We start from the raw sequence: 224804 nt of genomic DNA, 5'->3' as shown, positions 1-224804 counted from the left end.
TAAAGTGTTTGATAAATGCTCTTACTGCCTTTGTTATTATTCCCACACACTTTTGTGTGATATAAAAAAAAAACTACAGCACACTCAGAGCGGATGTTAGACCGCTCAACGAGTTTTGTGTTCACCACATCACACCCACCTCTGCCTGCAGCTGTCAATGTTTTCAGACTACTGCGATGACGTCATGTTACGCTGAGCATACGGCTGTCACACGGCACATCAAACTGTGACTATCACCAGTTAACGTGGGTGTGTTTCCTAAATTAGCAACAGGTGTTAAACAGCTGACGGAGAGAACAGCTGTGTACAGGTAAAGTCGACTTTTTGTCGAGGTGGGGAAAAATGTTGGCTCCTGATTTATGTTGCAGAAACAGAGATTCAAGATCAGGCACAAAGGCTTTTGTTATGTTTTAATTAAAATATTTTTATTTTTGTCTGAAGATAATATTGATACTAGTGATGGTGAGATGAAGCCTCGAAGCTTTCCAACCAATTGGTTAAAAAAAAGGTTTCATTTCTCGAGACTTTATGTTCACACAACCCCCCCTGCTGGTCAAAACCTTTATTGTCATTTCAACTATTTATCTTTACTCTTAGCTGTCATAGCTGCTGTCTTACAGCAGTGTCGGTGAGAATAATTATAGCCAAGTATAGAAATAAAAGCACTTTAATAATCTAATCCTTCTGTGCGTATGGTTCATTCATTTATTAATCTAGTAAGATCTCAGGTGTTGTTCCTGGGATCTGCTGGAGCCACTCACCCAGCTTGGGGGTCTGTTGCCTTCACCTTCAACCTGGACAGTGGTTTTGACACTCACTACTCCTCAGTGTCCTTCCTTGCATGCCGTGCATGTCCATGCATGCTCAGGAGCTTCCTTTTCTTGATGTTAGTTGCTTCTGTCTCCTTCTTTGGTCAGCTTATTATCCCAGCAGGGTATCTGATCACCGGTAGAGCGTAGGTGTTAATTGCCCGGACTTTCTTCTACCCATTCAGCTGACTTTTCAGGACTTGCCTTACTATGTGGAGGTCCCAGGTACTTATAGCTGTCCTCGATGTCTGCAATGTTGCCTTCTGGTTGTACAATCCCCTCAGTTCTAACTACCTTCCCTCTCTTTGTTACCATCCAAATACACTTATCCAATGTCCGAATCACATTCCAGTGTCATTGCTGTAGATCCTAGTGGTGTGGATCAGTGATTTGAATTCTCGTTCACTCCTGGAATACAGCTTGCATGTAGAGGATTTGCTGATGATTTCGCATTTCTGTAGTTGGTATCCCTAGCCAGTCTTGTCAATGATCTCACTGAGGGGGTTCAGGCCTATGTGGAACAGCAGTGCGGACAGACCACCTCCTTGTTAAATCAGTTGGCTTGAAGCTGGACTGATGTTCGCCAAAACGCCATCAAATTTCTGATGGATCCTGTTGATCTTGTATAGCTCAAGGCATTCCAGGATCCAGGTGTGGGGCATCGAGTCATAGGATTTATATAGTCAATCCAGGCGATGCACAAGTTGGTGAGCCTGATCTTGCAGTCTCGGGCGACTGTGCTTTCTATCATTAGCTGGTGTTTCACCTCTCTGGTGTTCCTGCCAATTCCTTTCCGTGCCCGCTCAAGTATTGAGCCATATGCCTGTTCATCTTAGCCGCTATGATGCCAAACAGAAGCTTCCATTTGGTACGGAGGCAGGTCTTTGGCTGGTACTTGGATGGGACCAGTCCCTTATGGTGATCCTTAGGAATCAGGACTGTCCAGCCTTCAGTTAGCCATTTTGGATGTGTCTCATCTACTAACTACTGGTTCATTTGTGCTGCCAGACACTCACAGAGTGCAGCCAGTAGGTGTGAATCATGTTCAGTCCTGGTGCTGTCCAACTCTTCATACTGAAGACATTTTCTTAGATATCTGCCACAGTGATTGTTACTGGATCCTGTTCAGTTCTGTTCTGTTTCCAGAAGAGGGGCCTGAAAACCGAAGGCTCTCCCTCCCATTCTACTTTTAATTATTCTAGGAACAACAAGTAAGCCTGCAGTGCGAGAGCGAAGTGATATAATAGGGCTCTTTATTGGCGGTTTCCAAGGCCCCAGGTATGGACAGCTTGCTGTACTTCCTCTTTCTTCATTGCACCTTTTTGTAGCTCCAATACTTGGGGAACTTCCCTCCATTCTGCCATGACCTTTGCCTCTAATCTCCTTCTCCATGGAGAGAAATGCTTCTTGCAACTGTTCATTTGTAAACATGCATCTCAGTGACCACTGCTGCCTTAATGTAGATCTGCTGATTCGTTTCTGTAACGGTCGTAGTAGAGATTTTCCATAATGCTTTAAAGGGTAATTCATGTAGTCTTGTAATTTCAACCCAAGCTTGAAGGATATATAGTGAAATGTGTGCAAGTTAGCTACCTGTGATGAGAGAAATACTACCTATCCAGTTCACCTATTAACACCTTCTAACAGAGCATCTCTTAGATGTTACTCACTCACTCTGATGTTAAATTTCAATTAATAAAATATTCTGTACCGCAACTTACTTTAAACAACATCATCCCAGATACAGTGCAGTGAAAATAAAAATGTGATGATTTTCCTTCTATCGTAGTTTAGACTAAGCAAATGCACCTTGTTTCCTTAGCACAGAGCTGCTGGAGCTTGTATTTACCCTCAGAGTGACTTATCTGATTTAAAATTGTAAAACAGGATCTAAAGGAGGGAGGAAGGATTCATCCAGAGGAGGGCTGCTACGTTACAAACTATTTCAGCGAGTAAACCTGTGAAATCTGTGTGCAAAAGCTCAGCTGTTCTGTGTCAAGAAGACCTCTAAACAATAATAATAATGGATTGCATTTATATAGCGCTTTTCGAGACGCTCAAAGCGCTTTACAATTCCACTATTCATTCACTCTCACATTCACACACTGGTGGAGGCAAGCTACAGTTGTAGCCACAGCTGTCCTGGGGTCGACTGACAGAAGCGAGGCTGCCATATCGCGCCATCGGCCCCTGGCCATCACCAGTAGGCAGTAGGTGAAGTGTCTTGCCCAAGGACACAACAACCAAGACAGACAGAGCTGGACATCAGATCAGCAATCTTCCGTTTACAAGATGAGCTTCCCATCCCCCTGAACCACAGTCGCACCAAATAAGACTTTACCATTAGATTCTGGCTACAGGTTTTGGGACCGGTACCAAAAGTACACTGGTTTGTTGGAAGCCCCCATGGCTGGGTTATGAACTAGTAAATATAATAGCATACAGTAAATGAATAAATAGTGGTACGTAGCATCATTACACCTTTTGATTAACACCATGGACTGCAATCACAATACCTGGTGGTATTTTCATCCTGCTCTCAGGAAATGATTTATCTTTCCTAAAGTAACATAAAGTCAATAAATGTCAGAAATCACAGAACAAAAGGGCTGACTAGACCGGTTACATATAACAAGCACACTCATTTGTAGAATTGGACATTCAACATCTGTTTACATTGGGCAAGCTTCGACATATATCGACACATTCAAATTACACTATGAATGCAAGACTGATTGTAGTTTTTTAATGCTGTGATGTGGAAAACACTAATACAATAACAGCATTTGGTCATGCTGCTATCACTGATGCCTCAAACACATTTGACAGCTTCTAAATTAAGCGTACCAACATTATTAATATTATTTTTTATTAGTCCTTTATTTATCCAGGTAAAAATCTCATTGAGGTTAAAAATCTCAGTTCCAAGAGAGACCTGGCAGTATTATTGTGGGTTATGACCCACATGGTAAGCAGTGCACTGCTTAAAAAGTAAATCCTGTTACATCATGAAAAGAACAAAAACAAAAGAGGACAACTCAAACAAAGTAAGAAAAACACTTTTATTATCAGCAGGGTGTATAAAACCGTTCATTGTGAAAGGTAAACCCACAAAGTTTATGGTCTGATATGAAGGATGAGCATATTTTACACCTGTCATTATGAGACACCATCAAATCACTCCAGCAGAGAGACCTCATGGAAGTATGCTCCCAGCAGCTTGACTCCCTGAATGTAGTTTGATCTGAAAATGGAGATATAAAGCCATGGCAACGGTTTATAATTAAAAAACTCACTTTACCTGTCATTAAGTTTAACACAGAAATAATCTGGAGATGATAAACATGATCCTCTTCTTTTACCGCAAGATTTCATCCATTTTATCAATAGTTCCTACTTGTTACACATTTCAAAGGAAGTGAAACTGTGTGAGCTGTGACCAACCTGTTGATCTTTTCATTCTGAGAGTGAGCGCCATCATCAGAGGACCCTACAGGAAGCAGCATGACATTACGGCCTGTGGCCTCTTGGAAGGTCAGGGTGACCGGGATGCTGCCACCCTCGCGCGTCAGATCAGGCTCGACCCCGAAGACTACAGCACAGCGAGGAGGAAAAAACAATGCGAAAAGCAATAACAATTTTAATAATAATAATAATAACAAAAATAATAATGATACTAATATTTTTGTTGTCACATCAAAACTGGATATAATCCTATCAGTGAAAATACGTGAAAAAAAAAACTTAAAAACGTCCACAAAAATATGCATATAACAGAAAAGCTTATAAAGATATTTCATTGGTCTAGGGGGAGGGGCCACTGGCCCGAGGACTTATGGACTTTGCTGTATAGCTGATGTTAACGTGTTCTAAGTTTTAGTGTTATAACAGCAGTTAGAGTTATCAGGTGTTGATTCACCAGTTTTGTGTTAGTGTGTAACATTAATGCTGCTGTGTGTTCTGTGTTTGGTGCGGCTAGCAGAGCACCATGAGTTAGATGGCTGTGCCCGTTTACCACCTCTCACTGCTGTGGTGTGTGAATGAGTGTTCGTAATAAAAGGCTGTCCTCCCTGTAGCTTAGCATTTTGGCTAAGGCAGGAATAGCAGCTCTGTCTCCTCCTTGTCTGAGCTCGCCACAATATGTACAAGGCCTTTGGATAATAAATTTGCTTGTCTTTGTTTTTAACGTCCTGAAACATCTGCCCGAGGACAGGAGCTGAAACATGACAAAATATTTGATTTCTCTTAAAGAAAAAGCATCACAATGTAAACTGTAATAAAGTCAGTTGTATTATAGCAGGAGAAAGTGTTTTACACTTTTGTAATACAATAAACACAGAAGTGATTTCGACTTTGTATCAAGACAACAGAAATGGGTGAGATGGAGTGAACTCCCTCTTTAATCTAACAGCTTTTATCATTAAGTCCTCGTACCTGTCTTCATGGCCTTTCTCCCTGCCATGTAGTGTGGGTGGTTGAAGTCTGAGACCCAGGCCTTTGCCCCATGGCCCATGTTCACTTTCAGTTTATTGGGGCTTCCCAGTTCAGCAAACTTCTTCTGCAGATGATCGATGACCTTGAAGAGGGGAAGATAACTTGTTGGAGCTTTTATGCAGAAACAACCTGGTACTCACTATGTGTGCAAAGGGTTGAACTGTATTAGGTGAGGCAAAAGAAACTGACTTGATTGGTTGGTTTTCCTAATTTTATGCAGGTATATTCTAATTCCTGTGTATTTTATGACCTGTGACATTGGTTTTCTGTCTAAATAAAGTTACCTTCATTCAAATTAAATCACTCCACATTTTTTTTACTTCATAATTTAATATATTCATAATATTTCTCATTTTTATACATTGCAATTTCTTTTACACACTTCTTTAAAAAAACAAAACAATGCATGGCTGAGCAAATTACCTGAGCAACAAACTACCAATAAGTGGCAGAGATACAGAGCGACTTCTGCTACATTATTTAGGTGAGTGCTATATGCCATCATTGTGACCTATCACAGTGTTTACCTGCTTCTCCACAGCTTTGGGGTCCATGTCAGGCACAAGGCGGATGGAAAACTTGCCGATGACCTTGCGAGGAATAACCGTCTTGGCTCCTGCTTCAGAGAAAGCCCCCTCAATACCATGAAGGGAAAGAGAAGGATATCTCCAACGGTGCATGAGGATTTGCTCCTACGGTGGAAGAAATAAAGAAAAACAGGTTCAAAAATGTGGATGACCCCAAATTGTACAGCACATTTCCACCAATGAGTGATGCAAACATAAATAATTTCTTTGCCTTTGTGTCATGCAGCAGCCGGCCAACTCCCACATCTTTACAGTACTCATCCAAGTCGAAGTCGATCTTCTCGTACAGCTTTTGCTCCTCTGCTGTCAGAGGCGCCACACTGTCATAGATCCCAGGAACCAAAATCTTACCCCTTTTGTCAACCAGGGAGCCTGTGCAGGAAGTCACAAACGCATGATTAAAACTCTAAACTGGCATAAAATAAGGTGTGTGAGACTAAAAATCACAATTATCAGCTTCACTTGCCCATAAGTGCGATGAGGTCAGTCATGGCCTCATGAACAGAGCCACCAAACACCCCTGAGTGCAAGTCCTTTCCACCACACTCCACCTTGAAGTTTGGAACATAAAACATTATTTTAAAATACACAGCTTATGTGTCTCCCCACCAACAGTAATCCAATAGGATTTCACCTCAAGGAAGAAATAGCAGATTCCTCTCAGACCGTAGGTGATGCAGGGTTTGTTCTTGCCCAGCCAGTAGTTGTCAGAGATGCAGACGTAGTCCACATCTTTAAAGAAAGTGTCTTTTCTAGAAAACACAAGATCATCCAGACCCTCAGATCCAGATTCCTCCATCCCCTCGAAGCAGAATTTGATGTTGATGGGAAGGTCCTGCAACAAGAAGAGAGATGCATAAGAAGGAAAAAAGAAAAAAAAAAAAATCAGCAGACTAAAATTTGGTCACTGGTTCAAGTTTAAATTCAGGCTCATTGTGAATCTGTTTTTTCTCATTTTCTAAACATAAAATAGTTGAGTAATCTCATATTTTTAATTTGGACTCCCTGCACATGCTGACTGTTGATCTTTTATCTCCAGCCTTTGCTACGCGTGAACTTTCCTTTAACGCTTTAAAGTACAGTCCAGTACAATTCAGGAAAAAGCAAAGACGATGTACTTGAGTTTAAACATTAAGTGATTCCTGCCTAAGACAATCCTACCCCGGGACCTTTGACCAAGACATTTACTGCTGACAGCTCTGAAGCGATCAACAAGTGATCTGCAAATCAGTGGTGTACTTTAACACAGAGATAATCCATTTCTAAGAATGACGATTAATCAGTGTGGCAATGCAGCCGTGTACTTAGCTGTTCCATGTTGCAAGGCTTTGTTTTTATTAACTTATTTCTAATTATTCACATTAATAATTCAAATACAACCTACATAACCCAAAAATACACTTTCTAATACTTAATATTATTACGCAGGTTTTACATTTCTCACAATGAGTTTTAATAATAAAACTGAGCATGAGTCCAAACTAAGCATATAATTGATCTTATGTGTGATATGAATGACCCACATATCATTTTAGAATACAGTGCTGTATAGTAGCTGTTCTCCTTTATTATCACTATACAAAAACAAAACAAAAACCTTGATAATAATCTAAGTAGCGGTGTAAGTTTACAGATTCTGAAATAAGCCATCACACCTCAATATACTCCTGTCAGTAATTTCAAGCATTTCAAGTCACTGTTCAAACAGTTTTTTTAAGACACACTAAAATATCATATCATCTTTAAACTATCTGAACTTGAAACACCTTTTGTTGGCCAGCTTAAATCTGGCAGTAACTGTACCTTTCCAATCTTCTGATACGCTTCAATGCAGTTAAACCAGGCCAACACTGGACCCTTGTCATCAGTAGATCCTCGTCCATAGAGCTTACCTACAAAAAGAAAACTTTTTTCAGTTTCAAGGTTCTAATGAGAAGATAGTGGAGTTGAAAAATGTTACTAAGGTTATGTTTATTACATAAGCTTGTTTAAATCATGACTAAGATTATGTGTAACAATATGAAACCCTTGTTCATGATTTTTTTTTAAAAAAAGGTCTGCAGCAAGTTTTTGTAAAATGTGACATAAGCAGCACTAACACAGCTGAGCAGGCAGGAATGAGACGGGGGAAGAGGATGTGGCATTTTGTGTCAGCTGACTCAAAACGCACAAGATCACGCATGCTGAGTCTAACAAACCAGAACTTTAAGGAAGCAAAAAGGTTTTTAACATCCCTCCATGTCTGTTTAAATGCAAATATGTGTCATAATAATACGACGTTCAGAACATCTAAAGAACGTCTCAATTGGGCCTTTTTGCCTTTTCACAAGCTGAGTCTGCTCCAAAAGCTTCTAATAATAACTTTATGGGTTCAACTGAGAAGATTGCCGATAAGACTGCAGCACTAACGAAAGATGAGCTAACTGGGCTGGACTTTGGAAACATGCTGCTAGCTGTTACTGCAAGCAGAAGACTGATTAAAGCTTGAAGAACATTTAAATATAATTTAACCAATCTAAACACCAAAGAGAGAGTTTGATGTTATTGATGTTGCAGCCTGTTGAGATCGCCTAAGGCCAGGTGTGAATGTGGGTTGAAGCACCTGGGTCTCAAGCCTGCATTGGAGGTGGCTGACAGCTGGTGTTGTAATCTATCACCTCTGTTCCAACTATGGTTGTTGAGCAGAGGCAAGGTGGTTTTTCGACTAATCTCCAGTCATTGTAACGACCAAGTGATTGTAATGACCTGAGCCAAGATGAGCCTTTTCTCATGTCAGGTGATGACATGATCAACGCGTCTCAGGGCCATCTCGAAAGGACATAACGCCGACTAAGGGTTAAATACGTGGGACACACAACCATTTGTTTTTAGAACTAAAGGAGCCTCTTGGATGAGAGGTGAAATGTCTTTGCAAACTTAAAGAAGGCCAACTGCCTTGTTTTTTCAAGCTCTCAAGACGTTCCTGTGACTTGTTTTGTGTTACTCGTCTTTGCATGTCAGAAACATTCGCAGTCTACATAGTTTAGCTTGTTGATGGCACGCTTTCTCTTAGTGATAGCATTCTCATCTTGAACTACCTACCTGCTGACTGGATTTGTTTTCTGTCATCTCTGTTCATTTAAGACCACTAAAACACTCTGTCCTCATCATTTTTTTTTACATTTTTTTTTACAATGTTCTTATCGTAATTGACCAGCTTTATTCATCTTAGAAAATTAGTTCGTCTTCTTCTCCTTCTTCTTTTAGTTTTGCCATCTATTCTATCTACAGGCAGTACTGCAGCTCATTTTTCAGTCATATTTGATATTATAACTTTGCTAAACCAAAAACTACCTGGTGTAACTTACAAACAGCTGGATACAGTAGCCTTAAAGTTTTAATTTTCATCTATTTTTACAAGCCCAAAGTGCGTTCCAGCTGACTTCAGTTACTCGCATAACTTTCCAGCTCATACAGAAACAGCTCCAGGGTTGTTTTGTGCAGGACGCAGGCCAAAAGTATTCTCCTCTTACCGTCTTTCTCCACCAGAGTGAAAGGCTCTGTGTCCCAGCCATCATCGATGTTTGCTGGCTGAACATCAAGGTGCCCGTAAATACACACCGTCTTCTTGGCTGGGTCTGATCCTAACTGCCCCAGGATGATAGGAGGCAGGGGGATCTCCTCTCCTGAGGGAAGCTGCGTGAATCATGAATTATGGTGAAATTTAAGTAAAGAAAGGTAATGTAATATACAAATCATTAATGCATTAACAAATGTAACCAGTGCAAGACCTTCTGCTTGCCAACGTCCACCAACTCCACAGTCCCTCCCAGCCTCTCGATGTCCTTGGCTGCCATCTCCATCATTTTTTTGATCTCCCCACGCTTCTCAGGCCAAGCAGACACACTCTGGACACCCACCCACTCAGCGAGGCGCTGACAACAATTATGAAAAAGTGATTTAAAGAAATTAAAATGGGTGTTTTAGGCACTTTCTTCATGCTCAAAAAAGAGCCACAGCAAGAGATTCTTAGGACATCAGACCTTCTACAAAATTTAACTAACGCAGCAGTTATAATATCGCTGAATCTTATCAGGAAAACTGGTTTTATAGTTGGCATCTACTATAGTGCCAGCTTAAGTGAATGAGTTACAATGCTGTCCAGTTTAAAGTTAGTTCAACAAGCCATTAACAGTGACAACCATACAATGATTAAACAGCCAAGAGGTCTTACATTGAGTCTAGCATAACTATTATATTTTTCCTGAGTGATCTTACCTGCACATACAGGTCCTGGTGGTCGTCCACATACTTGAAAAGTTCTGTGAGATGAGCCATTTTGTGCCAGCGATGGGATCTGAGGGTTAAACAAGCAGACTGTGAGTCCACCTCTGGGTTTGTGCAATCTTATGAGAGGACAAAGACCACGCCTTCCTGCAAATCTGCTGACTGCTGCTGAATTTGCAGCTCCCATCATGCACATTAGGTCATGAGACTTAACCTTGTTTCACATCATAATTTCTCAGATCTACAGCTGCAGCTGATCAGGGCTTTAACACCAGGCTTTCAGAACAAAACAGCAATAAAATGTCAAGAAATGTGAGGCTCATAATACAAAGTTACAATAATTGACACAGTAAAGGTTAATGCTCAGTTCTGTGCCTTCTAGTCTCTGCTTGTACACTTATCAGATAACCTAAATAGCCGCACGTTCATGCAGTAAATTAAGGGAGTTGAACTTACTGATTAACTGCATTTAAAGTACTGTTTAAGCTAAATTTACTTATAACAGAAAATATCATCTGACGCATTAACGCCTTTGAATTGTGTGGCGACCAAACATTATAATCAGATCTGCACAAAAGATAATACATTTTGTTTATTTATTAGTATTAAAACAACAGTTGGGTAGGGTATGGTTGAAAGATCGCTTAATTGTGTGAAGAAAGCCATAAACAACAATTAAACCGTTTCGTCCTGAGTGAGAAACTGAAAGAGGGCCATGAAAACATCAGCACACACGGAGGTTACTTTCCACAGGTGTGCACTGAAATTTGGACTCGCCCTTGTTGTTGTACGACCACTCCTCTAGACCATATATCTGAATATTTCCATGCAAAATAGGCAGAGAGACTTAGATGTAACAGTTAATATACTTCTTCTTTTTTTTTTTTTAAGCGGATATACCGTTTTAGACTTAGTACTAGCGGGTTTTGTACAGCATGCTATGAAACACGAATAATGAGGTGGTAAAATGGCAAGTGAAGCGAAACTAAGTTGGCTAAGCTAAGCGGATGCAAAATAGGTAGGTAACGGGTCATTGCCGTTGTATCTGCTGACTGGGTTAATGTGACCGAGAGCTGATCTAGCCCTCTCCGACAAATACTTTGGTCATTTCTAAACTGCAAAGAGAAATATTAAAATCTACCAAACCTACCTGTCTTGTCAAACAGACTTACTGTGTTTTTATTCCAGATCAGCTGATGCAAACATGTGACTCCGGGCCCTTCTCACCTGACAAAGACTTCCTGTATTTGCTATCGACAACTCTGTGGGGTCTGCAGTAAAAAAAAAAAAAAAGAACAAAAGCTACTCGTTTTTGGGGGGGGAACCCAAAGCGATTCAACTCGGAGGGTAAAAACAACAACCCACCAGATGAACTGGTTCAAAGCGCAAAGAATTATGGGTCATCGGAAGCTGCTTCGTCACGGTCGTCTCATCAGAAAAAAAAACAAACATTTACTTCACAATTGTTCTCCCGTTTGTTAAAAATGACAAAAAAAAAATAAAAAAATAAAAAATGCTTTTTTATTTTACCTACCACCACCACACAGACATGGTTGTATTTCTGTTTCCTTGCATGTTTAAGTTCACGAAATAAAGTTGAAAGAGAAAAATATTTAAGGAGTCTAATGTTAAGCAGTATGACACATGGGGGAGAAAAAAAAGCTTTCAATATTTTAAGTATAGTGGACTTTTAGTTACTCTGGTTTGTATAAAGGACTTTACATGCATATTCATACAAATATATTTCTTACAAAATTATTGTTGCGGCTCTTCCAACCAACGGCCGCGGCAGGCTAAACATGAGGACACAGATGACGCGCAACAATAAACACATGAGACAGACTTCTGTACTATTTGCTCCTTTAATTCCACATTTTATTGTCCACTATACAAAATCAGTACATGGGATCAAAACATGATAGAAATGGACAGACTGCACAAACAAACACGAATGCAACTTACGAACATTACACCAATTACTATGCCAAACTACAACCTCTGGCTATGGCATAAATTAGTGCACTAAACTAAACTCAAGTTGCATTAAAAAAAAATGCATCAAAATGACTCGAGATGCGGTCAACAGAAGTGTCCCCTCATGCTCACCCTACCAACCTTTATGCTCAACATCAGGTGCAGCGAACAGGTGAGTGCAACCACATTTATCACCTAACACACCCATGAGTCACGCCCCACACCCGTGCACCAATACAATGTGTGCATTTTTAACCAACCTACTTAATCCAAAAAAGGAACTCATATGGGTCCTACAAGACTGTAAATGGATCAAGCTCACTGAAAACTTCTATAAATTTATATGGGAGCTTAAATGATGTAGTCTACGTGTTAACAGCACATAGCTTTAGGTCATTTACTGATGGATACTTATAACCAGATTTGCAAGATGGGTGTATGTCAGGAAGCTTTAAAGATGACTGGCATTGTATAAATAACCTATATATAAAATTAAGGCCTGTTAATGACAAGCCGCCTCATGCAAATGACAGGCCAAAAGAGGGGAAGCTTTTAAAATTGTGTTATGAAACCAACATCAACCACTGGGGGAAAAGCGGAGGCTACAGTGATAAAAGCCAGATTCCTTTAGATTTGTGGGACCACTTGGATGTCACCAATGAATTATCAAAAGGGTCTGCCAGGTATACATCTATAAAGACAATTAAAATTACTTGTACTTTTTGAAAAAAAAAAAAGAAAAAAAAAAAGTCTTAAACTGACAGCTGAAGCAATGACCATAAGGCATTGTATCAAGTATTTATTTTGATTGCAAGATGATTTTCAGGTTGTGTGATCAATATGGCTGTGCAGTCAGGCACAATGAGAATCTGAGGAATCGACAGCAACAGGCCAACACTGGTGCAGCTTCACATTTCACTGTGTGAAATGTGATCAAATCACATTTAAGTGCTAATCAACCAAGGTCACACTGCCTTTACAGCTCTTCCTCCACACTCTGCTTTTTACAAGTTTGGCCAAAGTTTGTCTTCATCTCAGAGTCTGATGGGTTCACCCATCAGTGGGGGGCTCAGACCCACTACTCCATGACTAAAAGAATCAGCTCAGGCATTTCAAGCACATCCCACTGGAATGAGGCCCCAGGACAGACCCACGTTCCCTTTGAGTACATGATGCAGTACGATGGCAAACTATACTTGAAAGCCTGAATTACTTGAAATTGCCCTAAACTTATGGTCATCATTTTACCTAGACACAATATTTCATCTGTTTGCTCAATGTTTCCATTGTATAGCATGTACTGCAGTCTTTGAGGGATGATCACTGAATTGTGTTTTAGTGCTTGATAAGTTCAATAAATAACAATTCAGTGTGTGGATCTGAAATGCCCTGAGGCCCACACCAAGCATTCTACACTAGTTATACCTTGCAGTTCTTAAAGATAACAAGACACATGCATAGTGAATAAAAAGGCTTTATTTTCTTAGTTAAATCAATGTTTCCAGATCAAATCCTTATTGAACCTGGAAGAAAAGGAATTTGATTAGACCATTAAACAAGTTGCAAATTATCACCAAGATTTAGAGACTCACCCTCCCATCAAAGCAGCGCTCATCACATCTCTTTTCTGCTGGCAGACAAACTTCTGCAGAGCACATGAAATAAATCTGGCAGGGAATGAACACCATGTGAGTAAAACAAAGTTAATCTTTCAGCATCCAAGGCAAACATTTACTTTAAAAACATTTCTTTTCTGCTTAGAACCCAGACAACCATAGTTTGTTAACACGTAAATTAGGAACTGTTCCAGCATCAACTTCTCCAACTCACCTCTTCATTTAGGTACTTGTTTGTCCTTTGATCCATGAACTGGAAGGCACTCACTATAAAGCGTTTTTCATGATTCACTCCAGGAACATTGCTGACTTTAAGTATGGACACATGTGGATCATGAGGATTGGCACACCTGCAGACAAGCATAACTTGCGGTCAGTAGTTCAAGCCAACCTTCAAGCTCTAAAAGGTTGATGGTCGTGCTTACCCTTCATAGATTAGCACCAGAGCATTTTTTGCAGAACGAGGATATGCCAGGCAGTAATTCACAAGAATTATTGCATCTGCGTTAGGAGAGCTGAGGCGCAACTCAAGATACACAGGGCGGCCAAGGAGCAGCCGCAAGGGCTGATGGTGATGGTCATAGAAACTTGAATAAGTCTCATCTGTTGGGATTTAACAGAAGGCATTTAGTCAGTTTTCACACCAGCAGTGTTTGTCAAGCCTGCTTACTGTAGTTTGTTGGAAAGACGATGCAATACCCAACCTTTAGCAATTCTCAACTCGACACCATATAAACTGTTGGAGATGACTGAAGAAGGCATACTGGAAGGTGGGGTCTTCACCATGTAGCCAACACTAGCCATTGACTGAGCAGTGCCCCATTTGTTATAGCGGCACTCAATCAGGAATCTAAAAGAGATCAAATAAGCCATTAATATACCATGTGCCAGTCTGGAACACAGCATACTGCTCACCATGTGCCCCTGCCCCTCATAGCATGTTAGATTTTGGTTTGCATATTAAAATATAGGGCAAGCCACTAACCTGAGTGGATCAGTTCTTGTGATGACACCATACTTTAGATTGAGAGCGTGAACAATACTCTGCACTTCAGCCAGGTATATCGTCACCTCACCAACATCCTGTCAACACAAGTCATATTGGATGATTTACTTGCTGAGGTGCAATTTACAAGAATACAAGCCATCACGTTAAAAGCTAAGTGTCTCAAAACCTTTGCACCTTTTAGGAGAACCTCATACCAGTGACAGTTTAGATTAAAAGTTGATTCTGACAGATGGGATCAACTGGACGAGTTCAGACAGTCAACAAGCTTCAGACATGTCATACTAGAGACATCCTTCCAGTTTAAACTACATAAACCCCCAATCTGTCAGCAGTACTGCCCCCTGTGCGGCTGCCTGCCATTTAGACCCCATCCTGGCATCCATCTGCACCCTTTGTTATCCCAGCATTTCTCCATTGCGTGTAGGCTGTTGCAGTGGCAAATCAGGGTGATGCTGGTCATGACCCCTCATTAAAATTAATCCTGCAGTAGCAGATACTAAAGTCTCCAAGTCAACCACCAAAGCATTCTTATTCCAGATTTGGACATATACCAGGTTGCGTCCAAAGTCAAAGCATTCCTACAAAGTTTGCCAAGTAACAACTTTGCTTGATGTATTGAAATTACACTGTAAAGAGAGGGGTAACTTACGTAAGAATGGGTTCCACATTCTGTAACTTTGAACTTAAAGATGGCAACCCGGTTGTTAACAATGGCTGGTTTACACTCTGGATTTCCAGGAACAATCAGTCTGGTAGGATCCACAGGGATGGATGCAGAATTGTACCGAATGGCAAATACAAAATGTTGATCAACTGTGCACTCTACAGGAAGGACAGAAAAAAGCTACTTGAAGTTTTAAACCGTAAAACTTCAACATTTATACCATCTGTCAAAAACCATCCTTACCTTCAAGTGGGTAGTAGCAGACAGATGCTAGCAAATTCACACAACAGCCCATGGCCTGACATTCTGAGATAGATATTCCATAATGACCACATCTCACCTGCTCTCCCACAGGGATGCCGCAATCTGAATGAGGGAAAAAAAACAATGTCATCTGAATAATGTCAAAGCATCTTCTACAAACCACTCACTTTGTCTTAATGTTGGTGATGGTTGAGGGAATGCTGGTTGGGGCAATCCTGGTTGTGGTACAGGAGGAACTGGTATCATTGCTGGTGGAACCAGTGCTTCTGGATCTCTGACCAGTTTAACACACATCAAAGGCCCACCACCTGAACGTGGCAACATGTCTGGATCAAACTTGTTGCAAGATGTGGTCGATACTCGTTTCTGACCAAGTGTATCGGTGTACAAGAGCTGCAGACTGAAGCCATTGGCCTATAATAAAATTGTAAAATGAAGTTTAATGATTTCCTGTTAAGCAAAACAGTCAAGGGAGAAACTCTTAAGCAACTTACATGCCGCTCCACGTTGCATCCATTGAAGGGTACAGTTAAGGTGTTCTTCAGCGGATCCACTTCATAACCACAGTTTTCTGGAGCACCAACAATGGGCAGCAGACTGTCCCCAGAGCCTGGAGAAAAGTACATGCCAAGGTTTTATCAGCTCGAGCAATTCAAACTATTACAAATCTAAAAATCTAATCCAAGTACATACCAAACACCTTGACCTCACTCAAAGGTCCTGTTGGCAGAGTAATTTGGAAGCCACTTTCACTGCAAACAACTTCTAGATCAGAAGCAGTTGGATTACAACTGCCTGGCCAGCTCCTTGGAGGCTCATCTTCAAATTTTACCTTGACCCCATGGTCCACACCACCACCATAGTGCGTGGGTCTAGAATCATCTATGTCCAAGTCATCATAGTCAACATCGGCATCAAAGTTTTCACTGCTGGCAACACCTTCGGCTTCAAGGACCACATCTTCAAGAATTTTAGCTTCACCCTGGTCAAGGCCACTACTGTAATCTGGACAACAGAGGTCGTTGTTAGGTCACTGATGACAATGTCAAAACCCCATTCATATGGGGAGGAAAAGCTAGAAGCGTAGCGTAATAAGCCTGATGTTCATTCCTCTCAAATCTATATCGTAGGTTGTCACCATTAGCCGTCAGCCAACAAGCTGTTAGAAGCCACAAGTCGAAAGTGACAAAACAGTGGTTTACTGTTCATTCAGCTTCAGAACGCCTGGAATAATCCAACCGCAAAAAAAGCATCGAGTTAACTACAATCCTAACAAATACACCTGCCTAAACCGTCTCCCTGCCGTTTACCTGTAGGGTCATGTGGTTCGCCCCTCTCTCCGGGCTCATACAAACTGCGAAGCTGAGTTTCATTTATGCGCTCCCACCCCTGGACGGACACCAGCAGCAGAGTCCAAGTCAGGACTAACAGCAGCTCAAGCCTGCACCCAGCCATTCATGCGAAAGCTCTCATGCAGCTGCAGAAAGCCTCGCGCCCCGCTACAAGTACTGGTTCCAGCTTAATTGATTGCACCTGACTGCTGCTGATTTTTCACCTGCTGCCCCGTTACAGGCGGGAAGGATAAATAAACAGGCAGGAAGGAAACTCGCCTGTTTATTTATTTATTTTTAACCTTAATTACTATTCATTTAGTTTACATTAAACTGACCAATATTTTATTATATAGGGTATGACAATTTCTTTTTAGAAACTATGACAAATCTTTAAATCACTTAAAGTTTCTCTGTGCTGGCCATAGACCTTAGATGTAAACAAAAACACAATTTATCTTTCTAGATTGACATTTATTTTCGTTTTAATTTGGCGCAGGCATCTTTAAGAAGTGGACTAGCTGGACTAGTTGGGGGCGCTGAGAAAGATCAAATGACCTCTGCACTAAAGGAGTCAAGAAAATTGGACTTACAAAATATTTTTAATTACTAAAAAAATGTAGCTTCTATTTATATATATAAGGAAACGGGGAAGAAAGTGGTTTCTTTTCCGCCTATGACAATATTTGTGTCTGAGATGATCAAAAAGCTTGTGGAAGAAAACTGCAAAGTCCAAATGCAAATGTTGGGTTAATATCTCAAAATCTCAACTTTCTTACTGAAACCTCAAATTTAAGATAATAATCCAAAAGTCTGACTTTTCCGGTGAAGAAAACGAGCTTCCCTTAAAACCTCTTTATTTGCCTTTTTAAAATCACATCATTTATCACTTCTTGCTCAGTTTCTGTTATAGCTTTTCTTTGTTTTATTTTTTATTGTTGCATATTTTAGCAAAATATTTCCAAACAAAAAAGACTTTACATAGTGAATCATCACTGGGCTTACCCAGGGTAATATAGAACTTCAAAACATATTTACAAAATTCATGCAGACAGATGATCTCTGTTCAGTATTTGTTTGTTTAATAAGGTCAAATAAATCAAACAATTTACTTCAATAGAACAATAAAATGACACAAACATCTTGCTGTTGCAAAACATTTATTTGCACTCAATTGCATGAAAACCGATGTATGTTTCTAATGCAAGACAGGTCAAATAAACAGGCTATTCTAGAGTCTTTATCACTTAAAACATAAAATATCTTCTCTCTTTGAGCTTGATCTCTTGAACAATTTAGAAAAAAGAAGAAAAAACCCACAAATCTTGATGATTTTAATAGTTGAACAAAAAAAGAATCACTTATAGGAGTTGGCTTTATGCTTAGGCAAGAATTCAAAATTCTTGGGTACGGGTCCAAGCAGCATTTCACTAGAAAGTGGAAAACATTTCATAAGACACTCATTATTACATTTTGCGCTTTTTAAATCTTAATTTTGTGCAATCTTGAAATGTAATTGGAGAAAATAGGCATGTTTGTACTCACCTTATCCTGATCCAGTCCTCCACGTTCTGACTGGCCATCAGTGTCTCCAAATAGTTCCTGCCCATGTAGTACGGAGGTCTCTCATTGATCTTCTGAGGCACTCGCTCCAACAGGCCCACTGGAATATATCTGAGAACAGATGGAGGGAGAAGGAAAGCAATGTTTACCACAGCAAACAGGAAAACTTAACAGCGAGAGTCAGATGACTGAAAGCGGAATGCAACATAGTCTATCACACATTTTCAGCTATTAAATGTCCTCATTCTCATAAACTAATGGGAAAGGACCACAAATAAGTCTGCTACCCTAAAATTATATTAAAACAGCTTAATTGCACAGAATATATGAATCGAATTGCTCACAGAAGAACGAAATGCAAAATTTCTGAAATGTGTTGTAGCCCACCGGCACAAGAAGGAGAGCCACTCAAGCAAGAAGGTGCGTGTCCTCTCCACGCCCCGAGTGTCGGAGCCCCAGTGCTCCAGGCCAAAGTTGCTGAAGTCCTTTAGGATGTCCAGTCGCTCACTGGACGAAATGTCCCAGTGTCGGCTCTCCTTGATTTCAGTGAAGATCCAGGGCTTAATGAGAGCACCCCTATAGAGAGCAAACCCCGAAAAGGAAATAATTAAATACATACATAAATAAATAAATAAATAATGTATAAGGATCTTCCATCCTATGGAGTAATTTGTGGTCAGTGTTTTGTTTGTATTTTCCTCTGAGAAACAATGTTTCCACACTTCAACTGAAAATTATACATGGAAAAAGGCACCAACATATTAGCCTTAAGAGCTCAGACAAATTTGCTGCTGGGTTTTAAAACAACTTAAAAAGATTCTTGGTTTCACTGAGGCAAAATACACTCATGGCCATTTCATTAGTTACACCTTGCCAGTACTGGATTGGACCCCATTTTGCCTTAAGAACTGCCTTAAATCTTTGTGGCATAGATTCAACAAGGTACTAGAAACATTCATCAGAGATTTTGGTCCATACTGGCATGACAGCATCACACAGTTGTTGTAGATTTGTCAGCTGCACATCCATGATGTGACTCTCGTGTTCCAACACATCCCGAAGCTGCTGTGTTGGAATGAGATCTGATGACTGTGGAGTTACTGTGAAGTCATTGTTAGGTTGTGGCAGTAAATGATGCTTAGTTGGTTCCACAACCCTAAAGTGTGCCAAGAAAATATCCCCCACATCATTACACCAACAGCCTGAACCACAGATACAACCCGGGATGAATCCATGTTGTTTATACCTAATTCTAAACCTTTGATCCATCCTTTGAACCTTTGCAGACCATATCAGTTCCAATGTCATCTTATCTGTTTTAAGGCATTTCAACCATTTTGTTTACGCTGCAAGGAAATGACACTAACCTTGCAATCATAATCCCAGAAACTCCAGTCTCTTTCGCTTTCATTGCATCCTCATAGGACAAAATGTCTCCGTTACCTAGAAAAATAAAACCAAATCACCTGTCATTAATATGTACCATAAAAACATGTACAATAAAAGCAATACACTGCATTCTGTGCAAGGTTTTACAACCTAAAGAACGCCAAACTAAATGCATGAAACTGTTTAAACATCAGGAGGCTTTTTTTTGTCTTTTGACTTTTTTGTGTAACCTTTACAAATCCACATACCAAAAAGTGGGATGGGGCTAGCCAGCTTTGCACATGTTGTGATATAGTCCCAATCGGCTAACTTTGTGTATCTCTGCTCTCTGGATCTGCCATGCAACTGTAGGAAAAACACAGCGTCAATGATTTTAATAGGAGAGGAGTAGTTAAACATGTTATACATCACTGAACAGAATAACATCTCGAGAATGAATCGTCACCATAGGACATTTACATTTACATAAATGATACCGATTCAGAATTAATTTTACTTGGATGCTTACAGCTACATCTGGCAACTCTGTAAACCTAGAAATTAAATTTCCTTTTTATCATGTTGATTTATGGCACAGGGACGATTTCACATTGCTCAAACAGGCTCCTCCTTTACTTACTGTAATCATTGAGACGCCCCAATTCTTCATCTCTGGGATGAGCTTGTGTGCTATGTTAGACTTTTCCTGAACACCGGTGCGGATCTTGACTGTTAGAGGGACATCAAGGACCTACACGGAGAAAAATATTGTCATTCAGCCTTTAACTAAAGGCTGTGTCTTTTATCCTGTCTTCTTCCCCTCACCCTGAAACAGTTACAGCAGATGGCTGCCCTTCCCTGAGCCAGGTTCTAATAAAGGTTTCTACTTGTTAAAATTGAGTTTTTTCTTCCCACTGTTGCCAAATGCTTTTCGATGGGAAACTGGGGTTTTCTCTCAAATACTGTGCTTAAAATATAAAGCACCTTGAGACAACTGTTTTTTGTGATAGGGTGCTATATAAATAAAATTTAACTGAACTGTAACTTTGGAATGATCCACAAGAGCAACAATAGGCAAAAATTCATACTTACATAATTCATTCCTTTGACTATTCGTTCAAATTTTCTGGTACGTGTCATCAAGCCGCAGCCTCCACCCTGATGGGAAAAAAACAAAGGCCATCTGTCAGTGACTGTCATATTAATGTCTAACATTTCCTCTCAAATGCTGGTATCTGTGCTCTTTGTGCTGTAGTATAAACACACAAAATGCATCTGATTACAAAATAGGAAGTCTCAAGTTGTCTATTAGGAAATGAAAGAAAAAAAGTCACGGTCTGAGCATTGGGGGAGGGGCAAGTTAATTTACCTTGTTGTATACGAGATCAATGGGACACCCAGAGTTGATGTCCACAAAATCAACTTCAGTGTTGTTGTTGATGAGCTCTGCACACCTCGTCATTGTGTCAGGGAAACTGCCCTCCAACTAGAGACACAATTCAGGCTTTAAAAATCAAAGTACTTGCACTCTCACACAAATCTAGACATCTTACCAACAACTGCCTCTATAGGACTGAATCCTTCAGAAGATTTTAAACATCACCTGGATACCGAACACATCTTCACTTTCGTGTCTCCTCAGGAGGGCCCACTCGGACTGGTGCCCCTGCAGCAGGTTTGTGCACATGGCCATCTCCCCACATGTGATGTCTGCACCAAAGCGCTTACACACGCGACGGAAAGGCAGATTTCCACACTGAGGAAATTAAAGAAATACTTGCTTTATCAGATCCAGACCTCATTTACAGGTTATTATTTAATTGCACTTGCTACATTCCTGGATTTAAAGATAGAAATACATTAAAAAACACAACTACTACTAACTCCAATACTGATTTCAGTGTGATGGTACTTACAGTCGTTAGAGGGGCGAGATAGAGCTTGTCTTGAAAATCCACCTTAAAAACAGAGGCAAAAAGAGGAATTAAGCAACACAAGCTGACTGTAATTTAAATCGTGTAAATATTCCCTAAATATATATGAGTATCAGATGTCTGCTGATTAGAACAGTTTAGTAAAACATCTTGTTTAAAAAAGCGACTGGAAGAGATATACCTGCTTCTTTTCACACGGGCGCAGCTTGATGACATCGGCATCAGTCAACGGGCCGACGGTCTTCACTGGAGCAGGCTGTTTATCTGAGCTGGTCTACAGTTAGTCAGAAACATGAAAAACACACGCAATAAACACAAGGCTCAATGACAGAGTGTTCAGTAAGAGGGAATGCTGTTAGTAGAAAAGGTTACCTGTACTTCAGTAGAAACAGGCTGGTTTTCTCCAGCTGGATCAGCAGAAAATTCAGATGCACATAGATCCCATGAGTGAGACAAAGGAACAAATTAAGCTACACTAGAATAGATAATGCATGTATGAGTATGTAGCAACAGGTCAACACATGTGCAGATTAAAAGAAATAGAATAGGAGTGTATTTAATCTGCTAAAACTGGGTGAGCTGGTCAAAGTTAAGGATAATTTTATTTTAAGAAACAGCAGCTCTTGAAGCTTAACTCCACAGATTTTACACAGTTAAATCAGTTTGTGGCATACTAATGCATCAGTGAAAAAAGATGCTTTCAGCCTTTGTGGGTCCTGATGGCAGCCAGGTTGCCTTATGGGTAATGGGCTGTTTACTCAGTATATCGGAAAATAAGTAAACTGCTATTTACCAGTGTTATTCTAAATTCTTCTCCATTAGTACCTACTCGGCTAAAAGGCTCCATAAAGTTTTTTGGGTTTTCCATTAGGTGGTAATACCTGGTACTGGATACTTTTAGTACGTACTCGGCTGGGGTTTCAAGCAAGCTGATCTGAAAATGTGACATCAACAGTTTGCATACCACCAATAAGCCAATCAATGGTGACACTTGATGAATCATGAGAACATCCCCTTCACAAAAATAGAAAATCACAAGATAAAAATCACTGGACTTTTGGCTGTGTTGCTATAACAACCAATAGATGTTACTCAATTGTAATGGAAAACGACCAAAACCGTGTCGAGCCAAGCCAAGGCAAGTGGGTACTAGTGAAAAAGAGGCTTTAGTGGGATACTCAGGATCTTTTTCTTCCTACAAAGCATGAGTAAAATTTGTGATGGCAGCATTCTTTATAAAAGCCTTTTCACTCGTCTTACCGTTGCCTTGCTGTGCTCCTTTATCTTTGTTGTCTGAGAGTGTTTTCAGGTACTTTTCTGACTTTTCGAAGGACACCGATCGCTTCCTCAGGCGACCCTGGAGCTCCTTACTCATGTTGTTCTTCACCATAGTCCTGCCTTCATACACCTTGACCAGATCGGCCTTCTCCATAGATTTGAAGTCAGGCGTAGTGTGGGCCTTGGCGAAGCGGCAGGACAAACCGTAGGCACATTTTCCAAATGTTTCGTAGATGTGACAGGTCTCCCCGATATCGGGAGGCTTAGAGTCCATATACTTGACAATGTCATGGTCAAAGAAGCACTTTGCTCCAAAGGGGCATTCTTTGTTCTAAATTTATGGGGGGAAAAAGTCACAAAAATAACTATATGGATCAAAATGTATTGCACAGAGCCTTTTTGAATGCAGAGTCAGAGCTTCATACCTGAATGATTGAGTGACAAAGTCGTTTTTCATCGTAGGCTGTGGGCTTTGTGTGCGGCCTTGACTTATTCTGTCCCCGAAGACGCTTGCCATCTGGTCTACCCTCAAAATTTTGTTTCAGCCTTTTAGGTTCAGGTTCCTCCAAAGAAGTCTCCTTTGAATCATCAACTGTGTCACTTTCACTGGCTTTCTCTCTTTTTGAGCCCTGCGACTCAGAGTCTAACAACCCATGAAACTTGTCTTTGGTTGTAAGGAATCTGCAAACATAAGAAGATGAAAGAATCCTCCTGATAAATTTTGTTTTAAATTATGTGTAAAAACAGTCTGTGTGTCACTAAAGCATTTTAGTATGAACTATATTCACACTGGGGGAAAAAAAAGAGCGTAATGGCAGTAAATTATGCTAAACTAGTAAGACCCTGTAGCACTGAAGCAAGGGTTATATAAACACTGAAAGCAAAGAGTTGAGGGCCTTTAGCAGCCTTTTTGCTGACAGTGTAGCACTCTTTGCTTCATCAGACAAAGCAGCAGGAAGGCTGAAAATAAAGGCAGTAAGTCCTTACTACACCACCGGGGGGGAAAGCGGCCTCTCCCCACCGGAAAAGCCCCTGTTTCACCCCTACAGTGTCATATTTCTATGTTGTGTAAATGAGTTATTATCTCTTGTAGACAATTTCTACAGTTTTTCACATAAATTCACATGAACATCTTAACAAGTTCAGATGTAGACAGCCTCCTTATAGTCACGTGCCTTGCTTGTGCTGTTTGCTCAGGTCAGATGGTCTGCTTTGTTCTTTCATAGACTCAAACACATGGTTATTTATTCAGCTATGCTTGCGCCAATCTTACTTACCGGCTTACATTCATCATAAAAATCTGGCGTTATCTTCAGTGCCCTGACTCATGGCTGTCTGTCTCTTTTGAAAGTTCACGCTGAATTTGGAGAAAGATTGTTCTAATTTGCAGCTCCCCTCTCCTGAAATCTGCTGCAAAAACATATAAACTTTAAGGTGCTGCTCTCACTAAATGCTTTTAAGGCTATTTTAAATAACCAGGAGGGAGTTACTTCAAGCTACGCCAGGCTGAACATGTTTTGTCAGAATATTATTACCTGTTTTTGACCTGAGACAATGACTTTTACTGACATTGTAGGCTTTACTGGCTCTTAGGTTCATAAATTTTGGTTGCCTTTGCATTTTATTCCCCATCACTTGTACATCTGGTATACTATTGAATTATTAATATTTAGTTAATTTAAGAAAGCTCAATAAAGACTCAGTTTTTTCTATTTAACTTCCTGGTAATTTTTTAACGGTTCAGGATTTAAAGGGTTAAGTGAAGATTGTCATCTTTGAGAATGAGAACAGGAGGCAGCATGGTGTGATGTGCTACAACTATACACACACATACATACACACATACATACATACACACATACATACACACACACACACACACACACACACACACACACACACTTTGTCTGGCTAGCACTTGATTTTGTGACTGCGATTTCCACAGTTTTCTTAGTTATTAGCGGTAACTTACTCTGATTTGATAGCAGCTTCACCCTTTGCAGCCACGTCTGCCCCCTTCGAAACGTTCACCTCCTCCGCTGTTTCCATCACAGTCTCTCTTCCTGCAACATTTTAACACCTTTCTAATTAAACACTTCACAGGACCATTCAGCTCCCAATCCTACGCTAGGATACGTTATGCACACAGTCAACCAGTTCAGGTCGTGCCTTCTTATCATAATCAGCTTGCCTGCTTTTCTCTGGTCTCCATATTTAACCTTACACTTCCACCAGTTATCTTCCTCTTGTAGCTGAGTTAGACCACTTACCGATATACCGAGTAGACAGCCGCCTTGCTTCAACCGTGAAATTAAAAGACAACTGATGTATAGCACGTAGAAATCAAGTCAAAAGTTCCTGTTTCTTTTCTACAACAGGACATGCACAACCCAGAATCGCGAGGAAACCGTTGTGCAGCTCCTTAGCTACGTCCGTGGTAAACTTGCTGCTCAACATTGGTTCCGCGAACCGCTCGCAAATCTTTCTCATTGCATTTGAAATCCAGCACTCAGATTCACCCACTGGGCTGGAGTGTGACTAAGTAAAACAAACTAAAAATATACATGAAATTTCTTTATCGTTAGTCTTTGTCAGTTTGGTCAAGTCTGTCGCGGCAGCTGGTTCACAAGGCCCTCGCTTTTTAGTTTAACTGACTATTGTAGACCGTATTATTTTTATTCTTTAACCTTATTCAATAATGTATCTATTTATATCCAATTTTGTTATTTTGTGCAGTTCTCTTTCCTTTTGTTATGACTGAACCATTTGAGAGCTAAATGGAGGTCTTTGCTCCAGTCATTTGACTAAAAGAATAACCCATTTTCTTAATCACTCTTACCATGTGTTGGTTTTAAAATGGCCAAAGTCTTCTTTAGTGCTTAAAAACAAACATCACATCAGTCATTCCATAACTGTACCTGTGAATGAAACATTTAGTCAAATGTATTTCACCTTTTGCATTTTTTTTTATTTCAAGACAGCATATTTATGTATTGATGGATTAAAACACCTGAAACATTACATAAGGAGGTAATCCACTGACAATTTCCTTTTACTCATTAGCTTCAAATGTCCCCAGACCTTCAATTTATGATTTTTACTGCTTTAATTACTTTTGTGAGACTAGAAGAATATCACAGGCACAATGTTTAGATTTCAATGCTGAAATTAAATTTGGGTTATTAAAAGAGCTCAATCATACCATCTCTGAACATGAAATCTGTTCATTCTTACATCAAAAAGATGAAAAAGTATCAGCCAACACTGTCTGACAGGCAGCAAGCTACACTCACTCTTCTGGTGAGGCAGAAAGTTTTTCTATCTTTGCGGCAAACCGCTTTCGACTTGAATCGAGGATGTTGATGCCATTCTTCTGGAAGTCATAGCCCACCCTTCTCAGTTCCTCTAGTCGCCCTGTAATGTTTTGTGTGCTGTAGTCCAAAACTTTGGGCTTTTCCAGTATCTGCTTCATTGTTATTCCTCCTTTTAGAAGACAGTCTAGTTTAGAGCTCAGAGTGTCAGGCCCAATGTAGAGAATCATCGGATAGTTGATGATCAGTTTTTTAACATCAGCTTTCCGACAGCCAAGTGCGGTCATCTTCTGCTCCAGGCTGTTGAAATTCTTTTTCAGGTACTCATTGGAAAGGTCCAAAATTTCTGCCCCGTGGCCTTGAAGAAGAGCCAGCAGTTCTGAATCACTCAACTTAAGAGATGCTTTCAGGTTGTCGATGTTTGTCTTGACTCTCTTAGTGCTTCTGATTAGAATGTAAAGATTTCTTGTTATGACCATTTTTGCAAACTGCTCTGGGTTACTTCCACCGAGCTCTGTGCAGATATCTTCCAGAAACTCCACCATTTGCTTGTTTAGCTCTAAGCTGTTGGAGAAAGTCCGCGGTGCTGTGGTCAGCAGCCGGTGGAGGTCTTTGGCATTTAGTCCCAGTGAGACCAGATAATCTATGTTCTTCTCCAAGTTGTCGTTATCACTGGAGCGGAAAAACGACTCAGGTGAGCGATCCAGGATGCTTACGATTTCTGCGTCCGTCTGGAAGATGTTTCTCCACAGCTGCCAGCGTTGTTCCAAGTGTTCAATGGAGCGAGTGATGGCTCGGGGATAACGGGATATTATGCTAGCAATGACTTTGCGGCTGGCACCTTTTCCTTGCAGGAACTGAGCGAGGCCGTGCTCATTAGTGAAGGTTTTACGAAGCACCCCAGGCTGACGCTGGCGTGCCATCCTCACGTCAACTCCCATGAGGTTCAAGTTCTCGAGCAGAGATTCATTCTCCGGGTTTACCGGCAGCTTTGTTTCAGTACTTCCTGTCGAAGTACTGTAAAGCCTTCTGGGGAAGCAGGCTGATGCAAAATGTATTGGAATGAAGCCAAAAAAGCTGGGCTGCAGTGTCACCGATCGCTGCACAGTGAGGAGGGCTCTCACTCCAGGAACTGCTGCCATTTTTATTGAGGAGGGCTACACTGAAACATCACTGCAATTCAGACAAGAAAAAACAGACATGTTAATATATGCTGTACTTGAGATCATTGTCCTGCAGCATGACCCAATTCGGGCCGAAGTTTAGCTTTCAGAGAGATGACCTCATACTGGGCACTTGAATACTTTGGTATACAGAGGTGTTATGCCCCTCAGCAGCCCCTAATCTCTTTGCAATGGCAGTGCAAGAGCGTTCAGCTGTTCCTAATTGACCAAACCTCGTCAGGTGTGGATAAAGGCATACCTGAGGCAAGCTTTCATAAAGGCTAACTAGCCTTTGTCTTAGTGGTACCAGCTATTTTAGCCAACTTATTATGTAATTTAAAATAAAACCTATTCTGTGTGAAATTCTGATATTAGTCTCCATATTTATGTTGCGGCTTTTGAGCCGGGTAGTAACAAGAGGAATTCATGTTTGACTCAATTATTGCGAGGGGAGCATGTTCCCTGGCTACAAAACAGCTGTGCACTGAACATTTGTGTTGAAAGGACACCGTTCCAGAAGTATTGTGGTTTGTTGATGCTTTTTGGCTTTCTCATCTAAGCCTTCCAAACAAGTCATACTTGTTCAATCCTTTTTTCTAATTGTTTTGTCATGAACTAGAACATTTAGCATGCTAATTAAGCCCTGTAGAGTCTCAGATGTATCTCTTGGGTTTTTACACTTTCTCTGAAAATTGTTCAGACTGACCTTTGGGTAAATTTGCTGGGACATCCACTCCTGGAAAAATTGCGGCATTGTGTTAACACACACCTGAATGCTCCAGACCAGCAAACTGCCAAAAACTCATGCAATCATGCATTTGATAAGCAGCACCTAGCTACTACTAACCCTCTTAATTCCTATGGAAGTAATAAGGGTGTACTTAAGTTTTTCACAGGACTTTTGCTAAATATAAAAAAAGCCTTTAATATAATTAAAGAAAAGACAAGAAACAAAAAGAAAAGCCACTTGTCCAAAAAAGATGCAGACAGGTAACTGGTGAGTTATCAGGAGGTATATAATGATGTATTACTTAAATAAAAGCACATCTATTATCAGATGCTATTAGTAAGATTTGATTGTTTTACTTTTGGATATGTTAATTTACAAATATATGAATCTTTAGTGAAACCATTAAGGCATTGGTATATTAACCTTTTTCTTTGCTAATCTGATTTTCTGACGTACCGCTACTTCAGTTTCAGTAACAGCTCCAAGCTTACACCAGTGACAAAAACTTTCCAAGCAAGTATTCTTAAACTTAGTTGTCAATTGCGTTATACTGGCCATTTACGAGTTATTTACTACATAATGCGTACGTTACTTTGGCAAAGTTATTTACGTTAGTAATACAAAGAGGAGCTTTTATTTATTCGCCCGGGAATAACTAAATGAAGAGTCCAACCAAAGCACACAGTCGTTTCTGTTTAGCGGTGTACAATATCTTATCAATAATAGCCCTTTAAGTACCAGTCTGCTTTAAGAAGTATTAAAATCATACCAAAAGCCAACATTTCTTCCATGCCGGTAACGTGAATTCCAAGAACTATCGCGAGATTTTTCTTCTTCGTTACATTTATTGGCTGTAGGTTAAATGACAAAATAATACGATAGCGACACAACGGGTGTGGTGGAGTTTGTGCCAAACACCAGCTCATATCTCCTGAAACATGTTTTTTTCTCAGATAATCCAATACAGTGTAAGTTTCGTTATTTTCGTTCTTTTTTTTTGCTGTTGGCTTGATAACACTCCGTTTAACTTTATTTTTAAATAGGTTTTCCGCCTTATATTTCTGCTGACAGTGATCAATTTTTTTCTGTTAGTGTTTTTCTGCGTGTTCAAATCCGAGACTTCTCACCTGTTCCTTGTCATTTCTGCACATTTCCTCTGAAATCTGTAAAGCCATTGCCTTTATACTGATTTATAACCACTAGATGGAAGCAAAGGTCTTATATTTGAAAGAATAGAACATATAAACCAGTGACAGGTGAAGCGAATATTGTTACAGTGCCATATTCTGCTGGGAAATCTTGGCTTTGGTGTGGATCTTACATTGACATGTACCAAACATCTGCTTAATATTGCAGAACAAGCGCACTCAAATGACAACAGGGCATTTCACTGGCAGCAGATTCCATCAGCATGGCTCCACCTCAGAAACTGCTCATAATTTAAGAAACTTAGGAGTCTAAGGATTTTCCCATGTGAACCTGATCCACAGGTGTCCCACCTCACAGTCCACAGGACCAGAAAGCACAGGATACCCAGTAGTTCAATGTTAATTCCCCAAAACATCAGAGCTTTTAGGACGATCCACACAATATTACACAGATGACGTCTTAATGTTGTGAATGGTTTGTGTAAGGATGGTAGGCGGGATTTTAGAAAAACCATTTGCCCAGTTTCCCCTCATTTCTATTAATATTGTTCAATATCAATTTTCAAACATTTTATTGAATTTTAATTATTTTTAATTCACTACATCCTACATAAGTGATGTGTAAATTAATGTATTCTACATTTTGAGTCATTTGCTTACCACTAGTCAAATTTAAAGACGTGGTTTAATTAAAATTAACCTTCAAAAATGTATGGTCTGTGTGCATCAAGAATTTTTCCTTTCTTAGTTTGATGAAAACCTGAATTTTTCAAAAACAATTTAAAGGACATCTCCATGGAGATGACCCTGAATAAGTGCTTTTCTGCTTTGCACATACTGTACATTCTAAATTACAGTGTGTTCAGTCACTAGTGAAGCTCTCGGAGAGTAATGACATTTTTCAGTAACCTGGGAAGCTTCAATTACATAATAAAAACACAGCATTATAGAGGACTGGACCGTTGTTACAGGCATCAATAGTTAATTCTGTCTCAGCTAGCAGATGCTCTCGTACAAGCTACAAAAGGACATTTACCATGTGTTATGGTTCACAGCCTGCCACTGAGAAACGTACTGACCCAGTGCGTCTCTTTACTGATGAGTCCCCCCACTTATGCATATTTTAATGCATGACACTGATATTGTCATTATGCAAATACACATTGCTCTGCTGCTTTGAGACTGAAGTGAGCTCTATCGCAACAGCTGGGCAGCTGGAGTCTCGATTCAAATTTGTCTCACACATCCACAGGTCACAGTTACATTTGCATTTGCACACCTGAAATTTTCTTAAACGTATCCAAAGTATTTTAGGGACCCTTATAGTCTTTGTGTCTGTCTTTTAATTACTTATACTCTATGACAGAAGATAAAGAGAGGCTATAACACACCATAAATGGTAAGAGTGGTTCAATCTGATCTACTCTGCTATTGTATTTGAAACAGAGACATTCCCACATGTTGCTGAGCTTCCAGCTTTCTTGTTGCACTTAACTAAACCTACTGGAGTGTGACATGTATTTTTTTAGCCCCCATAAAAGTTATTTGGCCTCATAAGAGATTACAAGAAGCCAAGATTTCTTAAACATAGAAATAGATCATACATGTTTTGGTAATACAAACAGTCATGTGAAGCTTTCACAGGACTTTATCAGTCGCTTACAACACTGAAGAGGAATTTCAGCTAGTATACCCTTACTGTTTCCATAGGAATTAAGTGGGCAAGTGGCAGCCCAGTGCTGCTAATCTCTAACAAGTATGGCTTGTTTGGATGGACTGCCAGAAGAAAGCCTCTTCTCTCTAAAAAGACCAAAGTGGAGATTCATGGCCATAATGCACAACACCATGTTTGGAGAAAGGTAAGTACAGCATGTCAGCACACCACCTACTGTCAAGCACGGTGGCGGATAGGCCATGATTTAGCTTGTTTTTGCAACCATGTCCTCATTTTTACATATTGGGTTTATGAAGCATAACACAATAAAGTCTCAATTGTGTAATAAAATATAGAATACTTTGAGCAGAATGAAGTATAAGGATGAAGAAAAGCATTAAAAAAAAAATGTAATCATATGAGGATCTCAGGAGGTGAAACTATATGACACTTCTGGGCTATAAATACACTTTAATTTAAAAGAGCCGCAGCACTGGATGTGATGATAATCTACATTAGTTAAGGTTGCTTTTAATCTTTTGTCCACCATGTGTATTTAAAGTGTTATAAGTCTCAGCTGAATGGTGCTTTTAATCTTTTGTCCACCATGTGTATTTAAAGTGTTATAAGAAAAATGGTTCAAAGTGGTTTTATTTTACTTTTCAGTATATAGATGTTTCTATCATTTTAATTCTAACAGCCTTTATTCACCACCCTCTGACTTATAAATATAGCATGCATGCTGTTCATTTGTTGAGCTTGTCTTGGTAAAGTCACTTGGGTAATTGTAGACTCTGTATACTCCCTGAGTGAATCAATAATTCAGAGACTGGCGAAACTTTCAAAAGTTCCTGCAGACGCTGGTGCTCAAACAGCGAGCTTTCACAGGTGAGATCAGGCTGGTGAGAATGTCCAAAAGAAGATGGGTGGAATTCAAAATCTGCCAGACGATAAGCTGTTCAGCCCCCGTCAGCCGAAGACACAGAGCATCTTCTCCCGCTGCTGCTGCTGCTGCTACTGCTACTACTGGTATGTTTCTGGAAGTATAAGGAAAAGTTTAATATTTTATAATTCTACAAGAATATTTTAACCTGGATGTTAGAACAAGAAATCTTCGAGTGAAACTGAGGCAAAACGCTTAGGTAGGATATTGGTTTAAGACTGGACTGGCCTGCAAATAAAAAGGGAATAAATGTTGGTCCACCTGGAATTTAATCTCAGGGAAATTGAAATAAAATGTAACAGTGTAAGGAAATAATCAAAGAATATGAAATATTAAAACTGGTTAAAATTTGTTAGTCTTACATTTGCAGTTTGAGGCATGCCCTGGGGAAATATGGCGTTTAAGCAAATGTGTAACAAATAATCTCCAGATTTCTAAAATCCCAGCAAAGACCCCTCTGAATTACTGCCCATATCCCCTATTAGCTCACTGGTGATCAAATAAAAACTTTAAAGCAACAAGATTAGTTCATCTAACGATCAAGCCATAAAGTTTATATTATCACTGACTTATTTGGGAGAAAATGACAGGAAAGATAAAAGGCCCTTAGTTTGCCAAGAATATGCTACTTTAATTAAATATATACTATTTTAAGACTGAAGATCAATCCCACATGGAGGCTGTGAGTAAAATATTGCCTGTCCATTTGTTTTAATCGTCCCCATCTGTCCTAGAAACCGATGCCAGTCTCTCATATTACCTGCAGCACCATTCAGCTGGGACAGCTCACGTGCTTCCTCTTTAACATATGGCAGCATTCTTGGTGATGCAGCCCATTCAAACGCCATGCTGGAGAATGTGAGGTGACGGCTGGAGCCTTTATTAGCAGCAAACATCTTTGATATGAAAATATTCTGTGTTTAAAAAAGAAAACTCTCAACTGGGACAGCTCTGGCAACCTCTCCTCCTCGCCTGTTACCATAGAAACTGAGCAGACTTTACAAGCAGACTTCAGACTGCAGAGAATGAAGGGAAATTTATGGGATTGTAGTCAAATATAGTGACGGGATTATTAATAATTAGCACTAAATGTATTATTTTTGCATTAAATAATCTTTTACATTGTGAGAAATTCAGCCCTCTTTTCTGTAATGGCTCTACAAATTCACAAATATCTTTCAAACCACAAAGACAGAGAAAAAAAGAGAATCATAAATTATGGAGAAATGTGGTGTGTTTGGATTTAAAGCAGTCAGCAAGTGTTTCATCACCACCCTCAATGGTAGACGCCAACTAAATGCATTTTAGTGAGATACTTATGTGGGTACAAATGGAGAGACATGTATTTTATTTTGATAGCATCTGGCATTTGCCTCCATTACTTTATCAGTCAAGATATATTTATAGAAGACAAATTTAAAGCTACCCAATAGGATTAGGAGTATTTCAAGTGGCAGGGAGTGAAACCGGTTTGAACATGCTTGATAATTGTTTCACAAAGTGAAAAAAAAATGGGCTAAAAAGTAAAATTTATATTAAAGGCTTATGTGGTTTCATGGTGAACAAGTTATTAAATCATAATATACTTAGTGTCTAAAGTAAATGTACTTATTATATTGAATATCACTTTTCAGAATCATGTATATACTGGATCATAATTTCTGATTCACTGATTTGTATGTCACTGTATGAGTGCAAACTACAGTATTTGCAAAGAAAATATGGTAAAGTAGAAGCAGAATGTAGCATTACATTGAAATACTTAATATGCTCTCATCCACTGGGCATCATTAAGCTTTACAGTACTCTGGTCCAAAGGCATTAGCGGGGCATGCCCGAGAACAGGATACACAGTGGTTAAAATTAGTTAGATTAAATCTATCCGCTGTTTTTGGATACAGGGTTATACTTTTACTTTTAATTATTATTTTGTTGTTGTTGTTTAGATATATACTAAAACTGTGCTGAATTAATTGTCATGTCATTGCTTCTTTTACTCAAAGTCAGAATCAGAGCTTGACAGTGAAAGAATTTTTTCGAATTAATTAGCTGGAAGTTGAATTTGGTATTCCCACCTCACCTAAAAACAAGTTTCTGGGAGACAATTCAGCAACAACCATGTGAGAACTTGAGTAAGAAAACACTTTCCTTTTTCAGTAGGTGGAGGTTTGCAATAAATAACAGATTCTGGTCATCAGACAACAGACTTTTTAATGACAATATATATATCGAAATGTAATTTTTTAACTTTATTTTTTTTATAAATGAATTAAAGTATTTAAAAAACTTTTTCTAGTACTGTGTGGTCATACGAAAAAGTGATCGCTTGCCAAAATTTGATTTCCTGTATTTGCCTGCTCTGAGTGACTTGATGGCCTATAATCTGTCCAACATTCCTGACACTATTTGGGAGTTGTGGTCACTTTTTCATAACGTTACTTTTATATATCTTTTACTTATACAGGTGTAAAAGTCCCACTGAAAATAAAAATGACTTTTTAAAGAGAGATATGGCTAAGAATACACCAGAAATAGTAACAATATAACATAATATATAGAAATTTGAAGTGGTAAAAAAAAACGACGATCATGTTGGGGACGGTATTTCTGACTGAGCGTGAACGCACCACCGTTGGGCTGCCAGTGGGCGTGGCTGTGAAGGCACCTACACTACGTCATCATTACTGGGTCTCATGTTTACGTGGAAAACATGGCGGCGGACTACCAACAAGGAGACAGCTAGTTAATACCAGTGGAAGTCTCTGGGAGCGAGCCACGAGTCAGAGAGAGAGAGGGACATTTAGCTGTTAGCTTTTAAATTTCTCTCGCGGATACTTCGCATGAGGCAGTTTCTCTGTTTGTTTAGCCACAGGGACTGCGGGGATGGAAGACGAGGAGAGGCAAAAGAAGCTGGAGGCCGGCAAAGCAAAGGTATGATTCTCAGTTTTGGTGCTAGCACAACTCACTGACACTGCTCTCATTACTCTGAAGTAGCGACTTAATGCTGTCGACAACTTGTTTTCTCGCGGCCGGGGTCTGTCAGACGCTTTTCGCCTCACCCCCCCTCCCTTTCATTTTACGCTATCAGCTGTCGGGCTCCGCAAACATGCGCCCTGCTTCGCTCTGACAGCCGGGCATGGGGCGGGCGGGGTGGGGGTGGTTAGCATAGCCGCTGCTAGTCTCCTTTGTCATGCTGCATGTCTGCACTTACTAAAGTGTTTCCTTTTACTTTACCGAAACCGATGTGCAGGTGTGCGCACGCAGTGTTAAGACCAGACGCCACATTGCTACCCGGGATTTATAAACGCCACCTGAAGTGACACTGACTGACAGGCTGGTGTAACAGGATTTACAGGACATAACCCCACTGGCTAGAACCAGCATTGCCTCACATGCCAAACTTGTGCTTTATTAGCTGTCTTCTAGAAACGATAGCATCCACAAACTGGATCAATGTTTATATTAATCGACATTGACACAGTGCTCACTCCTCTTTCAGTTTTGGCTCGTGGTGCTTGTGGATGACACTGCAGGAGCTCTGTTATCTATTTTTATAGCCTGTATAACCCAAACATCTTGTGGGGGATGTGTTTTATCAAAAAAGATGTTTGCAAAGAGATCTTAGCAACATAATTACAAGCTGGTCAGACCAGCCTGTGGTGAGCCACCATCTTTCTTTCATATCATGAATACACCAGTGTCATGCTGCAAGCATGTGGACAATTAGATAAAGCATATGCACAGTTGAGTGTTGCAGTATAGCCCTGAATGTTGCATTCTTATACATTCTTTCCTCAGCTGTCTGGATGCAAAAGCATATATATAAATGAGACTTTAGTTGATGCAGAGGCTTCTTAACAATCTTAATAATATTTAAGGAAAATCTTTATTTGCAATGTTGCCTGTCTAGTTTTCATGATCCTGCTCTCAAGGTTCAGATGTGGGTCCAGTGTTAGATTTCATGGTGTATGCCAGTTGTTATGGATGTTGAAGCTGTGGAAAGCTTTGGGAGGAGTGTCGGTACTTATTTGACTGGAGTTATTTTAAGTTGCAAATTTTAAGACAGAAACATCAGCCTGAGCCATTAGATTGAGACCAAATGTTTATAAAGTGAAGCACTTGTGTATTTCTAAAAATATTACCGTGCAGCACAAACTTACAAAATCTTGTAAAGAGATTGTATCTGCAATCTTTGTACATAGGTAATGTGTTTATATATCTATTTATTTTTTGTTTTCTTTCTACTGTGGGAAATGGGATCCTGAGGTTTGATTACGTCTTCTCTTTTACTCCAGGAGAGCCCTAATGAGAATGAGTCTCTACGAACTAAATTGTCGAGTCAGAAAGTGTCAAAACTGCTTAAATCAGGCAGTCTCACAAAGGGAAATCCAGCCTCTTTCCATCCAGATGCTGCAGAGAAACATTCAGCATGCTGGTTTTTAAATTGCTTGAGCTCTCTGGTTTTTGCACTGCAGGGGAGACCGTCTCCCGGGTTATGACTTTGGTATTTTGGTTTATAAAAAGGCCCCTCTGTGGTGCAGGCTGGTTTCTTTCACACAGTGCCAAATCACAGTGTCCTCACGCAGTGAAGAAATCTCATGACATAATGTTTAACAGGGACTTCCAGGGCTGAGTCAGTCCATAAGCTGTGGGGAGTGTTTGCATTGTCTTCTGGCTTCCTCACTTTATAAAAAAATATTTGTTTTGTCATGTATTTCCTCCTGAAAAATAGGATTTTTAGTAATAAATCTTAACAAGAATGACTTCAAAGATGCATTTCTGAAATCAGGTGAAGGAGAAGTTGATGTTGATATCTGAGTGAAGGGTAAACTGTCTGTCATCTATTGTGTAGCTCGTAGCAGGCGAGTGCCTATTGAGTCACACCAGACAATAAGCAAAGTGAATATTGTGGGCCAGTGTTGCCAGGCTTTTGTTTCAGGCTGTTGTGTGCAGATGCTTTGTTCATGTTTGCCTACAAAATGGAGCACACTGACAAGCGTGTTACTGGCATTCTGGATTTATTCATTCAAGACTTTCACTCAGTTCTTCAGTTACATGAGTAGCATCTTCTTAGGCTCCCTGTATGAAAAACACTCAGCACTGACTGCAATAATGTACTCAGGGTGGTGTCAGATTTTCTGTTGGGTCAAAGAAACTCATGAACTCAGATATGGCACCTGTTCCTACACTTACTTTCTCTAAATCCCTCCCAATTTTCAGATCCAAACGTCACCTGTCATGTCACTTTGTAGTTGTGGGTAAATTTTCTGTCTGTATATATCTGTCAGATGAAGAGTTTCTTTGTTTGTTTCCCTCCAATTAAGATTGAAGCTTATTATATCTTCTTTTTTATTCTTACAGAGGTGTGCGTTTCCACTGAATGAAAGTACCTTTTTCATGTTGTTTGTCACCCTGGTCGTTGGGATCAGTAGTACATTGAACAGAGCTGATTTTTAATGAAACATCAGGGAATAACCTGCGTCAGTATATTTGCTGTTTGAGCAGGCTCAGATTTATACTGATTGGCTCAGGGGGCAGCCACTATGGTGGTGTTTAATTTGGCTCAGGGGATGCTCATAATTCGTAAAGGATTCTATGTGTATTTGTTTGTCTGCTTCTCCGATATGTCTCAACTGTGCAGCTGTGCAACCTCAGGCTCTTTCTGCAGAATGAAGAATCACTGATTTGTTTGTGCTTTTGACAGATGAATACTGATGATTATCCACAAATCAAAAAGCAATAATACTATCTTAAAACATTTTATGCATCCGATATTTTTTAGAAGGTTTACATAATGTGTTTTTTCAGCCCTGGAGAGACCAAATGCTGAACTACGTGTAAAGGATCATTTTAATTTCTCAGCATTCAAATGGCCTTAAAGCTCAGTGTCACCACCACCCATGCCAGGCAGTGTTGCAGGTTTTGAGGACAGCAAAGATACAAGTTGAGCTACTTAACTGAGGCCTGAATAGTTAATCCTTCAGGCGACTAATCACAGGGGTGCCCTGCATTGCCCCGTGTTATGAATGGAGTATGATCAAGTTTACTTTATCTTATTATTTGCCTTAGCTTGTACTGTAAAGTTTGATTTTTAGGGTGCAGTATTTAGTGTTTCTAATGATTGACAAAATACTAAATGCTTTGAAAACTCGTATTGTGTCAGGCTGCACTGCTTCAGAAGGGATTGTCAGGTGATTAATTGAAGATGATGGTGTAGCACCTGCACAGGTTAAATTGGCAGCAGCCTGGATGATGACTAATTTTAATTTTCATTGTGGCTTTTAGACACTTTCCGAGGGGATTTCATCTTGCTTGATGCAATGAGCATCTTCTAGAAAAACACTATAACAGGTGTGACAAATATACGGCTCGGAGGCCAGAATTGGCCAGAAGTAGACTACATTCTGGCCCATTGGACAGCTTTCAAAAATAGAAATGCATTTTGGACTTTTAACTGTGTTTTCGCAAGTTTTACAGCTTTTCCTACTGATAAAGACCTCCCCCGTGGCCATTTATATTACACCAAAGTAATTAAATTATAGATTTCTGTATTTCACACATTGGGCTTAAATTGTAAGAAGTAAAAAGACTCATGCTGACAGATTTCTTTCATTTACTACAGAGGTGTTTCTTTATGATATATAAAAACCTAGAAGTGCTATTAAAATGTCAGTTCTTTTTCTTATATTAAGATATGTTTTTGATTAAATGTATAAAAATGGGGAGTTTCAATGGTACTTCCACATAAGATTAAAGTGGGCTGTATGTGGCTTGCAATGTAAAATAGGTATGGCAATCTTGCATTGGAAGCAGGAAGCAATATGAAGCTGCAGTTGCGCACAACAATTAATAATGAATGTATTTATTGTCTTAATTCTTGATGGCAGAGAGATTATAGTCCATATTGATATGATAGCATCACACAGTTGCTTCAGATTGTTGGTTGCACACCCACTCATTCATTCATTTATCTGTTTTCTTTCACTTATCCATTTCAGGGTCATAGGGGGCCACTGGGGCTCATCTCAGCTGCTGTAGGGGGATGGGAAGGGTACACACTGGATAGGTTGCCAGTCTGTTGTTGGGCTAACACAGAGACAGGAAACCATTCACTCTCACATTCACACCTATGGCCAGTTAACCTAACCCCATGCATGACTTTGAACTGTAGTAGGAAGCCTGATAGAGCCCGCGGAAGCAAAGACAGAACATATAAACTCCACACAGAAAGGCGCCAGACTGGATTCAAAGGACCAAACAATATGCCAAAAGTGTCAAGTTTGTATTTTCCTGTCAGTGTCTCATGTGTCCATCTCTAATTGTATTTACAGAATGACAATAAAAGCAATTTGATGAAGAAAAAATATTTTATATATACAAATTCTACTACAAATGAATAAAACTGCAGAAAAAAACATATTTAAAAATGACACTTGCAGTGCAGTATAGTGAATCTGAGATTTAGTGAGGGTAAAGACATGACATGCAATAATGCTTCAGGATATCATCCTGCATGGCATCATACATTCCAGCTGATCCAGCATATACTTGAGCTGCTGAGCTTGATTTTTGATAATTGTAGAAAAATGGTTGATACCATGCTTTTTTTTTCTTTTCTTTTTTTTAAAGTGAAGAAGCACCAGTTCAGGGTGGAAAGATTTGATTATTATTTTTCAGAGCTTGCTTTTCCAGTAAAATAATTGCGTGCACTCCACTGGTCTCTGGTTTATCTTGTTTGAGTTTTGGTGTTTGCTTATAGCATTTCTGTGTTGCTTTCTGCACTGAGCTGTTTCTGGGGTGGGGGACTTTGCCGCAGTCGTTAGAAGAGCTGAAGGATACCTCAGTCATTCTGGCCTAACTCTTGTTTTTAAAAGGTAAAGACATGTAGAGCTATTAAAATAATGCATAGTTGATAAATAATACCTGCAAATTAAATTGACAGCCTGTCACATTTTTTTTAAAATTTTCTGTTGTATTTCTGGACCAACAGTGTTTCAAAAGGGAAAAAAAAAAAAGCGAAGTCCTTTGAAAGTGAGCAGGAGGAGGCGTGTATGTTGCCGCTGGCATTGAATTGCCTCACACTGTGCCTTTGATTCGCTCTTGTTACCATGGTTAGCAAACTGTTCACAGACAATACAGTAGGTACACGTGTTGTCACAGGATAAACCACCGAAGGGACACTGCTTAAAACAGTGCTGGAAGAGACCTGAGTACAGTTTTCAACCTGTGTCATGTCCTATGTGTTACATGTGTTGTGGCCATTGCACTGCTGTGTTTAAAACCCCTTTTACGTTTCACAGATGTAGCACCAGCTGGATAAGGGGTGATAAACCAGGTGACGCAGAGCAGGTTCAGTTACTGTTGGGTTTTATTTCAACCTGAAGTCAAATGTGTGCATTCAGCTTAGCAGTAGCTACGAATGTGTGCAGAGGATTTACGCCCTGAAGTAGCACAGTGTTGACTAACACTGTGCTGCTGGCTCTCTCATTGGCACATGACGTGAGGAGCTGTGAGCTTCCTCTCTGGGGTACAGTGGAGTGCTGTTTTTAGGGATGTTGTGAATTCTTTTAGCAGTGTGTCTGACTGACCTGAAACCATAGAAGTCCATTTAGGTATTTAAGTCTGACACACTGTTATTGTATTAGTCATTTGTAAGCATCACATTAACTAAGCTAATTTTTCACTTGGTGACAATAAGTCAAACATTTGTGTGCAGTCATTATAGAGCTGGAGATTTCAGTGTCTGAGAAACCAATGACTTTTATACAGCGTCAAACAGCGTTAAGAGACACTAAACAGTTACTAGGATTTGTCAGTTGTGAACTTTGCAAGGCTTTTCAGTTATATACTGATGTACCATTTTACTAGGCATCCCTGAAAAATACACTCTGCAGCCACTTTATTAGTATCAGTTTCTGCTGTGATGTGCCAGACCAGAATTTGGCATAAACAACATGAAAGCATGGATCCATGCTGCTTGGTGTGGTGGTGTTGCTGTAATGGTGTGGGGGATATTTTCTTGACACAGTTTGCTCCTCTTAATACCAACTGAGCAATGTTTAAATGTGGCAGCCTTCCTGAGTATTGTTGGTCACCATGTCCATCTCTTTATGGTCACAGTGAATCTTTCATGTCACAAATCTCAAATCCTTATTGTACTCAAATGGCATCAACAGTTACCAGATATCGATCTATTCACCTTTTGGATGTGCTTGAATAGGAAATTCTGCAAAAACGGTGTGATGCCATCATGTCAGCGTGGACTAAAATCTCTGAGAAAAGTTTCCAGCACCTTGTTTAATCTGTGTGTAAAGAATTAAAGCACTTCCGAAGATAAAAGCGGACCCAATCCAGGACTTTAAACCAGCTTTGACTTTTAAGTTATCAAAAAGGTGGTAATTAAGCTTCATTATGCTGTGTTTATCATTGATCTTTGTTGGTGGTGTATAGTCCAACATTTTTCCACTCATGGGTGTTGACTGGGGTGAGTGTAAGTACTAGAGCTACAGTGATCAGTCCATTTTAGTCATTTAAAAAATATCCTAAATATGATCATTTTGGCACATGATGACAAAGATGAACCATTATTATGTTTTGTTAAGTGTATATATACCATTCTAATGATGGATGCTCATATTAAACATGGTTAGTTTCAGATGAGCTCAGCATATGTACAAGTAATTTCATTTAAATGCTTGGATTCACACAGCTTTTCCTGCTGTTGGCTCTTTATGATGTCAGTAAGACGTCATCGAGGATATTCCTGATATGTTTTTTTTTCAGGTGTTTGGAGATTGCTGTTAGAACATCTTGTTTGGGAAAGGAAGTCAATAGGGAAACTTTGACTTAACAGGAGACCTTAAAGAGAAGGGAACAGACAGAATGAACTGTCTAATATAAGACTAATAAGGATTATTTCACACTGTTAATCATACAAAGCTACTTTACTAAAGGAGTCCAAGAATAAAGAATAGCTTTAAAAACACCGCCTTGAAAAACAACTGAACCTGACATTATCCACTATTTACTATCAGATATATATATATATATATATAAAAAAAAAACGTGCCTGTGTAAATGTTTTCTGACAGCAGATGGTGATACACCTACGTAATTTCTGCTTTCCCAGATGGTATTAGAGCGACGTAGGCTTCACTTCTCCGTATGCTCAGCCATTGCTCTGCTCTACTCAGCCAAATAGGGCAGCTTGCTATGAGCTCAGTGAAAGGCCGGTGGTTCCCTGGACTCATGAGTGATAGTGCTCATGTACAGCAGACCTGCCAGCAGAAATCACCTTGTGTTTCTCTGAAGTAGGATAGCTCCCATACTGTATGAGTGGCATTCATTCATATTTCATTCTGTGTCCTCTGGTATTTAAAGCTTGCGTGTATGCTTGGACAAGATGTGGGTCATGCGTGGAGGTGCAGAGGCAGAGATCAAGAGCCCTTTGAGCTTTTAAGCTATTTATTGTAGGTGGGGAACATGAAGACAACACCCACTCTCGGCTCTGTGTCAGCCTCTGACCTTTTGTGCAGTATCACCAAATGAGCAGTCACAAAGTGCCCACTTACATGCCAACTTTAAGCTGCTGCTACAGGAGTGGGGTGCATAAAACCGCTGATGCAGGTCTAAGGCTGAGCGGTCGACTGTACTGTACTCTAAAGTGTACTTCACCATTCGTGCACACGCGCTTGCGTGCAGGATTACAGAGACACTAATGGACGAACACCCTCAGTACATTTAACTTTTTATGTCCCTTTGTTATATTATGTTATTAACTTTGTTTGCTTTTGATTCTACATCTACACACATGGCTTCTGTGAAAGAAGCATTTCTTTTTATAAGAATTATTACTATTTATCCATTTAACCTTTCATCTTTTTTTCTTTTTTACTACTTTGTTTTTAATACATCCATTCATCTGTTCTCTTCTTCTTATCATTATCTGGGTTGTGGGGAAGCTGGAGCCTATCCTACTATAGGTCGAGAGGCGGGGTACACCCTGGACAGGTCGCCAAGCTGTCGCAGGGCTAACACAGATAGATAGGCAACCATTTACACTCACGTTCACCACCTATTGGCAATTTAGAAATCACCAGACCCCACTAACTGCATGCCTTTGAACTGTGGGAGCAGCACAGTGGCTCAGTGGTTAGCACTGTTACCTCACAACAAGAAAGTCTTGAGTTCAATTCCATCATCAGGCCAGAGTCTTTCTGTGTGGAGTTGCATGTTCTCTTCATGTTTGCATGGAAAAATGCTTTTAGATCAACTTTTCATGACAATCTATGTAACAGTTTTGCTATGAAGTACAAACATCAACCTCATTTTTAGTGTTTGTGTAAATGTGTATCAGTATCTTGACATGGTACCCAGTCATACAGTGTAATACACATGCCTGATTTATACTGCTTGTCCCCTGATGAAGCACAGAAATGGGTTTAAATCAGCGAAAAAATAGTCCTTAGGGTCTCTTTATGTGGATTTAGGTTTGTGATCCACATGTGCAAATCATGACCCAACTGATCCTCCCAATAGTCCTAAAAGGAAAACAAAACACTCCCCTCGCCAAAGAATAAATGCCAACATAATTTGAGAAATATTCGAGAAATATCATGGCTGCAATGAGGTGTCATTTTGATGATATTGATCACTGTGTCTCACCAGTGACCTGTGATATTTTAAACTGGGGAAATGCAACTAACTGAATTTTTATTTAAATTCTCTTGTTTTGTCTTTCCTTTACTCCCTAAAACTTCAAAGATATCAAAGTTTCTTCCATCCATCCATTCGCTTCCGCTTACCTTTCCAGGGTCGCGGGGGGCGCTGGAGCCTATCCCAGCTGTCATAGGGCGAGAGGCAGGGTACACCCTGGACAGGTCGCCAGTCTGTCGCAGGGCCAACACACAGGGACAGACAACCATTCACGCTCACATTCACTCCTAGTGACAATTTGGATTATCCAATTAACCTATCCCCTCAAACTGCATGTCTTTGGACGGTGGGAGGAAGCCGGAGTACCCGGAGGGAACCCACGCAAACACGGGGAGAACATGCAAACTCCACACAGAAAGACCCCGGCCTGATGGTGGAATTGAACCCAGGACCTTCTTGCTGTGCGGCAACAGTGCTAACCACCGTGCCACCGTGCTGCCTATCAAAGTTTCTTTTCCCTCTAAATATTTTAAACAATATTACAATTTTAATTCTCATGATTTCAATAATGACCAAAATAATTACATAAATCACCGAGTAGCCCTGCTTTGTAAGGCTGATGTAGAATCTAGGTCATTTTTAACATTTCATTATTTTCTTCATTGTTACCTGTCAGCATGTGTTGATTACTCAAAGTGAAGCCCTGCTTTTTTTTTATTCAAGTCACTTTGACCATCTGGAAGAGCATGTTGCTCACAGCTGTGACATCTGTCGTAAGGTGCAGGGGCATTTCTCAGGTGAGCAGGCTGTCTGTACGTCAGCAGTGGTGTACTGCTGCTGGTGTACTCCCTGCTTTGCTCACTCTGCCACTTTTTTGCTGTCACCAGAATAATAAATTTCAGCAGTATCAACTGTTCAGGCTGTTTAATTCGGATCATATTTACATGATCAAGGAGAATATATTTTTATTTGTAAGTGAGAAATAAAGATTGTGTGTGAACAGTAAGTGTTGTTGTAGTGCAAGCATGTTTTTGTTTGGTTTTTTTGTTGTCCTAAAAATATCTGTTTGGATTATTTAATTAGTAGGTTTGTTACAGAAATTGTTCACAAAGTATTTTACAGTTTTAAAAATTTCATAGCAGATGTGATTCTGAAATGTGTGAATTAATTGATTTATGTGTCTTATTGACATTTTTTTAAGTCATTACAAAATGTTTTGTTTAAATAAGACACATTTAAAGAAGTTTGTAATTTAAAGCTCTTGTTTCTCTGTGGAGTGATAGGATAGTGACCAGGAGAGGCCGATCAGCACGATGCGTAGAAAGATTAGAGGATAGGAAAATTTAGCACACGTTTCATCTTATTAAACAGATCAATGTGGCGATAGGCGTTTGCACTCGTATTGATTTAGAAATGGATTTAAAGTCACTTTTCAGGAACCCAGAGGCTGTGAGTTTGTTTCAGATAAATACATGGAAACATGTTGTGAAGACAGCGTAACAAGTTGCTGGCTGTTCACAGTAATCATTGACATAGTTTAAAAATCCCTTCAGTGAGGATTAGCACCTGGCATAGCAAGAGGCATGTGCCGAGTCATATGGAGACAGGGAGGGAGGATTCACTCAGAGAAACAAGATCGCACGCTTGGGGCAAACAAATGTTTCGCTTGAGTTTCACTAAACTATGTCGGCTCAGAGTAGGTTCATACATAATTTAAATTTTCAGAAGCATTGAGTTAGAGGTGCTAATAGCTACGGTGAGGCAGGTGGTTTATGATGTAATGTGTGAACATGTGTGTCAGATAAACAAAGCTCTGACTGGAAGCTACAACTTTAAACGTGAATTACACTGTTAAATAGCTGTTTTGTGTTATAATTCTTTTTCACTTTCAAGGACCAACTTGAAGGAGAAATTTTTATGTTTAACACTAAACGTTTTCCTTTTTCTATGCCCCCAGTTGGCTGAGTACCGCCAGAGAAAAGCTCACGCCGACTCCCAGAAGAAACAGAAAAAGAAGAAGAAAAAGAAGCCAGGCGAGGACTCGGAGGGGGATTCACAGGGAAGGGTTGAGGTCGAACTGAATCAGTCTGTGGGAGGAGAGGAGGTCACAGGTGGAGGACAAGATGGATCACAAGAAAGAAATAGAGACCCACACACCACGGAGTTTACCTTCACCAAGACGCTCAGGAGTGGAGAGACTGTCAGGCATGACCAGACGTACAACATAGAGGTAGATACTTGTTTTATTGCCTTTTCTAAACTGTCACGCAAATATACTCATAAGATCTCAGTGAAGACTCTGATTATTTTTAAGTTGCCACATCCTGAGTGCAATTCTAATGTTACGTATTAATTTCCTTTTAGATATCAAACTTGTGATTTAGGTCTGATTTAGTGGAATGAGTAGATAATGTTGCCCTGAACTGTGTCTCCAGCAACACTTTTTAATCAGAGTTTCTAATCAGTCTCTAAATTAAGCCTTTCAGGGGCATATTGAATTTTTTTTGCACAATCTATTAGCGGCTCGTCTATAGTCTTTTTTTTTTTTTTTTTTTTTTTTTTTAAACACATTAGCATTCTTTAGAAAGCACACTCCTTGTGCACCTCCTCACTCAGACACTCCTGAAATGTTTAAAGACCATTTAATGGCTTTAATTTTTTATTCATAACAAGCACTTGTAAAAGCTCACAGAAAAGGCAGTGTAATGATGAAAGCGCTGTGTGGGGAGGGGGGGGAGATGGTTGTGGCCGTTGCTCCCTTGAGCCTAATGAGCCCACCTTAGCTGTCATGACAACCGGAGTACAGGGCGCTGATGTCGGAATTTCAGGATTTTAAAAAAAAGTTAATAAATGCAGGGAGAGTTACAACTCTTTTTGTTTGGCAGAACTGATTCTTAGTAATTTGCCAAAGCACATACAGTTCTTACAAAGCATCTAATTATGGAGACGTTCAACAAAGACCATGACCAAGTATATACCTCTAACTTAGAGGACGCACCATGCTTAGGTGGTCTATCTGCCCAAAAGTTCATATTGAGCTGCTTCTAGTTTTGACTCTATACTTGTCCTGCCAGTTTGCCTGGCTGTTTGAAGCCCCAGCCAAGGCTTGATGTCCTGACAACTCTGCTATGACTCCAACTCAGAGCTAAAGGCCCAGCTTGAAAATCTTTACATTGTCCTTTAATATTTAACATATTCTGACCTGAAAAAATTTGAATTTGGAAGGTCTAATTGATACTGATGGTAAAAGTTTTCATAAGGTTATATAAACATGAAGCAAAAACAAACACTTTAACGTTTCTAAACATTTTAAAAATCATATATTAAATTAATATAAGAACACTGTAGTCATAAAAGAATGGACATGGTCAGCAGGAATACTCATGTAGACTTTGGTGTTTACATGATGGTCATTTGGTGTTGAGATACAAGATAAGATCCCTCACACCATTACACCACCTGAACTGGATCCATGCTTACTTGTTCTTCAGGCCAAATTCTGACCCTTCAATCTAAATTTCGCAGCAATTTTAGCCTCAGTTTCCTGTTCTCAGCTGATGGGAGTGGTACCCAGTGTGGTCTTTCTGAAATTCCCAGACCAGCCTCTCTAGTGCCAACAACTGTGCCACATTTAAATCGCTTTTCTGGCAATTAACTGCGTGTGTACGCCAATATCAATATATTTACTATAAACTGGAAGTAGATGATGTATTGCTTGCATGATTTTTTTCTTCTTCTGTGGAATAGACACAGTATGAGCATGACTGCAGTTCCTCTTCAGTGTTAGTGCTGTTTTAAAGCTGTTTTTGATGGTGTCTGATATTTTTACAATATCTTAGTTACTTAGGTGAATGACAGATAATTTAATCAAGCATGCCATGCTTTCTAAATAGTTAATTTCATATTCAAAAAAATAAAATATTTTTGCACACTTCCAAGCCCGATTTTCTTTTGGTGTAAACATTACAAGCTTACATAACCTTTCAACCTGCACTGAATTCCTATATTTTATTAAAATCGAGTCTCAACAGTCCTGAAAAATAAATATTCATCCACCGTTCTGTAGAAAATCAATCTAAAGCAGTTTTTTAAAAATATGTGGACCTGAGGGTTCTTAGACGTTTTTTTATTTTTTTTTATTCGAGCCCTCTCAGTTTCTTTTAACAGCCACTCTTTCCCTGAACCCTCTGCACATTTCATGCAGTACATGCCCACAAAATACAGGGTTGCCATGGAAACAGACAATTGCCTTTTAAACAGATTGAGAAGTGACGGTCTGTGCGACCAGTTCCTGTGGCCTTGCAGCACTTTTCAGCAGACCTTAAGGTTGGCTGAATGCCTCCGTGTTTCATCCACATTTCTTTACCTTGGGAGCAACAAATATCTCTCTCCATTACAAAAGACCCAGATAAACTAATTAACTCCTGCCTGGACAGGCACTGCTACACATCAACAACAAATGAAACATGAATTGTAAGAGTCTGAATGATACTGAGGGGATTCTGGGAGTTATTTTGATGATAAATTATTGAGTCGCTTAAAGTAAAATGAACAAATGGTTGTTTGTTTTTTCTTTTTCTTTTTTTTTATTCTGTCTCACATTTTTTCCTTTTCCCAGACTAACTGCTCATGGGGCCTGTGGTGGAAAGGAAGGGTTGCTTGGAAACACAACAGCATCAGTGTTTTCCGCTGTCAAGCATCTCAAAGAGTTTTAAACCCAAATATGAGTGGGTTGACTAATTGGTGCCTCTTAGACCTTCGCATAATACTCTTTGCATCAGTAGAAACTGTCATGCAGCAAAAGAACTGTGATATTAATCGTGTCTGTGTGTGGAATTTCAATCGATTTGAATGCAAGGGGGCAGTTTAATGAGTCCGCACACAAAAAGCTAAAAAACTGATTTAAATGAGGTTGATCTTTCCTTCAGGGTTGTCCGGCTGTGCACCTCGACACTACTTCCAGGACTCTGTGCCTTGTTTTGACCTCTCTCTTGCACATGGGCCATTTCAACAGAGTAATTTGCACAAACCTCTAATTAAGTGACAAACTAACCTGAAGTGATAATTGCTGCGCTTGATTCTGTAGGCAAATACGCAGTGTCCAAGAGGATGGTGACTTAGGGCTGGAACATAAACACTGGCATGCTTGTTGTTTTTCCTTCAATTTTCTATTCAGTTTCATTTTTATGGCATCAGTTCAGAAAGCGCTTTATCCTAGAAGGCACAAATATCCTATGCTATTAGAGAAAAGTCCCCTATGAGCAGCACTTGGCAATAATGAGAAAGGGAGATCCATTTCAGCAGGAAGAGACGTCCAGCAGAATCAGGCTTGGGGAGGGGCAGGGCCATCTGCTGCAACATGTTTGGGGCTGAGGGGAAAGATGAGACAGAAAAGAAGAAGCATAGAGTTATTGTGAACGGGCCCCCCAGGGTCAGTGAAGACTTCTGTTGTAATATCCTGAGGCTTCTGAGGGAAAACATTTAATGCTAGATGTTAAAAATGCCAAACACCAGGTTGCCAGTGTGTGCCTACTCACACTGAATTGAAATTGCAGGCATTTTTGGGTAAAGCAATGCAATCTTCAATTTCCAGATTTGGGTCCATGAGACTTGGTTCTCTTTCCCAATAAGAAATTCAGTTTGCAGGTTCGAAATGACACAGTGGAGGAGATCCCTCTCATATCACAGGTGCAAAAGTATTCAGAGCAGGACTTCCACCAACGATCTGCAAAGTCTACACAGTGGTGCTTGTTATGGACCCGAATCACAGAAGATTTTGATACAAGAGTGCATAAAAATCTAGTTATGTATTACACGTTACTTATTTGTTTTTTTTAATTAAATTATTATTACACTGCTTAATACATTACTTTGGCATTAATTCACAACATGGCCTTAGATGCACAGTAACAAAATTACTTGTTAACAATAAAAACTTTAAGCTATGGCACAAATCCCTTCCTTGTTTTTTTTTTTCTTTTTTTGTCCTTTTAGTGTTTAAGAGTATTGTACAGAAAAATGTTAGAGCCGCAGTGATCTGCTGTAAAAACATGTATGGGTAGAAACGAGGTTAGATTGAAACAAGCCTGACTGCTCATCACTGCTTTGAAAATCAAGCTCCGGTTGCTCGGTTGGGGCTGACATACTCTCAGCTTTAATCTCACTCTGGCTGAGGAGGCTCGTGTTAGCATGTTGTTCCCACAGATGCCTGCAGAGAGTCGATGGTAGGAGCTGCTGTTCCTGTGTTGGCTGTAATTTCCTCTTTACTGTCAAGTTCTAATCTTTTTATAAAATAAAAATGAAAGTAATTTTCATGTCTCTACTCCTCAAAAGTTGTAGACCGCTCTGTTCTCCACAAAATGAAGAGTGCACGTTACCCTAAACACAGCTGAGGTGTTGTTCAAGTTCTTCTTCTGCTCTGCCCTAGTACAGTTTGAATTTATGACCCAGGAATGAACCCACGAAGAGATTTTAATAATGGCGCCTATTAAACTGCAGGAGTGAGAAAAGAGCTCTAACAGAAGTACCCCAGCCCCATGCTTGAATGCAGAGTGCATACAGAAATAGGAGATATGCAGACACTCATTCTAATGCTAAACATTTTGGGATTCTAAACAAAGTAATAAAGTTTCAGGAATTGCAGTAACTTATGTAACTGTTTTTCATGTCAGGACAAAATTTGCAAGAATTAAAATGATTAAAATAAATTCACAAAGTGAAGTGAATGGTTGTGATTGAAATCGTTTGTTTTATGTGGCTAATATGTTGGTTTTATTCATTTTTTGTGTTGCAGCCAGAGAGTGAAGTTTCCACCACTGCAGAAGATTATTCCTCAGAGGTGAGACAACACTTCTTGAAATATAAATCCTCACTTTGTCACAGAAATGTTCCTTTTTTTCCCTTTTCTATATTTAATAAGTCAAAGTTTTTTGTTTTTTTTTTGGTTTGTTCATGCTGTGTATTGGGCTGTATATGTAACTGCTGACGTAGCTGTGTTACAGGGCTCACACCTGTAGCACGTATGTAGGATCACTTGTTTTTTTAATTAACTGCCTTAGCTACAGTTCCACATTTTGTCATTTTATTTTATGATTTTCTTGGAGTCTCTTGGATATTATTTTGGTTTCCAGTGAAAATAGAAACTGTAAATCATAACACAGAGTGAGATGTTCTCTTTGTTGTCTATGTTCCTCTTAGCCACTTAATGGTTCAGGAAATATTCTTTGTGGATAAATCTCTTCTCCTCTTATACTGTGTCCTTGCCAGCTGCTGTACACTTTCTTGGACAATAACCGAAACCTGTATTTTTTGTTTGTTTGTTTTGTTTTTTGTTACTTAATAACACTACATTTTAAATCATTAACAGCCTCTGTTGACTGAGTCTGTAAGATGAATTTATGTTTGACTAGATGGGGAAAAAAATCAAATTAGAGTATAATTCAAATGTGACTTTAGTTAATGCTTTTAAATAAACATTTTAGGGTATTTTGGAGAGATTAAACTCTAAAATTATGAGCTCCTCCGTTGCATTTCCCTGATCTTAATGTTTGACGGATAGCCTTGTGAATTAACAGGTAAATGGATGCCTTGATGAGATCACAGAGCACCAAATGATGTCTTCAAAGGATTTTATCTGGGTACAGTAATCTGATCGAGCAGTTCTTTCAGCTCTGCTTTGGCCTTGCTAACACTCGCTGCTGGACCTGACTCTCTGTTTGCTAAATATTTTAATCTCCTGTAATATTTCCTATAACCCACTAACCACACTTGTTATGTGCTGTACCTGTATGTATGTGAAGTATTTGAAAAGGGAGATGTGGAAAAGAAAAAGAAATTGTTACTGTTATAAATGACAAATTTGAAAGCCCAAAAGATTCACGTTTCCGACTGAACAGAGGTTTGTGACATAGCTTAGGCGTGAATTCTTTGAAAGCCGGAGCAGAATGAAGTTGAGATACGGTGGAAGATTAGAGCACAGAAGGTGTTACACAAAGAGCCATTTTCTTCTAAGTCACCGAGGTGATGTTCGAACTGAGGAGACAGAAACCGGAGAGCTGCTGATCAATACAGCTGAGACAGTGAAACAGCAAAACCAGAAATGTGGTTTCAAGTGCAAAAAGACGTAGAGGAGAATACTGAGGATAAATGAAAGACCAAATCAAAGACAAATTATGGGATTAAATGTTGACAGAAGTCTTTTTTTCTTCTTTGCTTACAACCCTTTTACATAAAATAGAATCATTAAAGTTTTGCTCTCTTCATATGGGATGAAAAGTTAAAGGCTTAGAGTGATAAATAAGAAGTTTAATTTGTGCAGCGTTTTCCGAAAAATCTAATCTTCTTCCCGACTAGAAAAACCTTCAACTAAACTTAATAAGAGTATCTTTTGTGTATTCACTGGTGAAAGAAAAGATTGGAAAACTTTTTCTTTCAGCAAAAAAAAGTTTAATTACAGTGACGTGATCTGAAAATCTGATTGTCCCTCTTGTGATTGTTAATAAATCTGAAGCGTTTGACGACTGAGTTTTGTTATCCAGCCTTTTGAAATATGGCAGACAAAGAAATTGAAGGAGGGGAGGAAAAAAAATCAGATTTAGATCAAAGCATTTAGCTATCACAGTTATTGTGGGATGAACCTTCTCCATACCAGAAGATTGCATTTGGGAGTGGGAAAGAGGAAGACCACAGAGATTCATGGATGTAGTGGAGAACATGTTGAGGGTCCGTGTGATAGAGGGGGATGGAGACAGATGATCTGGTTACATGCAAGCCTTTTTCTGCTGTTCATCGATAAAAATAATATCAGTCGGTAATGGTTACATTGAAGCCTGTGTAGGATAAGTGCCTTTTTTAATTATTATTTTTTGCCTTTATTAGTACAGTGAAGTGGAGAGACGGAGTGGGAGGGGGCACACAGCAGAGGGTTTCAGGTCAAAGTTGAACCCAAGCTGCTAAGTTTAGCATCGAGTAAGATGCTCACCTGCTCAACCTGTGAGCTAAACCGGCGCTCAGTTCTCATTCTTTTTACCACAGAAAGTAGAGCAGTGATTGGTCAGGAAGGGAGCTGATGGAAAAATGAACCCTTATAGGCAGCATCGTAAAAACATGGGTCTCAGTAGAAACTTATAAATATTCATACCCGCCTCATTAACTCCTAATTTAATTCGAATTCTGAGCCTTTCTATGATTCAGTAAAACGTATCTTTTACAGTAAGTTTCAAGGCTGTGTTGTTTTAAATAACAATACTTTAAAACCTCAATAAGTAATAAATATACATTATGTTTTGTGCATTTGCTTTCATGTTGCTTATATCTCATCTAACTTGAAAGCTGTTGCTATTTGGTGGCGACTAACTGCTAAGCTTGTTCTTAAACCTTATCGTCTATCCCTATGAATGCCATATTGGTTCTTAATGGTATTTTCCTGCTCAGGAGGAGGTGGAGTCCCTGCAACAGGTGACAAAAGGTGGTACGAGGCAGGATTTGGAGGATGCACTAGAGGCCAAGACGCGGGCAGTGGAGGAGCTGAGTCGAGAGCTTGACGAAATCAGGTCTGCGTTTGGTGCAGAAGGCATGCAGCAGGTAAGCATTTTTAGCACAACGCTGTTCTTCTGCTGCTTCTTCTCCTCCCTGCTCCCTTTAGGGGTCGCCACAGTGGATGGTCTGCCTCCATCTCACCTGATCCCCAGCATCCTTTTCTGTCACACCAACCCTCTGCATGCCCTCCTTCACTACATCCATGAATCTCCACTGTAGTCTTCCTCTTTTCCTCATTACACAGGGGTTATGTGTTTTCTTTCTCTTCCACTGTCCATTAGCCGGTGTATTGAGAGAATGCGTAGAAAGAAGATGATGCTTTTTAGTAAGTTAAACTAAAAACTAATCAAAATGATTCTTAGGCTTGTTTGTTGTTATGTAAGAAGATTAGATTCACTTGTTTGAAAGCCTTGACATTGTCTCCTGTAATTTATTGATTATCCCAGGATGGCAGACATATGTGCACATAGTGTGTGCTACTACTCCATTTAGTTTTCCAAGGCTTTAGGTCATAACAAAGTACAGCAGCTCCACCAATTAAACTCAGAAGCCGATTTTGAGGTCCGTACTCAAATCCAGAGTGATCAGAAGGGAAACTTTTGTAATAATGGAACATTTTCATAAGGTGCACAAAGTGATGACATTGGGGGGATTTTTTTTTGTTTTTTTTAAATTTAAGCCCTTTTAAAATTTTTCTATTTATTTTTAATTGATAGAGTCAGAACTTTTTAATCACACCTGACATTTAAACAGTTTCACAATGAGTTTAGAGTTATCAAGATGGGAATATTTTTATTCCTGACCTTTACGTCCTTGGCAGCGCTATAGTTCAACCTTGTATATGTACGTTTCCTTTTATTGCTTCAAACACCAGCTCATTCATCTCTTTTTTCACTCATATATATGAGTATTAACCGGTTAAGCTGTGTAAATTGATGATTTCACTTAATTCCATTTTAAATTTATAGCTGCAGGAGTTTGAAGCAGCACTGAAGCAGCGAGATGGCATCATCACCCAGCTCACATCCAACCTGCAGCAGGCCCGTAAAGAGAAAGACGAGATCATGAAAGAGTTTTTGGAGCTGACCGAGCAAAGCCAAAAACTACAAATTCAGTTCCAGCAGGTAAAAATACTTTCATATTTACCAACTGAACTGTTTATCTGTTCTGTACTTTTTACACTTGTAATATGATACTTTTGTTTGTAAGTCTAATAAGCAATACATATTTGTGGTAAGGTGGTCTTATAAGCTTTATAAACTGGACCTGTGTTTTTCCCCTTTATTTTTTGTACTGTCTTATCTGACTCGTAATCACAGCTGCAGGCAGGTGAGACACTGAGGAATACGAGCCACAGCAGCACCGCAGCTGATCTTCTACAGGCCCGGCAGCAGCTTGTTCAGCACCAACAGCAGCTGGACGAGATGAATGTTGAGGTCAGAAAACTCCAGGAGAAGATCAGTGAGATGGAGTTGGTAAGAAGTTGCCTTGTCTGTTACGCTACATGTTAATATTTTTGTGTTTAATTAAATTGGTTGCACAGTGTGTTTTTTAAATGTAGCCCAAGAATTTCTAAGATGTAATTGTCTTTGTAGTCAGGGAGAAGAGCTGAAGAATCATTTATCCAAAGGATAAATGAAAAGGATTTGCTGATTTCTCAACAAGAAAACGCTATTTCGAGTCAGGAGCAGTCACTGACAGAGTTGAGAGCAGCAGAGGGGTCTTTTGCACAAACACTGAGGGAGAAAAATCAGTTAATTTCAGAGCAAACTGCAATAATCACAGAACATGAGCGGTCACTGACTCTGCTCAGAGATGAACTTGCTCATGTGGGAAGGACTACAGATGAGAATATTATTCCGCAGTCAGATGAGAAAGATCTCATTATAGCAGAGAAGGAGAGAGTCATTTCAGAACGTGACTGTTCCGTTACGCAGCTCGAAGATGAGCTGGAGACCTCCGAAAAACATCTGCGCGAGCTCCAACAGCGAATGGCTACAAAGGAATCTGAGCTGGAAAAATGTCTGGATGAGTTGGAAAGCACGAGGTCTGACTTGGAGAGTTATAAAAATGAAGTAGAGAGTTGTAAATTACAACTGGAGACAGAGCAAAAGGAGTTAGAAATTTGTAAGGGTGAACTTGCGACCTCCAGACAGAAAGAGCGAATGTCATCTAATGAAATCATGCAGCTCATGGGCACAGTCGAAGATCTGCAGAAGCGTTGTCATCGGGGCAGCATGTCTGAGAGTGACACCGTTCAAAAAATGCAGGAAGAGACCGAGAGGAAGCTGGAGCTTCTCAGGGCGGAGCTGGACGAGATGTACGGCCAGCAAATTGTCCAGATGAAGCAGGAGCTTAATTTGCAGCATGCAGCGAGAGTGCAGCAAATGACTGAGCAACATCACGCAGAGCTCGAGCTTCTAAAAGCGCAACAACTGTCCCAAACTCCCACTGGCAGCGCTGCTGAGGTGGGTGCACTTAATGCTAAGATTAGGGAGCTCCAAGAAACTTTAGAGCAGTTTCAATCTATGCACGAAAAAGCCAGACATGAGCTAAGCGAAGTAGCCAGAGAGAAGGTCAGCCTGCAGGCCAGGGTGGATGGTCTTCTTCAAGAGCTGCATTTAGCTAACGACAAAGTGGAGCAGGTATCCCACAGTCTTCTCTCTCAGGAAAGCCAACAAGTTGAGCTGCAGCAGCTCCAAGAGACCATTGACAATCTGAGGAGTGAGCTGTCTGCTGCTCAGGAAGCCGCACAAGAAGCTGAAACTAAACATGAATCTGAAATAACCAATTACAAGATTAAGCTGGAGATGATGGAGAGGGAAAAGGATGCTGTGCTGGACCGCATGGCAGAGTCACAGGAAGCAGAGCTGGAACGACTGAGGACCCAGCTTCTGTTTAGTCATGAAGAAGAGCTCACCAATCTGAGGGAAGACTTGCAAAGAGAGAACTTCTTAAACACAGAAAACCTTCTCAATGAAGCTGCTATCAAACACGAGAAAGTGCTGGATGAGCTGCGCACTGGTTATGAAGAAGAAGTGCGATTGTTACAAAGGGAGAAAGCAGAATTTGCCACAGAGCGGGATGATCTTTTGCACCAGATTCTCGGACTCGAAGAAGACCTGAAGATGACTTTGCACAGCTCTAAAACAGACGAGCTCGTCCAGCAGCTCCAAGAGCTCCAGGTCGAGCTTGAGGAACTCAGAAAGGGCGGAGAAGAACGAGCAAGAATGGAAACTGAAATTCAGACAATACTAAAAAAGACGGACGTACTTGAAAACCAGGCAAAAGAGCGAGAACAGCACTGGGAGAACAAGCTTAAAGAGCATGAACAGGAAAAGGAGACGCTGATCCAATCAAATAACACTTTGAAAGAAGAGATTAGCTCAAAAATCACGAAAATTGAGAGACTCACGGTAGAGAACAATCAAATCCAGCAACAAGTAGCTGAGCTTAGGGAAGAAGTAGAAAAGCAGAGGACTACTTTCTCTTTTGCTGAAAAGAATTTCGAGGTCAATTATCAGGAGCTGAAGGAAGAGTACAAGTGTCTCATTGAGGCAAAGACGCAGCTGGAAGAGAGGACACGGAAGGAGACGCTTGAATTTGAGGCAAAAATTGCCAGCCTTCAGTCACAGATTCGAGAGCTGGAGGAGAGCAGCAACATGGAGGACACAACTGATAAAGCTGTGATTGAAAAACACTCTACTGAACTAATGGAGAAGCTTAATGTTACTTTGAGTGAGAAGGAAAGCCTGACTGGAAGGCTTTCTGAAGTTACAGAGCAATTAATGTTTACAGAGAGCAAAGTGGGACAACTGGAAGAAGAGCTGATGAAAGTGAGACGAGAAAACTCGGAGGTCATTGCCCGAAATGAAATCCTAGAGAAGGAACTGGAAAAGAAGCAGGAGATTACGACAGAGCAGATAAGAGGGCAGGATGCCCAGAGAAAAGCTAAGCTCCAGGAAGATGAGGCAGCTCTTGAGCCAGTTTGTTCTTCGGTGGATCATCACATTCAGATTCAGTCTCTGCAGGAAGAGATCAAGGCTCTTCAGTCCCTCTTACAGGCAGCTGAACACGAGCGAGACGCCATTCGGCAGACTCTGGAGCTCCACAGGCTCTCACAGACTCCGTCCCCAGCAGCGGTGCAGTCCTCGGGGGAGGGACCTGTTGAAGGACGATCCTCCCCGCAGAAATCCTCAGGCTCAGGGTCAAGCAGGCGCAAGCGGCGGCAAAGGTCGAAACAGGAGCGCAAAGTGGGCTCAGCTCTTTCAGAAAGCAGAGAAGAAAGACAAGAGGAGGAGAAAGAGGAGGCAGCGACTGAGGAAGAGAGAGCTAAAAGTGCTGCAGAGGATGAGATGCAGCCTCAGATGGAGAGCCAGGTTGCGTCTCGTTCAGGAGAGGGGGCCGGTAAGGAGGACTCCACTGACGGATACCAGGGAGACGGAGGCAGAGGCTACATCAGCAGAGAGGTAGGCACTCACATGTATCTGCTGCAGCACGCTGCTACTGTTTTCCTTTGCCTTTTTTACAGTATATGTCTAAATGATGACAGAGCTTGTGAAAAGAGTTAAATCTGCATCACAATTAATGCTGGGGTACTTGGTGTTATTACTGTTATTATTATTATTGTTATTAGCTTTGTAAAAAAAATGTGCTGATTGTCTATTCGTAGCCAGATCTTGCTGAAATATTGAAGAGAATGTGACTGAAGCTTTTCAGCGCTGACATATTTTTCTCTCTAGTGAGAAACAGTTATGATTGCAGATTGCCTTCAGGCTTGCTCTGAAAGGTAGCGCTGAGCAACATAGTCAGGCTGCTGTGCTGAAAGATACAGTTTCAAGTAAGCAGACCATTCAGCGAGGTAATTGTGGGAAATATGCACGCTCAATACAGCCTGCATGTTGCATTGAAGTGTCCATTGATATTCTGCTCATTTCTACTTTTTAAAGAGGCGCTATTCAATATTTATAATCAGCTCCTCCTCAAACTCAGTGTAATAATGTTGCTTTTTAAAATGGCTGGAAATGGGGAAGAAAAGCAGTCAGCGAGTCTTCTGATAGCTTTGAATCATTGCCGTTGTGCAGAAATGTGTACATTCTAGTTTCTTTCCATCCTGCAGGGAGTGAAGGGTTTGAGGTGAGAAGCCATTTTAACCCAGTCACTTCTGTGTCTGTGTCACTTCAAGCTGTGTCACAAATGCACAAAGAGTACAAAAAGATCGTGTACGGTGTCTGTCTGCCATTTTCACATCTGTGCCTCGTCATTAGTTTCTCTCACCTCCTGGGTTGGAAAAGCCAAACATGCAAAACCCCAAAAATACAGAAAAAGCAAGGGTTAAAAATCTAACGCAGCACTTTAAAGTTTTACTTGAGTAGATATGTAGGTGATTTGCAGTGTAAGAGCCACATTTCTATTTAAAGGACTTTACTGATGTTCTGCGTAGAGTTAATGCTGGGTGAAACAGGAGATTATAAAATCCCTACATCCCATTGTAAAGTGTAGTGGACACTTTTAGGAAAGAGTTACTAGATGTACTCCATGCTCCCACTCAGGAAGTGATCCATAGCAGTGCACCTTACCTTTCTGTTCATCGCTGTCTTATTTGTGAGCGCTTGTGGGAAAATATCAGCTTTAAAAACTACAATATGTTTACTCTGCTTGCTTCTTTAGGTGAGCGGACATGGGTTGACCGGCGGCTCGGAGCACGCTGTCGAGGGAGAGCCGACCGAACATGTAAATGTCACTTAAGCTCACATCCTGCCTTTTGGTTTTCAGTTGCTTTGATGCATCAAACAGTGCGATGTAAAGGTCAAAATATTTTTTTTAAAAAACAACCCGCTCATACAGCTGCAGTACAGTGCAACCTGTGCTTTTATCCTACACCCATTAGATTTTTTTTTTAAAAAGGATGACTAAATTCCTCCTGTTCATGAGTAGGTACAGGCAAAGAGATTTGATCATTTCCACACTCGACGTGCCTCAAATTATCAAGTAGATGTGCTTGTTGTGTAGGCAGAAAATTTTCACCAGGCAAAATAAAAAATAAACTCCATCAGCAGTCGTATCAGAGGGCCTCACAAAAAATTGAAAATAAAAATTGTCATCAGAGGAAAAGCATGCTGTAAGGAATACAGTAGGGGCGGGGGGGGAGTCTGTTTCTCAAAGAAAAATGGTCCTTGATGTCAGGGAGCAGCTGGGGATAATCCTTGACAGCACCCTGAGGCGGTTGCTGAAGAGAGAAGCTAACAAAGTGTGCAGGTTTCTGTGCAAAAAAAATATGCTCCTAAAATCTCTGTAAACATCTAAAAACCTCAGTTTAACATTAGGAACTAGACTGTAGACTACTCCTTAATAAAAAAAAAAAAAATAAAACCACTCCATTCCCACTTTAGCAAGTCTCTTAAAAACAAATCTGGGAATTATTTTATATATTTGAGCTTTTCCTTTTTCAGTATTTGGAGTAAAAATATGTCATTTTTACCACAGAAGCAATTTTTAAAAGATTATTTTTGTTACGTGTAGCAGCATCACATCATAGCACAGCTGCCATCTGCTTGTTAGGCACTGACCATCTCTCATCTGCATGTTTTTAAGCAGCAGCATCTGCATAGCTACAGGTTTGAAAAGAGTGTGCTCTGCATCCGTCAGGTGTAGCGCGAACGGGGAGATGGCGTCATTTAAGTACACCCTGTTCAGACTGCAGAGTGCACTTTAAAACGTTTGACATCAAAGGTAACAGAATCGCAGGTTCACAAGTGTGTAACCATAATGAGTTTGTGCTAATGCACGATGCATAATTAGAGGGAGAAGCCTCACCGTGGGCCTTTTGTTCCTCGTTAAAGAAGTGATAATAGCAGACCTCACATCCTAAACACAGATGGCTTGTATCACGGCTCCGCCAAACAAATATGATTGCTGGCGTTATGTTATTTAATAATTTATGTCTTCTGTTTATCACATTGATGTACTATTCTGCATAATTTAATTTGTGGTCAATTATAACTGATATGTGATTATATTTAATTCTCTTTTTTTTTTGCATTTGATCTATATCATATTGCTGTACTTGTGTATATATATTTAATAGCATACATATACTGAATATCTGTATGAAAAGACACACCCCATTATGGGTTATTTGATGTTGATGAGATGATCTCCTCTCCTGTTTTAAGGGTGAGTGCAGGTTGCAAATGGAGGCCCAGCGCATTAGCCTGTCTCAGATCCATGCCGCCCAGTTTGAGCTGCTGCAGGAGGAGACCGATGCCCGCACACGCTCTCTGGAGCTGCAGCTGCAGGACCTGAAAGATCGCGGTGCGCAGGGTGAGCAGATGGAGAGCTTTGTGTGCATCTCTGCTTATGGCAAAGCAGAGCAGCAATCTGACGGGCTCATGTGTCCTCCACGATTTTTTTTTTTAATACTGCCTGCTTATAGTTATACATCAAAACCTGTATGATTTTATATTACCTACATCATTTTTGTGCTTGTTTTTCTTAGATGAACAAAAAAGCTTCAAATACCAGGATGTGATGCAAGCTGTGTCTGAAGAATGCACTGCGATTATTCTGGTAATTACTAAGGAATAATATTTGAATTTGGTGAATCCTTTTCTTCTTCTTTTTTTAAGTGTGGTGCTTTGTTATCATCTCACTCAACACGGTCTTTGTCTCTTTTCAGTCTTTTCGAAAAATCTTTGGTGAAAAGTTTTTGGTGAGCGTCGATGCAGAGAGCAAGCCGCTCACTTCAGAGGAACGACCAGTAACTAGTGACTCCACCTCCATTATCCTGGAGGCCAGAGGTACGCTTTTAATGAGTACATTATTACATGCAATATTTGTTTAAAACACATGGGTCTCCTGAATGCAACACCACGGGGTCACCGTTAATTACTGTGTAGCTACTAAATGCTGCAGGTGCACACTCAGATACAAAAACAAAATGTAACCCTTCTTTTTATTTTTCGTTCTTTTTATTTTTAGAGCTTTACAGAGAGCTTCAGCAGGTCAGAGAGAGGATTGAGCAGGAACATCGTCGACTCTCACAGCTCCAGGCTCTGCTGAGAGACGATGGGAACAAGGTAGAAACTTACTCACCTGCAGCCACAAGCTGTGCTTCAGTTCCACACTACAAGCTAATTCCAGCTAAGCTTTGAGTTTTTATTTTACCACAATCAAATATTTCAATATCAAATATTTTTGATATTTTGATTTGTTTTAAAAAAACAAAATGCTGTTTTTGGAAACATGTTCTGCTTTCTGTTTATGAAGTTTCATTGGCTGTGAAATTTCTTAAGTAGCAGGTTGGACTGCATGCATCAGTGCATGAATTGTGCTGTATCATTTTATGTTAGTATAAAACTGGAAAGTAAAATGTTTTGCTATGGCAATTATTCTATATGGGAAATAATATTTTATAGCTCTGAACTGTTTGTTTTGAGGAGCAGTAAAGATTAAAATATGCATGGAAGAGCACCACTAAATCTGTTGTTTTCCAGATGAATGAACTGCAGACGGCGTTCAATGAGCTGAAGAACAACAGTGAGAAGGAGATCTCTGATCTCCGAGAACAGGTCGCCTCTTTAAGCCCCTCAGCAAGCAAAGGTAAATCTGGAGTTCATTTTTCTGATAAAAAATTAAACGCTACTGTGTAAAAGCTCATGTAAGTTTGTAGTAATAACAATAATAATAATAATAAATCTTAAAGATCCCAGGTTTAGGATCACTATTATTAGTTCTCTTGTAAGCTGTCTGCAGCTGCAGGCTTTAAAGTGTTGCAGAGTTGTGCTGTTGAAGTGTGTGATGGTTGTTGTGCCCAGAAGGTCCCTCATACTTTGAGCTGGTGTGCTGTTTGCATGGTGCATTTTTAATTTTTGCATGAACTGCTTTGTATTCAGACTGTTTCTCAAACGTGTATAAAAGAATGCAAATGCAATGCAGTAAACAGCAAAACAACGTTTTGACTCTTCTGTCCAGAAATATTTAGTTTATCTTTTACCTGTAAATGTTATTACTCTGCTCGTTCATTTCTTGCTAGATATATGCATGTAGGCTTTTGGCACTGCAGCAGGCTGCATTCCCAGAACAGACATAAAAGTATCTTCTAATCAATTTAAATCTCTGATGCTTTCTAGTTTCAAATTTCACCTCTGTATCGATTAGATCTGGAGGAGCTGCCCGGTGCATCTGCCTCCCTTACCATGGAGTTGCAGAGGCTGAAGGCCGAGGCCAAGGAAAAGCAGCTGCAGCTGGAGGAGAGTCACAGGCAAGAGATGGAGCGTCTCAGAGCTCACTACCAGCAGCAGGCCACAGAGACGGAGGAGCGATATGCAACAGAGCTCTTCATGCTGCAGCAGCGACTGCAGGAGGTCACCACCCAATACAGGTGAAGCGAGTTCCTATAGAAATGTTTATACGCGTTTTAAGACAAATTAGTTTGTGAAGAAAACTTGCACAGATAAAAACAAGTCATAAGATATTTTCCACTGGGGAAAAAAACTGTAAAACACTTCAAACCCAAAAATTCATTTTTATAGATGACTTTACACTCCGTTGTTGTGTCATGTGAGACTTTTTAGTTTTTAAACAGCACTGAAGCTGCGCTGATACCATCTCGTCTTTACGCTTAAACACACGGACTCATTTTAATGCTCAGTTGGCCGGGTTTTTCTGTTCAGATTTGACATACACAAAGTGACATGAGTGACTGTACTAAAGATAACTTCAAACACAAGCTGGTGTGCACATCCTGTGCAGCACGTGGAAGCTACCTGACCCACTTCAGTTGACAACAAAGCCTTAACTAATGAAATATTCACTAGGCCGCCCACAAACATGTGGAAGTACCTTGTCAGCCTTTACATGTGGTTTTCAGAGAGAAGGGAGGCAATAAAAAAAGAAATCCACACGCTAAGTGCTATTTTCTTCAATTAAATAAACTTGTGGCCAAATTGTAAGCAGTTGTATCTCAAACGTGATCTCTGAACTGTATAAATCCTGTGTCTTCCATCGATCCTTTTTCACTCATCCAGCTTTTGGTTACCAGGGCAGTAAAGTTAGCCTTTATGTGCTAGCTCATACTTCCTACATACTTTGAGTTAGAGATATAATAAACTAAATACACATTTATATATTTTTAATGCATGAAAGCAGTCTTTCTTTCTTTCTTTTTTTTTTATAACTAAGACGCTGCTGCCCTCCACTGTTTGAGACTGTAAATATAAGCTTGTTTTCTAATAAAGTCTAATAAAAGATTTCCAGAGGTGTGGAATTCGGTCACAATTTTATATCCAAGTAAATTATTCTTACATATATATCTTTAATTAAATTACTCCAGAGTTGCACTCAGTATTTGTTTTTTTTGTTTCTAAACATTATTTTAAAATAAATAGTAAATTTACATCAGCAGCGTTTGACTTAATGAACTTCTTATAAACCTTTTTTTAAAAAGTGAAAATGATGAGTTGCAGCATATTTAATTTTGTTTTTTTTTAATCTGTTAGCCTCATTATTAATTATTGAAAAGATCATTTACATACATTTTTGGACAAAGACACAACATTTGTGTGCAATGATAGATAAAGCATGCGGCTCAATAATAATGTAAATGGCCTGTATTTGTATAGCGCTTTACTAGTCCCTAAGGACCCCAAAGCGCTTTACACATCCAGTCATTCACCCATTCACGCACACATTCACACACTGGTGATGGCAAGCTACATGTAGCCACAGCCACCCTGGGGCGCACTGACAGAGGCGAGGCTGCCGGACACTGGCGCCACCGGGCCCTCTGACCACCACCAGTAGGCAACGGGTGAAGTGTCTTGCCCAAGGACACAACGACCGAGACTGTCCAAGCCGGGGCTCGAACCGGCAACCTTCCGATTACAAGGCGAACTCCCAACTCTTGAGCCACTTGAGTTGACGGTTCTCCTTCGTTACTATTTTTTTTTATCTGAACAGTGCAGTGAATACCCCTTTTTTTGTTTTTTTTTGTCTCAGAGGTGCTCATCTTTACCCACTCAGCTGTCATTCTTAAACTTCTAAACTTGTTTTACGTCACAGTCGATGCTGACTTTGCATTTTATCTTTCTGCCTCTCCAGTGTTCCAGAGTCCGGCTCTGAGAGGATGGAGGAGCACAGAGAGGAACTAAAGGTTTGGTTTCCCCACTTTTCCTCTTCCTAAGTCTTCCACGTCACACGCAGCATATCGTAATACAAGCTGAAATATGAACTTGCATTAAGATGCTATGACAGTAAGGGTGGATAGGAGGGAACAGTTGAAGCCTTCAGGGTAAAACGTGCCCTAAATCCCCCGCCTCAATTCCACAACCAGCATCGAGAGTTAGTCCTATATCTAACGATTAAAAGGGGCCGGACGTTGCATAACGCCGTTTTAACCAAGCGGGCGTATTCTAGTTTTGGTGGCTGCATGAAAGGAGGATTCTGTCTTGCGTGAATGAACTGTGGTCCATTTAAGCCATTTCAACTTCTCTCTTTCCTCAGTTTGTCGTTCTTACTCCCTCTGACCTCAAAACTGCACGGCTCATGTTTTCAGGCTCTTACATCCTCACACAGAGATGAGAGAGGAAGATTGACAGAAGTGGGGATAAACTGAGGAAAAAATCTGGCACTTTCCGACGTTGTATGTTTTGATTTGAAGGGTCTAGCTTGCAGCAAGGCGGCAAGGAAGGCGAATGACTGTGAAATAGACAAGGAATGTCTCATCACAAGACAGAGTGGTAGTGTGTTAGTGGGAAGTGTTTCTGTATTGTAACGCAAGACATCGCTTTATCTCTTTATCATGTCTGGGAGGCAGGGAGAACAAAATGCTGTATTTAGCAGTGGATGAAGGATGGGGGGAGCTTAACTAGAGGAGCTGGTTATTTCAGGAACCGTCTTAAGGAACTTTTATTACTCAAATCTTCACAGCTTGCTTCGTTTTAACACACTGCTGCTGTTGTACACTTTTTGACTTCTTTCACTCTTTTTAGGAGCTGAGTGGGGAGGATTTGTCAGAGGAAGATGTGGAGCTGTCCCGATCTGTCAGGTCTGCAGGCCTGACAGCACAGCTGCAGGCACTGAGGAAAGCGCTCTATCACAAGTACCTCCAAGAAGTCGCTGCTCTCAAAGAACAGCACAGCAATGAGCTGAGGCGACTGAGAGAAGAAAGGGAACAGGAGGGGAGACCGGGAGATAGAGGAGAGAGAGAGCAGGATCTCAACGGGATCAGCGGTGCTGGAAGCTCCACCGAGAGCCTCGGGGTAGCCGCGCAGGTCCCTGTGGAAGAGAAGCAACACCGGGAGAGAGTGGAGGAGGAAGTCGCCAGGGTATGTGGACATGTATTATGAGTTTTTGTGCAAACATCAGGTCGAGAAAGCCACTGAGATCAACTGGTGTGATCTCGTTTTCAGAGGCTTGATCCTCAGGTCGTGAACGTTTATAGTATAGTTTGGGGACCCCAAAAATGAATCTTTTAGATCTCCATTGTGTCTCACATTAGACAAAATCATGAAGAAAATGTCTTTGGACCCATGGGTTTTTTTGTTTTTGTTTTTTAGGCTATAGTTCAGATGTCTGTGGAGTTTGCACAGCAGACTGAGCTGGCTCGAATCAACAAGCGTGCCCGTCAGACAAGCTCCTCCATGCAGACCCAGTCGGACGAGGCACTGGAGGACGGGGAGAAAGAGGAGCCGACTCGCAGAGATTCCCTCACTGCAGGCGGCAGGCTGGAAGAAGTTGAGAGGGAGCTCGAAGAGAGGGACACTGAGATTAGAAAGTTAAAGGAGGAGCTCCAGAAATCTGCAAAATCAGGACCTGAGCAGGTCAGTGTCATCTACTCAGCTGTCACATGCAATGCGTGCATCTGTTCTCCACTTTCAACCAATATCACACATGCATTTATTCCCTCTGACTGACTTATTTGCTGCTGTCATTAATTTTAAGATGTACCATGTCACAGTTCAGGTGTTGCGTCTATTGGGTTGAATCTAATTTGTATATCATTTATTTTTTTAAGTAGTAAGAGTAGTATTGCTTTTTGGCTGCTCTTACCTGAGAACTATGAGCTTGAATTTTGTTCCTCAATCTGGGATTTTTTTTATATGCAGAACTTTAATCAATAATGTGGAGGAAGCAGTTTGGTTCTGTATTATAATATAGTTTCACATTTTGCATACACACACCTACTTCATTAAAAAAATAGTTTTTAAGTATTTTAGTCGAATGATGCTGTAATTTATGAAATTTGTAAAGTTTCATCAACTATCTACCCTGCGTGCCCTGATTTCCATGTGCTGATTGAGTATAATGTTATTTTTCAAAGCGCTCCTCCTGCCTTCACCAGCCATTTACTGCATGATTAAGCTTTAACTGTGTGATAGCAGAGGCTGTCACTTTGAGTTTTCCTTGTGGTATGAGTTACTCCAGCCCACTCTCTAATATAGTATACTAAAAAAAACAACTACTAATACTTATATAGGCAAATCTAGCCTAAGAACATACAGTTGGTCTAGTTTACAAACTGTGATGCTGAAGCTTTCAGTTTAATCTCAAAAGTACAATTTTCAGAATCAGAATACTTTATTAATCACTAAATCAATAAAGAAATTATGTGGTTACATTTGCTCCAAGACAATTAGAACAGTAACTAAATAAACAAAATTAAATAATACAATATATTACAAAGTTCACAAAATATAGGAAATGGCTCTAATATATAAATCTTCAAAATATTACAGAGATTAAATATATATCAAATCTTATAGATTAATGCATATTTATCAGTTGTTTATTGTATCAATGTATTCTTTATGTGCAAAAGAGATCCCTGGTTCAGCCAGAGTCTGACTGAAATTGGAAAATATCAACCTCGTCACAACTAGAAAAAATCAGTTACTATCTAGTTTTTTTGCTATTAGAGACTAATTACAAACTAGCTGACTACTCAGACGTTGAGTGTGCAATACCCGTAGCGTTTGGTTGACCGCTTCTGATTGCATGGCAATTACAATCAAAAGTTGAGCCGTTTTGCCTCCAAACAGTCGGTCTGGCTCAGGCTGACTGCAATCACTCTCAGACAGAGTGAACGTTTGCAAATAATTTCTGGGTAATTTAGAAAAGTAGACAAGTCGGCCACACTCAGCTGGTTACCCTGGTTATGTTCTGGTTGTAGTCCTATTTAAAAGCAGCAACTGCCTGTTTTTCTGGGGGAAGGAGGGGGTTTGAAATTAAACCATCTGAGTCTCTGTTTCATATCTAAAAGGTTTTGACTGGACTGAATGCAATTAGCTAATGTGAATTTCTATAGATGGCAACAGATTTTCAAATTCATTACACAAGGTAGCAATAGCTCTGGTTGTGCTGTTGTCTCCAAGCAGCGTTTTCCCTGGAGTGACCGAGACATTGTACAATTACTTGTTAAAGCAGCTTTGTTAGAGTTAGTTGTTTGTGGTTCCATTTAGGAAAATAATTTTAAAAATCCCTTTGTATTTGTTTTTGTAATACTCAGAAATAACATGACTAAGGTAGTTTGCATATTCTACAACAAACCGCAGACATTCACAGTCTGACCTTGGTTTCACTGTCTCATTTAAACCTTAAATGCATTTTCCTGTTTTCGGGTGTCCCAGTGTGCAGTGTTGTGTTCTTACTAAAGAATATTAGGAAATAGTAGCATGCAAAACATGTGCTGAAAAAGTTGAAAGAACTACCGCTTGTATTGCAAAGTACATTAACACCTGGTATGTAATCAGTCCAGTAGAATGTCTGGATCCACATTAGTTAGCAGTTTTGCAGTAAGATGATGTCTCCAACTATTTACTTATTTTGGTTTGTCACTTATGATTTGAGCAAACTAGTAAACTGATCCCATAAACTGTTTGATTGGGGGCAACGATGGGATAAACTTTGCATTACTGCTGCTCTTCCAGGAGGTGGAGCTATTGCCTCTGCCAGTCTTTGTGCCTCAGGTGCACCTGTTGCCATAGCAGCACAAAGATAGTAGTGTTTCTCTCAGCTCCAAGGGAGTTAAAGTGTGTCTTTGTGTGCGCTCGTAAAAAGGCCAGTGTGTCTATGTGCGCCTTGCTGGGCCTGATTTGAATTCACTTTTACTAATGGTCGCGCACGCTCAGCACGCTCTCCGCTGCTGTCGAGAGTTTTCAGGAGTGTTTACGCTGCCGAAACTTTGCAATGACGGGGCTGCTGTCTGTGTTTTCTCTGCTGCCCGTCCAGCCCTTAAAGAAGGAAGATGGCGGTGATGGAGAAGCCGAGGACGACGGCGATCCAGGTGGGTCGGGAACAACGAAGGCTGATGAACGCAAACTGTCTTCGCAGGACGACGAAGATTCTTCTGATAAAGAGGCTGAGAGGTACCTCTGCATTCATACTTTCAACACATCACTGTTGTGTGGACAGATGCTCAGTTTGTTTTTACGATAACCTGTTGACTGAGTGCCGCACACATATTTATCTATCCAGTTGTTCACATGTGAACACCTCTTCAGTTTTTTTTTTTTTTTTTTTAATGAGTTTGGTACTAACTCTTCATCTTCTGATGATTTTTAGAAACCTGTTGCGTAAAGCCAACATGAAGCTCAGTCAGGTGCTGGTTGAAGTCTTAAAGACCACAGCAGCAGCAGAGGAAACGATGGGCCTCCACATGCAGAGTCTGCGTGATGCTTCCGGTGCAGCACAACTTCCCCACCCCACCACACAGTCAGCCAATACAGAGCCACTCCGACTTTATAACACAGGTGAGTAACATCAAAATTCAGCAGTAGTTCAATACTGAATCCAGTTATTAGCCAAAAACAAACAAGTGAAAGAGCAGTCTGCAAAACTTAAAAATATGATTATATGATGTGTTTGGACTGAAAATACTGCTGATAGTAGCTGACCTTGTAGTATGAAAGTCATCATCAAAAACTGCACTGATTCATTTCTTAAGATTTCTTTAAAACTCTGGAATTTCAAATTTGATTAGTCTCGCTCGAAACACAAAATATAGCAATGGCACTAAATCCACAGTCATTTTAGCATCTGTAGCGGCAATTTAATTGCTTCTGTCATCAATAGGAAATGCAGTACCATGTGCCTGAACAAGGAGATGTCGCCTTCTGTGGAAAAAGTTGTCAAGCCAACATTTAATGCGATCAGATGCAGATAACAGTGCTGATGGTCGTATAATTGAGGTGATAGAAAAGTATTAGATTGACCTAAATGGTTGATTAAAGGTGAGGGTTATGTCTCCATGGAGGCTAAGCATAACACCGGCTCATGTTACCTTTAGATCCTGGATTCATTTGTTATTTTGATACTTCCTAAAAAGACATGCTCATAGTAATCGGTGACCTGCAGGTCATCAATAGGACATCAGAGGTTAGATGATTAATTGGCTAACCTGGCGTAAGTCCAATGTTAGACTTTATCATGCATGCATTTCAAGTTGTTGTCACTGCACAGACACTAAACATGTCCGCCCGTATGCCTGCACTCTCCAAACAGACTGAGAAATATTGTAATAAGAACATCTACCTGTCTGTTGAGTCCACAAGTGAGTATAGACCCTGTCTCGGTTCTTCTTACTTTGTTTTTTTGGTGGAATATTACCTCTAAAGCGGGCACTGAAGATTACAAGACATTCTTGGCACTTTTGTACAAATTCCTATTATAACAGAGACTTTTGCTGATTACAGGTATTTTCAGCCCAGGTCAAAGTGGAATAAAAAGCCAAAAAGTATCTTAAAAAAGTGTTGTTGTGCTTATCTGGGAGGTGTTCAACGTAACAATTAAGGCTTTTTTTTTTTTGCTTTTTTTTTATTGCACAACTTTTCTCAAAAGCTTGTTTTGCCATGACTGATATCGGTCATAAAGTCCAGTCAGTCGTGTATGCACGGTAGATCGGGGTTGGTCTTATCACATGCTTTCATGCAAAACAGTTGGAGCTGGTGAATCACCTACCTGTGTGACATTTATATATGCAACCGTGGCAGCACTTTATCTCATCTCCCCTTTTTTATGAAAGCATATTTAAAACACAGTTGAGCAACAAATGCCTGTAAAAGTCACAAAACATCACACATAAGTGTGCCCGTGTTGCACAGCAACTACAGCGCTTTAAGTGTTTTTGTGCCACTTTAATTCATTAACTTTTCTGTTAGTTTGTTTTGCATTACCCCCCACAATGTGAACTCTTCCGAGTTTTGTTACCGGGTTGCATAAGAAGTCTTTCATTTAGGAACAGAGCCAGTCGGGTTTTACACGTTTGTTGTGGTTACGATTAGAGAAACATGAACAATTCAACCAGCGTCATAATTAAACCGGCTCGTGTCCTTCAGAAGCTGCTTTGTCCTGTTGTGCTGCATCTTTATGCCGCATTGCCTTCTTCTTCTGCTATCATGATACTGTGTGATTATGACCTTAATAACATAATGTGAGTTACATAATCTGTCAGCTGTGTTACAGGCAGTTATGCGAGTGTGCTGTACCCAGTTTGAACTGGATGATGTGTGCACGCTCACCCTTATTTTGGTTATATATATTTAGCACTCTTTGGCGTATGACTAGCATTTTTAATGCTTATCCAACATGAAACTTTAAACTGCTGCGTCCTTACTTAGCATCTGTGAGTTCATGTTGCTTCCTCGCAGTACTTTGGTTAATCTGACATTGGGCACCACTCAGAGGCCCTAACTGAACTTTTAGATACAGACTATTAGATTTAACTTAAAATATGCACATGTTGAAACAAACATGATGAATTTCTGCCTTCTGTTGCTCTGGTTATATTCCAGGTTATACTTCAGGACGTTTACGGGCCGGTGAGACTGCTGCAGACAACGTGAGCATGTGGTCCAGGGAGATGAAGACTCCTGAGGGTCTGGAAGTGTCCCAGCAGATGATGGACAGTCTGCTGCTCGGGGCAGGACCTCAGCTCGAGAACGAGGAATATTTAATGGGAATCAGCAGCCGACTGCAGACGGCTCTGGAGAAAATGTTGATGGCCATCACTGACACCACTAACCAGGTATACCCCAAGCATTGTTGGTTGTTAATGATTTGAGTTGTCCCCTTCCATTCATTTATGCAACTTTTTATTGGGTAGCTCACCTGTGAGTCTTTTCTTAATGGGCAAATTTAGTTAATTAATTAAACATGCATAATAATAATAAAAAAAAACCAAACAATACTTGATCTTTTTGATATTTACTGGTACTCTCTGCATGCTGAGACTTGCATAAGAAGACGAGTACTGCTCTCTAAATACGAGGGAAGAGCTGGCAGGAAGTTAGCTTACCATACAGGCTAGAAACAAGGGGGAAACAGCTCATGTGGCTTGGTCCAAAGATCAAAAATCCCCTAAAAGTACCTCTTTAACTCACCAGTTAACTTAGTACATTTCATTAATTAGCAAACCAACTCATAAAAATAATTTCCAGGGAACCAGAGGTATCATTCTCCTAATTAAGCCTTCATTAAAAAAGCAAATGATAATAAATTAAAGTTTAGCATGAGACCACAAGCTTGAATATTTGACATTTTTCTTGCTCTGACTCATTTTGACACCTTGCCCTAGCTTATTGTCCTCTGTCCAGTGAAACTGGTTCTCTGTGGGTTCAGGTTTCAGAACAATCCCTCATGAATCACCCTGTGTTTGTGTCCCTAAAAGTTACCAATAAACAGAAAGCTCTAGTGACACATGTAGGCTTTGTCAAAGTATTTAAATGCACACACTCAACTCCGTCACCCCGCTCCCCTTCTCTCGTTCTACTCCTGTTCATGGAGGCATAATAGGGATGAGGTGGCAGATTGTGGCTGGCAACAAAGTTGTCCTGTCTAGAAACTCGCACACAAAAGAGCAGCCTCATTCCCAGCGGTTGCCTGTAGATACGAGGAGTATTTACACAGAGCTTTTGTCCGGCCTCCCAGCCTATCGTAGTCCAGTTCCACCAGAACAGCTCCATCCCCCTCCCCTTAGGCCGTCCACGTAGAGCGTGTCCTGTGACAACGCGCAGAGACGAGGCCAGTCTAACTAGGCCAGTGAGCGTGTTACAGTAACTGACTGCACAGCACATCACCCCAGCGGCTGAAATTCATGCGTTATTCATGCTTGAGTGAGCTTTATCGTGGCAATCTAAAAATAGCTTTAAAGAAATTTCAGGCTGTTGTTTTAGCATTCATTTACACCACACTGTTATTTATGGAATCACTGGATGTTAGGGTTTTTTGGCGTGTTTGTTTGTTTTTTCAAAGGGTATATTCTGCAAATTTTGTTAAGAGTAATAATTTGGGTAACCAAATAATCATTTTAAGCAGCTATACCAGGATGAACTCTTCTAACAGAGCAACATGTGCTCTAGTAATTTTAAATAGTGACTTTTAACCATTCTCTGACATTATATAGACCAAATAATTTTATAAAGGTAGTTAAGAAACTGCTACAAGGTGAAAATGATCCTTATTTGTTCTCCAGTAAAGAAATACTGAAGTTTTTACAAGCTGCTTTTTAATTTGTGTGTACTTCTCCAAGTACATGCAATTAATCGCACCCATAAACTTGTAATCAACAAAGCCTCTAATGGCTTCTCAGTGATTTTCCTGCTGCTATTGATCCTGTGTTCATTTGTCTTGTCCCTGACTGGTGCTAAGTGATCATGTCTTGGATTGATGTAACAAGCCCGATCAGGAATGTTAACTGTCTGTTGAACAACCGCTGTAAATTATTTGCCTGGGGTGTTTGCGTGGTTATTGCCCACTCCCATTATACGTGGGCGAGATGTGGAAATTGCTCGTGTGCAGCAAATTCAAAAGTTGACACTACAAATGGAGACTTTACTTTAGGATTGACCAAGAGGCAGCGTGTCCAAAAGCCTTAATTGCTTTTTTTTTTTTTTTTTTGCTGCTGTGCACAGAAAAAGGAATCTGGTTTGACAGCTTTCTGAAGGGAGTGTGTTTTGTCTGTGGTTATTTCTGTGTATAGGGAGTGTGTGTGTGTGTGTGAGATCTATTTGCAAGTCTACCTAGCCCTCTGGATTGAAGCCACACCTGCTTCCCTCCCACTTTATTTTTCAGCAGTATCCTGCTCTCTGTGATGAATGTAGGAAGTGGAAAAAGTGTCCTCGTCTGATTGTTGAAAATGCTTTTGGATGGTTTGGATTTGAATCTTTTTTTTCTTCTTTTTTTCCCCCTGTGGCACAAGCGTAGAGATGGGTAAAGGAAGTTTAGCAGTGTGACAGTATCTCTCGCTGGTAGTAAGTAAACCTCGCCTGACAGGAGAGTAATGAGGGGATATTATGGTAAGAGCATGGGAGCATGCGTGGAGAGGGAATGACAGCAACCCTAGAAGGAAGTAAGAAGGAAAGAGTGAGTGACTACAGATCTGAGCGCTGTCATTTCACCCTTGGCCGACTGCTGCTCGGACTAAACAATTAAAAAGGGGGCCAGTGGGAGGCTTCCCTGCAGGTTTGGGTTGCTACAGCGGCATAGTATTGTTAATGAATCTCCAGAGAGAGAAAGCAGGCGGAGGGACAGGAGAGCAGGCGGGAGCAGATGTGGGGGTGTGAGCTTCACTGAGCGGTATGATATGGTTTCACTTCGAAGAAAAAGAAGAGCAGAGAGAAGGCTGGGGAGCTTTAAAGAAGGCATAGAGCAAAGAAATGCTTGTCTTTGTGTTTACGTACCTCCTGCAGTCACGGTCAGGAATGCCCTTTAACCTACTGGACCCAGAAATGACTTCCACCTGCTGCCGAGGATGACACTTTCTAGTAGGATCATAAAATCCTCACCCTCGCCGGATGATTTTCTCTCTCAACATTTACCTGGATGTTTTTTCTACCTCAACCAGAAAGCATGTGATTGAGGTGACGTGAATGTCACCTTCTCCAAAGATTGTTTACTCTTCTGCCGTGCATACCAAACACATAGAAACTGTTGCTTGGAGCTATCCACAACACTATTCACGCCTTCATCCCCCGCTGGACTTCATTGTCATTCTCAGTTTGCCTAGCTCAGCCTGACGGATAACAGCACCTGGAAATCCTTTTTGATGACTTCAGATAAGATTCAAAGTGAGGTCCTCCCATCATCCGTACGTCGTCTACCATGGATTCATATCGCTCTTACTGGAACTCGAGTATGCAGAACAGCACGTGGCTCGAAGGGGAGGACAAGGATGTGTACGAGGTGGAATCTCGCATACCCCTTCCTCGACCTTTCCCATTTTGCAGCACGCTGAACGAGAAAAACGCCGTGGTGGTGCAGACCCAGATTTCACATGTCAATCACAGGACTAGCGGCCACCTTCTTAAAGTCGTCTCCAAAATCTCCCTGCCCACTCCCCCTTATACAGTAAGTTTACACCTGGTAACCCACAGATGGACTGTGTGTAAATTATACTTGTAGAGGTTGTTTGTGCCACTCTTTACAGCTCAGTAGTTCAGATCTACATATTCAGGTGTGAGCTGAACCGTTCCACGTAGGCACACTTGGTAAACGATTATAACTTCTTTGTGGCAGGATCATGTTACTACTTCCTATAATTTTACAATCAGACCTTTGCTCAGGGAGATATGGAAATCCATGGAAAGGAAGTGTGAAATGAGGTAACGTGCTCCTGGTTTATTGCGTTTTAATGATTTCATAGCTGTCCACAAGAAAAATATGCCTTCTGTCACATGACCAGCACAAGAATGATATAATTATTGTATCACATCCTGCACATAACCACAGTTTATTACTCGCTTTAGCTGGCTCTTTACGCAATGCCAGCACACATGTTGAAGTTTGTTTATCATAACAACATTGTACACAGACACTGCTGAATGCTGTTGTCAAAGCATTTGTAATGGTTGTTATACTTACAGAACACTTTTATTTTAAACATACTTAATTTGTTTTGCCAGTTTTTGTTCTTGCTGTAAATCCTTTGAAAGATGGGCAGTGTAGTGGTATGGTGGTTAGTACTGTGGCGTTACAACAAGAACCTCCTGGTTGGCTGTGGAGTTTGCCTGTTCCCCCAAGTGTACCTGAGTTTTTGTGACTTCCTCCCACAAACATAACACATGCTCGTTAGGTTAATTGGTTGTTCTAAATTGTCTTCAGGTGTTTCTGAGGTCAGTAACAGCTGGGGCAGTTGGACAAGTTGACAATCTTATTCTTATATAGGCTGATGGATACACTTCAAATCAATATCTGGATCTTCTTCTTCTTCTTCTTTCAGCTGCTCCCATTAGGGCAGGGATGTCAAATTCATTTTACATTGTGAGCCATTTACAGCCCCTTGTAATTGGGCCAAACAAGTGAAACTCCCCTTTCTGTCTCCCATTGAAAATGCTATGTCCAGATCATTGAACAGAATCAACCTTTTGGGACTCTTTCTGTCAGTGTAAAGAAATTTCACTACACATTTAATCCTTGAGATACCTTAATATAAGAAAGAGAAGTATAATAGTAAAGAAATGCTGCTGTAATTAAATGAAATGAAAAAAATCTCTGTCCTCTTAAATTGTAAGAAATGAATAAGTAAGTGTAAGTGTGTAAGTAAGATGACAGCAAGTGTATCCATGTGTACAGTGAATAGTGTGCAATGGATACACAGTGTAGCCCATCCTCATATTATTTAAAAAAAAAGAAAGAAAATGAATTATTGCCTAATTATTTTGGTGTCTCGTGAATGCGGGAAATCTTTTATCAGTAAACGTAAAGCTGTAAAACATATGAAAATATAGTTGAAAGTCCAAAATTTAAGCCCCCTTCACCTTCTCCAAAATTCTCCATTGGGGGTGGATTGAAGTCTGTTGGACTGATTCTGGCCCCCAGGACCTTATGTTTCACACCCCTGCTTTAGAGGATCACCTGCCTTCGTCTCATCCTATCCCTAGCATCCTCCTCTGTCACATCAACCCTCTGCATGTCTACCTTCACTCCATGCATGGATCTTCTCTGTGATCTTTCTATTTTCCTCCTGCATGTTCAACATGATATGTCCAGTGTGTCCATTATCCCTCCTCTGCACGTCAGTTCTAATCAATATGTGCATATAGGTGGTTAATCACAATTTGACATCTGTGCAAAATGAAATACACATGAGCAGAAAGAGGTTTAAAGTGCTTTTATACATGGGGTACAATTATAATATCACAATAAAAATGATGCACAAATTATCATCAAGCTGTCCAAACCAAAATTTAAAAATTTCATTTCAATGAGAGATGTCCTCGTCATCATCTTCTATTCACTGATGTAGAAAATTTAAAGTTGTATGTCAAATTAGTGGGCTTTAATGAAATAGTGCATTTTCACAGTAATGTTTGAAACATTAAGAATCTTTAGTGTAAAGACTCCTTCATTCTTGTTAAAGACCATCTCTTTCCACTTCTCCTCTCAGGTCGAACATGCCCGGATGACCCAGACTGAGCTGATGCGGGAGTCCTTCCGCCACAACCAGGAGATGAACGAGCTCCTCCAGAAGCAGGAGGAGCTGCAGGAGAGGTTGATGGAGGAGGCTCGGGCACGGGAGCAGCTGGCTCTGGAACTTCACCGAGCGGAGGGTGAGGTTTTACTTTTATGTAGAAAAATCTTCATTCTTACAAAGTGACTGAAGGAACTGAGCTATAGCTTCATTTTAATTTAAGTGCTGATCAATTTTTATGTGAGGCAGGAAAGCATTCGCTCTTTGTGGGGCCTGTAAGACACACTTCCTTTACAGTAGCCTCTTAGACTCTGATCGATGATGTGATAAAGTGAGTCTGTCGAATGATTAGAGAAAATGGGGAGAGCTGCATTAAGTGGAAACGTGTGTGTGTGTGCATGGGTTGGAGGCTGTCACGGGGAGTGATGGGATCAGCTGTTTGAGAGGCCATCTGTGGTGAGAACTCAACAAATGGTAATTATTGTTTCTGAGCCTGTCTTTGGGTTTGTGTTTGAACATTTGATTGCATCTGTGTGACAACAACATTATGAAGGGCTGTGAATGGTGGTGAGGGTAATCACGAGAGAACAATTTTAAATATTTAAGCTGTTAAAGTCAGTAGGGCAGTTTAAATGCTGAGATGGGCCTGGCTGTCCATGTCAGAGACAGCTGCCCTATGAGGGTCAGCTGTTGCACCCATATGCATGCTCACAGAGACACACACGGGACCCACTACATCCACTACACTGTCGTTTAAAGCCCAGTTTGGTAGCAGTAGAGAACAAGAATAATTTCCTTCTGATTAGCTGATTGGACGCAGTGAGCAGCGGTGAGTTTATCACATTTTTAATCTCACTTCTTTTTTTTTTTAAAGATCCTGTTGCAGTGTTTGTTTTCAGTAATCCTAGATGAGATGCAAATATTTGATGTCATAAAATAACTTCATACTTTTATAGGTAGGGCTGTAACAGTAATGATAATTTTGCAACTGTACATCACATGATACCTTCTGTCCTTTGACCCTTGATTTAAATGTGGAAAAACTCATTTAGAACTTTTTTTTAGCAGCAGTAACTTCAAAGAAAATCAACTAATCCTCACTTTATACACACATAAAAGTCTCATTCATCAAAACAGCTGGGAGGTAATTTTCAGTCAATCATGTAAACAAGAGCAGCTGTTCCTTTCTGGTCATGTCAGGTGCTTCTTCTGTAAGGGAGTGTTTGAAATTTGCTAAGCGTTTGTTTTTTGGACATCTTCTTGTTCACATACCAGTTAAGTGAAAGAGAAGAAAAATCTAATCCCCATTGTGTGGATAAACCATGAAGCTAAAACCTCAGGGCGTGGCCTTTTCAAACTGGTTTTGAATCAACCCAAGAGACAGGTTCAGCATTGACAAAAGGTACTTGACTTGATGACTGATGGAACATATTAAATGTCAATGAAAACACAAACAGGTCCTGCTTTTGTTATGTTTGAATCGGGGGAAAAATGCTTTGTCAGATTAGCTGTAAGATCACGATGATGTGGTGCAGTAATTCTTTGCCACCTTAAATGTGGTTGCAGGTTCCCAAGACGCTTATGTTTATCTGGTTAATGATGTTTTTTGTTTTTTTAAGGCAAGTAATCATGTGAGTTTGATTGCCGATCATGGAGAGATCCCTCCTTAGGCAAACTTTACACACACCTTAAGTTCATTTTGGTATGTCTGAGATAAAATCACCTGACAGCACAGGTGACACTCGCCTACTATCTCTCAGAGCTGTCATTAAGTTAGAACCTACACTCGCGGAAGCTCTAGCAGTAGAAAATAAACATTTCCTTATCAGTTTTGAATGTGTGAATGCCTCCTTTCTTGCATCTATGAAGTTGATGTGATTTCCTGGTGCATAATGCTTGGTGACCTGTAGAGCATTTAGAGCATTTCATTGTGTTTACAGCTCGGTCACATATTCATGTCGAGCAAAATGGGTCAGACATTCTCACTCGTGTTTGTGTGCCTCAGCGTGCATATATGCACATACAATATGTTTTGTGTGTGTGCGTGCGTGTGTGTGTGTGTGTGTGTGTGTGTGTGTGTTCTTGGTAACCTGTAATTTTATTGCATCCTGCTTCTTATTGCTCATTCATCTGAATTGGTGCCAGTATTAAAACCCAAAGAAACCCCTGTAGAGTACTTCCATCAATTGATTAGAGAGCAAAAAGTGGTGAATATGCATAAATAGCTCTTTCTGCAAGCTTTATAACAGTTTTTTCTCACATTGTCCACTGTCAGATCTGATTGATGGATACACGGGTGAAAGGGCAGCGCTGGAGGAGCAGTTGCGTCACAAGGAAGAGCTCCAACTGAGTCTCGACCAAGAGCTGCAGGTAAGGAGGAAAAATATTAATCCAATTACTAATTACTTGACACCACGATTGTGTAATTCTGCCCCTGGCACATTAGTGGCTCAGGTGTAAGCACAGTGACACATGACGCAGAAGTTTGAATTCATTTCAATTGTGGCCAAGTCATATAATAGTACTGGTCTGCTCTAGTGGCATATTCATGTTTTATGTTCAGGTTTCAGCCCCTGAAACTTGAGCGTGGTGATAAACTAACTGTAAAAACTGATCCTCTTTGTGTGTTAAGTTAGCTTGTTTGTGTTTGTTAGTGCTGTGGAGCCACAAAATGAAATGCATTAATGAGTGACATTTACTGTAGTCCATGCTGTGTCCACAACACTCCCAACAAAGTCAGGCTTTCCTAGAATTAGCTGGTTTTACAAAACCTAAAACTCAGTCACGACGGTGGTTATCAACTTTCTCTGTTAAGCGGGGATTTCTGCATCATGCTTTGTCTATACTCGCATAAAAAGAGGCGTTTTGTGTGTCACATGACTTTTCTTCTACACAAATTGATCCTATGAGTGCCACCTACTCCAGTCACAGACATTATCTGATTATGATGATAAAAAATCTGTAAAATGCAACACTGTTGCAAATAAAACATGAAATTAATGCTGCAGAAAATCGTTAATCTTGGGAATTAGTGCACAGAGCGGTAAAATAAACATTTTAATTCAAGCTCTGAAGCTTTAAACTGGTCACATTAAAGCATTAAAGGCTGCTCTCCTGTAGTCTAATGAAAGAGATGTGAAAATGTCTTTAGTTTGTCAGCAGACTAAAGTGAAAATAATTATTGATTATTAGGTATTCTTTGTGTTTTAGCAACTGCAATTCTTGGAGTGTGACATGCACATACAGTGCCACATGCAGTTTGTGCTGCTATAACTTTAAAGCTGAGCTTGGTGATGTTAGTGAAAATGAGGCACTTGATTTTAAACTGAAACTCATAATCGTGATCTAACTAGCTAAAAAAGATGTACAACTGTGTCATTTCCTTTTGTGTGACTGAAAACTCCGACTTTAAGCTCGACACAGTTCGCTGGCCCATTAATCCCGCTCTCATAGTACAACCCTGTGTTGATGGAAACATGAGTGCAGCTGAAACTGATCATCTTGGGGTTACTCAGCATGTCTGTGAAGGCTGATGATAGTTGTGGTGCAGACTTGAATAATGCTTCACTCACTGTACACTGGTAATAATGGTCAATTTCGATTTCAATGTATGTACCTTGTTTGCCAAGTCTGTTATTTATTTACTGCTGATGTGTGAAAGAACTGTTTATCATCCCTGTGTTTACGCTGCTTCTGATTTTGTTTGTGTTGACCCAGGAAGATTACTTGTTACTGCTATAGTGACTAATATGAGCTCCAATTTAATAAAAAAAAAGACTGATACAAAAACGGATTACAACATCTGCATCACCCAGTATTTTTAGACAAATACAATAATGGTTATTTTAAAATAAAATTGTAAATTTACATCCTTGAAATGAATCGTCGTCCTTTGAACTCCAAAAGTTATGATGAATGAGGCAAATGTAGAATATCAAACGTAAAAAACAACCCCACATTTTTTTGTGTTTTCTTGAAGGTCACTAGTACTCGACTTCATGAGTTGGAGCAGGAGAAGTTTCAGATGCAGGAAGAGCGCGAGCTGCTGTCACGGCAACAAGATGCAATGAAGGAGGACGCTGGGCCGCGTGAGCTTCGTACGTATCCCGGCGTTCCCTTAATGATGATAGAGGAAGTGTGTTTTAAAATGACCCAAAACAGCTGGAAATAAGTTAACATGGTGTGAACTTTAAACACCAGTTGGTCTGGAGGTCAAAAGGTTACTCAGTTATATTAAATTAATTTTTAATGAGCTGTAATTAGACAGTGAAAACAGTGACAGAAATAGAGGATAGAAGATCAAGTCAATAAAATGTTTATTTGTTGAATGTTTGATTAAAGCTCCTGAGGATTTCTTAAACTCTTGCTACTGTTTCACATCACACATTTTCAGGTATTTGCCAAAGAAGTGCTGAAGAAACATCAATGTTGACAACCGTATTAGCTAATTTTGTTGCACTGTATTATCAAAAAAAGGTGTGCCGTGAGTGTATTCTTTCATAAAAACAAAAAACGTAAGTATTCTGTATTTTAGAAATTAAACAGGGGCTCTTTGAGGAACCTTTCCTTTCACAGCGCACTTTCCAAAGCCTTAACCTACTACTGTGGCACAGGCAGACAAGCACTCCTGTCTCCACCTATTTCCATTCTTTATCTCAAGAGTTTTCCTGTTCATTACAAAAACAAGAGCATGTTAAACTCCTCTGCTTTCTCATTCTCCTGTAGGCCTAGTTGAAGCTGCAATGGTTGCAGCACCTGAAGCAGGTGTGTCCACTTTGAGCATGGCTCAGTCGTGTCTATATGTTCTCTTATTTGTCTAGCTGAGTCACACTGTTGTATATCTCTAACCTCCCAATCCAGCAACTCACCAGCACAGCTTGGAGCTTGCTTGCTATGGGCTCACAAACTCACTCAGTCCAATCACTAACCCGTGCTTCGGCTGTTCACTTTGATTGATTTTTGTCCTGGTTTGTCATTTTTAAATGTCAGTGTTGGCGCTCATGTTAGCATGATGAAATGGACGACATTTTTATGTAGGCATTGTTTCCTAATCGCCATTCATCTTTATAACTTTACATGGAGTACTTTCCCCCTGCCTGTAAATGCTTATTGGGCATGGATATTGCAATGTCTGGACTGTCCATGTGTTAGATCTGTCATTTGTACTTTTTCACCCTGTTACTTTTGCACTAATCCTCTGGGTTTTGGTACTGGGTGAACCGGTGTGGGTTGTTCACTGGTGGCAGCAGAAGGGCAAAGATGGGGGATCATGTTTGGTGACATGTTTGGAAGTGGATTGAAATGTTGGAAGAGTCTGATTCTAGCCTTTAATTCAGTTGTAAAGGTGACCACAGTGTAGAAAATTAAGACTGGGTTGTTCATTAGATTGTTAGTAGATTATTTTGGTACAAAGCAAGCAGCATTTAATTCACTCCCAAGGCTCTCAGACTTCAGACTCTTCATCTCAACTTCCTTCCATCACCAAAATCAAACCTGAACCAGCGATCATTAGATCCTAACTTTACGTCCTTCCTTCGTCGCAGACCTGCTGGAGGAGACGGAGAAGCTGATGAAAGAGAAAGTGGAGGTGCAGAGGCAGGCAGAGAAGGAGAACACTGACCTCCTGAAACAGGTGAAGCTGCTGGAGGTGGAGCTGGAGGAGCAGGTCAACAGGGTGATGGAGCTGGAGAGCACTCGGACGACAGAGAGCGGGGACCTCCGACAGCAGATCCAGGCCCTGGAGAAACAGCTGGAGAAGAACAGGAAGTTTCTGGATGTAAGTGATGATGAGAAAAACCTCTAACCTCGTGTATCATTTAATCATATATGTCATTGTTTCTGCAACAAAACAAAGCAAAAAAATTTCCAGCTTCTTAAAAGTGAACCTATGAGCCTGTGTGAACCACTTCTCATTCTAGAGTATGGGTCAGAATTTAGTAAAACTTACACACAGTGCCTACAACCAAGTGGTGTCAAGGTATTATTTGCAGTTTTACAGGACCTTTTCCATTTTCACAAGAATCAACACTCCTGGTCAGATTTTAGTGTAACAGGATGAAATTGTCCTGTTATGACCGTTTGTGAGTGCCATGACTTCTCAGTGGATTAGTTTGTGCAGTGCACCCAAACAATGACAACCAGACTTTACATGTTACAATAACCTGTGATGTATCATAACAAGGTAATCTACTGCAGTACATCACAGATGTTCTGGTAATGTAACATTTAACTGAATATCTGTTGTTTCTGGACTTTTACTCAGAAAAATCAGTCATTTTGAATATTTTAAATTTACCATGGCGTTATTTTACTACTTTTGGGGGACATAACGGACAAAAGAGCTCTATAAAATCCCCATCAGGGGATCAAATGCCCCCAGATTCCCCATCTGCATAAGAGTTTAAGGATTCAGGATTTTTCCTATAAATTGTCACTTGTCTGTAAGTGACAGCTGACATTTAGCAGCACATTCATAGTCAAAATTTACATTTTTACAAATGTAACCCAAATTTTAGACACCTGTTCGTCAACTCATTTAAATTTTTCTGAATAGAGACTCATTGTTAATTCCAGGTGAAACACAGGAAGCAGGTGTAAAGATTAAAGCTTCCTGGTGAAAGTGGTGCATGACTTTTCAGCTACAAGCCACACTGGACTGTTTAAAATCCAGCCTTAATGTTTTTATGATACTTTGGCTGAGCGCTTATCATCTCTGATGATAGTGAGTTGTGTTCCCATCACAATAATTGGGCCACTTGGCTGGGATTGAAATGTGGACCGAATGCAAATTCTTTCTATTCTGTGCTGCTGATGTTGGGTATTTAATAATCACGTGTTTACAAAAAAAAAATCATTTTCTGTTTTTTGGCAACCAGCAGTGTTTTTTTTTTCTTCTTTATTTTCTGTAAAAATGTTCTGGTCATTTTATTCTCATCTAAATCTTTCACTGGAATTAAGTTTTTCCTTGTTGCTGTTGTTCCTACATCATCAAAATAATGCTGGTCCAGGATCAGTATTGCAAATGACCAATGACAGTGTCTGAGCCTTCATGTAGCATTTGCCAAGAAGTTTGCTAACACTTTCAAAAACGATTATTACAAACCAACGCGAGTAACCTAAATTTGACTAGCAACAGTATTGCTGTTATACTGTAAAAATTAATAAAGAAAACATTTGAAATGCTTACCATTTGTTCCTATTAAATTCACACATTAATACAAAACATTCTTTCTGAAAGTGAACAAAGACGCATCAGTGCAGTGTTTCAGTGCTTACCTCGCACACAAATTTAGCAAAATCTGTGGCAATTGTGCACTGCCAACTACAGCGAGAATGTGTTGGACTTAAATGTGATAAACTCCTGATGGAAGATTATTAACAACAAGCAATATTTGATTCAGAGTTAAACTTATCAAACTAGGCCACCAGCTGGCACCTTCCTTCAGCTCACACTTGTGTAACGCAGTACTGACGAGACAATAAACTCTTTAAAATAAAATTTAAAAAGAGGAAAAAATAGAGGAAGCAAATAACACATAAATACTTGTACTCACAAGTCATCAGTGTAATGTGGTATTGATCAGTATTGGTCTTCGTTATTTGTTGATCTCTCTTGCATCTGTATTTTGGCATTTAGGAGCAAGCTGTAGACCGAGAACATGAGAGGGATTTCTTCCAGCAGGAGATCCAGAAACTGGAGCAGCAACTGAAGAACCCACAGAAGCTTCAGGCCAGCTCTGAGCAAAGAAATCAAGAGGTAACAAGAGAAAGCTGTGCTTTCTGCCAGAGGACCAGACTGCAAAAGAGACCTGTGGGTTTTTTTTTTTTCTTAGCATAACACTGTTTTTGCACGGAGTCCAAGAGCAGAACAATGGAGCTGATAGAATTACCTGCCTGGCTTCGAAACTGACACTAAAGAAAAATGAATTACAGCAGTACCTTTGTGTTTTGTAACATACGTAATCGGTAGGTTTCATTACCGTCAGTCAGTCATGACGATGTAAAACTGAAGCTGTTGGAGGTTTTGGCTTAAACGCTAAACATTAACCTGTAGGGTCAGTTGGTCCTCTCTCAGACAGGCCTACAGACCATTTGGCAATCCGCTGGAAACCACTGGTGACTAGGGAAAAAGTTTATTCCCAGACTGGTTAGCAAGTGGTTGCTGGGGTAAAATGATTCTGAAAGAGGATGCTGTCACTAGCAGGTTCTGCGCTTGTCTGTATTCTGCATGGAAGGCGCTGACGTGTCTGCCAACACTTGCTAACTGTTCACGGAGCAATACTGAAACTTCAAAAGTGCAGCTGATCGTCTGCCTGCTAAGTAGAAGTAAAAACCAACACGTCAAAAGGGCCAGTTTTGCATTTTTCCCTAGCAACTTATGGTTGCCAGGGGGCATCACTGACCGATTTCTAGGTCGCATGACTGAGGCCTTACATCGTGTGACACTGAACCTGAGTGATTTGCTTAGCTCCAGCAACTTAAAGGCTAAATTCAAATGTCTATGCTAATCTACTTTCTTATAGTAACAGTGACCCTTACAGCTACCTGTTGTGTTAAGGTCAGTCATAATTATAAACCCTCACCTCGGTTCTGCTGGTTATTTTATTTTTTCAGCTTTATTGTATGATGGTAGTTTTCCCATCAGTCGTACTTTAAGACTCAAAAGTTGCCCATATCCAGGGAAAACGCTCTGCTGTGACGCCGCTCGCCCAGCACCAAACATCAGGCAGAGTTGGCAACAAACCTGAGAACAGTGAGCAACTGTTTGGTGACATATGTGCCATATAACCTTTAAAACAGGGGTGCCCAATCCCAGTCCTCGAGAGCTACTGTCCTGCAGCTTTTAGATGCATTCCTACTCCAACACAGCTGAATCAAATAGTTGGATTACCAATTCGGCATGCCATCAAGTCTGGCAAAGGCCTGATAACGAGCCATTCATTTGATTCAGGTGTGCTGGAACAAGGACGCATCTAAAAGCTGCAGGGCAGTAGCTCTCGAGGACTGGGATTGGGCACCCCTGCTTTAAAGGATATGCAGTAAGTCAGTGTTGCATTTACAGCCAGATCCACTGCCCCCAAGTGGCCAAAATCAGTCATTAAATTTTCAGAACACAGACGAACTCAGATTATGTCTACACAATGGAAAGTACAGCATGGCACAGCATAATTTTTGGTGTTTCCTTTTATAGATTATTTTCCCAGATAAAAGTTGTATTTTGCATAACTTTGTGCATTTGGCCGTGTCTTTGTTGTTTAATCAATTTTTGTCATAAAATGTACTTGAATATGGGAGGTTTTGAATAGTAAAAAGCATTAAACAGCCTCTTTGTCAGCAGAAAATAGATTCAGCAGATTGTTTTGTGCAGCTCACCACACTTTTTAATATCCAGCCATCATCTGACCTCCAGCTCACTGCTGGCAAGGAGAAATGTCATTTGGATCAACACTGTTGTCAGGACAGGGCAGACATTAGAATCAGTAATTATTGCCTCAAACCAGTCGATTGAGTTATCGCACTCCTCAGACTACTTTGCCAGTAACAGTTTACTGTCCTGTTTCCTATGAAAGAAGGAAACAACTTCTAAAAACTCAAAGAAATAACACTGAGCTAACTTTCCATTAGAAAACGTAGAAGAATGGATTTAGGGACAGATCTGTCGGTTTCTTGTTTTGTGTCCACGCAAGCTTCTCACTTCTGCTTCATATGTTTTGACCTGAATTACCTGCTAAGACCAGAGTAACCAGTTATCCTAATTAATGACTGCTGCTACCTCATTACCCAGCATATGCAGTTTGAATTTGAAAGTTTACATACACTCATGGATATAACTGGTGAACTGTCTCTGTTCTTTTTAAATTTTAACTTTTGTATAAAATTATTATTTTATTTTTAACTCTTAAAGATGTCTCGTGTGCAATCACTCATCCATGAGGAGTGTATGTAAACTTTACATCAGAGCTGTAGCTCACGTTTCGGTTGCTCCTCAGCATTGAGCTCACCCCAAACATGGCCTGCTTACATTATCTCCATAGACAGCTGTAGCATTTTTATCACTATGTGCTTCTTTTCCTCTGCCTTCCTTTTGCCCTTGAACTCTCCACCCTGTGGCCCTTTACGCTTCTGCCTCCTCTGTCCCGTGGCTATTGCAGGTGGATGGAGTAACCGTTAAGGTATTGCTTTTAGCTACATGTAAAACAAAGTTATCCCAGAGAGCAGTTAGTGCATTTTAGTAACCTCGCCCAACCCTGTAGCAGTTTATCGCCTGTCTTACCCCCCCCCTCTTTTTTTTTGTCAGTTTGAGCTTCCTCTACTGTATGTGTCCCTTTCAGTGCTCCACTGTCTTGTCTCTCAATCTGATATCCCACATGCACACTGTATAAAAAAAGATGTACGTAGCTTTCGGTTCAAACAGTCAGAGATATAGCTGTGGCTATGTCTCTTTAGTAAATTTGCCTCTTAAAAGTTTTCTTTTAAAAATATATTTGTAGCTGTTCTAGCCTTTATTGACAATCATTTAATCTAAAATCAGAGCAGAGAAAAGGCACAGAAAACTCAAACCTGGGCTTCGACTGTAGCCCTATGCCATAATGGGTGGCCTGCTCAACCTGGTGAGCTATCAGATATCAGCTTCAAGCTTCACAAAAGTACCTTTAATTATTTGTTGAATAATTTCAGGGAAAAAAAATGATCAGCTGCTCTCTTGCCAAGTTGTTCCAAGAATGTAAAGCAAGAAATTTGCCCAGAAGAGAGACAGAGAGGCTCATTCTTGGCCCTTGTGATGTGCCTATTCTAGGGTCTAGTCATATTAATATTTAATGAAGGTAGTCTATGAGAAGATGTGCTTCATCTGTGGAGTTTTGCTTGGATTTGGTCAGGATCTGTTTTTGTGGCATTCAGTGCTTAATTCTGTACAGCCTGATCTATGAAATGATGCCAGAAAACTCCAATTTAGTTTATCTTAAACAGAAATGTAAACGGGGGGTTATAAAAATCACACCGATTCTTTAGAGGTTTCTAAAATTCATCAAATATGGCACACTTGCCGTTACAGGCTTAAAAATGCCTTTTGAAAGTTGGTCAGTCTGTAATGGAAGTGACTGATTTGTCCGTCTTTATTCAGCTAGAAAGGGAGAGCATTAATCTTCTCAGGTTTATCTCTTTTTAATGAAGATGTCCAGGTTTCCCAGTCCGTAGTTCATCCTCACTGACTGTTCCTCCTGTTGATGCCTCTTCCTCCTCTTCATTGATCTGCTGATGTTCTCCCATCTCACAGGTGGATCTCTTACCTGCCAGCTATCTTCTTGGTTTCTTCCCCCCACCCTCCCTCAGTAAAATCTCTATCTACCCTCTCTCTCTGTCCCTGCACCTCTTTTCGCTCCCGGCCCCCTCCTTTCTCAGGTGGATCAGCTGACCTCCCAGCTAGCTGTTCATGCACCAGCTATGCTGTAGCGAGTGGCTTCTAAGAGCAAATCTCACTAACTGATCCCCCCCCCCTTCTCTCTCCTCCTCCTCCTCCTCCTCTCTCTCTCTTTTCTCACTACCAGGTGGACCGGCTGACCTCCCAGCTGAAGGAGAAGGCGGATTGGTGCAGTGAGCTGCTTCTCAGCTCAGAGCAGCTGCGTCGTGAGGTGGGAGAGCGCGACGAAGAGATTGACAAGCTGGAGAGCCGCATCCGTGAGCTGGAGCAGGCCCTGCTGGCCAGCGCTGAGTCTCTGGAGAAGGTTAGAAGGGAGAGGGAGAAGAAGGGTGCAAAACAGAGGCAAAAGCAGTCAGAACAATAGCTGTGGAGCGTGGCAGAGCGAGTGTGTGTGAGTGTGAGAGAAGAGAGAGCATGCAGATGAGGTGACAGCTAGAGGAGGAATGGGAGGAGGGCTGGGACGCTCCGAGAGCGAGAACAATGTGTGGGTGGGTCTACTTCAGTCGCCCACATTGAGATACGACTAGCAGCTGTCAAGTTTGCCCCCCAGTGTTCACGGATGGCTGCTGCTCAGTTCACAAATTGCAGTGCAGGTTGCGTTACACACAATAACAGTACAGACAGCATGCAATAGGTCATTAAAACAATTCATTTAAAGAGGTTTCCTTTCATTTTCTTCTGCACACACTGCAAACAAAACTGCTGAGCTAAACGGTTTCTTTGATGTGTGTCGTTTTCTGTCGCAGGTTGAACAAAAGAAGCAGCATGCATCCATCACAGAGACAAGACAGCCCACACTGGAAGCTCAGTTACAGACAGAGAGAGAAGCTCTGGAGCGGAAAGAGAAGGAGGTAGTGGAGTAATCGCCTTTTTTAAGGTTTTATCAGTTTTCAATATATAAAATCAGATATTTGATGGGAAACACTTTCCTAGAGTCAGTTACATTAAAAATAGACGATCATTTCATTTATTAGTCCTGATAGTCCCACAAATGTGCTGTGTTCATTTTTACTATGTCACAATATATTTATGTTCAGGGTTATTTGGTTGTGACGTTCAAAAAGAAAAAGTTGTAACTAGACAGAAGAACTATTCTGGACAGAAACGTTGCCATTTTCAGTCATACTGTGGACTCGAGCGCTACGTTATCTGTCAGTCTCTTTAGTTGATTCACATGCATCGTGTGCAAAAACATTTAGTAGCTAACAATGAGCTGAACCAGTTTTTCAGTCCTAGGCAGTGAGATCCATACCCTGCACTGTGTCCTGGTGTTCTCCTCTGAAGATGATTTATCTCCTTAGATCCATAACCTGGAGGAGCAGCTGGAGCAGTTCAGAGAGGAGCTGGAGAACAAGAGCGAGGAGGTGCAGCAGCTTCACATGCAGCTGGAGATCCAGAGGAAGGAGATAAGCAGCCAGCAGCAGTACCTGGAAACGAGGGAAAGCATGCTCCAGGTAAACGGGCACCCGGCCCCCATACATCATCGAACAATGTTTGTACATCTCAGTTTATGCAAACTTATAAATGATGAAGCACTGCTTACTGGTCACATCATAAAAGGTTTATCACTGATGAGTGTGACGTGCGTGGCATCAGTAGATAAGCTTATATGTAATCTTTACCTGACAGTTGTTAATAGTTCCAAAAATCCTTTTTATGCTTTTAATTAGAACAAAATTTTCACCATCTCTAAATAAAACCAATATTTCTGCTAACTGAACTTCTTACATACTTGCTCTGTGTTGCTTATATAATTTTGCACATTTTTAGGCTTTTCCATCACCCCTTATTTTGCTGTGCAGGACTCACTTATTCTTCTTTTCTTATTCAGTAAATTTTCATCAATCCTCCAAAAACACATATTTTTTTTTCTAATAGCCATCACATTATAATCTCTGACTTTTAAAGGTGATGGAGGAGAAGGACAGTGAAATAGCACTTCTTAATGAACAGATCACTAAGCTCCAACACATGGAAACAACCTCTGACAACAAGGTAATGCAAAATGCGTAAGTGAAATAGAAACAGAGTCTATTTCGAGTACGCATACCTTAGTGGAAGTGCATCGGTGTGTTTGGTTTCTTCTCCCCCCTCTGTCTACTTTTATTTTAGTTGGCTTCATTTTGCTATGTTTTTTGTGTGTGTGTTTGCTTGTTTTGTCCCGGTAAGTAGTTCCACTGCACCATCATTTGTTGTGAGGTGGTCATTTGCTCGTGTGAGGTGGCTTTTTAAACCTCTGAGTCTCTGTGAAGTGCCTACAATCTGATCAAGGCCCGAAAATCAAAATGGCAATGAAAACTTGAAGTAGCTCTAAGCACACCAGGGGCTCAGGTGTTTAATGAAATAGCAGCATAGCCATGGGATCTTCAAATCTATTTATTTATTTGTTAATGGGGTCATAACGTCTGGATTTTATTCTTTAGGAAATGGATGAGAGGGATGAGCTGATAAAAGACTTGGAGTCTCAGGTGGAGTGCCTTCGGAGTGAACAAGAGCGTCTGAAGAGGAAGAACGAGGAGGAGCTCGACCAACTGAATGAGGTCATAGAAAAACTTCAGCAGGAACTGACCAATATCGAGCAAAAGCAGCCTACAGAGGAAGAGGAGGACACCAAGGGAGAGTCAGAGGGTGACGCGTGCGGGCCGAGCAAAGACGAGTATGATGAAATGAAGCAGAGAATGGACCTGGCCACAAGAGAGCTCGAAACACTGAGAAAAGAGCACAGTAAGCTGCTGAAGACTTATCTTCGCTTGAAAGAGAGCGCAGAAGCCTTGGCTGAAACGGAAAACCTGGAGAGCTCAGAGGGTGAGCTCGAGGAAGCTCTCAGGGAGAAAACTGCAGGGCTGGTTGTCTTACAGGCTCAAGTACAAGCTCTGGAGGAGAGTGCATCATCCAGAGTGGAAGAGCTGGGCGTTCGAATTGAGGAGCTTGAAGGCTTGGTCAGTGAAAAAGACTCAGAGATAAGCCACTGTCGCTTCCTTCTGGAGCAGTCTCAAAGTCATGCAGAGGATCTCCAGAAGAAGGTGTCGAACCTGGAGGAGCATCTAAGGGAAAAAGTGGCTGCAGTGTTGGTGAGCCAAGCCACTCTGGAGGCCTTCCAGCAGCAGTCAGTGGAAACGAGACAGGAGCAGGACCCACAGAAACCTCCAGAGCCACATGTTGAACCTCAAAGCTATGAATTTGGTGATTTTGGCATCCCCCAAATGGATGTCAGCAGATTGGGTCAACAAACACAAGTGCCCACCGGGAAGGTGGTTCATCTGACGCAGAAGCTTCGGGAGCTGGAGGTCGGACTAAGCGGGATGCAGAAAGACCAGGAGCTGCAGAAGCAGCTGCTTTCCAGCTCTGAGGAGGAGGTGCTCGAGTATGAAAGGAGGCTGACTGTGCTGGTAGATCTGCTCAGTCAGATGAAGGCAGGGACGCACCAGAGGACGTCGTTGGCTGTGGAGGTGAGTCTGTCCAAAAGGCAAAGTTTTGTTTTTTAAATAGTAAACACACAAACATACACAAAAAGGACGAAACAAGAAGTAATGGGATGATATCGACAAAATCAAATACATTTGTTATTACTGCACACATGTTTGTTTGTTTTTTTTAATGTTTACAGTCTCACCTAGTCCACTTCAAGGGCTAAATGATGAAACCATTTCTCCCACCTTTTCCTTACTATGTCATTTTGGAGCTGAATACCATATATCATCTGCTCTAATCTATGTAAATGTTTCGTTATATTAATAAATAAATGGAAAATGCCAGGCAGGATTTCTGAAGCCAGCTCTCTCAGCTTCCAACATGTATTTATCTGTACAGTTAAAGTAATCTGGAGTAATTCCTAAATACAGAGTGATAAAGTTATTAGATATTACCAATATTTTATTCCAAAAAGTTCAAATAGAGGCACAAGACAATCATAAAATTGCAAATTTCTTTGCCTGTGAGTGAAAATCGTACACCGTGTGCCTTAACTGCATAATGGATTCTGCATTGTATGACTTCCCTGCACTGTAATTATTGATTAAACCAACAAAAATGCAAATGTAGTCTGTGTGATAGTCCCTGTCTCATGTTGTGAATTGATCTGATAAGTCTGGTGATTTGTGACCATTTTTCACAGGCCTCCTCTCATGACCAGCAGAGTGTGTCGCAGCTTCTTCAGGAGTTACAAGAGGTCAGAGAGGAGACTTCAGCCACCAAAGAGCAGATGGAGAGCTACAAGGAAAGCTGCAGCAGACTTCAGGAGGAACTCCATGTATGTGCTTTTAAACAGCTTCTCTGGGTTAATTCGTACTGAGTGTCAAAGTGTTTTCTAGTGTGTGACAAAAGCTTTTCTCTCTAGGAAAAAACTGTAACGATAGAGAGGCTTCAGGAGCAGCTCCAAAAGGTAGGAAGAAAGAATTTTGATCCTTTCATGTTTACATTTTACACAGCATAAAATAGTAATTTACTAAGAAACAACCATGCTTAGAGAAAAATTCAGAACTTCAACCTCGTTCTTTTAGACATCAGTTGGTGAGAGCGAAGAGATGAAGGTGTCGGAGCTTAAACAGCAACTAACAGAGGCTCAAAGTGAGGCAGCGAACACCAAAGAAGAGCTGAGCAGCTGCAAGGAGAGCTTGGAGAAACTGCAAGAGCTGCTGCAGGTACAGAGCTTAGAAATCATGCTTTGTTATAGCTGCTGAGTTCAGGGAAAACTGCCCAAACTGCACTGCTGCAGAATGATATTTCTTCATATCATAAAAACATATTATCACAGTACACACTTTTCTAGCTTGTGCTACTCCTATGTATGCATAAAGATCAGGTTTATACTGTGGGACGTAAACCTATTTGATGTTCATGAGATCAGTGCTATTGTGTTCTGCAGCTGATTAGTTTTAGCTCTCCACAAAGGAAACGGGGAAGGTTGGAATAGCTCTGTCTAGATGCATTTGAACAGCTCATACTGACCCTCTGGGGGTTTTAGTGTAGCCGAGATATCCAAAATAACAGATTGTGTGTCCCTGCCCTTTTATCAGTGTTTGTAAATGCAGATATATTTTAGAAGATAAATTGAAATCACATGATGGCGTACGGTGTCAGGTTTGTATGTCGACAGTGTTTTTCCACTTTTGCTCTGGCTGCATGCAAACAAAGCCTGCTCAAACATGATTGGTCAACAGAACCCACACAGAAAGCTTCCAGTACCAAAAGCGCTTATCAGATCTCTTTACCTACCAATTGCACATATTCAAAGTATTTTTTATAAAGATTAGTCCACAGTCAACAAAATCCCACTCAATGATTCAATGCAAATGTACAAACGACAGCCAGTTAGATATCTATATATATATATATATATATATATATATATATATATATCATTGCCAAAAATCTAGTATTACCTGTGCTGAAAAAAAAATCACCTTTCAATTTATAATGTTTGATTTTTATTTATTTTTTTATTTTCAGGAGCGGGAAATGACCATTGCGCACCTCAAGGGAGAACTTTTCCAAGTAAGGCTGAATGTTTTACCTCAGTTGTAATGTCCAGTATTATCAGCATCAGCATAAATCTATAGTGTTTGAACACCTGTCCAATCATCTTCCAGGTAAAAGCAGAAGAAGACAGGGACAGTATGTCAGAGCTCACCCAGGAGCTCGAGAAGGTCAAAAACGATGCGGCTTCCACCAAAGAAGAACTAAAGAGTTACATGGAGCGTAATGAGAAACTTCAAGAGGAACTCCAAGTCAGTGAAGGTTCTGTTTCTAAACTTAAAGAGGAGCTGCAGGAGGTGAAAAAGGACATGGATACCACCAAGGAAGAACTCAACAGTTACATGGAGCGTAATGAGAAACTTCAAGAGGAACTCCAAGTGAGTGAAGGTTCCGTTTCTAAATTTAAAGAGGAGCTGCAGGAGGTGAAAAAGGACATGGATACCACCAAGGAAGAACTCAACAGTTACATGGAGCGTAATGAGAAACTTCAAGAGGAACTTCAAGTGAGTGAAGGTTCCGTTTCTAAACTCAAGGAGGAGCTTCAGGAGGTGAGAAAGAGCATGGATACCACCAAAGAAGAACTCAACAGTTACAAGCAGCACAATGAGAACCTCCATAAGGAACTTCACACCCGTGAAATCTCCATTTCTAAGCTCCAAGGGGAGCTCCAGGAGGTACAAACAGTCTTGATGAAGACAGCAGAGTCTGGTCCTCCGTCCCCTTCTCCCTCTCCTTCTCCATCTCCCTCTTCTTCTCCTCAGCCTATTTCCTCTACCACCTCCTCCTCCTCCACCACACAGCCCAAAAGGAAAGGAAGCAAACAGCCAGCTGGTAAAGGAAGCAGCACCAAAGACAAACCATCTCTCTCCAGAAAAAACTCCACCCCTTCCAGCCAATCCTCCAACAAATCTCCCAGCCCACTGTTGAGCAGCAACTCAGAGCAGCAACATGCGACTGTAACAGACTCGTTCACGCAGACCGAACCTCTTCAGATGTCTGATCTTAGCCAGGAAAACAAATCTGCCACCAAAGAGGAGATGGAGGAAGTGATCGGAGAATACGAGGAGAAGATCGTACAGATGCAGGAGCTCCATGCAGCAGAAATCCTCGATATGGAGGCTCGGCATATTTCAGAGAGCGAGAACCTCCGCAGAGACACGCAGGCGCTGGAGGACGAATGCAAAGCTCTGAAGGCCGTCATAGAAAAACTGCGGTCTGCTGAGGTGAGGAAACGAGATATTTTAGATGTCTGTTTGTTTGGATTGTTAGCTTGTTCTACATTTTTATCAGTGTAGTTTGATGCTTTTACATGGCTTTCTTCTTTCTGCCAATCATAACACAGAAAGTCAGTGATTTTAATCTTTTTTCAATCCTCTCTAGGCTCCTACATCAAGACAAGACCGTCCTGCATCTCAGTTCAAAGATGGCTACACCAGCGGTAAGTTTTAAGTGTTTTAAACTAAACTAGAGTAAATTGTTTTTCATTTCTCTTGTAGGAAAGTCGTCGCTTTATTAAAAATGTATCTGTCAGTTTAATTTGAGGCTACAACCTGCTTAGCATGCATACTGAAAGCAAAGAGGCTGGAATCTTGTTTATCTTCAAGAGCTCCAAACCTTGGAGTAGATCTGTTATAATAATTTTTTTTATTTTATTAGTCCTTTATTTATCCATGTAAAATTCTCAGAGATTAAAAATCTCATTTCCAAGAGAGACCTGTCAATTTAATTGAAACAAATCTCACTAGAGTAGCTTTGTATGATTCACAGTTCAAAATGTACTGCACATATCTTAACTGAGCCTTGCTGGAGCCCCTTTGTTCATCATGTGTGAAATGAACTGTTTTTGCTCCTCTTCATTTGAGCCAGCTTGCCTGTTACTGGCTGCCCCTCTCAAACTGAAGGTTTGAACAGCATGTGGATGGGCCTTATCAATGATAGTTACAAACTTGCATATACTCTCGTTACCTGGTTTGAGTCCAGGAGGGGAGACAAATCCGGCCTCAGGGGGTCAATGTAATCCTAGTGTCAGTCGCAAGCCAGGATAAATGGGTAATGGGTTGCATCAAGAAGTCTCTATCCAAATTAAAACATGTTTCTCCATGTCTAGAGACCCCCATTGGCAAAAGGGAGCAGCTAAAAGTACTCCAACTTCAATTAATTAAAGTTTGGTCGCATTTGTAACAGTATACAGAAACCGAGACTTTTCTTTTTTTTACTTTGAGTGCCAAAAAGAGCTCATTTATCCTTAATTTTAGCTTGTTTAGCGTCTGTTTTCTTTGTTGCGCTTCACTTCTGTGATTATGTTTTTGTCATCATGCAGACAGCAGCTCAGACTACAGCCAGAGGACAGGATATGACCTCCCGAGCCTGCAGCAGGAGTTCAGGACGACTCCAGAGGGAGCCAGGAGGGATGATCCACTGCCAGACCGGATCAAGGTACAGCTTTCACTTACTAATGAACCATGAGTGATGTAATAAAACTACAGGTACTGTGTAGTATGTTTCCCACCAGGTGAAATGTATATAACAAAACCCAGAAAGTTGATTGTTTTCATCTGGAGGCAGTGTTTTTATCACTCATCCAAGTGACTAAAAACGCTGCCTCCAGATGAACTTTCCTGAAAGTCCTTTCCTGGATTTGTGAGCATCCAAAAATTTGAGCGATATTTTGTTTTCTATTCTTCAGAAACGTTGTAAAAGTTACACTTTTTCTGCATTGCTTGTCTCTAGACGTTGCTCCGTGAAGTGCACCAAGAAGGCATGCAGGTTCTTTCTCTGTCAGAGCTTCCACTTTCTGAAAGCGAGCCAGGCGGCCGGTTCAACGTCCAAGGCTGGGTGAAGGAGCGAGACGCCTTGCTGGATACTATAGAGTCCCTAAAAAACTTCATCAGCCAGATGCAGACACACAGAGAATCACAGGTAAAGAAACCTCACCGCAAAACACTACAGCAGCCCAAAGAGTCAAGACCATTAAAGTTTAAAGCACCAGGGGGGTTTGAAGATCCCGCTGTGGTCTGTTTGTCACATCAAAGTCAGTCAAGGGGCTTTACGGCATTGGCATCCTCTTCAAAATAACAACAACTGCCCTAAAATATAAGAAAGCCCTCTTCTGAATTTGCCTGAATTTGTGTGTTTGATTCACTGCAGATGTCCGGCAGTGTAGACTGGCGTGGAGAGCTCCTGGATGCAGTTCGGCAGGTGTTTATGAAGGAGCGCAGCGTGCTGAAGAATGCTCTCTACAGCCAGCTGGACCTGCTGGACACCAGTGACGCCATCATTCACCTGAATCAGCTGGAGCGGAGACTGGCTGAGCAGGTCTGTAAAGATTTCACCACAATGACTTCAAAAACTGTTGTAAATGTTCATCATCGGCAAGAAAAAGACTGTAGAATTTTGTTAGCCTGAGTATAAGCTGCTTGTTAATTTGTTATAGGTTAGGTCCTTTGTAGATAGTTATTTGAACCTATCGGTCATCATATGGCTGTTTGTGTGACTCAAATACAGGACGCCCAGCACAGAGAGGTGATGGGTTCACTCCGCACTGCAGAAAGGTCCAGTCTCATCTCTGAGATTCATCAGCTCCGTGGCCAACTAGAGCAACTCCACCAAGGTGATCCCAGTTCAGAGATCATTTGACTGAAAATAAGCCTTTTTGTATTTTATATCTGTTAAACGTCTGCCTTCGTCCTTCAGGTGCCCGGTCTGCTGTCCCATTGGCTGGTGAAGGTAGCATAAAGGAGCAGAGGGAGGGAGTCGGAGCTGATGGAGCCGGGGGGGCTGACAGGCTGCTGGTGGAGGAGCTAAAGGGTGAACTGTCTCAGACTAAACTGGAGCTGGAGACAACCCTCAAAGCTCAACACAAACACCTCAAAGAGCTGGACACACTCAGGTTAGACCAGACATTAAAGTAACAAACAACGCTGGAAAACAAGAAAACATATCAAATGTTTAAGATAAAAATCACATAGTTTTGGATATATTTGCATAATAAGTAAAGAGTTTAAAAAGATTTTATTTAAAAGTAGTACAGTGAAAATGTGCCTTAAAATGATGTCAACAGGGCGGAGGTATCCCAGAAAGCCGCAGAGGTGGATGCACTAAATGATGAGCTGACAGAGGAGAGGAAGAGGAGCAGAGATCTTCAGTGGGCCATGGAGAAGGAGAAGTGTCGAACTGGGAGGACCGAGGAGAGCAGACGAGAAGAGATGGAGGTAAGATGGCAGGAGCATTCAAGCATGACGTCATTTTTTCCACAGTTTGAGTATTTTTAAGAAGAAATTGTGTTTTTTAAATTTCCCACTAGGATCTTCAGCTTTCTCTGGAGGAGCAGAAGAACCACATAGCACAGCTGAAACTGACTGTGGAGCAGGAGCGACAGGCCTCCTCTCAGCTCTCCCATCAAGCTGAAGAGGAGCGTCTCAGCCTCCACAGACGCCTGCAGGAGCTCCAGGTCCAGCTGGAAACGGAGCGAGCTAAGGCCCAAGAGATGAGCACTGCTCTGGGAAGAGAGAGAGATCTGCGGACTGGCGTCTCCTCTGATGGTGGTCACCCCCATGAGAAGCAGGTTCAGAAGGATGGGAGGAGCTCTGAAGAGGGAGGGAGTCTTCTGGAAAGACTGCAAAGGGAGCTGGACGACAAGCACGCACAGGTTCGATGCTCTATTTGCTTTATCTGTCTAATGACACCAGACTTCAAGGACTTATATCAGTGGCTAGGATCTGACTGTATCATTATTAAACATGATTTCCCTCTCCAGGTGGTGGATCTGCTCAGTCAGGTTGAGGCCCAGAAGCTTGAGGTGGTACGAAAAGAGGAGGAACTGACGCTGGTGAGTCAGAGATCCAGAAGAGACCAAGAGGCACTGCTGGAAGCTCAGGCCAAGCTGGAGAGGCTGGAGGCAGAAATGGCAAAGGTCCAGGAGCAGCTGAGAAGAGAGCTGGAGAACAGACAGAGTCTGGAAGAAGAGAATGAGAGACTGGAGGGAAGACTGAACCAGTTAGGAGAGCAGAGGGAGGGCACGGGACCCGTGGTGGCTGATGGCCGGAGTGTGAGTGGCACAGAATTTACTTTAAAAAGACTTTTAGTTACTCTAAGATTTATTGTTTCTGATCATGTTATCAGGAGCACTGAAGCTCTGTTGTTTTTATCTTAACAGCAGGCTGTCTGGCACGGTGACTCCACGGACCGCACCAAAGACTGGGTGCTCCAGCAAAAGAGCGGAAACCTCCACACAGAAAGCTCCGGCGCGTCCCCTCACATTGAGGTCTCTTCAACAGGCCACAGCAGTGCGCCACATCACGGCCCGTGGCGCACGGTGGACAGGATTGTGAGCAAACTCCAAGTCATCTCCTCAAAGGTCCGCAGCATGGCGAGCAAAACCACCGACAGGTAAACAAAACAGTTGTTTACTTTTTCTTTTATATTTATTTTAGAAACTGTGCAGCACAATCACACCACACATCTCTTATAACACACAGACCTCCTCTGTAACAGCTTTACTGAAACCTGCTTGTTATTTACTGCATTTCTTCTGTTCAGGCTTACTGCAGAGGTGGACAGTGAAGAGTTGTCCTGGGTCCAGTCCAGTCTTGATGAGGTCATCACCCTGCTGCAGCAATCCCCTGGTCTACCCTCCGTCCCCGAGGTCAGCGCACGGTCTCATTTTTGTTTTCCCTTCTACACCACATATTTCTGGATAAATCAAAACACTCACTGCCAGTCTCCAGCCAGAATCAGCTGTTTGCGTCTGCGTTTACTAAACAACATCTGTTGAGCTTTACACGTGGTTGTGACGGCTTGTCTTGTTTCGCTCAGAGTGCGTCCCTGCTGGCAGGAGGCTCCTCCAGCTCCTCCAACACGCTGACTGAGCGCCTGCTGAGGCAGAACGCCGAGCTGACAGGTTTCGTCAGCCGTCTGACCGAAGAGAAGAACGATCTGAGGAACCACACGCTCCGCTTGGAAGAAGAACTGCGACGCTATCGGCAGGTTGGACTGGGATCAGGCGACAGTGTGAGTACACCACAGAAAAACCTGCTGATTCTGAGATGGGGCACAATACTACAGTGCTATTTTTTTCTGTAACAGTCAGGTGACAATCCTCATTGGTCTAAGAACTTAATATTACATGCACATGACATGTGGTAGAGACAAATACCACAAAGATAATGACTAAGGTATTTTTATAATCCTATGTTTTCTTCAAAATGCCATTCAGAACTTAAATAAATGTTCAAACTGGCTCGCATAATGATATTACTGTTTCCATCCTCTGTCATTTGCCTCTGACTAAAGAGTGTTTTATCTTCTGCAGTCGAGCAGACGAGGAGCATCAAAGATGGACTCTGCAGGTTTGCTGCTTTCTCAGGAGCGGGAAGCTTGGGCTCGAGAGAAGATCCGTCTGGAGAAAGCTTTGCATTTAGCTCAGTCTCAGGTGGCTAGACTCAGGGGAGAGATCAGGTCCGAGAACCTGCGAGAGATTACCGGGCCTGATGCCGACAATGCTGCACTCAAGGTCAGCAGATCACTGATCATAAACTGCTTTGTATCTTTGAGTAATGAGTTAATTGCACTAACCCAAAGAAACGGTGCAGAAGCATCGCCTAAATGCTGGAGTTCAGTGTTAAAAGATATTTGATGGCCTCTGAAGTTAAACTGCTGTCTTCTCTTCTCCCTTCATCTCTTTCTTAACTTCCAGAGGATGTATGGGAAGTACCTGAGGTCAGAAAGCTTCCGTAAAGCACTGATCTACCAGAAGAAGTACCTGCTGTTACTGCTGGGTGGATTCCAGGAGTGTGAGGAGGCCACGTTATCACTCCTGACCAGGATGGGCGGTCGGCCGTCGCTCTCCAGCCTGGAGTCCCTCAGTCAGCGGTGCAGGGGTGTGATGCGCTTCCGCTCTATCGCCAGAGTCTCTATCGCCCTCTCCAGGTAGGAAGCTGGAGCTTTGGGTTTTTTAAAACGGTTTTTGTTTTGTTTTGTTTAAAACTAATTATATTTGTTCATCTAGAATGCGCTTTCTCGTGAAGCGATGGCACAGGGCGACGGGAATGAGCTCCACGGCCTCCTGCGCTGTTAGTAAGAACGGAACAGGACAGATCTTAGGTAACCAAAGCATATAGCAGCTTGTAACCTCTCTATATTGTCATTTAGATGTGATACTCATAATATTTTCTTAATTTCTGGCAGGTACAGAGGCGAGGGATTCCCCTTATCTTCACCCAGGTGGTCCGGAGATGTACAGAGAAAGAGGAAGCGGCGGAGGAGGAATGTCTAGCAGCAGAGGGAGAAGTGGGCGGGAATCCCCTCGATCGGCTGTCTCCTCCACACATCACAGGTACTACTATCAATCAGGATGCTAACAATAATATTATTAAACAGTTTTCCTTTTTTAATGTTTCCAGTCTACTTCTTATTTTATTTCCTGTCTAATTAAAGGAAAGAAAATACCAAAATTATTGAGAATAAAGCGTCAAACTTAGTCTGATGAATTAAAATAATGAAACTGATTTGTAAAGTTATGATGAAGGTGACTTTGGACACCAGTTGTTAAGGCTAATGCATACTTGAGTACTGTATAGAGTAAACTGTTTTTTTTTTTTTCTTTTTTCTTTTGCATTAATGTGGAGTTCAGATCCTTTCTGACTTGCTTAAACTTGTGTTTCTAATGTGCAGGTTTCACATGTCTGGAGACCACGGACCGCTCACCTGTTCCCACTTGCAGAACTACGACCCCGACCGAGCGCTCACAGACTACATCTCCAGGCTGGAGGCCCTGCAGAGGAGGCTGGGCAGCGTGACATCAGGTAACACGAGCAGTCCAGCTCACATGCATTATATGTGATCGAGTTACAGCTTTCTTCATCGTCTCAAATTCTATTGGAGAAAAACACTTTCATCTATATGTGGAATATACATGATTACAAATTTGGTTATGTCTGCTTACAGTACAGTGCAGTACGTGTTTGCCCTGTAAAGCTGAGAAGCAGTGAACTCAAATATTCTGATTGTTGCACCCAAAACAAGTGCTGTGAAATAACTGCATGTGTAAAGGTGTGAGCCGTACCCTGGGGTTTGGCATATTTACTCAACTCCTCCTCTTTTCTCTCCCCAGGTGCTTCTTCATATGCTCAATTGCACTTTGGCTTGAGAAGATAGATGCTGACACGTTAACTTTGGCTTGAAGAAACTCAGTTGCCTTTTTCTCGTGCTGAGCGCTCTGCTGTTTTCTACCATTCTGGTGTGGACTGTATCTTTCCATGTGGACCAAAACACATTTTTTATCAGTGTACGACATGTTGTATTCAGGCTTTTTTTTGGTCGCCGGCACTTGGAAAAACAGCTACGTTTGTAATTTAATCTGCCTCTTTGTTGTGGATGACCTACAATCATGTATAATTTGTCTAATGCTAATTTAAGACTTTGTGATTAATTTATATATATGTCTGTGTTGTATGGGTGGAGCGTTATGTAGAGGATGTTTGGGTTTACTGTTAAGGAGGCTGCTGCTGGATATTCTACACTACACTGTGTTTTGTTTAGGCCGGACAGACTACAGAGGACATTTGTAGAGAACGTATTTTTGTAAAGCGTTAGGAGCTTTGAATTTTCTGGGTATTTTGTCAAAAACTGAAATAAAGAGGACTACGTTATTTCAAACAGGTTTGCTTCATTCCTTTTTTTTATTTTTGCAAAGTATGTTAAACCTGTTTTTTGTGGAAAAATTTAGCACCATCAAGCTTCATTCAGATAAACCAGCAATGAAAACACAAACTCAGCTGAGGACATCTTTAGTCCTTTTGAAAGCGAATAATTGTTTCTTTTAACACTAAAAAAAAATGTTGCATAGAGAGCTGTTTAAAAAGCACAGGGGGAGGTTAAAGCTGTAAAAATGAGCTCTTTGAAAAAGCTTTTCATAAATGCGCTCATGTGTTATTACTTACCCTGATCCTGACCGACCCTCACCTCTGCTGTCTACAGGATGTTGTTCCTACTGATTTCATCTATCGTACTTTACAATTCTCAGCAATAGTCAGTCATCAGGTAAAACCTAGTACAAGGTTACTGACAGTCAGTTAAGGTGAAGTATAAAGTATCGCCGGAAAAATGTACTCAAAAGTTGTGTAAGCCCCACTTACACAGTGATAATTATTTTTTATTATTACACTTGAATAATTGTTAGAAAAACTGATTTTGCAAACACTGATTTATCCTAGAAAATGCAATGCAGTAGATCAGCTCATCCTATCCCCCAGTATTCTCCTGTCACACAGCTCTTCTGCATCTTGGCCTTCCAATGAACCCATTTAATGGTCTTCCTCTTTTCCTCCTGCCTGGGAGATTCATATTTAGCATCCTTTGTCCCAACCTCCTTCAAACCATCTCAGTGCATGAGTAAATGTACACGGCCAAGTCTATTGAACCAAAATGACCAAAAACAGCTGTGTTAGAAGATAAACTGTTCATCCTCTGGCATTAGCTCAGTATAGATCTCATCATCAGTGAGGTTTGCTTGTAGGTGGGAGATCTACCATTCTGACGCACTGTAACACAGCAGGGTTCAGAGGCTCATTTTCATATTTTTATTGATTTTTCAACCAGTTTCATTTGTTTTGTTTTTCTTTTGTCTTCACAGCAGGAAAATTCTAAGATACATCTCAGGAATAAAAGATTCCCCACAGATTTAGTAACCCACCCCGAAGCTTTTAAGTAAATCACATGGTCTTCCTCAGCAGATTATTCAGATAGGACAGGGTTGTTTTCTCTCTTCTCAAGTTTAAACCCTCATACTGAGTAATGCTCAGGACAAGGAAAAAATATATACTGTATATACACAACTGGTCAAAAGTCCTCTGCAGATGAAGATCATGTGACTGAACTCAAAGCTCCAAACATCAGAGAGCTGTAAATGAACCTCGTGGTTTTAACCAAGTTTCCAGTGTTCAGAACTTTTAGCTACAGGATTTTAAAGTTTGCTGCAAAATTGACGATTAACTCTGGAAAACAGAAAAGTAAATATGTCTTCCCGGGTTGACTCAAAGGCTTCATTCAGTCTAAAGACGTCATAAGGCGCTAGTTATTTCTCCATTTGTATTGTTTTTAAAGAATTCACATTGTGAATAAGAGCATCAGCTTTCACGCTGGAGTCTCACAGCCCCTGTTTTTCTCTGCAGAAAGTCACACTTATCTACAAACATTCATTCATGAAAAGAGCTGGACTCTAGACGAAATACAGGAAGAATAAAAGCACAGTTTGGGCATTTAGAGCAAAGTGCACTGATGTCAATTTTCCTCGATTCAAGTCCCCACAAGGTTCGAGCTTTACTTCCGATGCTCGGATGTCTCTGTCTCTCACTGCTTCCTCCTCTTGTATCTGATGACGGGGTTGTGAGGCGTGTGGATCATCGTGGTGTAGTTGATTGTGGGGAAATATCCGTCCACCAGGTCAAAGTCGTACATGCGGAGCAAAGTGGACCAGATGGTTTTGATCTGGACGTAGGCAAAGTTTTCCCCAATGCAGCGATGACGGCCTGCAGGCGGAAAACGGAATGGATTTAATTTCATTGAACTCAGTTTGACTGATGGCTGGTTTGGCTTTGAGGTGTTTTATGTTTACTTTATTTTACAGCAAACAGTAAAGCGCTTCTTCTTACCGGCTCCAAAGGGCACATAGGCGAACTTCTCCCCTGCGGCAGGGTTATCGTTGAGGTAGCGATCGGGTTTGAACTCCATCCTGTCCACCCAGGTGTCGTGCAGCCGGTGGTTAACAGTCGGGGAGACGCACACCTGGTGGCCCACAGGGATGGTGTATCCTGCTGCAGTCTGAGAAAGCAGAAGAGAGAGCAGGTACAGCAGTCAGCTGAGGTTGTCTGCACGTACACATGACATCATAAAATCCAGTGCTGAGGAATGACCCATACCTGAGGAGAGCGAGCCATCCTCATCATCGTCATGATGGGTGGGCGGAGCCGCAGGGTTTCCTTTAAACAGCGCTCCAACAAGCTGAGATCCTTCAGCTAAAGATGGCGACATGAAAGTTTAGAAAATATCTGGAGCATCAGTCTGGTTTTGAGGAATAAAATAACCTCTTTCAGCTTTTTTTTAAAATTTATGTAGACCACCTGAACGCAGCAGCAGGGGCTCCTAAAAACATCTTTACTAATGTTACCGCAATAATTTTCTACAGCCAGCAGGGGGAGTATCTCTCACAAATCAGAGTGAACATCTGAGGGAGAAGACTTACATTTCACATTTAAACCCTGCACATTTTTTTTTTAATTCTTGACTATTATTAGCAGTAATGAACCTCTGCATTTTTATCACAGTCCACGGGCGACTTTTACCTGATCGAAGTTGAGTGGAGGCAGGTTTTGCCCGCACACAGCCTTCTGCTCTGCGTAGCAGCGCTCCTGCAGGGCCTTGTCTTTGGCCAGGAAGAAGCCCAGCCAGGCGCTGGTGGTGGAGGATGTGTGCTGACCCGCCAGGAGGAGGCCGATCAGCATCCCTGCAATTTCGTCATCGGTCAGCGGCCGTCCATCTCTGAGGAATGAGAAAGTTTTTTTAGTTCTCAATCCTTCATAGAGTTAATTAGGATTTTTATTTCTTTTTGATCATAAAATCTGAATATTCTGGGTTAAACCAAGTCTCCTTTGAGTCTTTCAGGGCTGGACCATGACACTAAACATAAAACTGTTTCTTTGCATGTTGACTTGCACTGTCATTATGTAATCGCAGGTACATCAGTCCAGAAAGAGTTGGGCAATAAGTGCGCGTTACCTCATTTGACAGAAATTTATGGATTTTTCTCTTATGTTTACAGACCGGCAGACAAACCTGCTGCTCTCTGTCTGTATGTATCAAGAAAGAGGCTCATTAGCAGTAATATCTGACACACAGGTTGATTCCTCGCTTATAAATACACAGTATGTAAGTCTTTCTCCTCCAGCTCTTTGTTTACTTATACAGCAAATGTCTGCACCTGTGGTCTGGTTTTGTCCTACTCTTTGACCCTGGGCTGTTTTGTTGTTTTAGCGCTTGTTCTGAGCCGCTGATGTCACCTTACTTGTATGTGGAGTCCATGAAGGTCTGCAGGATGTCGTCTGCTTTCTCTTCAGAGCTCCTCCGTTTCTGAATCACTTTGTAGAAGATCTTCTTGATCTCTCTGTGAGCTCTGTCCCTCTTCCTAAACAACAAACAAACAAAAAAACAGAGGTAAATATTTCCAAACAGTATTGTGCTGTTTGTATCATATCATATTTAATCCCTCTGGTATTTCTTTTGCCTGTGTGATGTTATCATCCCCCCGCCCCCCCCCCGTTTTGTTTTTTTTAAATCTGTCTAGTCAAATTAAATCCGGTGTCATCTTCACCCTGTGTGCAGACGCAGCACTGTACTGCGTGAAGATGTGTGGGAGACCTACCTGAAGCTGGGCAGGGGCAGCCAGCCCGGCAGGAGCCACGCAGCATGGGTAAATCCTCCGTCCAAGTCGGCGTAAAGCTGGGCCACGTGTTCATCCAGCATGCTGCGGATCTCTTTCCCATGCAGGCAGCTGCTGGCTGTGAGGATAATCAGCTCGGACAGAGCCTCGAACAGGTCTGAAACAGGTCAAAGTTCATTGACAAACGTTTTGTTTTTGATCTGATCTGTATCAAGTTTTATGGTTAACTGTTTGGACTCAGCGTTGCAAATATTGGTGTCTTACTTCTCTCCCCGCTGTCTCCCCATCTCTGAAAATACTCGATCGTTTCTCTCTCAATGATCTTGACGTGTTCCCTAAAACGAGCGATGTTCAGCCCCGTCTTAAACATCTTCTTCTGCTCCAGAAAAATCTGCAGCAGATTAAAAGGAAACATGCATCTCAGCTGATCTTAGCATACAGAAACTCTTTAATACATTTCCTTCTACGGGTGAACTTCTCAGGTTCTGGGATACTCACGTGGTTCGGCACGTCGTAGGCGACTCCTTTGCCGAACACCGGAGTGGTCAGTCTCGAGTAGACGTCCTCTGCATTCAGGTCTTCGTTCTTGCTGTTGAACATCAGCGCGGCTGCTTCGCTGCCCAGCAGGTAGGTGAATGTTTTGCCCACCATAGTGAAGCTGAATACAGGGCCGTACTGTGGGGGGGGAACAGCAGAGATGCAGGAGTTCAGACACAGGAGTCAAAGTGAAATAAACCTCTGACAGCTGAGTTAAAAAACCTAAATAATCTATATGTAGATTAAACTCTAGATGATGGATCATGTTTTTAAGAAGTCACAAGACAAGTTCTTTACATGAGTCTCAACACGATGGAAAGTTTAAGAAGAATTTAAGTGTGCACTACACAGCTTATTGAGCTTATTTTACTACATTCAACTTTTCACAGTGTTTTATTGTTTTTCATTTTTACCCTATTGAGTTCCTTCTTGTGTCAGATTACATAGTAATAAGCTAAGCTATATGGTATTTGAATGTTTACACTGAAATTGTATTCCATTTAGATTTTTTTTCTTATGGGGCGTCTTTGCTTTATTTGATTTTACTTGTTTTCTATTTAATTAGAGGTACTTTGATGTGTAGATGTAAAAATAAGATAACATGATAATATTTTGTATTTTACAAGGCAAATTTATGTCTGTGTAATGTTTACTGTTATTACTGCTGTCACTGAGGTTTATATCGGTAAAGAAGCTGGATAAATAACAGCTGATAAGTTACAGAGAAGGGGCGGGATTAAATAAGTGTACTCATCCGCCCACTCCCTTTTGATATGGAACCTAAATCAGATTAGGTGCAGGGATATTGTACTGTATTTAGCTTTATTTTGTATTGTGCTTTTTCTTTTTCTCTCTCTCATTTTTCAGAAATGATTTATACTGTTTACAAATACCAAAACTAGAGCAAAATCAGTCAGGAGGTACAAGGGGAGAGCCACAGTTGCCTTGGCCTGCTGTTGCTTTCATTTGCACCACAGGAGCTGAAATGGACTCAGGATGGTTTAAAAGCCGTTCCTCATTTTTAAAGCAGTTTATCTTCATGATCATCTGCTTTGTTCAATGTTTTAACCGCGGTCAATGTTTAGAGTTAATAACTTAAAGTAACTGAGGGGGGGAAACAGCAGCTAATCTTCATTTTTCAGGACTGATTATTAAACTGTTTCTGATTGAAAACAGTCGCAGGTTCATTTTTTTAAAAACTTACTTTGTCATAGGCATTTTCCAGAAACTCAATGGGGCTCTTTCCAAAAGCGATGGCATGTCCCAGAAAGGGGATGCTGGAGGGTATGTAGGGTGGATGTTTCTGCGCAGAGAGACATAAATAAATAACAATTAAAAAAATAACAGTGAATTGAAACTGAAGCTTAGATAACGGTAACTGTGTTTCGTCTGAGCACACTCACCACGTCCTCGTCTGTGGACTGTTTGAGCAGCAGTTTGGAGATGTATCCCAGAGTGAGGGTGAAGACGGACGCTGCTAACACCACGGAGGTCAGGTTCTCGTTCATTTTCCCCATAGTGTCCCCGAGCAGTTTAGCGCTCATCTGATAAATGTGCATCGACATTTTTCCTCCCCTCAGCTGGACCTGTTAGCCCCCGAAAACAAAACCCTTTAAAAGTTAACCGCGAAACGGCCCCGGTCACCGTCCACCCGCTGAAAGGCTCTCAGTCGAGAACAGTTGGTGATATTTCCCCAAAGTCTCGACCTGTCAACACTCGTCCTGCCCCCGCCTGACCAATGCTGGATTTTGATTGGCTGCTGACCACGTGTCAGTCAAGCAGCTCTCGCTGTGAATGGTTGAGGCTACCTGAACCGATGTCTTGCTACATGATGTCACACCAGCAGGGCGACCATCGATTTTAAGACCATTTTTTTTAATTTAAACTTTTTCCTCTACCTCCAGAATTCAACAATACGCGACGTTAAAGCCCTGCAAAGATAACGAAATATATTATAATATTTTATATTATATTATTATATAAACGTTTACAGCAATAAATGAGCTGGTTTGCAGTTTGTTGGGGGTGTGTCGGATCATTAATGATTTTGACTGCTATCATGAAATTAGCAATACATGGGCGTGCACAATAGCAACATTTTCCTGTCAGTAAAAGCATAAAATGAATTGCAAAACCTTAAGTAATTAATAACCACTTCAAAATCCTGTGATGGAGTGCAACTAGTACAGGAGCTAGGCTACAAATATTTTAAATGAGGTTTATTTTCATCAGTAGCCTTGAAAACCTCACATCATAAGGTCTGTTCTTTAATATACATTATTTAAAAATATATGCAAATATATATATGTGCCAAGAAAATATCCTCCATAGCTTTATACCACCAGGTGAGACCAGGAAATGTTTGGTGATGATGCACAAACTGCATGTTTCCTGTTCTTAGCTGGCAAGAGAAGACCGCCCAGTATGGTCTTCTGCTTTAATGTTTGATGTAGTGTGCATTCAGAGACACTCTTCTGCATATCTTGGTTGCAACGAGTTGTTATTTGAGTAACTGTTGCCTTCCTTTAACCTAAAACAGCCCAGCCACTATTCTCCAACTTCTGGCATCAACAGGGCATTTTCACCCAGTGAAGAGAGAAGAGCGAGTGCTCCCCATTTATAATAAAGCAAATATTGACTTTCAGCCTCCATCGAATGAATTCCTCTAAAAAAATAACATTGTCATTTCTGCCTAAATATGAAAAAACACATCCTGATCATACAATCAATCACTTTATTAAATAATAAACATATTTACATGCAATCAAAATCCAGGAAACATGACAATAGAGAATGTGAAGTATATCACTAAGCCAGTTGTACAAAATGAGGCGCTTGTGGAGAGGCTTTCCAGAGTTACTGCAGTCAGATGATGGTCGGAACAAACAACCTGAACTGGGAATTTTTTTGGCAGGTGTGGTTTCTTCAATAGTTTTCAGCCATAGGCGTATTTGTCTGTGACGCCTTTCTCATTTGGAGTTATCTGCCCACTCAGTTTCATTAAGAGCTTCACAATAAGGCCAGCCTGAAGGGAAAGAATAGACCTTAAAAGTTAACAACCATATATATTTCAATAAATATTATTTTGATTTCAAGAAACGTTTTATTACCTGTTTTGTGTGCACGATGAAGTTCATTTTGTTGTCACCACTGTGTATCTGGAAATACTGGTCAGCATGTCCAAGCTGCCATATAAACGTGCTATACTCTAAACTGATGAGAAGGACCTGCAAGAGAAGGTGTGTAATAAAATGTCACATCAAGCATCTTCAACTAAAACTTAAAAACTATACCACAAATACAGCATTATCATTTAATCTATCCTACAGTAAGCCCAGAGAGAATATTTAAGTAAAAATCTAACTAATCTAAGAATGCAAGTTCAAATACATGCTGTAGATGCCTTGTGCTATTGTGCTTCAATCGAGCACGTAGTGCATATGCTTTAAAAACAGGCAAATTCGTGTGGGAGAGCCCATGCTCAAGATCATCCATTTGCTCCACCAAGCTGAAGAATCAGTAGCTTTGTAGCTTTACATTCACAAACAAGAGCTTAAAACATTTTTTAAAAAAAATTTAAAAACCCAACAAGACGGCAGGTTACCTTAGTTTCCATGTTCATGAGATGCAGTCCCTTTGTGTTCACCCCCACGTAGACACGGATGACTTTGTGGTTGCTTGCGCTGGCCTTGGTGTAGACCTGGCCTGTGAAGAAAGCTGCTCCGTAGGTCGGGATGTCCCAGCAGTTCTGCAGGAAGAGCCGCTGCAGGTGGTGCATCTCTTTACTGACCCCCTCGCTGGTGCTCAGAGCCTGTTGGTGAGAGAGGGACAGGACCTGATGTCACCTCAGGGAACACTGAAATGTATTTATAATGATGAAAAGCAATTAAAATAAAAACACAAGTGTACTTTATACTCATGAAGAATCCTGTTGGTCCAGTGGTATGCTTTGCTTTTCACCTTGGATATCGGCACGATTGATTTGAGGTTTTCCTCACTGTTTAAATAAAGCACAGATTTTACCAGAATGCAAATAAATCAGTTTTGTTAGAGCAGATATTAAAAGTGAGCCAAGCACAAATATGATTTGTCTCTTACTTGAGGAACCCTTGCTTGTGCTTCTTACTCTCATAGTTGCCATAGATGATTTGCAGGAGGAGGCTGGCCAGTGTGATCAGCTTACTGTCTGGAGCAGGGAAGAAGCCCTTGAGAAGGCAGTGCCGGGCCTCGTCAAACAGGATAAGGATGGCCAGGGGATCCTCCACCTGAAACAAAGCCACCAGCAGGAAGCTGATGAAGAGCTCTCAAAACATTTCCAGTCAAGCTGTCACTGATGCTTAGGTGGTGAAAGTGACCTACCTTTTTCTCAATTTCAAGGGGCAGTCGGACGTCCCTGCGGAGGAAGAGCTGTGGCGTTTCCCTTTGAGGATCCAGCACTGTGAGATCTGTCACAATCTCAGTCCAGATCCGGAGGTGCTGCAGGGGTTTGTGGTACGGCTTCAGCTGCAGGTCTAACACACAAAACCACACACAAATCTTTCTGGGATCTTGCAGTGATACCACTAACTACAGCTTTCGGTCTTTATTGGATTGATGTTACTAAATTAAATAAATAAATTTGAAAAAAGAAACAATGGACTTACGGAGGTTCTCTGAGCAGATCCAGATGGTGAAGTATTGCTGGGTCTCCTGAGACAGACGCATCCCCTCCATGATCTGCTGCACAGTTGTGTTGTTGCCGTGCTTGAGCTCTACGGAGCGATACGAGCCATCCATGCGGTAGATGCGCACCTTCTCGTACTGTGGATCACAAACAGCACAAATGGTGGATTTCTTAAAATTAAGTTTAAAGTCAAAAGACACGACGTCGTAGTCTCACTCCAAGCGCTTTATTCTTTATGCCATCTTACACCCCGTACACACCAACAACAACAACTCACCGCGGGCAACAGTACTCTCGCGATATAACAGAAAATAACAAGTTAACAATCTCCCTCTTTCTTTTTAAAAATGAAAGTATAAACACCTCTTTAAAACATTTGTATACATATATATGTAAACAAAAACAAAAAAACAACAACTTGTCAACATTGTTGAATATTCAGGAAACATTTCAATGTGCTTCGCTTTAATTGAAGCATAATATAACACTTTTTTTTTAAAGTGTTATATCAGAAGGAAGCTGTCATGTCTGTTCTGTGTGGTTATAACTACACATGTGTTTTACTGGATAGCTCTTTTCTTCAAACAAGGAAAAAAAATATCAAAATGAGTGAACGTATCTATGCCAGACTCACTATCAACAACATATAAGGTTAATTAAACACAACACGAGTAAACAAACTAAACAATGACTAGCTCATTATGAAAAAGCATGAAAAGCACAGGTAATAAATCCACAAGCTTTGCTGCTATAATCCCAGAGCTTTCATGACTCAACCCCTCGGGGCCACTCCTTTGCCCAATATCAGAAACATAATTCTTTATGGAGTGCTGGTTTATATTTAAGGAAAAGACAATAATGACATGCAAAATAAGAGTGAAGCATGGCTTAGTCCTGGGAATGCCTGACACCTTAGACTGTTCTTGAAGGAATATCACCAGCAGGCGATCAAAGAAACTTAACTACCAGGGAATTACATTCACAAGTCACTTTATTAGGTACACCTTTCCAATTGCTTATCAACACAACCCATTACATGGCAACATGTCATTGCATTAAGACAAGTAGACATGGTCAAGATGACCTGCTGTAGTTAAAACAGGGAAGAATTGTGATAAAGGTGACTTTAAACGTGGCATCTTGCCCAAGGATACTTCGGCACGCAGACTGGAGCAACCAGGGATCAACCCAGCAACCTTCCAATTGGTGCACGACGTGCTCCTGAGCTGCAGCCACCTCATTTGGATTAGGAGCCAAAGCAGCATTTATATTCTCCTCAATTATGTTTTATTATTTATTATTTTTGTTATTACCATTTTATGTACTGTGATGCCTTTAGGATGCCATATTTGTTTAACAACTATTATGTTATATTAAAATACAACAACAACAACGCCTGCAAATCAATCAGCAAAAATATATGCACTGGAAAGTGTATACTTATGGGCTTAAGTATGCTGAAGTGTATTTAGAAATAATTGCAAACTTTATCTCGATAACATCCTGAACAGGCTGTTGTTCCACACAAAGGAATAACAAATACTGTAACTGTGTGACTCACTGGTTTGCTGTTGGCTTGCTGCAGAAGTTTCACAGTCTCCTCCCACTCGTTCTGTTTGTTCTCCTCGCACACTTGGAGCGGTGATCTCTTCTGCTGGTCTTCTATGTGCTATTGGTGGAGGAGTCAGTATCGTGACATAGTGATTAATGTTTACCACTTTATTTGCAATCTGGATGGTATGTGGATACTGATAAAATACAAATCAGCAATTATTATTATTACAAAGCAATAAAAAAAAATAGTTACATTTAGCTGCAACAGCATTTCATCAAAGTGATAATTTAAAAAAAAAAAATATATAAAAATAAAAACTGTGCTAATGTGTCACAATGATGCTCTTGAAAAAAAAAAACTAAAAAAAAAATGGAAGTGTTAAATTTGTACCCGGTCGATCTCAGGGTGCTGCAGCAGCAGTTGCACGATCTCTGCGTGGCCTCCTCTGGCTGCAAAGTGCAGGGGGGAGCTGAGCTGGCCGTTCAGCAGGTTGGGATTACAGTTACCCTTCTCCAGCAGCAGCTTGGTTGCCTCAACTTTACCGTGCCTGGATGGAACAACATGAATATCAATCTTAAACATAAGTAATGGAAAAAAAGACCAAGAAAATAAGAAGTTTTGGATACTTTTAAGCCTTTCTTGAGCTGTCAGATGAGCAGGAGACTCACCAGCAGGCATAGTGTATGGGAGCCCAGTGATCGTTGTCCAGCTGCTTGACTGAGAAACCGCTGTCCAGAAGCTTAGAGATCAGCTCCGTGTCTCCTTCCAGGGCACTGCGGTGGAGAGGAAAGTCATCCACCCACTGGTGATCTCTGTGGAGACAGGAATTTATGCTGAAGAGAACAGTGACTAAACATGACTTCAGTTCAAAGCATCCAATGTTGTCAATCGAGACTGCCCAGTATGCCCCGAAAAGAGACTAAGTTAGACACAAAGTCGATAGCAGTTAACCAAAAGAAGCCCTCACTTGTCTTCTGTCACACAGTTGGGTCCATGCTGCCATTTCTCCCTCTTTGGGATCTGGATCTTGGAATAGTCTGGTGCTCCGAGGCCAAAGTATGGGTTGATGATAACTTTGTCCACCTGCAGACAAAACAAAAGGAGGGTGATTTAAGTTTCCAAATCCACCAGAAGAATTGTGTTTCTTTGCATATATAAAGCCTTACCCGGTTGGTGTACTGCAGATCTGAGCCGTAGAGTGGATTCAGGATGCACATGTCAGCCTTCTCCAGGGACATCATCTTGCTCTTGATCTCCAGAGCAGTGTAGCCCATGTGCAGACCCTCGTCACTCAGTTTGCCCTCGCTGCTGTAAGCTGGATTGCTTACGTTGGTTTTCACCCGCTCCACGGGTGCTGGTCTGAATAAAGCAGGGATGGCATGAGGCACAGTGTGCTGCTCTGCTAACCATCTGCGGAGGGGAAAGAAGCAAAGGGAAGGGGCGTTTACCTCTGACCAAATCTCAGAACTAAAGAGCACATTTACAGACTTCTCCGTACTTGTCTAAAGCCAGGAGCATCTTGGAGGTGATGGAGCAGAAGTGAGTGCTGGTCTCACTGCACACCCGCATTATGTCGTGGAAGCAGTAAAAGCTGGGGCTCCCGGGGCTGTGGACAGGCTTGCTGTTGTCTGTATAGAAGGACTCATTAATCTACTGCATGCACAGCTTAAACTTTGTTAAATAAAATCAGTAGGATAAGTTCAGGATGAGATATAGTTATTTAGTTTACTCACCTTTAACACTGACTGGTACAACAAAAAGTGAGGCTTCTTTCCCTTCATTGTCACCTTCAAGAATAAATTTCTTCATGTGCACCACACGCTTTCCTGCACACCAAAAACTAAGGTTAGATCAGTGGTTCCTACCCCCCCCTTAAAAAAAAAGTTTAATAAATCAGCTTGTGCAGAAATGCGTCAGCCTTACCAGCACAGCTTTGGTTACTGGAGAGCGGTTTGATCGTTTCATCAACATAATCCAATATGGATTTGGATTTGTCTCCTGCTTTGATCTTTGTTGCCAGAAGGACTTTCTTTCTTTTCTTCTCCTTCCCCTCTAAAGGCACTTCTTTTAAAAGGATCTACCCAGACGCCAGAGGAAAAACATGCAAACAGAGGCTCAGTTAGGAACTTCAGTGGGTCAGAATTCACTGAAGTGTGTTTATTATTCATGCATACAGCAGTGATAACCCCAAACCAACAATACATTACAGGACATCACAGTGTTCTCCACCTCGGTGGTGTTTTCACATGTAAACAAACTGTTAGATGTCGAGGACAGTGTGTTAATTGATTGTCTGCCTACCTCATAGGCTTTGGCTCGGTATTCTTTCGAGCTCAGGCTGACTTGATTCTTCGGACGAAGCACAGCAACGAACACATCCTCGAGGGTGTCCTCGTTGCCCATCGTGGCGTCTTTTCCTCAGACCTGAGAAAATATCCTACATGGGGGCCAAATGCCGTGGAGAGGCATGCCTAAAACATGGGGAAAAAAAATATCAAAAAAGGTGAAGGTTGCTAAGAAAAGTAATTCAGTGCTTGAGCAGTGACACTCAGTCTATACACAGGTTTAACTGATCACAGAGCTCCTACACTTTAGAAACTTTGGATTTCAACACCAAAGCAAGTGACCGACCTGGAGCCCCACAGCTCTCACTGCCAAAACCAATCAGTCATTCACACAATTTTATAACCTTTGTAATGTTCAAAGTAGTTTAATGCTGTCACCACGTGGACAGAGCAAGTGAACACACCCATGTGGGAGTTTGCAGTTACATGCAAACTAAATGTGCTTAACACAGAAGATAAAAACATAAAACCTGTGGCAGTGAAAACAGCAAAATACAGACACCCCCCGACCTCCGACCTTTTTAGTGATTAAAAGGGTCAAGTCTATTTTTTGTTGTTGTACCTGATCTCAGGTGACCTTGTTCCAAAGAACTGGACCACAATAACTGCAAGCGCCTTCAGCACACTTAGATCTAATTCTGGGAACATTAAAGGATCTTGATCTAAGAGTTCATATGGTCAAACTTTCATGTGCCTGTAAGGACTCTGTGTGCTGCATTGTCTATGCTGTCATCTTAAGTCATCCTACTGATGAGTTGGGTAATCCAGTGAATAGAGCGTTACAATAATCTAACCTGCTTGATATGAATGCATGAACCAATTTCTCAAAGTCAGTTTGAGACAAGGATTTTCTAACCTCAGATATATTTTTAAGGGATAGAAAGCACTTCTAGTAACCTTTTTGATGTCACTATCAAACCTGGGATAACTATCCAGAACTGCTGACTTGTTAACTTGCTCACTGTGTATCAGAGAAAGGGTTGACGCATATGAACAAATTTTCTGTTTCCGTCTTTGTCTCTGGCTATGTCTTCTAGCACTTGCGGGTGTAGCAGTTATGCTACACCCAGAGTAAGTGTGGTAAGAACTGCTGCAAACGTCACTCTCAGGTTTGACTCAACAGCTGTGGAGTTGTGAAGCATAGCGGTGCACCATAAAGAACCTTTTAACCCCGTCCTCCTTGATGCCTTTTGTCTTGTAGAACATAAAATATTCACAAAGACCACATTTACCACACTGAGGTAGTACCCCCCAAACCAATCACACTATTTAATGAATACCTCGTAAATACACGAAGTGTATGATTAGATCTGCTGCCAAATTTACACACAAATCAGAAAAAGAGAAAATATCCAGTGACCGGCAGTTCTCTGGGTGACAATGCCCTGCTGATACCATACCAAGGCAACAACAACTCAAATCGGAAAAAGGTATGCAGAAGAGCACCCTGATGCAGAAGACCATCATTTACACTGCACAGCCCACCTGAGTATTGTTGTTGACCTTGTCCATCTCTTTACGACCACGGTGCAGGATAACACACCATGTAACAAGTTCAAATATTCTCAAACTGCTTTAAACTATACCTCTACATATATTCTTTTATTATTTCATATTGTATACCTACTATTTTTAATTTTTGCATTGTATTTACATCGTATTTATTGTATCTTATTTTTAGTCACTTTTGAACTGCATATAAATAAGTAAAACATAATTTAACACACAGTAAAACTAGTAAGAGTCATCTCAGACACAAACTTGTTGAGTTCAAAGACAGGTCACGCCCCGGAAACCAGGCTCCGCTGTCTTTAAACTGTTATTACACGAACACCTTTACATGTTGTATTTTACACACACACGGTATACACTGTCGTATTCAACCAGTTTTCATACATTTCCTTGTCCACGTTAAACGACAGAACTTTTAGAGCGGAGTCAGCAGCAGTAGCCGGGATGCTACACTCATCTTCATCAATGTTTTTTTTTCCGCTCGCCGAGCAGCTGAAACTTACCGAAAGCGACGTGACTTTCTTTCAAAACCACCAAACGGAGCTTTCCTCGGCTCTCCACTCGTCTTAATTGCGTTAAATTAGCGCTCCGAAGCCGGGAGGTTGCCCCAGCACCGCTTCCAGGAGCAGTTATTTTTGGGTTGAGGTAGTTGCAGGCCTTTTTAAGACGGGGCAGGGCTGCAGAGACAAACCAAACAGAGGAATCACGTTACGTTTGAGTGCAGCAGCTGCGGCAGGACGACAGAGGACTCTGCTGGTGAGGGGGACCACGTACACTCAATAACAAAGCATGAGCGTCAGGTAGCGTCTGCTGTGCTCCCTCCGTATTTAAAGAGTTATTTATGGATTTTTTTTTTTTAATTTTTTAAATCAAAGCTATCTCTAATTTCGTGATTTTATTTAAGTTTTTCAGAATTTCAATATGATTTATTATATGTGGAATATGTGGGAACTTTTTAAAAAAAAATTTTAAATTGTCATCCATAAGTCAAAATTTCAGGTCATTAGCTCAAATTTTGACTTACAGGCTTCGAAATGTTGAGATAGCCGAAATTTTGACATAATAACCTAATAATCATTCATAAGTATTACAAGTAGTAGTAAGTGTTTTGCTTGCTATTAAAAATATGAAGCCTATATGCAATTTTGGGATAAAAATAAATAAATTTTGAGTTGAATATTATAGCCAACAGCTAAGATAGATAGATAGATAGATATTTAGGAGTTTCTCCGCTAGAGGGGTGTATAAAGCAAATAAACTTATGTATATTCAAAGAAAATTATTGCTTTAATTGGACTCGACTTGAAATTTCAAGTTAATTTTTCAGAGGTTTGTGTTATTAAGCTGAAATTTTGAGGTAATCTGAAACTTTGACTTATGTGTTTCGTTTTAGGGTTTTTTGTTTTTTTAGAGGCAGACTCAAATTCCCATATAGGATAATCGAAAGCTGACAGGAACTCTGGGAAAGAGTGTGGGGGAATAACACACTGGAGGTAGTCTGGGGCAACCTTGAACCCATACCTCTGCAGTAGCCTTTTGCATATGGGTCACCTGCTCAACCAAGTGAGCTATACAGTAGAATCACCCCAGTGCTATTTATACTTAAAGCATAATCATAATTCATGTATTATGTAGTCTGTACTCTAACAGGCTTCTTTAAACCCAGTATAATTACTACATTGTGGAACTCGGTGAAAGAAAGGAATGTATTAAATAGACATCGAGTTCTCATGAAGTCAAGTCAGTTGTTTCGCTGGTATTATGAAAGGAGTTTCTGTTTCAGAGAGGCACTTTTTAAAAGGAAATGAAGTATGGATATAAACAAAATTCTTTGAGTTTATTAACTGTGTAGTAGGGTTTGGTTTGTAGCAGCTCAGCAGACTGAGTTATTAGAGAAGTTCCAGACTTGCCCCTCATAAATTGACTTTATTTTTTTGCTGCAGCTTTATTTCACAAATATACAACTTGACTGTATAATAATTCATACATTTTATGGTATAAAATTTCAGCATCTATTGAGGCGCAGCACAAAGCAGCTGAACATTATAGTGGTAACTCTGAAAACAGGATACATTGTCAAGACAACAAGTAAGATGCTGCAGTACAACCATCCAGTGCAGCTCAAGTGCTCAAATGAAAACATGGCTTTGGTCTTACATATATTTTTATATAATAGCATAATTTATGTTTTTAATCCACAGCTAAGAGTCCTGATTGGTCCCTGTGTTGGTACCACCAGACTCAAAGGATGTCCTCTCTCCTTGTGGGGCTTAGGATGCTTGGGGTTTGCACTCGCTGAGCACCTCCTGCATCTTCTCCTGGATGTCCTGCACCCTGCCAGTCCACTTCTCACGCACTTCATCTTCGTCGTCCTCTGTAACAGCTGTGTAGCCCATGAGGGCGATGAGACCCATGTGGAAGAGGTGGGCGATGTGTGAACAGCGGCGCTCCATGATTTCTCTGTCGCCTTCACAGTGTTCGAAGTACACTTTCAGCAGCGGTTTTCCGAACAGCGTTTGTGTACCCATCACGCCACGATAATACACATCCAGGCTCATGTCAGACTTGTCCCTCTCATAAATCTTCTCAAAGGTCTCCATGTGGCGCGTGGCGTTGCCTGGATCTTTCTTCACCTGCGCCACCATGCTGTTGAAGGCGCTGTACTGGTGCTTGATGTACTCCTCGTACTTGCCGTAGGTTTCGTTCACCTCGTCAATGTGGATCTTCTTCAGGCATTCCTGATTCTTCTGAGAGATGCTCTGCAGTTTGGTGTGGATCGCCTGGAAGTCCTTCTCCAGAGGATGACCCTCTTCGTCCATCAGGCCCTTGCGAGCCACTCCAACCAGGGAAGAGACAACACCAAAGATGGGGTCAATGGAGGAGGCGAAGGAGGAAACCTTCTCCACACAGCACAACACTTTGGCTGCGGTCTTCTTGATTTGTGCTGCATCAGCCATCACTGCTGTTTTTCTTCTGCCACGTTAAAAGTGCACACAGAGTGAATCTGGAGAGACAGAACAAAAGATTTTAAGGTTAAACAGACTAATTCTTATACAGCACCTTTCTGCTCTATTTGAGCACTCAAAGTGCTTTCTTCTTAAAAGCTTCATTCACCAAAAAACTTTTCACCTAATATTCACACACTGACACTGGATCAAAAACATCTGGAGCAATTAAGGGTTTACTATACTCCCCAAGGTTGCTTTGATATCCAGACTAGAGGAGTCAGGGATTGAACCACCGATCTTTCAACTGGTAGATGGCCTGCTGTACTTACTGACCCAGCAAAACTGTATCCATACTGTGCTAGAGCGTATGACCACACCAGCTTTAACTCTGAACTGAGTCGCAAATCCCTCTTTTTCTTATGGCTGCTCCTGTCACTCATCCAAGTAACTTCTTCAGAAGTCACTTGGATGATTGACTACATGTTTCTCCCACTGAAAACGCTGAGTCCAGATGAATAGAATCCCCTTTTTGACATGTTTTGTTAACTATTTTATCATTTTGCTGCCACTACAATTAGATACCCTTCCAAAAAAAATCACCCGCTGGAATGAAAACTTGCCCATGTTTTGCACCTAACAGGTGTGTTAAGTCACAAGCTTTCTCACAGGCCAACTAAAAACAAGCTAACTGCTGGCATACACACATGTCACCAGCTGCTGCCTATACACCATATCGTGTAGAGTAATACTAAAAGGTGTCATCTTACACTTAATGTTATGGGCAACATGTGACAGTGAAGGCATGTGTCATTACTGATAAACCTTTTGGTGTTTTCTAAGTTTTTCATTGAATTTGATCCTTAAAAAATAAAAACACAAGGAAGAATGTTGTTAACAAAGTAAAAGTCCAGTTCAGTGATACTTCATATGTGACAGAGCACAAAAAAGACCAACAAATAATTACATCTATGATACGTGAGCAACAAACTTTTCTCATTTTAGGTCAAAAAAAGTTACAAATTCTTAGAAAACTTGTAACAACATATAGTTTAAGTTTAAAGAGAAGTATTCAGCTAAAATGAAACAAGCATCGTTTTATAATTTCAATCACCGGCATTTTGTTTGCAGTAAAGCACAAAAAATACATTTTTAGGCAAAAAAATATGTTAAAGACTCAAAGATGATCGATTCTTAATGAAATAAAGAAGGATATAAGCGAATTCTTTCATTTAGGAAGCATAAACCGAGACATTTTACTGAATGATTACTTACCACATCAGTGTAAATGTTCATCTGTGAAACTATGCATCCACATCTAATAGCAGTGCATCTTTGTCATACTTGTAGCATTAATCATCAATCTCAATGTTGTCGTGCTGGAAAAATAACTCAGGGATAACAGTAGGTGTGTCTATTTGTAGTAACACTAGAAAGACTGGAAACAAAGAAATGGCTCCAGGTTGTGAACTTCAGTAGATCATCTACTGAGCACTTTCAGTCACTCCCAGAAGCTATTTCTTTTTGCAGCTTTAACCTAAACCCAGTCTCGGGATTGTGGTGCTGTTTGTTTCCAAGCTTGTTTCTCTCATTTCCTGATTCTCTGCCTCTCCTACATGAATGACCCTGGCATGCTGCTATCAGTCCCAGCTGACTCACTTTCAAATAGACTCTAAACACCCTTCAGATCAGAGATTGTGAAGCACAGAAGGCAGATGTTTACTCACCAAAGATAAAACTGCTGGTATTCCTCAGTCTACTGCAGCCGTCTGGCTTTGCCTTCCACCATTTTCCACCCTATAGTCAAATAAGGACAACCCCTTCCTGCCAAATAAGGGAGCAGATACAAGGAAGTGAGTCATGCGTGCTCTGTGCTGATTGGCTGAGAGAGTCCATCTAAAAACACTGTGGCTGAAGGTCCAACCACAGGCTGGAACACCAGCCCTTGTTGCCTTTTGTCATTGTTTTAATCATATGGTCACACACCTTCCCAACCAGTTTGGGTGACGAGATACTACCAAAATTATCAGTGAAATGAAGTGAAATGCATCATCGCGCCTAATGGGCAGAAACAAATGTCTCCCTATTGTATTTGCTGCTTATGTGTATTAGTATCAGTATCGTCATGCAAGAAATATTTATGCATCGTGTTTGCATTCATTCGTTCATTCATTTTTCAGGATGTGAGTTCAAACAAATAACAAAGGAAAACCTGTGTTTCTGGAAATGGCTTTGTTTACTAGTGAAAAAGAACAGTTCAAGATACAGTATCACTGCCTGCTGACAGCAGCTTTCATTTGAATATTTTTCATACTAGTCACATAAAACCTACGTACATACTTTTATTTATTTAATTGTTTTGGTATGTTTTTAGCATTTCACCACATTTGAGACACAAAAATATATATTTTTAAAAAATATATTCACACACTAAGGGTTTAGGAGGGTGTGTGTGTGTGTGTGTGTGTGTGTGTGTGTGTGTGTGTGCGTGCGTGTGTGTGTGTGGCCCCTCGCCGTACCATACAAGGCATGACTTCTTATCAACCTCTCCAGTCACCACATACAGGATGCGACCTTTCAACGAACTAAGATGTGTAAAAAGCAGAAGTGAGCGGTCCTGCACCTTAGATGAACAGAACCTTGTGGTTTTTAAATGTGTAAGGGAAAATTATAGCAACGAAGCTGCTTCTTCCATCATAGAAGCATAAAACCTAAGAAGGAGAAACATTTTATCAGCACACACATACAAGCAATGGTTATATATATCTTAGCACAAATGGCAATCTCAAAAGCATCAACTCTAACAGACACAACAGTCAGGAGCTCAACTTAAGAGCACAAATAAGTCCAAGCATGTCTTTTATTTGTACTTTTTTATATTGAAAGACTTTTGTGATGTATTTTTCTGTATAAAGTTCTACTTGATGGTTAGTCAAAGACAATATTACCATTAATTTAATTTTAACATTAAACTTTCAGGATTTTCTGTCTCTGTTTGTTCGCATTCACCTGAAACTTCCTCTGGACACACCCTGAAGTCTTTGGTTAACCTTCCTAAGACAACACGAGTTTATTCACACGGTCACAGCGTATGTCTTACACACATTCTGTATGAAGTACTTTATTTCATGTTTAAGTTTACGTAGGAATACCTAAACCTTGAAAATAACTTTGGCACTCTCAGGTGGTCATATGAAGGATGAACTATTGCCCTGAAGACAATCAGCTGTCCCATCACAGGTAGACTGGGCTTCTTTTAAAAAAGGCTAAAAAAAAAAACAACCCCAAAACATAATAATATATGATTAAAACAAGCATTTCCACCTTTGACTATATTTGAAACATCCTTGAAGTCAACATAAAGTCACCCACTGGGATGTAGACTTCTGTCCAAAACCTGGAATCTGCCTTTTTAGCTTGTTTTGGAGCCACAGGTGGACTGCTATCTTATCAGGTAATACCACTAGGAGTACATACAAAGTAATTTAAGATCACAGTCAACATCTCACACTGGGTCAAAGGCCAGGGAATAAAAGTGTGTTTTTAAACCAGATTACAAACCAACAAGTGAATCCACAATTTTCGAGCCACAACTTCAAAAGCTCTGTCCCTTCTGAGTTTGAGTTGCATCTTTGAAACAAGCAAAAGCATCTGTTCTGCTGACCTGAGACAATGAGGTGGAATATATATGTGCAGCAGCTCACACAGATAAAATGGGGCACAACCATTAAGAGACTTAAAGACAAATAAAATTATTTTAAAATGGATTCGTAAACAAACTGGAAGCCAGCGAAGAGAACCTAAAATTGAAGTGACATGCTCTTTTTACAAATAAATTACTGATAATAGATTTCTCATACGGGTCCAGAGAGGAAAGGTCGATGCAGGGGGTGTTGCAGGTACTACTGGGTCTAAACAACACAACCTCTGTCTTGTTGTCATTAAAATTCAACTGATTTAGTGCCACCCATATCCTGATGTTGATAAGGCAGAGGGTGGACAGAGTATGCACCTAGTGCACCAGTAAGTGCAAAATAAACTTGACAGTTGTCCGCATAAATATTATGTTTCCAGAAAATAGTGCCAAGTGACAGCAGGTACAAAGAGAAAAGGAGAGGGCCAAGAATGCAGCCTTGTGGACCCCCCCCCAACTCAGTTGCTAAAGGAATATCATTAAAAGGCCTTACAAGAGTGGTCTCAGTGCTGTGGTGAGTTTTAAGCCCAGACTGGAACACTTCCAGAATTGTATTGTTCATTCAGGAAGGACTTTAATGGGCTGCAGACAATTTTTTTCCAGGAGGAGACAAAAAAGGAGACATGATAGGTAGATTGAAGTTTGATAAAAACAGTATGGTGAAAGCCAGATATTTTCAACAAGGGCAAATAATATACAAATTACACTGAAAGTTATAAACAAGCATCATTAGCCATAGACTCAAACCACTTTTTGTATTTGTCCATAAAGATGTTTATTTAAACCTGTAAAGTAATGTGAAACTCTGTGGGCACTGACTATTGACTTGCATTTGGAGCCACTGAGTGGCCATTACACAAACTGCAGTTTTTGGCTACATTTGATATTTTCTGCTTGTTTTCACAAGGAAACTATATACAACTAAAATGAAACACTGACAGTAATAAAATCTTATAAACACTGAACATTAAACACTCCATCTCCACTGAATATCTGAGTAAAAAGCAGCATCCACATTAATTCATCTTTAAAGTATGGTGTTAAAGTTACAGGGGGAAGTTTTACTTAAATTAAGAGACATTTCAGATACTTCTTGTTCCTTTATATTACAGTTTTTTTCCGTTTCAATGTGTCATCCATCACTTATTAACCAAGACTAAATTTGTCAGTGAGTAAATACAGCTATTCTGAGTAAGGTTGTCTCTCTGAATAAGATTATTTCCAGTAAAAACTAGTTTCCAAAAAGCACATGTCAGCTATTTGAGAGATTGTGGGTTCTTTAATCTTTACAACTGGACAGACTTCAAAAGCGACAATATTGTAATATTCCTTTAATTTTTGCATGTTCTTCTGATCTTCTTCTCATGGTTCCATTTATTAATAATTCTCCACTCTTTCTTTCACTTACAGAGCTGTTGATGCTTTCCTGGACTACATGCAGTGTGTGCTGGAGAAGCAGCTCCTCTATAGTTATATTTGATCTAAATCTTGTGTATATTCACCGGGCTGTGCCAGGTGAATTTGTTATGTTTCACTCAAATTCACCTGGCGTCAAATATTTATTCAAAACTGCAGGAATTTCTGTTCTACACGCTCTGGATTGGTGATATGTAGAGACAGCTAAGCAAACATGATTAAACGAGACAAGGACTAGGCTGTTGTGCAATGTTTGACTGTGATATGAGACAAATCGAGTAAACATCTGCAGATTTTTCCACATGTTTACACACTCTTCAGATACATCTTAGAATGAGTTAAAAATATATTTGAATAAAAGAGTCATCAGTTGTGTCTAAAGAGAACCTAATATCCTAATTTTCAACACTATATAGTGTTAATTCTTGAAATTCTCAGAATAAATTATGTTACACTGGCCCTGTGTGTGGCCCTTAAGTTCATCCACTGCATGAAACCAAAGAAATGTTTGGGCTCCTCCCTCTTTATGCCTACTTTCTTTTGATTGGCTGTTTCTTTTAAACAGAAGGTTTGGACAGCTCCTATATCCTGACAGCCAAAAATGTGTGCATGTGATATTTGGGTTATCCCCCTAAGTGACATCATGCAAAATCATGATTATTAAAAAAAAAAAAATGTTGAACCAGAGTGTCTGTAGCAGTCTTTTTGGCTCACAGCGGTCATTATTCAAAATTTTGACCATGTCTAGCATTAGCATCTGCCATTGTAACGGCATATATTTGACAGAAAAAAAAGGACGTTGCATAACAGGTCTCCTTTAAAGTTTGACAATTAAAATCTTGCATTTTATCTAAGGGTATGATGTTCCTTCTCTTCTTAATAAGAACTGGAAGTAACCATTATTAGGCCTCCCTCCTATAACTGAATTAAAGCCCACCTCACGGCCTTCAATGCAGTTTGTGCAGATCTTTCCACGTTAGTATTTTCCATTCAATCCATTTAAGTTCTCCTGAAATTTTCATTCCAATATTAACACTGGGCTTATATTAACTTATGAAGACTGATAAACGCTGTGAGAAATCACTCAGCTGTAGCATGACTGCATACAACTGACTTGTACCAAAGAAACATGATAATTTCTCTGTTTTTATTCTCTATTTTAAAACATAATTCAGACAAAAATTAAAGTTTTAGAATATATAAAAACACATATAAAAGAGGATTTTTCATCCTCTTCTTTGGCATTATTTTCATTATGCTTCTTGACCACAGTATATGAGGGACAGTTACCCCTCACACTGACGCTCCCACCCACCCACCCACCCTCACACATGCACAGTGCTGCACTCCCACCCCTCAACTCCTCCTCTGTATTAGTTCCCACAGTAATCTCCCAGATCACCACATTTTGCCTCTGACACCTCCACTCCCCGCTCTCCCTGTTTGATACTCCCAGGACGTTTCTGGACTGGACCGAGGACGGACCCCCAGCTCGTTTCAGGTCAGAACAGAAGCAAACAGCGAGGCACATCAGCAGGTTTGACACAGCAGCTGTGGATGTTTGGTTCAGCTTTGGGATTAGAAAGGTTTAAGCCTACCATTGAAATGGGCCACGGGGTTGAGCAGAGGTCGACCTCGAGCTGGTTCAGAATCAGTTTCTACTGTTCTACTGTTACAGTTTTACTGCTTTTTAGATTGGCGTGTTTTCATGATTGGAACAGCACTTCAGCTTCTGTTTTCTCTGGGTTTTTTTTACATGTTTCTCATCCAACAATAAATAATTGACCATAAAAAAAACCTTGTCCTTCAGACAATGGATTTAAGCTGGCACTTGTAATGAGGAGTTTATTACAGACAATATTTTAAATAAATGTATTTTTCAGTGATTTTTTTTTGTGAAAAAAAGAGCTTGCCTTATTTTAATGAGCAAATTTTTAATAAGTCAGCGTGTATATTTGGATGGCTGCTCCAAACACGTCATTTTTTAAATGCAAGATTTTTTGATTTTTCTTTAAGTTTTTGTTGCACTGCTTTTTTTTTTCTTTTTTCTTTTTAATGGGTCATTTCTATCATTACATTAAACTGGATCTTAGTATTTTTCATGCTGTTAAATTTTAATCTGTTTCCAGAACTGGAAAATCAGAAATGAGGAACAACATGAGACAAGATCCAGTGAAAATGCACAAGTTGTTAATTGAGCTGATGGTCCTGCTGGGGTGAGTAAGTCAAAAAGGGGCTACTTACCCACAACAAATATTCTGAGTGCTAATATATTTCCATTTTAGGTTTTAGTCCAGTTCAGTGCAACTTTTATTTCTTATTGCACCAACAATTCAGAACATCAAGTACACACAATAAATCAGAAGAACAAAAAAAGGGTGAAAAATCACAGGCTTTAAGCTTAAACCACAATCTATGAAATAAAATAAGAAGTACATTTCTGTATGCATGGTCAGTGTGTGTGGAGAGCAAAGAAACCCATGCTGTAGCAGAGCCAAAGGGGAGGTCCAATACCAATCATGAAAGGGGTGGAACATTTGACCAATCACAATTATGGAGAAATGTACTGACAGCAGTGTATGTGTGTAAGGAAAATATGAAAGGGTTAAACACACAATATAACACAGCCAAACCAGCAGTGTGAGTGTGTTTGAAGAAAAGTGCTGTACAGTAACTTTAAGTGCTTCTATCAGTAAAACTGGAAGAGAGTCAATATTTCAAAGGTTCTGTCATGTTTGAGCCAAAGACAGCCTTGGAAAATAGAAGCAGTTAAAAGATTTATTAATACAGCAGTATATTTAAATACAGCAGCACTGATTTTTCCAATTTTGAGAAGCCAGGAGCATGAATTGCACATCAAGGACAAAGAAGAGACAGCATGAACAATTGAAAATGAAGACTGACACAAGAACTGAGTTTAAAATTTAACAAGAGCATTACTACTGACAAAAATTGACCAACCTGGTAACAGTTGAGAAGGAAAGCTGTTCTAAATGCTGTGGTGAAGATTAGATGATGGGAGACAGCTGTGCAGCCCCACTGCAGCTGGGCACTCCTACAACCAACCAGTGGAACTTCATGAGAACTGGCGATGAGAAAGACCGAGAGTTAGAGGTACAGAAAGAGAGAGTGGCCAGAAGAAGGCCACTGGCCTCCATGACCATGAAGTTTTAGAATCACATATATAAAACAAGAAAAAAAAGTAAAATTATTTGCAGGAATGAAAGAATAAAGTTTCATCTAAGATTCTGTTTTCATTTGTCTCGTCTTCATCTCCTCACCCCTGAATGGCCATGGCAGATGGTTGCCCCTCCCTGAGCCTGGTTCTAATGGGAATTTCTTCCTGTCAAAAGGGAGTTTTTCCTTTGCACTGTGACCAAGTACTTTTTGATAAAGGGTCATCTGATTGTTGGAGTTTTCTCTGTATTATTGTAAGATTTTATTATCTTACAATACACAAATACTTTGGTAACTATTGAAAATGATTTAGAACACCCTACTTTCCACGCAATTACTGAGAATTCAGTGGTCAATAGTTGATGATTTCATACCTTCAGAGTTCGGATTTTAATCTTTATTCTGGAATGGCGATGTACCTCATCCTCCTGTGTAGTATTGAAAACCCAGGATTAATCCTGAAGTTACCTGGATAATTTTAAATACTGGCGTAGTGTAGGCCTAAGGACTGTCCCATGGGGCAACTGTGGCTCAGGTGGATTGATTCCTGACTCTGCACCTGAGAGCAAAAATTTGAGAAGCCCTGTAGATAAGTTATTTTATCTGTCTGTGTTTTAGAGTCATTAGTTTGAGTAACGGTGCAATCCAGAGGCCTGACTATGATGACACACCCAACCCAGAGTTCCTCAACCCGGCCTGGATGGCCAGCATCCCTGATGATCGGCTGCTGTCAGAGATCACCATGCCTGGGACCCACAACACCATGGCCCTATATGGTGGTGTGTATGCAGAGTGCCAGACCTGGAGCCTGGCCTCCCAGCTCCGTGCTGGTGTTCGCTTCCTAGACATCCGTGTGCGTCACGTCAATGGAAACCTCACCATTCATCACGGGGTGTCCTACCAGCGAGCGCACTTTGGGGATGTCCTGGAGGGAGTGACTGACTTCCTGCAGGAGTATCCAACTGAGACAGTGTTAATGCGTCTGAAGGAGGAGTTCAGTGAGACGGGTGACATCTATGGTGCTGTGGTAGACTACATCAATCGCTACTCTAACTGGGACCTACTGTGGCACAGCCGACTCGTGCCAACCATGAGCGAGGCTCGAGGGAAGATCATCATCCTGCAGAACTTCAATGGGCCAGATCTGGGGATGCGTTATGATTCAATGGACATAGCTGATGACTGGAAGGTCTGTCTACATTTTATACTCAAACTACCTGTGATGTCAGCAGTGTTTTATTTTCATTACCTTGCCTATGTTCCATGTGATCCTACTTGGTTTTATTTTAAATTACACTTGGTGTTCCCTGCAGGTGCCCACACTGGCACATGTGCAGGAGAAATGGCAGAGTGTCTACAACCACTTGGAGGCTGCACCTTCAGGAAACAAAGCCCAGATTTTTCTCACCTTCAGCAGTGGAGCCGGAGTGTTTGCGCACCCCAGGGCCGTTGCACAAATCATCAACCCACAGCTGTACGAGTACCTGAGGGCAAAGACGGACCTGAACCAGCGCTTTGGAATCATATGCATGGACTTTCCCGCTGCCCCTATTATTCAAATGATCATTGACTTCCAATTAAAAGAGGCTTTTAAGACAGAGCAGGCCTAATAACCCAATTCTTAGCCACTTAACTTCCTCACAGACAAAGTAATTAATTAATATATTAATTAATATTCAGTGCTAATATCTGACTGAGCTCGACAAAAGTAATTATGATGGAAAGTTTGCCTGGGATGAAATGTCTCATTTGCGTGTCATTTGCAAAAGATTTGGGGAATAAAATAAATGCAACTCAAAAATAAATCAGAGGTGGCGCCATGTGGAGTTTTTGACACTAATGAACTGTGAAAACTGCTGACGTGTGTTGTAATTGCGGTGGAGACACTGCAGTGAACATAAATCATTAGTTAGGTCATATGGAAACTGTGATAAAGCTTAAACAACCCAACTGAGTAACACTAATGTTCTTGCACTCACAGAGTTTAACATGAGTCCAACACTTGAGCTGATATTGAGGTCTTTAGAGAAGCTTGAAACAGCCTCCTCTATGACCTCTAACAAGCGCCATACTACCAGAAATTGTTTTCATCCAGTCGCATGGTGGCAGCATTGCTTTGTGAGTGGTACTCCATCCTCCTCTGGCTTGCTGCTTACCGTAAGCAGGGAACAAGTAGCTTAACCTGTGCATCTCAGACCCACTCGAGCTGTCCAAATTTGCAGAACTTGAACCACATTTCTTAATTGAAGCTCCATTAAACAAACTCCACTGATTTTTACGCAGCAATGTTTGTTTACTACCCTTGTTTTCATGTAGAAAAGCATACTTAAAACATACTTCTGTAATAAGCGTCTGGAGATCATTGCACTACATCACTTGGGTGGAGGTAGAAACTAGGAAGCCCACGGGACCCTCATTTGCTCCATTCTCATCTCTGCAAGTAAGGAGCAGTACTGCCAACTGCACTCTCTATCACCCACAATCTCAGGCTTAATGTTTGGTGCTGGGATTGAATCATGGGTAATGTAGGCTCCTGGATTTATTTGGAATTTGATCCTTTGGTCCTACAGCCTTAAAAGGGTGCACCTTGTGCAAGCCTTTGAATCTTTTTTTTTGTTTTAAAAAAAAATTAAACAGTTTTTTTCTAAATACTTCACCTGTATTAAAGTGCAATAATAAATTGCTGGGCTTCACCTTTAATGCAGGGATAAAAACAAATCCCCAGTGAAACCCACTTTAGCACCAGTGGTTTTAAAATGCTGCTTAAAACTCTAAACTGAAAACAAGTAGCCAGTGAGCCATAAAGATTAAACTCGCTTTAATCAACTTTTTCTAATATTCAATATTCTGTTGAAAGCTCAGACCGTTTTCTTGTCAGAGCAAAAACACATAAATCAACAGAATACCTTGTATTATTCAAAGACAATCTTTGCCTGGCAAATATTTTAGTGTTGGTGGCTTTTTAGTCCCAGTCTTGACACCATTTATACGATCAAGGTTACTTTATTTGTCCTTCTATAAAATGATATACAACAAAATTTGTTGCACTTCTGCTTAAAAAATGGTTCTCCCTGTAGTTAAAAAGTAAGAGTAATAATATAAGAGATGAATAAGAAAGAAAATAAATAACAATAAAGTAAATCTCATACAGTCTGTAATTCAAGGTGCTAACATATGGTTTTAAAGCAGCATTCAGACTGGTGACGCCCTCTGTGTTAAAACAAATTTAAAAGCCTGGTTCTGTGTGTATTTAGTTTCCTGTATCATGTGCTTGAAGACAGAAGTTTGAAGAAATGGAGACGAGGGTGAGATGATGTTTGTTGCTTTCTGCAGCACAGTTTTAATGTTCAGCTTCTGTACAAAAACTATTTGATAGTTGAAGGTGGCAGTCAGTATTTATTGGCATGCGAGAAAAAGCTGATAGTTATAACAGGAAAGCTGATTTTCCTGTGTGCACCACATAAGCTGTCCTGTGGCTTACAATGACTTAGCCCTTGTGCTGCTTCATGATTTAACATGTACCAATTATGTCACTTCAAAACATAAAATTTAAGTCATTTTATGTTATATATATGATTAATCTAAGAAACAGTATGGTTTACAAGATCAGTGGAAGGATTCCATGTGACTAGTTTATGTCTTAAGGAAATTTTAACAAACTGCACGTAAACTGTGTCAGATAACAGAGGCTGATTTTTATCATTATTTCCTCTTAGTGAGACACAGTATTGCAACAGTTGCTGAAAGGCTCGGACGCATATGTCTTAACATCCTGCACTTTGCTAAGAAGTAGCTAACGGCAACTCACGTGTAGTTCTCATATTTTCTGAATACTTGAAGATTAAAAAGGCTCCACTCACAACTGGACAGGTACCGTAGAGCTCTGCTTCTGCTTCCTCTTCATGTTATGGCTGTGACAAAACTGTGACTGTAGATATTAACCTCTCTCCACAGATGGATCTAAAGCCTCAAACTGCCTCACAAGTTGCAGGAATTGGTTAGATTAGTTTCTGCATCTCATTTTTTTTCTCACTTTTTCATAATTTTACCTGTTTTACTGTTAAACCAGTCCTTTACCCTCTGTCTCTTCCTTTTTTTGTTTTTGCAGTGGTGGTGAACATTATTTGGTGGATGGTAATGATAGCAGCCATTGGACTGGGTAGGGTTTACTAATTTGACAGCTTTAGTGATCCAGTTAGTGAATACAGCACTTTTAGCATTTCGTCTATGATTGATGATGATCTTATATGGTTGTTCTGTTGCATCACAGGGGCCACACACCTGACAAGTTGCACCATACAGCCCCACATCCCCATTTACCTGATAGTGCTGGGGGCAAATAGCATCCTCTCACTGACTCTGACCTACACCAGCAGCGCCTTTGATGATGGAGCGATCTACGTCCTGTCCACAGCCTGCATGACAGTTCTTCACATCTTCAGTTTTGGCTGGTTCATAGCAGGTGTGAGAAAAAAACCCTTTTTGCACTCTTCATTTTTGCATGAAATTAGACATAAAAAACACGTGCACTTACTGGCCAGTTTATTAGAAACAACTTTCTAACTGCTTGTTATTGCAAATATCTAATCAGCCAATCATATGGCTGCAACTCAGTGCACTCAGAAATGTAGACATGGTTAAAACATCCTGGTGAAATTCAAACTGAGCATCAGAATGAGGAAGAAAGGTGATTTTAAGTGACTTTGAATACAGCATGGTTGTTGGTGTCAGACGTGCTGGTCTTTTTTTGAGTATTTCTAGGGATTACAGAAAACAATTCAAAAAAGGAAAATATCAATTGAGCAGCAGTTCTCTGAAAAAATACTTTGTGCATCCCAGAAGTAAGAGGAGAATGACCAGACTGCTTCATGCTTATAGGAAGGCAACAATAACTCAGATAACCATTAGTTAAAACCAAGGTATGCAGAAGAGCATCTTTGAATGTCAAACCTTGGAGCAGAAACTACAGCAGCAGAAAACCACAACGGATGCCGCTCCTGTCAGCTAAGAACAGGAACTCAAATGGATAAATATTGCATGGCATCACGAGCCTTGATTTCTACTAATCAAGACTTTGTAATGGTGTAGGGGACATTTTACTTCTTCATACAAACTGAGCATGTCATTTCCTTTTATGACCACATTGTTTGTGTCATAATAACGTGTCCAATGAGTGCATCTATAGTAAAATGGTTAATGTTGGAAATGGAAGTATTTAATCTTATTGGTATTGAGTAGTCAAAAAGAAATTTAGGAAATGCTGCATTCACAACCTGGTTGCAATGCCACACAAACACTTACACCCTTCCTTATTAGATATCAGAGACCAGTGCACACGATGTGTGGTTTTCTAGGCTCAGTGAATCTATATTTGTGGTGAAAATAAGAAACCACTCTGATTATTACTGATGGATGTGTTTGCAAGACAAATAATTTTTCCCCCTTTTTTACATTTTGCTTCATGATGCTTAGTTAAAGGATTGTGTAAAATGTTTTTGCAACTTTTACTGAGTTGTGGATCAGTTTGAAAAAATGGTTTCATAATTCTGTGTAACAAATCGGCACACAGTATCTTCCATGGTCAAGAAACAGATGACAGTGGGTTATTTGTCTCTGCCAATCAAATCTGACCAAACCACAGCCTTTAAAACTGTTGCTGCTGCGACCTTCAAAGTGAATTCATTGTTAAGGTTTCACTCAGAACTGAAGACACGTTTCCCCCTGTGTGTTGTCTATCTTCACCTTACAGGCACCAGCTGGATTTATTCTGTCTATCCTCCAAACTACTTACCTGGAAACGCTCCGTACTGCCACAAGGTGACCTACCAGTTTGCGTTTGTCGTCACTACACTAGTGTGGGTCGCACTGGGTCTCATTTTCTTCTGCGGCTGTTGCTTCGGCATGCTGATCTGCTGCAGGACTGTATGTGCTAGACGTCACTTGATACCCAACCGAGGCAGTTTCTATGGTGCAATAAGTGAGTCTGCTGGTGATGTGTGATTTAAATCCTAGATTATGTCCTCAGGTATTTAAGGAAATTGTCTTTTGGCCAGTGATGTAGATTTTGATCTTTTTTCTGAGGATTGATTTTGTTTTATCACTGTGAGGGTTATTAAAGCTTTCCTCTGCAGCTGCAAACAAGAGTATTTAAAAAAGCACATTTCCAAAAGGCTACTTGATTTTTGTTTTTCTGCAGACTTCTCCCAAATGCCATAAATAAAGGTGGCTTACTGCACCATACACCAAAAAGTTTAAGGTGTTTGCTTTATGTTGCAGCAACTTGGGTTTTTTTTTTTTTTTTGCCCTTCTCACTTTCCACGCGCTGATGAAGTCAGACCTATTAACTGCTGAAACATCACATCCCTTTTACACGCCACCACCACCATAAGTGTGAAACTTCCTGTTTGCACCAGAAAAAAACTGTCAGTGACTCTGCAGAAGCAGCTAACAAAATGTTGGTGGTACTGGTATTTTGTGTTATTATATTCAGCTCTGCCATGATTCTGTGAGTCATTTTTAGTGTATTTCAGTATGGTGCACAAAGAATTAACCGAACAGTGTTGCTTGAAAATAAAAGCTTCTTTTCTTTTCTTTTTTTTTTTGCATGATTTCATGGTTTTTGAAAAGGGAAAATACTCAACAATCCGTGTTAACTTTCTATGTAGCATGAGATTAATATGATTTAGGTTTATGGGAAATTGTTGGCTTTGTCTATTTTTTACTCCATATTGTGCAATTCAGCAGTGGTAACCTGCGACTGAATCCTCTGATGTGGCCGGATGTATCACAGAAACAGTTTTAACTAAAAACCATAAACTTGTGTAACTGTCATTGCATCCAGCAAAAGCACACTGTGGACCCTGTTTTAAAAAAAAATGGAGGTCAATTACAGCGATTCGAGCTGGTGCTCCTACATACAGTATACAGTATATAGGGTGTGTATGTAGAAACCAGCGGTACGAGAGAGGCCAAATATTTCTAGGTCCAGTGTGTTTTGTTTGTGGTTGTTTGCATGTATCCAGGCGTCTCTGTGAATGTAGTGCCTTTAGTGATTAGTGTTTTTCTCTAATCTTTCTATGCAACTTTGCACTCTCCACTGCTGTAACAAAACAAATTTCCCACGCGTGGAACTAACAAAGGTTATCTTATCTTATCTTTATATAGTAAATATATTCTAAAAAACTGAGAAAACAACAAAAACTTTGAGAATATTTTTTTTTTATTCTTCTGCTTATGTTTTGTTAACTATCTACTGCACTAAAGTCTGTATTGCAAGAATGATATTACATGTTGTTTACAATAAAATTGAATAGCCCTTTTATTTGGATTTAGGAGGTTTGCCTTGATGAATAAAATAAAAATGCTTTTGCAAGAACCAGTCTCCTGCAGAGGGGGTGGACTCTGTCCCATTCTGAAGTTGGCCTTGGTGAGAGGCAGCAAGCTGGTGTGGGTATCTTAATATGAAGATTGGAGAATTTCCCAGAAGAGGTTTGTTGCCTGTGCCTTCGGGTACGGGAACCTGCCCTGACTGTTGTCTGCAATTTAGAGCTCAGTTCAGAGTACCCAGCCTTCTTGGAGTCCCTGGGCGGGGTGCTTGGGGTGCTCCACCTGTCGCCCTACTAGGAGACTTCAATGCTCATCTGGGCAACGACAGTGAGACCTGGAGCGGCATGATTGGGAGGAACGGTCTGCTTGATCTGAACCCGAGTGGTGTTCTGTTACTGGACTTCTGCGCAAAAAACAGTTTGTCCATAACGAACAGCATGTTCAAACATAAGGGTGTCCATAAGTGCACATGGCAATAGGACACCGTAGGTCACAGGTCGATGATCGATTTTCTAATAGTATCACCAGATCTGCAGCAGTATGTTCTGGACACAAGTGAAGAGAGGAGCTGAGCTGTCAACTGATAGCCACCCGGTAGTGACTTGGATCAGGTGGCAGGTGGTGATGCAGGAAGATGCTGGAAAGACCTGGTGCGCCTCAGTGTTTAGTGGCATTGTGCTGGGAGCACCTGGCAGAGGCCCCAGTTTGTGAGATCTTCAGCTCATAGAGGAATAAAGACTTTCTGACTGCCTCTAAGAGATTCTGGGAAAACGTGAGACGACTCAGCAGAGGAAAGGGGTGCTCCACCTGCACTGTGTATAGTGCAGGTGGAATGCTGCTGACTTCAACTGAGGATATTGTAGTGCGGTGAAAGGAATATTTGGAGAAATTCTTTAATCTGACTGATACATCTTCTATATAGGAAGCATAGTCTGGGGACGAGAGGGACGACTAGTCCATCACTGGGGGTGAGGTCACTCAGGCAGATAAACGTGACAGTCGTTAGAGTACATGTTTGAGAACAAAAATTTCCTTTGGAGACAAGAACATTTACATTCCAGATCTCCAAAAAACTCAGTTTTAAAACACATGGAAAAGTGAAAAGTCTGTTTTGTTGTGTTAAATCATTATTGTGGAAAGTAAAAATTAAGTAAAAAAGTTACTGTTGATTAAAATGTGTTAATAATTTACAGATTAATGATTAATCTCATAAATCATGACGCATTGCTTTATCCTACATAAACTACCTTTATAAGTATCGGTATCTGTATTATATCTGCAATATTGGCAATGCACTTACTTGGTATCAATACAGCACTAGCAGGCGCTCTGAGGCGACCTCTAAAAGGGAGCCGCTGAAAGAAGAGGTGGCCTTTTAATATTGCCTGATTAAATCATTGCCTACAAAATGTTCAATCTTTACACGTTAAAATAAAAATATAATGAATCATATGACGAATATTTGCGTTATAAGCGTTATTACGTTCTATCCATATTTACATTTAAGTTTTTTTTCTTTTTTGAGTTTGAAGTCTTTTAAGTCGGGCTTTTTTCTGGTCCTCTGTGCAGCTGCTGGGGTCCTCCTACGCCACACAACAAGCGACGCTGTCAGCATGTTGTAGACAGGCTAGAGGTGAGGTTACAGAGACCGGAGATAAACTGATGGTAAGTCTGCTGCAGGAAGACTTACCTCTGATTTGTGTCGATACGAGTGTTGCGGGAGCATGTGGAGCCGCCTCGTCCTCCAGGCTTTGCTCGGCCAGCCTGCCGCCAGGAGCTTCTCTCTGACTGCTGCTCAGGTCGGTGTTTCCAGAGGCTCTGCGCTCTCCTGCAGCACCGCAAATCTCTGTGCTTTAGCCTGCTTTTACCCTGTGCATCCACTGTGCTGAAGCACAGAGATTTGTAGTCTCTACCAGGTTATTTATAACAAAGTTGACACCAACTACTTTTAGTTAGCTTATAATAAACTGGGTTTGGACATACCAATAAAATAATGCAGTTTTATACAGAAATTCCACAATAAGCACGACTCTCATAGAGGTTTAAGTCTGAAGTGCTATTGTGGTAGAGCCAATTAAATTATCTAGAAACCTGCTTGAGCTAGATCCGTCAATTTGTTAAGGTTATACAGACACTCAGGAGCATATATGCTAAAAACCATCTAAACACCCACCTACGTGCCTTGAATGTACTTTATTTTTGAGAAAGCTAATGATAGTAGGGACTAGAGATTTAGCATAATGCCCATTAATACACGTGTCTTTCTTCTGCACTATTTTCAGGTAGATATTTGATGGCCAGAGGGTTAATTTCTTGTTGTTAAAAATATTTACATAAAAATATCCTCAGGATGAAAAAATTACAGTTATTATTGGTTGGCTCACTTATTTTGTGGGTGGATGTGCCAATTGGAAGGTTGGTGGTTGATGTAAGGAGCTTGGAAAGAAAAGTGTCTGGACTTCTTAAAGTTTCTTGAAGACATTTCACCAAGGTGAAGTCCAGATGCTTTTCTTTCCAAGCTCCTTAGACTACGATGACCTGGATGACTGAGAACCTTCACAGACATGTTGGAGGTTGATCCTTGGCTCCTCTAATCTTCATGTTGTAGTATCATTGGGCAGGATACTGAACCCCAGATTGCCTCTCATGCATACACAGTGTGTGAATGTGTGCGTGAATGGGTGAATGACTGGGTATGTAAAGCGCTTTGGGGTCCTTAGGGACCAAAAAGGCGCTATATAAATACAGGCCATTTACCATTTACCATACACTGCACTGTGTGTGAATGTTAAGTTAAAAGCACAAGGGGAAAAAAACCCTTGTTTGAATGTTTGTGTGTGAAAGGGTGACTGAGGCTTGTAAAAAGTACTTACCTGAGGGATAAAGCAATGTATATGTATGAATATATATTTATCAACCTTAATAACATTCTCAGTACATTAAATTAATGATTTGAAGCATCACAGAAGCTAGAGTCCAAAGTCACCTGTGGTTGCTTGATCTTTCCGCAGAACACAGTCGTGGTGGAGCGATGGTGGCAAGTGCCCTTGTCCAAAGTAGGGAGTCCACCGAGGCTTCACCCTCGAAGACACAGAATCTACAAGCTGGTCGAGGATACCAAACATGCTCCTAAGGAGAAGATGGAGCTCATCCTGACTCAGACGGTACCAAGTGAGTATCACAAGGAAGTTTAAATTAGTAAAGACGTGTTTTCTAAAATTCTTTGTAATATGAAAACATCTTTATTTATTTATTTTTTTTGTGACAGAGCTCGGCGGGCGAGGAGACACCGTGTTTGTGAGAAAGTCTGTTGGACGAAACAAGCTGCTGCCTCAAGGCCTCGCAGTGTATCCATCACCAGAGAACAAACAGATGTTTGCAGAAGAGCTACGTGTGTGTACTCCATTTATATTCCATCATATATTTCAAATGTATTAAAGAGCAGTACTCAACATCACCTTTGTTTGTTTGTTTGTTTTTGTACACACAGCTTTTGCGTGAGGGGAAAACAGGAGACAGAATCCAAACCCGCACAGGACAACTGGTAAGTTTCATGTCAGGCGCTTTTGCTCAGTGCAACAGATAGTATTTAAACAAAGATTTTATCAGGGGTTTCTTTCTGTTTTCAGACTGTGGAGCTCCTGAAACGCTCCAAGCTAAAGATAAACAGAATGCCCTCCGAGGAGTTTCAGCTCAATAAAGAAGTTGTCTGCAGACAGTTTGCCAAGAAGGTGTGATGCCTCAGTTTTTATCCATGTTTCTAATTAATTCTTTTAACCAGATAAGATATTCATATTGTTTTTGTTCCTTTAGTTGGGGATAGTGGTGCCACCTCATGCACTGAGTCTTCCATTTGAACCTATTAAGGATGTAGGTGACTATTGGTGCGATGTCACGGTAAGATAAACTATATCAGTGCATCTCATGGGCAACCATTTGCACCAAGTGTAGCTTCGTATCGTGTCTTTGTAGCAGAAACAAGTTGTAGTTACTCAATGTAAGCGCCATGCTGCAAAAAAACAATTGTTTTCCTATTATTCTTATAATAAATAAACCCTTAGTTATGCATTATTTATTTATTTTTTGGACTGCTGTTTTACCAGATAACACACTGCTCATGTTTCTATATGTTATGTCTTTCAGGTTAATGGCTTGGACACTGTTCGCGTTCCCCTATCTCTGTTCCCATACGAGGATCCGTCTGCAAGCTCTCAGCGGCAGTTGAAAGCCCAAAAGCGGCAGCAGGCAGCTGCAGCTGATTCAGAAGCTGCTGATGAGGAGGACGCCGCTTTAAAGGCGGTTTCTGACGCAGCGGCAGAGGCTGAGGCTGGTGAAGAGCCTGCAGGATCCACTGCCGCAGCTACACAGACAACAGCAGACACAACAGCACCACCAAGTGGAAGCCTGAAAAAAGATTAAAGGACTCAAAATGTGGATGATGTTTGCCTGTAATACACATGTGTACGTAGCAACAGCTGTCTGTGTGTTTATTAAAATTGCTCAGTGTCACCTTTCTGATTGTTTTGAACAGTGTTAAAATAGCCGTTCATCTTGTACTGCTTATGTGGGTCCTGGTTGTCGGGGCAGCAGTCAGATACCAACACTCCTCCCTCTCCCCATCCACTTCCCAGGGACACTGAGGGGTTCCCAAACCAGCTAGAGGCATAATCTCTCTCCAGTGTGTCCTCTGTCTGACACAGGGTCGCCTCCTGCCCAGGAAGAGGTATACTGGCAGTGTGGAGGTGTAGCATCTCCACTATCAAGTCCTCCCGAATGACCAGGCACCTTACATCTAAGGGAGAGTTGACACACTTTAAAACACAATATTTATAGCAGTTTTTTTAAATCAGTTTTCAGGATTAGAATAAATAACACAAAACTGGTGAAGAGCAATCAGGATCTGCTGCAGCAGCTAGACAGGAAACCTTTGAGTGGGATAATTTGTTTTACTGTATACAGTATGAGTATTATTGTGATAGTAGCAATAATGAAAACTGCCCATAGACATACAAAGTGTAAGCAGTCAGGAAAATCAAAAGTTTATTGATCAATTTTAACTCGACAACGCACAAAAGTAAATGGTAAACCAAAAACAAACATTATTCCGAGGAATGCTGTTTAATATGTCATGTTAGTGGAGTGCCAATACAGTTGTGTGGTTTGCGAGTCATTACGTGAGATTTGCTGAAGTCAAAGCTCTGCAATTCATTTTCCCGTCTCATCAGCGTAAGGATATACGAGCAGCCTGTCAGCTTCTTTCTTCTGCTCGTGTTTAGAATTTAGCTGTAGTACTTAAACTTTGAGGCAGATCAGATTGTGTAATTGTTTCTGATAATTTGTTTTCTGATAAGAGTTCACATTTAAAGGTGTTTGACAACGCAAGATGTATGAAATGTATTGCATGTAGAGGAAAACTGGCTCAGGTTTGAACACTTCTGCTGTCGGGACAAAGAACAGAGGACTCGTGGAGGCTTGACTATTGCTTTGGTAAAGACAAAATGTAGTTACATAGAGTCTGGAGATATAAAAAGCATATTTTTACTGCTTTCCATCTGAAAGAGAAAGCTGAACAAATCACTGAATTTCCCCCCAAAATTTGATGTTCAAAGAGAAGAAGACAAATACATACAAAATGTTAAAATGAATGTAATCTCCATTTTTAAGGTGGGTGTTTTGCTTTTAGCACCGCCCACCAGATGCTGCTACCAAGTTAAAAATCATATTGATTTATAGTCTTCAATGTTTCCTCAGAGCAAGAAGACAATGAAGTTCATGTTTGGTTCTCTGGTCTTTTTCAGTTTTCCATTGGGAGAAAATGAAACACACATTAAAAAGTAAGAAAAATAAAACTTTTACAAACAAAACTAGGTATCATAGTTATATAATAGCAAACTTGTTATTACTAATGAGCAACTGCAGCAAGTACATGTTTATCACAAAACAGTCGATCCTGTGTGCAGATATGTAACACGTCACAGCTTTCCAGTGACTCCAGCTTGTTTAAAATGAATAATATCCAGATTTCATTAATAACTTGTATCATTCCCAGAGAACCAAACCTGTGTTTCTGTAGATCACAAAGAAGTACAACATGAACAGGAAGCATAAACATTCAAAGGAAAAACATTTAGAATAATGGCCACTTCAGAGTCATTTTACATCTGTTCTGCCAATGACTGAGCAAAGGTACCTTAAAAATACTGTTACATAAGTATAGTGCCTCTATTTAATATAAATGACAGTGAACGGGGAGTGTAGCGGCTGTGGCTGGATCTTAGATATAAGAATAACACCTGGTCAAACAACAGAACTACTGAATATTAACAGGTCAACACAAATACAGGATGGAGGGCAGGAAGGAAAATCTGTATCCAGACTGTATGCTTATTGTTTCTAAACATTTTTCCTCTTTGTGGAAGTATATTTGGAAAGCTCTACTCTATTTCTGTATGTCACCACAGTCCACAGTCATGATGTTTAGAAGCCATATTTGGCCTGGGTCTGCCGGCGGGTTAACCGGTTTTCTGCCCAGTTGTTTTTCAGCTCCAGCTCACGTTCCTTTGCCTGTGAAACGACAAAGAAAGTAAGAAGTGTTGTTTACTTGAACAGATTTTCCATAAGAAGACAAGAGATCAGCTACAGTGAGCTAAACCATGTGGGATCAGTAAAGTATGCAAATCTAACTCTGCAGGCCAGACTACAAGAGAGGGAACACCTTTGCATAACAAAGCTAACACTAGCATTCTGGCAAAGATAAGAGCAACTATTTAGCTTTTCCTAATCCTTTGTGCAGGCTTCTTTCTTGCAGCTTATTGTGCTAATCATTGGCACACTGCAGCTGACAACTAGGCTTTAGGTTAGCCCAGTACAAACAGGCCACCAAGCAGAAGTAAGACGTGTCTACACATGCTGCACAGAGTGCAGATTTCCACTCTGTCTCACTTTCAAAACAAGCTGAAAAGTCATCTGTGAAGTTGGACATCGGCTACAAAGTCTTGCATGAAATTTACATCATACAAATCCACAATGTGCGTTTTAGCAGCACCCACCTGGTGGATGAGATAAGTTATCTGATGTTTGCGTCGCTGCTGTCCTGTAGGTTGTTCTCCTCTTTTCTGTGGAAAGGTAAAGAAAAGCGGGTGTTACATTAAATTAAAGAAAATATTCCATCTTAAAATCATGGTGTGCACCAACATTTTAGTGAGAGGAACATAGGGCAATCTGTTGCAAAACAAAAGAGGAAGCGAGCCGATCGGATCACCTTGCTAAAGGACTGCCGCTGCTGCTTCTCTTCGGTCATGTTCTTGGTCATCCACTGCTGGTTGCCACTCAGCTGGTCGTCGCCTTTGATCTCCAGAAACTTCACCTCCTCTTTCCCCCTGTTTCTTTTCCCCTGCAGCCGCATGAACTGCAGGACAAAGAAAATACCGGTTAACCAAAACCTTTTCTTAATTAAGAGCCATTTCTGAGCCTCTAGTTGAGGACAAAACAATGATAACACCATAGAGCACAGGTACAAAAATCAGCCTATGTAAATAATAGAATTTTCTCTGATAACAAATAAGAAAAATGAGGCACACAAGTAGCATAGCTCTTACCGCTTCATCATCAAACATGGCTGAGTTGCCGGGCTCTTCAGCCTCTCCTATTCCCAGGTTGGGATCTTGGTAATATGGCTCATTGTAGTATCCCTGTTCAAGCAAAAAGAAGTAGGATAACAATATAATTCATTCATGTTAGCTACATTGTGACTCTTGTAATTGAGATTCTGACACAGCATTCATACTTTAAAAGATATCTGTATCTTAACTGGAAAACACTGAAATGCAGGCATGTCTGAACTAACATGATTTATGACTTATTCGTGAGGGGAGGATAGGATTTTGAGTCACACCAAGTATTTTAGGGTAAGCTGGCATCATCTAATTGAACATAATAACTCAAGTTAACAGCATGAATCTGATACATATGTACAGTATAAAGTCATTATTACCGGAGGAAAAGCCTCTGGGCCTGCTATGGGTTGCTGATATTCATTATATTGACCTCCCCAAGCGCCACTTGTCTCATGTTTTCCCCCAAAGTCGAGAGGGGCATCCGACTGCCCCGGTTCATCAGGAGCTGCAAACGGAAGGGGCTCTGCAAGGGCTCCTGGCTCAGGGTCCAAGCTGGGGACGACTGCAGGTAGAGGTTGAGAGCTCTCGCCTAGAGAAAAGTAGTTCTGTGGGGTTATGTCCTCTTCATTATCCTGGTCATCTGAAGCTATCTGTCTAGCCAGCTGGAGGGCAGCTGACTTTGCTGCAGCTTTGATGGCGGAGGGAGACGCACTAGAACCAAGACCATGCGCAGGGGTTCCAGGTTTGGGTGCTTTCGGTTCTTGCCGTTTAGTTAGCGAATGAGGGATCAGAGGTCTGTCCGTCTCCTTCACTGTCAGGTTTTTGGGTTGCGGCAGAATGGAGGACAAGCCTGTACCTGCACCCTGGCAGAGAAAGGAGATATGGGTTGAAAGAGAGAGGAAATAGCAGCTACATCACAGGAGAATGTTGTTACACTATGAAATCTGAGGAAAATAAGATATTCTTTGTCACTGTTCCTACTTTTTTATTTAATTTTAACCTCAATTAAAGAATAGAAACAATGAAAAGAGTGAAGTGGCAGACCAGCATCTAAGCTAGAAATCATGTAATGTGTATTTGCATGCAAATCACTGTGCAAGCTAGGTTAATCTGCAGTGTTTTATAACACTGCATTTAGATTTTGTGTACACAAGCCTATAACATGTTTACGAGCTCATTACACTGAGGTAACATTTTATTCAAGAAACAGCATGGGGACCTTTCCCCAGCACCAACATTTGTGCCTCACTGGTATACATGTATGTTGGACTATATCAATGGCTGTTTTGTATTTTTACTATTTACTACCATTTTATCTAATCAAAATGTTATCTGTGATGCCAAAATGTGTTTGGTAAATAATAAAACTGTCAGGAGGATGGTATAGCTCACTGGTTGAGCAGGTGACCCAGAGGCTACTGCATTTGCTGAGTATTGTTCCCCCTGCTTTCTGATCCTTTTCCTGTCTAAAGCTGAAATATAAATATTTTTCTCATATGCTAAAGTTTTAAGTGTTTTTTGCAGTGTTAACCATTTATTGAATTTTACTAAGTCTTCAAGGAGAGAAAGTCATTCAGAAATATGTTTGCATGCTTAATGTGGAATAAATGTCTTGATGCATGCTCAGTCGTCCAGGTAAGTAAATCCCAAAAGGTTGATTCTGTTCATCTGTTTCAGCGGGAGAAACATTTAGTCACTCATCCAAGTGACTTCTTCAGTCTCAGCTGACTGCAGGTTTCCCCAAACTTTTAAACAGTACATTTGCACAATAACTGAAACCAGCCCACTGAATGAACAATGGGCTGTGAGGTCAGTTTCTTGATCATTAATATGCAAACTGTCATGACCATTGATCAAAAACCACTGATCAGTGGCCATGAGTACTGCAGTCAGCTGAGACTGAAGGAGTCACTTAGATGAGTGACGAAAGGTTTCTCCCATTGAAAACGCTACGTCCAGATGAACAGAATCAACCTTTTGGGAATGTGGAATAAACTTCACATAACTGCATGTGTCTGATTTCCTTACCTGATTTTGTAGTTTCTTTGCTGCTGGTTCGTCATCATCTGAGTCCGACTATGAACAAGAGGGTTACAGATCATGAATTAAAACCTTATTTTGTATCACAGTAAGTGCAAGAGGTATGAGCAAACAGCTGAAGTGGCTCAGTACTCACATCCTGCCTCTGGATCTGCGGCACGGTGATCTTGACGGGCTCTGTCCGTTTCCTTGGTTTGGGTAGGCTGGAGAATAAGCTTCCCTTAGATGGCTGAGGCTCTGGATCATCGGCTGATGAGCTATTCTCTACTGCAGTGCTCAATGCTGTCTTCTTGGCTGGCCCTTCGGTTCTTCCTGCCGATACCGGTTTTTTAGGAGCAGGCAGGAGTGAGAAGAGCCCTCCTGCGCTGGGTTTGCTCGGCACGGCAGAGGTTTCCTCCGAGTCACTCTCATCACTGCTGCCATAGGCGACTAAAGACATGTTTGCTGATGTTATTAAAGATGAGCAATCTGCAGAAACTCGTGGACATGGATAACCTCTTCTCCTTTATCTCAAGAAGCCGTACACACTCACACTGGCTTATCCGACGAACTGACTTCTGTTAAAAGGTAAGGGAATCTCTGATCGCTAAAGCAGCAATGATAACGACATGAAGCCGAACGAAGCTGTAGTAGAATATAGCGCAAGGAGTTAAAAGGGGTCGCCGCAGTGAAATGACTGACTCAAAGCTCTGTCCAAGTTCGCAATGCTAGCCAGTGTTAGCTAGGCCACCGCAACAAACGATATCAGCTAGCTGACCGCTGTGTCCCAGAAAAAAATCAGCTCTCCTTAATAGTGATATTATAAATAAAACAGCAGCTGTGTTGTTTCACACCACAATGCAGGACTTTACTGTGTTGTTTCGCCAACAAAATAAGCTCGTTTAGTCCCTTGGCTAAATCAAAACATTCGCCTCCATCATTCGTGATCGAAAATGCGACAACTGCGCAGCTTTTTTGCGCAACACTCTTCTTCTTCTCCGCTTCATTAATCACATTTTAAACAGCTTCAGACCATTATCGCCCCATATGGTTCAAATGGGGAAACAATATGATTTCGAAGCATATCTATACTTTTTGATTATCAGGACCGTACCAACAACTGGCGTCAGCCTTTAAAATGTTCGTATTTTGTGCAGTAGATTTGTAGTAAACTGTTCTGCTTTAGTAATTTTAAATTTATAAATATTTAAAGCACAAAATTATACAGAAATCATAAAAAGTGAAGACTTGAGCATTTATACATTTTGTCCTCTTTTACTCTTGCCCTTCTGAAGAAAATGCCAAAACAGTCTTTAAACAATAGTTGAAAAGAAAGAAAGAAAAGAAAATCAGTGACCTCAGATAAGATTCATGGATGTATAGAAGGATGATAGACAGGGGGCTGGTGTGACAGAGGAAGATAGAGTGAGACAGAGGCAACCCCGAAACGGAGCAACTAAAACAAGACAAAGAAGAACAAGCCACAGTAATGTTCAATTCAATTTTATTCATGAACTGACACTTCATGACAATAGCATGAACCACAGGAAAAACTAGGCAAAAGCTCATGAAATGCAGTATATGCATATAAACACACCTGGAGTAAAAATAGGTGAGTGGAGGAGAAATGCTCAATGTGCAGCTTCTCCAGCTCCAGGGTTATCCTGTTTATTTCTTCTCATCATCGTCATTGTCTACCCATGCACGTCACAAAATTGCAGCAAACTGTGTACATAATAATATTCACATCATCAAATGGGCGATTAATGTCATGTGGTGTGGTCTAAGCCTATCGAAGAACTAGATGAGAAGGATCACGTTAGCCAGAAGTCAGAAACAGGATTTAAACCTTTATGCTTCAATTAAAATGTGACACTGGAGCTGTCTGCTTGTTGAGGTAACTGAAAGTTTTTCTCCTCCTTTATATAATTGATTTGTGGCCATTAATGGAGGATTTTTTATAGGTTTCCATGAGTGGATTGTGAAATGAGAATGGATGATTAATCTTCGATAGGTGTGTCACCTTTACCAGACAGCCTGCTGGGCTCATGCTTTTGCACTACAGGAACTTTAGTCATATTAAATCTGAACACTGTGGTATGTTCACAGGACTTTAATCTCTCTTTACATTTTTTGGTTAATCTAAGATGTGCTGTAGTATGAACCACTGTTGCGCTTCACAGCATCACCAATGTGACCACCAAGGCCAGCATTACACAAGTGTGAGATAAATATCTGCCATCAACGATGATAAGATTGCACAGGCTCTTGGTCTTACCCAGTGGAAAGATTTGAAAGAAACTGTATTAAGTAATTATTATAACTAGTGTAGAATTTAGAGTCTGTCAGAGTGCCTGTGTTACCTGATTTAGCAAAAGTTTGTAAAATTTCCCAGTTACTTTAAGCTTTTGTTAAATCCCACTTGTTAAAAATCACAGTCCTAGTGGGTGTCTTGTTTTTTGAAAGCCAAAACCTCCTTGGTGTACATCAAAAATGCCAATACATAGGAAACCCCCTGAATCTGGTTGATTAAGAAAAATAATAAAGTTACTCATCAGACTTACTACTAATTATCTTGAACATTTGTACTTTTTTTATCCAGATATTTAACTCTTAGTTAAGTTCCCTATTAAATCACCTAGGGTTGTAAACATATTATAAACATGGCCTTTTTAAAGACCTTTTGGTGAAGTGTGAACAGGCTCAGTTTTCCACCCAGTATGGTCTTCTGCTATTATCACCCATCTGCTTTGAGGTTGCTGTTCATTCAGAGATGCTCTTCTGCATACCTTGGCTGTAGCAAGTAGTTATTTGAGTTTCTATTGCAATCTTATCAGCTGAAAGCATTTCTATCCAGAGAACTGCCATTCACTGGATATTTGTTCTCTTTCAGACCATTGTCTGTAAACCATAGAGATGTTTATATAGGAAAATTAAAAGGATATCAGCTTTTTCTGAAATATTCAGACAAACGTTTATTATTCCAAACGTTTAGTCCAGTATATTTAGCAGCCCTCATCTTCACATGTGCAAAACATCTCACGCTTTGTCTCCAAAATGCTGAACATGAGCTGTCCCTCTGATGCGCTAAGCTCCTCCAGCTCAGCTTCTTGTCTTTTAGTAAGCCGTTGCTGTTATCTGATTGGCCGATTAAATATCTGCGCTAACGAGCAGCTGTACCTAATAAAGTGGTCGGTGTTGCTTTTAGGTGAGTTAATTACTGTGGTGTTTCGGTCAGCAGGGGCGCTGTGCCGCTTCAGGTACAGGGGGCGCGTCTGCAAAGGGAAGCGGGTTTCAATTTCAAACCCAAATAGTCCGAGGGACGAGCCAGCGGCTTGTGGGAAAGCGCTAATACGAGATAGTTACACTACCGCGTTTAGTCATAGCAACTGTAACACTATTCAGACCACATCTGTATATTTGCCCCACGTCGTGGTAAAAGTGCGTTACCCGCCGTGTCTCCGCTCCAGTTTTCCGCGCCTGGGGTTGATTTTATTCTGGATAACAAACCGTCGCCTGCCTGGCTTGCTTGTTGCAGGTGTTTTTGACCACTACGGATAGTTTACCACATTAGTTACACACGCACATATATACATCTTACATTTTCAACATGCCGAGGTCCAACAGGCAAAAGGAATACAAACCCGGAGATCTTGTGTTTGCTAAGATGAAGGGGTATCCACACTGGCCTGCAAGGGTAAGTAAGCGCTCGTCGTTGAATATCTCATTTCCAGCGTAGGGGTTTGGTTTTCATCTCGTTGCGCCTTAGCCGCTCGGCTCCAATCACTTGTTTACCTGCGAGGCCTGTAACAGCCGCTAGCTCCACGAGTTAGCCTAGCGCGGCGGTGCCGACCATCCACATACATACAGCTAGCCTACTGTAAACCACTGCGAATTTCTTTCTGGGGATTCATCGCAGAGTAGACACCTCTTTAACCTCCCGGGCTAACAAAATATTAATGTTTTTACCAGTTGCTCTTCGCCTCCTTTTATGATCTGGTCTTTGGCGTCCCTAGGGGCCTTGTTAGGCTAACTTTGAGGTGTAACGGTTACATCGAGCACTGTGATAACACAGCATTGATTACTAGTTAACAGTCATGTCGTACGCAGCGTTAACGTGTGCTTCGCTGCAAAGATGGGCTGCTACTAAGCCGCTTTGTGACCTAGCAGTTCGCTAAATATAAGTTCAAACTGTTTCCCCCCCTTTCTTTTTAACTGTTGCTTTACAGACTAATGGCTACTTGTGAAGCCAAATGCTGTGGTACTTTGTAAACACGCCTGCCCAACGTTTCGAGAGATAGCAACTCGTAATGTCGGAATTAGTTCCATTATGCTAAAAAAAATACTCCATGGTAATAAAAATAGTCACGTAAGACTAACGTAATGTCTAACTGGCACTGCGGCCAACATTTTCCTTGTCATTCAAAAGAAAAAAGTGAGAAAATGAAGGCAAAAGCTGCTCTTGGAGCATTTATAAGTCATGCTTTATACTAAATAAATAAAAAAGATGATTAATGCAACGAATACGTTATTGCTGTGCATGCTGCATTACAGCTGAAGCAGGAAAATGTGAAAGCGAAGCAGCATGTAATCCATCAGCCACATCTGTCTTGTGCAGTTGAAAAGGAAAACTTAGATTGCAGTTTTCAGTCAGTGTTTCTGCCCCTTGGTGTAGCAGCCATTCATAAAAGTCAACTAACTGTGTCTACCTGTTTAAAAAAATCACCGTTCATTCATTTAAGGAATAAATATATAAAAAGAAATGCTCTATAATCTGCACTACACCACCTAGTATCTGTTTTGATCTCTGCATCTTCCCTCCTTTTTCTCGGTCTTATCACCCCTGCCTCATGTCAACAGGCTATAAGCCCTGCCCCACCTATCCTGACACAGTAGTCCTATCTGGGGATGCCAAAAGGCCTGTGTGGCAGAGGCAGAGCCACACCACGATTGTCTATCATAATAGTGATTTCCTGTTCCGCTGCGTAGTGCTGTGCTAATTTAAAAGCATGTATAAATATTGGCATGTCCGAGCCAAATACTGTGCTGAAAGATGGTAAACAGTAAAACTTTCTCCAGGGAGTTTGTGGGTGCATCAAGAAGTGTAATATATTTCAAAAACTGCTTGTTATTTAGTACTGTACAAGAATTTGCAGGTCTTTGAACCTAATTTAGCTTTACTGTTTAAACTGAATTATTTGGAGTATTTATCCAGGATCTAACCTAAAGACATCATTTGCACAAGTTTTCCCACTATTATATGCAGTGCATTATTTTATGATGAAATAAATTGGTGTAACTGTGCGCATTAGTATTACTATTGCTTGTATCTGTGGTTTTATAGAGAAATGACCTAACATTTTAGCCTAGTGTCTAACTTTAGAATAATTTTATTATTTATAAAAGTATTGAGGTGATTGATTTTGAAGGGCTCTGCCAGCTTTCCTTTTAAAGCAACTGTGTTGCTAATTCACAGATTGACGAGTTACCCGAAGGAGCTGTAAAGTCGCCTTCAAACAAGTACCAAGTGTTCTTTTTTGGAACACATGAGACGTGAGTATTTTTCCGTTAATGTTGTCACTTTTTTATTTTTCCACATGGATGCAAAATGGGAAGAAACTTGGATCATTTGTCAAAATGTGTACATATTTTTTTTTTAAACTAATAATTGACTGTTGTAGGGCATTCCTGGGGGCCAAGGATTTGTTCCCATATGATGAATGCAAGGAGAAGTTTGGAAAAGCAAACAAGAGGAAAGGATTTGCTGAGGGACTCTGGGAGATTGAGAACAACCCCACGGTCACGCATGAAGGCTACGAGGTAAGTAGATATGAAGGCCACTGAGGTTAGACTTACACTGTGTTGATTGATGTATCCTATTTTAGCTTGGACACCTGTTATCCCGCTGATGCATACCAGTGATTATCACACTTCAGCTCACCTCATTGTTGCCAATTTGGTGATTATCGACTTTACAGCCCACAAATCCAGTGACTTTGTAAACAAGGCTTTGCCAGTTGTGACCTGTAAGTGAGCCTTTGGCTCTCCCGCCAAAGGCGCACCTCTGTCTGCTCTGCCCAATGAGTGGCAAAGACGAGCAAGCAGCAGCACAAGTTGTGGTTTGTGGTTTGTACTGTGTGAGAGAATATTGAAAGAGGGAAATAACATAAGCGGGATGTTTTTATAAACTGGCTTGAAACATAAAGAGCTGGTTTGATTCTACACCAGCGGCCACATTTGCTGCTTTGTTTTGGTTTGCTGAATTTATTTTCAACATGTAAACAGTTTCCGGAAGTAATTTGGGAAGGACTGCTACAGAGTAGGGTGAGAGCAAAGATTATTATAATTAACTAAAGCCAAACTAAAAGTGGGTGTGAAAAAATATCATAAATGAAAAGTGAAACAATGTTATGTGCATAATTACTGAAATAACATTGTACAGAGAAAATATCTTTTAATTTTAATCTGAAATATGTCCTCTCAGCAAGCACAAACAGGCTTTGGTGCAACTGTTCATTAAGACTGGGATGTCTCAGGTATTTTTAATATTATGTATTACTGTGTTGTTTTAAACCTATTAAATTTTACAATCTGACAAATACCCAAATACACCCATGCTATAGTAAAGTAAACTAAAACTAGCACTGAAACTAATAAAACCCCCCCTGCTAAAATAAAAAAAAATGTAAACAATAAAACTAAACCGCAACTACATCTCATTGAAAATGAACTGAAACCACACTGAGTTGAAAGCACAACTGAAAATACAAATAAAAAAATACAAAACTGTAATTACTCTGATCAGAGCACACTCTGCTGGACAAACTATGTAATGTAACCATTTTTCCGTTACTCTCAAAGCTCACTCAACTGTTTATCTGGAAGTTTAACCTCTACTGCGTTACTAGTGATACTGTCACACCTTGCCATTGATGGATAGATATAGACTTAGTTTCCCTATGTTTCACTAATGTGCAACTCTTTGCCTGTAGTCATCGAAGAAGGACAACACATCAGAAGGAGCAGGGGATACAGGCAGTTCAGAAAAAGCAGATGCAGAAGGCAGCAGTGACGAGGACGAAGGAGCCCTGGTCATTGACGAGAAAAATGAGAGGGGAGGAACCAAACGAAAAGCAGAGGAGTCCACAGAGGTGAGGTTAAACCTGACTCACAGTCCAAGTCAGTTCACTGTAAAGCCGTCTGATGCTTATCAAACTTTTAATAGACCTCTCCGAAGCGGCCAAAGGATACAGAGGCGGAAGGTGAATCTAAAGTAGACGGTAACCAGTCTAACGTGGAGCCCAAGCTCAACGATGTGGCTGGACCCAAGGCGACTGCTCCTAGTGAGTCGAAACCAGAGGCCCAGGAAAATGCTCCAGCAGGGGGCCAGCAAACAGCAGAGAAGGTAAAACCCTCTTATTCGTTTTGGTTACCTGGGAAACATCCCTTAAAATGGACTCGTGGTGATTTTGCTTTTTCGTAAGAGAGGAAAAATACATGCATACTCACATCAAAAAGTGGGGCAGGTGCTCGGCCAAGAAAATGTGTCAGCAGCCCAATTTTACCTGAACATACCTGGCCTTCATCAGACCATCTGAATCAAAATAAAATAACGAAGAAAAAAAAGTAGAATACTAATAATTCAACAAGTTTGTTTTGGCAGGTGTTTAATGGACAAAGATGGAAACTTTTCTGAAGCCACCAAAACACCAGCAAAACTAGAATCCATTCCACATGAAAACGTAGCTGTTTCCATGTGTTTTGGCCTTTTGTCCACATGCAAACGCTGTTATATAGCAGTGAAAGCCAGTTTCTGCATTTACACGTGGACAAGGAAGAAGTCCACATGCACCTCCTTCTTCTTCTTCTTCTTTTTCTTCTGTTTACATACTTGTGAAAGTATTGGAACGCTGTTCTTAAAATTTAGATTCAGGTGTTTTCAGTCCAACTACCATAAGTGCATAAAGTTAATGTCCTAGTCATGCAGTCTGCTTTTACAAACATTTGTAAAAGAATGGCTCATTCTAAAGATCTTACTGAATTAGTGTGGTACTGTAATAGGATGTCACTATTTCAACAAGTCAGTTTGTGAAATTTCCTCCTCCCTGGATATTCTGCAATCAACTGTAAGTAGTATAACTGCAAAGTGAAAGTGTTTAAGAATCACAGCAGCTAAGTCATGTGAAGATGGAGAGCGGATCGCTGAATGCGGAGTGCATAAAATGCTCTGCTGATTCAGTAACTTAAGAGATTAAACCTCCTCTGGCGTTAACATCAGCACAAAACCTGTGCGCTGGGAGCTTTATTGCTGAGAAGCTGCTGTAGGTGTAATGTTTTGGTGGACCGGCACTTTTGTCCACATAGTGTATTGTTGTTTTGGGTTTTTTTGTTTGTTTTTTAAACATGTGGACAAATTCTGAAACTTCTGAAAATAAGTTAAGAAAACTGTCTACACAGTAAATTTTGGAAGTAATAAAAAATTATTAATATAAAAAGCCAGTGCTTACCATCAGGTATTTTAAATAAACTTGATGCATAAGTAATATAAAAAGTACATTCTCCACGTCTTTTTGAATTTCAGGTGGTGGATGAAAATAAAATGAAATAAATTCTTTAATTGCTCTTCCCTCTTGTTCCCACAGCCTGCGACAGACAGCGCTTAACATCGACTCAGAAGAAAACCACAAACCTTTGACGCTTCTCTCTGGAATTTAAGCATCAACACAATTACCTGCAGGATGCCAGATTTCAGCCGTTTAATTAATAAGAGAATTTTAAAACAAACAAATAAATTTAAAAAAACAACCTAAATGTTTGTATTGAGAGACAAACAAATACTCATTTGCCATTTTTTGGGATATCATATATCCCAGAAAGAAAAAGTTTGCTAATCTGATTTCAAAACAATTGAATTGAGCACTTTAGGGCTCATTTATAAATGGGATTTTGGTGTGTATATATTTTTTATTTCTAAGTGCAATTACAACGACTGAATGCTAGGTGTCAAAACATTTTTCAGCTTAGAGGGGGATAAACACTGAATATATGGTAAATTTAAAAAAAAAAGAACATTAAAATCACAAGGAAAAAACATTTATTTGACAAATGCTCCCATTTGATGGTTTTAAAAAGTAGATATTGTACAGGCGATAGAACAAATTTTCATCAATGCTCTTAGCTTAAGTTCATAATTTTACTGCTTCCATTTGTATCACCTAGCTTTTCAGCCTCATTTAAATCATTTATTCTGTCATTGGAAATATGATTGAATATTCAGAGGTTTTTTGTTTGTTTGTTTGTTTGTTTGTTTTCTGCCCCCATTATTGTTGTCTGTTTTGCCCTATGACATTTGTATGCAAATGTGTTGTTTTGGTGTGTATGCTTGATTGCGAGTGACCAAAGTACGTGATTCATTTCACAGGAACCCATATGTGGAATTAATTTTGTAAACCCCTTTTGAGAAAAGCAAATTTAGGATTTAAGCCCCTCTGCTACTCAGTTTAGGCCTCAGTCATGCAGGCCTAGAAACCAGTTGGCAACCACTTAAATGTGCATTCCCAATCACTTGGTGAGAAGTTGCTGGCAGTTGCAAGCTGAAACTATTTGCAAAGAAATATACGGAGCTGCACTGAAAACCTTATGAGTGCTTTGGGTGCTCTCAGGTTGCTGTACTTGTGTAGAAGATGCCGACTTGTCTGCAAACATTTGTCACCTAGGTGCGTAGCTGTAGTAAAACGCAACTCAGAAACTGAGACTGTTCCCCAAAGATGTTGGATGCGAACTTTTATTCTGAAGTCGGAACATTCTTCATTTCCGGTTTGTGTCAAACTTTCACAAAGTTTCACTTCCGCAGAACCATTAGTTGTGTTTGCAGACAACTCGGTGTCTCCCTCCCAAACTACAGTAGACCATGGTAATCTGCTAGCAACCAAATTAATCACAAGGAGGGGTTAATTGTAATTCTAACAGATCTAAAATTTGTGACTAAGCCCATAAACACAAGAGTCAAGACAGAACGCTGTTTTCCCAGAATTCAATTGGACCAGAAGTCTTTTTATAATTACAGTTCAGATACAATGCAGATTTAGGGCACTTCCACGTTAGCTTCATCCATGTCTTTTACTGATATCAGCTAGCAATAACCGCTCGCCAAATGGTCAGGGAGTGCACGTTTCTTCTTGGTGACTGGCGGTTGCTTGGGAGTTACCGACCTGTCCCTAGGCCTGTGTGACTGAGGCCTTACGTAAGGAGACATTCCTGAGTGATGTTCTGTCTGAGCAGAATCTTGAAACTTTAGCATCAGGTTTCCCAAACATAGATTAATTCCAGTGCCAGACTTGGAAAAAAATTAAGAAAAAAAAGATGCTGTAGGCTTAATCCTTATCTGGGGAAACTGAGCCTTAAAGGTAATGTGGAGCAGTGGTAATGACTGCAAGGGGAAGGTTGTTGGCATCACCCCTCTATGTGGAAATTATCTGGAAAAGTCTTCTAAAATTCAGTTTCATGTTGTGATTTCACATTTAGCTTACAGTAGTTCCACTGTTGCTTGAAGCTGTTGAAAAAAAACTTGTTCAGAAATGTATTCTCGAAACCTTTGAAACGAGTCGTTGATCTGGACTGCACAAAGTGAGATTCATTGAAAGAAACAAGAAACTGAATATGGGTAAATACAGAGAGTTAACCGTTTGTAAATCTTCAGTTTATGACTTTCTTTTCTTGGTTTCCCACCCTCTTAACTGGAATACTAATCTGTTTTACTTCAGTGGTCTTATTATTTTGACTGTGAAACAAAGTTGTGATGTGTTTTATTCCAACATCTGTTTAGACGACATGTTCAGAATATGGTGTTATTTTCCACTGTAACAGTATCCAAGGAGTTCGGGCCCTTTCACCCACGCCATTTGGATGTCATCGTCATCGCTTCAGTGTTCTTTCATGTAATTAGCAGCGTTAGATGATAGTTTATCACACTATGAACTTTTAAGGGAAAGCTCAGCTCTGAATGTTGTGTCGAAGATGGCCATCTTCCCATCGCCACACCGCTGATTTAAAAACCTTAAAATGGTCAAAGGCCGGATCTGGAGGTTATTCAAAAGTTTAATTTGGTATTAAAGTGTAAAACTTTCTTTTGTTGTTGTTTTTTGGGGGGGTGGGGGTTAGCCTTCTGTTACTTTTGGAAGCTGCCATTCATCTTAATCTGCTGCTTTGTTTACTATTGTAGTTGCCAGACCATTTAATAAACATGTTGATTACAAACACTTGTTTCTGCCTTGCTTAAACTAATATAGAGTATCAGCTTTTTGGAAAGAACCTAAAACAGTCACATTAGTTGTTGTGTTTGGGCTTAACGATCAGGATTGTCTATTTTTATTGAGTCAGTACAGTGCCTGCTAAAAACCAAGTATTATGTGGGATCTGTTGCTCTAAATCAAGCTCAGAGCATGGGAAAGGCTACTGTAACTTTACAGAACAACTAAAACTAATTACTTGTTTCACATCTAATTATTGTCTCTGATAAAAGTGCATGAAAGTAACAATGGAACGTGTTTTGTGTCTCTATGCAGCTGCCACAAATAATTTGCTCCTGACGCAGAGCCTCTCGGTGCGGTTTGGCCCCAAAGGCTGTGGTAGCTGAACTAGTTTTGTTGTTACGTAACGTGTCCTGACAGCTCTGGGTTTGCTGTGGGGTTAGGTTAAGCATAAGTTGTTTTAACTACTGTATTAGGGCGTAGATGCAACCGTGGGCTGAAACTGATTTTGGAATGTGGTGTGGTGGCTGTTCATCCGGCTCTCAAGATTAATGACTGCGTCTTTGTGCTTACACAGATTAGCTTTATTGTCTGTCTTTGTAACCCAAAAAGGTAAAAATCTGTCTTTGACTTGCAGCAAACATGGATGTTTACCAAAATCCAAGGTCAAGGACAAACAGTCACGTGTATGATTGCAGGTTTTCATAAATGACAGCCTCCTCTCTTGTGCTTAAACATCACTCGTGCTTGTTACAGTGACATAGCAGCGAGGCTTGTAATCACGGCCTGCATCTGCCTCAGTGGGTGGCCTCGAAATTAAATATTTCCACACTGAGCCTTTTAGGTTTTACACATAACCTTTTGGAATCAGCAAAAATGTAGTAGCAAATCCATTCACCTACCAGCCACTTCATTAGGTACACCTTGCTTGCACCAGCTTGGACCAACTTTTGCCTTCAGAACTGCGTTAATTCTTCGTGGTATTAATTAAATGAGGTGCTGGAAGCATTCCTCAGAGATTTTATCAGCTGCTCATCCATGATGTGAATCTCCCCTTTTACCAGTGTTCAAGAAAGTCGTCTGAGATTATTTGAGCATTGTGACATGGTGCATTATGCCACCTGATGTGGTCTTCTGCTGCTGTGGTTGTAATGAGTGGTTATTTGAGTTACTGTTTCCCATCAGCTCAAAGCAGTATAGCTGTTCTTTTCTTTGCTGCTCACTGGATATTTTCTTGTTTTCAGACCATTCTCTAAACTTTACAGATGGTTGTGTGTGAAAATCTCAGCAGATCAGCAGCTTCTGAAAGACCAACAGCTGTGCCATGTTCAAAGTCACTAAAATCACCTTATTTCTTCATTCTGGTGCTCAGTTTGAATTTCAACCGGTCATCTTGACCATGTTTACGTGCCTAAATGAGTTGCTGCCTCGTGATTGGCTGCATATCAAGCCAGGTCAAGACGACCTCTGTTAATGAACACTTGAACAGGTGCACTATTGAAGAAGCTGGTGAATGTAGATGCAGCTATAAAATACAAGATTTGGTTTAAATATCATGAACTCAGCTGAAAATGAGCAAATAATGGTATGTTTTTCAATACAAAATTAAAATATCGTTAAATTTGATCTGCTAAGAATGTTGCATAGACAAGCTTGCATGTGTAAAGGACCAAAAATTAAATATATACATATATATAAAAATATATAAATTTTCTAAAATCTGAAAGTCAGTTTTTAAAAATTTATTTTCTAAAAATACACATTGCTAATGTTTTGTGCTGGAATTGTTGAAAATGGCATTCATTCAAAGACATTTTAAGTTTAATTGTCTTGTGGGACTAATAAAGGTATATCATATCATATCATATCATAGACACATTTGCCTTAGTTAATTTTAAAACGTTTCCTCTTGATGTTATCTCTTTTTAAAAATGTAATAAAATATTGCGTTCTTTATTGAGTCACTCTTAGTATTGTATGGTCTGAATATACTGAGCAGCAGCTGCAGCAGTGTGAAGGTCATCTTGCCCAAAGCAGCCTGCTATGCCTGCATCCTGCCCACTTATCTGTCGATTTAGCAACTGCGCATGCGTGAAGCCTGTTGCGACCCTCCTGTGCAGTAGGTGGCGCTACGGGTAGGTTCCTGTAGGTGTCAGCTCTGCTACATGTGTCATTGACATCAACAGAGGGTAAGTGATTTCTGCATGACTTTCTTTTATTGTATTTTAATACTTTTACTTTTAGAAGTTGTACTTAAAAAATAGGCAGCAGTCTCATTTGTGAAATGTTTGTGTGTATGAAAACGGCGGCGAGTTAGCCGCTCTAGGCTAACGTTACTGATAGCATAATTCTTATTAGCCTAGCTTGCGTTGCTCCTGTGTATGGTTGCCAGCCTCTTGGAAAAAACCTCAGCACCCTTGTTTCACTTGCAGCACAATGAGACTGACCGCTCTGCTGTCGATGGCAGCCAGGGTCATTGTGCCCAAAGATTATCGTTACGGCACCAACAGGCCTTGGACCGCCGCTGCTAAAAGGTTAAATCCACCGGGGAAGAGGAGGAGGAAGGTGTTTGTTGAGCCGATAGCGCCAGAGGAGTGGTCTGTGCTCAAAGGGGACACGGTGAGAAAACATCTTTTGGGACTCAGCTGTCAAGCTTTCATCTGACTCATATTGTGCAAATATTTTTCTTTATATTGATAGGTTTAAATTGTGTAATGTTCACGGTTTGGTGTAAAGCTTTCCAAAGTTTCAATCCACAATTGAGTGCTAATAGAAAAGCACAATAAAAGAAGTAGTCCACTCACCATTTATATTCCCCCGTTGTTCTAAAACCAAGAAGAAACATAGAGCTTTGCAATACATAGTAGAAAAAAACTATACAAGGCAACAGAGATGTGCCACCAGATAATGAGAATAATATTAAAAGTAAGTTCAGTATGTGTTCATGTGATTTATCTGTATGTTGATGAAGTTCTAATCTGTAATACAGCTAATGCTAATAATGTTGTAATTACTTTGGTGTAGCCACAACTGATAGAGTCAGGAGAAGTAACATACATCCGTTGTAAACATGCATGAAAACTAATTTAGGAAAATTCAGTCAATGAATTGGTAAAAGATTTTCTGGCCAAACCAGTAAAAGTGGTACAGTAACAAAAAAGTATATTTATTTTATTTAAAGTAGTAAATTTCCTACATAGAGTTTAAATGTTTGCTTTCAATTTCTCAGGTTGAGATTCTGAAAGGCAATGACATTGGAAAGCAGGGGAAAGTTATCCAAGTCTTCAGACGCAGAAACTGGGTCATCCTGGAGGGACTGAACACAGTAAGGAAGTGTTGTTTATTTATTTTTTTATTTGTTTATTAAGAAATTAATATGAGCATTATAGATTTTGCTTTTGAAATGTAAGTTACATGCCTTTTATTGAGTGAGCATTGTGTAAGTGTTGGGAGAAGATGAAAGGCTATCTGTATTCCTACAAAAATGTTTCAGCATACACTTGACCTGTCCTGGACATGATTACATTACAGATTTTTTCATTTCCCCAAAATTAAATTAGCTGTTTCATTTCCTTTTTAGCTCTTTTAAAAAATGCTTCATACTTATCTCGTTGCTCCACCAGGTGGAGCCAGATGTCTGGGATGTGGGTGGTCAGGGTGCAGCTGCAGACAAAGCGCACCATTGAAAGCCTTTTGGCATTCATCTGTTTGCATTTTGTGCCTTTTAAACGGGAGAACTGTGAACTTTTGTTTCCCATTTTAGCATCACAGGTATATTGGAAAAACTGCAGATTACCGTGGGACGTACATTGCCAGTGAGGCTCCCATCCTGGTCCGCGATGTTGCCCTCGTTGACCCCTCAGACAGGTATGCTGAACTCTCCCTCAGTCCTAACATCTGTTTCTATGCTTATGCAGAACCTTAAAATAGATGGACCACGGGTTAGCATTCAGTTTTAGTTGGGCTCCTTAAAAAAACAAATAAATAAATAGTTAATTTCTGTAACCGTAAGTGTTAAAACTTACAGCTGTAATAGATTTTAACATAAGATTTTCTAGTGGAAAAACAGCATCCAACTGAAAAACGTTATACACTCAAGTGTTGTCTTTAAAACTTTATTCTTGTTTCTGGTATTTGTTTTTTTTTTATCTGTAATCTCTGTGCATCTGTACAATTTTCTTTTCCTTTACAGCACCATTAAAATAATTGTGATAACAAAGCAATCTAAAGTCAAAAAATAGTTCAGCTTTTTTTTCCTTTTCCGATTAAATGCTCCTGCTCTTTGGCATCTTTCCAGACCAGTTTTAACGTACTGATCTCGATCTTACAGGAAGCCCACTGAGGTCGAGTGGAGGTACACAGAAGAGGGTGAGAGAGTCCGAGTGTCGCTCAGGACGGGGAGAATCATCCCGAAACCAGTTGTGGAGCGACGAGATGGCATTGTGCCGCAGCAGTGGAAAGGTAAGGGTGTGTGTGTGTGTGTGTGTGTGTGTGTGTAAATTTCAGTAGCCATTTTATTTCAGGGGTTGCTTAGAGTCGGCACATTAAGACCAGCTGTTGTTTATTTTTCCGCCTTTTCAGACTTCTGTTTTGAAGTGATCCAGTTCGACTGTTTTAAAGTGGAAGAAATATTTCTTTCTAAACTTGTACACACATATGGAGGACTGTTTTTGCTAGTGCTGAACAAGCACACTATTTATTTCAAGTTTTTCTTGCGTGAAACTAACAGTTTTCTGTTTGTTCAACAAAGTGATAGAAGTGTCTGATGATTGAAAAAATAGTTGGTGTCAATTGAAATGATGCATTCTGCTTTCACAGATGGACCTAAAGATACCAGTCCCGAAGATGCTCTTGAAAAGACATACATACCATCTCTGAAAACCCTGGAGGAGGAGGTCATGGAGAAACTCGGTATCCAGGAGAACAGGAGGCACCGAACGTCCTACTGGTACTGACCAGCCAAATCAGAGACGCTTAGCCTCCCCTTTGTGCTGACCAGTTTTCACAGGAACTCTGGACATACCTTGTTCTGGAGTTGAGCAGAAGGTCAGGTCAAACAGAGACTGTGAAGATACCAAGTGGAGGCTGTACGGACTCTTAACATACTGCTGCACCATGAAAATGATTAAGAAAATGATCTGTAAACAATATGAGGAAGTGAAATCAGACTGCAGTTCACGAAGGTGTCACTTTGTTTTTTTTATAGTGTTGTGAATAAATATCAGACTAGAGTGTTTGAATTTTCATGTGGAAAATCACAATCACAGGGTGCAAAGTTTAAAGATTTCATACAAAAACCCCCAAAGGATCCACGACTGATAGTGAAAGTTTCTATCCAGGTATGCTTTTGCTGCATTGTCAGTGTGTTTGGGTCCCTGTAGACACTCACTGTTGTCCTGCTCTTCTGACGTCCTGCATACATATTGATTTGAACCAAAACTTTTGATTTCCTAAGACCTGTTGCCATTGATTTTCGGTCCAGTTCTTGTGTAAGTTGGCATAGCTTTTTCTTTTCTTGCTGTTTCCCTTCTATCTGGTGAGGCTTCAGTGAACAATAGATTGATAAACTGAGTGGCCAAGAGCTAAGTTGTTTATGTGTAGAGTCCACACTAGTTTGATCCCTTGAGTCAGATGCCTTTTTATCCTTGAATGATTCACAGGTCAGTGTTAAGTAGCTCAACAACAAAAAAAACACTTCTCTGAAAATGATTATATACAAGGACTGAACTGAAAATGAGTGAAAAATCAGACAATGTCCAAAGAAAAACATTGAAAGACTTTTGGAAAGCCTGGAGAACTGTTTCTCAAGACCACTTTAAAAAATGTCAAAATCTGGCTACCTAAAAGAAGAAACGATGGGTAGCTGAAGACTTTTGCACTTTTCTCTGTTCCCCTCGTACACGATTATGCTGACATGGCTACAGAACATAAAATCACATAAAACCAGGGACTTTGGTGTTGAGCGATTGGGTTAAGAAAATCGCCTCCTTCATGGAAATGGCTAGTCATCACCAGAACATTTGGCACTGGTGCAAATTTCTATTATTTGCCAATAAAAAACGTTGAAACTTCTTAAATGGTTATGAATGCTCTTGACTATATCATAGAAAGAATAATATAAATGAAAACCAAAGCAGCTTATTGTAAGAAACACATTTTTTGCCACTGCTGAAACATCTGGCTCTGACTGTAGAGTCATTATCAGACTGGAGATGGAAACGCAAACCTTTTGCTCTTAGAAGTGAAACATTAGGTACATAATTAGTATCTGAAGCTTATTTATCATTTCAACTAAAATGGCAGTGTTACGTAAGCTTGAACAGGAGCCTTGCATTAGGAGAACAGCAGTGCTTGTTCAGAGCAGGCTTCATACATACAGTCTGATGTCGGAGAAGTGACAGTACTCTGGCTTTTGGCTGCATTAATAACGGTGGTGGTTACAGTCTGCTTGGATGATTCGTGAGGCTGAAAATAGCCATATTATTTTACAGAAGCCCAGACACAGAGCTCTCCAAAACTGAAAACCTTCAGACAAATGAGTCTGTCTTTCCAAAGTGTCTGGGCAACCATGTGGAGAAAGAAATGGCTCGTCAGGAGCCAACATGGACTGGGTAGTCTCAACAAAGTCCTCACTCACCTCATTTGACATTTTATGCACTGGCACTGTGTCACACCTGCGTTGTGTAACAATTTTTCATGTTTCAATTATGACCTCATTCACGAACAACTGTATAAGCTGACAAAGGCAGAAAAAAAAGCTGTGAAACAATCTATTACAGGGCTGCAGGAAGGTAAAAAGCTCCTTACATTTATCACTTTACCAGTCTGTTCACTTACAGCGTACATCTTTGCATTCATATTTCATCTTTATTTTTATTATTTTTATCCTTCTTTTGCATTAGACATCCCAGTTTCTTCACTACTTACCTATCAATATACTGGTTAAATTACCCCAATAGTTCTCAATCACATATACATGGTTTTAATTTGGTTATTTGTGATGTGGTTTAAGATGTTTAGTTAGTTTTTTTCTTCCTTAACCTCTCAGCTTATTACTATATAGGATTTGCCTCTTACAATAATGCTTTAACTGTAAGTTTAAGATGTTTATTACTAAAGCATTTCAGGCCCAACTGCCCAGAAGGAGCAAAAACTTAATAGTATGTTGTTTTCTTAGCTAAACTTTATACTCACTACTTTCAAATTTAGGCTCAAAACTTTACTTTTTCAATTGGCAAATTAATGATGATTCATTTCATTAATAATGACACACTGTTCTCACCTTCATAAGCTGCTTTTATAGGTTAAAAGTATTGGTATCGGCAATACTTGGGATCGGATCAATATCAAAATCTGCAGTATCACACAGCACTAAATTTGGCTCCCCATCATTGCCCCTGGTTCCTTTTCCTGTAAAAAGGAAGTTTTTCCTTCCTGCTGTCGCCAAGTGCTTGCTCATAGGAGTGCGTTTCATTGTTGGGGTTTCCTTCTAATATTCTTGGGAATTTACCTTATAATATAAAGTGCTTTGAGGCAACTGTTGTTGTGAATTGGCGCTATATATGTTTAATTATTTGAACTCAATTGAAACGGCTTGTTTCAGACACTACATGAACTGAAGTGTTGCACCAAGATAATTTTGAGCTGTGAATCATGCAATGCTGCTCTCCAAGAGTCCAAGAGGAAAAATATGGAGCTGGAATATATGATATTAGTATAATAGGCCCCATTAAAAAAGCAGTCATCCCAAACAAAAACAGTTACTTCAATAAAAAATATCTCAGCATTGTTATAAATATCCAGAATTATCCTTATGAATAAAATCAGCTCTAGTTTTATCTCCGATATATGAGTTTGGCAGCTTATGAAGCAAACGCAGTCTCTTTTTCCTCGCTGGTTAACCACACATATTGATTTACTAAAAGACCAACTCGACTTGCTTCCAGATCTCCAGCTGGCGAAGCAACTAGCGTCACTGCCAGGCATTGAAACAAAAAAACGATGTGTCACAGATAATATAATTGCATCAAAATTTCACAGTGGCTCTCCATACCCTAATTTTTGGTCAGTGCAGTCAACATCATGCAGAAAGCATGGCAAGTTGATGGTTTGGCCAGTTTGTGGGATGAGTGCAGCAGTTTTCCCAGACTCGTCCCTCCTGAACTGGTTTGCCTCTGCCGCTCTGCATCCAAGAGGGAATAAAAGCAGCCAGTCAGCGGAAACTGGGTTTTGAGGTTTTGCCTTTATGGGAGGAAAAATGATTCAAAGGCTCGTCGTCTTTCCTGTCATTGCATGAGTGTTGTACGGATTTCGCTCTGCAACTGCAGCAAGGTGAAGTAGAGCCTTTGTGCTGCTCCATTTGTCTGAACATTTTCCATTTACACTCACAAAAGCACAATTTTATGGCAGTCTTAACTTCTGCAGGGGAGTTTTATTTTTTATGTCCATCTTATAATTTGTGGTAAATTGACAGCTATGCTGGCAACCCAGTTAAATGAAACCACTGACATGACTCAAGCAGAATTAAAACTACTTTAAATAAACTGCATGGTGGGATCTGTGTTTTAGCTGAGTCACCCTTGCTGCTGAGCCACTTAAACTAATTAATCCCACCTGGTGGTGCAGGCTGTATATGAAGGAGTCATGTTCACCATCAGAGGTGTTACTGTTTGGCAGTCTAACAGGTTAGATTACATTAAAAGTGTCCAAAATGTGCCTTAAGCTTATAGACACTGTAGCTCTCGGGCACAAGCTGGTTAAAAAATTGTTTCCCAGAAGGATTTGTAGCAGCTCAAAACTCTTCAGATGTTACATCTGAAGACACTTTAAAACTAAATTTGAGTGCTGCTCTTGACTCAGTTGATGATCTAAGCTCAGCTACAATGTAATGATAGTGTCTAATTACAGGCTGGTTGTTTGAAGGCTGCTGGAAAATGTTAACGTTAGCTTGTATGCAGGTCTGAGGCATGGCATACATGCATGTTTAACTATGTTTGGTCTAATTTAGCTGGCTCCCAGTGGATTTTTGTGCATGAACTCAATATGTCACAGTTAAGAGATGAAAAACTCGGCAAAACACAGCTCTTCCTTCTCGTCTTGGGCTTTAATTTTCTCATCCATGCTTTGCTTTTAAGATGTTGTGTTCACGTTAGCTGGGTCATTTAAATGCCGACCTGTAGTTCACAGAAAAAGCAACTGCATAGCTTTTATTTAGATAGGTTTAACTGGAACATTTCCTAGAACATGTTGAATGTGCTGAGATGCTGTTTTGCTATTTCATCTATGAAGAGATGTCAGTTAAAATGTTTAAAGGTAATCTAAAGTAAACATCCCCCTCCAAATCCGTGTTGCAAGAAGGTTTTTTTTAATATATGAGAGCCTAAAGAAATCATTTGTTACCTCTTTTACTCTTTGTCTGAATTCAGTGTAGTCTAAGTGGGAGTGGTGTAGACTGAAGCTCACTCTGTTACTAACATTACATTATTAACCATCTGATGTGGCTCTGGCATCAGTGGTGGAAGAAGTAATTCCATCCTGTTGCTAAGTAAAAGTATCCAATAACAACGGTAACTCCTGCCAGTTTTCAGTGTTTATTGTTATTATTGATGTTGTTTTTATAGGTAGAGAAAAATTTAAATCCTTTTGCTTGTTAAGGTGTGACAAATTTTACTTATATATATGAGGAGGTTTCACTTGTATGAGAATTTACATTTTATAAAGTAGTCATTTGTTTTGTGTGTAAAATCTAAAAACTGATGTAGGAAACATATATATGGACACAAACACACACAAAAAAAAGAATAATAATGCATAATAACCTTTAAATGTGTCATTTAAAAGTTCTAATGCTGTCTAGAAACTGTGCTATTTTGGGCTGTCTCAGACAAAAGAAATCCAATGTGGAAAAAATTGTGGTTTTTCCTTTAGTCATGGTTTCAGGACATGAGGTCATGTGAAGAAAGTTTTCATAGGACTAGAGTGCACCGTTACTGCTTGTATGGGAATTAGTAAGGTTAGCAGCAGACAGATACTGCTAATCAAATGCATTCACCATACAATGCTCACAGAAACCCCAAGATCTACATCTCAGACTACAGGCCTAGGTTAGCATGTTAAATGTTAAAGTTCATGACAGCACAATTATAAAAAGACTGAAGCCTCTTCCACGCATAGTTTAGGTTTGCAAAGTTCCATCTGAACAAACCGCAAGACTTCTGGAACAATATCTTTTGGACAGATGATAATGAAGTGGAGATGTTTGGGCATAATTCACAGCACCACGTTTGGTTAAAACCAAACAGAATGTCACCACAAAACCTTAAACCAAATGCCAAGCACGGCAGTGGAGGCATAATGATTTGGGCTTCTTTTGCAGCCACAGGACCTGGGCATCTTGCGGTCATTCAGCTGACCATGAATTCCTCTGTATACCAAAGTATTTTATAGCCAAATGTGAGGCCATCTGTCCGACAGCTAACACTTGACCGAAACTGGGTCATGTAACAAGATAATGATTCAAAGCACAGCAGCAAGTCTGCAACAGCTTTAAATCTTCAGGACTGAAAACACATTAAGGCTCTGTTTAAAAACAGCAACCCGATCAGTTGAAGATCCACTCTGTGTTAAATCTAAATAACTTCATGAATATATTTATAAAACAATTTTCAAATTGATTTTGTTTTCTTCAACTATTGGTAAGTCCTTGTTTTGACTATTCATCAATGAACTGCATACTTAAACCTTTGTTACAAGTAATGGTTGTCGAAAAGCGAGCTAAATATAGCGTTCTTTGCCCACACCCTGCCTTCATCTTCATTTCATGATTGTGTCACATTTGCCACAGCTTAGCCTCAGGTCTGCTGTATGTAGGATGGATTTCAGAACCTTAAGTGGCCAAGTGCTCAATGACAGACACTCATAGGTGTAAGTGTGATCGCTGTCTGTTCTCCGGGCTTTGACATTTCCTTCCCAGACAGTCCTGCTGTTATGTAAGTGTGAGATTCCTCAGGTGGGCAGCATCGACCGCTGCTGCCGAGTCACAGGATGACCACTACAAAGCATCATTCACTCCCGCTGCAGCGTGCACAAGTACACTCTAACCTTCGCTCCTTTCATGTGTGTGTCTGTTGCGTATTTCATTAACAGATGTTGTAGAACGTTGCTGAAAATACAAATTGAGTGCATCAAGCTTTAACTATGCCACTTTGTCACATTTTACTGACTGACATGAGCCAGTGGACACCCCACAAATGGCAGGACCAAAGCCTGATTGGATGGTTCTCAGTGACGTTCGGTCTATAGTGTTTCTGCTGGTTTGTGTGAAATGAAGAATAGAAAAACAGTTTTTAAATATACAATTTAAAAGCACAATATTAGCTGAAACCTGCAGAACCAGGCTTAAGGAAGTGCAGCCATCTGCTAATTCCTGTTAAGGGTGAGGAGACAGAGACAAAATACACACTAATAACTCATGATTAAATGTAGAGTGATGTATAAACACATAGTGAGTGAAATGAGATGAACGAGGAAGAAATAGTGGATAATGGAAACCCTCAGCAGCTTAGACCTGATCCAGCCCTATATGGTCCTCCTCCTGGTTTTACAGAAGAAGGACTTGAAAGCTGATGGCTCTGCTTCCCATTTAATTTTTAAATATTCTAGGAACCACAAGTAAGACAGCATTGTGAGAGCGGAGTGCTGTGTTGAGATGATACAGTACTGTGAGGCCTTTAACATAAAACGACCTTTTATGTGAATTTGATTCTGGATTTAAAACAAGAGGAGCTAAAATTGTCTCTCTCTCTAGTCTTTCCTTTCATTCTTCAGCCATCATTTTGCACTTGTATCACTTACACAACATCATGAATAAGACTGTAACTGTGCCTTCAGTTTGTTCATTGAAGATAGTAAAGATACCTGGAAAGGTGTGATTTTTGCTCATTTTCCCCAGAACCTCGATGAGGAGTAATCACATTTCAGAGAAGTGCTGCATATTTGGGCCTATGTGGGCTACTTATGACTCATTTATGGCACAGGACACCTGAAATCTGGTCTTTATGGGGAAGGCTAGTCTGAGGCAGCCAAACTCACATTGAGTAAAGGCCAAATGTGGCCAGATCTTTTTGTTTTATGAATTTATTTATGCATCAATTTGAAATAAAAGTTTCAACTGTAAATAAAATACTTTAAACCGGTAAAAGTGATCTTCTTGTGACCCTTCAGTCATAGCAAAAGCTTCTGGGTTGCATACTGCATTCAGCTTGTTCCATTCAAATCAAGCATGCTCTGCAGATTCAGGTTGTAAATGACAGGGCAATGCTCTTGTGCAGGATTTTCCAGACCTCTCTCTGCGCCAGAATACAAAGCTATTCATGATGATTTAAAAATATACCGCGGGGTGTGACAGATAATGAAGGAGGTGGTACTTTAAATTGTCCCTTATCGTTCTCCGGGATGTGTGACTGTGCTGCAATATCAATACCTGCAGCAGCTTCAGCAGCTCACTCCGGAGCGCTGCGCTGACTCCTCTCCCCTCACCCTGGTTCATCCAAGTGACGCTCAGTGAGTTCTCCGCTTCCCTGCAGTAAAAACATGCAGGTCATCTCCTCTCTGCAGGCTTCACTTCATAGCCTATAACATCGGTTTCTTTACTTGTCATCCCTCCCAATCCCACTTGACAGGCATGCGCCATCTCCATCCCGATTGTTGGGTGAAAAAGTGGGCAGTTCAGGGTTTCATATCTGGCGTCACTTTCTCCCAACTCCCTCCTTTCTCCCCGAGCCTCTGAGTGTGCCGGTCCCAACCACCGTTTACCTGCGCAGAGCATCCAGAGCCGCTTTTCCCGTGACAGGACAGTCGCACTGCAGCACGCTGACAGGCGCTCACGGAAAATACTCTTTACAGCAAAGAAGTGCAACCTGCATCAGCTGAGATGCTGCTGAGAGTCATCCGGTAGGCTTTCCCCCCTTCTCTCTCTTTCTCTCCCTGTGGGTCGATGGGTCAATGATACGCAGTAGATGATGCGGGTTGGTCTTTCCAAAGTTCTTTTGAATCTCCTGTGTCAGGTTAAATGGACGTATGATTAAAGACAATTATCCTCATTGCCACTTAATTGCGCTGTAGTAATTGATGTTCTCCGAAAGGTCCTGAAATTAGTTGTAAACCGCTGTCCCCCACTGTGTTTAAACCGTGTTTCTGTGGAGTCCTGAAATTATTTTTTACGCATGCACACCTATAAAGGTAAAGGAAATTAAGGATAACGGGCTATTTTAAACGCATTTACTATCAATTTGGACTCATACAAAGCTTTTCCCCCCCTCCTGCGAGCCATTCAAAAGCTTTTCCTGGGATTTCACACTCAGTGCTTTTATTTGCCCAGTAGGAACGAAAAGCTGCTTTTTGTTTTAAGTGCGTATTTTAACTCTTTACTCGCTGTGGTCCACCTCAGGTGGAGTTCAGTAATGGACAGGTAGAAAGACAGAGGGCAAACTGAATCACGAAGCAGATTTTTAAGGATTTCTTTCTTCTGTTTAATGGTTTTGTGGCTCTCTGGTCAGATATGAGCAGATATAGAAAGCACTGGTGTGGTTATGCTGTAATTTCATGACAGAGTAATCATGTTACCATCTTCCAGTGGGATGCCATCGAATTGCTGGACCACAACCCCCTTCAAATCCTGATTTTATATTGATCTCAGCTGCACAGCTTAAAGTTTAGTGACTGTCTTGCACAGCTGCAATTCTCTCATGTGGACAAAAATCTGTCCACAGACAGACACGGGCAAACATACAACAGGAAAAACCCACAAAAGTGGCCTTCCCCTCTCTACATGTTAAGTTGGTCAGTGCACAAAAAATCAAGTCAATCAAAGTCAAAACTAGCCACAGTCACAGCTGGTAAAAATGTGGCTCACAATCTATCTAGAGATCTGACCCAAACTGGAGCAATGAACTCTGCACTAAGTATAAGATGAAATGCGAAGCATGGTGGAGAATGGAGGGCCATCTGCTCAAATTTAGAGCCAGATATGTTGCTGATCCTCCACTGCACCAGTAGGTTGTTCAGCTAAAGCTGTAGTTACAGAAGTTGTTCTTGTTTTTGTTGTTGTTGTTGAGGATGAGTTGCACTCAGGTGTATAATTAGTTAAATAACAAGCCTTGCTCAGACCTCTGAATCGCTGCTCATGTCGAAATATTCAAAATGAATGAGCAATCCTGGCAATTCGAACTGATTATTAAGCTAGTGCATATGACGGAGGACAACACATTTGTGCCCCGTGACACAAATGTCATGCAAAATAACCCCTGTGAGCCAAAAGCTCTGGCTCCAGAGTGCTTGAATAGCTCAGTTGCCATACCCACCTAGTATTCAGACCTTCTGCTTGTGAGGGGCAGCCAGTCAAAATAAGGTTTATTTAAAGGGGTTGTTCTCTAAAAGGGAAGGAGCTTGTTTCAGAAAGTAGGTAAACTGAAAGACTTTGCAGTGTTTCTAGCTATCACTCATGCAAAGCTACTTTAGTAGAGTCTGTGTATCTGAGCATTTAAGTGCACATTTGAGCTCAAACTGCAGGTGCCTGACTCCTGGGTATGTTTGCCCTGAACAGAGAAAGTGATGCATCTCAGAAAGCAGAGCCCACCTGATCCTGAACACAAGCGGAAATCGCCTCCTGTGTATAAAAGGACAGCTGTACAGGCTGCGCTTCATCTGTGGATCCACTGAGTCAAGCCTAGGATCAGGTGTTTGTGCAAAACACACTTTAATTTGTTCCCAGACAAAGTGGGTGGTGAATCAGCTGGTGGGTGGCTCTTCCAAAGTGGTCATCTTGTAGACAGGAGACAGACCGCTGATGATGTAGGGAGTTGGAGGTGTGGTGCTGAGTGAATAGCCTCATTTACCAACTCACTCTGCTGTTAAGTGTACAGTAGCCAGTGCTTATATTCAAAGTCTGGGTTTGATGTTGTTTCTGAACTGAACCACCTCCTTTGACCCTGCCAAGGTCTCCAAATGAAGTAAAGACTGACATTAAGTTTATTTGTTTTGTGCTGGATACCTAATTGTGTAAAAGTGGTTTCTGTCTGGCTTAGGTCAGGCAAATGTCATCAACATAAATGGATTTGTTATTAAGGAAAATAGCCGCAAGAATTTATACTTGTGGGAGTCGGTTATTCTATCACAACTGTCCAACTGAATATCCAGCTGCTGACCAGAGTTGTGGTGTGTAGGGCCAATGAATAAAATTTCCATTTAGTTAATATGGTTTAAACTTCTTCCAGGTCAAACATCTTGCCGAATGTTAACTGCATTAGGAAGCAGCTGCAGGATGGAGTATAAACTCTGTGCTTAAATAATTTTTTCATACACTGGAAAAAGAAAAGAAGTTGAAATAAATGAACAGGCTGCCTTATGTTGCATTTAACTTCTGTTTACATGCAGTCTGAAAACCGAAATCTTAAATATTAAAAGAAGGAGAAGAAAAGAAGACAACATAAAAAATAGACCATAGTTACAAAAACTGTGCATTTTTATGGGACCTTGTTCTGTTTTATCCTGGACATATCCCTCCTAAAGCCAGTTCCAGCTCAGCACTCCTCCGAGCTTACAGCGCATCAGTCAAACAGGCATGTCTGAGCTGGCTAAACTAGGATCAGGAGCCTCTTTCTGGTTTGTGTGCACTGACACTGATGCAGGCTGCAGAGGAATGTCTTTGCAGCACTGACAGGGATGTTTGCATAAAGTTGATGAGGCTTATTTAACCCCAATTTCTTATGTTTTCTTTTCCATAAATGTGTTAGTCTGTAGCTGATTATTCCACAGGAGATTCTGGATTAATTGTCCTTTTTGGATAGAGTGCTTGGCTGCAGTTTGTGGGCCGTAGCTGCAATGGGTGGCATTGATTTCAGCTTGACTTGTCTTCACTGCTAACCTCACTAAAACAAGCAGACCTGCAAAGTGCTTGGCGAAGGCGAGGCCGAAAAATGCGGTCTAAAGACGGCACAAAACAACCAGCAGCAACTAGGATTTTCTCTGCTGTCATCAATCTGAAAGCACAAACCGGTATTTAAGCACACTGTCACATTATACCGTTTGAATCAGTGTGCGGGGTCTTAATGTGGCCCTTTCTTTTGTACAAAGCCTGCCCTAGAATGATTCTTAGTGCTTTAAAACTTCCTTCTCCATCCATGAAAGGGGTGAAAGAAAGAAAAGAGAAAAAGCAAGCAAGTGTGCCAGTGCCCTGTCCTTTAATTTTCCCTGAAGCCCTTTGTAAGGGAGTTGGTATGAAGTGAAAGCACAGTGTGCAGCTGTCCTCTTGGCCCGCTCCTCGATTTTTTTGTGAAACGTCTTCTCAAGAATACTAATAGTGATACCAGCACCATGGAGTCCGCCCAGCTGGCAAGAAAACAGACAACAGTTATTCTACCATCAAAGAAGGCCATTTAATTTGACACAAGTTACTGTGTGTGCCGACTCTTACCAGGGATCTGCTTGATATACAGGAGGTCAATTCTTGTAGTACCGTACCTTGCAGAAGACAACTAGAGGCTCTGAGGCTCATATTGAGAAGTTCATGGAAAAAAACTAAGTGATGTGATAACATATATGGCTGTTTAAAACATCATCTCAACACACACAAAGTCACTCTCCTATGCTTCACTATAGATTTCTTTAACGCTCTTTGCAAATTACAGCTTTATTGGATCGGTGGCATCAGCAAAGCACTAATGTCAGTGCGTGAGCTCCACTTTCCTTAGCTGCTAATGACTGCAATCACAACAAGAACAGTAAAAAATTAAGATTATCAGTGGTGCGATTGTTGCTACTGCTGGACTCAGTGTGTTGGATTGTCTGCGCTGGGTTGGGGTTTAAAATTTGGCTTTGTAAAAACACACTGGTCTTCCACTAAGAAACAGAGATCCTGTTAGGCACCGGATAGTCATGCTGATTAGAGAGCGAGAGGGAGAGAGGAAATTTAAATCCACCAATCAAATGTCCACCAGCTGTCAGTTGCTTCCACCTGTGTCGCTCAAGCACAGTTACCATGGTGATGGCATTCTGTGTAACTCAGTGTATCCAACCGTCCAATTCTCTCTCAAACGAGCTTCGCTCGCCTCTTGTGAAATTGCTTATATCCACCACACAGGTCTAAAAAGCATAAGGATCCCAAGACATTGCTCCACAGTATCTGTAATTTTTTTTTTTTTTTATGTTTCTGATGTTAAAATTGTGGGGTGTGGGGTGAGATAGAAATAGAGATCACTTTCATTTTTCTCCAGAAATCCTTGATCACTCAAATGCCTAAAGATCTAAAAGTGCAAGTCTGTTGACTTGGAGGAACAGAGCATTTGAAAAAAGACAAATTTTCCTATGAGTCAGTGATAAAATGACATGTGTGGCATGAAAATTGTGGCCTCTGCCACAATTTTATGTTTCTGCTTCTCCCACTATGTCAGTTAATCACTCGGTATACCGTAAATGCTAAACTTTCTTTTGAAAGAAAACACAAGCAGGCGTCACAGGTTTTTTCAGTCCTTGAACTGTGTTTCTATGACATAGGTTTTTTTGTACAGCAATATACAGTCAGATTGCTTGCTTTGCAATGGTCCCACCAGTTATTACTACCAGCCTCACATTGTACACATCCTTGTCATGGTGCCAAAACAGTTCTGACCCATTAGGGCACAGAAGGAGACCAGGGAATCTTCTGGGTCCTGTGGTTTGTGGGCTGGGTCTTAATGTGATCGGGATTATTTAGGCGTCTATCGTTGATGCTCAGTCTAGTTATGCTGTTGCAGAGAGCATTCTTCTATTGGGGGAGAGTGCTGCCATCGTGGTGTGCTGTTCGTTTAGGCTGAGCAGAACATTGCAGTATAATGAGATTATTAATGGTATTTACTCCAGCTTTAAGTGTTGTGGCTGATGTTAATATTATAAAGACTTGTATTGTACAGTGTAAAATTTCTGTTTTATAATAAAATAAATTTCTTATCTGACAACTTTAGGGAGCAAGATTAAAGGTCTAACCTTGCACTATCAGTGTTTCTGGTGAAGTGTGAGGTTGGTCGAATATGACACTGACAGGAATACTGATGAAATATCTTGACGAATGTTGAAACTGTCCAGTATTTAATTGTTTTTCAATGACGGATGAACGTTTGTATCTCTATTACGGCCCAATCAGGAGGTTGTGTGAGGTCGCTGTGGACGTCTTGCCACGGCTGCTGGGTTAATAACAGGGCCAAGCTGGTGACGGAGAGCTGGCAGGATGCCGCTGGGCTGAGACGCCGTGTCATTAGCTCCCGGAGGTGATGAATGACTTGTGGTCAGGAACCTCTGCTTCCAGCTTCCTTTCGAAAACCAGAGAAGTTGGTCTTTTATACTGTATGGCTGAGCTCTAGGATTTTTTTGGGACGCGTGTGTTTTACTCAGAGCTTCTGCTCCAAAGTTACAACTTAAAACAAAAGGTCTTTCTCACAAAATTTTATAGTTATTGTATTTTTTTAATGTTTAAACTCTGTTGCCAGTTTTCTAGTGTGCTCAGCTAAAACTAACCCTGACTTGTAGGAAAAAGGCCTCCTGTAAATTGTAGTTTTATGAGAACCATAATGCTCAGTTTTTGTTGAAGCAGTTTCACTGAGGTGTTGAGGCCAAGTTTATGGTAATTTTAAAAGCTCTGGCATTATACTGAGACCTGTTTCTGACATTTTATGGGATAGAAATTACATTTGTGCAGCTAATAAAACATTATTACAGCTCCTTTATGTCAGTGGGATAACACCAAGTCTGTTCAATATAATGTGGATAGTTATTTCAGTCTTTCAATTGATATCCTGAAAACTGAAACTTAATCCCTCAGTTTTCTTATGTGTCTTGGACATTTGTTGCTTCTTATGGGTTAGATAAGATAAGATGAACCGACACAACATATGACCTCCGGTGTCAGAAATCATTGTACTTATTAAAAATCAAATATTTGTGAAATTGAAACAATATCTGCTTTTCCTCTTCATTGTATTTATTTTTTATATTTTACTGTGTTTGCCTTTTTAATCTCCACAGACATGTGCAGATACTTCCACTTCTTTATGCAGTCTGCCATCTCACACTGGCCTTTCCCACCCAAACTGTACGGTACACATACGGTACGTGTCTACATTTTCCCCTGATCACTTTTTGATTCCATAAACAGAGAGTACAAAAGTGCATTGAGAAGTGGGAGCATGATTCACTTTTCTTTTCTTTTTCTTTTTTTCTTTTTCCAGATGAGGTGGAGCAGCTCCACGTGAGCATCCCCCACTCAGGACCAGTTGTCGCTCCACTGAGCAGCTCCATTTCCATCCCTTGTGTGGTGTCTCTGTCCCCCGTCTCCAACTCCACCTCCGCGACCCCTGTTGTACCGAGGGTCAAGTGGTCAGTCATATCAGGTGGGGTTGAAACGCAGATCTTAGTGGTACGGGGTCACAAGGTGAAGGTCAATGAAGCGTACCGAGACCGAGCGGCGTTGCTCAACTACACCTCTTTCCCTGATGACGCGTCACTTTGGTTGGGAGATCTGCGCTCCAGCGACTCGGCTCACTACCGCTGTGAGGTGCAGCAGGGCCTGGAGGACGCCAGTGACCTTGTGAAGCTCAAGGTCAAAGGTAATGCGATGAAAGACACGGGTCATTAGTAAAGTTTGGGGGGGGGACGACACAGAATTATTAGAGACTGTGTTTTTTAACTGCAATTCTCAGAAAAAGAAGAAAAAAACCCACAAGAAACATGCTGACTCTGCTAAAACTCTTGTGTTTTGAAATCATATTGCAGTTTGATTATTGGTTCCACAATGTGATTTTGGTAAGAAAATATCTGAATCTCTCATCTTAGTAGAATCCACTGAAAACTGCCTGAACCCAAAGATATTTAAAGCTTGAATCCTCTGTGGTGATGATAATTAATGAGTTGTTTCTAGTTGTGTAGCTCAGTTTCTTTCCATTTAGTAAGATGTCTTTGTTCCAGGAGCTTTTCCAAATTATTGACTTAAAACAGTTGAAACAGGTAACACAGTTAATGTATTTGTAGGTATGTTATTATGTGCATGCTGTGTGTGTTTTTAGGTGTTGTGTTCCACTACAGAGATGCTTTGGGTCGGTATGCCTTCACCTTCCATCAGGCCCAGAGGGCTTGTGAGGCCATCGGGGCACGAATCGCCACCGCCGACCAGCTGCTCGCAGCTTATTACGACGGATATGAGCAGTGTGACGCGGGCTGGCTCGCAGACCAGTCTGTCAGGTATTTCGTTACCTGTGTGCCCTCTGTATCATGCTCACAGTACAACTTATTAAAAAGACAGAGATAGATAAAACATATCTTACAGGCTCATGCAGCTGATATAGATGTTTTTGTTGTTTTACTCGACTTATTTATATAAGTTTGTAATCACTGACATCTTCATCAGTCAGATAGTGTTTCTGAGGTTGCTTACTTACAAAGTATAGTGGTAACGTTCTCCACCTGCCCCTTACATCTGCTTCACATCTCAATACTAATTACGTAATACAAACATGAAATTATCTTACTATGGTAGCAACGTTACAAAACAATGTTATATTATATTTACCTAACATAAGAAACCACCCACCAACCTCTAAATTGACCCATTTATGGACCTATAACAACTTCATTAGCAACACACTGTCCACCCTCTTTAACTGTATAGTGCAAGATTCATTTCTGTTAAACATACACCCATACATTAAAGAGCCTCTGGAAAAACCATGACAATAAAATCTAATTTATATGAATGACACCATCTAACAACGATGTAAAAAACATTTTATATAGTAGAACAGGACCTGAGTATTGCAGGGAACCCACAAAACTAGTTTACTGTATTTAGAGACTATATCAAAAATGTAATGTCAGTTAAATAACTGTATAAATGTACTTAAGGCAATGACATTTGAAACTATGTGTCCAACCCACAAGATCAAAATGGCATGCCATTATATGCATTTTTGTCAGGTGCATGTTGTTGATATACATAGGTAAATTATAATGCATGTAAATATACAATCATAGTGAAAGTGGAGTTATGAAATCCTGTTTTACCATCCATCCATCCATCCATCCATCCATCAGCATAAACAAAGGAAACAATAAAGTAGCATGGGCATGTAGGCTTTTTAGTGTGATAAAAAAAAAAAAAAAATGACCCAGACTCTTAAATAACATTAAAGTTATTGTATATAGTTATTGTTATATGTAAATACCTTATATAATTGTGTTGCTCTATAAGTATCCATGTGTGAACTGGTTATTGAGCAACTACAAAGTTAACGTGTCATTACGTCACCAGCTGGTAATGTTGCAGATTTACCAAGCTATCGCCAAATGCAGCGTTGATGTTATGTCACATGTTTGTGGAGTCTTAAGTGAGGATGATGGTTGTTTTGCTGCTTTGCTGCAGATACCCAATCCAAGTGCCTCGTGAAGGCTGCTATGGAGACATGGATGGGCAACCAGGAGTGAGAAACTATGGGACAATGGATCCAGATGATCTGTTCGATGTTTATTGTTATGTAGAGGAAATTAATGGTAGGAATTATAACAGTTTAATAACTTCTATATGTAAATAGGAGGGTTTGGGTTTTTTCATTTTTTGCCAGTAGGCTTAATGCAATAATAATACATCTGGCCTAATTTGAATGTAAGTCAAATTGTACATTTTACATTTGCAAAACGGTGTTAGGGATCTTTGATGGACAATAACCATAACAATGATTCTATTTACCTCAAACATATAATTATATGTTTTTACTTTCTGTGGTGTAATGTCATGTGTCACATCAGATAAAAACATGCCACTTACTATATATAAATTAAGACTGGCAGATAATTGCAGTCGTGCCAGCATTTCACTCACTTGTATCCAGAAAAAGTAAAAAACTGAACAAATTTTCTGTCTGTAGGGGAGGTTTTCCATGACTTCATCCCACAGCATTTAACATTTAATGAAGCGCAGTCGTACTGCAGAGCTGCAGGGGCAGAGCTGGCTACAACAGCACAGCTTTACTTGGCTTGGAGTGAAGGACTGGACCGTTGCAGCCCTGGCTGGCTGTCTGATGGCAGCGTGCGGTACCCCATCATAACCCCAAGGGAACGCTGTGGGGGCCCTCAGCCTGGCGTCAAAACTCTCTACAGATTCAGCAACCAGACTGGCTTTCCAGAGCCATCCGGCCTTCATGATGTTTACTGTTTCAAAGGTGAAAATGTTGTGCCTTTAAATGCAAACTGTTGATTGTTAATTGTTTGACAAAAACTCCAAAGTGGACCTTTTATGATTTTCCCTTTTTTGGCTCATATTTACTCAGTTTCTCTCTGGGATTAATACAGTTTCTCTAATTTGATCTGATTTAACAAGACCACAGTTTGATATAATAAAATCCTGCTTCAGATTGCAATAAATACCTGGATTCAGACAGGGCTGGTCTGTAATCTATATGGGGGAAGTTGTATAAGAAGATAACCTTAATATGGTAATCTCAAACACAGCTTGAAACTTGGCTTGAAGGGAGATGGGCCCAAACATATTGATCTAGACAGATAATGAACTGAGAGTTCATACCAAAGCCCATCATCAGATAAATAAGCATTATTTTGACTATTATGACTCATGAAAAGCTACTCTAGAAGAGAATAAAAATATGATGTTGGAACAATATGTAGTGTAGTGTATGTAGTGTATTTAACAAGAAAGAAAGCAAAACTAGATTAGTTTGTTCCATATTTCACATGTTACATTTAATTGTTTGTCTGCTCTCTGCAGAAAACAGAAATGCTTCCACTGACTCTCCGATGGACTATGTGGGCACAGAACCTGAAGACATTGAACACAATGTTGTTATTCTTATGGAAAAAGATCAAGAACTTCAGTTGAACCAACTAGCAGAACAGGTGGAGCGAGAGGCCCAGAGCATGCTTGAATCATTGCCTTATTTTGCTGTCACTGTAACTCCAGAAAGCCCGGTTGATACACACCCAACGCTGATATCAGACACAACAAAGTCACCCCTCAACACCACGCCTACACTGCACGAGCCGCTCGACCAAACTTTATCTCCCACAGAAATGAGCTACGATTCCCAGCATCCTACAGCACTGATGAGCAGCACTATCACAGAAACCTACAATTCAGCACAGAACACATCATTTCTGCCCACTGATTACAATGAAACATATTCCAGCCAGAACTCGAGTCTCACCTTTCAGCAGTCTGAAAGACCCACATTTGAGCCTGAGATGCAGAACCAGACAGAGCCAGACACAAACATTGACGTAAACACAGAGCCAGCTGGAACTCTGAATGAGACCAAAGAAGTACAACAGACCACCCTGTCTTTTAACAAATCAGATCCCAACTACAGTGAGACCGACAGCAACCGTACTAAAGAGGACAGTTTATTGGAGGCTACTACTTTAACCTTTAGCCCCATGGTTGAAGTGGAGCTGGAAGAGACCCATGTAGACCCTGAGCAGATGTTTCCCCCAACTGAGGTCTCAAAAGAAGAAGAAAAAGAAGAAGAAGAGGCAACACTTCTTACACAATTATCCCAAACTACTGAATCTACTCCGGAGGTGCTAACCTCAGTGTGGGCTCCTGTGGATGGTTCTGGAGATATTTCTGAAGGTATGTGCATGTCCCACAAAAGTTCAAACATTATTATCTTAGATAAATTACTTTCTTGTCAAGAGTTAGGCTAGCATGAGATATCCATGTCACATTTTATGTTTTTTTATTACAATATATTGAAAAACTGAAGAACTAAAAGGGTTATATTCTGGACTATCTTCTGGCTAAGAGCTGTAACGTCCTGGAGTTTGGTCACCTATGTGAAGAGGGCAGATTTTGTTACCATCTGACAAGCTAGCTGTTTCCCTGTTTCTAATCTTTTTGCTAAGCTAAGGTCAGAGATTGACAGTTGCCTTTTTGTTTCTTCTAAATTTTCTCATCCAAGAAATTAAATATACTTCTCAAAACAATACGTAGCTCCAAATTGTTCTATGCTCTTTTCCAGAAAGCAACCTTGATATGAGTCCAGTCAGTTTCATCTCCGCATCAGATTCCTCAACTTCTGGCTTCACCACTCACCCGTCTCCCATTGCTTCTGCCAGCAGCACCCATGCTGAACCTCAGACAGTGGTTCCACATTTGACACCCTCGTCTCAGTCACCCCTTTCTGACAAACTGGGCTTGGATATTCTTTCCACAGCCTCACAGCTGTGGGAGTCCTCCATATCTAAACAGGAGGGAAGTGGAAGCTTAGAAATTGAAGACACGCTCAGTTTGGAAAATGAGGATAAAATGCTGCCCACAACAAAATCTGAAGACCTGCAAGTGTCTGGAGCAAGTTCAATGACCACTCGCTCTCCAGACATCTCAAACACTTCTCACTCAACCACCAGTTCGCCCACAGCACTATATCTAACATCAGGCTACAGAATGTATTTGGATACTGTGACCGATACTTATGAGGAAGCAAGTGGTCATGTACCTGATACAGTTAGGACCACCCTTCGAGAAGACATTAAATTTGCTCCAACCTTTGAAGGTGAAGTGTCTTTAACTCTTGAAGAGGAAGCCAACATTTCCGTTTCTCTGGAAAAAGAAATAAAAATTTCCCCAACCCTTGCTCTTCAAAAAGAAGCAAATGTTTCTTTAAATTTTGAAGAAGAGAACATTGTTTCTCCAATGCATGACTTTGAAGAAAATGTTTCCTCAGCCCATGAAAGTAATGCTGTCCCAACTGCTGTTTTTAAAGAAGAAGCAGCTAATATTGCTCCTACCTTTGAGTATGAAGGAAAGAGAAATACTTCTTTAACCCTTAAAGAGGAAGCTGATGTTCTCCCAACTGCTGTCCTTGAAAAAGAACCTAATCTTTCCTCAAACATTAGCTTGCAAGAAAAGGCTAACACTTCCTCAACTCTTGAAAAAGAAGCCAATGTTTCTCCTACCTTTGAGTATGAAGAAGAAGCTAACACCTCTTCAACTCTTGAAGAAGAAGCTAATGTTGCTCCTACCTTTGAGTATGAAGAAAAGGCTAACACTTCCTCAGCTCGAGTCTTTGAACAAGTTAATGTTCCTCCTACCTTTGAATATGAAGAAAAAGCGAACACCTCTTCAATCCTTGAAGAAGAAGCTAATGTTGCTCCTACCTTTGAGTATGAAGAAAAGGCTAACACTTCCTCAGCTCGAGTCTTTGAACAAGCTAATGTTCCTCCTACCTTTGAGTATGAAGAAAAAGCTAACACCTCTTCAATCCTTGAAGAAGAAGCTACTGTTGCCCCTACCTTTGAGTATGATGAAAAGGCACTTCATCATACACACACTTCCTCAGCTCAAGTCCTTGAACAAGCTAATATTGCTCCTTCCTTTGAATATGAAGAAAAGGCTAACACTTCCTCAACCCGTGTCTATGAACAAGCTAATGTTAGCACAGCGTTTTTTACTGAGAAAGAAGCTGATGTTTCCTCAGCCCTAGAAGAGGATAGTGATGTTGCCCAAACTGTTGTGCTTGATGAAGACGAAGCCAACGTTATCCCAGTCCGTGTCTTTGAAGAAGAGGCTACTGTTGCCCCGACCCTCGAAGATGAAACTAATGTTTCCCCGACATCTCAAGAGAAAACTGATGCCCCTGAGGACTTCACCATCTTTCCTTCCAGTTCTCAAACATCCAAGTGGGATCTGTTGACCAGCACAACTCAACCCCAAGAATCTCTCAATGAGTACAGCCAAAAAACCTCCACAGCAGCTTCAAGTTCTTCTCGAGGTACAAAGCCCACAGAGACGACCACTGTCACCACCACAACCACAACCGCAGCTACCACCACCACCACACACCGGTCCAGACACACCTGGAGCCCAACCACCACCACCCCCAAAATTTTGATACCACCAGTGGGTCGCGCTCTGGAAGATGTTGACATTACTTTCACCCAGCCGCCAACCCTGCTTATCATGCCCAATGGGAGGGCAGCCGTAGGCGGTACTGGGAAATCTTCAGGTAATGTTAATACCACTCTCATCAGTGTAACCGTCCTCTTCCTGCTCGACACAGTGATGCACTAAAACTCCTCGTCTGTCCTCTGCCCAACCTGCCTCTGCTCCATTTTCTGTAAAACACCCGTCCTGCTTTTCAAATGACTTCCCACGTTTGTTTCACCTGTTGTCTCAGCAAGCCCACTCACCCTTCTGACTCTTCCCACTTCCCCTTAAACACTCCTTACTCCTCTCCTTGTGACTCCCCCGCTCTACCCTCCAAGATACTCACACTGGGACAGCTCCCATTTGACATTTGTCCACAGTCCAGTCTTGTTGTGCATGATGTTTTTTCCTCATCCAAAGAATGACTTCTGTGAAGTACTGTATTTACTAGTGTGTTTGAATGACGGGTTTCTTCTCCAGTGAGGGCCTGCCAGAGTGATGGTTATAGCTTAATTCATCAGATTTTATTTGTAAATCATCCATCTCTGCACCAAACAGGTGCAAAAGATATTCCCACTAAAATAATTTTCTTCTTGCTATCTTTCAATTCTCATAGTATCTTTTCCATTAATTGGGAAGCAACATAATAAGGGACTTAATCGTTCTCTGGAAAGTAACAATTACTTTGAATGTAACAGCACTGACCAATGAAGCTGCAGTAATGCTTTATATTTAAGTCTTAACTGATTTTCTTTCATTGCTGTTTTAGTCACTGTGGTACAAAAAGCACAGATTATTATGTTTACAAGCACAAAACCTTTTCATTGTAGATTGCACGAGTGTTTGCATTTAGCAACATGTTCACGTGTCCTTTATCATTAATGTTTCATACTCAACTTAAGAATTGTTGTTTAATCACAATTGTTCTAGATTTGTATTGTGTTTTTAGGTCTAATACTTATAAAGGCAACAAATCTTTATTAGTTTCTTGTCTTACCACAAGCTGATAAATGTATTACTTCGTATTTCTTTCCTTTGGTACATTCGTTTCTTCGACTTCATGTGGCAGCTGTGGATATTGATGCATTGTATGGAAGCTTATTTGTGCCAAAAAAAACCCAAACAAACAAACATAAAACACAGTTCTCATGGTTAATTTTGACCCTCATCTTTTAAATTAAATATTTTGAATTTTAATTCTCTTATTTAAAACTGCACTTTATTATTCAATTGGAGCACTTGGCTTCCACATAATCAGGTTTATTGAATCTTCAAAAGAAGCAGCTGCCACTGTGGACTCAACTTCGAGAAATATGGGAAAATTTAAGACAGAAACTTATTTAAGAGAAAAGCTTCTTTTAAGCTCTTAACATCCACCAGGTTACCAACAAACCATTTAAGGCTTGACTGCATTTCATCAAACACAGTTTCAGAAACTGGAAAAAGTCGACCTCAGAGTTCTTCTATTAAGATTTCCATGTGGGTATGTCAATAAAGGCCACTGACAACCTGGTGAATGTTAATATTGTAGGAAAATAATATTCAGAATAATACAGCTTTAAAAAAAATTAAGATATCGTGTGGATCTTGATAAACAAAATATTTACACTGAAAATCTTTACTGAATGTAGAATTTGAGGTAAAAAAAAAAAAAATTGAGAACAGTGGATTCGAAATCACAGCAAAAGTAAAAAAAAAACAAAAAAACAAACAAAATCACAGTCAGATCCAACTTGTCTCATGATGTAGCAGTAATGTTTATTGCCCCATGTGCACTCCTGACAATGTGACAATGTCTGGGCATGCTCCTGATGAGATGCCAGGTGGTGTCGTTGGGGATCTACTCCCAGACCTGAATCTCAGATAACGTGTGGGTGAGTCAATGGTATCAATGCTTTGGTTCCCCAAGAACTGCCTATACACACCGGCCACCCACTCTCAAACCAGAATGCGTAATGTTTGTCACAGCTTTTCCAGACTCTTTCACATCTACCACAGAAGCTCAGTGTGAACCTGTTCTTATTTGTGAAGTGAACACGGCTCCAGTGGTGGACCTGCCAGCTCTGGTGTTCTCTGGCGAATGCCAGTTGAGTTGTACGATGCTGAGCTGTGAGCACAAGTCCGAGTAAAAGATGCTGTACTGTAATGCCGCTCTCATGGAGTCTGGATCTGATGGTTTGGTCAGAAACATGCACATAAGTAACCTGCTGGAGGTTAACGTTTTTGATAGTGCTTCTCCTATTCCTCCATCCACATTGGAGCAGATATCGGTTTTGCTGCTGGCTTAATGCCCTTCTACAGCCCAGCTCTCCTCACCTAAAAACGTGTGTCCTGGTATCTCCTCCACACTCAATAGTCACAATAGTCTGTGGCCACCATATGCCAAACCTTATTACTTTCATTTGGACCCAAGCAGGCTTTACTTGCTGTTGTTTTAAGTAAAGTGTATTTATTTTAAGTAAGTAAGCAAGCTTTTCATGGATTTACTCCTCAAATGGACTCATAATGATGAAAAATATGGACAGCATGTGCATTCTCCAAGCTGCACTTTTATTACAAGACAATCTTCAAGCACCCAAACTGTTTCCCTTCCCCCAAAAACCTCAGTATTACATAGATTAGTGCATGCAGAAGCCTTTCCAATTTCTCATACATAATTTCAGCTTCAGTGCCATAATTAAGCTTTTTTTGGGGTGAGTAATAATCTTTATACAATGGACTCTTCATGATGATGAAATACTGCAGTCGGCAGCCTAAAGAGGAGAGGAGGCAGAGAAACACAATGAGAAAGTCATCAATCATTCAGTAATTGAAATTACTAACCTTGCATTGTCGTCTGCAGACAAGTTATTGTTGTGTTGTTTGACAAAAGGGAAGGAAATCCGCTCACAGATGGAGCCATGAATCTAAACTCTGTTTCTGTTGAAAAGCAAACAAAAACAAGTCTCAGATGTGAACACCGTCACAGTATAAAGTTTCATTTTTTGATAGGTAAGACTTGAAAGGCACCTCAGTGGTTTTCCATCCACCATCTGTGTATTCTTCATCAAAACTGAACGATGGTTTTACTTTGAGTGCACGTGAATCTCATTTGATTCGTGTAAAGCAGTTATTACCTTTCATACACACGATCTGAGCAATGAAAGAGATTTCTAAAGAGACCAATATGTGAGTGTGGGGATAATGACAGGCAGCACATAGTTCTTGTTTACAGGGTGTCAAAGGAAGCAAACAAACCAAATCCACTTGTAAAATGTTTAATTCCAGCTTGAACACTCATGGTTTCGTTTTTCCTTTGTTTTACAAATTTAGAAAAGCAAAATGAAGCTTCAGAAGTGTTTTTCTCTTTAGATATTATCTGATTGTGACAAATAAAACAAGATGCCAGTAGACATTCCCCAACCCCCCTGCAGACTAAGAACTAGATAAGCGGTTAGGAAAATGGATAAATATACAGTACACCCGAAGTATTCACAGTGCTTCACTTGTTCCACGTTTTGTCCTGTTACAGCATTATTCCAAAACTCACTAAATTCATTTCTGACATTGAAATTCTACATACAATACCCCATAATGACAAAGTGAAAAAAGTTTGCTTGAGATTCTTGCAAACTTATTAAAATTAAAAAACAAAAATATAGCATGTACATAAGTACTCACAGCCTTTGCTTATGACTTTTTTGAAGAACGTTTAGCAGCACTTAAAGCCTCAAGTCTTTTTCACTATGATGCTACAAACTTGGCACAACTGTTTTTGCAGAATTTCTGGAGCTCCATCGGGTTGGATGGGGAGCGTCCTCACAGGGTAATGCTGTTACTCTGTCAAAGTGAACAGAGTGGGTTCTTGGTCACCTCAATGATTAAGGCCCGTCTACCCCAATTGCTCAGATTGGCCAGGAGGCAAATTCTGAGTCCTGGTGGTTCCAAATTTCTCCCATTTACGGATGATGGAGGCCACTGTGCTCACTGGTACAATCCTGATACAATCGTGTCTCGGCGATCTACAGACAGTTCTTTGGACTTCATGGCTTGGTTTGTGCTCTGGCATGCACTGTTAGCTAAGAGACCTTATATAGATAGGTGTGTCTTTCTAAATTGTTTCCAGTCAACTTAATGCACCACAAGTGGACTCCAATGAAGTTGTAAAAATGTCTGACTTTGATGAACAGTGGAAACAGTATGTAACATAGTTAAATTTTCAGTGTCAATGCAAAGGCTGTGAATACTTTTATTTTTTTTGCAGACGTGTGACGCAAACAGGGAATTTGCAGAGTGCCTTCTGGTGGACAAACTATGCAATGTCAACACTCAGCACGATTGAAGGGTGTTTCTTTAGTAATTCAACATTTTAATGAAAAGCAGCAGCACGTCAGAAGGTGGTCAGTTGAATATTACTGTCAGATGACTTTACAAAGGGCATGTTAGTGGGTTTTTCTCATCTCATTTTCTCATCTTTTGATGAAATGGTAAACAAAGCAAACAAAAGAGTTCATTGTACCAATGACACATCATCAAATCAGAGCATACCGCTTAATAAAATGACCAGTGGGCTCTTTTTAAAAAATTGTTAGAACCTCAGGGCTCCGTATTATAGGACAACACCCCCCTATTAATACATCTATGTCTAGATTTCCTCTTCCACAAGATTTTTGAGAGCGTTTATTACTAATGAAGAAATGAAGAAGAAAGAGAAGGACGCATCGCACACATGCCAGACGAAGATTTGAAGATTTTTTCCTCTCACGCCATGCTGTAAAGTTTCTCCTCTGCTGCCATCTGTTGGCTAACATCGACCCTGATGCCCTTTAGTTTCTAAATGGTTCCTGCTATATTTACTTACAGCTGTTTACCTAATGTAAGCATACGTTTTTCAACTGCCTTCTAATTAACACAGGCACCAATTAGACTTACATATAAATGAAGGCTGTCTTCCTGTACATGTGTAATTATTCAGTTACATAACAAATGAGTCTTTGACCAGTGGTTTCAGGTGCACAGTAATTTAAAGTTGCCCTCTGTTGTGTTTCAGATGCCTGTTTGCTCAACCCCTGTCTTAATGGAGGCACCTGCACGGACAGAGGCGGCCACATTAAATGCCTCTGTTTGCCGACGTATGAAGGAAAATTCTGTCAGGCTGGTGAGCTCGCTTCTGCTCTTTAATGGCTGTTTAACGAGATGGGAATCAGGCAGAAGTTTCCAAACAAAAAATAAGCCAAGCAGTAATTTTCTCACAATGCAGCCTGAAGTGAAAATTATATAATTATTCAGTATAAAAGCCTGCGGATACATCTGAAGACTCTTGTTGGTTTGGCTGTCCTGTTCTCTTCTCTGTGATGTTTTCAGACCGGGAGCGATGTGAACCGGGCTGGGATAAATTTCACGGTTTCTGCTATCGACACTTCAGCCAGCGTCAGAGCTGGGAGGCTGCAGAGCAGCATTGCCGTATGATGGGAGCTCACCTGGTGTCCATAATGACCCCTGAAGAACAGGCTTACATCAACAGTAGGTTTCCTTAACACATTTGGGAATGAGAAAACAATGTGGCTTTCATTTCTTCCCTCATAAAGTCAATCCCACGTCTTCCTCAACAGACAACTACAAGGAATACCAGTGGACTGGTCTGAATGACAAGACCATTGAGAATGATTTCCACTGGTCTGATGGGAACCCACTGGTGAGGAGGTTTTATTATGTGTGCAAAAAACAAAACAAAACTGCAGAGTACATCAAAGACAGGGGAATGCTCCAACTGGAGAACCAGACACCCGGTGTATTAATTAAGATCTACTTTCTATTTAGCAAGATTCCTTTTCTTTTGCAGCCACGATAACTAAAATATATTGTTTCTTTGTGTTTGCTTCGTGATTAATTTTAGTTGCCTTGTAGTCTATTTACTAAGTTACTTGGAAGTTTTGATGTCAGATTGCATGTTGTCTAGCACCTGTGCTTAGTTACATTTTTCTGGGTTCTAGAACATCTGAGGGTGACGGAGAATGAAACACTGATGCATTTGCTAGGCAGGCACTGAGATGTGACCGTAAAATTAAACCAAAGAAGGCAATTATGTCAAGTGGTAGCACATACACCGAGGGGAAAAAAAAAAAAGACACAGTGAAAACAGTGAGGAATCCGGCGACTCCTTGTGAATAAGGGAGCATCTGAAAGCAGCACATCTGTAGGTTATTATTTATGATGGCCAGGATGATCATGAATGAAAATCTATTATGCTTTTCTTTTTGAAACCTCTTATGTAAGACACAAACCAAGCAGGATGCAGAAATGCACCAGACTATTAGATATTAACTACCTCAAAGACGAAGAGGAGAATGAAAACATTATGTATATTATGCTTTTTCAACTATTTCTGTTGTGATTATTTTTTCTTTGCATACACATAAAAATAACATACATAACTCATACCTCACAGCTTTATGAGAACTGGTACAGGGGTCAGCCAGACAGCTACTTTCTCTCCGGAGAGGACTGTGTGGTGATGGTGTGGCACGATAACGGACGCTGGAGCGACGTGCCCTGCAACTATCACCTCGCATACACCTGCAAGAAAGGCACCTGTGAGTAACACTAACGGGACGTCATTAAGAGCACTTCATTACTTATTAACTCCCTCGTGAGCTTGATGCTTTGAGCTGTTTTCTACTTATTCTGGCCCAGAGAAGGCACTTAAGCATCTTAACTCCTCCCACAGCCTCCTGTGGACCACCACCAAGGGTCAGAAATGCCTCCATATTTGGAAAAGCTCGACAGACTTACGAGACCAACGCAGTGGTGCGCTATCGGTGCGCAGAGGGCTTCCAGCAGAGGTTTAACCCCCTGATCAGGTGTCTGTCTGGAGGGTTCTGGGAGAGGCCGCAGATCCTCTGCTTGACTGGTGAGATAAGAGAAAAATCAAGAAAAGACACGAAACATACCTTTAATATTCAATAATTTTTTAATCATAGCTGATATGAAGTGATTAATAAATGTTAAAATAGAAGGAAAAAAAAGAACAAATTCAGTCTTAACCACTGTGATTTTTTTCTAATTTAGAGGACGGGGGCCTGCCGTCAACGACCGACAATGATTTTGCTGCAGCTGAAGCTGATTTTGAGGCCACTAAAGAGACGCTGCAGTACTGGGACATCAGGTTCTAAAAGTCAGCCGTGCTCTTCTTGTCTTGCTTTCTCAAACTTTGTTACTGTAACGTGACAAGGTGTAAAGAATCAGGTGCTTTTTACCAATGAACCAATCAAAACAGGATAAAAAACCCCACAGAGGCACAAAAAGACACAAAGCAAAACTTCCCACCAGCCAATGAGAACAAGACTGAGTGCACAGGCAGGGAGATGAAACGCCCTATTTCTTGTCCTTTGTAATATTTTCTACTGTGTTTGGATAAATATGCTTTAAATGGTTAGCAAAAAAAAAAAAAAATTCTCCCAGTGATTTCCTGTTAAATCCCTTTGACCGAAAAGAAATAAATGTGTGAACTGTTTGTTATCAGGTCAACTCTAAATCTGTTTTTCTCATTGTTATATCAAGAACCTTTTTAACAAAATGGTGCTAAAGTCTTTGAGACATTTGTAAAGTATCCAGTAGAAATGTTTTGCTGTTCTTTGTGTCATCTTCCTTCTTTGTCAAAGATTCCTAAAACTCCAAAGTGAACCTACAACAAATGTTCAATAAATACTGTACATAGATTCCTTTTCAAATGATGTCCGCATTTTCCAGAGAGAAACTTTTCATGTCCGGCAGACGCAGTTTTGTTCGTCAGCTTTATGTTGTAATAAAGTTTTGTAGAACAGAGCAAAGAATAAACCTTTCTCCTATTTCACCTTCAGTGCTGTGTGTAGACTTCATGTCATGTAGTGTATTTTCTGCCATTGTGTTACCTAAAACTACAGTCGTGAGAAAGAAAAGTACACCTCTGTCAGTTCTGAGATTGTCCGCATCAGGACATTAAAAAAATCATCTGGTCCTTAGCGGGTGTTAAATTTATTTAAATACAACCTCAGATGAACATCGTCATATGACATATTACAGTGTGTCAATATTTATTTAAAAACTAAGCCAGAATGCAGAAGTAGTGTGTGAAAACACTGCAACACCTTAAATCTTTTCTTTTCAATCATTCTGTTGGAGATTTGTTGTTGTGCTCGAGGTCATTGTCCTGCTGCATGACCCAGTTTCAGCAGAGCTTTATTTGTCAGACAGAAGGCCTCACATTTTACTTTACAACACTGTGGTACACGGAGGAGCTCATGGTCGACTCACTGAATGCAAACAAGCCCAAATCATTAGCCCTCCACCACCGTGCTTCACAGTTATTTGTCTGCCATGCACTTTGATTTAGCATGTTAAGTGAGGCCTTTGGGGTTTTTTTCTTCTCTTGCACGATCCGACCTTGGGTTGAATTTTCTGAGACACCCACTGCAGGTAAGATATGATTATTTGTGCTAATACACACCAGTAAGAGTGTACTTGCAGTACAGGTGAACTTGGGGTGAGATTTTTCACACGCTGATTCTGTATCTTGGCTCAGTATTTGTTAAATACATAATGTAATGGTGACTAATGTCATGTTTTTAGTTTCCTCATTACCCTGATCTTGACCTATTGAGAAAAAGATGATTAATGTTCTAATTAATGTTCTAATATGTAAAACCTTTGACCTGAACGAGGGTGTACTTTGTTTTTCAAAATTGTATATGCATCTGCAGCGGCTGACTTCTCAAGTACCAACTCATCCTGGTAAGTTTATCCTTCCTCTGTTGTGTTTCTATGTGATTCCACTTTAGTAAGATATACTATAGACTGTGTTTTTAAGTAGGTTATTTTGTTAACATGAGGAAACTCTGAGGATAATATGGCTGCTCATTCTTTAGAAATAAATCATCTTCATATTTGCAGCTTACTGAATTCTGACCTGTTTCTCCTATACCGTCACTAGAGAAAGAAAACGAAAAATATCAGTCAGTAAATCAAAAACTGGAGATAACTTTTAAACAGCTGAGACTGAAATGTAATCAGTGACACTACTTTCTGATACTGTGCAAATTTATTCATAAGCTAGACGAGTTTTCTTTAGAATAGATGATAATTTCAAAGAAATACAGATCAGTGAAGTAAAAAAAAACAACAAAAAATTTAGGGAAAGGCTCTTCTTCATACTCTTGATAAATTAGGTAAAGTCTAAGAAAAAAAACAGGAAAAAGAAGAGCTCTTATTTTGAAATTTCCTCAGGGTTTAATGTGTATTTAGTGCACCCAGGAGTCCTCTACTATAAATTTACTACATGAAAGTTACTTTGTGGTATTTTAATTCAACACAGCTTTCTTCTGCCATGTGAGCACTACCATGTACATAAACAGAATCAGTGTGTCTCTCTTAATTATTTCACCCAGTTTAGTGACGTTTTACTTTCAGCAGAGTAAATTAATCACAAAACACTGACAGCATTAACTGATATGAGGTGAATCCGGTTAGTTTAAACTTAGGTGGCTGCTAAAATCGGTGGGGGGGGGATTGTATAGATGTTCCTATTGGTAATCGAATGATCAATCTAAATCCTCATTGGCTACCAAAATGTGCGTCATGGTTTCGTCACTCGGGTGGATAATAAGGGAAAATTGAGGACAAATAACAACGACAAAGTAAGTTTTAATGCGTTTTTTAATTTTTTAATGTTAAATTTTTTGTTTTATAGCGGATTAAAGTGGCAGCGAATCAAATGATAAAGGACAGTGATAAAGGAGAAAGAGAAACAGCGTGTTTTCGGCTAGCATGTGCAGCGTTTCAAAGTAAAAGGTTAAAAACCTCGAGAGATCAATTTAAACGGGCAAACAAACATAATTGTAATTAATTAAGTATTATTTCCCACAAGTATGGTTATCCAGATACACCAAGTTTCTATTTTTCGAACTGTAATAAATAATAATAAAGAATTTCAACCAGGGGCGATTTTAGCCCAAAATGAATCAAAGCACCCCCAAAGATTTCTTACTTTTTTTTGACAATATTTGCTGTTTGTGGGACACACTACTAAAAATATAAAAAGCATACAGTACGTAATTGAGATGGAACATTTTAACAACAAAAGTACAGATAACCCCTCCCCCCTCCGAAAATGGTTTGTTTCAGCTCGTCTTTCCCCTACTCTGGCTCTAGCTCCGTTGCTGCCCGAGCGATGGTGGCTGAGACGCAGCGGAGCGGACGTGGAAGCGCCTGCCTTAAAACAGGACATATTAGCTGCATTTAACCTTCAGTTACTCTTTATATAGTTAGGTAGGAGTCAGACCATGTTTCTTTTTAGCTGAAAAACATTACACCCAGGTAACCTGCAGTGTTGAAAACGTGTTTCCCGACTATGTTTGCTACCCTATAATCTGTCCTACTCTGTAGTAAAATCAGCAATATTTGATCGTCCTGTTGCTCCCATTGAAATTTATACAGCCTATTTAAAATCTAAAACTTAACATTGTCCGTAGCCAGGTTCATAATGGATATGAGGAAGTTTTTTCAAAAAAAGGAGCCACATTCAGGTAAAAGTGTAGGATCAAATGATCCATCAATAAAGGATAATGTTGGATCAGTGTTTCAGTATTTATATCCTTTATTAGATGTACATGTGGTTTGGTTATTTGCCTTTTGGTTGAAAGTACACTGAGAGAGGACTTTTTTTTATTAGTGATCTTAATAGTATTTTATTTAATCTAATTGAATACAATCTATTTGTGTGTGATTGTCAGTCCAAAGAGGGAAAGAGGGAGAGAGGAAAGAGGGGAACATGAGGAGAAAGTACAAGGTCAGGAAGAACCAGGTAAGAAAACAGACAGGGAATACTAACAGGCAAAACAGAAACTGTTAAACTGGCAAAGAAAAAAACCCGACTAATTTTACTCATACAATCTGGAAGTTGTGTTCTCCCTATATTAAAGCTGCTATACAGAATCTGCAAAACAAACTGGGTTGTCAGCCCTGGCACTGCATTACCATATTGAACTTCAGTCAGAGGAAGTCACGGTTGCCAAAAACGTTTTGAAGCTCAAGAGTGAGGCTGGTGCCATTCCAGATATGTTAACATTGTACAATATTCTGGATAATCAGATCTTCCCCACACTGAAAACTGTTATTCAGGTTGCCCTAACAAACCCAGTTAGCAGCTGTAGCTGTGAAAGGTCTTTTAGTGTCTTGAGTCAGCTCCATACCTGGCTGAGAAGTACCATGGGTCAAAGCAGACTCCAGCACCTGGCTGTGATGTCAGTTGAGAAAGAGATGCTTGAGAGACTTGACCACCAAAATGTGATAGACAGATTTACCAACCTCAAGGTGAGGCACATAGGTTAAAAGAAAAGAAAAGAAAAAATCTGCAGGGCCATAGTAGTATCTGCCTTAAAGATCTTTTCATACATTGTATACATTGTACCATAGGCCAAGGTGTCTCAATTTTTCAAATTTTTTAATAATATTTTGTACATTTCAAGGACTCTTCTATTTTTGGAGTGTATTTTTTATGTATCTGTATTATATTACACATACACTTTAAAAGTGAATCTCTGTCCAAAAAATGCACAGTTTACTTTTTACTCACTATGAGCATCATTCATTATTCTTCCGCAGTAATTAAGGTTAGGATATGTTTTTTTTTTTTTTCAAATTCCAATCCATTCTTCTTTAGCAGTAGTCGACTTTAGCAGCATTTAAATAACCTTTATCAGATTTGATGGTTTTGTTACAAACTTTTCAAAAAAGTGTTTTGCTTTTCTTTCACAAATGTGGGGATTAAATTGTGTTAAAATGTACAAAACAGTGATGTCATGTTTTGTGACGAGGACCCAGGCACAGAGAGACTTGATGAATTTAAGAATCTTATGATTTAATGAAGAAATTTGCAGACTTGCATAGAGATGGTAAAATTATGATGACTGATAATGGAGATGAAGACAGCAGACGACGAGGACAGGGAGGAACAGGTTTAAATGCACCAACGAGACAGTCAGAGGGAACTCGGGACAACTGGAGACATTTAAGGATGCAGGGACTGACAGAGACAGGGAAGAAGTCTCATCGTGACGAGTAAAGTTTACCTTGCCTGGATGGGCAGCTCTCTGGGTGCTCAGCACCCCCAAATCTCTGATCCTAGAATCGCCCCTGATTTCAACCAATCGGTATTTTTCAAAGCGATCAATCATAGTTCACATGCTGCACGGTTACAGTTTTTTCTGCCACCAGGTGGCAGCATTGTTCCACGATTTGTTGCACGCGAGAGACTAAATGGCAAACTGTCAGGAGACGATGATGAAGTGTTTAATGTCACAGCTGAGCACTCACCAAAAAAAACGTGTCGCTTACTGCCATACTAATAACCAGAAAGGCTCAAATAAACACAGCTGCTATGAGACTCAAGCACTGCAGTCTCAGTACTTGTTAAATCTTCTTCTACCTTGATTTTTTCCCCCACTTTCTTTCAAGTAAGTTTCTTGAAATAAAAGGAATAAAATCGTTTGCAGCTATAGAGAATAATCCATTTGGGAGTTTCTAATCTGCAATCTACCGTGGTCACACCTCAGGCTGCTGTGGATTATAATGCATTCCGTTTAAAAATCTGTTTTATGTCCTTATTCTTGTAATTCCTTTAATTTACTGATAGAAGGAAGCTGAAATTTCCAATTAATCTTCAGTGTAAGCCTGAACTCTGATTTATGCTAAAAACCTTTACTAATAAAAATTAATCAGTTCATTTAGGATGTTTATCAGGAAAGTATAAATAATAATATTATTTGATAAGTGAAATCTGCTGCTTCCATTTGTTCTTCAGAAAGAAATTGTGTTTTCGGGTTGCAAACCAGTGGTCACAATTGTCTCGGTGTGCAGTTCAACACAATGATACTCACCTGCTTTCTGTAACAGGTGAAACACACATGTTGTATTAAACTTTCTTGCAGTTGTTTTTTTAGATTTGCACTACTCTCTTGCATGTTGTCGGTCTTACTTTTTTTCCTCATCTTCAACTTTATTTTTGTTTTTTATTTTCTTTGTCTTTTTTATCACTGCTGTGTATATATAAAAAACTGCACATCTCACATTATAAGCCCCTCACTATGCACTTGTGGCACTTATTTATTTTAGACTGTACTAGTTTTAATGTTTATTCCGCTGCTGTAACGCAATAATTTCCCCTGTGGGATCAATAAACTATCTATCTATCTATTTATATTGGATAGCTTGCCCTCAAGGAATCAGTAAAATCCCAGCGTAACCATTTATAATAAATCATAATTTATTTGGAGTTTAGATTTGCAGTTAAAGTACAATAATTAAAAGTATGAAGTATAAAGTTAGATAATAATAAAGTAAGATAAAAGTAGAGGTTTCAGCCAACCACTGACGTAACTTTGAAAGAGTAGTTTTGTGGGAAGAAAAACAGGAATTGCTTTTCTTTCCCAGTACTTCCATTGATTTACTTCTGCTTGAAACAGTTCCTCATTAGTGCTGCTCACTGATCACACGTACAGGTCTGTAGCTGCCCCAGGCAGCTTTCCTGATGTGAACTATATGTGTGTGCAGTTCAGGTCCGTACTATCTGAAGTGATCGAGGGGTGAAGCTGAATTCACAGAGCAGAGCTGATGAGAGGGGTGTCCCTGCCGGAGCAGGACCACAGTTCTCAGGCCCTGAATAGCCTCACACAGCTCGGCCTGAAAGCGGGAGGTCGGTATCCGTCCCCTTTGTCGTGGAGCCGATAACACCGTTCCGGACGGGAGCGCATTGTGGCCTGTGACCCCCGAGGTCATGGGGTGAGGGGAGAGTGAACAGAGGCCAGGCTTTAAGGACTGCTTATGGAGTTCCTCTTTCTTCCATGGGACGCGTGGCTCACTAATTGAGGAACCACCTCCTCAAACCCCAAGTGTGAGGTGCTTGACACCCAAAAGTGACTGCTGCAGAGAAGCACAGGGAGAGGAGTGAAACAAAGGGACAAAAAATGAGTGAAGAGTTCCTTTTTGTAGCTGTGTTGCTCAGCTCCGTTACTATTTTTTACAATTATTGGTTATTTTTGGCATTTATAGGTAATATTTTAGCCTTATATATATATATATGTAAGTTGAGTCTAGAAAACTCAGTACGAACTCAATATATGTGTTTTCTAAATTATTATAAAGCTCAGAAATTTGGGAAGTCTCCACGTTTTTAAAAACTAAAAATAGAAAACGTTTGTACTGAAATTAGCCCCAGAAATTAATGGTTTCTTTCCATCAGCCAATTAGCTGCTAGTCGGAGTGAAACTATTTCCACAGGCAAATAAAATGTAATAAAAAAAACAAGACATTTACGTTAAAAATGAGACCATAAATATGCTACATAAATATCAAAATAATGCGTTATTGCTCTTCATATTTTCTCAATGGAAAGATTCCTCCAGATCACGTGTGGCAGATTTTACACGATTCGATGTGCGATGACGGCTGGGACTTTCAGGGGAAACGGAGGATGATTTACCCCCGAAGATATCGCTAATGATCGGGCAATCATTTCAAGACTTAACACGATTGCGTTCGTCTGCACAACTAAGAGAAAGAAAGAGGGGGGTGGGGGGGGCGAAGTTGAAAAGGCGTGCCAAGTTGGCTGGGAACCTCGGCACTGAGCTGTACCCACAGCCCTTCCTTCACCCCACCATCACAGCTCGCTGGGATACAAACAGCCTTTGTGGCTGCTCGTGCTTCTGAATTCCAATTTGGAAAAATGCAGAAGGTTTCTGTTTGTTTATTTGTTTGTTTTGGGTGTCTGATTTCTGGACTTAATACTACAATATTCAGGAATGTAACTGATGTGTAATTGAGTGTGTGTGTCTACAAATTTCATTTTCTTAATTTTGCATTAACAAAAAGAAAATCATATTTACATTTTCAAAGGTGTTTAAGTGACAGTAATGAACATAGACCTCAGTAAACAGGCTGAAGAATTTCAGGCTTATTGTACAGTAATCAGTGAGCTGATCAGAACTGTGGCAAAGGAGGGAATGACCTCTTTTGAATGTTCATGTGTATTTTGCAGCAGAATCATTACGTTTCAATTCACTGGAATGGACGAGATTTAATTTAACGTGATCCACAGGTCTGAATCCTCACCAGTTTTGCAGCCTTGTTACTGACAAAGACTTTACTCTCAGCATGATGTACCACATTAAGCCTTATGATGGAGTTGGGATAATAGCATTTCCAGTATTGAATAACTGAGATGGTAAATTACACTTTTTAAAAAAGAGATCTTAATCTGTTCATCGTCTCTAATGTAAATGGATGATATCACAAAAAAAATGTGAAAAGTAAAATTATTCGGGTGTTTTTATTGTAGGTTATTATGCATTGGTTTTACTGCTTCAAAATAGAGCTTAAAGCAGTTTGAGACCACGGCTCTTGACTAAGAATGTCACTGTTAAAGCACTTTTCATGCTGTAAATGTGCAATGCTACAAACCATCTGACTGCCAGTGATGGCCATTAAAGGCTAAGCTCTTGTTCAGTTATTTCTCTAAAACGTAAAATAAGGAGGCGTCTGTGCTGTTTTTTCTTTTGTTTGGAGCACTATACACTGTTTCATGAATACATATCTAACACAAGCATTTCTCTCTCTCTCTGTCTCTCTTTTTTTTTTTAATTTTCAGTCCTTGCTGTTTCTTACTGTCACAGCCAAACACACAATTAGGTCTGCCTCCAGTGTTGATTACTAAAGATTAGAATTATATGTCAGCTAGTATTCTTTTTAAAATTAATCATTCATTACAAACAGCCAGTGACAAATATCAGAAGGAGTCGTTAGCTTCTGTGTAGTGTAAGGCGAGTGCAGGCTGTGGCTGCGGCAGCTGGATGCAGCTGTATCGGTTTCTCAGCGCGATGAAAAGTGCGGGCCGCCTGCAGACTGCAGCTTTCAGATCAGCTCCACTGATATAATGGCTTCTTAAATCCGAGCCAATTAGACCCCACGGGGATCAGGGAGTGGCTGTTTTCACACTGCACCAATTTGCGCTGGGGGTGGGAGGGCTGATTGACAGGCAGCCGTGTGAACACGGAGACAAATAGGTTATAATTTGAACCTGTGGAGGTGCAACAAGGAGGAGGCGGCAGCCTGCGTGGGAAAAACTTTACGTAGGAGTATCATTTACTGGAGTCTAAACTTTGACCACGTTCAGGGGCTTTTGGTTAAATTAAATATTTGCACCGCTGAGGTACACCTGAAAACTACTTTATTTCATCAGTTTATCTTCCATGTTGGAAGAATTGTTTGCATGTTGATGTTCATTATTATCTGAAACCCTCCTTCCCCGTTTCTTTGGAGTTGCAACCCCTTAAACCAAACTCCCCATCTTTGTTTGAACATGTTTATGAGCTGCATAGAGCCTTTTTTATACATTTAAATACATAGATTTTAAACAGATATCTCCACAAAAGCAGAAAAATGATTTTGATCTTTATTTCTTCAGTCATTTAAAATGAATTCTGCTCCTTCTTAGGTTTATCTTGGCTACATGATGAGAAGAAATCTTGAAATGCTGAAAAGCAGAATTTTTTATTATTTCCACTGCAGTAAAAATAATTAAAATCATTAAGAAAATACCCTTAAATGCTCAAATTTGGATCGAACCTGGTGTTTTTAGTCATTTAGAAAGGGAAAAAAATCACATTTTTAAATTTCAAGATCAACACGATCACCATCTGTGTTAAAAATCAGAAAATTATTAGAAGAAAAATTCAGACACATTGGAAGTCATTATATTTTTGGTCATATTTTCTGAGTGTTCGGACCTCACGGTGCTGCTCAGTAGCTGCAGTTGCTGCAGAGCTCCAGCAGGAGGCACCAGGAGCTGAAGTTGTGCCTCCTAGATCAGCGGTCCCCAACCTTTTTTGCACCACGGACCGGTTTATGCCCGACAATATTTTCACGGACCGGCCTTTAAGGTGTCGCGGATAAATACAACAAAATAAAACTAGTACCGGTACCGAAAAAAAGAAGATTTATTCATAACACACGTGAAAAGACCCAGGAAAACCGAGTTAACGATAAAAACAAAATAACGCTGAAAACCGATAAAAACCCTGAAAACCATACATTTCACACCTGAGCCTCAACTCTCGCGGCCCGGTACCAAACGACTCACGGACCGGTACCGGTCCGAGGCCCGGGGGTTCGGGACCGCTGTCCTAGATGACTGCATGAGAGTCATTCCTTTTGAATATTCATCCTCTGTTTGTGTGAAAATGTCCTGAGGGTGATTGTCAGTGCTCACATCAGCATCATACACGTCTGTGCGTTCTCACAGCTATTCCTCTACGGTGGCCTTCATAACAGTTTTGTGAGCGTCAAACCCCATTTTTAGTGAGATAGTGTAACATTGTTATATTTTGTGTAATATTTAGTGTATTTTGGGGGTGTTGGGAGGGAGGGTTATTTACCTTCTTATGTAGATGACAGTAAAGACTTGGTGGGGGAAAGAGAAACAGCAACAAAAGGTCCTTGCAGTCTCAAGCCAGCGATGCCGTGATTACACGATCAGCTCTCATGTTGTTGCTGCATGACCAAAGTCAGTCTTTAAACGCATTAGCTGGTAAAACTCACACCACACCCCTCTGATTTTTTCTTTTTTTTTTTCATAAAACTCTTAGGTTTCGATCAACAGTGGCATTTTGAGATCTTAAGACCTCCTCAGTGCTGGTTGTGTACAGTTAGGTCCTTAATTTGCTTGACAAAGACACATTTTGCTGCAGTTTTTGCTGCAGTAGGCACACCGTCACTGAGGATTTTAAATTAAACACAAAAAAAATCTGTATGTTGTTGAAAGGTTAGACTTTCAGCTTTAATTCAAGGAAGGCTACAAATATGTTGCTTTAACCATTTCTATACATAAACCACTATTTTCAGAGGCATAGTTTCATAATTTTAGATTTAAGGGTTGTTTTTACTACTTGGATGAAAATCCTTTACAGTGGGTGACAACCTGACGTCTAGAACCCATAATGATCACCAAATGCCATTTTTTTCTCCCTTGAAATGCACTGCTGGGCCTTTGTTGCAGCCACCTTCCCCGGCTGCTTTATTGTGGGTCCTTCCTTCTTCAGTTTTGTATTTAATAACTGAAAAGCATGCTCTGTTAGGTTGAGATCAGCTGACTGGCTTTGCTATCGAAGAACATCACAATTTCTTTGCCTCGAGAACCTCTTAGACTCATTGTGCATTATCTATTGGGTCATTATCCTTTTACACTGTGAAGCAGCACTTGGCTGAATCTGAGCAGTGATTATAGCCCTGTACACTTCACACTTCATTCTGCTGCTTCTAACAGCAGTCACATCACCAACAAACACTAGTGAGCCGGTTCCACTGGCAGCCATACGTGCCTGCACGACAAGATTGCCTCCACTGTGGTACAGTATGTTTGTAAGCCTGTCTATCTAAGCCCAGGACACAGTCACAGGAGAAAAAGAAGATTTAGGATTTATCCTCTTAGTTAAACAAAGGTTTTTGTTTTGATTTTTCATTCTAAACATCATTTTGTTGTTGGTGGTTGAGATGTCTCCTAACTAGTTCACTTAATGTTGGGTGGATTCAAATATACCAGTGTTTGAAAAGATTTTAGAGTCTTTTATTTTGTAAAGTAAAAAGTATTGTCAGATGGAGTGGCGTTAAAGTGCAAAATGCCTATCTGAAAACATTGAATCGAACATGAATCACTCAGTTAAAGGTTTTACACCATAATTAATATATTCCTCTTTCCACCACTGTGCATAACATGCTAATAATTGACTGGCTATGACTCTCTAAATGCAGCTGGATCATCATAATTTTCTCTACCACCCTACCCTGTTTGTCTGTATTTTCTTGTGTTGATTTTAAACAGTTAGCACCCCGGTCTTATCGGTACTCGCCAGTTAAGCAGATGCATCCATCAAACGTGAGATTACAACACATTTCACTAAACAGTGTCCTAAAAACGTTATAATCGCTGCTGTGTTTTTCTTGTGCCGCGCTGGAACATTACCATGTGAAAGCACCGTGTTCCTGTGAACTTATTTGACCTCTGACCTCCCCTCTATGTTTCACAGACAACAAATAGCTGCAGCTGGGATGGAGGGTTCCCAGTTGGTTCTCACCCATGGGCTGACTGGGAGATGTCTGCTCCAAGCAACACTGAGTGAGTAAGAATAAGTGATTATTATAAGTGGTTGTTTCAACCGTTAACGACTTCTTGAGACACATTCTTTGTAGTCCCTGATTCACTTAATGTAGTGTAAACATGTTGGAGGCCGGGTCAGTCTAAAGAGACACGGTGGAGGCTAAAATTCAAACAGCGGAAGCCAAATATTTGAAACTAGGGTTAATATCAAAACCTGCTCAGATATGTAGTATTTAATGTCCTGAAGAGGGTGCTGTGTCGAAATGAGAGGACAAATACACAGTAGACACTTCATGAGGGACATCGTTCAACTGCCCGTTAACGCCATTATTCAGTCAGCCAATCACACGGCAGCAGAGTAATACATTTAGTCATATTTATATATAAACAAGACAGCATGCTGAAGTCCAAACTGAGCATCAGAATGAGGAAAAAAGGTGATTTTATCTGATTTTGGACTTGGTTGTTGGTGCTGGATTTTCCCACACCGCCATCTCTACAGTTTACAGACAATGGCCTGAGAAACAGAAAATAAAAAATAATAAAGAGAGAGAAAATCCAGTGAGCACCGTTTCTGTGGGTGAAAATACCTTGTTGATAACAGGGGTTAGAGGAGAATGATCAGACTGCTTGGAAATGATAGAAATGCATCACTCAGTCAAATAACCACTCATTACAGCTAAGGTAGGCAGAAGAGCATCTCTGAACACAAAACATGTCAAACCAGGAAGCAGATGGGCTACAGCAGCAGAAGACCACACAGGGTGCTACTGCTGTCAGCTAAGAACAGGAAACTGAGGCTATAGTTCACACTGGATCAACAAAATTTGACAACAGAGAGTTGGAAAAACCTTGTCTGGTCTCTCATCAGTCTCAATTTCTGCTCCTCTGACCTTAAGCTCATGGTCAAGTTTTCTGAAAATCTTGTGAATGTGATAACTCCTTTCTTTACCTTTCCTAAAGGTCATAAACAGTAACACTGGAGATAGAGGCGTGCACCTTTAATGTTGTGAGACAAACTCTCCAGATATCTTATTCAAAGGAGTTTTTCAACTTCAAATTTGCACCCGGTTTTTTTAAAATGCTCCATGTTTGTGTGGATAAAAGGCCAAAACAGATAGAAAAAGCTAAGTTTACCAAAACATGGGTGCCTTAAAGACACTTAAAAACACATTCACCATGTTAAATATGCATTGCATTTGACTATTGTACTCTAATAAACTAATCAAACTCCCGTACAGCTGTTATGAATGATATTTTTCAGGATGCAAATATATTTATTTCTTCTGCAAACTGGGTACTTTACCATGTGAGTCTGGAGATTGACTCGCTGTTGGAGCCAGCCTCGAGTATCCACTTTCCCATGTGCTTTATTTCTCCGTCAAGGTTTTCAGTCAAACAGTCAGTTTTACGTCAGCACACAAGATAATACTTGTGAGCACATTGAGGAATTTTTAATGGATAAACAGAGTTGGAGAGCTGGTGTAGTGGTTAACACATTTGGTTGACAAGTGAAAGTTGCTGGGTTGATTCAAGTCAGACACACTGATTTCTGTTGGGTTTGTGTCAGGAAGAGCATCCGGCATAAATTCTGTCCGATCAAACAGAGCTACCTGCTGTGGTGGCCACAGGGAGCAGCCAGCAGTAGGGGGGTTTTTTGGGGTTTTTTTTACCCCTCAGCCATTAAAGGTTGATGGAGTATTTTCATCATTGCGCTGGGCAGGCGGGCGACTTGAGAAAAAAAGGATGTAGAAGTTTAAAATTGATACCATATGTGTTTCTACTAAAGATCTCAGATGAGCTTGAATCTCACTGACCTTGACCTGAAGGTCATGAAGCTCATTAGCTACCTAGAAATAATCACACTGAAGTTGAGATTGCACACTGATGTATTTCCAGTCTTTAGGATCTTATTAATAATTTTTACTTCTGTCACATATACCGTAAGTCTGAATAAAGGGACTTAATGTGGATCATCTCTTCAGCAGGAAGAGAAAATATGAGCTAAGGGTTGGCAGCTAATCTCAGTTTACCGGCCAGTTCAGATGATAATGTTTTTTTAACCTCCTGAGACCTGAGTTTCAGGAGTTGTTTGTTTGTTTTTTTTTAATTTGTCCTGGCTGTTTGTGATTGATTTGAAGTGTGAAAATAATCTCTAAACAAAAAGTATTTTAAAAAAAAAGGTATATCTACATATGGGAACAACAGGTTTATTTTACAGCATAAACAATAAAGTCGCCATTGTTTAAGAAAGGATTAAACACAATAACGTCCAGGAAAGCCAAAAATGGCCCCATATGAGGGCGCAGGGTGGCAGGAGGTTAAATTTCAACCTCAGCCATGTTTACATCAGGCTAGACGAAGGAACATTTCATAATATTGTAGTTTGACCACAGCAGAACACGTTAACAACGCCAGCTGGTTAGTCCTGCGTCTGAGCACCACGGCTCTCTTTCACCTCATGATGTTTTCCAGTTAAGAGTTTTTAGCTCAAAATTGCAACGTACACTCCAACTTCAGTTTAAACCAAAGCTACAACCTGAAGCTACAAACACTTCATGTAAGCAGTGAGGCTCCTCGTCACCTTCAAACAGACCTCGAAGTGCAAACTTCTTCGTGACTCCTTGTCGGTGATTTCTCATAGTTTGACCTCGTGGTATATAAATAACTTTTAGAGAAAAATGATTCAGTGATGCTGATAATTTAATCTCTGAGAATAAAAAATAAAGAGCAGGGGGAGGCCTGACAGAAAAATGTAATATGATGTAGTATTTACCTTCTTTGCTGCTCTGTTAATCAGTCATGCATCTTAATAATCTCGACCCCCGTGAGGGTTGAATCTGCTGGCCGACAACGGCGCGATTCAACCAACCGAGCTCCGTATTCATGAGTACGTATTTTTAGCATGTGTTATTGCTTCATACCACAAAAGTAGCTTAATGTTTTTATCTTTAAGATTCCCATTCTGATGCTTTTTGTGTGCTCTTAAACTGCTGCATGTGTTTCTATGTATGTGTGTGCGGTACACGTCTGGTTTAAAGCAGATTTACACGATCGGACTCCGTTACACCAAACAAAAAAACCCACCACAGTGCGCCTTAAACATGTTATTCAATAACTCACACGGATGCACCAGACAGACACATTCCTGCACGCAGTCGGACGCAGACCCGCACAGGCGAGACTCAGACATGCAAACGACACGGCGCACACTTTCTCACAGCGCCATCCAGACACACACACTCCCACAGTGTGACGCAGACAATTTGAAGGGCCTCATCTCGCCAGCCTTTCTTTCCCTGTCTGCTCTGTCTGACCCAGCCTTTTTATATGTCTAATTAAGTAGTCAGACCCTCCAGCGTGCCATGACATACTCATGGCTGATTTCTAGCCATGTTTTGTGCCCGTGTCTTCGCCTGGATGGATTGGTTTTTGTTTTGTTTTTTCATTGCAATCTATGAGATATTGTTTCCCCATCGAGCTCGCCGCCCCCCTGTCAGTGGTCTGAAGGATAATTCACAAAGTGTTCACCAGTGTTCACTAGACATGGGTTTTTTTTAATGGAAAACTAGCAAGTGAATGACTTCTGGGCTGGAAAATAAAATTCAGACAGCGCTCATTTGTGGGGAAAGACTGAGCCGAGCATTCCCATGCATGATCTCTAACAAAACGTGGCAACAGAAACTAAAGTCAGGACATTTTTTTTAACATGTGTGTTTATTGTTTCTGCACCAGTCTGAGCATATTTGCATACATTTAGAAATTAACCGTTAGATTCTGGTGAGTCTGAGCATGCACGTGTTTTAAGTCGACTGCCACCGTCCACTGAGGACCAACAACACGCTTCGTCCTCTTGCCCACCGTCCGGGGAAGACTTCCCCTTTGACCCCTCCTAACTGAGTCCCAACCTCTGAGCTTTCATCACAAAGGGGGGCAAGAGGTTAAACTCCAGGAAACCAGCAGGTCAACAACCTCTTTATCCAGCACTGACCCCCCTGACCCCCACCCCAGCCATGGACAGGATGTGTCAACCTGATATCTGTCTATTATTTCACCAAAACGCACTCCCATCAAGACGTCATACATTTCAACTCACTTGGTTTTTGTTTCATTACCATTTATGGTACCATGGTTGCGCCCATTTGCCAAGATATTTTTCTACAGAGAGCCGATGGAGAGGGGTTTTCAACCATTGCAAACGTGCTACCATTCGAGATGGATGACACAGCGTGTCGGTAAAATGACGACTAATGAGCCTGAATAGGGACGGGATCGACAGTGAAGTTCACCGGAAATAGGAAAATTGTGACAAAAGATCAGAGATGGAAAAAAATGCCGTATTAAAATCACAGACTAGCTGTAGTGGACATTTTTCATCATTTTTAACACTTGGTTTCACGTCAGCTCTGTGTGTTATAACTTTGCTGGTTGGCTGATGGACCAAGAGCAGCACAAGCATGAGTGGCCCACAGAGAGGTTGCACCTCATATTTTTGACCCTCTGCAGTTACACGAGCACTCAAAGCTGCCAAGGGACGGCTCATGTGCTGCCTCGGCTGAACCATAATTTCCCCGTTAGTCTTTAAAGAGAAGTTTAAACTTTTTGACCAAGCACAGGCAACTGCTGTTTATTTTGAACCTTTTTCATTATTAGTTTCACAGGAAACCCCCGGATCTTTTAACTTAAACAACTCAATAATTTAAAAAATGTTCTTTAAGTCTTTATAAAAATGTAGATTTTTAATGTTTGAACAGTTAATAGGAGTGGATCACTGCTTGTAATGCTGCTACGCTAACTTGACTGTTTCATCCCCTGCTCACTGTCCATTTCAGCAAGAATTAATAGTACTAAATCAGGCGTGTGAGTCAGCATAAAAACCAACCAGTGGGATTTCGCAGGTGTCTTTATGGGAAATCCCAAAAGACCTGCACGGAAGCAGAACAACAATCACAGGGATCAAAGGTCAAACAACTTGTGGATTTAAAAGGCCATCAACAAGGGTCATGCAGAGCAGCCTCCTCCCGTCACACTCTCCCATGACTCACAAACACACACACACGCATGAACGCAAACACTTAAATGTGTGTAGAGAGGTGATGAAGTAAGGAGGAAGTGACCATTGTCCTTGTGCCCTGAGGTCAGACCTCTTAATTTCTGACCTCAAACTGTTATATTCAGAGTTTGTTTTGCATAATCTTTATAAACAGCTTCCATTTATATCTGCGTATTCTGTCCATCATGGTGATTTAAACCTTTACCTAACATATATTTAAAATGTTAACATAACTAAATGAAGGGCAGTCAGTACCATTCATTGGTAGATCTGTTGGCTGACATTTAGCATAAAACCAGCTCAAAAATGGTACATCCCCCACCAGTAACTAGTAGAACCAGTATATTAAAACAATGAATTTCTTTTAATATTCCACGACGACGCTTTTAGATGCTGTTATTCCAAATCATTCGATTTATTATGTTAAAGACGTTGCCTCTCTGAAGTGAAGAACTTTGTCTAAACCTGGTGATTCAGTTGGTAATTAGAATAAGCACAGAAGAGTGCAAACAGTGTATTTTACCCCATCAGCCTTTTATATCTGAGGGGTATTGTTGGGGTATTCACGAGGGGCGGGTGTGTAGCTTGGACACCCAAGTTTGTGAATGCGATAACTTGAGAACTAGAGCATGGAGCATTTTGAAATTGATACCATAGGTGGATCTATTAAAGATCTCAGAGTTCAAATATTAATGAACTCAACCTCAAGGTCAAAGTCAGTGGTCAAGTTTTCTGAAAATCTTATGAATGTGATAACCTGAGAATGAGGTAATGTGGAATTTTGAAATTGATACTATAGTTGGATCTACTAGGAGGCCGAGGGGTGGAGCTGGCCTGTATTTTTGCCTGTATTTTATATAATCCTGGAGGATTTTAGAAACTTTACTTTCATTTCACAATCCAAGAAAAAAAACAGGTAGGAAATAGGCGTTAATGGGAATTAAACTGTTGCTGTTGTGTGGTTTGTGCGTTGATCAATGAGTGATCGGGAATCTTAGAAATCTGTGAGAAGGTTTTTGGCATCGTCAGTTCTGATCTGCAGGACATTTACAGTGTTTTGTCATCAGCTGCTTGCCATCTAATCCACTCTCTAAAGGTTATTACGCCCAGCTGCACAGTGATTTAAACAAATAGAAATATTTGATGCCAGCTTGATGCTGAGATTCAGAGTATTTCGATGTACTCGTGAACCAAACATTTGTCTAAATGTTTAATCTTCGTATGTTAAGAGGATGGGCTGCATGTTTGTATTTTCTTCTTTGGCTTGGTGTTGGCTTCAACTAGTGATGTCCTTCTTTGACACGTACTCGTCAATGGAAAATGTTTTAGTGAAGGAGAAGTTTTCTGTCCGTTCAGTTTCATTTGAACACCAGGCGCACTCCGACTGGATGAAGTCACAGTTTGAGTCAATCAGGATTCTTCGTTAAAGTCTTCTTCTACGCTTCGTCTTCATCACCTCAGCACGCAGATGGGGATTTGCTGTTGAACTTGAACCCAGTTCCCTCGCGCTGCCTGATTTCACGGTGGCAGCCTCGAGCCCCCCGACACCTCCCTTGTCTCCCCCTCCTCAGCACCATGCCTTCCTTTGTGAAGCTGTCTTCCTTGACTTTCCGCATCCCCCGTCTGGCCCTCTGCAGCCTCTTCTCAGCGCCCCCTCCCCTCCCGCGCAGCCATTCTTCACTTGTGGGTCTGGGGGCTCTAGGAGACGGCCTATGGGGACTTGCAATACAGAATGCTAATCAGGCCCTCGGCGGCACTTCCCACGATTTTCCTCCCAGACATGGTCTTTTGTTTTGTTATTGATTCCATCGTAATCAGACGGTTCCCGTAACTTTCCTGCTGTCTGGAGGCTGAGCTGCAGCGCTGACTGCAGCAGAGGGCCTACCTGTCATATGGCACATTCATTCAGGATTTATCTTTTCCTTTAAAGTGAATGTGCGCACTATTAATTCTCACGTTTACCACAGCAATTGTGGCGCCTAGGCTTACAGTAGCGGTGGGATGTTCAAATACATTTAAGCTGGCACTTTTAGCAGCGTAAATTCCCCGAAAAGACATCGAATTTAGACAAATGCACAAACTGAGAAATGTTAATAATATTTTAATCGTGTTGAAAGTGACCTACATCAGACTAGAAACGGCCTTGATCTTGATCGCTCTGTAATTAGGCTCCTGTAAAAGACAGCACACTCTATAATTGGGCTTACAGCTGACTTCAAGTACTGTAATTTTCACACGAGGAGGCTGGACTGATGCTTTACGATCAGTGTTTTTGCCGTGTAGTTTGCTGCAACATTGCTCACATTTAATGTGTGGGTACACTGAGTTGGGTGACCATCCATCTGCTACAACGCAAAGTTGTGTTAATGTTCATTTTAGCAGAACAAGCGAAACTAGATCGCTTCCAGAAATTACAAATGATGCAAACGGTCTTAAAAACACTTTTCATTTCTTTCTGACATTATAAATTATTCTGTGTGGCTGATGTCCCCTGCATTTGTTTTATTTCCATGTATGGTAAGCTTTTTTGTCTCTTTAAGACCAAGTTATCGAGTATATTTGAGTTATAATTGAGCTGACATTTGGCTCTCGTGATGACTGCTCAGTTTTTAGAGCCTATTAATTAAGGTATTGGATTGTAGCTCGCTAAAGGCAGGTGAGAGGTCAGTCAGTGAAGCACATGTGGTGGAATCATTTGTAAGACAGTCTACTACTTCTGCTGATTGTGATTTCCACTTACACATATGTAGGGTTGCATGTGAAATTTAATTAATAACATTATGAAGTAACCACTTTGGACTTTTAGTTTTGTTTTGAACAAATCACACGTATTGATATTAAACCTAAAATGTCAAAATGCACCATGTAGACACATTAGTTTGTCAGCATCTGTTACCAAAAGGCATTTCTCAGATTCGGAAGTAATATAACAGGTGTTTTAGATACAGCTTTGTTTTTAATGCTTCCTGATGGTTTATAAAAGTCTGATCATCATTAAAGTTTCAGAGCTCTAATGTGCAGCGAGGCACAGAGAGAGCACTCAGCATTAAAATAAACATATTAGCTGCAGCATTAATCTCTTCTCTTATTTACAACAGCGTTGCCCTTTACCATTATATTTTTTATGTTCTGTATTTTTCTCATATGTTCTTTATTTTTAGTCACCATTTTATCATCAGCTGATATTGTTTCTGATTAGGGTAGGTGGCGCTCACGGGGATCATTTTGTGTGGAAGAAGAGTCAGGTAGCCTGTGAAACGCTCTCTTTGTTTTTTAGCCTGAAGCAGAAATCCCAGCCAGCTAACACAAAGAAACCCTAGCTGTGTTGAATGTCCTTCATAGTACACCCCTCTGATATTAAAGCTGGATGATAGTTGTCTGTTTTAAGTTCAAACACTCAGCTTAAAAAAAAAGGAAAAGAAGGAAAAAAGAAACAATCATCCTTTTTATTAATCTTTTAACAATGTGTAAAGCCTGAACCATGATACAATTGCCAAAAACTGGAGTGTTTATTGAATTTTCTCACAATTTTTTGCTACAGCTGGCATTTTTATGCAATTTATTCAGGAAAAAAAAACATAAAATGACGTAGCTGTCTCAAAAACTGTCAAAAACCTCATGTATCAAATACATTTACACTTGGTGTTACAGGGTTAAAGTTAGAAATGTGTCTTTTTGTTTTCACTGATAAGAAGTTTACCTAATTAAGACCACAATTAAGACCACAGGCAAAACAATTATAAAAAACACACAGATGACTGATCTCCATCACTCATGCCGCCCTGTATGTGAGCTGAAGGCCACTTTAATACTGTAAATATATTTATATTTGTTTTTAACACCCAAATCCAACGCTCTGAAACCTCTTTTCTTATTGTGACCTTTAACCCTAAAGTGTTTGTGTAAGGAGCTCGTCCTACCAGATGTTTTTTAGATGTTGCATCCATCACGGCAGCAGCTGGATCCAATGGCCTGCATGTCTTTTAAAGCAGCTGTGCCATCCTGTCCCAGACACAACACATCATCCAGATGTGACTCAGATTATCAGCAATTGTGCATTGCGTGTAAACATTGATCAGTGGATGTGTTCAGGAGTTTTCCAGACATTTCCAAATCTCCAGTCATTTTTAAGAGGGCTGTTTGTGTTTTACCAATGCATTTATATTTTTTTGAGTATACTGTACAGTGTCATATTTATGCTGTCTTTATTAGTAGCCAGTAAGTGCCACTGGAGCCAGTTTAAATTCCAACATTTTACACAATATTTTATCATATACTGAACTACTAATAGCCACGATTTTTAATATTTATAGTCTTCAATTTAAAAACAAAAATTTCCTCTAAAAGTTGGTTTAACAGATCTATAGAGCATGGACTCATTATAAAACATATAAAACTTCTGGTGTAACATTTTTCAAATTAAATTTTTGCAAAATAAACAAAATGTTAAATGTATGAATGCTAAAATGTACTCAAAAAAAAAGCAGCTTCCTCATTTCCACACAGTAATCAAAGAGACTAATTAATCTTTGACTTGGAGATCTGCTGAGAACACCTGGGTAATAGAGGGAAAAAACGCGTTGTCTTTTTGACTGTCGTTGGAAAAACAGCAGGCAGCCATGAGCTGTGGAGCTGAAGGACAGAACTGAAGGACAGGTAGAGGTAGAAACAAGCTCATCTGGCTGTGTTTCATATAAAAAGTAAATAGGAAACAGCTCAGGGTTATCGGGACTACTGGGAGTCAAGCTGGTCATCTAAGCAGAAGGTTAGCAGTTTGATGCCAGGCTTCTTCAATCCAAATGTTCAAGTGTACATGATGCACTGGACATTCCTTCTTCACTCCCCCTTTTTCACTCACTCTGTGTTTATACACCACTCCACATTTAATCATTAGTTTCTCTTTCGCAGTGTGTCTTTTGTCCTGTCTTCCTCCCCTCCACCCCCAACCACAGCAGCAGATAGGTGCCCCTCCCTGAGCCTTGTTCTGCTGGAGGTTTCTTCCTGTAAACTGGGAATGATGCACCAATTTGAAACAAGTCCTCACCTAGCAAACCTCTTGCTTCTGAGGGAGAAACACGGATCAGTGGGGGTATGACCTGGCCAGCCACCCGGCTATTAGTGACTTCTTTAGTGATGCAGATGACTTTTCCCATCTTTAGGCTATCACATTAACGTTGTGCGAATTGCAATCAATTGACAGATTCTTGAAAACGTATTTTTTACCGTAAGTTTAAGCATTCACCAACTCGCTACAGTTTAGTAATAATAGTAGTATTTGTTTAGTTGCATCATTTCTAAACCCCAATAATTCAAAGAACGGAGACAGTTTGAATCTTCAAATTAAAAATTAATAAAGAAATAAATGAAGATAGATAATTTAGGTTTTTTTTAAGTCATTATCTAGAAGTTTTAAAATTTTAAGATGCATAACTAAAAACTGTAAATTTACATTTAATTTACACTTTTTAGACCAGTCTCAGTCATACTGTTGAGTCTTATTAGGTACCTCCTGATATCAAATCGTCTCAGAAAACACCATTTCAAATGTTGTGGGATTGCAAGATTAGTGTTTGCATGAGTTTATATAAGTTATAGACATTGTTAACATTGATCATTATTGCTTTATGATTGCCATTCTAGCACACATTAATTGCAACATAGCTAAAGAAAACCCACATATAGTCCATGTTTTTGTCTCACTGTAAACATGGATACTTTTATTGATTATATTTAGAAACAGTTGCATAGTACAAAGTAGCTCAAGTGCAAAATAAGCTTCCAAAACTCCTGAGACAGTAGTTTATAGTGCATAATGTTACAGTCATCCACATTACTCCTTCTAATACAGTTTTTTGCTGCATACACACAACATATTGCACAAATTCTCTCAAATTCTCCACATTAAAACAAAACAGTATCCAGTGCAGTTGAGCAGTCGTATCAGATTGTCATAAAAGCTGATTTGACTCAAATGAAATGTTTAACAAACGCAGATTTCAGTGTCTTGAGACTGACAGTGCAATTACTGAACGCCACACATCTCCCACTAATTGTTTCTACCCCGACTGACAAAAAGAACAAAAAATGCTTTTCAGCAACATCCGGCCACACACATTGCACCTGTGCTCATATAGGGCTCATCTCACTCAAACTAAACGCGTACATTATGTGCTATTGTGCAAATATAGCATCAGTACTCGTGTGCACAACACTTCCACAAATAATGCAAATCTAACGCCACCTACTCGCTTTCTTTTGCATAGATAAAAAGTAAACATTAAGTCGTTTTGATTGGACAAAATACCTCCTGCTGCGATAATAACTACCTTGATTTTAAAAGTGTGCATCATAATCAGAGTGCAATTTAAAGATTAATAATAGATTACTGAGGTAGCGCCAACCCCACAGTCCCTTTTTGTACATAAAAAAACACACTTTTTTTAATGCTAACATAAGGAGTGTACAGTGAACAAGAGCTTCAATCCAAATTATTTAGTGTGTTTTAAACATTTTTGAGAAACCCCGTCATAAACAGAAGCATAAAAAACACTCATATACACTCACCAAATGATACTGTTAAAAATGCGTGCACACTGTTGTTGTGACTGTTGTTTATTTTACTCTAATTTGTGTTTAACGCTTTGTACCCACGTGTCTGTGAGAGGCGCTTTTTAAATAAACATTACTTACTTATTAGACGTAATGTTGATGGACATAAATGTCAAAGAACTTACTTGATGCTTGCAGCCCAGGTAAAATAAAAAACATTTGTCATTGCACTAAAATATCAAATTTAGCTTGTTTCAAGTAATCCAGCCAAACTGATTGTCGACAGTTTGATTGAAACAGAGTTTTACATGAGACAAATTTATTTTAAGGTTAAAAAAAAAAGACAATAATGAGAAGAAAGAAATTTAAATTCTATTCTAATGTTAAAATCCTCATCTAAAGAGGGATAAATTGCTAGCATAACTACTAATAATTATACTATTTCATATTTACTAGTTTTTGTTTGTATTTTTCCTTTTTCTCTAATTATCAGAAATGTACATAAATCTCAGTGATGAGGCGATGGATTTATTTTGGTGTGTTTGTGTGTGTGAGAGGGAATAATCTAAGCTGTGACCTACATTAAAATCTAGCGCAGATGTTTCCTGAACAGATGCGCAGAGCCCCTCTAAACACACACACACACACACACACACAGTCCACTGTAGCGTCCTTCAATCTGAGTTTCCGCCTCACAGTATTCAAGAGTCTGTTTGTTTACTTCATTCAGAGTCATCTGTCTTCTTGTTTCTCTCTGTCGTCAGACTGATAACGATGTTCCCGGGCGCACGGGGACCTCTGCGTCCTTTAACAAGCCCAGGCAGTTTTAACCGTCCACTGTCAGGTTGTCCGCTGACAGAAGTTGTTACTGTGTTTGCTTTCTACAGGTTAACAGCGGTGGTTGATGATGTTGTAGTCCTGTGTGAAACGGGCTTCATCACTGACTCAGTCTTTTAGTCGGTGTCTCCCAATGAGAGGCAGATTTGAAGCCTTAAAAGAAGAGATGGAGAGGACGTTAGAAATAGCCCAGTAATGATGTACACATCAGTATAAGTAAGGATAAAAACATATATATATATAGGTGTTCATAAGTTTCTGTTGTCATAACAGGAGAAACTTAATATTTTTACCACCAATTGCTCAGATTTAACTGTGTTCTAGTTAGTTAAGTGTGTTCTAGGCCCCTTATTACTTCAGAAACTAAATTGTTTTAAAGAAAATTGGTAAAAAAACATCTGTTTATTAAGAAATGTGTCCATTTTTCTACACATTTTGTGATGCTGGAGATGTTGTTGATCTGGAGAAGCTGAAGGCAGATTTTCAGGATCAGATCATGTGCAGAGACTCGAGCATTTGTAGGGCTCTGAGCTAAGCTTGACATTAATTATCACAGAGCTCAGCGTTACTGTATCGCCTTCTACGCTATACTGTAAGCTCCCAATCACCGCTCATAGATAGTACAATGATAGCAGAAGGAACACACACACACAAGAAGAACAAGACAAGAAAAATTCCCTGCAACCCCCAAAACACCCAAACTCCAAAACAATCAAGCTAAACACAAGCTGCTGTTCCAATCAGGAACACAACATCTCCTTTCCTTTCCTTTCCTTTCCTTTCCTTTCCTTTCCTCCATCATCCCACCATCTTTGTTTCACCCCACAAAGTGTTTTTTTTCCCACGCTTTATTTTTCTCTGTCCTGTTTGTAGCCAGAGAGGAGGAGGAGTGGTGGTGGCTTGAGAAGGTGGAGAATGATGGGGGTAGTGGTGGAGTGTGTGTGTGTGTGTGTGTGTGTGTGTGTGTGTGTGTATGGGGGGTGGGGGGAACTGATGAGGTCGTCATGGCAACCCCACATTGGCATGCCCCTGATTGGAGTATGTGGTGGCTAATTATTCAGTGCATATGCTTAAAAAAAAACAATAAAGTAGGACGTATTGAAATGCAGAGCCGAGCATCGCGTTGTGTGTCATTAACATATGAGCCCAGCGCCGCTTTTGAAGAGAGGAGCCTCGTTTCCAGCACTTAGCGTATAGTCAACATGAGATTTTAGTGACGCTGAGGCGACCTTTTTAGTAACATTTGATCCGTATGTTTAATATTTTTTCGGTTTATGTTAAAAAAAAATCACATCTGCAGTTGTTTAATCGTTAAGTTTGGTGTCCCTTCTTCATCTTATTGAGTAGCAGCATCTAAACAAATGCACGGGAAGGTTAATACTTGTGTATGATGTGATGATCAAGCCAAACTTTACATTGAGGCTGTGAAACAAACAAACAAACAAGAACAGCATGCTAATGGCCCTTTGAGCACTGGCATGACAGTATATATGTGTGTGTGTGTGTGTGTGTGTGTCAGAGGCAATGGGGATGGAGGGTTTGCTGTGTGAAAGAAACCAAAAGGGTATGGGTTTGTAGGAGGGGGGTTACGGTAACAATGGCCGGCATTGTTTACCAATCTCCCTCGTCCATTAATCAGGACGATCCGGCTCTAATTGGCGTTTTGGTTAAGCTGGTCTCCAGACCCCCGTTCCCTCCACTGGCCTAAATAATGGCGTTACGCCACAAGTGCCGCCACACATTGGGGAGGACAATGTGCCGCTTGTCTGAGGGCCCAGGATAGGATCCCCACCCTCTTCTCTTCCCCTCCTTTCTTCGTGCCCCCTGCGCCCCCCAAAATAAACCTTACACAGAAACACAAAGAAGGCCTCTCACTATTGAGATCTCACTGTCGCAGGCTCCCCTCTCCTCGTCTGTCTGCCCCCCACACCCAATCCGACTTCACTCCCCCTCCTCTGATTTTTTTTCTCACCCACTACAGTTTTCAACATATAGGAGCTTTATTCTTTCCTGCCAGCTGTAGCTATAGAGTTGCGGGCTCAGTGATTGGGTAGAAATACCACATGGGAGGCAGTGATTTAAATTCGTGTTAAACTATTTGAATGAATTTACACTGTCCCGTGAACCCCTCTTGACTCCAAATTAAGGGATTGTTCACATGTTCACACTTCAGTATGTGACCTCTTTAGAAGCAAATACTGGTGATCAAAGCATACTTGCAAACCCCCCGAAAAACGTAAAACATAAGACTAACATTGCATAATCTTACTGAAAAGCACCACATTTTGATGCAAATTCAAGGTAATTAAGTGTGTTTTTTAATAAAATCTCAAATGCTAGAGCTCCCTTCTTTTTTAGAAATCAATGTAAGTTAATGGAACTGTCAAATAATTCATGTGGCTACACACCAGCTGATGGATTGTATGCTCATAATGCTAAAAACCAAACAAACCAGAGGAGCTAATATGAATGTAATCTGAGAGCTTCATTTGCGAACAACAAATGAACAAAACAGAGGTGATATTTTGGGTTATTTATGTCTGTTATTTAGGTTAATTTGCATGTTTCTTCAATTAATGTGTCCAATAATCTGTGCAGCAACACCATTTCTTGTCAGGCTTTCACACCACAGGGGTTAAATGCTTGTCTGAAGGTTGAGATATTTCTCAGATCCTGTCAAAACCCAATGGTTGGCATCATAATGCATCTTCGTGAAGCCAGAAAAGACAGCATGACCTTTCATCAAACCCGGACAAATTGCGATGTGACGTGTCGTTTAAGGTTTTGAGGTCTTAATTTCCACAAGGAGCGTGTTTTCGTCTGTGAGCCAAATAGGAAATGTGCTGCACATGTGTGAAAACTGTTAAGTGTGAGATTTATGAAGAATGCTGTGTTGCTAATTATGGCTCCTCGAGGGTGTGAGGGAGCATGTAGGTGTTTTTTGTTTTTCTTTCTTCTTCTTCACGTCATCAAATGAAGCTGTCTGCACGTGCACGCGGCATAAAAACCACGTGGATGTTCCACATGCAGAAATACCACCACTGGTGCAAATGATAACTCTTTGTAATCAAAAAAAAAAAAAAAAAGCGCTGTTATATTTTAATTTAATGTTGCCGAAGCAAAGCAGTCCTAAGAGTTTTCCGCAAAATGGTCGGTCTGCAGCGTGACGACGGGCACGGCGAAAAAGCGAAGCGGGAACCGCAGCTGCCCCTAAAAATGCCAGCTTGTCGACACTCAAAAGCCACGGGCAGCGCGCTTTCCTCCTATCTCATCCCTTCCTGCATGTCTCTTGGGGCGATCTCTACAATTAACACACTGGCAGTAATTAACACTGTCTTGAGGCGACCAATGGCGCGGAAACGATCGCGACCAACATGAAGTGGGGGGAAGGTGCAGCGCTGGCTGTTCACCGCTCAGCTGCCATTTTGTGCCAGTCCTAACACCTAAGATGGTGGCAGGACTGTGACTTGCCGTGTGGAAGAGGAGGACAAACTGGCACGGGAGGGGTCGGAGAAGAGGAGGATTATGGGATTGAAGAGGGAGTCTCTTATTTTCACTCTTGTAGTCGGTGCATTGCTGAACGGTTACCAAGAGAGGTAGGGAGGGAGAAAGAGGCATGATCGGCAGATAGCTGCCCTACACGCAGCGCACATAGAGGAGCAATTCTCCCACACATGGACGCACAAAGACGCGCACTCACATCACAGAGGAAGAATAAAGTGTTTGTACAGTGTGGACGCCAAACACAACACCCTGTGTTGGTCTGCTCGTTAAAGAGAAGAAAAAAAAACGTGTCATTTACATGTGCTTAATATACACAGCACACATGTGCCCATGCATGAACACACACACACACACACAAACAACACAGCCGTTCTCATGGTATGGTCTGCCCCTGAGCATGCAAATGACATTCATTATGCAAATACATACAAATCAGAACCAACCATCTGAGAATCGAAGCTGGGAAAAACCACAAAGAATAAAATTAAATGAAGAGGGGGGAAGTGGAGGGGTGCTGTTTTGGGTGGGGGGGTTACAAAAGTAAGACGGAGCGTGGTGGAGAAAGTGGAGAAAGTACAGTGCGGTCAACCAAAAATAGAGAATATAAGCTGCTTCATTAGGCCACAGATACCCAAAGCTGGGAAAAAATCGGTTTTCCGTGTGCAGATGCCAACAAACTCGGACATTTCAGGATCGGCTCAGTAAAGAGAATCTTCCCCAGCAGCCTCATAATCACTGCTGACGAGGCCCAGATAAACACGCTTTGTGCTTTGTTACATTAATGAAGTCGCGATGGAGCGTAAGAGGTTTGAGAGGAGCTGCTGTACACGTGGCTTTAAAGATTTCTATGAAGTATTTCGACAGAGTTGCACCAAAGGTGGGATGAGGCATGCGCGCGCATACACACACATCATCTTTCCTCACTGCTGCCTTGTTTGTGACCATTTCTTTCTTTTTGCAGAAGATCAGCTGCAGAGTGGCATCAACTGGAGTGGAAATGATCCAAATGATGGCAAAGTGCCGCTAATTGCCTCTCAAGGTGGTCTTTGTTTTGTGTCACCTCTCTCGCCACAGCCGCTGCCTCTATAGGACGAGCTCTCTAAAACCCCAGAAGGGCTGCAATTACATTATCAGCCTTTATGAAATGAATCATCCAAACTATTAAAAAAGAGAAATGAAGCCAAACACTGATGAGTCTGAATCTCTCGGCTGGAGATTAGTTTCTGTATTCATGTTCAAAAAATACACGCTGAATAAATGAAAAAGGCCATTATGGGAGGGTGATTGGGAGATACCAACATGTTCTCCTCCCAGGGTGTCACATGCAGCTGGTGTTGCAGGGATCTAACCCAGCCTGGCAGGTGTGTGTGAATCCAACACCTCTACTATGACCACTGCGACACAAACACCACATTTGTGCAGATTATCTGGTACAGCTGAGCAAATTCAGCTACCCGAGCTGAACAATTGTTTGTGTTTTAGGGTTTTTAAAAAGTCTTATGGTCTAAAATTTGCTTATTTTTTTTTAAATAACTGTAGATTATTGAATTGAATTGCTGATTTTGTTCTCACAGACAAAATCTCTTACACCACCTGGCGAAGAAACTTGATTTCACAAGAAACTCGACTGGATCTGACTTCTGATCGAGTGGAAAAAAGAAGACAAAACTGCTGCTGTATTACTGCGGACCCGTAATTAGCAGTTTGGGATTTGCCAAAAAAAGATTTGAGATAATGAGGCTATCTGAAAAGGTGAAACTAACCCTGAAAAGTGGCTTGTCCTGAAGCGTGAGCATCAGCTGTTTGGAAAGAGTTTGCAAAATAATTTCGTGCAGAGACTGAATACATTTAAATTGATCTCAATTGCTTTGGACTTCCTAAACTTGAGGAACACCAACTAAGATCTTTTACTTTCCTAGAGGAAAAGTTCATTATGGACGTAAATCTGTGAGATTGTTTTGCCATTTTTGGGGCTAATGAGTCATTTTACAGTTCACTGTGACTTCAAGTTCACATTTGGCAAGGACAAGAGAAACCTAAATGTTGCACTCATTCCTGAATGTCAGTCGGAGCTACAGAACGAGAGTATCCACGCACTCACTCACAATCCTCTCACCGACCAGCACGAGAACAACCGCAGCAGCACAGGCTACACCCACCACTGTACTATTACTATGGTTTGTATTGACAACAAGCAGATCTGAGGCATTTTGTGCAAATCAAACACTTATTGTCTTTTTTGCCTCCAGATCCTCCACGAGACACAACACCACCCTCACACCCCCCCCTTCTCGTTAGCCCTTATGTAACACAGCATCATACCTTCACGTCATCGCTTAGCAGGATCTTTTGTCCACCTCCCGTCCTCCCGTGCTGCTTCTTTATGTCTCATTTCTGTTGTTTCCTTTTTCCCGTGCAGGCGTGTAATGGGATTCTTGTTACTTTCGGTTATCTAGCTTTATGAAGAATGTACGTCACTCATACAGCTAGATAACCAAAGATAACAGACAACCCCTCAGGCCTGCGGACACCGCTCTCCTCCAGCAACGTGCAGACAGACAGACACACACACACACACACACACAACCTCTCATACACCTGTGAGGACAAACAGCGACAGGGGAAAATGCATTAAAGAGCTAATTCAGCAAGACAAAGCTAATTTCCTCCGCCTGCTGCTCCGCACACATTCCAGAGGTGGAAATAATGATAATAATAGTCATATATCTGGAGTGTTAATTGATCACATGGTGTTAAAAACACCTCAGTAAAACGATATGAAAAACAAAGCATGACTAAAGATTCACAGGGGATTCTGCTGGGAAAGCGCATTTTCCGAGCTATTAAGTGTTTTTTATATGACTGAAATGTGAGCATATTCTTTGAGGAATTCAACACAAAGCGTTACAGCCGGGCATCCAGTGAGCTAAAGACAACAACAGTAAAAGTCTTTACGAGGGAGACGGAAGCAGGATGTAAAAATAGCACTGAGGGGAGTCGTACACACAAATATCTTTCATAGGGTCCTAAAGGGAAATCCGGAGAAAAATAAGCATATTTGTTTGTCTTACAGCAGGTAAACACAAAGGTGTGTAAAGTCTTACATGGAATTATTGTAATCCTTAAATGGGTATTCATTATTGTGAAAGAAGGCAATTTTTGGCATTTTAAAGCTGGTGTTAAAATCCAAAACTGTGGCTGAACATTACTAAAATATTACTAATGCAAACTTCCACAGCCTTCAAATATTTCCTGGTGACTTTTGTTTAAAAGAAGTGAGAAATCGCTTCAGTCTTATGTAAATATCTGCAATCTACCAGCTATAGAACAAACAAACAAAAAGCTTTACAAGAAGGTTAAAGGCTTAAGAAATATAAGGGAAAAAAATCTAAAGGCACTGTTGAATGTGTGGTCTTTATTTAATTATTATTTGGAACCATTAACATCAGACTCCACGTTTTGTATTATTTAAAATAATAGCAGATACAGCCTGTGTGTGACATCCTCCACTGATTTATTTATTTATGGAGTTTTGCTGTCATCATTTGAATAATTACTCATTCCTATATTTCTAGATCATTTTGTGAAATAATAGAATAGTCACATAATCATCCAAATTCATAACATCGCATCTCTTTTTAACATTACACTGTAAATTAAAAAAAGAAAACAAGGTTTTCAATATTTTTTCATGAACTCTTTGTTGTGTGTGTGGTTTTTTTTTAATTGGCTTTTAGCGAGAAAGCGAGGATGACGTCACAGGCATCGCTGGCTTTCAATTAATGCGTTAGCAGCGAGGTGTGATGCCTAATTAACACACACACACGCACACACACGCATGCACACTCAGACACGCCATTATGGGGAAGATGTTCTTTGATACAAGATCGTGAAAATAGGCCACAGCTCCCGTCCTCACATCACAGTCCGCAAAACACACAAAGCGCAGAGCAAACAGGGTGTTTATTTGCCGAGGTTTTTTATTAAAATAAAAATAAACATGCTTTACATTTTATTTTGCCCCTGCTTGCCGAGAGATTTCCAGTAAATTAAGAGAAGTTTGGGATTTTTTTTTTTTTTTGCCAGAGGCATCCACTGGTGGAGATCATACTGTGGAGGCCGTGACGTGTTAACACCACTTCGAGGTTCTCACACCTAAACAGCGTGGTTTTATTTTAGGTTTAAACACCCTGATTGTGATTCATTTTCTCCCCCATCTGCTGTGTGTGTGTGTGTGTGTGTGAAGTCTGAATAATCGTAATATTCCACTTCCTTGTTAGCTGCACTGTGTATGTCGGATTTCTGTCTGTAGTAACACCGGTGACAAAATCATTTACGTGTCACCTGATAGAGAGGAAGAATTATTTTTACTATCTATTTTTTGATAAATTAACTCTATTTTAAAATTTTAATATTTTAATTTCAAGTGTATTGTTTAGATTTCTATGTTAGGTGTTAATTAAAGATATCCACACAGGGTTTATGATTTTAAGCAGCTGGACTATAATTAACTATAATTTAGTAAATATTTTAATAGGCTATGTGTTCACTTACTGTCTATGTAGGCAGCGCATGGGCTGATGCAGCGTTTAAAGAGGCTAAAAGAGAGAGTTACATTCAAATAGGTTTTCTGTCTCTGAAGGGAAATTACACTGGAGTTTCTGTTAGAGGTAACTTGGCGGCGATGCTGTATAAAATGTTCTGCTTTAACAGATTTCTGGGACCATAAAAGGTTGTAAATGATGAAAATTTGAGCTTTCCTAAAGATTGTTTGTTTTGTTTTTTAATTTCCAAGAGTCGGCGCGTTGCTGCTGCTGCGGATTTTTCGTTTAGGTGTTGTTGAAGAAGATAAACAGACGTGTTTTTAACATTTTTCTTAAACTGTAATCCAGTTTAAATCCCCTGCAGAGTCATCGGGAAGTGAAGATGGTGGAATCATTTATATTCACCTGGAGGTTGGAGAAGAGCCTGGACTTCCTTTCTGTTGCTTTTAAATGTGAGTCCCTGCAGAAAAAAATGTTAAAGAAAATCAGTTATTTGAATAAAACTACGACAAATGTAATAATAACGGGCTGACTTTGAACTCAATTCCACCACGTGAATGGGATCCCTCTCCTCACTCTGTCGTTGGAAAATCCCTGGAAAGCACTCTAGGTGGGAAATCTGCCTACTCGGCTCCTGACAGCCACAAACTGGGCCAGTGTGTGTGTGTGTGTGTGTGTGTGTGTGTATGTGGTGCGCAGTCGTTCAGCCGCACCTGCAGCTTCACTGACTCTGCACCGGCGACGCTCCTGAGGTGTTGCAGCGGTCCCACTTCAAATTAGCAACTTATCCACTTGTGCATCAGCTGACTTCTCACTTGTGATCCACTTCCGTCTCCGGGACACGACGTGAATGTAACGTGTGGGAGGAGGTCAGTGAACGCTTGCTTGTGCACCTGGATTCACCTGTTCAGTTTAACTGCTGAGTCATATTGACACCTATATGCCGGTTCGTGTTTCTTATGTTGCAGGACCACCATCACTACCACCTGGTCCTTTGCTGTACATGTGCACATGTGAACTGTGCTGTTCTGGGCCTCAGTAATGAACTAGAAGACAGCAAATGGATCCTTTGCGCGTGTTTCTTTTGCAATCAAATCAGTTTTTATTGAAGAGAGGATCTAGAATGAGCTCCAAATGAGGGAGCATCTTTTTGGAGGAGCTGCGCGTAACATTTCAATGTCAGTCAGATGTTAAAAAGTCCAAACACACACATGAAGTCTGATTCCCTCTCACACAGATTAAGCGGGCGTTATGTAAGAGCTCTCCAGGCAGAGCGCTATGCTGGCACCGGGCTGTATAATTCCGGGCTACATGAAGCCCTGCAGGAGTGCTGCTGGGTTCACGTACAGTAATCACCTTGGCCTTTTTTCATGCTTGCTTCCCTGCTTAGCCTTTCCAGTGCGTAATCGGCTGACAGCAAACAGGCCAAACAACACAAGGCTGCAAAAGGCTGTGGCGCCCGAGGCCACTCCAACACCATCACCAACACAGGCCGGTGTTAGACCCTCACTACCACATTATGATTATATATTAGATCAGTTAGAGGAGAACTTATGTCCCTCCAGTCTGTGAACTCTTGAAAATGACGCAACGTGAACTTATGCACAATAACAACACAGCATATGGCTGGTCCAAGGTCAGCATCAGTGGAAAAACGGAATAATCCAAAAAGTAAATTTAATGTTGCTTCGTTTGCGTCAGTACACACCAACCCTCTGCTACCAAAGAGTCACCTTTTAGACAAAGGTGGGCTAAACAGAGGGAGGGGAGAGGGAAAAGGGATTTCAGTGACCATTAATCCTGAGTGTGCAACATTAAATTTTATACCAACAAACGAGAGAGAAAACTTATCGAAAACAGATCACCTGCGACCGACCGTAAGTCAAGAAAAACCCGCTAAACTCAGCGCTGAAGCTGTGGGTCTGTTTCTCACTCCTGTGGTCAGATTTGTGCACACATGTGCCTTCTGGTGCCAAACAAAAGTGTTTGCAGCCACAAGTGAAACTACACGTCTGCGCTGCTGCCATCGTACGATCGTTGGAGCCTTTATCTCAGATGCTGATGCTGCGCATCGCCCGCGCATCTTTAGTCTGGTCCGGAAACAAAAAGCCTCACTTGAAGAAAATCTCAGAGCTTTGCTGCGCCTTACAAGTCCTCACTTCATGCACAATGGGGACAAACACATCAGCATGTTGTACCCTTAAAGCCCTCAGTCTCCTGCAGCTTTTTTTTTTAACCCCGAGTCGTGGCGCCACACACACACACACGCACACACACAAATCACTTATTATACAAAACACGGTTCTTACTTTCTCCTACACGAGTGCAGCAGGGTGTGTTGCACTGGGTTCAGCTGAGCTCCTGGTAAGCGCTGGTCTCTCCGGACGTGCGGCATGCTGGGAGCCAAATGAGCGCGTTCATGAGCGGCGTACAGAGCTTTGTGGCGACGGCGCATCGTGACGTCCCACCGGCCCCGTCCATTTTTAAAAATTTTACGGGTCCTCTTTATTTTTTTTCTCTCCACTCACATGTCGTCAGATGGCTTCCCTCTACATCCACAGCCCCGGTCCTCCCCGCGGCACACGGGGGAGTTGGGGCTGTCCGCCAGGATGGCTACATCTCCAGCACCGTTGTCTCCAAGTGGTTTAACATCTCATTTGTCCAAAATCATATACGCTGTCCAAGGCCCACCCCCTTGTGAATCAGTGAGGTAACACTGTTCCCACCCTCTGAGATTTTTGATATTATGCAAGACGGACGATGTAATTATCATGCGAACCTATAGGAGCGACTCTCACGCCCCCCAACAGACGCATGCAGAAGTGCATGGTGGCACATCACTCATCCATCAAACAAACATCCCTCTAATTCCTATAGTGTGTGTGTGTGTGTGTGTGTGTGTGTGTTATATCTGCTGATTCTTATTCTTGTAGCATCTATCTGTATCTTTGCAATAGCCTTATAAATAACTGCTATAAATTATAGCAGCATCACAGCTGACAGTCAAACAAATGCAGTCCCCGTGTGTCCCTGTATTTTTATGTTTAGCATCCTGAGGACATTCCCACTATATTTAATATATATTTTGAGTCAGTGGGCCTAAACAGGGACTTGCATG

At 40.5% G+C, this 224804-nt stretch overlaps 14 protein-coding genes and 3 long non-coding RNA genes across 26 annotated transcripts; 7 read left to right on the top strand and 10 right to left on the bottom strand.

The window, feature by feature from the left end:
- Nucleotides 1–3857: 3857 nt before the first annotated feature.
- On the bottom strand, nt 3858–11559 carry cndp2 (CNDP dipeptidase 2 (metallopeptidase M20 family)). 3 transcript variants are annotated; one of them, NM_001279542.1, is given in 12 exon segments: nt 3858–4053; nt 4254–4401; nt 5244–5385; nt 5831–5995; nt 6102–6262; nt 6357–6441; nt 6525–6725; nt 7694–7782; nt 9403–9565; nt 9661–9804; nt 10148–10226; nt 11329–11434. In NM_001279542.1, coding segments are annotated over 11 exon segments (1425 nt in total). In that variant the 5' UTR covers nt 10208–10226; nt 11329–11434; the 3' UTR covers nt 3858–3986.
- Nucleotides 11560–13588: 2029 nt separating this feature from the next.
- Nucleotides 13589–17195, bottom strand: LOC100691742 (zona pellucida sperm-binding protein 4). Its single transcript, XM_005457274.4, has 12 exons — nt 16994–17195; nt 16377–16688; nt 16178–16293; nt 15851–16097; nt 15663–15785; nt 15405–15577; nt 14732–14829; nt 14451–14596; nt 14172–14349; nt 13961–14096; nt 13723–13797; nt 13589–13653 (listed from the first exon to the last, which is right to left on the bottom strand). The coding sequence occupies exons 1-12, from the start codon at nt 17136–17138 to the stop codon at nt 13645–13647; spliced, it is 1758 nt and encodes a 585-aa protein (XP_005457331.1). The 5' UTR covers nt 17139–17195; the 3' UTR covers nt 13589–13644.
- A 962-nt stretch (nt 17196–18157) lies between these two features.
- dus3l (dihydrouridine synthase 3-like (S. cerevisiae)) lies at nt 18158–25616 on the bottom strand. Its single transcript, XM_005457273.4, has 16 exons — nt 25428–25616; nt 25130–25220; nt 23583–23838; nt 23140–23488; nt 22252–22286; nt 22061–22153; nt 21862–21903; nt 21549–21701; nt 21315–21431; nt 21038–21103; nt 20586–20696; nt 20215–20311; nt 19945–20020; nt 18965–19153; nt 18560–18688; nt 18158–18444 (listed from the first exon to the last, which is right to left on the bottom strand). Exons 2-16 carry the CDS (start codon nt 25204–25206, stop codon nt 18372–18374), a joined length of 1863 nt encoding a protein of 620 aa, XP_005457330.1. The 5' UTR covers nt 25207–25220; nt 25428–25616; the 3' UTR covers nt 18158–18371.
- A 487-nt stretch (nt 25617–26103) lies between these two features.
- mterf1 (mitochondrial transcription termination factor 1) lies at nt 26104–29211 on the bottom strand. 2 transcript variants are annotated; one of them, XM_003452466.4, is made up of 2 exons: nt 29131–29211; nt 26104–27641 (listed from the first exon to the last, which is right to left on the bottom strand). In XM_003452466.4, the coding sequence occupies exon 2, from the start codon at nt 27608–27610 to the stop codon at nt 26447–26449; it is 1164 nt and encodes a 387-aa protein (XP_003452514.1). In that variant the 5' UTR covers nt 27611–27641; nt 29131–29211; the 3' UTR covers nt 26104–26446. The 2 variants fall into 2 exon arrangements, with proteins under 2 accessions (XP_003452514.1, XP_019206551.1); XM_019351006.2 differs by lacking the exon at nt 29131–29211 and adding an exon at nt 28338–28525.
- A 5576-nt stretch (nt 29212–34787) lies between these two features.
- On the top strand, nt 34788–103090 carry akap9 (A kinase (PRKA) anchor protein 9). Of its 4 annotated transcripts, XM_019350647.2 has the most exons (55): nt 34788–35037; nt 45719–45991; nt 50555–50599; nt 51336–51398; nt 53194–53343; nt 54267–54422; nt 54618–54773; nt 54894–57767; nt 58969–59031; nt 60474–60621; nt 60797–60867; nt 60977–61097; nt 61279–61376; nt 61794–61899; nt 62458–62680; nt 64399–64450; nt 65289–65624; nt 65856–66119; nt 68527–68663; nt 68860–69047; nt 71088–71320; nt 76679–76841; nt 78978–79072; nt 80682–80799; nt 81428–81466; nt 82246–82478; nt 84339–84458; nt 88249–88425; nt 88868–88972; nt 89423–89575; nt 90030–90116; nt 90545–91570; nt 92236–92370; nt 92458–92502; nt 92621–92761; nt 93570–93614; nt 93710–94819; nt 94977–95034; nt 95917–96032; nt 96327–96515; nt 96744–96911; nt 97101–97206; nt 97290–97485; nt 97657–97807; nt 97900–98244; nt 98353–98643; nt 98752–98984; nt 99135–99240; nt 99411–99605; nt 99907–100107; nt 100291–100523; nt 100603–100697; nt 100782–100929; nt 101268–101398; nt 101707–103090. In XM_019350647.2, the coding sequence occupies exons 1-55, from the start codon at nt 34990–34992 to the stop codon at nt 101748–101750; spliced, it is 12603 nt and encodes a 4200-aa protein (XP_019206192.1). In that variant the 5' UTR covers nt 34788–34989; the 3' UTR covers nt 101751–103090. The 4 variants fall into 4 exon arrangements, with proteins under 4 accessions (XP_019206192.1, XP_025758307.1, XP_019206196.1 ...); XM_025902522.1 differs by lacking the exon at nt 51336–51398; XM_019350651.2 differs by lacking the exon at nt 81428–81466.
- LOC106098765 (uncharacterized) lies at nt 81352–88228 on the bottom strand. Its single transcript, XR_001225063.3, has 4 exons — nt 85285–88228; nt 84256–84438; nt 82323–82451; nt 81352–82247 (listed from the first exon to the last, which is right to left on the bottom strand). It is a non-coding gene; the product is annotated as an uncharacterized LOC106098765 (long non-coding RNA).
- A 70-nt stretch (nt 103091–103160) lies between the features above and the next one.
- On the bottom strand, nt 103161–108252 carry cyp51 (cytochrome P450, family 51). The gene is made up of 10 exons (XM_003452465.5): nt 107970–108252; nt 107771–107869; nt 106528–106704; nt 106294–106420; nt 106012–106186; nt 105655–105774; nt 104936–105131; nt 104513–104608; nt 104246–104414; nt 103161–104122 (listed from the first exon to the last, which is right to left on the bottom strand). The coding sequence occupies exons 1-10, from the start codon at nt 108129–108131 to the stop codon at nt 103944–103946; spliced, it is 1500 nt and encodes a 499-aa protein (XP_003452513.1). The 5' UTR covers nt 108132–108252; the 3' UTR covers nt 103161–103943.
- Nucleotides 108253–109286: 1034 nt separating this feature from the next.
- On the bottom strand, nt 109287–117349 carry krit1 (KRIT1 ankyrin repeat containing). Of its 2 annotated transcripts, XM_005457272.4 has the most exons (18): nt 117145–117349; nt 115692–115767; nt 115086–115255; nt 114708–114861; nt 114518–114610; nt 114283–114412; nt 113951–114194; nt 113752–113867; nt 113453–113596; nt 113175–113331; nt 112791–112898; nt 111210–111366; nt 110926–111077; nt 110665–110831; nt 110476–110563; nt 110171–110377; nt 109677–109793; nt 109287–109591 (listed from the first exon to the last, which is right to left on the bottom strand). In XM_005457272.4, the coding sequence occupies exons 3-18, from the start codon at nt 115185–115187 to the stop codon at nt 109502–109504; spliced, it is 2226 nt and encodes a 741-aa protein (XP_005457329.1). In that variant the 5' UTR covers nt 115188–115255; nt 115692–115767; nt 117145–117349; the 3' UTR covers nt 109287–109501. The 2 variants fall into 2 exon arrangements, with proteins under 2 accessions (XP_005457329.1, XP_003452511.1); XM_003452463.5 differs by lacking the exon at nt 115692–115767 and having other exon boundaries at nt 117145–117348.
- A 1198-nt stretch (nt 117350–118547) lies between these two features.
- On the bottom strand, nt 118548–127791 carry rpz2 (rapunzel 2). 2 transcript variants are annotated; one of them, XM_003452462.5, is made up of 3 exons: nt 127658–127791; nt 121314–121410; nt 118548–119645 (listed from the first exon to the last, which is right to left on the bottom strand). In XM_003452462.5, the coding sequence occupies exon 3, from the start codon at nt 119596–119598 to the stop codon at nt 118912–118914; it is 687 nt and encodes a 228-aa protein (XP_003452510.1). In that variant the 5' UTR covers nt 119599–119645; nt 121314–121410; nt 127658–127791; the 3' UTR covers nt 118548–118911. The 2 variants fall into 2 exon arrangements, with proteins under 2 accessions (XP_003452510.1, XP_005457328.1); XM_005457271.4 differs by lacking the exon at nt 127658–127791 and adding an exon at nt 122106–122261.
- si:dkey-266f7.9 (1-phosphatidylinositol phosphodiesterase) lies at nt 126083–129678 on the top strand. Its single transcript, XM_003452461.4, has 4 exons — nt 126083–126197; nt 126826–126912; nt 128492–129062; nt 129187–129678. The coding sequence occupies exons 2-4, from the start codon at nt 126842–126844 to the stop codon at nt 129481–129483; spliced, it is 939 nt and encodes a 312-aa protein (XP_003452509.2). The 5' UTR covers nt 126083–126197; nt 126826–126841; the 3' UTR covers nt 129484–129678.
- Nucleotides 129679–136760: 7082 nt separating this feature from the next.
- mrpl9 (mitochondrial ribosomal protein L9) lies at nt 136761–139713 on the top strand. The gene is made up of 7 exons (XM_003452459.5): nt 136761–136998; nt 138211–138370; nt 138468–138592; nt 138690–138743; nt 138829–138930; nt 139013–139096; nt 139343–139713. The coding sequence occupies exons 1-7, from the start codon at nt 136924–136926 to the stop codon at nt 139616–139618; spliced, it is 876 nt and encodes a 291-aa protein (XP_003452507.1). The 5' UTR covers nt 136761–136923; the 3' UTR covers nt 139619–139713.
- A 502-nt stretch (nt 139714–140215) lies between these two features.
- Nucleotides 140216–145813, bottom strand: prcc (proline rich mitotic checkpoint control factor). The gene is made up of 7 exons (XM_005457270.4): nt 144992–145813; nt 144844–144891; nt 143193–143678; nt 142798–142890; nt 142461–142607; nt 142249–142314; nt 140216–141763 (listed from the first exon to the last, which is right to left on the bottom strand). The coding sequence occupies exons 1-7, from the start codon at nt 145292–145294 to the stop codon at nt 141677–141679; spliced, it is 1230 nt and encodes a 409-aa protein (XP_005457327.1). The 5' UTR covers nt 145295–145813; the 3' UTR covers nt 140216–141676.
- Nucleotides 145814–148054: 2241 nt separating this feature from the next.
- On the top strand, nt 148055–156090 carry LOC100700218 (heparin binding growth factor). The gene is made up of 6 exons (XM_003452457.5): nt 148055–148531; nt 150311–150387; nt 150516–150654; nt 151827–151985; nt 152060–152239; nt 153477–156090. Exons 1-6 carry the CDS (start codon nt 148445–148447, stop codon nt 153495–153497), a joined length of 663 nt encoding a protein of 220 aa, XP_003452505.1. The 5' UTR covers nt 148055–148444; the 3' UTR covers nt 153498–156090.
- Nucleotides 156091–158126: 2036 nt separating this feature from the next.
- mrpl24 (mitochondrial ribosomal protein L24) lies at nt 158127–162155 on the top strand. The gene is made up of 6 exons (XM_003452456.5): nt 158127–158272; nt 158516–158702; nt 159313–159408; nt 159847–159950; nt 160414–160544; nt 160902–162155. The coding sequence occupies exons 2-6, from the start codon at nt 158520–158522 to the stop codon at nt 161036–161038; spliced, it is 651 nt and encodes a 216-aa protein (XP_003452504.1). The 5' UTR covers nt 158127–158272; nt 158516–158519; the 3' UTR covers nt 161039–162155.
- Nucleotides 162156–168704: 6549 nt separating this feature from the next.
- On the top strand, nt 168705–189737 carry LOC100691206 (brevican core protein). 2 transcript variants are annotated; one of them, XM_005457269.4, is made up of 14 exons: nt 168705–169034; nt 175137–175219; nt 175340–175717; nt 176174–176348; nt 177526–177653; nt 178028–178321; nt 178885–179745; nt 180134–182119; nt 187070–187177; nt 187384–187542; nt 187632–187714; nt 188468–188612; nt 188747–188929; nt 189088–189737. In XM_005457269.4, the coding sequence occupies exons 1-14, from the start codon at nt 169015–169017 to the stop codon at nt 189189–189191; spliced, it is 4707 nt and encodes a 1568-aa protein (XP_005457326.1). In that variant the 5' UTR covers nt 168705–169014; the 3' UTR covers nt 189192–189737. The 2 variants fall into 2 exon arrangements, with proteins under 2 accessions (XP_005457326.1, XP_019206620.1); XM_019351075.2 differs by lacking the exon at nt 168705–169034 and adding an exon at nt 174119–174382.
- A 1869-nt stretch (nt 189738–191606) lies between these two features.
- Nucleotides 191607–219452, top strand: LOC102082886 (uncharacterized). Its single transcript, XR_266805.2, has 3 exons — nt 191607–191690; nt 201129–201217; nt 218104–219452. It is a non-coding gene; the product is annotated as an uncharacterized LOC102082886 (long non-coding RNA).
- On the bottom strand, nt 211923–224326 carry LOC100699769 (uncharacterized). The gene is made up of 4 exons (XR_134869.5): nt 223996–224326; nt 222092–222146; nt 219465–219740; nt 211923–213791 (listed from the first exon to the last, which is right to left on the bottom strand). It is a non-coding gene; the product is annotated as an uncharacterized LOC100699769 (long non-coding RNA).
- Between the last annotated feature and the right edge of the window lie 478 nt (nt 224327–224804).

Source organism: Oreochromis niloticus, linkage group LG22 (genome assembly GCF_001858045.2).
Source record: "Oreochromis niloticus isolate F11D_XX linkage group LG22, O_niloticus_UMD_NMBU, whole genome shotgun sequence".
NCBI classification, from domain to species: Eukaryota; Metazoa; Chordata; class Actinopteri; order Cichliformes; family Cichlidae; genus Oreochromis; species Oreochromis niloticus.
The sequence above is the reverse complement of the archived record's forward strand: the minus strand, read 5'-3'. Positions and strand labels throughout refer to the sequence as shown.

Bases quoted from the DNA above. Each gene is read 5' to 3' on its own strand.
- cndp2 (XM_019350276.2), bottom strand. From the start codon at position 10,207: ATGGCTCATCTCACAGAACTTTTCAAGTATGTGGACGACCACCAGGAC. The intron at 9,566-9,660 runs GTCTTGCACTGG...TGATTCACGCAG, and splicing joins TGGACGTTGGCAAGCAGAAG to CTTCCCTCAGGAGAGGAGAT. The intron at 6,726-7,693 runs GTACAGTTACTG...TTCTTGTTGCAG, and splicing joins CGTATCAGAAGATTGGAAAG to GACCTTCCCATCAACATCAA.
- LOC100691742 (XM_005457274.4), bottom strand. From the start codon at position 17,138: ATGGCTGGGTGCAGGCTTGAGCTGCTGTTAGTCCTGACTTGGACTCTG. The intron at 16,098-16,177 runs GTAAGTTGCTTA...ATTTTATTATAG, and splicing joins GATGCAACGTGGAGCGGCAT to GCCAATGGCTTCAGTCTGCA. The intron at 15,578-15,662 runs GTAAGGATGGTT...TCCTTCCTGTAG, and splicing joins CTGCTACTACCCACTTGAAG to AGTGCACAGTTGATCAACAT.
- dus3l (XM_005457273.4), bottom strand. From the start codon at position 25,206: ATGGAAACAGCGGAGGAGGTGAACGTTTCGAAGGGGGCAGACGTGGCT. The intron at 20,697-21,037 runs GTAAGTATGAAT...TTCTCCGTGTAG, and splicing joins TAGTCAAAGGAATGAATTAT to GTCCTTGATGTCCCTCTAAC. The intron at 18,445-18,559 runs GTGAGTACAAAC...TCCACTTTCTAG, and splicing joins GAGGACTGGATCAGGATAAG to TGAAATGCTGCTTGGACCCG.
- mterf1 (XM_003452466.4), bottom strand. From the start codon at position 27,610: ATGGCAGCAGTTCCTGGAGTGAGAGCCCTCCTCACTGTGCAGCGATCG.
- akap9 (XM_019350647.2), top strand. From the start codon at position 34,990: ATGGAAGACGAGGAGAGGCAAAAGAAGCTGGAGGCCGGCAAAGCAAAG. The intron at 45,992-50,554 runs GTAGATACTTGT...TTTGTGTTGCAG, and splicing joins ACCAGACGTACAACATAGAG to CCAGAGAGTGAAGTTTCCAC. The intron at 97,486-97,656 runs GTTAGACCAGAC...TGATGTCAACAG, and splicing joins AAAGAGCTGGACACACTCAG to GGCGGAGGTATCCCAGAAAG.
- cyp51 (XM_003452465.5), bottom strand. From the start codon at position 108,131: ATGTCGATGCACATTTATCAGATGAGCGCTAAACTGCTCGGGGACACT. The intron at 107,870-107,969 runs GTGAGTGTGCTC...CTCTCTGCGCAG, and splicing joins AGTCCACAGACGAGGACGTG to AAACATCCACCCTACATACC. The intron at 104,123-104,245 runs GTAAGAAGAAGC...TTCCGCCTGCAG, and splicing joins CTATGTGCCCTTTGGAGCCG to GCCGTCATCGCTGCATTGGG.
- krit1 (XM_005457272.4), bottom strand. From the start codon at position 115,187: ATGGGCAACGAGGACACCCTCGAGGATGTGTTCGTTGCTGTGCTTCGT. The intron at 114,195-114,282 runs GTACGGAGAAGT...TCCCCTCCGCAG, and splicing joins ATGCTCCTGGCTTTAGACAA to ATGGTTAGCAGAGCAGCACA. The intron at 110,378-110,475 runs GTACACTTGTGT...TCTCACCAACAG, and splicing joins GGATTCTTCATGAGTATAAA to GCTCTGAGCACCAGCGAGGG.
- rpz2 (XM_003452462.5), bottom strand. From the start codon at position 119,598: ATGGCTGATGCAGCACAAATCAAGAAGACCGCAGCCAAAGTGTTGTGC.
- si:dkey-266f7.9 (XM_003452461.4), top strand. From the start codon at position 126,842: ATGAGGAACAACATGAGACAAGATCCAGTGAAAATGCACAAGTTGTTA. The intron at 126,913-128,491 runs GTGAGTAAGTCA...TCTGTGTTTTAG, and splicing joins GAGCTGATGGTCCTGCTGGG to AGTCATTAGTTTGAGTAACG. The intron at 129,063-129,186 runs GTCTGTCTACAT...TGTTCCCTGCAG, and splicing joins ACATAGCTGATGACTGGAAG to GTGCCCACACTGGCACATGT.
- mrpl9 (XM_003452459.5), top strand. From the start codon at position 136,924: ATGTGGAGCCGCCTCGTCCTCCAGGCTTTGCTCGGCCAGCCTGCCGCC. The intron at 138,744-138,828 runs GTAAGTTTCATG...TTCTGTTTTCAG, and splicing joins AAACCCGCACAGGACAACTG to ACTGTGGAGCTCCTGAAACG. The intron at 139,097-139,342 runs GTAAGATAAACT...TATGTCTTTCAG, and splicing joins ACTATTGGTGCGATGTCACG to GTTAATGGCTTGGACACTGT.
- prcc (XM_005457270.4), bottom strand. From the start codon at position 145,294: ATGTCTTTAGTCGCCTATGGCAGCAGTGATGAGAGTGACTCGGAGGAA. The intron at 142,891-143,192 runs GTAATAATGACT...TTGCTTGAACAG, and splicing joins GCCCAGAGGCTTTTCCTCCG to GGATACTACAATGAGCCATA. The intron at 141,764-142,248 runs GTGGGTGCTGCT...GTCGTTTCACAG, and splicing joins TAACTTATCTCATCCACCAG to GCAAAGGAACGTGAGCTGGA.
- LOC100700218 (XM_003452457.5), top strand. From the start codon at position 148,445: ATGCCGAGGTCCAACAGGCAAAAGGAATACAAACCCGGAGATCTTGTG. The intron at 150,655-151,826 runs GTAAGTAGATAT...CTTTGCCTGTAG, and splicing joins TCACGCATGAAGGCTACGAG to TCATCGAAGAAGGACAACAC. The intron at 151,986-152,059 runs GTGAGGTTAAAC...AACTTTTAATAG, and splicing joins AAGCAGAGGAGTCCACAGAG to ACCTCTCCGAAGCGGCCAAA.
- mrpl24 (XM_003452456.5), top strand. From the start codon at position 158,520: ATGAGACTGACCGCTCTGCTGTCGATGGCAGCCAGGGTCATTGTGCCC. The intron at 159,409-159,846 runs GTAAGGAAGTGT...TTCCCATTTTAG, and splicing joins TCCTGGAGGGACTGAACACA to CATCACAGGTATATTGGAAA. The intron at 159,951-160,413 runs GTATGCTGAACT...TCGATCTTACAG, and splicing joins CTCGTTGACCCCTCAGACAG to GAAGCCCACTGAGGTCGAGT.
- LOC100691206 (XM_019351075.2), top strand. From the start codon at position 174,225: ATGAACGTTTGTATCTCTATTACGGCCCAATCAGGAGGTTGTGTGAGG. The intron at 175,220-175,339 runs GTACGTGTCTAC...TTCTTTTTCCAG, and splicing joins AACTGTACGGTACACATACG to ATGAGGTGGAGCAGCTCCAC. The intron at 179,746-180,133 runs GTATGTGCATGT...GCTCTTTTCCAG, and splicing joins TTCTGGAGATATTTCTGAAG to AAAGCAACCTTGATATGAGT.